Source organism: Zalophus californianus, chromosome 6 (assembly GCF_009762305.2).
Source record: "Zalophus californianus isolate mZalCal1 chromosome 6, mZalCal1.pri.v2, whole genome shotgun sequence".
NCBI classification, from domain to species: domain Eukaryota; kingdom Metazoa; phylum Chordata; class Mammalia; order Carnivora; family Otariidae; genus Zalophus; species Zalophus californianus.
Window position 1 is genome coordinate 13,733,279 of NC_045600.1, and position 217,543 is coordinate 13,950,821.

The following is a 217,543-nucleotide window of genomic DNA, read 5'->3' on the forward strand; positions in this document are numbered from 1 at the left end:
CATAGACAGGTTCAGTTTCCCCGGAGCTCGAGGCAGGGGGTATTTACTTAAAGGCAGAGTGAGGATTAGCTTAGGTTCGAGGCCGCTCTGGTTTGAGACCTGTATCCCGGAGGAGCGGGCTCGCTGGGGGCGCAAAGTTGTAGAACCTGCTCTAAAATAAAAGGGTAAATGAGCTCCCGTCACACTCAAACGCGAATGCCTGTTTCTTCTTTGAAACGTGTGTGTTTTTAACCTTACTGGTTTGCTAGAAGAGAGTGGGGTCTAAAACTCTTTTGCAAAACGCACCCCCCCCATATTCCTTGGCTTTAATAATGTTTATAACATTTATTCTCAGTTTCTTTCAAAGTAGGCACTTCTCCTAGAGGGCTTAGTGGAACAGCTTGGTGTAAACTGATGTGATTTTTTTTGGAGTAGTGTTGTTGGGGTCTGGAACTGACGGCCCAGGAAGAATTCTTAGACGCCTTCGGTGCAAAAAGGTGGTTTTACTAAAGCACGAGGATAGGACCCAGGGGCAGAAGAACTGCTGTGGGGGGGGGGGGGGATTGTGAGGAGCAACTGATTATATACGTTGGAGTTGGGGGAGGTAAAGACCAGGGAAGTTTCCAAAAGGACTTTGATTTGCCAAAAAGTACTCACGAGATAAAGGAGGCCTTGCTATTGTCAAGCTAAGGTTGTTTTTCCCTCTAGCAAGGCATTAACATTAAGACAGTTGGGAGCTTCCTGGAAGAACGTTATACGCTGCCGCATCAAGTAATTGTCAATGGGCTGCAGGTTATAAGAACATTTAATTTTATTTACATTTCCTTTTGGCTTTGTTTCCCACATCATAAAAGTCCTAAGGACTTGGTTCGTTTACTGAACATCTTCCTGCAGGGATATCGGGAGGACAAAACAGACCGTAGTAACTGCACTGGAGGGATCGACCCCAATAACGTGACTTGCTGATACGCACATGAATCCTGGACTTGGCTTTTTGGTTCTTTTAATGCTTTGTTCACACTTTTTGTGTTTCCTATGCTTAGCACAGTGTCATAGATAAAAATTACCACAGTAACTTATTGCAAGGTGTGGGGGCAGAAACATGGGAGGAACCTTGCTAGAGACCTTGAAGCAGGACTTAGGTGAGCGAGATCCCAGTGGTGCGCAAGGAGTTAAGGGGCCGAGCATGGCGATAGCAAGACTGGGGGCGGGCCCAGGAGCCTCTCCGCCATAGGCTGTTCCAAGGAAACGGGCCTAAAGCTTCTGGCCAATAGAGCTGCGGGATCAACGCCAGTGGCTAGCAGGCCGTCCAATGGGAGAAGACGTTGGAGTTGCCCGGCCAAGTTCAGCTTCCTTAGCTGCGGTGAGCGTAGCCAGAGAATTGCAGCAACCGGGTTCTGGCCGTGGAGGTCTCGGGTTTTTCCAGTCCCTTTCGGTTGTGGTGGTCGAGATGTTTTTCTCCGAGGCCGGAGCCCGGCCACGGACGTGGGAAGCTAGCCCCTCAGAACACAGGAAGTGGGTGGAAGTAGGTGTCCGGAGGGCTGATTCTCCGACTCTTGACCAAGGGCTCCCATTTCGTTCACCCGCCTGGGTCTCACTAATCTCTGTTGCACTGACAGGGACTGCACTGTCCTTCCAAAGGCCCATGGTTAATGACTGAGCCGAGGGCTGCAAGGCTTCTCGCTCTCTGTCCAGTGTTCTGGCTACTTCCAAGCTCCTTTTCCCCGCTCCAGTTTATTAATAAGAACCTCTAACCTTATATCTGTCTCACCTTCCTAATTCTAGGACTGAATTTTGGATAGAATTTATCCCAGTGGTTTAAAGGAATTAATTTCCGTCAGTCTAGCGATTAAGTCGTTTGCACATTTCGGGGGGTAAATTTTAGCACATTAATAATTCTTGAGAAGGAAAATTAAGATAATGCAACTCCCATCTCCGAACCCTCCTGCTCAGCTAAGTTTTAGATTTTAGAGGTCTAAATTTAATATAAACTAGTAATAAAAGTAATAGAACAAACCGTTTCGGTCTAACTGAAGCTATTTCATGTTCTTTAGGTATTTAAAGCATGCGATGAAGATAACAAAGGCTATCTAAGCAGAGAGGACTTTAAAGTTGCTGTTGTAATGCTGTTTGGGTACAAGCCCTCCAAGGTAGAGCTTTCTTCATCTATTTGGGAATGGGGCAGACAATACAAGGGTGGGTGGGTTCTAAGTCAAGTGCAGTGGCTAGTTTCCGATGTTTAAAATGACTGCCTCTCAGAGCGATTTCAGAGATGTGTCCAGTGCTGAATTTTACTCTTCTTAAGAACCTAACTCAGGGATGAATTAAAATTCATGAAGCTTTTCTCACCACCCGGCTTATAATAAATGTAAGATGCTAGGGAGATGTCAAGAAGGAAGGCTGGGGGGGGGGTATTGGTAACAGGAATTCATTTAAATTATAAAACTAATACGGTTCCATAGACAAAAAATTCAGACAGTCTGGAAAAAGTATAAAGTTGAATGTAAAATCCCCTCCTTTGCTACCAAGCAGTCCCACTCCTCAGGGGTTACCATAATTTACAATTTTTTGTGTGTCATTCCAAAATTTCCTATGTATAACAAACATGCCTAGCATTCTATTAAAAGCATAAATGGGATGAAGTGGCTGGGTGATGGACATTGGCGAGGATATGTACTATGGTGAGGGCTGTGAATTGTGTAAGACTGATGAATCACAGACCTGTACCCCTGAAACAAATAGTATGTTAATAAAATATTTTAAAAAATTAAAAATAAAGGGTTAAATAAAAACATAAGTAGGTACATACTATACCTATTTTATTTTGCTTTTTTCACTTAACAATGAACATAAAAGCACACACCACCACGTTTTAAAAAGTAGTTGTGTAATATTATCTTTAGCCAGTTTCCTGTCTTTCGTCATTTAGATTGCCTCCATTATTTTTCATTCCTACAAACATTGTCGTGTTGAGCATCATTTTATATGCATATCTATACTTGTGGATGTATATCTATGGAATAAATTCCTGGGAGTGCAGTTGCTAGGTACATTTGAAATTTTGTTGGATATTCTTCAGGAAAGTTTGCACTAATTCACTAATAAGGAGAGTTGAGCTGAGTTTCAAGGAGCGTCCTGCTTTAGGAGGACAGATTTCCTGCTCCCCTTGTTACGTTGATTCTAGAGATGGATCCCTCTTGTTAAGATGCTGAACTGGAATTAACCAGACAAGATCTTGTCCAGCTTTAAGAAATTCAGTTGCAGCCATCAAACGGAGGGCTCTGCCTGGAATGTCCTCCCCCCACCCCATGCCCTCCTTAAACCAGTTTGGCCCGGCTTTTCCTCAAGAGTGAGTTCTGCCTATCAGATTGCAAGCCCAGCAAAGCCAGGAACCACGTGATGTATCGCGTCTCCATCCCTCGTTATGCTTAAACGTATCACAACCTCATGGTAAATAAGTTCTGTTGACACAAATCTGTCCCATAAACGGACCAGGTGGGCTCAAAGTGGTTCACCTCCTAGCAAATGCTTGGTTACTGAGATGCTGGTTGTGGAGCTCAGAGAAATAGGGGTGACTCCCAGAAATTGCAGCTCTTCTCTTCACCTGCAGTCATTTCAGCTAGAATTCCAAAGCAAGTCAGCTAAATGGATCCAGCCTTTGAAGCATTGTATTTAAGCTGTGTTCAGCTGGAAAGATAGTTGGTTTCATTCTGCTTTTATCATCCCTGAATCTCCTTAATTGGCTTTAATTTTAGAATATAAGTGAGGAAATGAATGACAAGTACAGTGATGTGGTAAGACAGATATGTACAGTCCGTGAAATTTAACAGATTTTTACTTTTATTCTCATACCTTGCCGAGGTAGCGGATTTCATTTTTTAATCAACTATCTGACTGCAGATCACTAAACAGTAAAGTGATAGCAAATCATCTGTACACCTGTCAATCATTTGTTATGAACTTGTGTTAAATAAGTGACAATGCATACCCTCTGTGAAATGTAACAGATTTTTACTTTTATACTAGCTTGAGGTTTGGGGTGTTGTTTAATTAATTTTAAAAGATTTTATTTTTAAGTAATCTCGTACATTCAACGTAGGGCTTGAACTCACAACCCCAAGATCAAGAGCTGCATGCTCCACCAACTGAGCCAGCCAGGAGCCCCTGGGGTTTTATTTTCGAATATTGCTTTTGAGCAAATGAAATATTTACTGAAATGCACGACATGTAATAAATCATTTGTCCACTCATGCAACTGTTTACACAATGAAATTTATGAAGTGAAGGGGCGCCTGGGTGGCTCAGTCGGTTAAGCATCTGCCTTCGGCTCAGATCATGATCCCAGGGTCCTGGGATCGAGCCCCACATCGGGATCCCTGCTCAGCAGGGAGCCTGCTTCTCCCTCTCTCTCTGCTGCTCCCCCTGCTTGTGCTCTCTCTCTCTCTCTCTGTCAAATAAATAAATTAAATCTTTAAAAAAAAAAGTGTTCCTATTTAAAAAAATGAACACTTGCTAGTTGCTAGTGATATAAAAATGAATAAAATATAGCCCCTACTGTGAAGCAGATCACAAGTTAGTGTAGAGAGGCTTATAAAACTCTGATCAATGCTAACATGAGAAGAACAGAAAGAACCCAAAGTGAAGGGGACAAGGAAGAGGGTCTTCTAATTCTTGTGAAAAGTAGCAGTTTAGGCATCACTTAGATTAGAAGAGCTAGCTAGCCTCCTCTAGTATGAAGTATCCAGAAGAACTTTGTCATGTTGGGAGATGTTATGCCCTGATGATTAGATGTGGTTGGCTGTAAGAGAGGGGTGTGAAACCAGGCCTGAAGCAATAGTAAATGCCACCAAGTAGGAAAACTGAGGAGTAGGCCTGGGAGAAAGTCAACGAGTTCAGTTTGGGGCACATTAAGTTTGAGGAGGCTGTGGACTCCCAAGTGAATTCACTCATTAAATACCGTGCTAGTGTTAAGGTTTTGGTGGTAAAGATCTGCCCTCAGATTTTGCCGCCCTTTGTAAATGCAGGGATCTGGAACCAGATGAGGAATTGGGAGGGAAGGGCTGGAGACAGATTCAGGACTCCTCAGTTTACAGGTTTGATAGCTCAGAGCATGAGACTGGGTGGTGTTGCCTGAGAACAGTATGCACACGGCGAGAGATACACCACTGGGAGGTACCAATATTTAAGGGTAAGCAGGGGCTCCATGAAGATGCAACAGGAACCACCTGGCAAGGGCAAGAGGAAAGTACAGAAAGTACAGAATCCAAGTGTTGCCAAGATTCCAATTCCATCATGTTTATAAGGCCCTTGTAACCATACAGGAAAATGCTTATATTTTAATGTATGGTGAAAGCAGTTTCCTGAACCATATACAGGGTGTGTTCTGAAATATGTTTAAAAAGCCATAGGGGGAAAAATGGAGACTAGGCCAAAATGTTAATAGCGGTTCTCATTGGATGGCTGTTCTTAAAAGCGTTCTTCATGATTTTTTAATATTTTTCATGATTTCTATGTCATGTTACTTTTATAATCAGGAAAAAAAGTTCAAAAATAAAGCCATCGAGCTCATTGCAATAATCACTTGTATTTGTCTAAAATAGAAAGGTTACCTTTTAGGTTATGCTGCATATGTGACAGCCAAGTTGATTATATATGCTTAAACTGTTTTGGTCAATGGAACAGTTTTGGGGCCATTAGAGTCTGTAGCGGATTAGCATATTGTATTTTATAGATATAGGGATATTTTTTGCTTTAATACCACTTTATTTTTTATTTTATTTTTTTAAGTTTTTATTTAAATCCCAGTTAACACAGTGTAATATTAGTTTCAGGAGTATGATACAGTGATTCAACAGCTACAACACCCGGTGCTCATCACAACCCTCCTTAATCCCCATCACCTATTTCACCCATCCCCCCCACCCTAGGTATAGATGCAAGAATAAAATGACTCTTACAGCTGTCCTGTGGTATTACTTGTCGGCTGAACTCAAGACATTTGGTTTCTCATAAAATACAATCCTTCCCCACACCTCAGGAATTAAGAACTTGCACTGTGAAAACATTTGATGAAATTATATCTGCTATTCTTTCTTCTCTTCTAGATAGAAGCTGATTCCATTATGTCTTCAGTAAATCCAAACACTTCCGGTAATATGAAACTTAATATTAATTTTTAGACATTCATAAAGTGAAAATTAAGAACAAAAATAGAGATTATAAAGCACATCTTTGTTTTGTTCTGTTTCAAAGAAAGAGGTTTTGGTTCTTTAATGTCTTCACAAGTATATATGTTTATTGTAGGGAAGTTTTAAACCGTTGAAAAGCATAATGAAAAAACGTTGCTTGTAATGTCAACATCCAACTGATGGTGGGGATTTTCTGATTTAGATGAATGGAAGTAGCATTCGTTGAAATGGAAAGACTAGGGGGAAAAGGTATGGGGTTGGGGGAGACCCATAGTTCACTTTTGCATATGTTAAGTTTGAGACCTTTCAGTCAGCGATGTCAGGGCACTCAGGCTGTGTGAATATGGAATTCAGAGGAAAGCTGTGGGCTGGAGAAGTAAATTGGGAGTCATTGGCACGTAGATGGTTTTTGAAGCCACGGGGATGGATGAGACTGCCAAGCAAGACAGAGTGGACTGAAAATCTTAGGAACTTCAATCATGAGAAGTCCGGGAGAGAGTTCGGGAGAGAGTTAGGAAATGGCAGAAGATTTAGAGGGGGCAGAAGGGCAGGAGGAAAATGACAGGTGTCTGCTCAAAAGTGAGGAGAAGCAGATTCTTTCAAGGAAAAGGACGTCAACACTGTGGAAAGGTCAGGTAGGTAGTAACTGTTGGAGTTGGCGACCTGGGTGTGTTTACTGACTTTAGCAAGAGCAGTGAAGACAGAGGCCAGGCTGTAGTGGTAGATAAGTCTTTTAGAGTGGCTGGGGGTCTAGAGCAGTTTTGTTTTGTTTTGTTTTGTTTTTTTGCACTTAAAGATGTGTCTGAGCTTAGCAGATTGCTCTAGTGAAGAGGGAAAAGGAAGATGAGAGAGACAGGGGAATACCTGTTGTTTTTGGAGATAGGGTCCAGAACATGCTGGACTGGCTTTTTAAAAATTACCTTTTTAAAAAAAAATAATTTAGAGCTTACAGAAAGTTGCAAAATAAAAATAGTACCGAGAAGAGCTGTATACTCTGAACCCAAATGCACTTACTGTTAACTTCTTACCGCTTCGGCCCCCTCCTACCACTATCCCCTCCTCTCGCTGCACTGAACCTAAAACCACAGCACACTAGCAACTTCATAAACTAATATTGATCCTATATTTTTATCTAATTTACTGCTTATATTCCAGTGTCATCACTTGATCTGATAATGTCCTTAATAACACCATTCCTCATTTAATACAGGAATTAGTCTTTGATGCCGTGTCTCTTTAGCCTCCTTTAAACTTGCCTTTTTATAACATTGGTATTTTTGAGGAAATAGCCCAGCCCTCACTATTTGTTTTTTAAGAATGGTCCTTGTTTTGTGTTTGCCTGATGTTTCTCTGTAATTAGGTTGAAGTTAAGCATTCTGAGCAAGAATACTGTTTAGGTGATATGTCCCTCTCTAGGTGCCATGTCTGGAGGAACATAATATCCATCTCTCCCTCACAGATGATATTAATTTTTATCACTGATCAAGATGTCGTCCAGTTTCTCCATTGTATTGTTTATCTTTTATTCCTTTAGCAACTAACAAGCAGTCTGTGGAGATATACTGAAGACATTGCAAATATTTTGCTTCTCATCAAAATTTCCCCCTAGATTGGGTAACCATGATTCTTGTCTGACCCAGTTTTTGCCATAATGGTTGGAAAGTAATGATTTTCTAATCCCAGTGCTTCTTCCTTTTTTTTTTTTTTAAGATTTATTTATGTATTTATTTGAGAGAGAGAGAGCATGAGTGGGAGGGGCAGAGGAAGAGAGAATCTGACGCAGACTCTCCGCTGAGCATGGAGCCTGACTTGGGGCTCTGTCCCAGGACCCTGAAATCATGACCCCAGCCACAATCAAGAGTCGTACGCCAGCTGCACTACCCAGCCCCCCGCCCAGTACCTCTTCCAGTTAGCTCTTGGCTATGGGCAAGAGACCTCCCTTCTTGATCAATCTATTTATTATCGGCATGGACACATGAATTTATGTTTTTAATAATTTATATTCTATTAATTCAGTTATTTTAGTCTTCACTTTGTCACAGACTTGGCCATTGAGTGCTTCCTCAAGCTGGCTCCTGTGTCTTTCTGACTGGTGTGGCTTTTTCTTTTCTTTTTTTTTCTTTTTAATCTTTTATTTTTATGGTTTTATTTATTTAAGTAATCTCTACACCCCACGTGAGGCTTGAACTCATGACTTTGAGATTGAGTCGCATGCTTTTCTGAATGAGCCAGCCAGGTGCCCCTAAAAATCTTTTTATTTATAAATGTTAGATTTACGAAGGAGTTTACTGATTGCTTTTTTTGTATACAAGCTCTGGAATCACATATGAACCATAACTCCTAGAGCAAATTATTGGCAGGAGAATGTGTTTTTTGTTTTTTTTTTTAAGATTTTATTTATTTATTTGAATGAGAGAGCAAGTGAGAGAGAGCACAAGCAGGGGGAGGAGCAGAGGGAGAAGCAGACTCCCAGCTGAGCAGGGACCCCGGGATCATGACCCAAGCTGAAGGCAGACGCTTCACTGACTGAGCCATCCAGGTGCCCCAGGAGAATGTGTTTTTAACAAACCCTCTAACTTGATGGAATTTCCCCAGGTCTTTATTTTCTTACAAAAATTTTCCTGCTTTCAGGATATTCAAATATTATTTCTGTAATGTTCGGTTAGTTGTAACTGCTTGATGATGCCTTACCTACATTTTTTTCTGTGGGTTTCTATGTGAATTTTCTAATCTAAAAGGTTTCTGTCTTCTGGCAGAAGGATTTCCCACATTTTTTGCATTGATAGGGCTTCTCTCCATAACAGTCCCCTGACAGTAAGTGATTCTGTCTGGGTGAAGGTCTTCTCCACACATTACTCACCCAGTGCTGCTTCATTTTGTGACTTTTCTGATATAGCAAGTGTGACTGCTGCTGGAGGCACTCTCCGATCATTCATTATTTTCATAGATCTTCTCCCTAATGTGTGTTCTCTGATTCTGAATTGAGGGTTTGCCTTCATGCAGGTTTTCTTTCCTCAGCCCGTTCTTTGATATCCAAAGAGGTGTTCTGGAAGAAAGGTTTCCCATGTTCTTTACAGGTATAGTGAATTCTCTGATGTAGAGCCAAGATGGACTCTGACAGAACTTTTTCCTACATTCAATATCATAAGATCCCCCCACCATGTATTCTCGTGTTTAATGAGACTTCATAAAAAGGTTTCCCTGCCTGTGTTACATTCATGTGATTTCTCTCCTGTATGGGTAATTTGAAGGGTAAATTCTGGCAGAAGGTTTTCTACCTTCATTACCTTCTAAAGGTTTCTGTTGTGTGTGTGTGCTCAGATATAAAGTGAGAACTGATCTGTGGCAAAAGGCTGCTCCAAGTATGCCATTGTTAGTTTCCTCCCATAAATAGATGCATATATATGTATATGTGTACATATATATATATGTGTGTGTGTGTGTGTGTGTATTTTTTTTCCTGGTGTTTGAGAGACTCAGTTTGACTATGACTTGTGGCTAAAGATATGTTCATGAAAGTTAGAAAATTTTCTTTATGAATTCTCTAATTCTTGAGTTTTGACTTCACGCAGAAATATTTCTCACATTTGTTGGAGTCATAGCGCTTCCTTTTGATACCAGTGCTCATGTCCACTGGAGCTTTATGTTTTGGATAAAAGTTTCTCTACATTCACTGCGTTTACATGGTCTCTCCCAGCCTGAGTTCTCTCGTATATAATGAAGACTGCCTTATTATCGAACATTTTCTCAAACTCTTATGGCGTAAGAATTGCTTCAAAACTGGAATTTTTTGATAGTGAAAATAGTCTTCCTTATGAGGCTTTTCTGACTTTGATGATATGCTCCTGGACCAGCTCCCATATGCATTTTCCTGCATTTAATATTGAGGATATTACATCTACTCTCACATCCACTTCTCAATGAGATCATAAAGATGCTTCTTTTCACAGCATCTTTTCCTAATAATTAATTTTAAGATATATTTCAAAAGTTTACAAAATAACTTAGTCCTCTGAGAAATTCAGGGGAAGAAAGGGGAGGAATGAGATCACAGTGGAGGTGCTTAGCACCTTGCTCTGAAATTTGTGTCAAAGGACTCTCCTCAGTCTACAGGTTTCTGGTCTTTTCCCTTCCTCTTCTTTTTTATTTTTTTTTTTCCTTTCTTTCTTTCTTCTTCTTTTTTTCCTCTCTGTCCTCTTCTGGTCTTGATCTCAATGGCAAATTAACCTTCTCAGGGAATCACTACCATCAAGATTAAAGGACTAGACTTAAAGTCAGGGTTACCTTTCCACCTAGCTTTAATTTGTATTCCTTTGAGAGGGAGACTCAAGACTACAAATACTCAAAAGAAAGAGTAAAAAAGTTATCCTTGCAAGAAATCACTGCCAAACTTTGATTGCTGCTAACCTAATTTTTTTCTGTTACAACTCTTCACTCCTGAACCAATTTCAGATCATCAACTCCTTCTTTTCACCCTTTCCATACATGAGTCACCTTTTACATGTTATTTTTCATGCAGGAAGAGGGTTTATGCACAGCTTAAATGTTTTGTCAAATATATGATCTCTCTCCTTAATGTTTTGATCTTGAAGAAGAACTGATATGTCGGCCTTGGCTTTCTGGAAGCTATTTATTCAGGTAATCCCATTTTCCAAAGTTGCTCTTGGTAGCCATGACCTGGGAGTTCTCCAGCTAGCTGTGGCTCTTTCTACATCCAGACGAGGCCATGCCAGGTCTCTAGCATGCCACCCTAAAGGATTCTCTGTGCAGGCCCAGTTGCCGCCCAGCTTCCTGGGTGAGATCCAGACTCACATCTGGATTGATCCTGAATTGGCAGAGTCTTAACCAGGCACACACTTCACACAGTACCTAAACCTGGGTGCCCAGGTCCTACTTCCCAGGAGCTTCTGGTCTCTCTAAAAGGCGGTCGTTTCTGTAGGTTCTCCTTGTGAAAATTGAGAGGAACGAAAAGTGAAGTCAAAGCCATTAGAAGCAAGAGTAGAGTGTCTCTAGGAAAGTCACACTGGGAGAATTTGAGGGTAGCCAGAAGAAGTAGCAAGAAGGCATTTTAACGTCTAACAAGCCGGTATCAGCAAAAACTGTTTAGGCCCTGGGAACAAGGAATTATATTAGTCGGAGACAAAAAAAAATCAAGCCTCTTGTTTAAGAAACAACAGATCACTGTTGGGGTGGTTCTAATATGTGCTGTTGTGACTCCTTTTAGAGAGTTGTATTTCCTAATAACCCTTGTTCTCTGTGATGCAGTTCATACCTTCTCTAAGTGTAGAGAACAAAAGAAGGTTGCAACCAGAAGAGACCTAGAAAACTTATTTGTTCCCTTCTTTTAAATGAGGAAATTAGGCTCTAGAGAGGAATAATAAAATATCTCCATCCTGGCATTTGATGGTTCTTTATTTGTTTACAAAATACATCTACATGTGTTATAATATTTATTATAGATAATAATTACAGCTATGACTTTCTGAAAACTTACCATGTGCAGACTCATGATGAGCACTGTGTATGAATTGTTCAATTTAATATGACTCTATGCTATCAAGATTATCCTCATTTTATAAGTTTATAACATTCTGAAACTCAGGTTAAGTTAGGGTGGCCCAGCTAGCTAAGTAGCAGACCACAGTGGTCTGATCTCCAAGCTCACCTTCTCAACCATTTGATAAACCCTTCCCTTGATTTTAATAGTGCCGTGGGTCATATTAGTCATTGTGATAGAGTTGAGGCCAGTGTTCACTCCCCCAGGAACTTCCATCACAGATAGATCAGTACACAGAAAGTTCTCCACTGTTGTTAGAGGTTGATGTCAGATTTGGTTCTGAGCTACCTAATGTCCAGAACAAAAAGGGAATGGCAATCCAATGATCAGCATCCATGCAATAGAAACTTCTTATCTAGAGAGACAGTTTTCCCTGATATGGGTTATTTCTTTCACGACATCACATGTTGGAGAGACTGATGTGTGGCCATTGATGTTCACAAACTGTTCAGTAAATACACTAGTGAATTTTGTAAGGCTCTTCCTTAAACTTTCTTCATTGTAGGCCAGTGGTTTAATGCCAAACACGTCTCAGCAGTTCCACGAAGGGCAAAGAAAGACCACGTGTGATATCCAATGATTTGACTTCATTGTGTGGTAAATTGTTGAGGGTTTTATATGAATAACAATAAATAAGATTTATGGGACTTTTGCTTAGTATGTTAAGTGCTGTGAGTAAGAACTGCATGAATATTGCCCCACTGAATCCTCACACAGCTGTCAGTGTGTTTTCATCCCGGATCCACATAAAATATGCCAAGGGAAAAAAAAGTACTTCAGAATTTTCTTTTCACTAGGCAATTAGATCCAGCTTTTTTTTTTCCTTCCTCTTTTCATATTACCCTTTGAAAACAATGAACATATTTCACTTGCATACTTAAAGAAGGAAAAGCTTTCCAAGAATTTACTTTTAACCTTCAACTTAAACAATGGAAAAATCAGAGATTGACTCCTCATAATGGTGATTATGGACTGTTTGACTCCGTCATGCCCTCCAGTGTTAGTTCAATTGGAAAATAATTTGTGGAAGAGCTTAATGGCCAATTGGCTTGTATACTTTTGTTTATTACTATCTCATCTGAGTTGTTTTGAGCCCAATAGTTGATTGTGAAATGTATTGTTTTCCCAAATTTAAATTTTAATGTCCATTTTCTAGTGTTTTAAGTTCTACTGTAAACACCCTTCTTAGTTGTGTACGTTTTCTTGTTTGGGGCTCCTACCTAAGGAACAAAGGTCCCAGTATAGCAGGTTTAGCAAGGTTTTATTCGTTTGACTTCAGATTTCAGCTGACCTCTTAATTCTTTTCTGTGACCAGGAAATGCATACACCTTATGCTTACCTTATCTTGCAGTCATAATCATAGGACCATTTTGTTGGTATTGGCCGTAGATGTTCACCCCTAAATTAATTTATTTCATTACCCATTTAGAGGATGCTGAGTAAGTGTCATTGTAGGGTAGACAAGAATTAGGAGACATGGACACTGACTGAAGATAGGGAAGATAAAAGGGTATTGGTCACTTCATTTACGGCCAGATGTCAGGTAATTACTGTGGGCAAGAAAACCTCTAAGAGACGAGAGGAGGGAGACAGGAGGTGCGGACCGGAGCTGGATGGGAAAGGATGTTTTGCAAAGTTGGAGAAGCAAAGAAGAGGACTCAGTGAAATGAGTGAATGTAGATGCCATCTGCGTGCTTGTCCCCCGGTCCCTGTTGCTCTCCGTGCTTTGCTGTGCCAGTGTGGAGGCAGAGCTCAGCGTGGATTGCTTACCGGGCACACTCTGTGTTCATATAAACATTGGGTGTCCTGTCAAATGCTGAGGCATTTGCTAACAGTACAGAGAAGGGCTTTATCCCTCCCTCTCCACAGCTAGCGATGGGAAAGTCCTGGTCAGCGCTGTCTGCAGCCCACCCCTGTGTGCTTTCTCTCTCAGACCTTCTGCCCCCAGTGCCCACCCTCAGAGGCTGAGACTTTTCCCAGAACCCTGCTTAGAAGACCCCCTCTTCCCTGCGCAGCCACCCCCAGATTTCATATCCAAAGCTATCAGCTGTCATACTGTTACTAATGAATCCTACCGTAAACGGAATCCACCCTCCTTGGAATATTTTTACCTCTCGCAACGGCAAGGAGTATAGTTCCTACCTATAAAGGAGTTGTGTTCAGCAGAGTAAGCTGCCCTGATGGAAGCTGAGCGTTAAGAAGGAGGATTGAGGACCTCTTTGCCTAGAAGGAATAATGAAGCTTTCAATGCCAGAATAAGGTATCGGGACTTTGCACTACGAAGGGAAGGAGGAACCTCTGATGGTTTACGAGCAGGAGATGTACACAATTAAAAAAAGTAATGATTCCTGTCCATGTTTGATAGAAGTAAGGTTTTATTGGTTCAGGTTTCTCTATTATAACCTGTTTTTACTCTTCCTTTTCATTTTCCTCCCAATGATGTAGTAAAACTTGATTTCTTCCATTAAGGTAGATTCTTTCCTCTTTATTCCCCTACTTTCGTTCGGGAAGCCGGAAGAAAAATGTTAGTCCTCTGAAGTTACTTATCCATTTTACTGTGACAGCTCACCTTTGTTTTTGTTTGTTTCAAGTTTTTATGTAAATTCTAGTTAACATACAGTGTGGGGCGCCTGGGTGGCTCAGGGGGTTAAGCATCTGCCTTCGGCTCAGGTCATGATCCCAGGGTCCTGGGATCGAGCCCCGCATCGGGCTCCCTGCTCCGTGGGAAGCCTGCTTCTCCCTCCCTCACTCCCTCTGCTCGTGTTCCCTCTCTCGCTGTGTCTCTCTCTGTCAAATAAATAAAATCTTAAAAAAAAAAACCATACAGTGTAATATTAGTTTCAGGAGTAGAATTTAGTGGTTCATCACTTACATACAAACTCCCAGTGCTCATCCCAACAAGTGCCCTCCTTAATCCCCATCACCCATCTAGCCTATGTGTTTATAAAACAAGTCTGACGTGCAGAGGAAATGAAAGCAGATTTATTTTGTTTGGAGCAAGGGGGCTTCCCCACCATTCCCTGTCCAGCAATGCCCCTGGGATTGAGGACCGTACCTCCCCACCCCACCCACCTCCCCTCCATCATCCCTCAGTGTGTTCTCTATAGTTAAGGGTCTATTGTATGGTTTCTCTCTCTTTTTTTACACTAAGAAACAAAACAGATGGGGGCGCCTGGGTGGCTCAGTCGATTAAGTGTCCCACTCTTGATTTTGGCTCAGGTTGATGGATCAGATCAGGTCATGATCTCAGGGTTGTGGTATCAAGCCCCGGGTGGGGGCTCCATGCTCAGCAGGGAGCCTGCTTAAGATTCTCTCCCTCTGCCCTCCCCCCTCTTCTGGGCACATGTGCTCGCTCACACACTGTCTCTCTCTCTCTCTCTCTCTCTCTCTCTCTCTCTCTCTCTAAAAAAAAAGGAAAGAAAAGATGAACATAGGGGACATCTCACCATTGTTGATGCCACTTTTGCCTTCTGTCCTTGCAGTCTTTTTATGGGAACACATCTTGTCTCTTTTTTCCCCTCATGGCCTCTAGAAGTCATAATCTGAATTTTATTTCTCATACTAGAGAAGGCTTACATTATACCTTTTAAAAAACCACTTAATCCTTTTAAAACCTCATTTTTAGGCATTTTCGGGCCCTGGAAAAATTATTATATGGCACAATGAATGTGAACCCTCCCTTTTCTCCTAAGTCTAGGACCAGACTTACTGTCTAAATAACTTGGCATTTTTATTGTTTTCTCCTACACTCTCCCCAGGCTTATTGCAGGTTCTAATTTAAGCTCACTGTGATAGCCAGAAACTAGACGACTTCATTTTCAAGAAGATTTCTCTGTGTGCACTGGCCCTGAAGCTTAGGGTCAGTGGTTTTGTGAACCATAAAAAAATATATATATAATGAAACTTTCAAGCAAAAAATTTATATAGTTTTATTGGACTTTTTGAATATATCCACCCCTGTGGTGAAAGATGATTATTCTCCTAGGAAACTACTTAAAAACAAAAAAAATAGAAATGATAACATTCCTAGTCTTTCTCTGTACATGACATATCTATATCACATATATTTAGTGGTTTGCAAGGTAAAATATACATATTTGTTATATAACATGGAAAGAGTCCATTTTGCTAAGAGTAGTTTATAAAATGGAAGGAAGTATTTTCCAATGGTGTGGAAAAGGCACAGACTTGCAGAGTCTGGAATGATTTGTAAAAACCACTGGTCCCAGTGGTTTTAAGGTACGGTCCTCAATCCCAGGTCCTGTGGGGGGCACTTCCAGGGGCATTGCTGGACAGGGAATGGTGGGGAAGCCCCCTTGCTCCAAACAAAATAAATCTGCTTTCATTTCCTCTGCACGTCAGACTTGTTTTATAAGGAACCACCTTTCCTACAGCTAAAAAAAAAAAAAAAAAGTCTGCAAACTACCGATAGAGTCCAACTACCCAGGTGATTTCTGAACACCTTTTGTAGACAGATTAATAATAAGCTCAGATAAACACATGGGTCTATGTGGTTCCTGATGTTGTTATGATCCTAATGTGTAACTACAGTAAAGTGTGTTTGGGTAATTGTTATTAGTGGAACAATGTACATAGGAGACCCAATGTTGTATTTGAAATTAGAATTTTCTGAACATATTCTTTCACTCCAGGGGTGGATGCAGGTAATGCATTTGTCATTGAGTGTTAAATCTGATGGCAATAGAATTATTGAAAGTCTTTGTGAAGAGATAATTTTAGGTTTGAATATTGTGACAGCAGGTGGAGCTAGTAGTAGAAACTGTATTTCTAGGCCACTTAAAGAGCAGCAAGGTGTATAAAACTTAGCAAACCATTATGCATTGGCTTTGGAAAGTGGTTGTACTACTGGAGGGTGAGATCCAAGCTGAATGAAACTTTACCCTTTGTAGAAAAGGGGCTTGCACTTGGATATGTGTTGCCATGCAAGATAAGACATGGGGGTGGAGGGAGCAGTGGGGATGTGTTTTCATGGCTTAATATTACTTGATGACCCTTGGGATATTGACTTTAAAAAATAAGGCATATGATTCTGTGGGAAAATAGTGTAAAAGAACTTGATTACATATATGAAGTTATTTGTGTTATTAGATTGTGGTCCTTTTTAAGTGGTTGTCAACATTCTGTTGAAATCCACATTTTCTCCTAGGAAAAACTAAAGAACATTTGCTTTTTATCCCACAGGCTTCTGAAATAAAGACCTAACTGCTTTATAGCTCCAAATACCAATAAGTTTTCTGAATATGTAATTTAGAAGATATTACTACTCATGTACTTCTGTTTGTGTGTGTGTGTGTGTGTGTGTGTGTGTGTGTGTGTGTGTGAATCACACGTTGAACCATGGAATTGTCCTGTTTTTTTTTTTATCATTTCCCTAAATCAGATGCAGTGATAAGTAAAGAGCAAATATTATGCATGCATTTCCTTTCTCTCTGAATTTTGTTTGTTTTTTTTACTATATCATGTATTAAGAAATTGAGGTTTCTAAAATGATGGTTTATTTTGCTGGCTAGGTGAATCGAAAGTAACCTCCTTGTGGCATTAGTTTTACAGAGTTATGAGATCATTTAAAACACACATTTTAATGCTTTTTGCTGGAAACTAGAAATAAACATTTTCCTATTACTTTATGTACTTACTCAACAAACATGTACTGCATGCCTACTATGTGTCTGGTATTATGCCAAACACTGGGGATACAATTTTAAACCACATACAGTGCTTCCCCTCAGTGCTTCTCAGGCAGACGTGTGATCAAATAATTTCCATAGGACCTAATAGATTCAAAAAGAAAATCACTTGTGTTACGAACAGAGGGCTGTTGGGTCACAGAAAAGGGACTCAACTGGGAGAAATCAGGGAAGACTTCAAAGAAGAGGTAATGCATTGGTTGCATAGGGAAGGAGAGGTAAACTTTCAGTAGGAGAAAAAGGAGAAGCGCATTCCAGGCAATGTGCCCAAAGGGACGAAAGGGTCTCTTGCCTTGGGGAAGCCTCAGGAAGTTTGCTAGGGAGACCAGAAAGGTAGAAGGGGCGAGATGGTAAAGGGTCTCGTAGGGCATGCCAAGATCAGTGAATATATTATTCAGGGATTTCAATTAATCTAGATGCTATCTAATCGATGAGCTTTTGGTGTTCATGAAAGTAAACAGATTTGAACCTGTAGGAACGTGGCATGACTAGACTTCAATTTTATCCTCAGCAAGCAGTCTCGATATGTCTTCTGGTCTCAAAAGTGCCGAGATGAGAACAGAGCTGCATCCCTGCATATCTTTAGCTGTGATGGGGGAAAGGCTGCATACACTAATTCCGTACAACACAGCTTTACCGAGCACATGCCAGGCACTCTGGGAAGCACCAGGAGGTGTGCCCTCTTGCTTAGGGTAGATGCAGCTGCCTTCTTGACTTTTTTTCCACTTCCTGGAATGTTCTTCCTCTTCACCTTTAGCTAGTTGGTACCTTCTTGTCATAGGTCTTATCTTAAATATTCCCTCTACTTAGAGAGTACTCCTTCAGAATCTACTCTGCAGGAGGATTCCTGTGATCCTTTTATAACTTCCTGTTTTCTCCCTCATCCACATACCATGATTTATAATTACGTGTACATGTGCAGTTGAACCTGTGCAATCGCTGTCTCCCCCACTAGACCAGTAACTCCCTTGGGACTGGAATCCTGTGTGTTCTTTTTTCTCCTCTATTTCCAGGGCTCAACACTGTGTGGCACACAGTGGGTCCTAAAGAGTCATAAAAGGAGCATTTAAACATAAAGATAGAGGGGCACCTGGGTGGCTTAGTCGTTAAGCGTCTGCCTTCGGCTCAGGTCATGATCCCAGGGTCCTGGGATTGAGCCCCGCATCAGGCCTGCTTCTCCCTCTCCCACGCCCCCTGCTTGTGTTCCCTCTCTCGCTGTGTCTCTCTGTCAGATAAATAAATAAAATCTTAAAAAAAAAAAACCACACACATAAAGATAGATTGACTTTTAAAGTTTCTAAACCTTTAACTACAAATAAGAAAACCTTGGGAAATAAAACTATTTTTAGTAAACTATAATTGATATATGACTTTATATTAGTTTAAGGTGTTTAATAAAATGATTCCTTATGTGTATGTATTGCGAAATGATCACCACAATAAGTCTAGTTACCACCTGTGGTCATACGGATGTTACAAAATTGTTTTTTCTTATGATGAGAATTTTCAAGATCTATTCGCTTAGTAACTTTAAAATATACAATACATTGTTATTGACTTGACTATAGTCACCGTGCTGTATGTTATATTCCCATGACCTATTTATTTTATAACTGGAAGTTTGTACCTCTTGATCCCCTTCACCCATTTTGCCCACTCCCTCCCCCCCTCCCCTCTGGTAGTTACTGATCTGTTCTCTGTATCTCTCAGGTTTTGTTTTGTTTATTCATTTGCTTTGTTTTTTATATGTGGAATCATATATTATTTTTCTCTGATTTCTTTCACTTAGCATAATACCCTCCAGGTCCATCCATGTTGTGGAGAATGGCAAGATCTCCTTCCTTTTTATGGCTGAGTAGTATTCCAGTGTGTGTGTGTGTGTGTGTGTGTGTGTGTGTGTGTGTGTGACATCTTCTTTAGCCATTCATCCATCAGTGGACACTTAGGTTGCTTCCATATCTTGGCTAGTATAAATAATGCTGCAGTGAACATGAGGGTGCAGGTATCTTTTCAGATTACTGTTTTTGCTTTCTTTGCGTAAATACCCAGATGGGGAATTGCTGGATCAGATGGTTAGTTCTGTTAATTCTGTTTTCCATAGTGGCTGCACCAGTTTACATTCCTACCAACATTGCACGAAGTTCCCCTAAGAAAACTATTTTCTATGTTATTTTTTAAAACCGGTGGAACTATTTTCAGAAAGGTATACAGCTCAGTATTACCTTACCAAAAGTGCAAGTTCTTAAAAATTAGCACATGGTTATTGTATGACTTGGGGCTATTTTTAAAAATAGTGATCCATTTTGTAATGGAAATCCTGAGTTACTAAAATGAACTGCTCTTTTTCTATTTTGGGGGCTCAGTTCACTAAAATGTTTAAATTCTTGGCTCTACTCTTTAAACCTACTACAAAGATCACATTAGAATTCATTTTCATAGACATTGTAAGCACAGTATCCAACCTCGTGTGATCACACTGGGCTCTTTTACTGTGAGAATCACAGGAAGCAGAGCCCGAGGCTGCAGGGTAGTGGTGGGGTGCACCGCAGGCTGGGGACGGTGCCAGCTCTATTGTTTATGGAATATTCTCTCCACCTTTATCTCTGCTGTGCAATTGGTATTGACTTTTGAGAAACTACTTCTTCGCCCCGATCTCCCAGTCGGAAAAAAAAAAAGCCTACCATAATGACGTCTGGCTAGGAAAAAAAGGAATCAAAGAACCTAAGGAAAGAAAAATTAGGACACTTTGTTTAATAAGTAGTTTCGGGACTGTCTGTTACATCTTTTAGAGGGAAGACTGTTACACTTTTTTGAGGTCACCATTCCTTTATCCCCTGGAAAAGCTCAGTGAACTCCAACCGTGCCTATTGTTTCTGCTATTGATTGCTAGGGTTGGGTCTATTTAGCATTTTGCAAAATGTCTTTTCAACTTTATAGATCTTTAAGAATATGCACTGTTCATCAAAACTAAGATAAAATTTGTTCATGATGTGTATCACTTTTCGTTTATGTTTTTGTTTTTTTCTTAAAGAGGAAGATGGTCACTTTCAGCCAATTGTTTTTTCTAACTTTTAGGTATATTGCTTGAGGAGTTTTTAAGTATTGTTAGGAAAAAGAAGGAAGTTCAGCTCCATCGGAATGAAATAAGACACATCTTCACAGCTTTTGACAGGCACTGTAAGTATCTTTAAAACTGTTTTGATATAAAAAAATTGCTATTAAGAAAAGGTGCTATGTACTCTCAGTAAATAAAATAATATACTTGGAAGATTATTTTACTGTATTCATTAGCTATTACCTAGATGTTGGTGTGAATTTTTTTTCTCTATCACAGTCTTGAACTCTTGACACTTACCATGGATAAAATAATATTTACAGTTATGTAATTGTACTTAGGATTTGCCTGCACTATAATGGGAATAGCAAAAGGGCTGGCCACATGGGGTTAGAGGTCATGAGCCACCTACAAAGGTGTGGGGAACCGTAACGCCTTTTCCTTTGACTCCTACTCTGACCCGCACTTTCTCACACTGGATATAGCTGAGAGAAGTGGCTTTGAACCCCCTGTGCTGCATAGATCACACACAGGATGGAAAGACTCATGGGGTCCAGGGTCAGCATCTTCGCTGCTGTGATGTTTTCCCTCTAAATATTCATATATTATAATTCTAATGCCAAGCAAGAAAAAAAAGTGAATTTTGAAGAATAAATTGTTTTGGCAATTCACATAGACTTGAAGCCTAATGCCATTATGGCAGTGTGTGTCTGCAGTCCATTCCCTGGTACTCACAGAATCGGCTAATGACCTGTGAGATCATCTGGGCCTGCACTGAAGGAGAGTGGTGGTTGATTCTTAAATTCTTCTGATGAGACAATCTCAGATTACCTTATATTTACTGCTTTTCTTCGAGTAAGAAAGTCTCACACAAATATGGCTGAGGTAACAGTTCATAGGGTTTATAGAAGTAAGTGAATGTTTTATATTTTCATGTCAAATAGATCGTGGGTATTTAACTTTGGAAGATTTCAAGAAAGCATTTAGGCAGGTGGCTCCCAAGTTATCAGAAAGGACTGTTCTGGACGTATTCAGGTAAGGCACCAAAATCTTTATATACACCCACTCCTCGATTTACCATTTGCTTTTACAAGTTTTCAGTCTTATGGAGAACACTTATGTATGCAGATTTTTCCATCTGTACCCTTGATAGTGGAGTGCTTGCACACCAGGGAGATGTGTATAGATATTTGTTGGTAAGGGTGGGAGAGGAGCAGGGGGAAAAGTAGAACTTCTTTGTGTATGTATATATTGACCAAGAAAAAAAATGAAGCTTATTAATGTTTCATCAGACACAGGTTACACATGGGTCTTGAGTTGTCTGAAGAGAAGAGTGGAGGTTGCTTGATGGTGGCCCCCTCGTTCATTTGCTTTCAGAGTTGTTGATAAATGTTGCAGTTCATGCATCCCTGATAGAGGAGACATAATGGTTATATCATGTCCTTTATTTAGACAACGCCTGACAATATGGGCAAGTGGCTTAAACGTAGTTTCTGTTAGGAAGCTGCAGAGTGAAGATCGTATGAATAGCGCAAGCACGTGCTGACGTGATAAGACAGCAGAGCTGAGTCTTCTCTGAGTCTTTGTGTGCGCTCTTCCTCAGCTGTTCCCAGGTATATCCATTAGTGGTCCTTATTGCGATAAGAACCAGAAAACCCAGAATCACAAAACTCAAAAACGACAGCACTGTATTTCTCCCACACGAACACAAGCAGTCTGGGGCTGACTTGAGGGCAACATGGTCATGAAAGACCCAGATTCCTTTCCTCTTACTGTTCTGGCTGCCTCAACACCAGGTATCTCCCTCTTGCTGCAAGGTGGCTGCTTAGATTTCAGTGATCACATCTGGATTCCATCTAGGTCAGAGAAGGGAACAGAAGAGATTCCCTTCCTCTTAAGGCTGTTCATTGTTTCTGCTTCCATCCTGGTGATCCAAACCTAGTTTCAAGTTGCTGGGTAGCTGTAAGGGGGAAGAGACTGGGAAATGTCCTCTTTGCTCTGGGTAGTCATGTGTCCTCTGAGTTTCTGATAGAGAGGAAGAAGGAGAGAGCGGATGCTAGGAACATTGGGAAGATGTTCCCATTGGGATAAAAATAACTTCATGAAATCTGGCTGGAAGCCATCCCTGCTCCATAGAAATTGTAAAGCAGGTTATTTGAAATAAGGAGTTGCTCTGTCACTGACAGTGACCTTTTCGAAGTTCTTTTCCTGCAACATTCATAAGCAAGTTAACCGAGCACACTGCTGAAGAAGAGCAAAGGAGTTAAAGCCAGAAGTAGACAGAATGCCATAGGATGCTGTTACTTAGTTGATTCTAGAACAGCAAGACCTTTGAAATATGGTAGCATCTTTGTATACACTTGGTGATGAGATGAGTAATGAGCGTCAATGTATTTCTTCCTCATGGAAGGAAAGAATAGAGAATTGTTACTGCATTTTTCTTTTAACAAAAGACAAGTGTCCATGTTTGCTGACCTTTATGTGTTAAACAGTTTCAGTGGGTGTAACCTCATAGTTCAAGTGTATTTTTGAAACATACACTTAAATACAGCCCTTTCCTATAGAAGCAGTGTTTTAAGAATGTGTGAGAAACTACTTCTGAAAAGAAATCTGTGCTTCCAGGAGAGCATTTTTGAAAATGAATGTTTGGAAATGTGATTCTATTTTAAAAAGTGATGTGTGACACTTATTAAAACCCTTCACATCTGCATGTTCAATAAGTTGAGAGTGGAATGTCCTAACCCAGTGGGAAAAAAATCTTACAAAGTTTCAGTGGTTTTAGAACACAATTCCTAAAGATATAAAAATTCAATAACTTTAATAAGCTTTCAAGAGCAACTAATATCAGGAGAGATAGACATATACTAGCTGAATTTCAGTTAGCAATAACAATAAAATAATAATTTTTAAAAACCCTTAAAACACCCCTGAACCTTTTTCTTATTGGAGGATGGAATTATAAATCAAGAGACTCAGTGTCATGAGGCCCTTTTCCCACTTAGGTCCACATATCTTCAAGAGGTATCTTTGACAGCCATTAAAACCAAGTGTTGAAACAAATTGCTCAATCACAAAGGATTAAATTGAGATGTTTGGAAATTATAAAGTATATTAAATCACATTATTTTTGTTATTAATAATTTCTAGTGACAGCAAAAATCATTGCCGTTAATAAATTTTTATCTTTAATTCTTTAGAATTTCTATATTATGCCTTATAATGTATATACTATATTAATATAGCAGCATGTGTGCATATAACCTGTAAATAAACATATGAAAGGCCCACAAATCTTATACTCCCTAGGATTATGGATTGAAACAGATTGGAGACCACAGCCAAAGAAGGCATTTTAGTTATTTGAACGTGCCCATTTTAAACACTCATTTTTATTATTTTTAGCATCACAATCCCTAGACCGGAATTAATGATGCGTAACAAGTATTAAATGAAGTTGTGAAACCAAATAAGGAGAGAAAAATAGTTCCTCTAAGTGTAGATTGAAGTAGGCCAAAAACACAGAGATGTTTGTCTTCCACACAACTCTGTTTCAGTGGTTCCAGCAATTTTCAAGAATAAGGAAAAAATCAGCTGCTAAGGCTGTTAGGGATACAAAATTACATGATATTTCTTAGGTTAGACACTCACTTTTTGCACAGCTGGGGTAGCATTTCACTTAATTGACCATTGGGAATGGAGTTCATTTCCTAGGTCCACAGTTACCCAGAAGAAGGCTGATATCCAAAGACACTAGAAGAAGACCACTAGAGAGGGAGAATCCTAATTAGACAGTCATCTTTGGTGTGAATGACTGAAGTTTTCATTACCTTTAATTCACTGACTGCCATATTCTTCCTAAAGAAACTAATAAAGATCAAGAGTGGTATCTTTCAGAAGTAGTTGTCCATATTACACCTTAGTTTTTTTTAAGCCATACCAACCAACCACAACAATAAAACCAACCAAACAACCAAAACAACCAATTCAGAAAGACAGACTTGAGGCATAAGACGTCAAAGAATCGTTTTGCTTATAAGTTGACGGATCATTCACTAAAGCATCGCAAGAGCTAAATGAGGTATTTTTGGGGAGGTTTGTGAATTGCTGCCTAACTACTCTGGGAATGTTTGCATTATTGATTTTATCATGAATAAAGGCTGTATGATTTTAAAAAATATATATTGTCAGGCTTTATAACACTACATTTCTAATGGGTATATATAGTATAACATTTATGATTGGCAACCACAATCTCTTTTGTTTTAGTTCTACAGTTATGTGGATTCAAAGCCCACTTCCAGACCTTGTGCCATAGTTTCTGTTTAGCTGAAGTCTGTCTTCTAGTAGGGATCATAACTGTATTCCCTGGTGTCTTTCACATTTCAAAATGTTCACATGGGCCATTGTCCTTGAATAAAAATTTATAGTGAATTGGACATTAACATTTTTGAGTCACTTTCCTTTTCTTTGAGAATGCTGATTATGCTTATGTTGAAAGTCCTTTTAAATTGTCTGTTAGTTTCTATTTCATTGGCTTGTTTTGCTCACCATGTCTCTTCACATACTTTCAGCAAAGTCTATTCTCTGTACTGTGTCCAGTGCGGCTTTTCTTTTTCTCCTTCTATGGTTTTCTTTCTCTTTTACATTTCTTTCTTGAGCTATATATGCTGATGTTTAATTTCCTTTTGTTATTTTGCTATATTATTTTATAGTATTTTCCCTAAACCTTTCTATATTTACTTACAACTCTTGTTTTATAGAGGTGTTTGCCTTATTAGGGGAAACAGTGGTTTTGAGATTTTTAATGAGTGATTGCTTGGGGGCTGCTAATTATAGCCTTTTTCATATAAATTAAGGAAAACAAGTTTTCTACCAAGGGAAGGGTTTCGAAGAACAGAGTTACTTTCTTAAACCAAGAGATGATATGTTATGCAAAAAACAAAGAAATTGGTACTAGTTTATTTACCTCTAAAAATATCCTAAAATGTTTAACATGTGGGTTCAGAATTTGAGATTCCTTTCAGTATTTGAAACTTTGCTTTCTACTTAGAGCTGATAATTATGATTTGTGTACTAAAATTACTGAGGCTATATCAGAGGTGATGTTTCATTATTCAGAAGTTCTTAGGGAATCCTTTTTCTGAAGATCTTTTTTTTTTCCTACCCACTGCAAGTGGCAGAAGTTCCAGAGGTTTGAGAACTGAATAGTACTGTTTGTACAATAGAATGAATGTGAGATAATCAGCTGTTTCTAGCACTAAAAGGTTAAAAAATAACTTTCTTCTTCAATACTAGTGGAACTTATAGAAAATTTTATAGTTGTTTTTTTTAAACATTCAGAAATCCTCAGGGCCTCTAACAGGTAAGGTTAAAAGGCTCTCCAACATCGGGTTCTTTTTCACATTCATCTTTCATTAGCCCCAAATTCTTGTGTTTCCCTTGGCATAATGCTTTGTTCCTTTGAACATGTGATGTGTATTTAAACTTCATTCTCTGTTTCCCCTGCTGGTAGTGCCTTTCTCTACTTCCTACCTGCCCAGATTAGACCTACCTTTCAAGGTCCTGCATGATAAAATTTTCTTTTTCTTTACATTGAGCAGTCTTGTCTCCTTTTGCTTAAGTTTGGTAGTATGTACGGTTGTATTTTTTTTTTCACTTTATAAACAAAAATGCAGTGTTTAGGATTATCTTCATAAGATACACAACACAAGCTCCTTGAGTTTATGAGCTTATTCGCAACTTCCACTGTCCCCAGCTTGGTGCCCTATGCGTTGTACTTACTTAATAAATAATTGTTGGTTCATTGTGACTTACTCTGAATGTCCGGTGACAGTGAAATTCTCACTTTCAGGGTTTTTTTATGGTTTAATTTACTTCTTCTAAACTAGGAAAAAGTACTTTAAAATGCAATCAGGAGCTTTATAACCACATGTGGCTTTGCCTTCCATTTTTCTCTTTTTGCACGTGGTTTTCATGCATTAATCTCTGATGGCCTCTCTTTGCTTTATTTTGGGGTTGCTTGTGATTCACAGTTTAACATCAGCTGTTATCAAGGAGCTGGCTTCATGTTCTTTCCTGACTTTGCCCGCCATTAGCACCCTGTGGTATTTCTGGCAGGCCTTTTTCTCTGCGTGGGTATATTTACTTCTCCATGCCTAGGAGCTTTCTCCATCTCATTGTAAGCGCTGAGATTTGCACTTTCCCACCACCTGTCAATTGGCAAAAAGCTCTGGGAAGCTTCTGCTTTCCAGCCATGAAATGAAATGTGGATGTGCATAAGGCCCACTCCCTGACCCACTGTCTGAGGTTCTGAATACGCAGGCAGATTGCCAGATACTAATGTAATGTGGAAATATCGAGGCACCAAAATGCTCTCTAATCAGGACTAGAGACATTTAAAGTTATATCTGATATTTTTGGTGTAAGAATCTCACTCTTCATATTATGTGGGGAAGGTCAAAAAACAAAGAGCCTCTTAACTCTCCTCTTCTGGATATTAAAAATTGGTTGACGATAAGAGCATCATGACTTGTTGATGAATATGTTTTCAATGTCAGGGTTTCAGTGGGGGTAGGGGTTTAGGGAGTGATGGATATTTTCTTGGCAGAAAGATCATATATGTCTCATGTCACGGCCATTATAGAGGAAAGGGTTGTCATCAGCTTGGGTGGAATGAACTAACAGACTCTTCTGTTATGCTGACTGGAAGAGAATCTTACAGACCCAAGGGGCCTAAAGGAAAGTGATTTAAGATAGCATTTACTTTTCAGGGTGCCTGGGTGGCTCAGTTTGTTAAGCATCCAACTCTTGGTTTCGGCTCAGGTCATGATCTCAGGACTGTGAGATTGAGCCCCGTGTTGAGCTCCACGCTCAGTGTGGAGTCTGCTCAGGATTCTCTCTCCTTCTTCCTCTGCCCCTCCTCTTTCTTTCTCTCTCAAATAAATAAATAGAATCTGTTTTTTAAAAAAGATAGCACTTATTTTTCAATTTGTTCTCATCTCTTTTGAAGTAATATTCCTCACTGTGTTCTTTAGCTTTCTGTAATTCCTTTCTACCGGGAGCCCACTTGTTGCACATCATTTTCTCAGACAAGAAAAGATTTCCCAGTCATTATTTTGTGCATCAGAATGGTTCTCTTATAAATGTAGTCACGTGACCTCAAGAAGAGCACAGCTACTATAGTGAGTACCTACTGTGATGAATATGATGAATATGATTATTGATCCAGAATTATCTACATGCTTCTGTGTATAGAAAAGTTTTTTTTTTTAAAAAGCCTAGAAGTCATATCTCTGCGTAATCATACGCAGATAGCTGTTACAAGCTATACCTGGTTGTGTAAGTATGAAGGCTAAAGAAATAGACTTCTTGAATTTTCAATTTTCATCTTACAGATTTTTGTATCTTCTTCGCTATGGAAATGCCTTAGTTCTTATTTCACTTTTTTGTTTCCAAAATTGTATTGTCAGAGATTTCCTTTTCTGATTATCCTCTTTCATGTGGTTCCTGAATGGGCAGTATCATTGTGTGTAAGCTGTTCAAGCTGACCTCAGAATTTTATTTCTTTGGGGATTTCACATATAACATATTGAATAAAACTGTACTTTAAAAATCCAGCTATAGAAATATATGCTAATCGTTTTAAGAAAATGCCAGTTTTTCAGAGGGTTTTTAATTGATTTTGTACTGTGGATGAAAATTATACTTTGCATTTGAAGATTGTCCTTTTACCAATATAAACTTTAGAATTGGTGACGTAGGAGTTGAAGCTCAGCAACTGGACGGAAAACAAGTAAAGAAGAGTGATGACCTCATTATGTAGATTTTCAAGTAGAATGTGTTATTTTGGTTTCTTCAGTTCAGCTCACTTGTTAATATTATCAAGGATATATTACTTGATTGGAAGGAACATTTAATCTCTTTTACATTTAGGATGCCCAAATTTTGTAGTCCTGTTTTATGTAAAACCCGTCTAGATGCAAATTCTACTCACCTTCAAGGCCCAGCTGTTAAGACCTTTCTTATCCCGACAGCTGTCCCTACCCTACACCCTACCCACCACCTTGCTACCCTCAAAAGGAAATTGTCTTCACCTTCTGCTTTAAACTCCTAATCTGTCATAAGTATCTTTCTTCTTTATACTTATTCATAGTTATGTGTATACACATAATCCAGTATGAGAGCAGGCACAGCAAACTATTCGACATCATACTCGCGACAGAACAGCACAGTTTTGTACGTGTTGAATAGATGACTCCATTTTATGTAAATGAATGGCTTTTGTAGCCAACAGGCTTTCTATTATGTATGTTTTGTTTTACTCTCTAAATGCTGCCCGGCGCCCTGTGCAGGTCACGTGGAGCAGTAAGCCCCAGGGCTGGGAAGCAGGAGACCTGAGTTCCAGTCCCAGCTCCGCCACTTACCTTTCTTCCCACAAATCAGTGAGCCTCTGTGGCCTGCACTCTCCTCATCTCAGAAATGAGGCTGTTGTGTTATATGAGCTGGCAGTCTTCTTCTAGTTACAGAACTCGCTGGTGGGATTATCTATCATGGAGGGTGGCATGGCGGTCTTCTTTATTTTTTCTGTGTATCACAGATATTATTCAGAACCCAGCACCGCATGAATACAGATGTGGTCTGTCAGTGTGACAAAGACTGCTCTCAAGAGGAAATTACTGGCTTTGACAGCTATCCAACCCTGGGTTTAGTTTTTGAGATGTCAGTATAACAAGTGTTATGGCCAACGTATCCAATTCCTCATCTACATATATGGTTGACTACGCCGTTCTTGCTGTAATAGCATGAGGGCTATTTTTCTTTAATCCAACTGTCACATAAGATACTGCTGCCACGGTTTCTTTCTTATGACCAAATGTTGGTAACCCTTTCAGTCATCCCCGAAGTTATTAATAGCCACACATCATGAATGTATTCATGCCATTTTCCTTTATAGAAAAAGGAATCAGTTTCTTACATTTTTCTTTTGTCGTAGATAGCTAACTCCTGGGTAAAATAATCTTGATAATATTGTGTGTTGTATTCATAAAATAAGAAAAGCTCATACTTAACAAAATAAATTTACATTTTATATGAGATTTAAATTAACATTATTTTAAGATGTGGAAAAAAATAGGCTCAGAATTAGGAGTTACACTTAGGAGTTTTGGTTGTCCTCCTTACATAGATCCTAAAAATCAGAATCAAAAATTTCCAGTACTGTGTTTTTATCTCAGTGACATAATGACCCATAATGAGTTTGCTAGCTCATGTCTAGCCATCTTGTCTACCTATCCTCCTACCCAGTCATTCTCCTCCATCAGGCTACCTTGAATACATATACACTTGCCATTTAAAGACTGTTCCAATGACCAACAGCATCAGCACCAGGGAGCTTATTAACAGTGCCTAATCTCAGGCCCCCCTCCAAACGTACGGAGTCAAACGTGTTCACTTTAATATCCCTGGATGGTAGATGTGCACATTAAAGTTTGAAAATCACTAGCCTACCCTTCCAGTTACATTTTGGATGAGGGAAATTAGCATTGCTTTTTTTTTTTTTTTTAGCATTACTTTTTAATTGTCCTTCTTGACTTTAATAGTTTTTCATTGCCTACCAGATAGCCCCTACATTCCTTGGTCTGACATGCAAGGCCCCTACACACAGAGAGACCTCGTGTGCCTTTTTAGCATGTCTCTCAGCATTTTCCACGTCAGAAATTCTACTCCACCATTCTGAGCTGCCTGCCATATACTGATCCTGTCATTTCTAGTATTTTTGCTCATGCCAGGTTCATTGCCCTCTCTTCTCCGACTCCCCCATCCACACACCTAACTGGCATTGAGCTTAGCTGAACTCTCCTTAGAGCTTAGCTGAACTCTCTCTTCTATGTAGCCTTCCCTGATCTCTCTAGCCCAGAAAATTTCTTTCCTCTTCCTTAGAACTCCTATAGCACTTGCCGCATTAAGGCATCTAATAATAGTAAGCACGAGAACACTGGCAACTAGCATTTACTGAGTATTTACTCTGTACCAGGCACCGTGTTGAATGGATCCTCACAGGATCGTCATGGGTTAGGCCCTGTCTATCCGAATTTTACAGAGGAGGAAAAAGTTTGGAGAGGTCACAGGATTTGCTCAAGGTCCCTGGCTGGTGGGTAATGGATCCAAGACTCAAACTCAGACAGGTTGACTCCCAAGCTTGTGCTCTTAATCACTGTTCTATTCCCTTCTCACTTCTTTTAGCAGTATAAGCATCCTGAGGGCAGGAACCACGCCTTTTATCCCCACAATACCTGAGTGTAAACATGAGGAAGCAAGGCACATTTGCTCTGCCCCAAAATGTTCTTGGGAAACCAGTTGTGTAATTAGTTGTTCTCTCTTCCTATGAATTGGTTTGGTTTAGATTGTTATACTTGAGACTTCATTTGGTTATCTGTACTATATACAAAAGGAACTGTTTATAAAAATGTACAAAAGGAAGTTGACGTAGCATTTTATCACACGAGACTATATAGCAGGCATCCCAGTTCAGGTTATTTTGATAAGAACCCATGTGTTATGCATCTTGCCTTTGGCCTTTGGAATTATATCGTAATTCCTTGCCAGTCTGTGATCTAGAACAAGCTATTTGCCACCTTTCTGCAATGCGTCTGCCTCCTTCCCAAAACACACATACCACAAAAATGTCCCTCTCCCATCAAGTGTAATGTCTGAGAGCTCCGTGAACTCTGTGTCCACCTTCTTGGATCCCATTGCTTAGATCCTCTGCCGCCTGCTTTGATCCTCTGACTGCCTATCCCAGAATGGGACCACATTCTCCGTTCAGGCAGGAACTGCTGTCTACTTGACCAAAGTGTTTGGACTACTTGAATCCATCTTCTGTACATTTCCCCAGCCCTGGTCCTGTGTAATTCTAGAAGGCTTTCCTTTCCTTGCTCAGGTTTGGGATAGCTGTCACTCAAGTCACATCATACCCTTATTGCCATCCAGGAGAACTTTATCTCTTCTATCTTTGATTTCCTATTTCAGGGATAGCAAATTGTTGACATGAGTGCCATCAGCATCTCCTCCTGTACCCATGGCCTGCATGCCTCTGAGGGGCCTCAGAAGTCTCGGCATCACACCCCAAGCCAGTTCTTTAGCATTGTCGCACATGATCAGATCGACTTGCTCTCTGTCATTGTACCAAACCTTTCCCTCTATTCTGCACTGCAGGTGAGCTTGCCTTCTGCTTCACGGAGGGGGTCCTGGCCTCTGCCTGTGTTTTCTTTACTGCCTCCTCCTCACCCCCAAAGTTCTTAATTTTCTTTCAATTCTAGTTGTAAGGAACAGGATCTCTTTTTTTTCTAATTCCTCTCCTTTGTTCTGATCTCATCCCCTCCCTGTTTTCTAACGTAAGACCTTTCTTCATCAGCAATTTCCTCTCCTGTTTATAACTTAAACCACTGTCTACAGACATACTCTAATCCCCCAGCCTAGAAAGCTGCTTTCCTGACCTAAGTCCCTCCAGGTAGCCCCCCATTGTTTTTCTCAGGTTTCATTCTTGTCCTCTTTTCCAGGTGTTGAGCACCCCACCAGGGAACCCTGTCCTTGATGCTCACTCCTCCCTCCCCACCCCCCCAGCTTTCCTGGCATTGTATCATTCCAGTGCCAGTGAGGGCAGCTTCCATTCATTCAGCACCTGCTAGTGTAACCTTACTGAATCCGTGCAGTGATCCTACACATCAGCTGTTACTCATGCCCATTCTACAGGTATGGCTGAGCTCTTTTATCGCTAATTTCAAGCCACAGTGGACCTAATTCTCAATTATTTTATCCTTTGGTTAAAGAAGAAAATGGACATAGGAAATCAACAAACAATAAAAATATTTTATTTGATGACAGTCACATTGCTGGTACTTGTTAACAGTCATGTGTCTTTCTTATACTTAAAAATTGTATCTTTTGAATTAAGAATACCACTGCCTAATAATGGTAGAGTAGACTGAATTTACAGTTAAAATAAAACGTCTGAACACATTTAGCATTAAGTATTATTCCACCTGTGTGGAAACAAAAAAGTTACAAAATGCATTTCTCAACCCAAGTCAATATTATTTTTAGGGTTTCTTGTAATCCATTCATGACTTTAAATAGAAATCTCTGCCTTGGAGTTGGCATATCCGAGGCTCAACCCAAGGAGAGGAGAGAGCAGTAGAAGAGGCACACTCTTATTCCCTTTTTGCAGAAACCTAACTGTGTTTGATGGAGAGAGTGTTCAATGGATATATGAATGAATGAATGAGTAAACAAAAGCAAAGGAATAGAATGAAGTTGATTAAAAGTTTGCACCTTCAAATTATGTGTTAAATTGGGTAGAGCATCTGCTGGTCCTTAATTTTATCTGGAACTATCACAGATTGTCTTCCTTACAGGGCTTTCAAGTGCAGATTTAGATGCAAAGGGCTTAAAAAATATGAACTTGACCACACATTCATATAGAGGTTTAAACTGCTATCATCAGAAAATTATTACAGGAGTTTTAAACTCTTATCAGAAAGCTTTTAATGGAACTCTGCCATCAGAGTCCAATTCATTTAATTGAATGGAACCTTCTTTTTCTTTCTCTCTTGTACATTGCCTAGTAGAGTAGTAGAAATTTTCTGCAGTGACCAAATTTGTTACAATGTTGGTGCCATTCATTCTGTAGGTTACAGGTTGGTCATGACAATAAGTGGCTGGATATTCTTTTCATGGACAACTTATATTCACAAATTGGTTGTTTGGGGGAAATCATCAGACTTAGTTCTTCAGGGATATTTCTTTTCACTGATCCATTGTACAGAGATCAGATTTGAGCCGTCAGGGCCCAGCTGTGCTGTGTATATACTGGCACCCACTGCTAGATGGGGTTCAGTTAAACAGGAAGGAAAGATAAGTGGTGGAATATGTTTACTTGTCGGATGGCAGCATCCATCTGTGAGTCGGGAATCTTGGTGGAAAACGCCAAAGTTTTTAAAAGTGAAATTACCTCCTCAATCATTTTTATTCCCAATTAAATTAATGTTTGATATAAACACTATAGGCCAGTGTAGTATTCAGTACCATTTAGTTTCCTCTCTATTTTAGTTTCTAATTTTCATTGTAGTTCTTAGTCTTTTTTTTTTTGAGGGCGAGCTTGTGGTATAATAAATCAAATTAGTTTTACTGGGTAGATTTCGTTTTCTCTAATGACTTACTAAACAAAATATACGTTCTTCTTATGTGAACAAGCCAAAGTGGATTACTATTTATTTGACTGACAAGGAAAGGCATTTCTAATTTTATTTAGTAGCTGAAGTAAATTCCTTTACCACAAATTAAATGTGAAATAAATGTATGATCCTCTCTTAATGAACAAAGCAAGTTGAGAGCCAAACAAACTTGTAGTAGATCTCTTTAACCAGTTGGTGGTGCTAAAAACTCTGATAAGAAACTAATTGGAAAGGGGAGCTAAGTTGGAGCCTTCCTTAATAAGTGTGATTTTATTAGGTTTTGAAAAATTAGTATCAAAAATATATGCCCAAATTATTACATCTTCTCAGTTTAAGAACCAAACCAAATCCCTTTGCTAGGCAGCAGAATACATTTCTAGTAAACTCCTGTAGAGATGTCATTGACTCTCATAGTGTTCACATATTGGAAATTACATGATTGTGTGACATCTGGCTCCATCCTGGAAATAGCTTTTAGCCTGTATTGAAGTATGGGTGATAATGTATGCTGGAGTGGTATACCTGGTTCTATTTATGATCTGAATTTATTTTTTTTTAATTAATTAATTTATTTATTTATTTATTTATTTGAGAGAGAGAGAATGAGAGAGAGAGAGAGCACATGAGAGGGGGAAGGGTCAGAGGGAGAAGCAGACTCCCTGCGGAGCAGGGAGCCCGATGCGGGACTCGATCCTGGGACTCCAGGATCATGACCTGAGCCGAAAACAGTTGCTTAACCAATGAGCCACCCAGGTGCCCTATGATCTGAATTTAGATTTAAGAAATACTGATTACTACTATTTTTTTTTAAGATTTTATTTAAGAGAGAGAAAGTGTGAGGGGGGCGGGGGGGGGGGGACGGGGAGAAGCAGAGGGAGAGGGAGAAGCAGACTCTGCACTTAGCACGGAGCCTGACCCAAGGTTCGATCCCAGGACCCTGAGATCATGACCTAAGCCGAAGCCAAGAGTTAGATGCTTAACTAGCTGAGCCACCCAGGGGCCCCTGATTACTACTATTTTTTACTACTAGTGTGCTTTTTAGGGCTAGGTTTGTTTGTTTAACTCTTTTTAACCCCTGTTTTTTTAGCGCCAAAGAAGTCCAGTAGAGCAATAATCTGTTGCCCAAATGTGTCCTGAGATGCATCAGAAGCACAGAGAGGCCTTGGGGTCAGGGAGAGCAGGTTTTGAATTTTGCTACACATTTCATAACTATCACCCTGTAGTCACTTACATAAATTCTTTACAGCTCAGCTTTCCCAACTTGTAAAACAGGGATAATAACCTCTTTTCCCCAGAGTTGGCATAAGCATTAAATGAGATAATGAGTGCCACTTGCATGTTGTTTCCCTGCTCTGCCCTCATTGGAGGCAGAGGCTGGGACTCAGCCCTCTGGAGCCGCTGCTCTGCCGCCGGACTTAGCCAGGCCTGAGAATGGGAGGTCCTCTTTGTGTCTGGTAATACTTCATGCTCCGCTGGTGAGAAGGTAATTCTAGATTGTGAAGCTCCACAGGGATTTTGTAGACTCACAGACTTACAGAAGAGACATTCAGATAGTTGACCTGGCTTTCAGGTATTTGCCTCTCTACCCTGGTGATATTTGTCTGCTGGTCGAAATCTGCCTAAACACTGAAGACTGGGGAAGGCAATACAAGATTGCTAAAAGATATAGCAAAGTTGTTCCTTGGAGTTAGTTTATCCACTCATTTATTAGTTTCACAAACTCTTACTGAGCGTTACTGTTCCAAAGAAGAACCCCAGAAGAGCCTCAAACCTTCGCGGAGAGCTGCAGACTCCAAGGAGCAGGGTGCTTCCCGCTTGGCAGGAACTTATCCGTGTAACAGGAAGATTATGGAAATTTAAGTGTTCTTTATAATGTTAATAAAAATCAGGTATAAGGTTTTTTAAAACTTTTTAAGACTCTGATAATGAAATTTGTTACATTTTCCCCAGCGTGTTCTGTATTTAGAAGATTGACACAGATTGACAGAGGCCTCACTGTGATGGTAAAATCATAAAACAGTGTTAATTAATAGTATGGCTAGTCTGGTAAGTTACGTATTTTTTAGGAATGGCACAGTTAACACGTTTGGTTAGATCTCATTGATTTGGACCTTTGAGATTCAGAGATTACAGAATCGTGGCCTCAGATGGTGGTAGAGACTTCAGAAATCACATACACCATCTCTCTCCTAGCTAAAAAAAATGGAGGTCAATGAACTTAATAGCTTCCCCAAGGTTACACAGATCTGGATCAAAACTCAGGTCTCCTGACTCCCAATTCAACGCCAGCACATTATTTTTCTGCCCTAACTTCTACAACGAGGAGCCATTTTAAATGTAAATAAAAACAAATGTGTCTTTGTTCAGCCTCCCTAAACTTTCATACTAAACCCAGAGCATCCTTTCTGCCCAATTATCAGAGTGAAAACTTTGTGTCCAAGACAGTTAATGAAGATGCTCCCACATATGTTTCGGAGCAGAACTAAGGGGAGGGACAGGGAGGCACGCAGCTCGCAGTTCTCAGAGCACACGAATGCCTGTGTCTGTTACCCCTACTGAAGCAGGCAGGGTTCTCAGTCCCCCCACTTCCTCGCCTGCCTCGCCTGCCTCTCATCTCTTGCTAGATGAATGACATCCTGTGCTGCAGGTGTATTAGTAATTCGGAGTTTGTTCCCCACTAAAAATGACCTCATTGTTTTATGCTTCTTTTCCATACTTACACAGTAACAGGAAAATAAACCAGCTCTGAGTACAGCCCACAGCAGAAATCTTGTGCTCTTTATGCAAGTTTGATTTATAGACGTGTACTGCAGAGCGGAGTGACTATGAAACATTCATCTTCCCATTGCTAGTTGCCATGGAAATCAAGTACACAGAGCAGTGTCATTCCAGTCCTGGTGATGCCTGCAGTAGTTTATCCCTTTGTTGTTCTTGTTTCTTAAGCAACTGCCTCGCATTCTTTCATCATTACAATTAATCATGCACACAAGTTTTTATCTTTCATCTCAGATAGAAAGTACTAAAAATGTATGACAAAATAGGGAGAATTTAAATATTCTTGTGGCTTTAAATACGCATTTGCGATTTTCCCCCTCAGTCCCATTGGAAAATAGGTCATGTAGGGAAAAAAAGCACATATTAATGTACAGAAATTTCAATCAAGAGAGCAATAGAGAAATCTGAGCAAAAAAGCAATGTTATGGTCGGGAAATCTTAAGGAGCTTCAGACTCTCAGGCCTCCCAGTGCTTGGAACTAAATAAGTCTGCATTTTGGGTAATGCCAACCAAAAACTGCCCCCAGCTATATATTATCAACTCTTCTTTTGTTTTGTTTTGTTAGTCTCCTTACAGATTTGAATAACCTGAATATTTGCTGGATAGATTACAGTAGATTTTAAAGAGTAGGGGGGCTTCTTTCTTTAAAGACTAATAAAGTTCAAGATTTTTTTTTTTTTTTTACAGAGTAAGTAGAAGGAATTCTGCTTGGTCTTCCTTATTTTTTGTCCCAGTCTCACCTCGCATAGTACATACCATGCCAACAATTAGTAAGTGTTTGCTGATTATCTGCCTTCTTTTATTGCATTTCTGGCCAAGTCTGTTGGTTAAGAGAGCATGTTTGGAATAACTGCTCCTTTGCTTATTGGCTGGGAGGCCATTGAGAAATAGCTCAGTTTACCTTGTTTCCTTTATCTGTAAAGTGAGCAGCTATCAAATTGGGATAATAAGGGGTTGTGGAGAGGGTTAATTCATGCAAAGCGCCTAGCTCTGTGCCTGGCACAATATGAATGCTCAGGCAGAGGGACTGTGGTAGTGGTGGTGATGGTTGTTACTCCTAGGATGACTGCTGACTACGCCAGGCCAGAGCTGAGCTCCAACCCAGGGCATGAGACTTCCTTGATCTACCTTGATTTCAGCCCCAAAGTCCAGGACTCTGTCTTTAGGGTCCAAGGTCACGGGTGATTGCCAGTGCCTTCACTTGGGCTGCATGGGCTTGCTTCATCTCAACACTTTGGATCCTAGGATTTGGGCCGAGAAATATTGACAGTGGCCCTTTCATCTACAAATTGGGAAGAGAAGGCCATCCTCAAAGTTGCAAATTTCTATGACCCTAATTGTTTCTGGCCACGGGCTATGTTGGGGTGCGTGGGGAGGAAGTGGGCTGCCTGCTCGTGTCTTGCTAGGGGAAGGGTCTAGTATTTGTCTGCAGAGCCCGAAATACTGTCTGATCTGCGCCTCTCTACCCCGGTGCTCCCATGTTGCTCTGCGGTGGCTTCAGCCCTCCTTCAGACCTTCTGGAATTGAAGTTTTCCGAACTGGTGGCAGACGCATTCTTTGTTGAAATTCACTCTCCTTGGCAGTCCTCCAGGGCATACGGCAATGCCTATTTATTTGATTTAGCTCTTGTTTGGTTAGCCTTGTATTTGGTCTGTTTTGCTGTGTGCAGTTCTTTTTCTCTTCAAATTTTCATGTTTCGATTCCTTGGACCTCATTTCTATTTAGTTTGCTAGCTGTTCATAACATTGTTAAAAGTTGTTTGCTTGAAGCAACACAAAATGAGTAGCCTTAGATTAATTTGTCTTTTTCGCCCCCAAGCCCGATCCAGAGCATGTGAAGTAGGTGCACTTTCATTAGTGACTAAAACAAAATAGCCTTTATGGTTTCCCCTTTGCCACATCATAATACTATGCCATAGTGTCCCCAGTTCTCCTTATGTAGCTCTTGATTGTTTCCTGTCCCCCAGACGGTAGACTTATGTCAGTTTTAAAGAAGAGATCGTAGTTTAACTTTTCCAAATCCTTGTGTTCTTCCTTCCCAGGTGTTCTTCCTGCTTCTCTCCACAAGTTAAAAACTCTAAAAGTCAGAATCTCATGCCTTCCAAGTGAAGCTCTCAACACTCAAGATGACATGGGTACTCAGTAGACACTTATATTTTTGTGACTGCATTGGACACAGGAGTGTATAGCTTTCAAATCAGTGACTAAAATTCTGACCCTCTGTGGATTCTTGGTAATGTTTCCAAATCCTCCCTAGATGCCTGATCAGATGTGTGGTCCTCACCTTATACTTAATGTGCAATGTGCACTCCTGTCTTCTTGCCCCAAGTCCCTTTAGGAGATGTCTCTGCTCTGTGCACTTTTGTCCTCAGGTTTATATCTTTTTCTGTTTTGGAAATAAGTGTTAGTATCTTCTGCATTGCAGACACTGGGAATATATGAAAGTAAACAAGACAAACACTGCCCTGCCCTCCAGGAACTTATAGTCCAGTTGGGAAGATAGGTAGTTAGTATCCAAGATGGTTAATCCTGGAAGATGACTGCAAAGCACTGTGGGAATATACAGGATGCTTAATGGAGGCTGGGGAGCGGGCATGAGGCTGACTTCAGAGAAAGCGATAGCCAATATGAGACCTGGCGGATGGAAATAGGCAGGCAAAGAGAGAGAGTGTGTCTCACACAGAGTGCATCTGCAGAGGTTGGAGTCCATTGGTTTGCCCACCAGCTTGGATCCCCTAGGACTCGGAGGCCAGCTTGGATCTAACCTGAGCTCCTTTGACTCCTGAAACCCATTGCAGTTCACACACTTAGCCCTTCCTGCCCAGCCAGACCAGATCAGACTTAACCTGAGAGAATTCCTCTAGCCTCGTGTTTCACTAGCAGCTGAGTATCCCAGATATTCTACGCTGATTCCCATTGCACTGCCATATAGGACAATATATGTAGGAAGAGGGATTGAAATAAGATGAACTGAACTAGCCAGCTGGCTTTGAGAAAGTTGCTTAACTTCTCTGTGCCTCAGTCAGCTCATCTGTAAAATATGGATATTAGAGAACCAACATCACAGAGTCATTTGGGGGATTACATGAGTGAATACATATGAAAACACTATGCCTGGCCCCTGATAGGCACTCACTGTTGATTAATGTTTAAATGGAGGTGTCTAGACTATCCTAGAGAGAGAGACAGGAGAACATAAAAGGTTTTTGACTTCAGGAATAATTTGCCACAGCCAAATGGGTATTAATCTTGAAAGGCCTACTCCTCCTCTTCACTGGGGATAATGGAGACATGACAGGAACACCACACCCTGCCAAGTCAGGGGTACTGACCAAGTTGGCTTTGTTTCAAATCTGAGATTTTATTCTGTGTTGACTTTGTTCCAGAGATTCTCTAAGTTTTCATGAAATTAAATTATCTTTACATTTCATAAAATGTGCTTTAGTCCAAAAGGCAGTCATGATGTTTACCTCAACTTTATAGTTTGAGCCTCCCAGGACCAGCCTTTCCTCCTTCATGACAGTGATAGTAACAGCTACTAGTTGATCAGGCAGTAGATGACAACTCTCTCTCTCTCTCTCTCTCTCAATTTATTCCACAAATGCTAGCTGAGTGAGTGCCATGTGCAAGGCACTAAGAAGGGTACCTTCAGGGCTACAAGAGCAAATCAGACAGGGACAGTCTTTCATGGAGTGAACTCTAAGATAAGGCAGAAAATGGTACTTACTATAGAAACATAAAGAGGTGAGGGGATTTGATTCCAGCCAGGGCAATCCCAGAATTTATTTAGCAACTGAGTTAGGATTTGAAAAACTCTGGGAGGAAAGGCATCTGGAGAGAGAGAAAGCACAGACCAGGAGTGGATGAAGAAGAAGAGTGGGGGATGGAGCAAGAAAAGGGAGTCAGTAGTCAGGAGGGAGTGGTAACAATAGTGAGCACACAGAGGGTGCTTACAGCCGAGCCCTCTTCAAATGCTTTGCTTGTCTTGAATTCCTTTGATCCTCACAACAGCCCTGTGAGGTGCTGACTGTTGTTACCCCCATTTTACAGATGAGGAAACTAAAGGGCAGAGCAGCTGAGTGACTTGGCAAAGATCACATGAACTGATAGAAATTGGCTCTGCCGCAGACAGTCTGACCCCAGGTTGGAAGCACAAATAAGCACTTCCATCATGCAAGGGAGAACCTTTATCTTTCCCTTTTATAGCTCTCCCCATGTGCACCCTTGAAAGGGATTTTGAATCTCTTTATCAATCAGGTCTACTACAGTTTACAGATTTTGAAGGAATCATTTCATTTAAGGGCCTTTTCCAGTTCAATTTCAATAGAATAAAGATCTGGACAGCATATAAATTTTCACGGTCAAAAATAGAGCTATATAATCTATGGCTATAACCCTTTTCATAGACCTAAGGCTGTGGATATATGAAAACACTTTAGCTGAATTGTATACCCTTTTTATAAAATTCCCTGATTTCTGACAATTTGGTCATAAAACCTTTTGATAAAAATATCAAAAACCTCATACTGCCAAACTGTAAAATGTGACTCTGTTAATGGCCCCCCCCCAAAAAAATCTGTATTTTAGATGGTCATGACTGCTTAAATATCATAATGGGAAACATTTATGGCTTAAATAATTGAAGTCCACATTTCTCAACCTTTTGTTAGACCTTCAGACAAATGACAAAATTGACTGGCTGGATTTTCTCCATTACTCTGTCTTCTCCATGCTGGGGTGGTGGGGTGTACACAGGGCTGTTGGTCAGTGGTTTGGGCTCAGCTCCCATATTGTGGGAAACTGATTCAGGCATATCTGTTAACCTCCCTGGACTTAAGTTTCCTCTCCTTCTAGCTTTAAATACCTTGATTCTCTGTTTCCATACCTTGTTTACTTACTCTTTATTTTATATTTAAAGATTTTATTTATTTTTAAAGATTTTATTTATTTGACACAGAGAAAGAGAGAGCACAAACAGGGGGAGTGGCAGGCAGAGGGAGAGGGAGAAGCAGGCTCCCCACTGAGCAGGGAGCCCAATGCAGGGCTCGATCCCCCGACCCTGGGATCATGACCTGAGCCAGAAGGCAGCCGCTTAACCGACTGAACCACCCAGGTGCCCCCTGTTTACTTACTCTTTAAAGAAAACTATGAGTAATAGTACAGTGTCTAATGGCAAGAATAAAAGCAAATAATTCACTCATCATTGTCCTCAAACATCATCAATTTCACCATCATTTAACAAATGTTTATTAAGCACTTACTATGTACATGATAAATATGTGTTTCGCTGCCCAGGATTACCAATAATTCCAATGTGAAAGTCTCAGATTTACTTGGGATTTACCTTCTCTGTTTCCCCACTGCTCATATCTGCCTTATTACTATAGGATATTATAGTCTTTGTTTAATCTTATCTTCTTATATCCCAAACAAACAGAGCCAAACAGACAACCTCTCATCTCAAACGGATCCTTAGCATGTTGGAAATTATTATTAAATCATGTTCTTTCAGTTTTTTTCAGTGTAAAGAAGTCCCATTTAAACCTACTGGGTTACGCTTCTTAGAAAGAACCATAGCTGTCAAATGTTCACATCTAATCCAGATGGGTCAGCTGACATACTAGTTTTAACGGTTTGTGGTGATGAATTTGTCATAGAATTGGAGCCTTCTCTGGGTTATAAATTGCTCAGACTCAAATGCGATGGAAAATTTACAAGGACTGCCATTAGAATAGAATGTTTTAAATTACCTCAGTTGTACTGGAGGGAAAAAAAAACCCTGATAAGAGGTATATCAGATAATCCTAAGTTCACGTGACCAAAAAAACCCAGTTACTGGGCTCTTTGTCAAATAATAAACTGGATAATGATGATGGCACACGTACCTGTCATTTTTTGAGTGCCCAGCATTGCCATGATTTCGTTCAACACTCACAATAACCTAATGAGTTGTGCACCATTATGATTCCTATTTTACAGATAAGAAAACTGAGCTTAGAAAGGTTAGATAATGTTCCCAAAGTCACACAGTTAATAAATAGCCGGCAATGTTCTGAGTTGCTTGTTGTCACCTTCCGTTCATCATATTTAAAGGGAGAGTCATCATCCTTGTCCTCAAGTCAGCTCTTTCCTTCTGTTTCTGTCAGTGATTCCATGATTTTCCTAGCTTCATGCTCACAGTCATCATTGATTTTTCCTTTTCTGCCCTTGCTCTAAACTCATTCAGTCACCGGTCCCTTTTCTAGTGCAGTGTCTTTCTGCTATCAGCCCTCTTCCCACCACCTCAGTGCATGTGTCTGGGCCCCAGGCCTAAGTGTATATGTTAAAGGCCAGACCTTAACTCCACGTTCACGGCTGGCTACCCTCTGCCACCTCTCCTTAGAAGTTCTTCCAGCTTCCCTCCTGATGATCTATTACCTTCACACACTGTGCGCACAGTGACTCCTTTCTGGGATGTCCCCTCCTTTGCACCCTGGTCTGTGCGCCTAGCCCCTTCCTTGGGATGAGGTCAGGTCCCCTCCTCTGTTGCGCGTTCTGATCCATCCATTCCTCAGTGACTGTCCCCTCAGCGCCTTCTCAGCAAGAGTTTCTATATCTCATTGTGCACTAAGCACGTGCCACCTGCCTTGCACTACTGTACAGCTCTTCCTGCGCATGACCCGTCTCTCTGTCAGTGGTGTTTGGGGGTAGGGACAAGACCCCTCACGGGCATCTGGAACATTGCTGTATGCCCGGAAGTGCAAGTTTCCATGCCCCATGTGCATGTATGAGGATAGCAATCTTTATAGTAACTGTAGTAGATCTCTCACATTGAACTCATTGAGTTATAAACTCTCCTGTTCATCCCCCAAACCTTATGATTCAGACACACACTGCATGGGAGAAGGACCACATGCATTTATTCATGTGCTGGTTGGTTGTTTACAAAGATGGCCATAACTTCCCCCGCCACCCCTGTTGGCGCACCCCTTTGCAGAGTGCCTTGGCTCTCCCCATCAAGAGGTGGAGTTTTTCTCCGCTGTCTGAATCTGAGCTGACCTTGTGACTTAATTTGACCAAAGGATGTAGCAAAAAGTAGCAAATCACCAAACCTGAGGGTGATCCTGGGAATCACCCCCCAAAGGATCCCAGCTGAAGCCATGCCTTTTGCCCCATCAGCCACTGAGTTTTTGTCCCATTGCGCACACACAGATACAGTTTGAGATGCTTCTTTAATGAGAGTGCATTTCAAAGTTCTGTATTTCTATAGAAATTGTCTTAAAAGTAGAGAATAAATTGTGATTATTTACATGCCCTGGTACTATAGTTGTATGTTGTCTCTTTATAACTTCCTAAACATGATTCAGCGCTAACATTGATTTTCTTAAATGCTAAGATTTTCACAAGGCCAAGTTAAAAAAAACAAAACAAAACAAAACATAAAAACCCTTGTGTTCTTGGTTTGCAAACACCTGGAATTTCCCGCCCCCTCTCTCCTACCCATTATATAGAAACAAGCTCTGTATTTGCCAAATAGCAAAACAGCCTTTATTTGACAGTGTGTGTTTTACTTGTGCTACTGTTGAATCCCACTCACATTTTCTTTCATGGAAAATGACCATTTCTTCCAAGAGTATATGATTTTTTTTTTCAAATGCATAAAGTTTTGAACATGAAACTTCATTTCAGACAGAATGATCTTTGGTTTTATGAAAGTGAAATATTTTTTATGGTTCTGTGGCTGTTCATCATTTTAAAACCTATTAGTTGTAACAGGTCAGCTTGAAAAATGAGGAGTTATAAATTTAACTTAGACAAAATACCTCACAATAGATTCTGAAACCATGCCAGTAGAACTGTGTTTAAATGATTCTTGAATTTGTTTTTTAAGGGATAGTATTCTCCTTTAAATGTGAATTCTTTAACACGGTTTTTCAAATTCCAGTAGGCATGTAGGAGTGCCGGATTCACGCCTAACGCAGATGTGGCATTGTTCGTGGGGCTTACACTCCTAATGACTGACCTAATATGTTGTGTCCCCTTTTTCTGGCTGAGAGAAGGAATCCCATTTTACAAGCATTTTATTCAGTAATATGTTCATATTGCGTTTTACCTCATAACGTTTCTCAGACTACAAGAATACCTGCGACATATTGAGATAGCTCATATCAATGCTAGAAAAGTACAAGGTAATTTGGATAGAAAATACGTAACATAATAGCTTTAGTCACAGAATATAATTAAATTAGCGCCTAGTGTAAAAATAGCGAAAGGATTTATTTTTAGTTTTTAATGGATCAGATGAATGTGATTAAAATATGTAAATTAAATAACAGCATTCATTTCCATGCTCTTCTCTGTGGCATCAGCTCTAATATTATAAGGAGTCCATTTCCTTCTCCCCTCCCCCCTTTTCAGTAAACCCAGTATTCAAGACGGTGAGTTTGATAAAATAGGGAATGCATTTGTTACATGCTTCGAAGCCTTAGAGCAGAGGGGTTTTAAATTGGGTAGGCATGTATTCATTCATCCATCCAGTAAATGGTTATTCGGTACCTACTGTGCACCTCATCGCTTTTGGGGTGCTTGGGGGTAGAGCCATGAGCAAGATCCCTGCTCTCAAGGAATTCACAGTTCAGTTGTAAGAAGACAGACAACTGAGTAAACAAGTTAACTTCAGACAGGGATAACATGCTATAAGGAAGGTAAAACTCTACAAGAGAGAATGAGTGATGTGCACTGTTCATGGATGCCCCTCCATAGTATGTTATATCATTGTATTATTGTATTGCATTATATCATAGCATATTCTGTCTTTTATTATATCTCATATCATATTGTGTATATTGTATTCATATTAATTACTTTCGTAACCTTCTGTAAGGTTAGAAACCTTGTAAGCAGAGAGATGAAAGGATAAAGAAAGATGTTCAGAGTCCTCAAGACGTGTAGGTTTCTGAGCATTTCCAGTATACAAAGGAAGTCACGCTAGTGGGCTGTAGTATCCTTTTTCGGTATCCCCATCGTCTTCCCATATTTGTTTCTAATTATCAGTAAAGTTCAGTTCAAAAGATATCCTGAGTCCGTGCTGGGCACAAGAAACTGATGAGTCCACTGGGCTGTTACAGACAAATGTGGCAGCAAATGGGATAGACTTGGACTGGAAAGCAACTTTCCTGGGTGGTATCTATCACTTCAATCCGTGGTCAGCTACCTTTTCTAACATCTTATTTATCCCTAGGTTACAAATTGTAAAATGATATGAAGGACCAAATATCTAATCTAAATGTCAGTGATTTGTAATGTGAAAGTAGTCTTCATCTGTTCCTCTTCGTTGGAGACACAAGACATGAACAAATGATCTTGAGACCTGCACGCGCGTCAGTCCCAAAAGGGTGAATTACTTGAATACCTCTCTTCTTGAGGAAGGGACTTATTAAAAATTAACAATTTAATAAAATACATGAAAGCTTAAAAGATATATACACTTTTGAATGAAGCAGCACAGATTTGTAGACTCTGTTCTATCATGGTTATGATTCAGGGTGTCTGATTTAGACTTGGGAATCTGGAAACAACAGAGACGATCTCCTTTCTATGTGCCTTCAGACCATATTAGTCATAATATCCTGACTTCAAATTTCCACTGAACTAAACTTTCTAGTAATTTATAAGGCATTGAAATGCATTGCTGAGAATACTTATTGAGTCTTCAGAGATAATTAACAAAAAGATTTTGTTATTAAAAGGTAACATTTGAGGTTTCATTCTGGCAAAAGTAAGTTCTAGAAGCCTTTCCATGGTTTACTGCTACTAATTTCACTCCTTGGATGCTTGCTTGGCTTAATTCTTTCTAACTCTCCCTGATTCTGTGGTTTAATAGATTTTCTTCCTGTTTAGAATAAAACTGTAGAAGCCAGTGCTACATTTAGTGTTTATCTCCAGGCATGGCCAATGCCTCTTCCCACTGGCTTTGTTCCAGGGATTCTGGAAAAGAGCTGACAGAGCCTCACTGTGACAGGGTAGGGCTTTTTCAGCTTGGAGATGTACATGTGGTGCACCAGTGTGTATTATATGTACACGTAAAATAATTGAGGCAGAAAAATAGTGCATATACATTCCTCCCAGGTTAAGAAACAAAGCATTCCATTCCAAACATGATTGAAGCCCTGTGGATAGCCCTGCCTGCTTGCCTTTCCCTTCCTCTGCCCCAGAGATAATCACTATCCTGAATTTTTAAACTCATTCATGTGTGCCTTTATATTTTATGATGTAGATTTATGTATTTGAATTAATATATGGTACTGTGTTATTTATTTTTAAACCTTACATAAATGCAGATTGCTTTTTCTCTAATCATTATATTTTTAAGACATATTTATGTTAATACATGTGTCTTTCATTTACTTTCCCTGCTGCATACTATTCTATTGGGGCTTGAGGAGGTACAATAACTTAGCACCCTCTTTCACCATCTAGAATAAATTGAGAAATAGATACCAGTGTTACAGAATAGTAGATTAAATGTCAGCTCTATTTGTGAAATAGCTCTGTTGGGGGGATGGGCATGCTAGATTGCAGCCAGAATTAAATAGATTTCCCTTCCAATCACAGGCACCCCACATGGAGGCCTGCCCCTGTGGCACTGGGGAGCAGAGCACTGCTCTGGAGTAATTACTGGGGTAATATTCCCTCCAAAAGAGGTTCCTCTGCATGGAATTATAGATAGGAGAGTCTCTGCAAGATTTATCTTACTTATCAAATTCTTTCCATTATAGAATTTAATGCTTAATATTTAAATCATAATGCCTAAATTATAATTTTTTGCCTCAGTGTAGTTACATGGAAAGGCTATACGATGAAATACTTCTGATCTACCAAAAAGCAAATTCATAGGCCACTTGGAAACTGTCTATGCATAACATAGCTTTTCCATTTTAGCTAATCTGATGGTAATGCTGTATTAATGCTTTATTCTCTCCTCAGAGCTTGTAGACATTGTTGTCATCCATCCAAAGGCACTCGAGCACTAAATTACATATCATTCTACTTATATAAAGAAATTGCATCATGATTTTGTTAATTCTTTTTTTTTTAAAGATTTTATTTATTTATTTGAGAGAGAGAGAGAGCATGAGAGAGGGGAGGTCAGAGGGAGAAGCAGACTCCCTGCTGAGCAGGGAGCCCGATGTGGGACTCGATCCCAGGACTCCGGGATCATGACCTGAGCCGAAGGTAGTCGCTTAACCAACTGAGCCACCCAGGTGCCCTGATTTTGTTAATTCTTGATAAGAATAGTTTCTTACAGCTTTCACCAAAAAAAAGATTTTTAAAACTTGGTACAGTCTCTTATTTGACACATGTGAAGTTAAATGACCCACGCAAGGTCACACACCGAAGCAGGCATAGATCAAGGTTAGGATCCAGGTCTGTCAGCCCTCCCACAGTGTGCTCCCCATTGCAATGGTGTCTCACTCCATTCAGGCTGCTAGAGCAGAAGACTATATACTGGAGGCTTAAGCAACAGACATTTATTTCTCACAGTTCTGGAGGCTGGGAAGTCTAAGATCTAGGTGCCGACAGATCTGGTATCTGGTAAGAACTTGCATCCTGGTTCATAGACAGTCACCTTCTTGATGTGTCCTCAGGTGGCGAAAGAGGCAAAGGAGTTCTCTGGTGTGCCTTCGGTGAGGGCACCGATCCCAGAATGAAGCCTCCATCGTCATGACCTAACCACCTCCCAGGGGCCCCACCTCCAAATACCGTCACTTTGGAGGTTAGGTTTCTTTTTTTCTTTTTTTTAAGATTTCGTTGATTTGTCAGAGAGAGAGAGGGAGAGAGAGAGAGAGCAAGCGTGCAGAAGCAGGGGGAGAGGCAGAGGGAGAAGCAGGCTCCCCACAGAGCAAGGAGCCCAATACGGGCCTCGATCTCAGGGCCCTGGGATCATGACCTGAGCCGAAGGCAGACAGTCAACCGACTAAGCCACCCAGGTGTCCCTGGAGGTTAGGTTTCAATATATGAATTTTGGGGAGACATGAAACATTCAGTCTATGCAAGTGGATTATAGAAGTATAGCTTTATTCTCTATTTTTATAATGGTGATGTGTATTTTTACAGCTAAATTTCCTTGACTGATAGGTTTCAGTGCATTTTGCTTTTTGTTGCTGGCATCTTTTTTGTTTCTTAACACTGCAGGAACTGTTTATCATGCTTCCTTAAATCAGTTTTATGGAAGCAATGTATACCATTTTCCTTCCTTATTTTCAACTGGTGTTTACTTGCTAGCCTTTCCAACAGGTTGTATAAATAAGTTAAATGTTATGATAAATTATTCCAAAATGGCGTATTAACAGTTTGCGTACATTAAAACTATGGTGTAATAGTTTGAATCAGATTGTAATGAGGTGTAAATTTGTGTGTAGTTAATTTTTTAAATATAATTTTTCCATGCATAGTTATCTTTTATTTAAGTTAGTGTGTTTAATAATACAATGAGTACATTCAATCTAAGAATTAAAATACTACCATTAACTCATATATACCCATGTACTCCTCTATTCTGTCTTCCTGCTTTCCTCCATTAAGAACTACTATCCAGAATTAAGTGTTTATTATTCCTTTGCTTTAAACACACACACACACACAAATACATATGTACATACATGTACACACCCCTATGTATTTCCCTAACATTTAATCTTTCTCATTTTAAAACTATATAAAAAAAGAGTGTCAAGATGTATATAGTCTTTTGGTGACTTGCTTTTTCACTCAGTAATATGTTTCTAATATTTATCCCTGTTTCTCATATAATTAGAATTCATTCATTTTAAATGTGTATAACATTCCACTGTATGAGTTTACCAAAATTTATCCATTTTCCTATTGATGGGCATTTTGTTTCTCCCCCTAGTTTTATTTGTTTTGTTATAACTAATAATACTGTAGGGACAGTCTTGTATCATAACTCCTTGTGCCCATGTGCAAGTGATTCTCTTAGGAGTAGAATCCCTGGGTTATAAAGTATACAAATGTTTACTTTGATAGTGCCAACATTTTAAAATGCCAAATGATATTTCCGAATCGTTTGTATTAATTTGCACTCCGATCAGTGTATGAGAGAGTCTGATGATCTGCATCTTCTCCATCACTTGGTATTATTAGACTTCCTAATCTTTTCCAGTGGAGTGGGTATAGTTTCTCATTGTGGGCTTAATTTATATTCCCTGATTAATAATGAATCATCTATCATAATCTTCATGTTTATTGGTCTCTTCTGTGAAATATCTGTTCATGGTTTATAGCCATTTTTCTGTTGTATTTTCTGTTGATTTGACCATGCTCTTTATAGATGTTCTTAGTACAAATATTTTGTCATTTTAACAAATATCTTCTCCTGGTTTGTGGCTTGTCTTCAGATATCTTTTGAAACATAAATTTAATTTGGTTGAATTTATGAATCTTTTTTGTAGTACAGTGATTGTGTCTTATTTAAGAAACTCTTATTTCAAGGTTAGAGAGGTGCCCATATTTTCTTCATGAAATTTAAAGTTTTGCTCTTGAAAATTAAGTTCTTAATTCTTTTAAAAGAGTTGATTTTTGAGTACTGCATGGTGTGTGAGAACTTTTTCCATATGGATAACCATTATTTTCAGCTTTTTTTTTTTTTTTACTGTGCCCTCTTTTCTCTACGGCTCTGCCATGCTGTCTCTGTTCCTACATTTTGTATTCTGTTACACTGTTCACCCTGAACCCATTCCACAATGTCTTCATAAAATTTTAATATTAGTAGGGCAAGTCTCCCTCTTTACTTTTATTCTTTAGCAGTGTATTGGTTATATCCAGTTCTCTGCTTTTCCGTATAAATTCTAGAACTGGCTTGTTAAGAGCCAAAAACCCTGTTCACATTTTAATTAACATTTCTTGAGTCTACAAATCAATTTCTGGAGAATTAATCTCTTAATGATTCTGTTTTCCTATCCACGAATATGGTATATTTTCCATTTAATTAAGTATTTTTAGAGCCTTTCAGAAAATTCTTGGGGCGCCTGGGTGGCTGAGTCAGGTAAGTGGCTGACTCTTGATTTTAGCTTAGGTCATGATCTCTAGGTTGTGAGATCGAGCCCCATGTTGGGCTCCATGCTGGGTGTGGAGCCTGCTTAGGATCCTCTCTCTTCCTCTCCTCCTGCCCTGCCCCCACTTCTCCCTCTCTTAAAAAAAATTTTTTTAAAAGGCCTTTCAGAAAATTGCTGTCATTCTCTGCACTGTCATACCACCGCAATCACCATTATAATCATAATGGTTTTCACTTTTATGTGGTTTCCTATATACAAGGACTTATTCTATTATTTTGTATTCAGTATTCACAACAAGCTTATGAGGTAGATTCTTATAATAGGAGATACTTTACACAGGAAACTGAGGCACATAATGGTTAATTGACTCACCTATGATCACACAGCTAGTAAATGTCAGAGGCAGGATCTAAGCCAAGGTGCCTAGATAGAGAATTTGTGTTTTTAATCACTATTCTATATTGCAGATTGATTTTTTTCTCATGTTGAATTTATTCCTCCGTATTTTTATTGAGATATAATTGAAATAGAACACTGTGTAAATTTAAGTTATACGGTGTGTTGATTTGATACGTTTGTGTATTGCAATATGGTTACCGCAGTAGCACTAGCTTACACCTATATCATGTCATGTAATGGTCATTTCCATTTTGTGGTGAGAACAATTAGAGTCTAGTCTCTTAGCAGTTTTGAAGTATACAATACAGTATTTTATAGTTTTTGTTGCTATTAAAATGGTAGCTTTTGAAAATGGTTTTTGGGATGCCTGGGTGGCTCAGTTCATTAAGTGTCTGCCTTCAGCTCAGGTCATAATCCCAGGATCTTGGGATCAAGTCCCGCATCAGGCTCCCTGCTCAGCATAGAGCCTGCTTCTCCCTCTCCCTCTGCCTGCCGCTCTGCCTACTTGAGCTCTCTATCTCTGTTAAATAAATAAATAAATAAAATCTTTTAAAAAATGGTTTTTAAATTTTAAATTACACTTAAATAGAAATGTTATTCATTTTTGTGTATTGATCTAATATCTAGCAACCTTGCTAAATTTGTAGATTTTTATGGATATTTTTATGAAGATAATACTATCAGTGGAAGATAGTAACTATTTCCTTTCTTCCTTTCCAATTCTTATGTCTTTAATTTCTTTTCATTGAGTTATGCACTGAGACGGGTACTTCAAGTGGTAACAATGTCTTATTCCCAAACTCAGGGGGAAAGACTTCAGCATCTTATCACTTAATTTTATCATAGCTATAGGGTTTTATAATTAGATCTTGTGTCAGATTAACTAAGTTCCCACCTAGTCTACTACATTGAGTTTTTATCAAGAATGGGCATTAAATTGTATTACATGCTTTTTCTGTATCTGTTGAGATAAAGATAATTGGTTTTTATTTTTAATGTGGTGAATGACATATATGTATTTTAGTGTAAACCCTATTTGGTCATGCTGTTATCTTTTTTATATACAGTTGCATTCACTTTGCTAATATTTTACTTATAAGGTGTGTGTGCATACACAGTATAGGACCATGTTAAAACAAGTTCTCAAGTTGAAATTTCTGTACCCACTCAAGGTATGCTTAGATCCAAGGTGCCAGTCTAGTTGAGGGTCAGTCAGCATCCATAACCTCTCAGGGTTATCATTTTTCCTTTCACTTTTCTCTTGCTACTGTGTTCAGGGCAAATTTCATGTAGCTCTTTGGGTAGCAGCCTAATATGGGGAAGTTACCCTCTGAGATAATCCATGGTGGGTAAACCCTGGGTCTTTACTTCTGATCTCTTCTCCTATGAAGCCACCAAACCAAAGCTGAAGTGCAGATATGGTCCCTCACCCTCAGGATAAAAGTGATTTGGGGATGCTGCATTTCCACTAACCACTTTGAGTTTGAGCTATCCCAAGAATATGGCCTGGCCCTACCATCTTTTTAACTCAGTGCTTTTTTTTTTTTAAAGATTTTATTTATTTATTTGACAGACAGCGAGATAGCGAGAGCAGGAGCACAGCAGGGGGAGTGGGAGAGGGAGAAGCAGGCTTCCCGCCAAGCAGGGAGCCCAATGTGGGGCTAACTCAGTGCTTTTAGGGTAGTTTTGTTTTAGTTCTTAAGCAGCATTTTTGTTTTTTTTTCAGTGGGGGAATTTATCTGACTATCCAAAAACAGAAAGTCACATAAATTATTTAAGTACTTTTTCTCTCAAACTTTTCTTTCTCAATTCTTGTTTCCAGATATTGATTTATTGGGCAGAGCATTGGATTTACTAAGTGTTGGAAAAGACTAAGCTTATTTGTAAGAGATGTAGAAGATATATGAAATTAGTGATATGTTTCTAGTTTGGGGATTCTGGCATTTCACTTGTGCTCTGTCTTCTGTTGCTGTCTGAAGGATATGCCTAAGTATTTCTGACCACTATTGTTCTTCTCTTGAATATCATTTAGAAGGTGTAAGCTAAATATTTATTTTCATGTGATGTCAAATTGTCAGGAAATAGTGGTAAAATTTAATGAACATGCCACTGAATCTCAACTTTTTTATTTCATCTATTATTTATGAGAAGAAACAATACTGTGTTTTCTGTTTTCATCAAGGTATTATATCTAAAAATCACTTTTCTTGAACTTGACTTCAAGATTTATTAAAATGCATTTTTACTATACTTGTATCTGCTATATAATAATTTAACTCTGTTTGAGTGTTGATAGATCTCCAAGGAAGGCCACCACCAGGTTTGGAGTCTGCATGTAATTTACTTAGTTAGGGCTACAGTTTGTTACAGAAAAAGGATATGAAGCAAAATTAGCAAAGGGAAAGGCACATGGGGTATAGTCCAGGGGAAACCAGGTGCAAGCTTCTGAGGGTCCCCTTTCAGTGAAGTCACACAGGACATGCTAATTCTTCCAACAGCAAGGGGTGGCAACCTGGGAAATTCATTCAAGGCTCAGCAACCAGGATTTTTATTGTGGGATGATTATGTAGATAGTCTCTACCTGGCTTGTACCGAAATTCCAGACTCCCAGAAGGACAGCAGGTGTTCAACATAAACCATATTGTTGCACAAAAAGTTGTAGGCCCAGCAATCCACTCATATGAGTTAATGTCGGAGAGAAACTTCTGAAAATCTAAGTTTCCAGATGCCAACCAAGGGCCATCCTCATAAGCAGGATAGCAGTCAGCTCTGCTGTGTTAACTCTTTTCTGTGCATGCAGTTATGGCTAAAGCTTTTAAAGCACTTACTATGTGGCAGGCACTGTTCTTTGCTCATTTCATCCTCATAACCATTTCCTGGATAAGGAACTGAGACACAGAAAGGTTAAGAAACTTGTCCAAAGTTGCAGTCAATAAGTAGTAAATCAGGATTCAAACTCGGGTTTCAGATTCTGTGATTTATCAAACGCTTTATTGTATTTTTTTAAAAGATTTTTATTTATTTATTTGACAGAGAGCACAAGCAGGGGGAACAGGAGGGAGGGAGACCAAAAAGCAGGCTCCCCGCTGAGCAGGGAGCCCAATTCAATTAGGGGCTCCATCCCAGGACGCCAGGGCTCATGACCTGAGCCTAAGGAAGACGTTTAACCAATTGAGCCACCCAGGTGCCCCTATTGTGTGTGTGTGTGTGTGTGTGTGTGTGTGTGTGTGTGTGTGTGTGTGTTTAATTTTCATTTTGTCTCACCTCATGGTTAAGATGTTTCATAAAATTGTGATTAAAAGAAATTGTCTTCATCTAACCTCTTTTAATCTTCAGTGTTTCATGGCTTTTAATTTTCAGGTTTGGAAAATCATTCTAATTATCATATGCAAAACTTCCCTGATCTCATAAGCTTTTCTCAGCCTTTGTGTTTCCGGATTAGAGGATCTGAATCGTTTTTTTTCCCCCACATCCCTACAGACTGCTTGTTTGGTCCTTGACCACTAATTTAGTTCCACTCTTTTTTTTTAGACCTCCTTTTGGTATTTTCTGAGCTGTAGCAATCAGCTCTGCAAACAGAGAAGGTATCACTGCACCGTGGTTTATGAACAAAGACAGGGCAGCATTTTCAGCATTTGATTTCCTTCCTTGTAATTCTCATCATCGTGCTATAGCTGTATTGTCTACTCAGTAGATTGGACAATGACTTAGGGAATGGTCTTTAAATGCCCCTAGGTGGCCATCTGGGATATAGCTGATAACTGGCATGACTGATGGAGCTTGCCTCTCTGTAAGTGTATTTTAGATTATTTCTTTTCTGATTGAAATGAAGAGATGCACTATTTACTATATCCATTCCCATGAAAATACATTATAGCTTCAAGAAAAGTCTGAGTGTTAACACATGTGCTGAAATATGATACAGATGTTTAACATCCTACTGTAATATTACTTCACTATTCAGAGTCACCTGCTTTTTTGATCCCTGCCTAGGCCTGCTTGCTTTATTCCGTAACACCTGTTCCCAAGAATATATTTACAGCCTGTTGTCTTTTCTAAATGGTTAGTACATATGTTAGAAAAAGGTTGATTTTTACCAGTGTCATTTAGTGACTACCGTAAGGATTTCCTATTATTTATTTTCAGTATTATTTTATTTCAGTATAATACCATAATAGTTGTTTTTACATAAACACCATATAAGAAGTCTTGATATATGACTGAGGTATGATATTTATTTAAATATTCATGGATAGAAAACAAGTTATTTATAGGTTTAACTTTTCTAAAAGAATTATAAAACTTTCAGCTGCATGATGATAAATGTCCTTGTACTTCTATAGGCTTAGAAAGCTTGTGTCTCTTTTGTTATGCTTATGTGGTCTTGGGCATCTAGTTTTCTGAGACATTTGCTACCTTCTATTCCGGGTCTTTGCATTTGTGGTTCCCTGTTTAAACATTGCATCAACAGAAAGGCCTTCCCTATCCAAAGTGACTTCACCTTCCTCCCGACACCCCCTCCCGGAATAAATCTCTACTACTGGTTTTGTATCATTCACAGCACTTACCAATCTCTGAGACTATCTTTTGTCTTTGTTTGCATATTGTTTGTTTCTCACACTTGACTATCATAGCTCCCTGAGAGCAGTGACGTTATCTGTTCTATTTTGATTATCTCTGAATGTTCAGGTTAGCACAAAGCACGTGGTCATTTAGTTCTTGTTGAATGAATCAATGAATTAATTTATTAAAGACTACAGAAAAATAACTTATTTATGTTAGATACGACATGGGATCTTTATTATTCAAACATATTAGATTTTCTTTAGAACTTGGAAGAGGGTATCCAGACTGACCTTGGGTTTAGGTTCCAATAAGTAGCTAACTAAAAAGTTAATAATGTTTATATTTAATCTCTAGGTTTGGTTAAGATTTCTGATGCTTTGGGCTCTGAGGATTGTGTATTTGCATAAATCATCAAATCTACACTTAACCGGGACTCCTGCCAAATTTCAAGATACTAAATGCATACTTTTTCACTTTTTGTGTGTTCATTGGAAATATTTTAAACACAGAAAGGTATAGAGAGTAATTTAATGTAACTCTTGTGCTTTAGCTACCTAGCTTTATGTAGTCTTAACATTTGCCATATTTACTTAAGATTTTTAAAGAAATAAAATGTACATGTAAAGTTGAAAACCCCTATGCATTCTTTCCTAATTCCTTACCCTCTCTCTCTCTAGAGAGAACTGTGATAATCTATATTTTGGTATTTATCAGTCTTGTGCATGTTTACTACAACTGCATAGATATTTATCCATAAACAGTGTGTTATCTTGTTTTGCATGTTTTCCAGTGTTATATACACTGTATTGTATCGTTCACAGCCAAGATCTTGATTCTTTCATTCTACGTTAAGTTTTTGAGATTCATCAATAATACATGTAGTTCTTGTAGTTCATTTGTTTTCATTGCTGTATAATTCTACATTTTATTTATCCACTTGCCTGTGGGTGGACATTAACGTTGTCTTTAGTGATTCACTATTTCAACTAATACTGCAGTAAGCTTTCTTGTACCTTTCCATGTGTATACATGTGCAAGAATTTCTCAAGGGCAGTGCTTTACAGTCTTCTTCCCCTTATTGCACTCATAGACAATAAGTATTTATAAAGCACATCTACGTAAACAGACAAATTGCTTTTGACTGTCTGTCTGCCCAAGAGGCTTTGGGGCTCAATATCTTGCCACACCTATAAACCATCTCTGTCAGAATTTTGGGAAGCTGTGTTCTAGGGCAGTGGCCTTTGTATTTCTCTAAAAGGATTCTTAAAAACAATGTACTTCCTTGAGCATTTTTAGACTGATCAGCTAATCCTTTTCAAATGGTTGCAAAGCACATGATTTCCAGTGTGTTGTAAATATTGACATTAAAAATAAAACTATTCTTTTGCTCTTAAATGTATCCAGTGGAATCTAAATATCATTGTGATTTAATACTTATTTTCCTTTCAAAAATGTGTGAGTAAGCATTTAAAATGATGTGAACAAATTCTTCTTTAACAATTTAAAGATTTAGATTCTTTTTGAAATCATATTTCTATTTCTTTTCTCCCAGTAAATTTTATCCTAATTATAATATTTTTTTCATCATCTTGGTTTTCTTTCACTTCTAATTTTTAAAAATCAGATTTATTAAGGTATAATTCATGTATCATAGAATTCTCCATTAATAGGTGTATAGTCATATGGGTTTAGACAGAGTATATAGCTCTGTAACCAGCACCAAATCAACACACAAAGTATTTCTATTCCTTTCAGTTCCCTACCTCTACTCCTGATCTCTGAAACCACTGATCTTATTTCTATCCCTATGTTACTGCCTTTTCCAGACTGTCATATAAATGGAATCACACAATATGTAATGTTTTGTATTGGTTTCTCTCACTTGACATAATGCATTTGAAATTCATCCATGTTGTTGCATGTGTCAATGGTTAGTCCCTGATCATTGCCGAGTCACATGTTATTTCATGAATTCTACTATAGTTTATTTATTCATTTATTTATTTATTGATGGACATTGGGTTGTTTCCAGTTGGGGCAATTATGAATAATACTGCTGTAAACATTTGTGTTCCAGTTTTTGTTTGGATATTTGTCTTCATTTCTTTTGGGTTAATAAATGCAATTTCTGAGTCACATGGTAGGTTTATGTTTTAATTTTATAAGAAATTGGCAAACTGCTTTGTATTTTCACTGGCAAGGTGTAAGACTGCCGGTTGCTGCTCATTCTTGCTGGCACTTGGTATTGTTAATTTGTTGTTTTTGTTTTTAGCCATTTCTAATAGGTGTATAGTGGTATCGCCTTGTACGCTTAATTTACACATCACTTAAGCAATTTTTCTTGTCCTTGTTTGCCATCCATATCTTGTAATGAAGAATGTGTTCAAATCTTTTGCCCATATTTAAAAAAATTGTTTTTTAAGTACTGGGTTTGTAAGAGATTTTTATATATGCTAGATACAGGTTCAGTCTATAACTTTTGTTTTCATTTTCTTAACATTTTTTAAAAGACAAAAGTCTTTTATTTCGAAGCCCAAGTTATTAATTTTTAAATAACTCATGATTTTTTTTTTTTTGGTCTTATCTTAGAAATCTTTGCCTAATGCCAAGTGTGATGATTAGTTTTATGTTTGAACTGGACTAGGCCATGGTACCCAGTTTCTGATTAAACAGCAGTCCAGATGTTGCTGCAAAGATATTTTTAAGATGTGATTAACATTTAAATCAGTAGACTTTGAGTAAAGCAGATTACCCTTCATAATGTGGGTGGGCCTTCTCTAATCAGTTGAAGGACACAAGAAAAAAACCCCAAGGTCCTCCAAGAAAGAAGGGTTTCTGCCTCTCGACTGCCTTTGGATTTGAGAGACTATAACATCAACCCTTCCCTGGACTTGCTGTTATTTCACATTGATGTCTTTGTTTATCCTTGTGCCAATACCACACTTCTAATTATATGGCTTTTTAATAAGTCTTGATAATCCAGTGGTATAAGTCTTGTGGCTTTGTAATTTTTTCAGAATTGTCTTGACTGTTCTTAACTCACTGCATAAATTTCCACACTGACATTCTTAACTGCTACGTTCTACTGCCTCATAAGTGATACTAGTTTTCGTTTTAGTGAAATAGCCGAGATAACCAAGCCAACTAACCCCAAAGCCTGTTCTCATATTAAGGACACTGACTGCCCCTCAGTAAGCCATAGAGTTTATAATAGACATAGTCAGCATGTTTTTATCATTCATTTTCTTTAAGTAGTTAACATTTTTTTCCATTTTGCTGTTTACTTTTTATTATCATTTTTCAACTTATCCTAAACCACCTTCAAAAGAAAAGAAATATGGAAGCAAATCTCAGTTTAGGATCAGTTTGAAATATGGTAAGAACCTTTGATTATGAGGTCAATTAATCTAAGTCCTTTCACTTGACTGTGCAATCCAGTATTCAAGAGAAAGGAGTCCTGCAATAAGTATTAAGAAAGGTATACTTGTAAAATTTAGAATAAACAGAATTCAAAAAAATTATTAATAGGCCAGATGTGGAACAGAATATCCTGGTAGTAACATGGACACCACCTATACACATGTCTTACATTTCTGATAGAATAGGTTTGTTCCAGAGAGTTTATTCATATTGAATTTTGTTTGAAGTTCTGTAATTCTATGACTTCCCTGTGTTGTAATAGGGGAAGAAGCATCACATGGCTCTCTTTAGAATTAGAATACCAAGACCTTATAAAGTTATGGCCAGATTGAGTCAAGCTGAATATCAGGGGATCCTGAATCATAAACCCATCCACACCTGCTTGGAAATCATTGTCTCCAACAATAATAATAGGAACAAGAGTCCATATGAGCCCAATAGTACAAATTAGCTTGTTTGGTGAAGACAAAGTGTGTTCTTTGTGTTCTTCAAAACTATTCAGACATGTATATAAAAGAAAATTATGATACATGTTTATAAGTAATTGAGGTGTTTGGTTTTTTTTGTTTAGTTGCTTGGTTTGTGTGTGGAGGAGCTTTTTCTTTTCCTTTTTTTTTTTTGGCAGCTTACCATAGCTAAGTAAATTAAATACATTCTAGGTCATTGAAAAATAGAACAAATTTACTTTGAGTAAGTGATGTGGTTTTATAGGATTATACCGTAGTTGATATAATCACTAAAGTAAATAGGTGATATTGGGAAGAGAGCTGTGGTCCTGAGATGAACCAATATCTGGAACAACAAAAGTGATAAAAGGAAAATAATAAGAAATGACCTCAATTTCATCAAAGAAGAGGTGTCTTTCTAATGTCTTTAAATACAAATGAAAGAAGTAAGACAAAGAGAATAGACTAAAAAGAAAAATAGTCATGTGAAATGAGTCTGCCCACCAGAGCTTAACAAAAACAATGGGGCATAGAAAAAATGGGGATAAATATTGAATACAATAGCTACTGAGTCACTGTCAAAGGACCGGAAGATGGGTGTGTTGGCAAAAAGAAACGTCAGAAGAAAGCAGAAAGTACAGTTGAGGTCAATTCCAATGAGGTAAAGGAGTAGAGGGAAATAATACCAGGTGGGCCATGTTCAAAGGTAATGAATGTATGTCGTACCATTGTGCACATTGCTTAGCAACATGCAATTTTAAAAAAGAATGCAAAAGGAACTACAAAAAGCAATTGAAGGAAGAAAGAGGCATATGCCTTGTAAAGTGATCAAGTACAAGGTGAAAATGAGAAAAGCCAAGATGAAAAGTGAATTTAGACTTCGAAGAAGGTTAAGATAAAGATGCATTTGTTAATTGTCTCTTAGGTCAATTAAAAAAATAATTAAGACCCAGGATGATAATAACTGCCCAAAGTAGACATATTAATTGCCACCAAAAATATACTTCATACTCTTTCAAAACACTAAAAATAAATAGATTTAGATATTCATATGGTTTAATATTTTAAGAAAGTGTATTTTAATTTAGTACAACAAAAGCTGATCTGTGAAAATGATTATTTTAAAAATACTATGTAGGAAGGCATTTGGCAATGATTTTCACCTGTCATTTTCTTATTTCAGATATGAATTGTTGCTTTGTACATATCTAATACCTTATTTAAAATATTTGGGCAGCGGGTAGCATCCAACATGTTTGTAAAGTTCAAAAGTAGCTTTATGTAAATAAAATAATAGCTTCTAAAGGCCAGTAGACGCATTTAAAAATAAGCAAATAAATCGATTCATCCCATACTCAGCAGTGAAAATAGAACGCATTCCCAATATATGAATTTAGATTTGACCTTGTAAACACTGAAAGCAATACAAACCCCAAATACCACTGTTAGCACAGGGTTCACCTGGTGAAAGATGTTGTCTCAAAGTATTTTTCAGAACCATCTTTTAGTATGTCCCAACTGCAAGCTAGAATTTGTCTTCTGACTTCTGAAAGAGCAGAGTCTCCAGTCTTTTTCTTCCCTACCCATGAAGTAAGTGATCAGCATTCCACAGTGTTGGAGAGAAGGCACAGAGTTAATTACAGGCATACAAACGATTGAACAAAAAAATGGTAATAATCAGACTCTTTTTACTATTGAGTTTCAGGACCTGAATGTCATCACTCATGATATAGCATAACAGCACTTTCTGCCAATTAGAGTCCTTACTGCTCACTGTTTGGAGAGTAGTAAATTAAAGTGCACAGTTGGCTCTCAAAATAGTTACTCTGTGTCTTAATATATGAAGGGGTGCCTTTTGAGACACTCTGTTTTTGAGATAGTACTCAAAATTTACCCATTGCTAAAGCTGAGTACTTTTAATTAAAGCAGCAGATCAAAACAACTGCTCTACCCTTTCACAGAGTAAAATACTGTATCATTAAGTCTGAAACACATTGATTCTCAGGCACTATCATAATATGTACCACTAATGAAAGAAAAAATTCTGCCCATTAAACTATGACACAATGCTAAGATACCAATGATTGTAAAATGCATTACAGTTTTAGAGATTTTTAAATTGTGGAAAAAATGTCCTTGAGAATCAATGAAATAAGATAATATGTGACCTAAACCCAAACAAACATTTCATAGCCACCCCGTTCTGATTTTTTTTCAGATTTTATGTATTTAATACTATCTCCAACCACTTTACTTTATTCTGCCTTTTAAAACCCTCTTCTTGGCTTCATTACCCTATTTCTCTGGATGTTAACTCTGACTTCCCTCAAAAATAGTTTTGGCCAGCTACCTGGAGGTTTGGGCCTCTGACCCTCTCAGTTGCACATCCTTCCCTCCCTATCCTAGCCTCCTGAGAGAATATAGACATGCTCTGGAATGCTCACCAGGCTCTTTTCTTGCCTTGTGAGCAGAACCTGGGCATCAGGGCCTGAAGACCCAGGGCCATGATCTCTACACAGCTGTGGTAGAGCTTCCGTTCAGTATTGGTTGGGCTCGAAGTGCCTGGTGTTGCATGGGTGCTCTAGGTTACAACACTGGCTTATCACTGCAGGCATTGGATTTGTCTGGTGGGAGAGTAAATGCATAGAAAGCGACTTGAATTCACCTAATTTTAGCCGTGGCAGGCAGCACCCCTAGGGGATAAAGTTCCTCCTCACCTCTTTCGTGATTTACTCCTTCACCCCTCTTTTTTTTCCCCTGGCCCAGTGTACCCCTTCTTAACATCAAATGGGTGTGATCTCCCTCATATTGCAGAGAAGCCCATGAGGAATTATCCACAAGTGGGCTACCTGCACCCACGAGCACACTTTGAACAGGAAGTTGCTGTAATTCACATCAGCCATCCCAAACAGGAGCAGGGACAACCCCTCGTAAGGATGATGTTTGAAGTCTTGGAGAGAGAACCCGTCAGAGAGGCCCAGTACCCTCTGACCTCAGGAGATGGCCCCTGCAGCCCCTATGCAGTAGTTCTGTGTACCCTCCCTTCCTCCAGCCCCCGCACCACTGCTACTGGGAATAATAATAGAAGCCGCTCTGGACCCTGCATCGCCTCTAGCTCCAACTCAGCCACGCTTCCTGCAAGAGTGATCTGTGCTTGCCTCGTTTCTCAACTCAGTACTGCATGGCTTTCACCTCCGACAGCTCTACTGAATGATTTTGCTGAGTTCACCAGTAATCTCCTAATTGTCAAATTCACTGGACACTCTCTAGTCTCTGACCTTTTTTCAGCATTTAGCCCTGGCGACCACCCCCTCCTTGGAACACGTTTCTCCACGGGTGTCTGGGACAGCACTCATTCCTGGGCCTGGGCCTACCTGTAACAATCATTCCTTTCTGCATCCTTCAGTGGTTGGCCCTCTGCCTGCATGGTTCTTCCAGTCTTCTCCCCTTTACCAATATCATTCCTCTGGGAGATTTCATTCAGAGCCTCCCCTTCCATGTGGAAGACTCCCAGTCCCATGTCTTTATCTCAGTCCTGTTTTCAGAATTCCAGACCCATAACGTGTCCTGCTAAACATCTCTCTCTGGGTGTCTCCATCTACTCCTCAAACCCCACATGTTCTAAATGCTTTATATTGTCTCTCGGACCTGCTGATCTTTTCTTGTATTACTTTTCTTGGTTCAGGATATCACCATCTACCCAGTTACCCACACCAGAGTCCTTTAAATCAGTTTCTTTCCTTGACCACTTATAACCAACTGGTCACCAGATTCGGTCTATCCTTCCACCCACATCTGTCTCAGGATTTCTTCCTCCTCACCATCCTTGATCCGTGCTGTGTTCATTGGCTATAGCGAATGCATGGGTGGCTGCAACAACAGAAATTTCGTACAGTTCTGGAGGTTGGAAGTCTGAGATCAAGTCGTCAGCAGGGTTGGTTTTTTCCCGAGGTCCGTGTGCTTGGCTTACAAATAGCTGGTCTTCTTTCTGTGTGTCTGCGTCCTATTTCCCTCTTCTTAGGAAACCAGTCCTAGCAGATTAGGGCCCATCCTAATGACATCATTTTAAGCTGATTAACTCTTTAATCTTTATTTTTTTAATTTTTTTTTTTTAATCCATGAGAGTCAGAGAGAGAGAGAGAGAGAGAGAGAGAGGCAGAGGGAGAAGCAGAGGGAGAAGCAGGCTCCCCGCAGAGCAGGGAGCCCGATGCAGGACTCGATCCCAGGATCCTGGGATCATGACCTGAGCCGAAGACAGATGCTTAACCATCTGAGCCACCCAGGCGCCCGCTGATTAACTCTTTAAAGACCCTATCTCCACACAGAGTCACATTCTGAGGTACTAACATTTAGGAATTCAACATGAATTTTAGAGGACACAATTCAGCTCCTTCCTGGCTAATGTGTGCTCTCTTAATTAGTTTCCCTGTTTCCAGTATTATCTCCCTTCTAATGTATCCTCCATACCACCATCTGAGAGATTAATCTGATTTCAGAGATAAGCACATTACTCTCAATGCTTCAAACTCTTTAATGGCTCCCAATTACATACAGTATAACGTCTAGATTCCTTTGAAGGGCATTCTTCCATGATCTGCCTCAGCCACCGTCCTATTCATACTTTAGCCACTCTGAAATATTAAAATTCCCTAAGGTTCTGGACCTGCACCTTTGTGCCTTTGCACATGCAGCATTCTGTATCTGGAATATTCTTCACCTTCCCTGCCTGTGTCTGGCCCTCTCTAACTCATTTGAGACTCCACGTAGGTAGCACATTCTGGAGGAAGTCTTACCATAGAGTAACCAGGAGGAGATGTGGCAAATGGCAATAGTACCAACCAAGGGAAATTGTTAATATATGAAAAGGTGTCTCTTTCATATGAATGTAATAAGAAAAAAAGAATATGTTAAATGTAAATTAAGCTAGTTGTTATAGACTTTTCTCATTCTGTGGAGCCCCTGGAACTTTCCTAAAGGACAGATTAGGAAACTTTCATCTTCCTTTTCATCATTTACTTAGCCATCAGCTCAGGACCCTCATCCAACTTAATCACTTCCTGACGCTTCCTGAGCTGCGAGCCCTGTCCACAGGGTTGTGGGGATGTTCAGAGCGCTACCTCTCATCAGTCTCTGTTCTTTCGCCTGTAAGACACACAGGAACAATGCAGCTTCCCCCCCTCCCCTGCCCCAGCTTTTCTGAAAATAGGAGCACAAATGGCAAGAAAGGCAGTACAAATTGGGAGATGTCAGTCCATTAGGAGTGATGCAGGAACTCTGATGGAGTCAGGGGGAAGAGGTGTAAATTGCAGGATAATATAAAGGGGAGGTCAGTCCGTTAGTAATGCAAGGAATGTGATGGACTTAAAGAAAAGGTATAAATTACAGGGTAATGTAAAGAAGAGGTCAGTACATTAGTAACATGGGAAAACTGGCAGATTTGGGAGGAAAAGGTGCAAATTGTAAGATAATGTGAGGTAGGGGCTTCACTGTAACGACAAGCTTCCATCATAATCAAGGACGCTTGCTGGCCACATAGCCACTGGCTAGAATTTTCAGTATTTTTATGGTTCTATCTCATAACAGATCTTTCTGTCTTTTAGAATTCTTGATTAAATTCCAAGTTAATAATATAGAACAAAATTATTATTCTTGCCCAACAGAGGAAAAAACTGAGTCAGAAAGATTCCCACAAAACTTCTGAATGCCTGAACCTATAAACCTCCTATTTGTCAATCCTAGCAAAAACACACCTTTTTGGGAACGCTTTGCTGCACACAGACATACATTCCTCCAACAGGCTCTGTAAACAGGACGGTCATTTCTGGGTTCAAGATACAATTTAAAACAGTCAGACAATAAAACTGTTAAACAATTTTAAAGTATAACAGAAAGTGAGAGACTTTTCTCAGTGCACCTCTCTTATTTCTAAACATCTTGTGAGTGAGGCATTGACTTCCCTTTGTTCCAGAATGTCTTTTCAAGGGTGTTTGGATGGTGAGCAGGCTTAGAAGATAGAGTTAGGGTTCCCTTCCAGAACAAAAGGCAGGCACGCTTACCAACCATTTTAAAAGACTCAGGCTCCCTAAACTCAGGCTTCCCCTTCTGTAACGCAACCCTCTGCATGTGTCGCCATCCATCTGGGCTCATTTGCATCATCCCATAGGATTTGGGGCGTAAAGGGAACCAATGCGAATGTGCTGACCCTCATGCTGCCTGCTGTGCAGTGAGCAACGGAGTTCTTTTGTCTGTGAGCCAGTAATCCTGGGTCTTCTGCCAGTGTCCGTGAATCCATGGCAGGCTACCTTCATCGCTTGCAGAGAGGCTGAATTCCCAGATTCTTCACAGTTCTTAACAGTTTTATCAACAAGGATGGGATGCTGACAGTGACATGGCTTTCTGGAAGAAGGATGAGGAAATCCTGATCCCTGACAGGATTTGAAGAAAGTCCATGGAACTTAGTAGCAAATATGTTGTCCAAATTAGATGGTCAACCATGCAATAATGGTCATCCGCTTTGTCACTCGTTTCTGAAGAGGCACCGAGGAGGTGGTTGTAGTAATAGTACGGAGAGCTGCCCAGACAGTGTCTGCGTCGTTGCTAACCCTCCTCCAGGCAAGAGCACTTCCTCACCAATGTGGCAGTCAGCCTCAAGTCTGTTCTGTAGTAACAGCTCGTCCAAAGACTCATATTCGGTGGGCAGAAAGTTCTACCTCTTTTTGCAGACAACATCTATATAGATGGACACCTACGTTGAATGAGAATGAAGGGAAATTAGTGACTGCTATGGGCAGAACCCAAGAGTAGCCTTAGAACTTTGGCTGATTCTCTTGGGAGATGAGGAGCCGGGCACAGAATGCCTATTAAGGAAGAAGGGCAACAGCCAAGCCATCTTATAGTTTAGCTCCTCCTACATTCTATGGTGCAAACTGTAGATGCAGTTGGAGATAAGGTCTCAGAGTTTTCGTATTATTTAGCCAACTGATTAATATACATTTAAAGGTCCATATTTGGAAAATCATTATTTGAAGAGCAAGGGAATGATAAATTCAAAATTCAGGAGAGTGATTACTTCTGAAAGTGAGGCACAGGGCTGAGATCAGAAAGGACCACATAGGTAGCTACAATAATGCTGGTACTTTTCTAGTTAAGTTGGGGGTGAGTTTGCAAGTTTTGGTTTTATTATCGTGCTTCATAATGCAACTATTTGTTACATATATTCACTATATGCATCAACTATTACATAATAAATTTGTGCAACAAGCTCAGGAAAATTTAGTTTGTAATTAGAATTACTGGATTGCTATGAATTACATAACATCTGTTAGATTTCTGTGTGGGTTTTAGTAGGGTGGAGGATAATGTCTTTCTTTAAGAACCCTACAGCATCCAACAGGAAAGTGGTATATCTACATGCCTTTGTGGGAGAAATTCTGGAGAGGTTCAGCAATTTACCTTTTTAGATGGTAGATATGTCATGAAATTATAGTGGTTCTCTTATCCGCATATTCGCTGTCTGTGGTTTTGGTTACCGGCACTCCACCACAGTCCAGAAGCAGAGGATCCTCTTTCTGATGTATCTTCAGAAGGTCAGTAGAAGCCTGATGCTACATCACAGCACCCACGTCATTCACCTCACCTCATCTCATCACATAGGCGTTCTGTCATCTTACATCATCACAAGATCTATTACAGCACAATAAGATATTTTGAGAGAGACCACAGTCACTTAACTTTTATTAAAACATATTGTTATAATTTTCTATTTTATTAGTTATTGCCGGTACTGGCATACTTTTTTTTTTTTAAGATTTTATTCATTTATTCATGAGAGACAGAGAGACACAGAGAGAGAGAGATCCAGGACCCTGGGATCACGATCTGAGCTGAAGGCAGCCGCTTAACCGACTGAGCCACCCAGGTGCCCTGGCACACGTCTTTTTATTGCACTTTGCAGGTATTGCATTTTTTACCAATTGAAGGTCTTGCATCAAGCAAGTCTATTGGCGCCATTTTTCAAACAGCATTTGTTCACTTCGTGGTTCTCTGTCACATTTTGGTAATTCTCATACTATTTCAAACTTTTCATTATTATTGTCATGGTGATCTGTAATCAGTGATTACAACTTGCTGAAAGCTCAGTTGATGGTTAGCATTTTTAGCAATAACGTATTTTAAAATTAAGATGTGCACATTGGGGTTTTTTTTAGACATAATGCTATTGCACACTTAATAGACTACAAGTAGAGTACAAATGTAACTTTTATGTGCACCAGGAAACCAGAAATTCATTTCAGTTTCTTTATTGTAATATTTGCTTTATTGTGATGGTAGGGAACCAACGCACAATAGCTCCGAGGTATGCCTGTAATCTCTTACTGTGCCTAATTTATAAACTAAACTTTATGTATGTATAGGAAGAAATAGTATGTATAAGGTTGGGTACTATCTGCTGATTTAGACACCCCCTGGGGTCTTGGAACATATCCCCCATGGATAAGGAGGGACTGTTGCACTGCAAATTAAGTGCTCTCATATTTGCTCTAGCTAAGACTAATTAGAAATTATTTTAGTTTGAGGTCTAATTCTAGATACAGTTCATTTTCATCATTCCTAAAAACAGCTTGTGAACGCTTTCTATATTTATAATGCTGAGGGGACATTACCCAGGCATTTGAGAAATTGGGAAAATATTATGTGTACTCTACCAACTTCAACATCCTTGGGGATTGGGGAAGCCCATCTTATTTCCCTTCCAAATTCTATCTTCTCTATAGTCAAGAGAGGGAAGACTTCTTCAAGCCTTTCTCAGGAGGCAAAACTCTAAGGAGAATTTTGTGCTTCTTGTGTCCCCCGAGAATGAGTGCAGCTCCTTGCTGACAGCTTAGCTTAAAACAAGGCTTCTGGGAGCTCCATCCTTTATCGCCTGTGGGAGGATAGCACACTTCTAGGTCTTGCTGACCTTGAGAGTTAAGACACTAGATTCCTTGTGAGGTTACCCTTAGGATGTTATCATCATACTACTAGCTAAATATTTTTATCACCTACTTTAGACCAAATGCTGTTGGTACTTTGTTTTGTTTCTTCTTTTTTTTTTTAAGATTTTATTTATTAGAGAGAGAGAGTGTGCGTGCATGAGCTGGGGGAGGGGCAGAGGGAAAAACAGACTCCCTGCTGAGCAGGGAGCTTGATCCCAGGACCCCAAGATCATGCCCTGAGCCGAAGGCTGACGATTAACTGACTTGAGCCACCCTGGCATCCTCCATTTCCATTTAATATTTACAGCAACCAGTGGTGGCTGTTAGCATCTCCCACCATTTTATACTGAAGCACAGCTTTGAGATGGGTGAAGTGACTTTTCATGTTCTCCTAACCAGAACGCAAACTAGGTCTTAGGGATTCTAAAACTCATGCTTTTAACAATACCAGAGCCTTGTCATTTAATGCACTAATTCTAATAATATCATGGGAGCATATAGAATTTTTTTTACCTGATGGAAATCAGAATGCCACAAGGTTTGGTGATAGGAAGTGGTGTGGAAAGGACGTGGCCTCTGGGCAGGAGGGAGGCTACCCTGGGGGTTGCTGAGATCCTATCACCCCTCTATTTTTAACGAATTCCATGCTTTTTCTTTTCATCAAAACAGTGTCCTCAGTATCTGGGTGGTTAATGTTTTTGGATAAGCTGGATTAAACATTCCTAAAGTGTGAGGGGTGGAGGGAACAAGCGCATGAGAGAGATTTTTATTTGGCTAAGCACGATTATATTTCTTTACCACGCAGGAATGAGACCGAGTGTCCACACATTTGCTTCTATAAGAAAGCAGGCAGGGTTTGAACAGTGCTTGGTCTCTGGCATTCTCGTGAGTAGTGTGGATGTCATTCCACCATTCCACCACTCCAGTGTTTTCCTCCTGGTCCTAATGAGGGAAGTCAAAAACTTAATGTGAAATGGGTATCACAGGCAGAGTTTGAAGTGTCTTTATCCTTGGCTTGCAGATTTGTCTTTATTTGGCCACAGAAAAAATAAATAAAGACTTTAATCTGATTTAGTGAATGCTTAAAACAAGGAACTGCAGTGTAGAGATAGCAGGAGTGAGCCTCCCCCAGGTGGGACCTCGGGCTGGCAGCATGGTCGAAGATGAGTGCTCGGTGCTTTAGAACCAGGGAAGAGAACCCCCAGTTGTAGTGTTTTCAGGAGAACATTATCCAGAAGACAGTCCACTACCTAATTCTATGGAATACTTTTCTCTTGCTACATACTCATACGTGCCTCATTTTGGTAGGGTTCAGTACAAAATCAAAATATCTTTCCTTGTAGTAAGACGATTTCATATCACAAATTCTTCCTGAGGACCACACAATCTCGCATACAGTAATGGTTGAAGAATAATGCATAATTTGAAGACCACTCCATCCTACAATCTACATGAAGTCCTTGGAAGCTGATCAAAAAGAAATTTTATTTTCGTTCAGTCCTTCCGGGCTTCTTCTCAGGGCCAGTTCTTCGATTCAGTGATCAGATCACACGCTATTGATCCACCAGCTAAACCAGTGTTTACTGCACACTTATAATGGGCATAGTTCAGAGTTTTCCCCTTTGGAAGAGACAAAGAAAGTATAGTCCCCAGCTAAGAATGGATTGGTTTCCAAAGTTTGGGGAAGTTGAATCTGGAACCTGGAATGTAATGCCCAGAAGTGTAATAAAAGTAATAAGTGTAATAAAATAATGCTTAATTTCCCAGGCTAGCCCACCAGGCATTTTTAATTCCTAGTGTGGTTGACCCATACCCTAAAGCCTATGTGTCCTGTTAAGTGTTAAAATACAGGAAGAAAAGGAGGGGCAGTCTCTTCTCTGCCTTTCTGGGCTCTAGGCTCAGCCTTTCTTCATTGTCTTCGTACCTCAGAGGTCCCCAGTGTCCTTGTATCATGCTATTTCAAAATTACTTGCTGCTCGTGCCCCCCCCCCGCACCTCTAATTTCCTCGTTGTAGCTGGCCTCAGCTGGATGAGAGTAGGAAATACTTTGATTAAACTAATTCACACTAAAGTGTGCATGACTGATACCCCTTAATCTGCCCAGAGGCATTTGCATTATTAAAAGAAAATGCTTATTAAACAAGTATAGATTATTTAGGACCTAAAATAAAGTGAAATAAAAAATGAAGGCTGAGCAGAGGAAGTTATGTTGGGATATAATAGAGATGAACAGCTCAACGTGGAGTTTGCTTCCCAGGGCTAGCTTCCCTAAGCCAGTCCTGCTTTTTATCACTTCTTTCTTTGCACTGCTTCTGAACTTAACTAGTTCCAGAAAAGGTCAAGTGTTAATATGGTAAGGCAACAGTAGAAGCTCCATGGCTGGGGATGAGGTTTGGGGAGTGGGCTGGGGAGGGCCGGAGTTATTGGCTGAGGACGTAAATGACCAATTGATTATAAGTGTGAGTTATGTGTAAGGCATGGACACTGGCCTAAGGAAAGAGACACAGGTATCACACTAAATAGAGACCAGGGATCATGAGATCATTCAGCAAATTCAGGCCCTATCAACTGGCAATGAGCAAGCAGCCCTGTTCCTGCCTTCATGCTTAGGTACAGTCAAATCGGGAAAGTAGACCTTGGGTAAATAATTACACTAAAACTAGAGCATCATAAATCTCTCTCCCTGCTGTATTAGATAAAGCAAAGGCTATGGTGACTGCCTGTAAGCAGGGCCCTGATTCACATGGGGGTTACGGTGGCTTTTCTGAGTGGGGGTTGCAGGAGAGACTTGGGATCGAGTCATGTCAGCCCCATGAAGAGGGTGGGGACGGCCAGGCCATGTAGAGAGCACCTCAGGCAAATGCACAGTGTGTGCAAAACCCAGTGGAGGAAAACTCTGTGGTGCCTTCAAGGAACTGCCGGCGAGGCTTGAAGAGGGGGGACCCGTGGGTGCAGGAGCCCTAAGAGAGACACAGCACTGGTCACCCAGTGTTGTAGCCACATCAGAGGCTTGGAACCTCAAAGGTCTGGGGTTTGAGTTGAAGCTTTTAAGTGAAAGAGTGACAACCCAAGCTGTGTGACCCTGACTATACATATAACTGAGGTTTACAGAACGGGAAACCTACTCGTGAATTAAAATTAAAACCTGAAGGGGCACAGGAAACACTGTTGTTGCCTCCTCTGTGTGGTTTGTAATTTGAGAGGTGCCCATCAAGGCCCCGCTCCAAATATCTTTCCAGTTACTCCTGACACAGTGTCTAAACTCCTGTAATTGAAAAATCCATCTCTTTTAAAACTCAGGTTCCCTAACAACGAAGGCTTAGGCAAAAGGCGACTTTAAAAAAAAAAAAAAAAATTGTTCAGACCTCCAGTCATCTTTTTCTAAAGTGTCTTTTCCTTCTCTCTGTGACATCTCTTCCTCCTTCAGATGTCCAGGGCTCACCTGTCAGTCTCTAATAAATCAACACCCGATTTCAAGAAAGGACCTGAGAGGACGTACATGAACTTTATTTTTTCTTTTAAGATTTTATTTATTTATTTGACAGAGACACAGCAAGAGAGGGAACACAAGCAGGGGGAGTGGCAGAGCGAGAGGGAGAGGCAGGCTTCCCGCTGAGCAGGGAGCCCGATGCGGGGCTTGATCCCAGGATCCTGGGATCATGACCTGAGCCGAAGGCAGACGCTTAATGACTGAGCCACCCAGGTGCCCCGTATATGTACTTTATGATGCAATTTTGAATCAGTCTGTTGCCTTCTCCTAGGATGTAGATGTGTGACCGATTGTAACTCAAATTGCCTTACGTGATAAGTGAAATCTGTTGGTTCGCACAGCTGAACCCAGGAGAGGTGAGATGCGCCTGGGTGTAATTTGACTGGGGCTGGGGCTCGGCTGTGCATCTCTGGTATTCTTCAGCCTTGCCCTTGGCCAAGTCCGCTGTGATTGGCCTGATGCCCCTTATGGTTGCAACACTGACTGCAGCTATCTCCAGACCTCACAGCCTGGGTTTTGAGCTGCTCTCCTCAGAGGGAGGGTCAGAAGCCCTGGGCTTCTCCCGAAGGTTGTGGGACCCCCCCCCCCCCACCGAACCAATTATGAAGACCAGGAGTGTCTGCTAATCTGAAAACCAGTCGCTGTGGGCAAGGGGGTGGCATCCTGCTGATTGGCAGCACACCGCTGGGACTGTAGGCGGGATCCTCCCCTCCCAAATCACAGGGATGCTGGATACCTGCAGTGGGGGCAAGGTCGAGTGGGTTCTAAGAAAGTGCCAGACAATGCTGATGGCCCAGGGGTATTTATATATTTTTTTTTTTTTTAAGATTTTTATTTATTTATTTGACAGAGAGAGAGATAGCGAGAGCAGGAACACAAGCAGGGGGTGTGGGAGAGGGAGAAGCAGGCTTCCTGCCGAGCAGGGAGCCCGATGTGGGACTCGATCCCAGGACCCTGGGATCATGACCTGAGCCGAAGGCAGACGCTTAACGACTGAGCCACCCAGGCGCCCGGGGTATTTATATTTTAAACTTTTTGTCCACTTGTAGAATGTTAGAGAAATGTGGGCATCGGCAAGCAGGTGGGAAGGGAGTTGTTTTTAGAGTAGGCAGTGGGACCATCCTGAGGGTCCCTATGCCAGCCTTCCTCCTGACATTCAGTGACTAATCTGCTAGTATGGCTCAGGTTATCCAGTGATTTTTGTCTCTGACATTCCCAGTGCTGTAGGCGTTTGAACTTGGGCGTCTCTAACCTTCAAAGAGGCTAAGTGTGTGGCTGGGGTGGGTGGAAACCAAAAAAGATGTAGATCCTGTTTGTTTAGGATAATTATGCAGGATAGGATAAAATAATTATGCATTATTTAAAACTATTATTTAAAAAATTATAGTATTCCTCATTGGATGTGTTAAAATAACTATAAACTGGAGTTTGGCAGGAGGGGAGGAAGGTGCAAATAAGGGTTATTGGTTAATGAAAGGTTTGACGATCTTTGTATTCTATCTGCCTTATCTAAGTTTAAGGACATTTTTAAATTCAGGATAAATGAATTTTCAGATTTTTTTAATGGGAATGGTTTCATTTCTTAGAATATTTACTTGCCTAAATGATACAAGGCTATATTGAATTCTTCAGCAATATTTCCAAATAAGGCAAATATATATATAGCATTTAAAAATTTTAATCCCAGTTCTTTTCTTTCCAATCAACTATGTTTTATTAGTTGTAAAATGTTAGTAAAACGAAAAGGAGAGTGACACCTGGGTGGCTCAGTTGGTTAAGTGTCTGCCTTCGGCTTAGGTCATGATCTTCGGGTCCTGGGATTTGAGCCCTGTGGTCAAGCTCCCTGCTCAGCAGGGAGTCTGCTTCTCCCTCCCCCTCTGCTGTTCTCCCTCCCCCCCGTTCGTGTGCTCTCTTTCTCTTTCTTTCAAATAAATAAATAAAATCTTTAAAAAATAAAAAAATAAAAAATAAATAAAAAGGAACATACACACCCTCATCAGTAAGGATAATGTGCATGCAGGATGCTTCCTAGTTGCTGAGGATACAGAGAAATGAAAGACACATTTCCTGTCCTCAGGGAACATCATATATTTGGGAAGAAAGTCAAAAACACGGAAAATAAATAGTAGCAGGTTGTTCACAACCTCATCCCACCGAGTGAGATGGAATGAGGAACAGTTGCTGGGATGAGAGGGTAGGCCTGCAGAGGATGGGAGAGGTGTGGATATTGGCAAGGAAGGGAAGAACATTTCAGGCCAAGTAAGTTTACGTTTGTAGTTGCATTTTGTTCTGTTTTCCCTAAAATTATTAGAGTGTTGCTCAATTCTAAGACTTTCTTTGCTGTATTGATATTTTTGCAGAATTGTTAGATTAGGTCATATGGATCCCTTCCAATCGTTTGTGTATTTTCTAACATTTCTGTAATGATTCCCTATGATTCTTTCAGAATTGTTTGTAATGATATAATAATATAATTCGAAATTTCTTTTACAGTGATGAAGAAAGTATTGCCAAAAGCAAACTAGAAAATAAAAGTATCAACTGTTCTATCTCTTATGAAATAAATGTAGGGACAAATACTTATCTCTAGGCCCTAAAAACTGTCCCATCTACACAGTCACTATTTTATAGCATCTTAAACATTCAAGGCTGTTCCTCATGGACATCTTGGCCTGACACATTCATGTGAATTTCAAAAGACATGAGAATTTCAGGAAACTGAATCTGACTATAATCAAGTTGGCCAAGTTCTTAGCTGACTTTACGTAACACTTGAGTTGTTGGGTTATTCTTCAATTAATAAATCTAGAAGTAAAGCTAACATTTTCCATTTAGTGTTATGTTTTTCCTTTATTTCCTGACCTTTCCTGTTCATTTCCTTCCACCAGGCCTGCAATTTCCCCTGTTTGGCTGCAAATTCCTTTTGTCCTGGGATGGTTGAATCCCTGGAGCTTTGGACAGTGCTCAGTGAGTGCTCCATGAATGGATGAAAACAGTATTTCACACCAGAATAGAAAGAAAGAATGCTGAGGAAATTAAGTACAAGTACCTCTTATGATTTTAAGTTTCATACATGATTTTGAACTATCTATATTGTCATAGCAACTTCCTGCTGTTTTTTTTTTTTTTGAGATTTTATTTATTTATTTGATAGAGCACAAGCTGGGGGAGCAGCATAGGGAGAGGGGGAAGCAGGCTCTCCACTGTGCAGGGAGCCTGATATGGGGCTTAATCCCAGGACCCTGGGATTATGACCTGAGCCGAAGACAGATGTTTAACCAAGCCACCCAGGTGCGCTCCTGCTAGTTTTACCTAACCAGAAGCTACCCTAGATATGAAGGCAGGTGAGATTTATAAGCCTAGCAGAACACGCTTGAACATCAATTATTTTGTCAGGCAGACCTGTTATCTGTGACATATTAACACATTGATGATATGGATGCTCAGATTTTTAAAAGATCTTTGGATTCCTCATCTGCATAATTAAGTTCTTTCCAGAACAACTTAAATATTGTAGATTTCACATGTGTGTTTCAGACTAGTCAATACAACTAAAATTTGATCGTGATTACTAGCTTTTCAAAGCCTTCTTTCATTTCCCAGCAGGCAGCTTCCTGTCAGAATTCATTTCCCATTTGGAAAATCTCTCTCTGACCCACGGTTTTTTGGACATAATTCATCCTTCACATAGTTGAGTCTACCCATTGTCAACCATCCTTAGCTCCTCAGATGCCAAAAGACCCCTTTATATTCAGAGTGATAGAATCTATCTGAAACATCAGAGGAGAGAAAACTTAAGAAAAATATTTAAAGATTTTGTCTCTGTGATTTTTCTAATTTAAAAAAAATGCTTTTAGTGTGTATCTGTTTCTGTTATTATACTTTAAGAAATTAAAGTAATAACTGTTACAATTGAAGCAAGATGTGCTTTCTGTTCTCCCTCAATCTTTACATGATTAAAATTAAGCTTTGGCATAGCTGCAACATAATTCAGTTCAATTTAGCAAATATATATGGAAACCCTTTTGCTGCCCCCCCCATTACTGTGGCATCTACAAGAACTGCTTTTTTGTTACAGTAATTGAGTGTGAGATGTGAGCATTCCAGATGTGACTGTGGGGGAAAATAAAATTCACTATGGAAGGGGGTTAGGTTGTGAAGGCATCATCCAAGGTGGTGGATCTTAACAATGTATTAGTTTGGTCTTGCAAACGGGAAAGTCTCGGGTTAGGGGTGCTGAGGTTGGATTCAGCAGGGCATGTACTGACTCTTGGACAAGGAAGGGACATGATGAGAAAGGTCTTCATCTGGCTGCAGGCTGTACCAAAGAATAAAGAGGTGGCTGGTCCACTGGAAGCCATTGTCACTGACTGGGGCCTAATTGATGAGGTCCTGCTTCAAGGGTAAAGGAGATGGATATGTGAAAAAAAAGTCAAGTCTTAGAAATGTTACCCAGAAAGAAGCTGATAGCCTCCAAAGCTGATTGACTATTGGGAAGCAATGCAAAGAGAACTGCACAGGTTAGTTCCAAGGGCTGGGGGCCTAGGCAAGTAGGAGAATTGTGGTGTTATGTTATCATAAATGGAGGATTGGAAAGAGAAGTGGACCAGGCAGAATCTGGAGAGGATACCCATGGTTAGGAGGGAAGCCAGACAAGGGGTGGTCAGAGGAGATCCAGGAAAACACAGTTTCATGGAAACAAAGGGAAGATAGTATTTCAGGAAGACAGAGTGAACAGAGTAGTCAAGAAGTAAGAGTCTGAGTTTGATTTTGTACAGGAGAAGGACAAAAGGTTAACCTTTCAGTAACTTCAGAAAAGTAGCAGAAGTGGATGCCAGATGGCAAAGACCCTGAAAAGGTTTGTGTGATTGGTGAGACTGTAATACAAGATCCTTCAGTTATTTCCAGTAAGAAACCCCTTTGAAGGAAATCCACTCCTTCCCCGACTAGGAACAAAATGCCAGCCTGTTATTAATACCTGTAGATTTAAAATGTACCTATTTTCACACTGTAACTCAAAAACTATTTTTACAAACCATTTGGAAATAACGTTTTTATTTTCTTTGATTCTTCTCTTTCAAAATTTTGCTTATCCCTCTCTGAGATTTATTTCTAGGTCATTGATTCAGATTCCAAAACTAGTATTTTCTATAAGCTTATTTTATACCTACTAGAGTTTAAATTCAAACATATTCTGACAGTAGCAACTGAAATAGCTTCAAAGACGTTTTTTACATCCACCTTGCTTTTTCTTTGTTGATTGTATCTTTTCAAAAATGCCCCAGATTGATAGCTCCTGAGATAGTATGCTATAGTAACAACACACACTTTAAAATTGAGAAATGTACTTTGGCCTCATTCTGGTTCTTGAAGATGCCTTTTACTCCTAAGAGGAGCCAGTCAAGAAAAAAGTACGTTAGAACTGGAGTCACAGGAACTAGGTTCTGTGCCTGTCCTTGTTGTATGACCTGGGGTCAACGTCTGGAGTTTTTCTTCTATGAAGTGAGAGAATTGTAGTAGAGGGTCAATTACATCTCTTTCCAATGGAAAATCTCAGAATGCATGAATATACTACTTACTCTTTAACTTAGTCATCAAGCCTATCATGTGGTATGATTCCACATTTGAAGGTGTGGTTGGGTTCCTCATGTGCTCTCCCTTCCTTGCATCCTCTGCCTGTGATGGACCATCATCTCCCCCTTCATGTGGTCAACTCTTATCCTTCTAATCTCATGGTACATTTTCTGGTATACGGTGGTATCCCCAGGACCAAGCACCTCCAGTACAGATTAGGTACTCAGTAAATATCTGATGATCAAATAAATGGATCGTATTCTATTTTTTTAATTGAAATATAGTTGACACACAATGTTACATAAGTTTTAGGTGTACAATATAGTGATTCAACAACTCTATACACTATGTTATGCTCACCACAAATGTAGCTGCCATCTTGCCACCATATGACACTATTACAATATCATTGACTCTGTTCCCTATGCTGTACCTTTCATCCCTGTGACTTGGGTTGTACTGTGTTACTGTCCACCCTTGTGGTGGAGAACCACCAGCCTAAGCATTGGCATCAATTATGAGTTTAGAAACATGGAGATCTCCAGGTTCCCCCCCACCCCCACCCCTTTGGTATGTGATTTTTTGGAAATGGGCCCGTTGGTCTTGTTATGTGAGAAGCACTTATCTACCTTCTGTGAATTCCTGGATGTCACAGACTATAGTTTCTATTAGTTCATTCCCAAGCCCTAGGGTAATTTCTGTCGGAAATCAGGTGTACAATAAATGATGTGAATAAATGAACCCCAATTTTGAGATAAATAATAAAATGTCCTTTTCTTTTGGTTGCAGATATGACACCTTGAAACTTTAAATACTAATTCACACTCCCCATAAGAAATTATATTTTTAAATAAATGAAATTATTTGAATGCCCAAATCACTAGTTCTGATAACATTCAAAACTCCTGCTTTGTTATCTAGGATCACTTTGCTCCATTTGCCTTTCTTACAACTTAATAATGAGTCATTTGCTTTCATTATGACTTGGCTTGCCATGTACCTTGTTTTCAGTTTTTTGTTTTTTGTTTTTTTAAGAAGTCACAACCCACCACTATCTTTTAGTTCTATAGTTCCAGTATTTTAAACTGTAGTTTCTTTTTTGGGGGTGGGGGACATGAAGCAGGGAAGGAGCAGAACCAGCATTAACTGTGTGTTGTCTTACCACTCACTGTATTGTATAGATTATATTTCTGTGCTCCAGAGAAAAGAAATTGAGGAAATGGTTTTTTAACTAAGGAAATTATGCTATCTTGATTTACAAAAACCGTTATCACTAATACCCTATTGACCCGAGTCTCGGTTATCTATTTTCGCCCTACAAATGACCCTGACGCTCAGCAGTTTAGAGCAATAAACATTTAGTATCTCACCCAATACCTGTGGGTCAGGAATCTGGGAGTGGCTTAGCCGGTGGTTCTGGCTCATATCCTCTCAGGAGGTTACATTCAAGATGTTGGCCAGAGTCACAGTCATTTGAAGGCTTGATTGGGGCTGGAGAATTAACGTACAGGGGTGCTCCCACTCAGACACCCGGTGATTTAGTGCCTCTTGTTTATAGGAGGCTCTCTCGTTAGGGCTGCTCGAGTGTTCACAACATGGCATCTGGCTTTGTCCAGAGCAAGTGATCCAGGAGAGTGGGAAAGCATAGAGGAAGCCCCAGGGCCCACACTTACTGAGAGGGCTATTGGGCCTCAAGGTATTTGTGGACGCATCTTAAAACCACCACAGCTTATAACATAAAACACCAGTTTGCTGCCTTGGATACTGTCCAGGTTGTGAAAGCAACCGTGATCCAAGTTATTTATTTCACTTCTTATCCATGAACAGAAGTTGGATATCAGAATTTCCTAGTTTCCACTTTATTATTTCCAGTGTCTGCTTCCTTTTTATTCTCTTGTAGAAGATAACAGATAATGTAAGATAATGAGATACGGTGGTAAAAATCATGAAGTGTTAGAATCAAAAGTTGTCATTTTCTCTCTGTGTTCCAGACTACAAGCTTTTCCCGTCTAGAAATCAATTCAGAATGTATCTGCCCTGAGAAACCTTCTTAATGGAGGTGGGAAAAAGTTTAAGAAACCTGTTTCCAGGTAAACCAGTGAGTACCAATTACATAGCACTCATGGATGATCATAAGAACAGGTGCCAAAAATAACAAGCTTTCAGAGAGGAGCACATTACAGTGAAATGAGAGCTTCTCCAAAAACGGAGCCAGTGACCATCAGGTATCTTGTTGGTGGTTTTATATGTGAACTTTCAGAAAGAAAAAAGTTAGGTCGGTAACAGCTATAAGCCCTAGTGGGGGAAGAGGGGTTAAAAATCAACCAAAAGGCATTTATTAAGTGAGCTAGGTATCAGGCATTGGGTTTTTACCTAATTACTTCATTTTGAATATGCTCTCTCTCTCTTTTTTTTTAAAGATTTTATTTATTTATTTGACAGAGAGACACAGCGAGGGAGGGAACACAAGCAGGGGGAGTGGGAGAGGGAGAAGCAGGCTTCCCACGGAGCAGGGAGCTCGATAACGGGGCTCAATCCGAGGACTCTGGGATCACGACCCAAGCTGAAGGCAGACGCCTAACGATTGAGCCACCCAGGTGCCCTTGAATATGCTCTCTTTTAATTCTTCTCCATCATCCCCAGTCAATCTTCCCTTCTTTGTGTCCTTTCTCTGCCCCACTAGACTGAAACTCAAGGGCAGAGCTGAGACTTTCATCATTGGATCCCAGGTGCTGGAGGCAGTGCCTGGCCCCTTGCTGACATTTATTGTTGTTAAACTTAAGCATCTTTATAAGTGAATACCATTATCTTCTTTTTCTCCGTAAGATTGTATAACTTGAATGAAGGTAGAGTAAGTGGCAGAGTTTGGGGTCCAAATCCAGGTATGCAGTTTGTGCTTTAGCACAGATGCTCTTGGGAAGATTCCAGGAGGCCACTGTGTTGGGAAGCCCAAGGAGCATCCTTACTGGTCTTCCCTGAGAAAAATTACTTAGGAGGTATTTCTGTGTTTACCCAGAATGAGTCACTGTGGTTTAAGAGAGTCTTCCTAGAGACAGTTTGTTGATTGACTGAAAGGATCTTGAGAATAAGCTGCCCCATTGTGTTTGGGCTACAAGTGAATTTTTGGTGTTACCTGATGTTTTTCTGTCTCTAAGTGGGATGCTAAAAATTTCTCATTAATGCTAAGGGAAACTCCCCTATCTCTTTTCCCATTTTTTTCCAGAGAGTCTACCCTGGCTGATGAAGAAATTAGAACATGGTATTTAGATAAAAAGTTGGAGCTCAGTAAATAAGAAGATTATGTATCAAACCCCTTGGCCAAACCCATCACTACTAAGAAGGGGCCTTCTTGCAAGAGTCCAGGCCCTAAACTACGGAAATGGTGGAAAACAGATGCATTCAAATGGGGTTTTGCATCTAAATCCACAGGACCTTGGTGACAGGATGTGTAGTGGAGGGAAGTAGAGGCCCCTAGGCTTCTGTCCTGGTAGTCTGAGTGAATAGTGGCTCCGTTTGGTGTGACAGGAGACAGACATAAGGGGAGAGCAAGGTGGGGTTGATGAGGACATCCATTTGGAATGTGTCTGTGGGACAACTGAAGAAGGTGTTCCGTCGAAAAATGGGCATCGAGGTCAGATGGCTCCATGAAAGAGAAGTTGTCCCAGGATATCTGGGAGAGCACCTGGGTCTCAGATGTGTGTCTGTGGATGTCCCGTTCATGGATTGTTGGTACAGGAAAGAGCCGAATGGTACCAGCAGCCTTTCTTGGCTGTGGTGTACTATTGGTAATCTCTGCTGCTGTCTTTATATCTCAATGTCCTGGACACACTGGGGAGCGATGAGTGACCTCCTGCTTGGGTCGTAGAAGGGAGCGGCTACCTGCCGCTGGAGGACGAGGGCCCTTCTCTGCCAGGTCTCCCATCGGCTCTTACACAGAGCTTGCTTCTACCCAGTATGATTTGGTAATCTTAAATGCCTCCTTTTTTTTCTTCTTTCTGGTTTGCTTGCAATGTTGTCTATATCTGTTTTGAAATGTCATTCATTTTTCTTTTTAAAAGACAACCACAAATTCATGCTTTATTTTCTTGGGAAAATACTTCTAAATAAAAAACTGTAGCTTGGTTTCTCTCTGTGGGTGTTGATGCAGTTGGTTGTAATGAGACCTCTTCAATTAGTCACTTACTAGCTGACTCTGTGAATTATCTTAGATGTGCTGGCTGTCTGGTTTTTGTTTTGTGTGTTTTTTTTTTTAATTCAAAGTGTTATCTTGAGATGTAACACACTTAGCTTTTATTATATTCTAGAAATTTTCCAGTTTATTCTTTATTGTGTGTTAATCTGATAGCATAATTAACATGTCTGAGTTCGGTTCTTTCCTTACAAATGCTGAACACTTCCGTCTTTCATTAACTGAAATCATTCCTCTGTAAACCAATAACAATTACAGATCATACTACCTTCACTCCTTTCTTGTGAGGATTTAAGTGCATCCCTCGTTTGTTAAATTATAATCTTTAAAAAAAAAACTAGATGTGACATATTTTGTCATTTGGTACAGTGCCAGGAGAAAACAAAGGATCACTTGTTACATTTTTAATCTTGTTATCCCTTTTATTTAATATTCATTCGGGGAGCCAGTGGAGTGAGGACAGGCTTTAGTTCACGCCAACTTGAAAATGTCAGCCCTGCTACTTCTCAGTGGTATGACTTCGGATAAACTGCTTGAGTTCTCTGTGCCTTGGTTTCCTGTATGTAAAATGAAGACAATATTGTTTGTGGGTGATGAGATTAAGGGACATAATACAAGTTACATAGTGCCCGTCACATAATAGGTGCTCAGTAAATGCTAGCAATATCTGTTTTTATACAGTAGAAGCTCTCTTAACCAGTTTGCCAGTTTAAAAGAAGCTTCCAGTCCCTATGCAAAGCAGTCCTGTGGGTGCCCACAGCATGCTGAATGCTGATAATTGGGAGGCTTGTGTCTAGTGTACTCATGTGCTTCTGCTCCAGCTAACTGAGTTGTATTTGTTCCCAAACCTGTTTGTGTTGTTCTCAAACCTATCTCTGCCAGTTGAACTTGTTATTGTAATTAGGTGATTTAATTAAATACTAGGCAAGCAGAATATAAGTACAAAAGAACTGCTTTTTCTATAAAAATGAAATTTGGAAAGACTTAATAAAAGCCACTAAATTAAGAAAAAAGATCTGGGATTCCCTAGAGTAGTTATTTTCATAGAGACAGAAAGTACAGTGGTGGTTACCAGGGGCTGATGGAAGGAGGGAATGAGGAGTTAGTGTCCAATGGGGACAGGGTTTCTGCTTCGCAAGATGAAAAGAGTTCTGGAGATGGATGGTGGTGATGGTTGCACAACAATGTGAATGTACTTAATACGACCAAACTGTACACTTAGAGATGGTTAAGATGGGGGGCACCTGGGTGGCTCTGTCGGTTAAGCATCCAATTCTTGATTTCAGCTCAGGTCATGATCTCAGGGTCCTGAGATCAAGCCCTGAGTCAGGCTCCATGCTCATCGTGAAGTCTGCTTGAGATTCTCTCCCTCTGTGCCTCACCCCATGCACTGTCATGTACTCTCTCTCAAATAAATAAATAAATAAAATCTTAAAAAGAAATGGTTAAGATGGTGAATATTATATGTATTTTATTAAAGTTTTTAAATTTTTAGAAAAAGCTGTCATATTAGCTGTGGGTGAGATAGCTATTAGATTCCAAGGGGGAGGGGTAAAAAAAATTTAGAGGGATTCCATATCTAGATCTCTAGATTGTTTTCTAGTGGACTTTCAGTTTTCATGCTTTCAGGAGAACTAAAATAGGAAATCATAGGTAATGCATTTTCGGTGTAGTTTATGCAGGAGAGAGGAGAAAGCATGCTGATCCATGGACCTGGCTTCAAAGATGCAGGCCTTGACATAAATCACAGTATCAGGGAACAAATGCATGCTTTTATTTTAAATTCAAAATGAAACACGTAAGTTATGGATATGTCTTAGTTTGGGCCCTGGGAAACAGACTCCGAGATGGAGATACGCACACAGGAAGTTTGTTGAGGGTGCTCCTGGAACCAGGCCCATGTGGGAGCCAGGGAGGCAGGGTTAACAGATGGCGAATTGCAACTCCGACCTGGCCTGTGCTGTGGGGCGTGCTGGGCCCACCACCCTGCAGAGATGGGGCAGACAGAGGGATTGGTACCTGTCCTCCTGCAGTGACCAGGCCTTAGGTGTGGGGGCCATCACCATTAACAAGGTAACTTCCTCTGGCTGGAGGGAGGCCCTTGAGGTTCTCAGCCAGAACTCTGAGCAGGTAACACTTCCAAAAGCGGGGGGAATCTGAAGGCACCCCGCAGCATTCAGAGCATGTATATCCACATGCTATGTGTTTCCTCCTTCTTAACGGACTTCAAAATTCACCGATGGACTCGGTCTAGATAAGAGCATCTTCACTGATTATGAGCCATATTCTGAAGGTCTCATCGTGTTTGATCCTCTTTACATACACCAGTTGTCCCATTTGAGATCTAGCAAGACTGTGTGGCTTACACAATTCACAGTGCTCACCGTTGAATCACAGTTCTGTACTTCTGAAACAAATAACGCAACATATTTTAAGAAAAAAGAAAAAGAAGAAGATAACAGGAGAGGAAGAAAAGGGGAGTATGTCAGAGGGGGAGACGAACCATGAGAGATGATGGACTCTGAAAAGCAAACTGAGGGTTCTAGAGGGGAGGGGGGTGGGGGGATGGGTTAGCCTGGTGATGGGTATTGACGAGGGCACGTTCTGCATGGAGCACTGGGTGTTATGAACAAACAATGAATCATGGAACACTGCACCAAAAACTAATGATGTAATATATGGTGATTAACATAACAATAAAAAATTAAAAAAAAAAAGACTGTGTGGCTTAAGGACAACTGACAAACACGTGTGATGTGTTTGAAGCTGAACTGATGTTTGGACTCTGGACTTTTTGAATACTTTCCAGCATATATTTTGAGATTCGTGAAACCTCAGATTTTTGCCTCTTAAGTTACCAGATGTTTCTGGCATTTGATGATTTTGGGAGGTCAGACTCTCCATTTTTATGCTAAAGGTCATCTTCCTCTCATGCCCTATGACCTATAGGTCTTTAATCTGCATATTCTTCAGTTACTCCTCCATCTGCCACAAGTAACTATCCACCCTTTATCCTTTTACTTGAGTATTTTCCCTTTAGACTTACATCTCTTGATCTTGATCCCCAGGCTCTCAGTGTGAATGATGGCCTAGGATGATCCAGTAATCCCCAGGATGCCCAAATGCCATTTCTACATGTACTCTTCCAGTCCTTAGAACAGTTTATGTAGTTGTTTTTGTTTGTTAACCATCTTAACCATTTTTAAGTGTACAGCGCAATGGTGTGAACTGTATTCACATTGTTATGTGACCAACCTCTAGCACTTTTTTATCTTGCAAAACCAAAACTCTGTACACATTAAACAACTCCTGTTTTCCCCTTCTCCCAGTTCTTGGCAACCCCCATTCTACTTTCTGTTCCTACAGGTTAGACTATTTGAGGTCCTTTGTATAAGTAAATCCTACAGTATTTATCTTTTTTTTTTTTTAGATTTTATTTATGTATTTGACAGAGAGCTAGGGAGAGCAGGAACACAAGCAGGGGGAGTGGGCGAGGGAGAAGCAGACTTCTTGCCTAGCAGGGAGCCCAACATGGGACTCGATCCCAGGACCCTACAATCATGACCTGAGCCGAAGGCAGACACTTAATGACTGAGCCACCCAGGCGCCCCAGTATTTATCTTTTTTGACTGGCTTATTTAACTTGATGCCCTGTCCTCGAGGTTCATCCACATTGTGTCAGAACGTCCTGCCTTTTAAAGGCTGAGTAATAGTCCCTTGTACGGGTACACCTCATTTGTTCGCCCACCTATCGAAGGACAATTGGGTTGCTTCCACCTTTTGACCATAGTGAATTACGCGGCTATGAACATGGCTATACAAGTTTTTGTTTATTTTTAAATACATAGTTTTTTTGTTTCCGTCAGCTTGCATTGCCTCAAATTGTGAATGCTAAAGAGCAAGTGTGAATCCCCTTGCAAGTGTGACCATAAATGGAGCACAAAGACACTCCGATTACCCCACAGTGTCTATTTTCCTTTCGCGTTTTGGCATGTGCTGACATTTTAGTACGAATACTATTCAGTCTCATTCATACTTAGCCCTTCATTTAGTCATGTTTTGTTGTTTCCTTGGTTTCAAATTTTATCTCTTTAGGTGAATTGGGAACTGAAGCCTTTCATTTGACTTGTGATCTTGTACATTCTGGAAGCTCATACATGTAATCGTGGAACAAATAAAGCAGCTGGAGGAAATCTTTCCTGAACAAAACCCAAGTGGGGCATTTGGGTGTGAGCCAAGATTCCAGCAGCTACAGAGGGAGATGTGAAAAGGCTGCCTATATTACAGCACCAACAAATCACTTCTGGCCCGATTGGAATGTCCTTTAGGTAATGATCAGATAGAGGGTAGGGACCTTTACACGTTTAACTGCCTGGCCACAAGGTGAAGTGTTTACTGTAACCTTCCAAGGTCTCTGCACCAAGTTAATCACTGTGATATACCTGAAGGAAGAGCAGCATCGTGAGTGACTCAGTGGGCTCAGCATAAATGGAGATTCTGAGTCTGCTTAGTCTGAACCCAGCCTCACGCTAAAGTACCACGGGGTCCTGGGCAAGACACTGTGTTGGTAACTTCCTGGGGTTCCATTCCGCCAACTAAAATTCAGATCTGTAATGCAAATTTAGCTACCAAACAATAGCTAATAATAAATGAAGCCTTGTGTTAACTGCCTCTTTTTAGAGGTGAAATCTTATTGTCCAAAGTGATCTAATAATTAAGTAAAATTTCACTGGACATTTTGAAAAGATTGGTTGTTATATATATATATATATATATATATATATATATATATATATACACGCACACACACACACACGTCTGGATTGACACATACAAAAGCAGGAGCTTGTAATGGAGGTAGGTTTTTAAAAAATGTAAAGGAGTGTTCCAAGTTCTTAGCCATTCAGCCAACATTACCGATTACCTAGAGCAGTACTTCTCAAACATTAGATGCATAAGAGACACCTGGGGGCTTTTTAAACATCCTTTACGGGTGCCTGGGTGGCCCAGTCGGTTAACTGTTGACTCTTGGTTTTGGCTTGGGTCATGGTCGGGAGTGTGAGATCAAGCCCTGCGTTGGGCTCCCCTCTCAGTGGGGAGTCTGCTTGGGGATTCTCTCCCTCTTCCCCTCCTCCCCTCAAATGAACAAATAAATCTTTAAAAAAAAAATTCTTTCTGAGGCCCATCTTCAGAGTTTCTGATTCAGTAGATAGTGTGGTGAGACCTGAAAAAATGTGCATATGTAACAAGCTCCCCAAGTAATTAATATTGATACTGCTGGTATGCAAACCATACTTTGGGTACGAGAGATCTGGAGACACTCAAAATGCCAAAGTGAAGAAAACACAATCATGTCCATAGGGCAGCTAGGATTCATGTGAATGCTCTCCAGTGTGATTAACCACATCGTATCACTGTGTGTGCATGCATGTGTGTGTTGTAAAAGCATTTCAGAGAACGCAGCACATGCAAAGGTATAGAGATCTGAAACCACATGACGTGTTCAGGGACATAGAATTTGCATTTCTGGAGCCAAGAGCTCATAGCTAGCCAGTGTGTGATTTGGGGTGGGGGGTCATGGAGGTGAAGGGGAATGTGGAGCAGGAGAGATGCCAAGAACTAGGTAAAGCTCTGATCATAGTGGGTCTGTGTACGCTAAGGAATTTGGTTGTTTCCTTAACCTGGTAACAAAAGGAATGAAAAAGAGAAAATGTGAAGATTCACAAGGGATCTCAAGGACGTAGAGTTAACAATAGCATAGCATTTGGCCAAATATAATTTAGTCAACCCAATAATCTTGCTGAAATCACACTGCCGTTGAAAGTTAGCCTCTCTGGAGTCTCGTTTCTTCAGTTCTGGTATTTTTTTTGTACACCATATGGTGATTTACATGCTCTTTCTTTCTTTCTTTTTTTCTTTCCTTCCTTCCTTCCTTTCCTTCCTTCCTTCCTTCCTTCCTTCCTTCCTTCCTTCCTTCCTTCCTTCCTTCCTTCCTTCCTTCCTTCATGAGAGACAGAGGCAGAGGGAGAAGCAGGCTTCCTGTGGAGCAGACAGCCCGATGCAGGACTCTATCCCAGAACCCTGGGATCATGACCTGAGCTGAAGGCAGACGCTTAACCGACTGAGCCACCCAGGCGTCCCGATTTACATGTTCTTAAAAATTACCTGTTTTCCATTATTTTTGAGGTCTTTTTCTAACCAATGAATAGTCAGCCAATCGTCCTTGCCCAAAATTGTTTATAGTAGTGAACAATTGGACTACAAAGATAGTAACAATAAAAGTATCTTATAAAAATAGGCTTTTTTCTTACAGAAGCAATGCATGCTTACTATAAAAACTATAGACAAAAAAAAAAAATCCTCCCATAATCACATCTATTATTTAGAAAATCATGGCTAAAACCCCTGGAGACTAACCTCCTGGATCCTTTTCTATATCTGTGTGCACTTTTCCCTATTTGAAATAGGGTCATACCATATGTTCCAAAAACTATCAGTCTGCCAGTTGTTGGACATGTGCATAATTCCAACTTAATTCCCATTGCTTGACATGTGGTTTGTTGAATATCCCCTGTGGCGGATGCCTACACAGAAAGTTGAGGAAGGGGAGTCAAGGAAGCAGAGACAGTGGGGTGGAGAGAAGAACATTCCAGGCCCAAGCAGAGACCTAGAGGTGAGGAGACCTTGGCACCTGAGGAATGGGAAGTCTTCTGTGGGGACCAGAGGACTGCAGGCTGCAGAGGTTGAAGCCTTTCCGCCAACAGCCTGTACTTGGACATCCCAGGCAATAACTGGCCAGAATTAAGTCACTCTGGGAAAGGGTAAAAAGAGAAAAAAAACCTGTAGCCTATCACTGAACAGTATTCCTTTCTTTCTTTTTTTTTTTTTTAAAGATTTTATTTATTTATTTGACAGAGACAGCGAGAGAGGGAACACAAGCAGGGGGAGTGGGAGAGGGAGAAGCAGGCTTCCTGCTGAGCAGGGAGCCTGATGTGGGACTCGATCCCAGGACCCTGGGACCATGACCTGAGCCGAAGGCAGACACTTAACGACTGAGCCACCCAGACGCCCAACAGTATTCCTTTCTGACCAGATTGTTTTAACACATTGTTGTTTTCACCAACTTGATTTCGACAAAGTTGTTTTTGGCAAATTGCTTTCAGTCAAACTATCCAGATCCAAATTAATGGGATCTGGGGGCTTCCTGGATCCCAGCAGTCTTCCAGAGCTGCCTCACGCAGGTTCCCAAGCCAGTTCTGCCCACCTTTGCCCACCTCACATTCAGTGATGTTGCCTTGGCAGCTTGAAATCAGCAAAATGTACAAATCAGGGAATTTTCCTTTTTTTTCCCCCCCGTGAAAATCAGTTCCCCAGCACACCACTAGATGTAGTTGAGTGAGATGGAAGAAGTCCAAAATCAGTGTCCTGGGTTTTGGCTCAGGACTCAAGCACTGAAGTGGTTGACCAGTGCTAGGCAGCATTAACTTTGAAGTGAGAAGGGCCAGGGTTTGAATCCTAACTGTCATTTTCCTCCCACTTCCAGCAGCGTAATTAACTTCTCTAAGCCTCAGTTTTTTTATGTGTGAAATAGGGTCACTAATATTTAACTTACAGATTAGTTATAAAAATGGATCCTTGAGAGATAGAAGCTATTATGATGATTACTATAATGAAGGAGGAGCATGAGGGCGTTAAGTTGATTTTGTAATTTAAGTTGAAGTTTGAGTTGCTTTGGGAGTTTAAAGTAGAGAATCCTATAATAACAATAGCTACTATTATGGAGTGTTAATTACATGCTTCTCTGTGCATTATTTAATTTAATCCACAAGAGAACTTTAAGAGGTAAATACCAGTGATAAAATTACCCCCATCCTATAGTTGAGGAACCTGAGGTTTTAAGTGAAGTAACTTAGCTGGTCAGTGCAGACTTGGAATGCAGGTTTATCTGAGCTCAGAGTCTATGTTCTTAGCCACTGTGCCTATGAGGTCTCCACTCAGTAGAGACATCTAAGCTCCAGGATATCAGTTTATAAATCCTATGAATTGCTGAAGTCTTAGGTGTGAGTGCAGTCACAGTGGAAGGGTCTATGGAGTAAAAGGAGCACAATGCAACCCTGGTTTTTAAAAGGCAAGATGAGAATTTAGAAGAGGAAGCAATGTGGGGCTTCTGGGTGGCTCAGTCAGTTAGGTGTCCAGCTCTTGATTTCGGCTCAGGTCGTGATCTCAGGGTTGTGGGATCGAGCCCCACATCAGACTCTATGCTCAGTTGAGGGTCTGCTTGAGATTCTCTCTCCCTCTGCCCCCGCCCCCGCCACATGCTCATGCTCTCCCTCTCTCTCTCTCAAAAATAAATAATCTTTAAAAAAAAGAAAAGGAGAGGAAGCCATGTCAGCAGCTGGACATGACACAGGGAAATCAGAAGATGTAAGAATTAAAAAGGATTCCTTGGATTTGGCGATGTGAAAAGCATTGATAAATCTCAACAAAAGCAGTTTGGATAAGATCATGGAAACAGAGGCCAGCTTGCTTTGGGTTAAGGAGTGAATTGATGATGAGGAAGTAGAGGAAACTGGTGTAAACTACTTTTGAAAATAAGATTCTAGAGAAGTAATTTGGAATCTAGGGAGATAATTCACAACATATATGTATTGGGAAGAAATAATGAGTAGAAGGGAAGCATAGGAACATGATTGGAGGAGCCAAAGTCCCTTAGGAGGCAAGAGGAATGGGATCCAAAGCCTGGTTGAAGAACTATGACTGGATCAATACTGGGATTGGGTTTTATAGGTTGTGTGGAATAGAAGAAGGAAGCGAAGCATTGAGGATAATGGTCCATATAACTAAAGGCATGGCATCATGCGCTCTAGGCCAGGTAGAGAATAAGTAAAACGAGACAGGCATCTGTAGACTGAGAAAATGTAGAGTGGTCAGGGTCCTAGGAGTCTCAGAAGATATTGAAATGAAGTTGGGAATCAAAGAGCAATAGAGCTGCAAGAGTGGAGAGCTATGTACAGTGAATGGGAACTTGATACTGGATAATTCATATGCCAAGAAGTTCTGTGTAGTTGACAAGGCCCCTGGTCTAACATGGAAGATCAGTCCTTGAAGCAGAGTGGAGGTGAAGTTCATCAAAACTGAGGAGATCAAGGGACTCTAGGCCTAGAGTTGTTACTGAGACCTGACATTGGTATCCCCTTGAGTCTTCACCCAACAAGACTGCATCTTTTCGTAATTCTTTGTTATTAATCCAAATGTTTATGTCTAAAGATGTCCTTCCCAGTTAGGGTGTAAGCACTCCTGATGAAGAGTGACATATTCTTTAATTGGTGCCTAAGAGATCTGATAGAATTTTCTACCATCTCTCAGGATCCTCTTCCTGGGATTGGTAGGGAGTAAATATAAAAGTCCTAGGTTCATTTCTTCTCCCTCTAGGGGATGTACAGCTTACACTTTCAGAGGAATAATATGAATAATAATTGCTGTCATTTGTTAAGCACCTGCTACATGCCAGCTACTGTGCTAAGTACCTTATATAGATTATATCTTTACACCTTATAAAGATTTTATATAACAACTTAACAAGATGGGTAGAGATTAGAAAACTCCTTTGCCCAGGGTCACTCAGCCTATAAGTGATGGAGCCAGTATTCAAACTCAGGCAGTCTGCCTCCAGAACTCAAGATCCTCACTATGAAAAACCACTTCTCAATGCCTGGGAGACCCAAGTCAGCCTCATGTTGGACATCAGTGTATTACTGTTTATGAAGGAAAAGGAAAGTAGCCACCCTGGAGATCCCTTGTCCTTGTCCCACGGACACACCATTAGGACTAGGGCTCCTGACTGGCCTGTTTCTCATTCTTCAGCCTGCTTCCCTCTGGAACATAACTCACATGCTTTGAGCTGCCATCAGCCCATATAGCTCTGCTTTCCTGCAGTAGTGCCCCTCACTGCCAGGGGCAACGTGAGATGTCTTCCCAAAGCCCCCTTGAAGTTAAACCTCTGTGCTCTTCTTGCAAGAAGGCTGAGAAATGACATGAAAGGCATTTCATTCTATCACTGACTCTTGGAAATATTGGAAGGTTGTTTCATACAGAGACATTACTGTGATAGAGCTTGGCTATTCAAGTACAAGGAAACCTTAATGTAAGAATGCTCAGAAAAGTAATATAAGATGTATACAAGGAAAAGAAAGCATTTCTTTTGTAATGATAAAAATGATTTGTTCAATGGGAAGGACCTCCTTGAAAATCATATTAATTTTCTTCTAAATTAATTTGCTATTTTTTGAAAGCCAGTTTCAGCAAATGATATCTTGTCTTTCTCCATGCCCAACTCCAACTTTTGTATTTAAAAGATGCATTTACCAGTCTCATACTTGGATGAACTTCTGATGCATAATCAGAAAGTACTGATGGAAGAGAAATGGATGAGCATACATTTTTAAAACTGTTCTATGTTGGGCGTTTCTTTTAGTGTATATTCACTGATCAGATGAAGACTTTTTATTTTGACCCATACCTTCAAGAGTAAAAGAATATTTCACCTTATCTTTTTTTTTTTAAAGATTTTATTTATTTGAGAGAGAGAGAATGAGAGACAGAGAGCACGAGAGGAAAGAGGGTCAGAGGGAGAAGCAGACTCCCTGCTGAGCAGGGAGCCCGATGTGGGACTCGATCCCGGAACTCCAGGATCATGACCTGAGCTGAAGGCAGTCACTTAACCAACTGAGCCACCCAGGCGCCCTCACCTTATCTTTCAAGAAGAAAACAGTTTTGTTTTACTTTCAAAGTCAGGTATCTTCCTAAGTAATATAAATTTTGTACCAAATCCCTAATCCCTCTAATCCCCCTGCCCCACTGCCTCCTCCAGTGCACACATAGTGCAAGACACAGGGCTAACGAGAAGTAAATCTGGAGAGTCCACCCCAAAATGGTCCAGAAAAAATACCAAGGAGGGCCTACCTCACTCCTTATGGGGCCAAAGGCCAGAGGGCTGATATCCAAAGCCGGGTCCCAGAAATCATAACAAAAATGAAGGCGGGAAATTGAGTTGCAACCAGGACTTTATGAAGGCCCAGGTGTCAGCACCCAGGGGTTGAGGCAAAACCAAATGTTGGGTGGGAGGAAGCAACCAAGAAGCCCCAGAGTAAATAGCAGAATTAGCTATGCAGAAGGTGCTCAGGATGGAGTACAGGTGTGGAGGGCCAGTGCCCCGTGCAGTTGTCACAGGCACCCAGGCTGGCTTATGTGTCATTCATCTAGCCCAGAGGTTCTCTATGAGAGATCCATGGCCCAAAGCAGTCTGTGAGGTCAGAACGATTTTCCTGATGCTAAGGCACTATATACCTTGTTTCACTCTGCTGACATTTGCATTGATACTACAAAAACTGGGGGAGGTAAAACTGCATGAATTTTTTTTACCTGTTTTTAACATGAATCAAGACAGTAGCACCCAATTGTACCTAGTAATCATCATATTCTTCCTCACCTTGCCCTCAGAGTTTAAAAAAAAAAAAAAGTCAGTTTCACTTAAGAATATCCTGGTAAAGCAATAAGAATTATTTTATTAAACCTCAATTCTCAAATGCATGTCTTTTTACTATGGTAGGAAGTATTCATACAGCATCCCTGTTACATGCCGAAGCACAATGGTTGTCTCCAGGAAAAGCTCTTTGCCCGATTGTTTAAGTTGAGATCTGAACTGGCCACTGTCTTAATGGAACACTATTTTTATGTGAAAGAATGACTGACAAACTATCATTTTTCAGACTTGAGTATTTGGTCAGCGTTTTCTTTAAAATGAACGAAGTGAGCCTGTCATTTCAAGAAAAACAACTGATAGAGTTTGTTGCCAATGAGAAAATTCGAGCTTTCAAGTGAAAATTAGAATTTGGGAAACTTGTATCTACCACTGTGAGCTTGACAGTTTCTCAATACTTAAAGACTTTTCTGGTGAATTCAATGGTGATATTAACAAATGTGATTTTTTTATATTGTATAATGAAATGTGTTAACACTTAGAAGATCTGTGTAACTCGGTGAATTAATATTTTTCAGACAACCAATGCATGATGTTACAAAATCATGCTTGGGTAAAAGATCTATTGAAAGTACAAGATATGCCACTGGGTTTTAATGTAACAAAGTATGAAAAGTTAATTGATATGGTTTCAAATTCTACATTGCAGCCAGCCTTTAAGAAACTATCGCTTAATTGAGTTACAGTATAGTATCAGAAAAGAGTATCTGCAATTATCTGGAAAGACTACCTACCCTTTCAGCTACGTGTCTGTATGAAGCTGTATTTTTCTTTACATACTACAGTCATACCACCACAAAAGGAATTCAGAAGCAGATATGAGAATCTAGCTGTAATTTATTAAACAATACTTGTACAAATGTAAAATCTCTTCTCACTGATTTTGTTTTGTTTTGTTTTGGAAAATTTACTTAGTTTTCATAAAAACATGCAATTTATGTTAAAATGCAATGAAATTATTGTCAATTTTTAATGAAGTAAGATTTTGAAATTTTCCCAGCTGTAATTTCTAGTGGGACAAATATTGACAGATAAAGCCCATGTAAACAGAAGCTCTTCAGGATTCTCAATTTTTTTTTTATTTTAAAAGCTTTTTCTTTTTTTAAGATTTTATTTATTTATTTTGACAGAGAGAGACAGTGAGAGAGGGAACACAACAGGGGGAGTGGGAGAGGGAGAAGCAGGCTTCCCCCCAAGCAGGGACCCCAATGTGGGGCTTGATCCCAGGACCCTGGAATCATGACCTGAGCTGAAGGCAGACACTTAACGACTGAGCCACCCAGGCACCCCAGGATTCTCAGTTTTTAAGAGTGGAAGGGAGGGGCGCCTGGGTGGCTCAGCTGGTTGGGCGACTGCCTTCGGCTCAGGTCGTGATCCTGGAGTCCCGGGATCGAGTTCCGCGTGGGGCTCCCTGCTCGGCGGGGAGTCTGCTTCTCTCTCTGACCCTCTTCCCTCTCATGCTCTCTATCTCTCATTCTCTCTCTCTCAAATAAATAAATAAATAAAATCTTTAAAAAAAAAAAAAAAGAGTGGAAGGGAATCCTAAAGCTACAAAGTTGTGAGAACCACTGACGTAGTACCTATTATGACCTGGGCCTGGGCTCCTGCAGGGATAGTGTGGTGTACTGGATAGATGTGGACCTTGCTCCCAGAGCTAATAGTCACCTAAAATGAAACAGATAATTCCCATGGAGTGTGGTAAGTGCGGTGATGGGAGAAGCCTCAGGTGATACGGGAGCACACTGTGGGGCACCTGGCCCTTTGTTGGGGAGACCTTCAGCAGGAAGTAATGTCTCTGCTGATTCCTGAAGGATGAATCATAGTTAACTAGGCAAAGAAGAGAGGTTGATTGCTTTGGGTATATGGAAAAGCATGTACAAAGGTCCCCATGCAAGAGGTCATGGCTTCACTGCAGAAATAAAAGAAGTCAAGTGTCATTGGATCACAGAGTGGAGGGGATGGCAAGATATGAAGCCAGGCTAGAGGGCAACAGCCAGATTATGAGGGATTTTCGTGAGATCAGGAGTGAGGAGGACCTCCTCCTAGGAGAAATGGAGCATCCTGGAGGGTTTTAAGAAAGGAGGGTGACATCAGATTGCATTTTAGACAGATCTCTCTTGACTGTAGAGAATGGATATCTAGAGGTGGGGGACTGGTTAGAGGTCATTGTGGCAATCAAAGAGAGTTGATGGAATCTGGGCTGTGGTATGGCTGAGGTGTTGGAGAAATGTGGGTGGATTTAAGAGCTATTTTCATGGAGAAGTTTATGTAGGTAAATGGATTGGTTGTAGTTAGAGAAGAGTGGGGTAGGCATCAAGATTGAATCTAGGTTTCAGGTTTAGCACCTGGGAGTAATGATAATGTTCATTGACAGAGGGAATGTAAGAAGTACAGGTTTAAAAAGGAGAAGGAGGGATTCCATTTGGACCACCTTCGGGCTGTCCAAGAGGAGATGCCCACTCAGCATTTGGATCTGCAGTTCTGAAGTTGGGGGGAGGCAGATCTGTACTAGAGACATAGATTTTGAGTCATCAGCATATGAATTGTAACTGAAGCCAGGGGCTGAGTGAGATCTCTCAGAGAGAGGATTTAAACAAGAAGGGAAGACTGCCCAAGAGAGAACCATAGGGAGTACCAACAATGAGGGGATAAAAAGGTGCCCAAAGCATTAAGGGAATCCAGAGACAGATGTGGTCATTGAGACTGAGGGAGTAGAGTTTCAAGAAGGAAGGAAGGATCAGTCATGACCAGTGCTGTCAAGAGGTCAGTAAGATGAGAATTGAGAGTATCTTTTCGATTTAGCAACAAGGAAGTAGTTACTGAGTAATTGACTATATCCAGAACAATGTCAGTGGAGTGGCGGGCTCTCAAGAGCTTGAAAGGTAAGGAACACGATGGGGGAGGGGTTGGCAGAGGAGAGAGGGGGAAAGACTGCAGAGAGTGTGGGAGGCAAGAAAACAGAGAGAGAGAGATTGATTTGAGGTTATAATTCTGTGGGGAGGAGCCCATTAGAGAGAGAAGGTTGAAGCTACAAGAGAGAAGGGAGGGAAATCAGTAGAGCCCGTTCCAGAAGAGTCAGAAGAGGAGGAGATTTGGAGAGCAGGTAGTGGGAAGCCAGGTCTCCAACAGGGAACCAAGTTCCAATCAGGGCATGATGTGCGGAGGGCATTAGCTGAAGAAATTGAGGGCATAGACTAGTTTAATTAGAAATTGAAGTTCCAGGGTGCTTGGGTGTCTTAGTCAGTTAAGTGTCCGATTCTTGGTTTCAGCTCAGATCATGATCTCAGGGTCATGAGAGAGAGCCTCGGGTGAGGTTCCATGCTGAGTGTGGAGCCTGCTTGGGATTCTCTCTCTCCCTCTTCCTCTGCCCCTCCTCCCACTCTCCCTCTCTTAAAAAAAAAAAAAAAGAAGAAAGCAAGATATGGAAGTTCCATGATGCTCAACGGAAAGGTTTAGAAGGAGGAGAACAGTGGGAGTTTGGATCAGAGGAGAAAAGGCACAGAGCAGTGTGAGGAAGAAGACAGGACAGACTGGAAGGCCAGAGGGGCGCCAGAGTGACCAAGCTTCGCAGTTATGAGGAGACAGGCAGGATGTACAGAGCTGTACCTTTACATTTTAGACATTGGTAATTTAATTACAGCAGTCTTGTCTTTTTACACAATGATGCATTTTTATATCACAACCTAAAAATTACTCTCAACAATGTGATTTTTTTTTACTGAAACATTATTTTCTGGCCAATTCAAATTATCTTTATGTGTTTCTGTTGTTTACTTTTATGTTCACCAGGTTAAATCTTCAGTTATGCTACTGCCATTAAGAGTTTCCTATGTAGAAAAATCTATTCATTATGAACACATTTATTGCTTCATTGAGTTGCCTATTTAAAATGCAGAGAACCACAAATTAAGTGTAGTGCTTTTCCATTTTGAAAAAAAGCGGATGAATGGGTACTATTTTCTTGAATACATCATGTTTTTCTTACATAATTAACAGTCCAGATTCATAGGCTAACAGATGCCAATCCTTGTGTGTTTTGATATTTGTTCCTTATTGAAAAGGATGCTTCCTGAGACTTGCGTGTGCCATGTTCTGCATCAGAGGGAATGATAAGGCAGATGTAATAGAGACAGTTGCTTGTGGGGGGCAGCTAAGTGGTCAACAGAGAGGTTATTTCTCTGAGGTTAATTATGCGTATAAAACAATTTCTTCATTGAAATTATAAAATTAAAATATCTCAAGCAGCTTCCATGTAAGATTAACCCATTAAATACTTCCAGATTCCAAATCTACAGCCCTCTACTAAATATGCATCGTATATAAGACTTTGGTGTTTGTTCCAGATACATTCCTTAGTGACCTATCCTAATGCCTCTTAGTATACACCCGTGCTGAATATGTGTAAGTGTGGACTATAGTATGGTACAAAGGCACTGTTAAATGAGAAATCTGCCACTAATGCTTACTGGATCTGATCTGGAGGTCAGTTTATTTTTTTATTTCTTTCTGTTATAACCCCAAAGAGGCCTTATGTTCCATTTCTAAACCCATATAGTGGATTCTCCTGTCATTGAAGCTGTAGCAGGCTAATGGAGAGAGCTTTGTCTTTGATGCCACGGGATGCCACCTAATCCCAGAAGGCTCACAGCCCTACTAGCTCTGTTAGAAACAGAAGCCCCTCTATTCCCTCTGGTTATCTCATTCCGTTCCACTCTGATCTTCATTTGTTCTGATCAACCTCCACGTTCCCCCTCCTTCAGACTTTCAAAGGACATCCCTGGAATTCTTTTTCCATCGTAAATGAACTTTCCCACATCCTTAACTGGCAGGTAAAACATTGCATCTGCCTTCTTGCTTTAGCTGACATTTGGCTCTTTCCCGAGAGCTTTGCCCAGTTGGTCTTTTGAGTGAACACTGCTCCAGAAGCACGATGCTGTTTGGAGACCGTCACTTCCCAGCCTGTGATAAACCCTGCTCTTCTGCTCATTCCACCCGCTGGCTGATCTTCCCTCCATGAGCATGGCACTGTCACCCACCAACATCCAGGTCACATGCATCACATAGAGCCTCCCCCAGACCCAAAGTCCTGGCATCATCGGGGGTTCTCCCAGCACTGTAGCTTTTCGGTTCCTCCATTCTGCCAGTTCCAGTGACCTTCATCTCCATCACATCCACTCCCTTAGCTGTGCCCTGGCTCACTGTTAGGAAAATGCAGCATCTCTAAAATCTCACATCTAGATAGCTGTTTTCCACAAGTCAGGACCTCTGATACGATACTAGGTAATAGGGAGCATTAGTGGCATCCCTATTGTGTTTCTGGCTTTTCATAGAAACATTTCTACAGTCTCACCATTTAGTGGGATGTTGCTATAGGGTTTGGCTGGAAGGAAAAATCTCTTATATTCTAAATACACTTGGTTTTTTCCATTGTAAATAGGCATTGGGCGACCTTGAATGTTTTTTTCCTATACATGTGAGATGTTCATGTTGTTTTTCTCCCTTAATCTGGTACTTGCAGCATTAAATATTTTCTCCTCCACTTATTCTTTCCTGAAACTTCTTTTAATGGCTGTGCTTTCTCGTACATCATCTGTGTCTCCTTAATTTTCCTTTCAGTTTTCCCCCCTCCTTTTTTGATCTCCATACTGCATTCTGGGAGATTTCCTCAGTTTTGTCTTCCAGTTCATTAAATCTCCCTTAAGCTGTGTCAAACTTGCCAATTACATTTGCTCATTCCAGGATTTTCAGCTGGTTCTTTATTTCTCTCTCTTCTTATTTCATAGCCTTTTAAAAATGTTTTTAATTGATGTATAATTGATAAATAACATTAAATTAGTTTTGGGTCTACAACATAATGATTAGGTATTTGTATACATTGCAAAATAATCACTGCAATGTTTAGTTAATATCCATTACCTTCCATAGTTATAAAAAATTGTTTTCTTCTTGTGATAAGGACTTTTAAGATCCCCTTTCTTAACAACTTTCAAATATGCAATATGGCATTATTAACTAGTCACCACGATGTGTATTACATCCCCGTGGCTTTATTTTATTTTGTACATAATCTTCTATATATTGCAATCTCATTTGATAGCTGTTATTTTTCCATTATGACTGAGGATTTTAAAAGTCTTCTTCAGAGTGTTCTGTACTGTTCTATTTTCTCAGATGTGAATTGTCTCATTCATTGGACTGACTTTAATCATGCTGCACATCCTTGTATATTTTGTTATTTTCTTTTCTTTTCTGGAGAGCATAACTTCCCTATGGATTTGCTTTACAAGGGTTCCTCTGAGGGCTGGTTTTGAGATCCTTAGCTCTGAAACAAGTCATAAATTAAGCATGGCTTGGGATTCCCACTGCAGAGAAATAACAGTGTCTGAGCTTACAGGCAGTGCAGACTCAGATGCTAGTCAAATGTAGGCATCTTCATTTCTAGTCACAGGTAATTTGGGGTCTTGACCCTATCTGAAATAATAGAACTACTCTCATCCCACCCTACCCCACCCCCTGATACCTGTGGGGCATATTCAGCCCCTTTCCCTTTGCAGATATAGAAACGTAAGACCCCGCCCCCCCCAATTTCACCATGGCCATAGAGTCTTAGCTGTTACTTACCACTGGGGGTCATTATCTCTCCTGTTTACAGAGACATGATTTTCTTGTTTTTGAAAATAGTTTTACTCAGTCAAGACCCCAGCAAAAAATAGAATATCATTCAGATACTTAAATTCAAGGGATTTTAATGAAGAAACTATTTATAGAAGTATGGGCAGGAGTGAAGACTCCAACAAGGTCATTTGAGGTACCCAGAGACTAAGAACAGCAGCAAGCTGTCACCACACCGAGTCCTGAAGAGGCAAAGGAGGAGGTGTCATTAGCGGAGTTCAGGGAAAGCTGGCACTGCCATGAGGGGCCTCCTGGTGGAAGCTGAGTTTGAAGGGAGGTAGCCACCATTAGAAGGCAGGCCTGAAGTAGGGAGGGAGCAAGAAAGAGATATCCTATTCTCTCTCTTCCTACCCTCCTGTCTCTTGCTGGTACCTTCTGTTGGCCAAACCCAACTGGAAGACCAGCCAACAAGGGAGCCCAAGTAATGTGGTCCAGAAGGGTACAGAGCAAAGCAGAGAATGCAAATAGAAAATAAACAGGACAGGCTTATGTGGTTTTAAAAACTATTTTATCTGTTATTTCTGTATGTTGCAGCAGACTGAGAATTTTCAGCAAGTGTTTACTCTGCCATGTTGACACAGAAGTCTAAGAATCCCTACTTCAGCCTCTTACCCAGCCGACTCCCTCATTCAGGCACACCCCTGACATTTGCATGCCTGGGACAAGAGTACACACGGAATCCCACATGCTCTGTGTGTGTGTGTGTTTGTGTGTCTATATATAATATCTCTCTATATATTGTAAAGCAAGGTAAACTATTAAATATATATATATATTTAAGATTTTATTTATTTATTTGACAGAGAGAGACACAGCAAGAGAGGAAACACAAGCAGGGGGAGTGGGAGAGGGAGAAGCAGGCTTCCCACAGAACAGGGAGCCTGATGCAGGGCTTGATCCCAGGACCCTGGGATCATGACCTGAGCTGAAGGCAGACGCTTAACGACTGAGCCACCCAGGCACCCCTAAATATATTTTCTCTTCCCACCTTGACAAATATACTTTAATAACAAGCTAGAAGGCAAAGGTTTGATTAGAAACCATGAGTTCCTTGGAGGTCCACATGAGACATCTATGGCGAGGGGGAGTATTGGCTCCTGGTCCCTCACTGTACTCCCTGTGGCAAGGGGCTTCACGCACTTGCGTGGACACCAGCCCTCACTCTGAGCTTAATCCACATCTCCTACACATCTCCTACAAACAGCCACCCTTTGAGCGAGCCCACAGGCACTGAAAGTGGGCTTTGGAGCTGTTTGAGTAGGGGATCAATCCTAGGGTCCCGGGTACCTGCAATGCCCTCTAAAAGGTGGAGTGTGTAGGCTTGGGTGGGCACATCCCCTTGGTCCTGCACAATCCTTGTTCTATGGAGAGGGGTGCAGCCAGATAAGGGCTAGAGCAGAGCCCTCCAGAACGTGGGATGCATGGCAGGTCCCCTCCAGCCCGGGTCTAGTGCTGGTCCCATTACACTTGATCTTCGACTTAAGCAGGCCCTCCATTCCCTTCCCCCTCTAGGTTTTTCTCAGATGTCGGGGCTCTTGTGAGGCTGCCTTGCTTCCCTGTCTAGTCTAGAGCCTGGGTCCATTACACTCTTGGCAGTGCCCTCAACTTCCCAGCCCTCGTTCTTCCATCACTCTTGCCTGGCAAAACCGCAGCCCTGGGTCCACCTGACTCTGCTTTCTGCCTTGCAACTGAGGCTCCTGAGCGCCTGCAGTACAAACAGTATATGGGTGCAGGCACTCAGCAAATGGCCTTGCTCCCTGTTTCTTAAGAAAATTGAAGTCCTCAAAGCAACAGTGTCTTTTCCTCCCTGCTCCCCTCTACAATTTGCACACTGTTGATGACGACCATGGGGATGAAGAAGATGGCGGTCCCACCACTCACCATTGACTTGCCACTATGCCTCCTGCCCTCCTGTCACAGTGGCAAAGACACTGTTCTCTCGGCCCCACCGTCTCCGACAGATCCTTCCACCGTAGCTTAGGATTCTGCCCCCGTCTGCTTCCTGTGCACATGAGTGCATCAGTTAGCCTCTCTGTCTGAAGCTACGCATTTAAGCTGCACTCCCTCCTCTATTCTCACCTCCAAATCCCTTCCAGTCCACTGTGACCTCATTTCTGCCCCAGGAACTCTGCTGCCGCAACCGCTCTGACCAGGTTCAACAATGACCTCTTTGCTGCTAAAACCAGTGGGTGCTTTAGTTGTTCTCCATAGCATTTGACACTGACAAGCTCACCTCCTAAACATGCTCTTTGCCCTTGACACCCACGCTCTTCCTGCTTTCCTGGCTGACTTTCCCAGTCTCCTTCCCTTAAATGTCATCTTCCTCAGAGTTCCGCCTTCACCTGCTTCTCTGCTTATTCATTATACTCCCGGCGCCTGACCTGTACAAGGTGCTCCATCAGTATCAAATTATGTGTGCAAATCAAGCTGCTGGTTTCAAATTCAAGCTATCTACTCAAAAGTCTTTCAAAGTTGAAGCAAGAAGGAGCAAACTTTTTTTTCATAAGGATACACATTTCCAATTATAAATGATGTATTACTTATTGCAACTGGAGTCCACTGAGGGGAAAAAACCATAATAACTTATTTCAGAACTAATATGGCTATACGTTAGCAACAGAAACGATGTAGTTATTAGAAATACAACAAAGAGATTACTTAGCAGCTGTCTCCCCACACTGTCATTTCATTTTGCTCTGTGGTTCTTGGCAGAGAATCTAGAAAAGAAAAAAATAATTAAGCCACTCTGTGTTCTCTCAGACTAAATGATCTCTGCTGTTCTGAGAAACAAATCTTAAAAGGCAATGTGTATTCCATGATTATTGGAAATAGAACATTTTCAGAGGTTTTTTCCCTAGAGACGTGTGGTTAAACATGATGGCCTCTTCCCTTCCAGGTCTGGTTGTAAAGTTTCTCTTAGCTTTATGTTCCAAATGCAGAACTCGAGGTCCACACGCCAGCCTAGGGGCCATCATTAGATCTTGAAACACACTTTGACAAAACAATTCCACAGAGGTCTATTTAGGGCTCTCTTTTCATTGAGATAAAGAGATACCACATGTAGAGCATTCAGTTGTTTATTCATTCATTCAACAAATAATTATGTTAATAGCCACTTACACCACTTACAGTCATCTTAGAATGGATATTATTTAATGTGTGGAAAGCTACTTGGCAAAAGATGCTGAGTTTATTTGTAACTTTATTTGGTCTTTACCTGCCAAGGTTTCTTTCCCCCACCTTTACCCTGTTAGCAAGATCTACGCGTAGGCCCATGTGTCATATTATGAATCCATCTGTCCCTGCCGTAGTCGTCATAACAATGACCTGGGTCATGGTATCTTTGTGGCACTCTATACCTAAGCAGAAGGAAAACTCTATCAGTCCAGGCAAAGAAGGAATTGTCAAATTAAATCGGAAGTCAGGACTCCATTGCCTGCTGATTTGTACAGTTCACACTTTTGCAGCCTAAGTATGAACTCAGAAAGGGATCTTGTGACCACTTCCATTTTTAGGGACATTTTTATGGCTCACAGGGAGATAGATGAGACGTGCAGATTTCATGGGGGAGGTTAGTCATGCTCTTAGTCTTCTGGCATTACCCACATGCCCAAGACAGCACGAGGCAGAACTGTGTGCAGTGCGTAGCCGAGGCAAAGAGCTCAAAGCATGTCAGTGTAGGAGTGTAGAAGTCACTGCCTACGGTGATCTAAAGGTATGACTTAGGCTGCATGTGAGGTCATGGGGAGTGGTGGGGCTTGCGGCAAACTGGGGAGCTCCCAAGTTGCCTAAAGGCATGCATGTTTAAAAAATTGAAAAACCCTGAGCTGGCCACACAAACACGTGCCTAGCGACTCGCTATTGCCCCAGCTTGAGTTTTAGATCTCTATATCATGCCTGTCCCTTGACTCATTTCCTCTCTTCCTCTTGCAGTGGCCTTAGCTCACTCTTCCTCTTCCCAGTGCCCACCACCCCAGATCTCCAACTGCTTGCTGGCTCAGACGAAAGCTGCAATCAGAAAATTTCTACCTGTTTTAAAGAACAACGTAAACAAAATGTGCCTGTGTTTGAGAGTGGTTGCTTATATAGGAACCAAGCAGCACTTAAAGCACTTTTAAAAACTTTTCAATCTTTGTTAGTTTTTGTATTACTCATAAGATACACATTCTTCATTTAAAACTCCTAATAATATAGAGGTAAAGTGTTCATTCCATTCTCCCCTCCACCAGTCCCATTCCACAGATAGATACTAATAACTGTCTGCAGTGTATCTATCCAGATATTTTTCTGAGCATATAAACTGATGTATACATGCACATACTTACATATATAGATTGTATATAAACATAATCTTATTAAAATGCTACTGTACCATGCTGCAACTCACTTTTTCATATAATATAGACAGATTTTCATAATCATATAATTATATCACATTCTTTATATCGCATTCTGCTCTTCCTTCAACAGTTTATCAGTACACAGTAATTTACTTCAGCAGTCCCTATTAGTGACATTTAAATTGCTTCTAGGTTTTCTGCTATTTTTCTGTTCTTATTCAGCAATTATAGACATCTCATGGTCAAAACCTAACTCCTGATCTTTTCCCCCAAAACTGCTCTCTTACAGTTTTTCCATTTTAATGAATTTAATTTAATGGATGGTATCTCCATCCTTTGTGTTGCTTGTGCCAAAAACCTCAGCATCACCCCCAGCTCCCTTCTTTTTCTTCCCTCCCACATCCATCATGTCAGCACCTCCCCTACTGAACCCTGTCCAAGCCGCCGTCACCAGCCCCAGCCTCCCAGCCCGGCTCCCTGCTTCTGCCTCCTTCTGTCCTTAATTCTGTCCTCAACCAAAGGGATCGTTTTTAAATGTCCATCATGTCAGGCCACTCCTCTGCTCTCAACCCTCCAGTGGCTTCTCATCTCACTTCATAAAGCCAGCGTCCTTACAGTGGTCACCAAGGCCTGAAATCATCTGCCCTCCCTCTCCCCCGTGATCTCCCCCTACCACCAGCCCCATCCTCATCTGTAGCTCTCCTGCTTGTTCAAGCTACTCCAGCCACATTTGCCTTCTTGCTTTTCCTCAGACACCCGGAAGCACTCCTGTCTCAGGGCCCTAGCACATGCTCTGCTTTCTGTCAGCGGTGCTCTTCCCCTAGATATGCACAAGGCTTGCTTCCTAGCTCACACGTGCGGTATTGTTCTCAAGGGAAATTATTAGAGCAGAATTTTTGAGTCAAAAGGGCATGCATAGGGGCACCTGGATGGCTCTGTCAGTTAAGCATCTGACTATTGATTTTGGCTCAGGTCATGATCTCAGGATTGTGAGATCAAGCCCCACATCTGGTTCTGCATTGAGCATGGAGCCTGCTTAAGATTCTCTCCCTCTGCCTCCCTCCCACCTCAAGCATGTGCACATGCTTTCTCACTCTCTAAAAAAAAAGAAAAGGGGGGCATGCAAGCATATTTTAAATTTAATAGACACTGCCAATTTGCTTTACCAAAAGGCTTGTACTATTTGTTATATATGATTTTTTTTGGTATATATGATATGTAAAAAGAATGTTTATAGTATAAATTTAATATACAAACAGGTCTTTTTACATTTAAATATAAATATATATGTATATTTACTTTTTTTTTTCTCAGAAGAGAGCATAACCTGGATGTGGGGTGAGGGTACAAGTGAAAGGGACCTTTTAATTTAGGGATTCTTCATCTGGAGTCCATGAATGTGGACCTCTAATGGATACTTAGCAACTTTTTTCGGAGAAGTTGGCAACAAAGCACAGTCATTTTAGCAGTATCTGTGACTTTTTCACCAACAGAAATCACAGCTGTTTCTGCATCATAATGCAGATGTTGTGGCTACCTTGAATTTGGTCCTCCTCTTCACAGCTTTGCAATTACAGTGAATCCTCCCCCCCCCCCCCGAATCCTCCTTTCCTTTTTCCGCCACTCATTATTTGTTATGCCCCCAGATCTTGGTATTTAATATGCTAATAAAGAAGCACCTATAATACATTACTGCTGATTTGTTTTTTTAAATACTCTGATGTCTATTTCAATGCAACTGGTTTCATTTTATACATTTAGAATCAGTCTTTATCTAACTGCCACAAGGATCCATGGTGCAAAAACACTTTGGAACTCTCTTCATTCCAGGTACCATGAATCCTTTGGAAGGAGGGAGTTACTCTTAGAGATAATCATATGGTATTTTGTTAAATGAAAGTGCCACAAAATTTCAGTACCAGAATAACAAGTATGGCAATATTCGTATCTGTCACGTCTATCATTCATTCATCCAATGCGTATTTACTAAGTGCTTCTTTATACAGTGCACTCTGTAACAGTTTCCAGGAATCAAAGGTGAAGATCTAGCCATTGCTTTAGCTTACTGTGGAACATTATAGTTTTTTTTTGCACGAGGGGTGCTTATCAGAACCGACTACGCAGAGCCTTTTCCTTCCTTCACCTGCTCCCCTCCTCTGCTCACCTCTGCGTGTTGGAGGGCTCAGACCTTGCTTCTGCCTTTCTTCTCCATGTTTTCTCCTCTAGGTGTTCTCATGCTGAGTTGTATCATCTAAATGCTGGTGATTGCCAAAGTTAAAACTTCAGACTCGATCCCTACCTAAGTTCCAGACTCATATTTACTGTCTCCACTTGGGTGATTCCTAGCACCCCAAACTTAATGTATCCAAACATATTTCTCCCTATTTCAGCAAATGGCTTCACCATCCACCCATTGACTCCAGTTAAAAATTGCCTAGATGTCTTCTTGGAATCATACTTTTCCTTTATCTGCCTCCCTTATCCCACATCCTGGATGTAGTTCATCAGCAAATACCACTGGTTCTCTGTCCACAATACCTGTAGCAGTGCTACTGAAAGTGTGGTCTGCAGGGTGGTGCTGGTCCATGAACTGTTAACTGATCCGTGACAAGTTAGGTATAGAAATTTAGAGGAGGCATTAGAAGCTTCTATAGCAGTTTAAAATTGTTATGATGACCAAGTTCACAATGGCTAACTCATCTCATTGAACAGGGTATAGACCGCTTCAGTATTGGCAAGCTCAAATGGTGAGTCGTCATAAAGTACAAGTTGTGTAATAAATAATCATGTACAGGACCATACTGTAAAATGTAGTATTTTAATAGATTTGTCAATTGTAACCTAAAAGTGTATAAAAATCTTTGAGCATTTATTTTTATAACATATTTATTTAAGTTTTGGTTTTTGACAATTTTTATTCTATGATTTAATATTAATTAGGGAAATAAAATTTATATTAGTGATTTTTCACCCTCAAGTTATTGAGGGTAAAGCAAGCCCCACTGGAGGCTATTTTTGAAATGTTTTTTTTTTTAAGATTTTATTTTATTTGAGAGAGAGAGAGATCAAGAGAGAGCGAGAGAGAGCATGAGTGGGGTGAGGGGCAGAGGGAGAAGCAGACTCCCCGCTGAGCAGGGAGCCCGCTGAGCAAGGAGCCCCATGGGGGGCTCAATCCCAGGACTCCAGGATCATGACCTGAGCCAAAGGCAGACGCTTAACTGACTGAGCCACCCAGGTGCCCCAGGGAGGTTATTTTTGTTTTGTTTTTTGTTTTGTTTTTTGTTTTGAAAATGCCAAGGCTAAAATCCATATACAGTTGCCAAGACGTTGGTGAAGATGGTATCAAAGGTATTTGTTTGGAAATGTTGGGTGAATCCGCAGCGAAGAAGGTAGATCAAGTACTACTTCCATAGCTCTGCATATTCAGGAACTAGCTAATAATATGGAAGACTAACTCATAGAGCAATTAGAACTAGCAACATATTTTTTTCATTGCACTGTGATAATCTCACTCATATTCCTGTTTACAATGATGATAGGAAGGAAGATTTCTTTTTTTCAACTTTGTTGCTGACAAACATAACTAAGTCTGAACTAAGTAATACTATGAAGGATTACATTGTCAACAAATATGGTTTGGAGTTTACGTTTTGTGTAGGAGCATGTTCTGATGGTGCAGAAAACATCCTGGTGTCGTTATCCTGATTAAGAGGCTCACACCAGAATGTAAATCAATGTACTGTTTTCTCTTGTGAGAAAGTCCTGGGCTGTGAAGAATGGTGGAGCCAAACAACGGCCTTAGATAAAAGCTGGTGTGTTAAATTCTGGGTTACTCACTTGTGTTGTTTGATAGTTTGGAAGCAGATCCTAACAGCTCTTATGGCATGCTAAGGTAGATGATAATCGAGAGGACAAATGTTTGAGAATGTTTGATCTACAGAACAACTCAACATTTCTGCAAAACCAGAAAACAGTTTGGTCCTGGCTTGTTGAAAATATGAATTGGACAAGCAGGGTTGCCAAAGCTCTTCAGTACTTTTAATGATCTCAGTACTTCCATGCAAAGAAGAAATGCAACATGTTTTTCAAGATAAGATCAAAGGGCAAAAACGAAAGTTGGAAGCTTGGAAGAACAGTTTCTACAGATGATTATGACACATATTCCATAATTTAACAATTATCAATGATGTAGGTGATGATCTTGATGTTGCACATCTGTGAAAAACTATCACAAAATGCCTTAAGTTTGATAAAGCATTTTGAATTTTATTTTCCATCAAAAGATCTATGCCTAAAAAATTCATGGATCCAGAATCCATTTCTTTCATCAAAAGATGATTTAAATTTAACTGTAACTTACAGGACACATTGCTGAAGTGACTTCTATTTAAGTACTTAAAGGACTCTGAAAAAAATAGCACTTTCTTCATTTTTAGATAAAATTTAAAAGTGAATAAACTGAATTTACTGAAATTGCTATAAAATCTCTTACTCCACACTGTGAGACGAGTGTCTCCTCCTGCTCCCCCTCCTTGTTCCTTTTCTTCTTCCTCTTCTTAATTATTATCAAAATAAAACATAGAAACAGTTTAGATATACATGACCCCCTGCAAGTAGTCTTGGCAATCTTAGCTAAATTATTAATCAAGAAGAAAGTCTATTTGCCACACTAAACACTTTAAATATTTCTGTACACTGTTCATTCACACTGTACCTATAACTAATATGGGGATTCATTTTTCCCTCAAGATGGAAAAAAGCTACAAGTGTAATAGTGAACCTATATATCAGTTGCCCATATGCATACTTTCAGCAAATAAGCAAGTGTACAACTTTCATACTTCTTTCTTTTTCCCTATATTATGTTTGCCCTGGTAATATTTATTGCAATGTAATTTCCTGTTTGTTAAACTAATAATACCAAATTGTGGCTTTTATCTTGTATGTCTTTTTTTTTTAATTTTGTTTTTCTAGTAATTCATTTTTATTAATTTTTACAAAGTATCAGTTTGCAACAGACTGGAAAAATTTTAAAAGGGTCCTTCACCACAGAGAATTTAAGCAGCACTGCCTTATGGGACTGAATATAAAATGAGAATTAATTCTTACAAAGAGAATTAATTCTCCTACAAAGTCTCTCAAACTACTGGACATGTTCTCAGTGACTTTATTTTGAAAAGAAAATAGTAGATGAGCCTGAAGCAGCCTCAGGCAGTGTGAGTTTCTGATACTTACAGGGGTCACCGGATGAAATTGGCAAATAGAGGAGAAAAGAAAGTTAATACAGATCTAACTTTTATGACAGTGTTATAAACTCATAATTGCAAATATTGGCTATTATTGTAAACAAGCCTTTAAAAATCTTTTTTTCTATTTCTTTTTTTGTAGCTTATTTTATTTAATTCAATTAGTTAACATATAGTATATCATTAGTTTCAGATGTAGAGTTTAGTGATTCATCCGTTGCATGTAACAGCCAGTGCTCATTACATCACATGCCCTCCTTAATACCCATCACCCAATTACCCCATCCCCCCCCCACCTCCCATCCAGCAACCCTCAGTTTGTTTCCTATGGTTAAGAGTCTCTTATGGTTTGTCTCCGTCTGATTTCATCTTATTTTATTTTTCCCTCCCTTCCCCTATGATCTTCCATTTTGTTTCTTAAATTCCACATGTGAGTGAAACCATATGATATTTGTCTTTCTCTGAATGACATATTTTGCTTAGCATAATACTCTCTAGTTCCATCCATGTCTTTGCAAATGTAAGATTGCATCCTTTCAGATGACTGAGTAATATTCCTGTGTATATAAATACTACATCTTTATCCATTCATGTGCCGATGGACATCTTAAAAATCATTTTAAAAGCAATACAGTAAGTGGTTACATACTGGAGATATATATTCCCTCCAAAACACACTGTCTGTAATGTGATGCAAATAGCTACTAAGTGGCTTTAGGTAAAAATGTAGAGTGTCAGTACCAGGCATGGAATTACAAAGTCCTGTACCCCAGACAGCTTTCACAGATGTGAAGGTGACAGCATGCCCTGGAAAAGAGAGTTCATGTTCAAAAGTGGCCCTGGTGCTAATGGAAACATTTCTGTGATGCGCACATGAAGAATGAACAAATTGTTTCATGAGACAGGATTGCGGAAAAAGCACTGTGTGTTAGTTGTTAAGCTGTATGTGGTCTCTCAGCCCCAAACCTGCCCTTCCATGCTCTGCCTGGTGAGGTCAGAACCAAGACTCTGGAAACCACCTTTCTCCATTAGCAGCTGCGTCTGGTCCCGTTGGGTCTCCTGGGGCTGCAGAGACTATCAGATGGCTGGAGGGGAAGCAGTGGCTCCTTCCTGGCTCCTTTCCATCTACTCTCCGTTCTGTAGGGGTCGCCCGGGGGCAACTACTCTTCACTCCGGTGCTCCTGGGTTCCCAGCCTGCAGCCTCAGGCATACCAGCAGTGGCCCCCCGGCACCCTCCACAGAGGGCAGGGCTCCAGCTTCCCAGGACCTTCCAGCAGCCTTCTAGGTCCATCTCTTCTCTCTGTTTCTTCAGCCCTGATGATGGGGGAGGCTTCATGGATTCATAGTTACTACCATTTCTTTTTACAACCTTTTTGTTTTAACTGCATTGTTTCTGTTTCACCTCTTTAGCCCTCCAATACTTGTCTAATCTATTTCTTATATTAAATTCTCTCTTTTAAAATAACTGTTGTGTTTCTGATTTCCTTACTGGATCCTGACGGATCCTGACTTGGTACCAGGAGTCGGCCCCAGTGGTCTGGGGATGAAGTGCTTGCATCTATGGCCCCAAACATGGAGCTGAACCACTTGCCAGCTCAAAGTGGAATGTGAGTAATCTGGGTCATGTGGTGGCATCGGGATTCGTCAGCGCATCCCTTGAGATGGAGCAAGTAACTTGAAGCCACTACAACCGACTGTTGTAGTAGTAATGGTGCTAAGAGTACAGAATGGGATGGCTCTTTCTGTCTGGACATTGTGTTCTTAGAAAAAAAATGATGAACTTGAGTCTTTAAACCCAGCTCGGGTCATAAATGGCAAACCTCAAAAGATTCTACTTGTCTCCTCTCCATGGCGACCAGCTCCTCTGCTTCAAACCCCCCCAGTGACATCCTATTACATTTAAAATAAAATCCAACTTCCTCAACCTCATCTCAAACTGCTTTTTACCCTGGTTGTTCTAGAATTTCTAGATCTTTCCAAACCCCAGGGCTCCCGTATTTATGTACTTACCTCTTGTTGGGATTCACTTCCCCCTGGCTCTCTGCACGTGTGACTGCTTCTCATCATGTATGTCTCACATTCCCTAATTTCCTGAGCTTCCCTATATAGAGCAAACCTTCCACCCTTTCCCCTACTAAGTGTGTCTTCATGGAGTCATTTCTTTAATAGCACCTACCGCAGCCTGTACGCATCTCTTGTATGTACTTGATCGTGTGTCCCACCCAACTGCGTTCCATCAGGGAGAGACCTGTCTGGCCTATTGGCTAATGTATTCTTAGGACCCTGCTCCAATATCTATCACATAGGAGATGACCAATAAATATTTGTTGATTGAATGATCCTGGGAAATAATTTTCCATCAATTAATTTAAAATTTTAGTTCTAGAGCATTTCAAGCATGCAGAAAATACCCAGGTACCTGCCAACCAAATTTAACAGATTTTGACATTTGGCCATATTTACTTCAGATTGCACTTTCTTCTCTCTCTCTTTCATTTTTTCAAGAACCATTAAACATAAATGAAACTTGTCCATTTCATGTGTATTCAAAATTATTAACACAAGCTATACTGAATGGTCTCAATATCTTCTTTTTAAAGATTTCATTTATTTATTTGGGGGAGAGAGAGAGAGCACGAGTGGGGGATGGCGGCAGAGGGAGAGGGAGAAGCAGATTCCCCGCTGAGCAGGGAGCCCAACACAGGGCTCCATCCCAGGACTCTGAGATCATGACCTGAGCCGAAGGCAGATGCTTAACCGACTGAGCCACCCTGGTGCCCCTCATAATATCTTTGATGACTGTAGGATCTGCCTCACTGTCAATCCTAATAGAGATAATTTGTGGGGTTTTGTTTTCCCCTTCTGATCAATCTAGCTAGAGGTTTAGCAATTTTATTGCTCTTTTTAAAAACCTTCTTTGGTTTCATTCATTTTCTGTATTATTTTTCCATTTTCTAGGTCATTGATTTTTGCTTTTCTATTTGTTTTGGTTTACTTGCTTCTATTTATTTCCTTCTACTTATTTTGGTTTACTTGCTCTTTTTATAGCTTCTTAAGATAGATATTTCAATCATTGATTTTGGTCTTCTGATGTAAGATTTAAACCCTTATATTTCTACCTAAGCACTGCTTTAACTGCATGCCGCAATTTTTTTTTTTTTTTTTTAATTATCATTCAGTTCAAAACAGTTTCTAATTCTCCTTGTGTTTTCTTCTTTGACCCACAGGTTACTAGGAAATGTGTTGTTTAATACCCAAATATTTAGAGATTTTCCAGATTTTTTGTTACTGATTTTTAATTTAATGCTGTTATTTAATTTCAATCCTCTTAATTTTATTGTAACTTTCTTTTTAATGTCTCTTTTTAATGCCTTCGTGAATGTTTCATGAGCTTTGGAATGGAGTGAAAGTCTTTTAGATGTTGAGAGTGGGGCTCTTTAGATGTCAGGTCAAGTTGGTTAATGGTGTTATTTAGTCTTATTACTGATTTTCTCTCTCTGTGTTCTAAAGTTTACTGAGAGAGGAGTATTAAAATCATCAGCTGTAATAATAGATTTGTCTGTTTCTCCTTTTAGTTCTCTCAGTTTTTGCTCCATGTATTTTTTAAGCTCTTATCAGGTACATATACATTAGGATTGTTATATCTTCTTGATTAATTGGTTGGCCCTCTTATCATTATGAATTATCTCTTTATCCCAGGCAGTATTCCTTATTCTGAAGTGATATTGATATAGTCACTCCTTTTTTGTTATGATTGTTTTTTATTCTTTTACTATTAACTAATTTATGTCTTTCAAAGTGGATTTCCCAAGGATAGGGTAAAATTGAGTGCTTTTTTATTCAGCCTGGCAATCTCTGCTTTTCAATTAGAATGTTTAGCATATTTACATTTAATGTAATTATCCATATGGTTGTATTTAAGCCTACCATTTTCATATTTTCTGTTTCTTCTATTTGTCCTGAGTTTTCTTTTTTCCTCCTTTCTTACCTTTATTTACAGTTCTCTTCTTTTGTGTGTGTACATCCAATTTTCCATTTTGTATTATTTTCATAAGCCTAAAGAACTTCCTTAAAATTTCTAGTAGTTCATGTCTACTGGTGACAAATTTTTTCAGCTTCTGTTTGAAAATTTTTTTTAAGATTTATTTTATTTATTTGACAAAGAGAGAAAGCATAAGCAGGGGGAGCGGCAGGCACAGGGAGAGGGATGAGCAGGCTCCCCGAGGAGCAGGGAGCCTGATGCGGGGCTCGATCCCAAGACCATGGGATCATGACCCGAGCCAAAGGTGTATGCTTACCCCACTGAACCACCCAGGTGCCCCTCTTTGAAATTTTTTGAATTGTACTTTCATTTTTGAAGGATATTTTCTCTCAGCACTTTAAAGTTGTCATTCTAACTGGTTTCCATTGTTTGGGATGAGAAGTCAGTGGTAATTTTTATATATATTTTCTCTGAACATATGTGTCTTTTTCTCCGACTGCTCTTAAGATTTTGTTTTAAATATTTTGGTTATGGTATTCCTTTCTATAGTATTCTTTTTTTTTAAGATTTTATTTATTTATTTGATAGAGAGAGACACAGCGAGAGAGGGAACACAAGCAGGGGGAGTGGGAGAGGGAGAAGCAAGCTTCCCGCGGAGCAGGGAGCCCGATGCGGGGCTCAGTCCCAGGACCCTGGGATCATGACCTGAGCCCAAGGCAGACGCTTAACTGACTGAGCCACCCAGGCACCCCTATAGTATTCTTCATTTATCCTCCTTAGGGTTTGCTTAGCTTCTTGGATCTGTGAGATTTTAGTTTTCAAATCTGGCCATCATTCTTTAAAAAATTTTTCTTCTACTTTGTGGTACTCCCAATTACACATGTTAGGCCACTCCATATTGCCCCACAAGCCACTGATGTCCTTTCCATTTCTCTTTCAGCCTTTTTTTCCAGACTCAGTTTGGAAAGTTTCTATTTGTATATTTAAGTTCACAGAAGTATCCTTTTGCAAGATCCAATATGATGTTGCTCCCATCCCATGAATTATTTACTTCAGGTATTTTACTTTTCATCTCCAGAAGTTCCATTTTGGCTCATTTTTATATCTTCCATTTTTCTCTTCATTATGGTCATGCTTAAAAAAAAAAAAAGTCATGGAGCATACTTATAATTAAATGTTTGTGTCTACTGATTCTTTGATCTTTGTTGTTTCTGGTTCTGTTTCTATTGACTGACTTTTCTCCTGCTTATGGGTCACATTTTCCTGTTTCTTAGCATGTATAGTGATGTTTTGATTTGATTCCAGCATTACTTTATTAGTTTTCTATTGCTGTATGGCAACTTACACAAACTTAAACAGCTTAAAACAACGCCTGTTTTTATCCATGGTTCCATAGGTCATAAGTCTGGTGTGCTCCACTGGGTTCTCTGCCTAGGGTCTCAGAAGGCCAAAATCAAGGTATTGGCTGGGTTGGGCTCTTACCTGGAAGTTCATGGGATGAATCTGATTCCAAGCTCATTCAAGTTGTTGGCAGAATCCACTTCCTTATGGCTGTAGGGTGGAGGTCCCCATTTTCTTGCTGGCTGGCAGCCAGGGTCTGCTCCTAGAGGACACCTACATTCCTTTTCACGTGGTCCTCTCCACCTTCAAAGCAGTGTGATGTGTTAGATCCTTCTTGTGCTTTGGGTCTGACCTCGTCTTTGCTTCCAGCTGGAGAAAGTTCTCTGCTTTTAAGAGCTCATGTGATTAGAGTAGGTCAAACTGGATTATCTCACCTGGATAATATAACAATCACAAGAGTGTTATCACATCCCATTACCTCACATCCATAGGTTCTGGGGACTAGGGAATATGGAATCTTGGGGTGCCATTCCTAGAAATTCTGTCTGCCACAGTATGAATGTTATGATGTTAAGAATCAAGATTTTGACGTCTTCTTTTAAAAAGTATTGACATTTGTTCTGGCAGGTTCTAAATTTACTTGCAAATCAGTTTGCTTTTCAAGGGGCCTCTTTATAAGCTTTGCTACTAATTTAGCTCTGATCCTGAGGTATGGCCTTTCTGGTGTGTGCTCAGTAACCAAGGTGTCCAGTGAGATCTTGCTACTCTCACTAGTGGGAATCTCAACATGTACAGGCCCTGTGTGAGGTCTGGAGGTGGTTCAGCTGTCTCACCCATGCAAATTCCTTTTCCAAGTCATTGGCTTCTCACCCTCTTCATGTCCACAGGGTATTCAGCTAGACTCAAGGGAAACCCATGCAGATTTCTGGAGCTCGTTCTCTGCATAGCTCCTTTCCTGCAGTACTCTACCCCACAAATTTCAGACCTTTGGACACCCCCAACCAGTGGTGCACCAAAGGTGGGGTAGGGAGCAATCCAACCTAGGTGCTGGAAATTTGAAGGAATACTGTCTGGAGATAATTTTAAAACAATTATAAAATTGTTTTATAAAAAAATATTATAAAAATGACTAAAAGTCTATCTTTTAATTATTACCATGTCTCTGCAATTCTGATTAATCAGTGATAAAGTACTCCTGGGGTGGGTGGGGCGTGGAAGGCAGGACTTTTGTTGACTTATGTTCTAAACAACTGCTGAGGTTCCTTTTGAGTTTTAAGGATACATATATAAACTTTAAATTGCACATTGTTATTTCTTCATTCTATTGAACAGCTACATGTGTTCATTTTGAGAGTACACTTAGCTTAGCACAGTTCAGAATCATTTGAACTGGCTTCAGCTACAGTTTGTGTTTCCATCATCCTGTGGTACCAGAAACTCCCATGTTTAAAAATGGAATTGGTGTAAGCAATGATAGCACATGGCTGTAAAGATAAAGAAACAATTTGAGTTATTAAAATCTGTCATTTTATGTGGCTACTTAAGAGTGGAAATTTGTGTATAAAATGTGGAATAGTGAAACAGTGGGAAATGTGAGGCATCATATTTTTGTTTGCTAAGCATAGACTTTAATTTATACCTGAACTATTTTACTAAATTTTAATAATATTTTGTAAAGTGATATTTATTCTTTTTTGCATTGTTAATGGTTTATTTTAAAACCAGAGAATAAATCAAGAAAATAATGACTATTACTGATTGTTATATGATTATTGCTGGAAGTAATTTTGTCAAATAGAGGAAAGAATGTCAAAAAATGATATGCTTCTCATCCCAGCTCAGCTAGACCACCCTCCCTGCTTGAGTTTCCTTTCCTTGCACCTCAGTCCGGATAGTACCTCTAGACAGAAAGCCAGGGTCATCATGGGGTGCTCTTCACTTGTTTTTCTTCTCAGAGATCATGGGTCTTGCTGTCTGTTCCATCTCTGAAAGCTATTTTTTTAAAGATTTCATTTATTTGAGAGAGAGAGAGAACACAAGCTGAGGGAGGGGCAGGGGAGAAGCAGATTCCCTACTAATATGGGGCTCAATCCCAGGACCCTGAGACCATGACCTAAGCCAAAGGCAGATGCTTAACCAACTGAGCCACCCAGGTACCCCTGCCATTAAAAAAAAATTTTTTTTTCATTGTTTATGGTGGAAGGGCTAGTTTGGTAACCTCCAAATTGGATTTAATTATTTGGTTATATTCCTGTTCCCTGGGTTAGCCTATGAGTTCCGTAACTGTAGGAGCCATATGGTATTAGAGTTCTCCAGAAAAAACAAAAACAACAGGGTATATACACATAGAGGGAGAGAGATTTATTTTAAGGAACTGGCTCACACAACTGTGGGGCTGGCAAGTCCAAAGTCCATAGGGCAGGCTGCAGGTTGGAGACTCAGCCAAGGTTTCTATGTTACAGTCTTGAAGCAGAACTGCTTCTTCGGGAAACTTCATTCTTTGCTCTTAAGTAAGGCCTTTAATTGATTGGATGAGGCCCATCCACATTATAGAGGGCAATCTGCCTTTCTCAAAGTCTCCTGATTTAAGGATTAATCACATCTAAGAATTTTCTTGTCAGCAACATCTAGACTGGTGTTTGACCAAACAACTGGGCCTCATAGCCAAGTGGACACATAAAATTAACCACCACACAAATGTTACTTATTTTTACACCCTCAGGACCTAGGGTGGTGCATAGGAATTAAGAACTAACAAATAAGAGACTGGGGTTTGGGAATAAGGAAATAATATTGGAAATAGAGGTTGCAGTAGACTTACATGAGGGAGTTAACTGTATTATGTGGGCAGAGGAGGAGTCTTCTCAAAGCTTTTCTGAGGGAAATGCATGATGTCGTCTGTCTTGATGGCAGCATGGAGAGGGTGGTTGAGTGTGCAGAACCACTATGTAGCTAGGGGGAGAATGGCAAGGACCCAAATAATGCAGTGTCCTGGGGATGGAAAGATCAGCACAGCGGTAGTAGGACCAGTGGGAACGCACAGAGAGCCTGTGGAGAGAGTGGAGAGAGAAGGGAAAGAGACATGTAAATAATATTTTGTTGGAAAATTCCGCATTTACATTTCCTTTAGCTTCTTTGTCTCCTTAGTGCCCGGACTTCCCAAATGCTTTGGAGAAAGCTTTAGAAAGATGTTAATACAACCCCAAAAAACAAGCCAGCATGAAATTTATTCCAACAACTCCACGTTTACACCTATAATCCCTTACTTTAAACTGTTAAGGTTTCTCTGTGACCTATTCCATTCTTTAGCCACATGTAATCATAGGATTTTGTATAGTTATAATAATACTGTGTATATCATTTCATGTTCTCCTCTGAGGAAGTTTATATCCACATGACCTTCACATATATTATGCTTAACAACAGAAAAGCTTCGTGGTTAATCGATGAGCCATAATTTACTGAGCTATATTCCTTTTGGTAGACATATGGATTTCCTACTGGGTTTTTGCCATTATAAAAGATGATGGTATAAATGGTTTTCTACCTAACGTATTTTTTTTTTTAAGATTTTATTTATTTATTTGACAGAGACAGCGAGAGAGGGAACACAAGCAGGGGGAGTGAGAGAGGGAGAAGCAGGCTTCCTGCTGAGCAGGGAGCCCGATGCAGGGCTCAATCCTAGGACCCTGGGATCATGACCTGAGCCGAAGGCAGACGCTTAATCGACTGAGCCACCCAGGTGCCCCACTACCTAAAGTATTTCCAACATCTTTATTGCAATATAATTGACATGCAGTAAACTACATATATTGAAAGTGTGCGTTTTAATAATTTTTGACCCCTATACACTAATGAAATATCCCCACAGTCAAGATAATAAAGATGTCCATCACCATCAAAAGTTTCCTTGTATCCCTTTGCAGTTATTCCCATCTTCCTGCCCCTTCCCACCTCCCTGCTCCCCCTTCACAGGCAGCCACCAAACTGCTTTCTGTCAATGCAAATTAGTTCCCATTTTCTAGAATATTATGTAAATGGAACCACACAATATGTACTCTACTTTCATCTAGCTTCTTTGACCCAGCGTAATTATTTGAGATTTATCCATGTTATAGTGTGTATCAGTGGTTCATTTTCTTTTAGTTACTGAGTTAGTATTCCATTGTGTCAATATACCACAGGTTATTTATCCATAAATAATGGACATTTGGATTGTTTGGTTTTTGACTGTTGTAAACAAAGCTGCCATGAACATCCAGGTACAAGTCTTTGGGTAGGAGCTTTCTTTACCCTTGGGTAAATACCTAGGAACAGAATGGCTGGATTATATGGTAGGTGTGTACTGAACTTTTTAAAATCAAAGTAGAGTTAACATACAGTGTTATATTAGTTTTGTATGTACAGCATAATGATTCAACAATTCTGTACATTCCTCAGTACAATAAGTGTAGTCACCATCTGTCACCAAATAACATTGTTACTATCTTATTGACTATATTCCCTATGCTGTACTTTTCATCTCCGAGACTTATTTTAGAACTGGATATTTGTACCTTTTAATCCCCTTTATCTATCTCCCCCACCCACCTCCCCTCTAGCAACCACCAGTTCTCTGTATTTAAGAGTCTGTTAGTCCCTTTTTTCTTTGTTTTGTTTCTTAAATTCCACATATGAATGAAATCATATGGTATTTGTCTTTCTCTGACTTATTTCACTTAGTATTATACTCTCTAGCTCCATCCATATTGTCACAAATGGCAAGATCTCATTCTTTTTTATGGCTGAATAATGTTCCAGTGTGTGTGTGTGTGTGTGTGTGTGTGTGTGTGTGTGTGTGTGTGTGTGTACGTACGTACGTACATACCACATCTTCTTTATCCATTCATCTATCGATGGACACTTGAGCTGTTTCCATATCTTGGCTGTTGTAAATAGTGCTGCAATAAACATAGGGGTGCATATATCTTTTCAAATTAATGTTTTCATTTTCTTTGAGTAAATATCCAGTAGTGGAATTACTGGATCACATGGTAGTTCTATTCTTAACATTTTGAGGAAACTCCACACTATTTTCCATAGTGGTTGCACCAATTCTCATTCCCACCAGCAGTGCATGAGGGTTTTTTTTTTTTCTCCACATCTTCATAAACACTTGTTATTTCTTGCATTTTTGATTTTAGCCATTCTGACAGTTGTGAGGTGATACCTTATTGTGATTTTGATTTGCATTTTTCTGATTAGTGATGTTGAACATCTTTTCATGTGTCTGTTGGCCATCTGTAGGTCTTTGTTGGAAAACTGTCTATTCAGGTCCTCTGCCCATTTTTTACTTGTATTATTTGGTTTTTGGTTGTTGAGTTATATAAGTTCTTCATATATTTTGGATATTAACCCCCTATTAGATAGATCATTTGCAGATTTTTTTCTCCAGTTCAGTAAGGTTGCCTTTTCATTTGTTGATGGTTTCCTTCACTGTGCAAAAGCTTTTCATTTTGGTGTAGTCCCACTAGCTTATTTTTGCTGTTGTTTTGAGAAGACATCTAAAAAAATATTTCTACAGCTGTTGTCAAAGAAATTACTGCCTGTTTTCCTCTAGGAGTTTTATGGTTTCAGGTCTCACACTTAGGTCTTTAATCTATTTATATGTTGAATTTTTTAAGCAACTGCCAAACTTTTCTAAAGTGTTTTCATTTCCTCCAGCAGTGAATGAGACTTCCAGGTGCTCTACATCTTCATCCACAGTGATCTTTGTAAATTTAGCCATTTCTGTAGGTTTGCAGTGTTTATCTCATTGTGGTTTCCAGTCATGTTTTCCTAATGACTAATGATTTTTGAAAATTTTTTCATGTGCTTATTTTCCATCCATATATCTTCTTTAGTGAAGTGTCTTTTCAAGTCTTTTGCCTATTTATTATCGTGTTGTTTGCTTTCTCATTATTGCATTTTGAGAATTCTTTATATATTACCTTATCAGGTACGTAATTTGCAAAGATTTTCTTCTAGTCTGGTGGCTTGTCTTTTCACTCTCTTAACAATATCTTTTGAAGAGCAGAAGTTTTTAAAGTGTGTTTTCTTTGAATACGTATTCAGAAATAGGATTAAAGGGTCAAAGACTATCATGTTTTGTGTGTGCCTGGTTATAGTTACCTCTTGTTGGACTTTGGAGTTTGAAACACTGTACTTGGGCCATAGTAATATGTTCCCTGGGGGCTTGCCAACTCTGGACTTTATCACTTGTCTTTGTGTTTGCTATTTTGGTGAGGGTAAAGTGTTACATTACAGTTTTATTTCATTCCGCTCATGTGGCAAGTTGAACAATTAGCTACTGAAATTTGGTATATTTAAATTTTTTATTCTTTTGGCCATTTATCATCGGGAATTTTGACTCATTCTTACAGATTTGTAGGAGCTTTTTATATAATTTAGATGTCAAAATTTATATATAATATTCATCACAAAATATTTTCATATCAATATTTACCTTTTATCTTAGTTTTATCCCCCACCCCCACCACCAACTTATTTGTAATTTCTCTTGTTTTTTAAGTAGTAAATCTAAGTAGCCACTTGGGATAAATATATTATTCTGTTTTTTCTAAATTTGGGAAATTGTATGTTAAATTTTTCTTCACTATAATTTTATTATGGTTTTATAATTTTATTTGGTGTAAAGGTCTAAGTTTCCATTTCTTAATATTATTAAAGAATAATCTGAGCAGCTCTCCTTTCTGCTACACTCAGATTGTCCTATATTAAATTCTGATATAACTTATGTCCTATTTTGAAATTCTGTACTTGGTTCCCTGGATTTCTGAAGTCAGCAATGTACTTTTAATGTGGGTTGCTTTATGACATAATTTGATACTTCCTAAGGCAAGCCCCCTCCTTATTGTCAAAATTAATCTCTGATATGATTTCAGAATTTTGTATGTAACAAATTATCCTCTTGTTATTGGAAAAAATGTATTAAATATATAAATTGAAGTATTGCCATTTTTACTTTTACTTATTTTTTCTTTTATATTTGTAGTTTTATTTATATTGGGCTGATATATCCCACCTTAAGTTAGTTACCAAGTAAGTACTCAATAAATGTGTGTTAAGTACAGATATGTTTTGTCCTTGTTATAAGGGAAATTGATTTTTTTTTTAAAGATTTATGTATTTATTTGAGAGAGAGAGAGAGTGAGTACATGCTCAGATGAGCCCGGGAAGTGGGAGAGGAGAGAGAGAAAGAATCCTCAAGCAGATTCCCCACTGAGCTTGGATCCCAATGCAGGGGCTCAATCTCAGGAACTCGAGAACATGACCTGAGCTGAAATGACCTGAACCAGCAGGTTAACTGACTGAGCCACCCAGGTGCCCCAGGAAATAGATTATTGAAACAAAAATTTAATAGCTGTTATTGCTAAAAAGGAATGCTACTGTTATTTTGGAATAGGTTTTATATGATAAATATTCTGGAATTATTTTGTTTTTAAAATTCTTAGATTTCTTTCAGTTTCCTGAGTTTATATAGTCATGACTTCAGCAATTAGTATGTTCCTTTTTTTTTTTTTTCTTTTAGGGGGGAAAGGGTAGAGGGAGAGGGAGAGAATCCCAGGCAGGCTCCAGGCCCACTGCAGAGTCTGATGCAGGGCTTGACGTGGGGCTTGATTCAAGACCCCAAGATCATGACTGAGCCGAAATTAAGTCAGACCCTTAACCAACTGAGCCACCCAGTGATGTTCCTTTCTTACGAATTTTTCTTACTTGTTTTTCCTGCCTTATCAGTATGACAAGACTCTCTAATAGTTTATTAAATAACCTGTCTGAGAAAGAGTATCTTTGTTTTGACTTTGCTTTTGGGAAACATGCCACTAATATCTGTTTCTCCATTAAGAACAATAATGGCTTTTTATTTTAAAGTCTTTGTTTTGCTTAGTTTTCAGAAATTAAAAATCAAGAATGTACACTATATTTTATAAAATCCCCAGTTAAGCCTTCTAATATACAAATACAGTTGACCCCATAACAACATGGGGGTTAGGGGCACGAACTCCCTTGCAGCTGAAAATCTGTATATAACTTTTGACTCCCTAAAACTTAGCTACAATAGCATACTGTTGACCAGAAGGCTTACCCCTAACATAGTCGATTAACACATGATTTGTATATGTATTATATACTGTATCCTTACAATTAAGTAAGCTAGAAAAAAGAAAATGTCGTTAAGAAAACCAGAAGGAAGAGAAAATATATTTACAGTACTGTATCTCTCTTTATTGAAGAAAATCTGTGTCCAGTCAGGCCGGCCTGGGCCAGGAGCAGTGACAGCAGTGGACCTGGCCTGGGGGGACCCCGACGCAGCAGAGGCAACAGTACAGCTGCCTCATCTGCTTGGAGGTGTGCCGTGAGCTTGTAGCCATCAGCAGCTGTGTGCACACTTGAGTGCCCGGCCTCCAGGAGGCACCTGGGCAGAGGGAGCCCCCACAGGGAGGGGTCTGTTCCTCCCCGAAGCGGCCCAAGGCCCGCAGCCACCCAAATGCAACTGGAAAGGCCAGCATGTAGAGGACTCCTGGGGTGGAGATGCCTGGGGCCCGGGGCTTCCTGCACAGCACTGTGCCCACTCTGGGACCTCTCCTCTGGTTCAGCCCAGCCTCCTGCCTGCCAGTCCTGGGTGCTGGATCTAACCACCCTGTGCACACATGGGGCAACCTGCAACCCTGCTCATTCTTGGGGCCCCCAGTGGGCTGCTGATGGCCTCCATGGGCTCCCCAGATACTCAGAGGGCAGCAAGGGAGAACTCTGTACCAGTCACTTTCAGCTGGGTTCCATGGAGACTGGGGTGGGCATTCATAAATATATGCCTTGTGCCTTTTGCTGTCAACTCTAACAACAACAACCACAACAAAACGACTGCATATAAATAGACCCTTGTAGTTCAAACCCGTGTTGTTTCAAGGGTCAACTATAATTATGAATGCCGGCAAAGTATGCGAGGGGTGAATTTACTATATTATAAAAAGAACACATTTCTTTCTTGGTTCACAAATTTTTCATCATTTGCTCTGAATTTTCCAAAATTATCTTTTCGCAGAGACTTGAGCACTCATTTTTCTTGTTGCTAAGGCCCCTATAGACTTCATGTTCTCTCCTTGTCTCGGCAGTGTCTCCAATCTGCTTCTTCGACTTTCCTCTTGATTCTCATTGATTTTTATTTTTTCAGTTAGGTGCTCTGTCAAATCAGTCAAAACTCTAATCTTCAGGATGTTCCGGGGCTACTCACTCTCCTCTAATAGTTTATTTCCTCGCCATTGCTCAAAACCCAAGTTTACAGCTATCCATGTAGTATTAATTAAAAAGGATTTCGTAATGAAATTCCTCTAATTTTGATACCAGTGCTTCTACTAAACTCAAGTTTTGCTAAGGGCTCTTTTCTTAAGCACAGCCCAGCATCTGTGGGAGAAAAGCCTAATTAAGAACTTTAATGGAAAATTTTCAAACGTACACTTACTGCCTAATTTTTAAGCACTAATATTTTGAAGCATTTCTCTGTTCTCTTTTCCCACCCCCAAATTATTGGAATGATCTCCGTGCTATCATTCTGCAGAGATCCGGGGAGCAGATCTGGCTGGGAAGTCATGATTAGGGCATTCCAGGTCCACGGCTTGTGCAGCCCGGAATTCTGCATGGCTGTGAAGAGCTTTGGACTGATGGCACAGCACAGTGGTCCTGGTCCCAGAGTTCATCCCACATCCCCACAGAAACCTAGAACGAGTGGGAAAGGAGCAGTCCTGAGGTCTTGTTCTTAGTACTACATGCAGTGTGTACACAACTTTGAGCTGGTGGTATTCTGCTTTTCTTTCCATGTAAAATCGGACCTATGTGGATTTTTGACAAAGGTGCTCATGATCCCCGATTAGCTGGGTGTAGAACCCTGCTGTCCATCAAGAGACGGACCTGGTGGTCTAGCCTGGTTTTGGTGCCAGCTGGATTATGTAAGTTTAGGAAAGTTGCTTTATGCTTCTGAGCCTTAATTTTCTCATCTGTAAAAAGAAAAAAGTAGGTTGGGGGATTTCCAAAGTCCATTAAAGGGGAAAAAATGACTACATGCTGTTGCTCAGGGCAGAGGGTGGGAATCTGGAAGCTTGGTGGGGAGGTGAGAGTGGCCGTTTTCCCCGTGTTCCAGAGTATGTGAGGCTCAAGGGTGGCAGCCCCAAAGCCCTCAAGACAGCTCACTTCAGGGGCGCAGCGGGGGCGGGGGTGGGGCGCAGAGAAGCCACGGTGGCAAAGGAAAATTCCCATCTCAGGGTGTTTGTTCAGGTCCGCGCTCCAGAGATTTGTAACACCAAGCATGAAGTTGAGTGGTTTTATCCCTGCGGTTTGGTTCGAACTAAGAAAAGGTTCTGTTTTGTCTTCTCTTCCCTCTGGGAGCTTTGTTCAGTAAAACTTCCATACGGGGATATATTTATTATTAAAGAGTGTCAAGTGAGCCGAATAGCCAGACCGTGCAGTCCCAGAAAGAACACGGAGGAATGTGCACGCAGCCGGCGCTGCAGATGCGGCCACATGCGCTCCTTTTCGCGGTGCTGTACGTAGCGTCTCTCCTTTCATTCCTTTCTTATAAACTCATATTATGGAAGTCCTCGAAGTGCTAAATGTTTTTGCCTTTGTTGGCCATCGCCCTCGGGATGATTTTATCAAACTTGAATTTTCCCTTAGCTATTGACTCAATGCCACGGAAGCGGGCAGAACAGGGAAGAGGCTGTGGCGCGTGGGCCGAGGGCGCAGGCGTTTTGCTCTGTGCACGCACGCGCGTGCGGCTGGGTGTGCGGGCCTGGGCTTCGCGGGGGACGCGGGTACAAAAGGAACACAGGCGGCTCATGAATTGTTTGGGAACTAGAGAACGAAGATAATCATCGTTAATACTTTGGTATTTATTCTTTCCTGTTGCTCTCCGGGGTTTTGTTGTTCAAGTGAGTTTTTGTTTTTACATCTTTACTTTTCGATCATTTTGCTATTTTCATTTTTTTTTTTTTTTTTTTTTTTTTGCTATTTTCACTTTTTAAAGACGTCTACAGAGGGCACCTGGGTGGCTCAGTCATTAAGCGTCTGCCTTCCGCTCGGGTCATGATCCCAGAGTCCTGGGATCGAGCCCTGCATCAGGTCCCGCTGAGCCAGAAGCCTGCTTCTCCCTCTCCCACTCCCCCTGCTTGTGTTCCCTCTCTCGCTGTGTCTCTCTGTCAAATAAATAATAAATAAAATCTTTAAAAAATAAAAATAAAAAAATAAAGACGTCTACAATGACCGCATTTGTCTGCACTTCTGTTATTTCCTTAGGCGAGGTTCCTGGATGTGGGGAATACCATAATAGGGAGTATGAGCTTATTTTGTCATTTTTACAACTCTTGATTCTTCTTACCGCATTGCCTAATTAGCAAATGACAGTCCCTCCAGCAGCATATGCCCCTCTCGCCATGTGCTCAGCAATGACCAAATGTTACTTACTTTTCACATCTTTGCTGGTCTAACAGGTGACAATAGTATCTCATTTTTTGTGGGTTTTTTTTTCACTGTAATATTGAACATTTTCACACGTTTATCCATTCTTTCTATTCCTTTTGTGAATTATCTATTCTTGTCATTTGCTCATGTTTTCTTCTTTAGTGAGGACATTTATGTTTCTATTTTTATTACTATTTTTCCAGTTTTATTTTTATGATTTTTGAAGTACAGAAATTTTAAGTTTTCATATATTTAAATCTGTGATCTTTTCCTTCACAATTTCTTCCATTTACTTTTATACTAAGAAAGTTTTCCTCATCTTGAGACCAGGTTAATATTCACCTCCATTTTCGTCGTTGGTTTGAATTTTCAGACTACCTGCCACTTTCGTGTATTTAGAATTCGCGTGATGATCTAAACATTTTTGTTTCCAAATATCCAGTTTTTCCATTATCTTTTGTTAAATAGTCCCTATTTATATATGGTGCCTTTATTATCTTATTCTGTACTGTTTTTTTTACACACATACACAGACCTCTCCAGCCTGTGAGCTGTTCTATTCCCTGGTCTCCTTACACAAAAGACACACCTTTTTTCCCCCCAATTCTTACAATATGTTCTTAGACTTAGTATTTCTTGTTTTCAAATTGTTCTCAGCTCTTCCTGCCTGTTTATTTTCCAGATGAATGGTAGAATTATTTTTGTGGAGTTCCAAAAACCTCCCTTTGGGGCTTTGATGAAAATTGCATTCAACCTATAAATTAATTGGGAGGAATTTGGCATCTTTACAACATTTAGTCTTTCCAACCAGGAATACACATATGGCATGCCCCTCCACATTTTCAAATATCCTTTTGTATGTCTCAGTGGAATTTTGTATTTTTCTTTATACAAATTCAACACATTTCTTATTAAGGTATTTCCAGATTATTTTATATTTCGGGTACTTTTTAAAAAGTGGAATCTTATCCCCCTTCAGTTTAGGTCCACTCTTTTTGATATCACTTTCCCCAGTGATTGCCAAGTACTGACAGGAATCTTAAGTGAAAAGCATATTTGTTTCTTTCCACACTTATAAACTCCGAGATTTAGAACTGGAACCAACCTTAAATATATTTTCTTTTCCTAGATGATAAAAGTGAGGTCATGAATGGTATATTAATTTATTTAAAGATCATACAGCTTGTTAGGTGAGTGGCTAAACAGGCAAATACTTCCAAACATTTGTATTCTTCGCATGAAGGACATGCAAAGCTTAAATATCCAAAACCAAACTCGACGCCTTCCCCTCTTGTGTTAATTTCCCGTGGCCACTGTCACGATGTACTGCTGACTTAGTGACTTAACGCACACGTATATTGCCTTTTAGTTCTGGAGGTTGGAAGTCCAAAGTGGCCCTTGCTGGCTGGAAATCAAGGTGTCAGCAGGGCTGCCTTACTTCTGGAGGCTCTAGAGGCAAATCTATTTCCTTGCCCTTCCAGAGCTTCAGGAGGCTGCCCACATTCCTTGGCTCATAGCACCTTCCTCCATTTTCATAGCCAGTAGCTTAGCATCTTCCAAGCTCTCTTTGACTCTTACTGAGTCTTCTACTTCCCTCCTTCCACTTTTTTTTAAACATTTGTTTTTATTTTGTTATGTTAATCACCATACATTACATCATTAGTTTTTGATGTAGTGTTCCATGATTCATTGTTTGCGTACAACACCCAGTGCTCCATTCAGTATGTGCCCTCTTTAATACCCATCACCAGGCTAACCCATCCCCCCACCCCCCTCCCCTCTAGAACCCTCAGTTTGTTTCTCAGAGTCCATAGTCTCTCCTGGTTCGACTGTTGAATCACAGACTTGTACCTCTGAAACAAATAATACATTATATGTTAAAAAAAAAAAGTAGGAAGGGAAAAATGAAGAGGGGGGGAATCGGAGGGGGAGACGAACCCTCCTTCCACTTTTAAGGACCCTCGAGATTACATAGGGCCTACCTGGATTATCTGGAATAATCTGCCCATTTTAAGGCCAGGAATCTGAACTCCATCAGCAGCCCTACTTTTCTTTCTCATGTGACATCACCACATGTTCTGGGCATTGGACATCTTTTGCGGGGAGGGGGGCATCATTCTGCCTACTACAGCAAGGATGAACTTTCAAAGTTTTTGTCTAAGCACGTTAACCCTCTCCTTGAAGCACATCAGGGCTTCTCATGCTCCTTGGATTATGACCAAAACCCTTACATGGCTTTCCAGCTCCAGAATAGTCTTATCCCACTCACCCTCCAGCTTCATTGGGTGCCATGCTCATCCTCCCTCTATGCTCTGGCCATGGTGGCTCTTTCCATTCCTTGAAAGTACCTTGCTCTCTTGCCGTGAGGCTGTCGCACATGCTGGTTCCTCTGCCTGGAAAGCCCTTCTGCACCTCCCAACTATCTCTCATCCCTCAGATCTCATCCCCGTTTTGCATCCTCAGAGTCGATGCTCGGACCTTCCCGCTCAGTCCTCTACCCCACCATCTCGTAGCACCTTCTCTCTTTCTTTCAGAGCATTTAGCACACTGGTGATTTTACTTTACACAGAATTACTTCATTCTCTGTGACTGGACTAAAAGGAACTCTGTTTCTTTCTTCCCCACATCTTTAGAACCTGATGCACCTGGTCCATAGTGGGCTCTTAGTGTGTGTCCCATGAATGACTAAATGAACTCAGTAATCTATTTCTAAGAAAAAGCATTTTTATTGAATGTGTTCATTGACACATTTACAAAAGCAAAAAGTCTTTTTGAAAATTCAAGAAATAAGTAAATCATTATAAATCCATTTGATTAAAAACATATATAGCCAGCCATTAAAAATAAAAAAGACTATATCAATGGGGGGAAATGTTTGTATTATGTTTAAAATAGCAGGATACAAAATGCTTTTATGCTAGTCAGAAGGAAAAGTGCCAAAATGATTATAGCAATTGGTTCAAGATCATGGAATGGTGAGTGATACTTTTCTCCCATCGCCGAACTCTCCTGTTCACATGTTCATATATTCAGCACACATTCCTTGCAGCCAGTGTGTGCTAGGGACTGTGTCAGGTGTAAGAACAGCACAGTGAACAAGATGTGTTGGTGTCTGCCCACTGCAAGGTTATAGCCAAGTAGGAGGAAAGCTAATAATAATCATGACACAGATGATCTAGTATTCGTGGACTGTTGCTGTATTTGAGAAAACTTTGCCATAGTGTGCACCATAGGCTGAAGAAAATATTTTTTAGATCAGGTCCATTATTATTATGGCATTAAAATTTTTAATAGTGTTGGGGGGGATTGTAGGAGAAATATACCCATTTTCTTTAGTCTTTAGGCTTTGAAGAAGATTTCCTAAATTGTCTCTCCAATCCCTAATCACTGCTTTTTGAACATTCTAGAAGGAAAACATCTGGAATCAGGGTAAACTTCTGGTTACCTTAGTTCAACTACATTAAAAAGATTTGTGCAGGTGGTCATCAGGAGGCCAGTGATGCCTGCCCAATTCAGACGCATTCCCAAGCATTTGGTGGGTCCTCAGCCCCCACTTGTAGGAAACTGAAAAAGCAGAGTTTTGCCACCATAAATTCTCTTGGTTTCATCTCCTCACACTTGTGCGCTCAGTGACTGTGCCTCTGTGCTTGAGCATAATGTAAATACTTAATTTGTTTAATAAATATCCTGAAATAGCCTCTTTGAGTTGTTACTAGAAGGGCACAAACCTTTTAACTCACTTAGCGCAGATCAACACTTAATGTCTTTAATGATGATCAGGATCTTTTTTAGTGGCTGAAAATCTCCGTAATCAATGATGTGGTCCTGCCTGGAGGCAGGAGAGACTGGATAATGGGCAGAAAATGTCACGCTGGATGGGGCTAGTAATCTGAATCCCTGAAATCAGTATTAGTGTGGACATTTATGGGAGATGCCGGTTTCTTCCCAGTGCTAGGAAGAGCCCCGCCAGCACCCCAGGGCCCCTTAGTGATTTACACATTGTTGAAACCCTTCATGATGCCCCAGTTCCTGTCCTCAGCCTGAAACATCTGAAAGCTCTTCCCTGCCCACCTACCCATCAAGGCCAATGCCGTGCCAGCTTGCAGCCCAGTGGTCACCCACCTGAAAATAATTCTCAGTGCTGGGCAGGAGGAGAGAGGATTGGGGCGAGGGGGTATCATGAGATTTGTGAGACCTCATTAAGGAGGGTACATCCCCTTTTCTTTCCCTGTCCCCATACCGACCTTGAGAATTTTATTTTTATTTCAGGGATAGAAAACAAGTCCTGTTTTATAGCTGTTATATGAAGAAGCACTTCCAGGTTTTCGTCCTAAAATATCCCCTCTGAACTTGCACTTGGAGTCCCTTGGTCTTAGCCTAGGATTTGATTAATTTAGCCATGTTCACATTCTCTGCATTTCATAATTTTTTAAACACTTGTCATATGCCCAGTGAACCTTCTTTATCTCTTTTGATTGAAATTCTCATATTAAAAGCCCTCATGGTCATTCCATTTGGTGTGACTTTGTGATTATAGGTGGGCTTTATTAATAGAGAGCTTCTGATAATATAAGGAAATTGTTTCATTATGAAATGTTATTCATTTTTTATGTTGTTTATTATTGTCCACAGAACCCAGAGGTTTCAAATGGTAGGAGCACGTTGTAAATGAAAGCATAAGTAATGTATTATAATTATTCTGAACTAAGGCCAGATTTCCCACCCGCTCCGTGATGCACATCAATTAGAAATGGGCTGAGATGTAAAATCTTATTTTCTTAAATGGATTATTTAAAACTAAAGTGTAAGCAATTAAAAATATTAATTTTTATAAATTCCTGCATCCTCATTTAATGAAAAAAAAACACCTGACGTGATAAAATTTTAAAATAACATTTCTATAAGCTATATCGAGAAGTCCCTTGGATTTCTGGTGCAGCTTCACTAACACAGTATGATTTGGCCATGTCACAGTCCCTAGGGTTACTGTCAGGTCCTGTACTCTCCTTTGAAATGTGAGTGCTTTTAATTAGATGGAGCAATGGCTAGTTTTTTTTCTCTATTATTATACTATTATCATTCCATTGCCAGAACTCCCAGTCTCATCTAATTGTAAGGGAAGCTGGAAAACGTGGTTTAGTTATGTTTTCTGGAAGAGAAGGAAATAAGTTTTGTCGAACATATGGCAGGTTCTGCCACAGAATCAAACCTCACCCATGTCAGAATAGATAACCCGTTATCCCAGCTCCTTTTCCTACCCACCTGTTTCATAGCCACCGATTTGAAATGCCTCTTTTGACCTTTGGTGAATTCCTATGTACATGTTCTAGATGTTGTTCTCACTCATTGATTGCTGGGTCTTAATCACACTGTTTTATTTACTGATGCTCTATATTATGTTTTGATACCACATGTATTTTCTAAAGCATATTCTGAATCTCTGGCACATTTACTTTTCCAGATAAACTTTAGCTTCAAATTTCCTAAGAAAGGAAAAAAATAAGCAAACAAAAAACTCTCCAGTTTCCCTATCATGTATTATTAAATATATGTTCTACTTGAAAACATGATAGTATTAGAGAAGATAAGCATTATTTGACAACTGGTATCTTCTGACTCCGAGGAAGTATGCTTTTAAAAAGCAAGCTTCCTATCACACAGTGGCTAACAATGTTATTAGCAGGGACTTATAAACGGGTTGAATGTTTATGGTTCATATTTCAACTTTAAGTCTGTTTGTTGCATTAGCAAAATGAAGCTCATTAAGCCTTTTCTTTTGGACCATCTCTTCAAGCCTCTGAGTTCACTAATACTCAGCTTTCTTGTCTGAGCATATGTAATCTTTCCCACATTACACTTGAAAGTTCAGCTCATTCCTAAACCTCCAGTCAAGGATATGAACTTGTTGCTTTCAGAGAGGCCACATCTGTGCACTGAGCCATTACGCCATCTGTTAAAGTGGTCAGAGTTCATTTTATTGCCTCCTTTGTGGAAGGACTTGTACTGTAAAAGCGTGTGTTATTGAAAACATAATTTTCCTCATCATTATGCTTTCTTTCTAGCCGGATCATAACCTGCGAGAAATCTATTGAGCAGAGAGTGAAAAGCTCTTCAGAATAGCTGTTCTTAAGAGATTAAATGATTGCCATCTCTGTCCCGTTTCTTTTATCTCATAATCAAGTTCAAGATGATACTAGATATCTCAGCTGAAGTGATTATATATTTGAAATAGAAATGGCTTTCTCTCCATTCATATTTCACACTGTTGAAGGCAGCATCATTTTCCCCCATTTACATTTATATATGTATGGTTCTTTACAACTGTCTGCAGGGTTAAAGATTCAAAGTACTTTTTGAAGGCAAAAATAGCTAACAGGAGTTCGGTTGTATTTTTAAATGTTCTGTGCACAAAGACACTAAGTTGTGTATTAAGATCCAGCTTAGATTCATCAAAATTTAGAGCCGTATCAAATCTTGGCAAGTCATAGCCCAGCCATTCTTGACAAGTGAAGAGCTTGGCCTTCAGAGCAGCTAAGACACTTGCCCAGGGTCACACAGCCTAGCTGAGACAAAAGCTCCCTCCTGGGGCATTTCTGCTGGACCACGCTGCCTTCCCCCCTGCCATATTCAGAGCAAACCTGTCACACACAGCTGCTGTAGGGAAAGAATGGAAGGTCTAGTGACCCAAAAGCATAGGAACCAGATTTTTTCTGTAATTGGTTCAAAGACGTTCACTTTGGCTTTTGTTCTTTATCCTTAAAGCTGCCTGATCTGTGCTGTTTTCTTATATCACAATTTCTCTTCCAGGGATTCAAACTGAGAAAAAAGATCATGTCACTATTTATTAGTAGCTCTGCTAAAACACTTGCTAGAGAAGGAATATGACACTATTTGCCGGAAGTGAGACATCGGGCTGTAAGTTGATTGCATTTATCCACATGCCCACAAGTAGTCAATAATCAAGCATACTGAAATTACATTCTTTCCTCCTTTTAAAATATTTCTAGCTTTAAATAAGACTCCTCATTTTTAAAACCTAGTAAATAGGAAAAAGTGAGTCATTATTTATAGTTAATCACTTTTGCCAGCTGTGACTGCATTTCATATCCATTTTTCTTTTTTGTCTTGGACTGGAGAATCTATCCTGTCGCTCTGTAAGGAAAAAACCATATTGGTCCCATCAATAGCCTCTTTCAGCACATAATCACAGTTAAGGCGCTGCAAATAGAGATTTTTGTTGGATGCAGCAAGAAAAGTAACTTCATTAGAATGCAGAACTGTGGAGAATAATCCCGAATCTTGAGATAGCACCTAACAAGAAAATCTGAATTATTTTAGGGTTCACTTCAAAATGGAATAATTTCAAAAATATTGTATTTATGAGTGTCTGTTCTATGTCTGCCAAGTTCCAGATACTGCAAGGTTTAGAAAAGATTTCAGATGGGATCCCTGGTATGTCAGGATACTGTAATTTGAAAGTATCAGGAATCCATTTCCGACCACCTTGAACACCCCCAGGATTTTACTGGGTCAGGTGACTAAGAATTTTGACCTCAGGCATGCTTCAGGCCTGGTTTGATTAGGCTCCAGCTCACTCTGCTATTCTTCTGACTCTTTCTCTCACTATGGATAGCCCCATTCTTGGGCTGATAATTGACATTTACAAGCATGTACAGAAAATTTTTGGATCAATGCACCATTGGTTCACCGAACTGTGGAGATTGCATCCTTGTGGTAGGAAAAGGAGAGTTGTAACGCCAAGCCTCACCTCTGCATTCCAGCTATCCAAGGAAAGGGCTTCTCCTTAACTCACAAACAGAATTCCTAGGCTTCATTATGGTCGAACCAACTCTTTACCAGTCAGCAGTGGCCAAGGGAGAAATGCCATGTACAACTGGCCAGTCGATCCTTGAACCCAATCACTGTGGTGAGGAGAGAGAGGATTATAGTGCTTGCCTTTGGCGAGTTAGCTCCCACTCCTGGAACTTGGAGTGGCAAGCCATCCACCCAAATCACACAGCTGCCGAGTAGCACAGAGGGTATAGGATGGATGCTGGGAAAGGACCCAACAAAATTCACTGCGTCTTTCATTTAGAAAGCTGAACCTGGTCTTAAGTTTTGCCTGGCTTGTGTCATTCTTCATTCCTGACCTGGTCTGGCCAGCCTTTTATCCATCACGGTTCACCCAACATACCCAATTCCACCACCTTCTCATGGCCAGTCCACAGCTGCACCTCTGTATCCACAAGGCCAGAGTCCTCTCTTATACCTAGGAACATATTGTTCTCATGCTAAAGGAATAATTAATTGCTGACAGACTAAATATTATTAAATAAGACACGTGTTTGAGACAGAGAAGACTGCTCCTATCATTTTCCGGTGACCCCTGGCATTTCAGTTGTCTTGAGCTTCAAACTTCAGAGCTCTTCTTAAAGGCAATATTTCATTTGCTCTAAAAATGTTTCCAGAGGAACACTCTGATCTATTTCAAGTAGTGAGACACCCCTCACCTGAATTGAGAATCTGAGGTGACAGGTTATTGCTGATGGCAACTGAAATGCCCCAAGAGAACTTTATCTCTCAAAATAAACTTTCCATTGTGTCTCAGCCTGGGTTCTTCCTGAAAGTGGGGCTTTAGGTGAGGAATCGCATGCAGGTTGTTTGTTTGGGAAATGACCTCCGTGAGCAAGCGCAGAACAGAGACTGAGGGCAAGCCAGTACAAGGATCTGTGAACCAAGTCTGTGACTTCTGGAAGCGACTAGAGCTTGATCCTACCAGAGAGCCGAGCGTAAGACTTCAGAGTTGTCTACCTGCCTGAGGGACAGGAGAGAGCCGACATCCACTGACGCCTTCTCCCTCCCTGGGCAGGGGTTGGCCCGTGGGGTGTCAACTCCTTATTTTTTCACACTTTAAGACAGTATCCATGCGAGGGCCACCCCCGGGTTTTAGCAGTCCCAGGAAGACAGGGAGAGCTACTTGGTGTGGGGTGCACCGAGGGGTGGTACTCCAGCCATGACCGGGCTAAAAGATAGGGGTGAGAACATGAGGTGGGTACACAGGGAGTCCACCACTCACTGAACAGCCAGAGTCCCACAGGAAACTAGAAAAGACCAGAGACCATCCACACATCTCTTTTATCTTTCCTGCGTGTCTGAATGGCTTTTCTTAACACGTGTCTTTAAAAAGGTAAAATTAATAAACACATTACCAACTGGATTGCCATAGAGCCCGGCAGGACTCTCATCAACAAAGAGGCAAGCTCGCCGGTGGAAAGAACCAGCGGGCTCCTCAGAAGAGAAGGCTGTCATCATCACATCTTCAATTGGCGGGTCCTCTCATCCCCAGCAGGGGCTCCTTGCTTGGAGGGTAATTTCTATTCTCACTGCTCAGTCAGGATGACAGCTTTGTCCCTAATGTGATGGCAGTTTTGACTTTAGCTTAAATTATTCCATAAAGAATCAAAGAGAAAGAGATTCTCTCTCCTTTTCTCCCCCACCCCAAAAATTCCACCAAGAAAACTTTTCTAATTTAAATCTTTGCCTCCACATTAAATTTCTCATTCACGTTGGAGGTGAATCAAATACAGGGCCAACTTTCAAAATAATTGCTGTCTGTCAGTGTATTTGCTGGGAACACAGATGTGCCTGTCACTGGCTCTGTTATCACACCAAGAGCTTGCCTCTCGAGTGCGGTCTTCTCTGGGCTCAATTCAGAACCTTGGTGTCAGCAAGAAAGAGCGTTGGGCAGTTATCTGCATAGTCCATCCAAGAAACGTGTGCCTCAGCTGCCCCTGAAATCACCTGTTTAACAAAAAAAAGTCCTTAGAGCAATTATTGTGGTAAATGTAGATTTAGCTGGAATGTTCCAAAGAATTGCCTCCAACTGTGGTTCCTCTAGCTTAGTACTTTTGAACCAGGGACGATTTTGTCCCTCAAGGGACACTTGGCAATATCCAGAGACATTTTGGGCTGCCATAGCTGGGGAGCGAGGAGGGAGGGTACCACGGACATCGTGAAGATAGAGCCCAGGGATGCTGCAGCGCCCAGGACAGACCCCCACAGTAAAGGATTATCCAGCCCAACGCTGCTCTAGCTGTTGAGGGTTTACACGTTGTAAAATAAGGCCAGCTTTTTAGAAAATTTGGACTGAAAGAAAATATTCCTTCAGTTGAAAAATATCAATAATATTTAAAAAATACTCTAAGACAAAATAACCCAAAAGAGAAGTTTCTGTTTACTGTTTCACATTCAATTTCTGCCCAAATGAATTAGACACTTGTAAGATTGTAATTATAATACATACTAGTTTGTGTTCTTGTTTCCACTCAAAAACGTCACGTTTATAGTCTCTATATCATTTTGATAGAGAATATTCCTTTGTTTCAATGTAATGAAATTAAACCATTACCTCTTTGTTTCTTTCCTTCATTTTTAATTTAAAAAAATTATTTATTTAAAAAATTTTTTAAGTAACTTGGGCAAAAGCACATACTCCAGTCTGAAATCCAGCTTGGGAGACCTGGCTATGCGGCAATCTTGAATTATTTTACAAAAACTATTTCCCAAGAAATAGCTACTTTCTCAAGATTACAAGAAATAGTTATTGTGTAAATATTTTCGTACAAGAAACACCTACTACTTGTGAAAAACAGTCACTATTTATATATTTTTAAAATTAGAAAACCCCCTATGTTTCTCTTCAGAACGTATTAAAGCAACACTCTGGCCTCCCTTAGTAAAAGATTCGCAGTGTGAAACCCTGGCTCCTTCAGGGTAGGGCCCACTTAGCCTCTGGGTCACAGCCCATCTAGTCCGGGCTGTTGGAGTCCACACAGCAGCACAAAAAGGAGAGAACAGAATCTTGCTTAACAAGTCAGGATGTAACAGACAAATGCTAAAGCTCATGCTGATGAAAGTAATTATAACCACTTACAGGATGAGTCAGAAAATGTTTATATTTTAACAGAAAACTGTCAGAACCTAGCTAAGTGGACACAGTCTGGTCTTGCCTGAAATTCTCGATGTGTCCCAGTGTCAGCCTGGGTGTTCCTGTGCATCACAATTAAAACAGTGTTGCTGGGAAGCCCCATTGCACACCCTGCAGGATTTTAAAGCATTTCCAGAGCTTTTTTACAATTTCTGGGAGGCCCATGACTCTGAGTTCGCAGTTCTCTGCATTAATTCGCCTGATGGATCATTGAACACTTCCCCACTGTTCTTACTGTACCTGCTTAGGTGGAACTCCTCTCCTAACTCAGTCTTAAGCTTCGAATTCAACACAGAACCCCCCCACCAACACACACACTTAACACACACCATCCCCAGTAGAGTGTGTGCCTGTTGCACCCCTTGGTGAAGATAGGGGAGGTTATAACGAGTAATACAGACAACTTTGAAACACACGGTAAACGGAGCAGTTAATTAAAGGACTTCTGATCACCACACCCCTGCAGACTTTCTCAGGGGCCACTTCCCATCATGGAGCGTCCCTACCTTCTGCTTCTCCATGCCCCTTCTTCCTCTTCTCTCTTATCTGGCTTGTCATCCCCTTCCACCCGAGGGTCCTAAATTGTTCGTGCCGGGTTACACAGAGCAGCTCAGCTCTGCTGAGTCTCTGCTCCACAAATCAGTCCCACATCTTCCTTTTGCATCTCAAAAACAAGCAAACCAGGAAGCTTTCAATTTAACTGGACCTACATTTCTAGAAAGCGGTTACCATTGTAACCGTTACATCTACATTTTCCTCTCGTTACATCTATATGAGCTTTGTTAACTCCTTTGAAAAGCCAGTTCTGGGGAACTTTCCAGAACCCTCGGTGAGACGCGGAGCAGCGGCGGCTGCCCGAGCTGCGCCCAGCAACGCGCCCCTTCCCGCTCCCCCACACCGGCCTCGGCCCTCTCACCGGCTGTAGAAAATGGTGAAAGAAACCACTTACTATGATGTTTTGGGGGTCAAACCCAATGCCACCCAAGAGGAATTGAAAAAGGCCTACAGGAAACTGGCCTTGAAGTACCACCCTGATAAGAATCCAAATGAAGGAGAGAAGTTTAAACAGATTTCTCAAGCTTATGAAGTACTCTCTGATGCAAAGAAAAGGGAATTATATGACAAAGGAGGAGAACAGGCAATTAAAGAAGGTGGAGCTGGTGGTGGTTTTGGCTCCCCCATGGACATCTTTGATATGTTTTTTGGAGGAGGAGGAAGGATGCAGAGAGAAAGGAGAGGTAAAAATGTTGTGCATCAGCTCTCAGTAACCTTAGAAGATTTATATAATGGTGCAACACGAAAACTAGCTCTGCAAAAGAATGTGATTTGCGATAAATGTGAAGGCCGAGGTGGTAAGAAAGGAGCAGTCGAATGTTGTCCCAATTGCCGAGGTACTGGAATGCAAATAAGAATTCATTAGATAGGACCTGGAATGGTTCAGCAAATTCAGTCTGTGTGCATGGAGTGCCAGGGCCATGGGGAACGGATCAGTCCCAAAGACAGAGGTAAAAGCTGCAATGGGAGGAAGATAGTTCGAGAGAAGAAGATTCTAGAAGTTCATATTGACAAAGGCATGAAGGACGGCCAGAAGATAACATTCCATGGTGAAGGAGACCAAGAACCAGGACTGGAACCAGGAGATATTATCATTGTTTTAGATCAGAAGGACCACACTGTTTTTACTCGGCGAGGAGAAGACCTCTTCATGTGTATGGACATACAGCTGGTTGAAGCACTGTGTGGCTTTCAAAAGCCAATATCTACTCTTGACAACCGAACCATCGTCATCACCTCTCACCCAGGTCAAATTGTCAAGCATGGAGATATCAAGTGTGTGCTAAATGAAGGCATGCCAATTTATCGTAGACCATATGAGAAGGGTCGCCTTATCATTGAATTTAAGGTAAACTTTCCTGAGAATGGCTTTCTCTCTCCTGATAAACTTTCTTTGCTGGAAAAACTCCTACCTGAGAGGAAGGAAGTAGAAGAGACTGATGAAATGGACCAGGTAGAACTGGTGGACTTTGATCCAAATCAGGAAAGACGGCGCCATTACAATGGGGAAGCCTATGAGGATGATGAACATCATCCCAGGGGTGGTGGTCAGTGTCAGACCTCTTAATGGGGCCAGTGAAAAACACTGCTGGCATTTTATATGCAGTAGTGAATGAGTGAAGGACTATAATCATAGCTCACTACTTGCTATTGTTTTTGTTTTAATATTCAACTATAGTAGTGTTTTAAATGAAGAATAAACTCAAATATAAAAGCTCAAAAAAAAAAAAAAAAAAGCCAGTTCTGAAATAGATGCCTATATACTTGTCTGTATCTATATCCACGTGTCTGGCGGAAGAGCTGCTACTTAGCTGGGTCGGAGTGCTCGGGCTTCGGCTACAGGGCAGTTTAGACTCAGATGTGGCTAGCATCTGCCTCAGTTTCCAATTTCCTGCTCTGTATTTATCTCTGTGTTGTTCAGTCTGACATTCAAGTGGTTCCTTCTATCCGTGTTCTGCTCTGCAGCCTCATTTGCCAGAGCTCATCTCTCTCTCACCGGGTCTGTCTTGTACCTAGTCTGTGTTTACAAAATGTGATTGGGTGTGGAGAACATAACTGACTATTCCTTATGGGTCCCTGAGTGATGGTTCCTTGGGGCCTTCTTCAGTGCATATTATTTCTCTGGCTGGTTTCCAGGCTCCGTAAAAGCAGTGACAATATACTCTCTTTCTTTGACCCCCAACCCTTCCTGGGAGTTCGTAGATATTCCATAATGTTGTCAGCTGTTTCTCCAGATTTGTTGATTCCACAAATCCATGCACTCTGCAAACATTTGTCGTCTGCTGTGGGCTGAGAGGTGGGGACACAGCCAGAAACAGGAGAAAGTTCTCACCCTCCTTGAATTCATTTCTAGTTGGGGTGAAAGGCAGTGGAGTATTTTGTGCTCAATGTGTGTTGGTGACACCAAAACAGCACACCCTCCTTTCAGAACCAGAGCAAACTCCTGTTGAGGTGGAATGTGGTAAACAGGAACGATGAAACTTGGTCCTAATGACATTTCTTCATCTCCGCGCAGACTACTTCTAGCCACCAGCCACATCTGTTCTTCCACCACTCTGCTATTCAAGTGTGGGTGCTGTGAAACCTTCCTTCTTCAAGGCAATTCCGCCCGCAATGAAAAACAATATATTTTAGCTTTTAAAATTATAGCTCTGAAATGTGAATTTCCTCTTCACCCTCCTTGAGATAACCAGACCACACACTCTCTCTCTCTCTCTCTCTCTCTCTCACACACACACACACACACACAATAATGAGGAGGAAAAGTCAGAAGATAGAAGATATTTTACCCCGTCTCATTCTAAATATAAACACAATGTTCCTCCATTCACTATGTGAATAAAATACCACTACAAACCTTATGAATAAATGTTTCCATTTTAACGATTCTTGGTTATACCGTGCCCATTTTATGATGGGCAGTTTTGGCAAAGACAGCAAGAAAAATAAGTGAATGCAATTACAATGAAGATTATTTACTGAGAAAAAGGGATTCCCTTTTCCACAAACATTCAGCATCTCAGTAAGTGAACAAACACACTGAGAAAATATTATCGGAAGCAGTTTATTCTAAACATTACTTTTCTAGTTATCCTCTTAACCCACCCTCTGGGATTTATAGTTCAACCATACCAGTTCAGAGTGGAAAGAAAAAAAGGACACTTATCTAATCCAATTCCTTCAGAAAAAACATGTAGGCAATATTAAGAATCTTCAATTATCTAATTTAATAAAGGGAAGGTTTATATTCCATAGTCAGTAATATGTGATACTGATTATTTCTAATCCCTTAGAAGAGATCTGACATTCTGCTTTTGGTCCTGTATAGCATGAAATCATCATGTATATTTTACCAAAAGAAGTAGCAAGAATAATGGCCTCTGCAGTCTGCAGTCATTTTCTATGAACACACTGCAACATGGTTTCGCCCTGGGGCAGAGAAGTAGGGATTTTCTCTACTTCAAAAGAATGAAAAATTATCATCACTATCCAGAACCATTATAGACTTCGGAGACTTTGGCATGAAATATTCAGAAAGTTTATTTTAGAATTCAATATTTTAAAAGCCTGCTTTAAAACTATTACAGTGATTAGTGGCTCTGTTACTTGGGCCAGTCTTTGCTTTCAAAAGCCCTATGTCATGGTTGATACCATTTGTTGTTTCAACAAAATGTAATTTGCATCAACCACAAGAGCTCTACATAAGGAATGTAATGCATTGTTTTAGAAGGCCCCCCAAAGAGGAATTGTGACCACTGCTCATCAGTTACCCTTTCAAACACACTTCTGAAATAAACGTTACCTTTCCTGGTCATGGTTGAAATGTGTTTCTAATGTGATTTTTGTCCTTCTGACATGTGTTATCTTACCCATGTGGAGGGGGCGCGATTTCTCTGTCCCCGTTGAGGGAGCAATGCTCCTGTCTCAGTGGTTCTCGAGACACACAGGGCCAACCCAACTGAGGCCACCCACAGCCTCAGCCAACCAGCCAGAGGCTCCTATCTTCACTGCTCTTCCTAGGAGTCAGAAAAGCTGATCGGATGTTGTGAGGATTTAACACAACTTCTGAGGCCAGTGAAGACTTCTGGAGCTAGAGTTAGCCACGTAAAATTGCAATACAACCCCTTCTCCTTGGACTAGTCTATTTATGTAGGGAGGCAACGTGCAGTAGAGTACTTACAGGGCCTTGGTTTGGGAATGTCATGGTCTCGATTTGCGTTCCAAGTCTGCCCACTTACCAGCGGTGTGATCTTGTGAAGTTGGTGGACCACTTTCAGCTCAGTGTCTCTGTCTGTAAAGTGGACCCATCCCAGCACCATGCCGAGATTCAATGAGATGAGGAATGCCAAGGCAGTTCAGTGCAGATGTCAATCATTGTTCCCATCATTGCTATTTATTCCCCGAACATTTTTCTTATCTCTCGTTGGTTTATTCCACATTTCTGTTGTGTATTGCATATATATTTGTTACTATATCACAGAAAGAATGCACAGGATGATGACAAAAACCATCATTTCTGCTTTAAAAAAAAAAACCTGTGCATTTGGCTTCATTCCTTTAAATGTATTGAATATATTATTTTTGTAGGTTTTAATAAATACCTTTTCCTTTCCTTCCCACCATAGGCATTATCAGTGTAAGAAAAAAATAGGCATCAAATTTGCCTTCAAGTAGGTGCCTCTCACTCATAGACATGCAAAGAAATAAAGATTGTAGAGTTCTCTTGATGAAGAAGTGTGACAAAAATAACCTGTAAATAACTAAATAATTTTTTGTTTCATTTTCCAGGGAAGTAGATCAAGACTCAGACGGTCTTGTCAGCTTTAAAGACTTTGAATATGCCATGAACTATGGACAAAATGAAGCCTAACTATTGTGAACTGCTTTTGGCAACTTCTGGGGAGACAAATAGATTGTAATGTATATTTAAATGTCAAACTCTGCTCCGTTAGTGATGTAATTATGTTGTATACTTGTGATTAAACTCTCCATTGTGGTTTTCAGATGCTGCTATTACTTGCATCGCAGAATCCTAGAGGTAGGTGGTCATTACAGGTAGTCTTCCATGGGGCTAGCAGCCCTGAGCGAGGCTGCTGCTGGCTTGGCCACTAGGGCGGGCCCCCACGCTTCCTCTTCACTCTCAACCAACCACACCCACCCACACTGTGGGCTGGGGTGCTCCACTCACTAGTCCTCACCACTCCACCTGCTCGCTCCCTAATTCTCATTGGTTCCTAATGTCTGGAGAGAAGTCACTCTTTCCTGCCAGTGGTACCAGTTTCCTTTTTGCATTCAACTTTTTTTGAACAAATAATAGCACCGGTGTGTACTGAGTGCTTAACGATGTTCCAAGCAATGAGCAAAAAAGCATTGGAAAAACAAGGACTTAAGATTTCTCTAACATAATGGACCCAGTGTCAAAATCATCATTGAAAAATGGCCCTAGGGCAAAAAAAAACAGATTGGGCTGACACAAGTAAGTCTTCTCCAGCTGTATACAGAGGAAGGACAGCATGCAATAAGGAAGGATACTGGGAGCAAAAGACTTATTTGCGGAGCCCTTTCAGATGGCTTGGGCGTGGGGTTGGTGTGGCTACTCTGCTGTCCTCTGCTGCACACTTCCTGGCTGTGGGTAGCCCCGCCTGCACCAAGAGCCTGTGCCGTCTGCGTTCACATTCTCCGTCTTTTGCCCTTTGGTCCGTGGGATCTGGTAATTGCTGTACCGGAACAGAAACTGTGACACGGGACCCTCAGTATGTATTTTACATAAATTGCTGGTATCAGTGCCAATATTTTAGCTCTAAGTGTTCAGAAATCGTAACGTTAACATTAGGAAAACATCTAATTCAAATTTTAAAAGCAGTAAACATTTAAAGATCAAGTAAAAATAGACATTTGTACAATAGAAAAATTAAACAAGCATCATTTGAACACAAATTATTGGCAGATAAACTTAAAAACAAGGTCTTAAACTGTTATAAATCAAAGGAGCCTCAGGAGACAAAACAATATAATTTGATCTTCTTAGAATAGAAAAAAAGAACATTAGGTAAGGACTAATAAAGAATGGACTTTAGTTAATAATAAGTAGTACTATCTTCACAATTTTTCTGCAAATCTAAAGCTACTCCAAAATAAAAAGACTATTTTAAAAATCTTATTCAAAGATCAGCAAACTAAACATTATCAAAAATGAAGAAAACTTTGAAAATCATTGAGAAGTACAAATGAATATTGTTTCAAAAACAAAGTGGATCCAAGGTATCCTTGAGTATCATGTGTGTTTTAGTACAAATTGTTACAGCTGATGGAAAGCCCTTTCTGACTTTGGGTAGAGTTTTGTTCAGGAAGTGTTTTCATCAGAACTTAAATAGTTGAGTCATTGGTCTTCATCTCAATATATAAGTGATACTGATTTTAGATTTTTTTAAATATCGAAATCAGAGTAAGCCACCAACAAAGTGCCAGTATTTCAGAAATTGCCATAATGCCAAAACCTTGAATTGCAGTCACCATTTGGATGTTATTTCTCCTGGCAAACATGACAAGAGAAAGAGAGGATTCACTTTCTCCAGTTGATGTGGGAGGCAAGAGGCCAGGCTGGGAATGGCTATTGGGCAACTCCCTTGACCCTGGATTAGTCCAGGCTTTTTTCGGTCTCAATGACAGAAATCTACCCAAACGAGCTTAGATGCAAAGGGAACTTACTAGAAAATACTGGGCTAGCTTACAGAGTCTTAACATAAGGAGGGCAGTAGTGCAGCTGAGTTTCAAGATAACTAGCAGTGCAGTACCTCCAGACCCTGCCTCTGTGCCATATGAACCATCAGCCTCACTTGGTTCCAAAAAGGAGTTGGCCCATGATCTGTCCAGTTCCAAGTCCAAAGACCCCAGAAAGAGGCTCTGGTTGGCCTCTGGATCAGTCAACTCTGGTTCATCTAGAGGGTATAGACATGGCCACTGGACACTCCCAAGTGTACTGAGGGCTGGTCACAGGGAGTGGAAGTTGGTAAAAGCCAGGCAGCCATTCCACTTTCTTAGAAGAAATTGCACCTAGTCTAGGTTGGAGAGCATGCCTAGGATTTGCTGCTTAGGAGGGTCCAGTCTCTCAGAGCAAAGATCAAAAAGAAAGGGGAGGTGAGAAGCTGCTCATGTCACTCTCTCCTCCTTATCACTTCCCCTAGGCCCAATCCAAATCCTCATCCTGTAAGTTTTCCCTTCAGCTTCTCACTTCCAGGTCCCAGTCCCTACCCTCATCCCCAAGTCCACATGATGCTGTCTGTATAGTGTGACCTTGTTGTTCTACCCTCAGTTGAATGGCCCAAGGGTAGGCAACCATGCAAGTTGATCAACTCCATCCCTTACCTTGGGAGACATCAAGAAGGAGAGTGAGTGAGACATAGCAGTGCTCCTCTGAGTGGCTGAGTGGGTGGTTATGACTCAGGAGCAAATGCAGACATGTTTTCCACCACATGGCCTGGAAAACCAAGGCAGCTGGTTTGCAATGAGAGCAGAAAGTGAAATAGCTAGAGGAGAACAAGAATGAAGCTGGAGAAACCCTATGGTACTTGCTTTCTGGTTAAAGCTTATGTGCAAAGCCCAGTCATAACACTTTGGGTCCTATGAGGTAACCCTGTATCCTTCCAATAAATCTTTCTGCTCAAGCCAGCTGGAGTTGTTTTCTGTTATTTGAAACCAAGAGAACCCTAACTGTTATAAGCATAGAGCCAAGGACAAAGTCCTAGGTAACATCAGCATTTACTGGGGCAGCAGAGAAGAAGAGTCTTCTAAAGAGACTAACAAAAGATAGTTGAAGATAAAAGAGGAAGCACTTCTGTCTCCAACAGCCCAGCCTCTACTTGACCCATCACTGTAATCAGCTCCAGTCTTCCCTGTGGCAAAGCTCTCAGAGAGCTCACGAGCGATCTCCTCCAGGCAAACCTACCAGTGCCTTCCAGACTTGCACTTGTCCCTTCTCCTGGGCCCTTCTCTTTTTAGGCTGCATGACACTGCCCTCTCATCGTATATCTGTGCCCATTTTTCCTACTATCTTTTTGTGATTCCTGTCCTACAGCCATCCCGTAATGTGAGTATTCTCCATGCTCCTATAACTGGCCAGTCTTGATCAACATTCTCCAAGGATCATTTCATCTGCCCCCAAGACTTCAGCTAACACCTTTATGGATATGACTTCCACAAACATAGCTTTATCATTAGTCTTGACCTCTGCTCAACCCAGACCTGTGTTCTCATTTGCCTGTTGGACATTTCCACCTCAATTCCAAACTCACTGAACTAAAATCAGCCTTGTTGTTTCCTCTAATTTTCAGAACTGGTTTCTCGCTCTGTGTTTTCTATTTCTGTTAATGGCAACCACCCGGCCACCCACCCTGAGCTGTCATCCAAGCCAGCTGCCTCAGGGTTCTTTTCAAGTCTCCCCCATCTTCCTCCGCTCTGACACTCAGCCAGTCACTGTGTCTGGAGTAACTCCGTGACATTTTCTTCCAGCCCATCATGGTCTCCCGCTGTGTTCTGATTGCCACTCCCATCCTCCCATCCAGCCATTCGTTTTTCTTTTCATTGGTATAAAGAAGAGTAAAGGATGTGCTGATAAGTAAGAAACAGACCCCGCTGTCAGGAAATTTTGTCTAGCATGTCAATTATCTTCCCAAAGCACAGACAAAACTTATTTTTTCTCTGCTCCAAAGCTCTTAGTAGCCACCTTTTCTATTGGATAATGTCTCAACCTTTAATATGTCATTCAAAGCCCTCTATAATCTGGTCTCAACTTATGTGTTCAGCTTCATCTTTCACAACCCCCTCTATCATCCCATCCCACAACTAGGTGACTCACACATGCACACAGTCCCTTTGCCCCAAAACACCAAAATGGCAAGCAGATCTTTGCCCCATGTAGAAAAGTAACAAATAACCTTGGAATTAGTATCTGATGAGAAAATAGGAAAATGCAACCATAAAATAATAATATTCAATGAAAAAGAATACTGGGCCACCTTCATGCTAATGAGTATTTCCCCCTCACAGTTGTCACCTTCAGAAGAGGGAAGGGGGCCTAATTATGCTAAGTATTTTGTATTTTTAAAGATTTTACTCTTGAAAATTTATTGAGACAGGTTTAGTCAGCTTTTTTTGCAAATGAGGAAACAAGTCTCAGAGTCTAAGTGCCTCGACTCAGGCCAAGTGATGAGGGTGGGTGGAGAGTGTTAGGATGATAATTCAAACCTGTCAGCCTTAGTAAATACAAATACTTTCCTGCCATGCTGCATTGCCTCCAGTGGGAAAATCATCCATGACATTCGTCCATATTCTATAGTTACACTTTGTTTTTTGTTGTTTTTTTTTTAATTTTTTTATTGTTATGTTAATCACCATATATTACATCGTTCGTTTTTGGTGCAGTGTTCCATGATTCATTGTTTGTTCATAACACCCAGTGCTCCATGCAGAACGTGCCCTCCTCAATGCCCATCACCAGGCTAACCCATCCCCCTACCCCCCTCCCCTCTAGAACCCTCAGTTTGTTTTTCAGAGTCCATCATCTCTCATGGTTCGTCTCCCCCTCTGACATACTCCCCTTTTCTTCCTCTCCTGTTATCTTCTTCTTTTTCTTTTTTCTCAAAATATGTTGCATTATTTGTTTCAGAAGTACAGATCTGTGATTCAACAGTCTTGCACAATTCACAGCGCTCACCGTAGCACATACCCTCCCCAATATCTATCACCCAGCCACCCCATCCCTCCCACCCCCAACCACTCCAGTAACACTCAGTTTCTTTCCTGAGATTAAGAATTCCTCATATCAGTGAGGTCATGTGATACATGTCTTTCTCTGATTGACTTATTTCACTCAGCATAACACCCTCCAGTTCCATCCACGTCGTTGCAAATGGCAAGATCTCATTCCTTTTGATGGCTGCATAATATTCCATTGTGTATATATACCACATCTTCTTTATCCATTCATCTGTCGATGGGCATCTTGGCTCTTTCCACATTTTGGCTATGGTGGACATTGCTGCTATAAACATTGGGGTACACGTACCCCTTCGGGTCCCTACATTTGTATCTTTGTGGTAAATACCCAGTAGTGCAATTGCTGGATCGAACGGTAGCTCTAATTTCAACTGTTTGAGGAACCTCCATACTGTTTTCCAGAGGGGTTGCACCAGCTTGCATTCCCACCAAAAGTGTAGGAGGGTTCCCCTTTCTCCACATCCCCGCCAACATCTGTCGTTCCCTGACTTGTTAATTTTAGCCATTCTGACGGGTGTGAGGTGGTATCTCATTGAGGTTTTGATTTGGATTTCCCTGATGCCGAGCGATGTTGAGCACTTTTTCATGTGCCTGTTGGCCATTTGGATGTCTTCTTTGGAGAAATGTCTGTTCATGTCTTCTGCCCATTTCTTGATTGGATTATTTGTTCTTTGGGTGTTGAGTTTGATAAGTTCTTTATAGATTTTGGATACTAGCCCTTTATCTGATATGTCATTTGCAAATATTTTCTCCCATTCTGTCGGTTGTCTTTTGGTTTTGTGGACTGTTTCTTTTGCTGTGCAGAAGCTTTTTATCTTGATGAAATCCCAATAGTTCATTTTTGCCCTGGCTTCCCGTGCCTTTGGCGATGTTTCTAGGAAGAAGTTGCTGCGGCTAAGGTCGAAAAGGTTGCTACCTGTGTTCTCCTTTAGGATTTGGATGGACTCCTGTCTCACGTTTAGGTCTTTCAACCATTTGGAGTCTATTTTTGTGTGTGGTGTAAGGAAATGGTCCAGTTTCATTCTTCTGCATGTGGCTGTCCAATTTTCCCAACACCATTTGTTGAAGAGACTGTCTTTTTGCCATTGGACATTCTTTCCTGCTTTGTCAAAAATAAGTTGACCATAGAGTTGAGGGTCCATTTCTGGGCTCTTGATTCTGTTCCATTGATCTATGTGTCTGGTTTTGTGCCAGTACCATACTGTCTTCATGATGACAGCTTTGTAATAGAGCTGGAAGTCCGGAATTGTGATGCCGCCAGCTTTGCTTTTCTTTTTCAGTATTCCTCTGGCTATTCTGGGTCTCTTCTGGTTCCATACAAATTTTAGGATTATTTGTTCCATTTCTTTGAAAAAAGTGGATGGTATTTTGATGGGGATTGCATTGAATGTGTAGATTGCTCTAGGTAGCATTGACATCTTCACAATGTTGATTCTCCCAATCCATGAGCATGGAACGTTTTTCCATTTCTTTGTGTCTTCTTCAATTTCTTTCCTGAGTATTTTATAGTTTTCTGAGTACAGATCCTTTGCCTCTTTGGTTAGATTTATTCCTAGGTATCTAATGGTTTTGGGTGCAATTGTAAATGGGATCGACTCCTTGATTTGTCTCTCTTCTGTCTTGTTGTTGGTGTATAGGAATGCCACTGATTTCTGTGCATTGATTTTATATCCTGCTACTTTACTGAATTCCTGTATGAGTTCTAGCAGTTTTGGGGTGGAGTCTTTTGGGTTTTCCACATACAGTATCATATCATCTGCAAAGAGTGAGAGTTTGACTTCCTCTTTGCCGATTTGGATGCCTTTGATTTCTTTTTGTTGTCTGATTGCTGTGGCTAGGACTTCTAATACTATGTTGAATAGCAGTGATAGAAAATAAAGAGGCTGAGAAAAAGAGAGAGAAACAACTACAGGATCACGAGGGCAGAATTCGAGAGATAAGTGATACGATAAGATGAAACAACATTAAAATAATTGGGATCCCAGAAGAAGAAGAGAGAGAGAGAGGGGCAGAAGGTATATTGGAGCAAATTATAGCAGAGAACTTCCCTAATGTGAGGAAGGAAACAGGCATTAAAATCCAGGAGGCACAGAGAACCCCTCTCAAAATCAATAAAAATAGGTCAACACCCCGACATCTAATAGTAAAACTTACGAGTCTCAGAGACAAAGAGAAAATCCTGAAAGCAGCTCGGGAGAAGAGATATGTAACCTACAATGGTAGAAACATTAGATTGGCAACAGACCTATCCACAGAGACCTGGCAGGCCAGAAAGGACTGGCAAGATATCTTCAGAGCACTAAACGAGAAAAATATGCAGCCAAGAATACTATATCCAGCTAGGCTATCATTGAAAATAGAAGGAGAGATCAAAAGCTTCCAGAACAAACAAAAACTAAAGGAATTTGCAAACACGAAACCAGCCCTCCAAGAAATATTGAGAGGGGTCCTCTAAGCAAAGAGAGAACCTAAAAGCAGCAAAGAGCAGAAACGAATACACTTTGTTTTTGACCCAAAATGAGTTTATCCAGATTCATTGACCACCCTAAGTCAAGCATCTAACACATAATAGGTATTAAATATTAATTCCCATTTTAACATGTCACTAGTCTTAACCCAAACTCCTTTGGGTAATTAATCAGACCCACATTCCATTGGGTTATTAATCAAATCAAAGATTTGCCACCAGACACAATCTCTTTTAAAGTGTGCTGTGGGTGTTGTGAAAAGAAGGGACACCTGCACCCCAATGTTCATAGCAGCAATGTCCACAATAGCCAAACTGTGGAAGGAACCAAGATGTCTTTCAATAGATGAATGGATAAAGATGTGGTTCATATATACAATGGAATATTAGTCATCAGAAAGGATGAATATCTACTATTACATCAACATGGATGGAACTGGAGGGTATTATGCTAAATGAAATAAGTCAATCAGAGAAAGACAATTATCATATGGCTTCACTCATATGTGGAATATAGGAAATAGTGCAGAGGACCATAGGGGGAGGGAGGAAAAACTGAATGGGAAGAAATCAGAGAGGGAGACAAACCGTAAGAGACTCTTGACTCCAGGAAACAAACTGAGGGTTGTGGAAGGGGAGGTGGGTGGGGAGATGCGGTAACTGGGTGATGCGCATTAAGGAGGGCATGTGTTGTGATGAGTACTGGGTGTTATATGCAACCAATGAATCATTGAACGCTACATCAAAAAATGATGTACTATATGTTGACTAATTGACTTTAAATTTAAAAAAGTGTGCTGCAGGGCTCTAAAGACAATTGTCAAAGAAGAGTTCTAGAAATGCTCTAAAAAAATGGAAGCATTTTTAAAATAGATGTGCACTTTCACAGCACTTATCTGTGTGCTGCACAAATTCTGAAGAGCATGTTTCACCAATCACACTATTTGGTGTTCACGCTTCACTTACAGAAGTATAATTTCGGATTAATGAAAACAAACCATTGGTTACTTTCTTTTTTCTTGTAACTTTTGAGGAATCTGTTTAGAACTGCAGAATTAGGTAAAATAACACACAAATTGAAATTTAATGGCATTGGAGTAGCTGCTCACAAAGTGACCTTTCATACACAACAAATTTAAATCGGCTTGGCCCCATGGATTGAAAAGTGGCTTAAAGCAATTTAACATAAAACAGTTGAACATAATAAAATATTAAGTGTTCAATCTAAATTTCTTAGATTACTAAATTGGTAAAATACTCAGAAATATGAATCAAAAAGAACATTATTGTAACTTTACAGAAAATGCAGATAAATTTACATGAAAACATAAACTGAAATCCAAATATACTCCCTATTTTATGGTTTACTGATCCTTGGAAAAAAAAAAAAAGAGGAGCAAAACAGCTAAGTTTGTTATAGTATGTGACTTTAGGAAGAACAATTTCAATAAATTTGAATTTATAGAAAAAAATTGACCAAGGATCTAGAAATACATCACAAGTACCATCATAGTAACAGTCATTATAAAGTAGAAGCCAGGTTTGGTCATCTTCCTCATTTTAAAGAAAGAAGCCGACCTTGCTTTTAAATGATGTTTTTAAGGCCAAACATGGCAGCAATAGTGCTTGAGTCCATTTTTTTTTAAAGACTTTATTTATTTGAGAGAGAGAGCATGAGCGGGGGTTGGGGGGCAGAGGGAGAGAGAGGAGCAGACTCGCCACTGAGCAGAGAGCCTAATGTGGGACTTGATTCAGGCTTGAGACTCAACTCCGGGACTCCGGGATCATGACCTGAGCCAAAGGCAGATGCTTAACCAACTGAGCCACCGAGGTGCCCCTTGAGTCCATTTCTTTATCAATCTTTCCCTACTGCTCTCGGTATTAGACTGCTCGTGGGATGAAGCTTGTTTATTTCTTTTTCCCCCTTTTTCCTTCCCTTCCTTCTTTTCTTCTTTTGTTTTTACTATCCCTCTCATGTTCACAAATAGAATTAAATACATTGGGCCATCCAAGATTCAGTTGGAGCTGCTTTTTTTGGCTGATATACAAACCTATATCAACAGTTTTCCCCCCTCCTACAAATAAAAACCAAAATTGCGGGATACTTTATGTCTTCCATTAAATATGGAAACTTCTTGGCCATTATCTCTTCAAATACATCTTTTGCCACATTCTTGAAGAGAATGTCCTGTCGGACTCCAATTATACGTATGTTATACTGAGGCTATCATCTGAAATGTCTCTCATTCTGTTCTCTCACCCACCTCCTCCTCCTCCTCTTTCTCGTCTTCCCACCTCTCTTATTTTCAGTTTCGTAATGTTTACTCTCATTTATTGCTAGTGGGAATGCAAAACCGTACAGCCACTTTGGAAGACAGTTTGACAGTTTCTTACAAAGCTAAGTATAGTCTTACCATATGATCCAGCAATCATACTCCTACATATTTACTCAACTGACTTGAAAACTTCTCTCCACATAAAAACTTGCACATGAATGTTTATAGCAGCTTCCTTCATAATCACCAAAAACTAGAAGCTACCAAGATGTCCTTCAGGAAGTGAATGTATAAACAAAATGTGGTATAGTCACACAATGGAATTATTATCCGGTGATAAAAAGAAATAAGCTATCAAGCCACAAAAGGACATGGGTGAGTCTTAAAATGTGTATTAAGTAATGAGGCCAGTGTGAAAAAGTGTAAAAAATTATACCAATGTGACATTCTGGAAAAGGCAAAACTATAGTGGTGACTAAGATTAGTGATTATCAGGTTTTTTGCAGGGTGTGAGTTAAATAGGTGGAGCACTGGGAATTTTTTTTTAATCCGGCAAAAAATACAAGATAAGCCTGGAGCATCTTGTAGTGCTGGAAAGTAAGGTAGTGCTCAAAAAGCAAACAAAAAACAAAAACAAACAAGACCCCCTTTGTTGACAGGGGGTATGACAAAGGGACATAGGAACCAACAGAAAGAACGTCCAGTGACCAAAGTTGGAACAATCTGAGTAACAAAATTGACAAAGTAGTATTGGGTTGTAATGCAAAGTAAAATAAATATCCATGAGTCCATACTGATTCAAATAAATGATCGAATAAAGAAATAAAGGGAAGAGTAGAGACAAATCTCCTTTGCAGAAGAATTCCAAGTAATTTATGGAAGTTCTCTGCCCTCAAAGAAAAGGAGTACAACTCTCCATTTCTTAAGTGTGGGCTGAATAGAATGACTCTCTCCCAAAGAGTACGGTACAGAAGCGGGGGGGGGGGGGCACAGAGGAACAGTGGAGAAACCTGACAATCACTACCTCAGCCAGGTGATCAAGGTCAATATTAACAATAACAAATCATGCTGATACTATGAACCGTTATGTAGGTGATGAAAATGACACTTTACCTCTCTGGATTTTCTCCCCAAAACCCACAACCCTAGTCTAATCATGAGGAAAACATCAGACACCTCAGTTCGGAGACATTCTACAAAATGCCTAATGCTCCTCAAAAATGTCAAGGTCATCAAAAACAAGGAATGTCTGAGAAACGGTCACAGCCAAGAGGAGCCTAAGGAGACATGACAACCGAATGTAATGTGATATCCAGGATGGCATCCTGGCATAGGAAAAAGACATTAGGTAAAAATTCAGGAAATCTGAATAAAGTAAGGACTTTAGTTAATAATATTGTACCAGTATTGTTTCCTTCACTATAGCAAAGGTAACTTACTAATATAAGATGTTAACATTAGGATACACTGGGTTTGAGATATATGGGAACTTTGTACTATTTCACAATTTTTCTGTAAATCTAAAACTGTTCTAAAGTTAAAAGTTTTTTAAAATTTTTCCCATTACAATTTTACTATGGTGAAAATTATATCCCATGCTACTATTTAAATTTCTAACTAAAGTGTAGATGTCAATTAAAAATATGCAAAGGGATACATAGCTTTTCAATATAATGTTATGGGATACTTTAGCAAAAAACTTTGAAGACCACCACTTTATGGCACCTTTATAGGACTCTTTGAACTCTCAAGGGTCAAGCCTTTGCCATGGGGAAGTATATTCACAGCCTCTTATATGATTTGGGTTGGTTTCTGACAAAGAAGAGACCTCATATAGTTTAAAGTACCTTCTTTTGAATTGCATTTGGAGAACCTTCAAAAAACTAAGAAAAAAATCTCCAGCTGTCCTATTATATTACTTTCAATATACATTTCAAGGAAAGAAATCCCTTAGCTTTGGACCTATTGAAAAGAAAACCCTTTATACTTCTTTTGAACTTCATAATTCCTCACAACACTGAGAAAGCTGTAAGGTACCATCTACCCACAAGGTATGGCTCCTAGATTCTCCCTGTGTCCAGTCTCGAAAGACCTGTTAATATAGCCAACACAGAAACTTCAGTGCCCATTGATGGATTAACGGGTAAAGAAAGTGTAGTGGTTGTGTGTGTGTGTGTGTGTGTGTGTGTGTGTGTGTGTGTGTGTAATGGAATATTATGGAATAATGGAATACTATTCAGCAATAAAAAAAGAAATCCTGCCATTTGCAAAACAAGGACGGACCTTGAGGGCATTATATTAAGTAAAATAAGTTAGAGAAGACAAATACAGTGTGATTTCAGTTACCCATGGAATCTAAAAAAGCCAAATTCACAGAAACAGAAAATAGAATGGTGGTTGCAGGACCGGGGGAAATGGGGAGGTATTGGTCCAAGGGTACAAACTTCCAGTTATAAGAGGAATTAGTTCTGGAGATCTAATGTACAATATGGTGACTATAGATAACAAGACTGCATTATATGCTTGAAAGTTGCTAAGAAAATAGATTTCAAGTGTTCCTATCACAACCTTTTTTAAAAAAGGTAATTATGTCAGGGGATAGAGATATTGACCAACCTTATTGTGGTGGTTATCGTTTCATAATATATAAGGGTATCAAGTCATCACATTGTACACCTTAACCTTACATAATGTTGTATGTCAATTGTATCTCAGTAAAGCTGGAGGAAACAGCCTGCTCATGGTTGGAGCACACTAGCACATTGTGACTAACTCTCCTTTGTGTTCCCTGCGCTCCTGGCAGCTTGGCCTCAGCTTGGTCCTGCATCATAGCCGTGGAAGCCAGCGTGGTCATTGTGAGATTACTCAGAGACAAGTTTGGTTTTATAAGGTTAATATTATACTCATTAAAATTATAATGGTGTCTTAGTCTGTTCGAGCTGCTATAACAAGAATACCATAGGCTGGGTGGTTAATGAACAGAAATCTTTTATTTCTCAGTTCTGGAAGCTGAAAGTCTGAGATCAAGGTGCTGGCAGATACTGAACCTGCAAGAGCCTACTTCCTTACAGATGCTAATTTTCTCACTGTAACCCTACCTGAGCATTAATCCCATTCCTGAAGGCTCTGCTCTCATGACCTAATTGCCTCCCAAAGGTCCCACCTCTTAACACCTGGGAGTTAGGATTTTAACATCTGAATTTGGCGGGGTGGGTAGCAAACATTCAGACCAGAGCAAATGGTAAAAAGCCTAGTTCTTCCTTAAGCCTTTATCTCATATACAGATCATACTGTTCTGTTTATAAGTGTCCAAAAATTTATTTATCACCTTCAGGTGGCTTTTATAATTCTCTTACATTTCCTTAAGTTTTAACTGCACCTATAAAATGATATATTGTTATCTTTTCTTGATTGGTCTTCGTAGGTATTCATCACTTTTATTAATCTTATCAAAACATCAACTTTTGGGCTTGTTGCTTTTCTTTATTTTCTGTTTCATTATTTCTGCCCTTCTCATTTTTTCTTCTTCTTTCTATTCTGCTTTTTTCCCCTAGCTACTTGAAAGGCTAAGATCATTGATTTTCAGCTTTTTTTCTTTTCTTATACTTATATTTAAAGCTATGAAGGTCCTGCGACGCCTGGGTGGCTATCAGTTAAGTGTCTGACTTAAGCTCAGGTCAGGATCTCAGGGTCCTGGAATCAAGCTCCGCATCAGGCTCCGTGCTCAGCAGGGAGTCTGCTTGTCCCTCTGCCCCTCACCCCACTTGTTCTCTCTCTCTCTCTCTCAAATAAATAAATAAATAAATAAAGTCTTCTAAAAAATAATGAAGTAAAGCTATGAATGTCCTAAACCGCTGCTTTGACCGCATCTCCCAAGTTTTAATACGTCTTATCTTCATTATTGTTATCTTCTTCCTCATTGTTGTAATTTCTTCTTTGGTGCACAGTCTATTCAGAAATAAATTATTACATTTTCAAAAATATTTTTGGTTTTCTAGTTTTCCTTATTGCTTTCTAGCTAATTCGATCATGGGCAGAGGACTTATTTTGAATATTTTCAATCTTTGATTCAATTCTCTTTTAAGTCCTTTAACTTTTCAGTGAACAAAGACATCTTCCCATGCATTTAAATAAATTATTTATTTAATAATTATAAATCAGTTAATTATTGAACTCTATAATGTGATAAATCTTAATTCTCATGATGTTCCAATCCTACCTGTGAACTTGGATTTCAACATAAAATTATAAATCTAAACCAACTTGTATTTTATGTGTTTTTTTAAGTTTATTTACTTTTTAGTATCTCTACACTCAATATGGGCCTTGAGCCCACGACCCTAAGATCAAGGGTCGCATGCTCTTCTGACTGAGCCAGCCAGGCACCCCCCAACTTGTATTTTATTTTATTTTTTTTAAGAGAGAGAACACGTGCAAGCAGTGGTGGGGTGGGGTGTGCAGAGAGAAAGAAGGAGAGAGAGGATCCTAAGCAGGCTCCACACTCAGTGCAGAGTTCCACTCGGGGCTCGATCTCACAACCCTGAGATCATGACCTGAGTGGAAAGCAAGAGTTGGACCCTTAACCGACTGAGCCACCCAGGTGCCCCTAAATTGGAATCACAAAGTGAATTTATCAGTCTAAAACTGCTGTCTAACACGGTAGTCACCAGCACATGTGGCAACTTAAATTTAATTGTTAATCAAAATTAGATAAAGTTTAAAATTCAGTTCCTCATTGAATAGCCATATTCAGTAGCCATATTACAAGTGTGCAATGACTGCATGTGACTGTCGGCTACCATATTGAACAGTGGCAAATAGAACATTTCTATCATTGCATGGAGTTTGATTGGGCAGCCCTCCCTACACTCCTTTAGGGTACTGACCGGTCATTCGATTGGCTGCTCTGGGCCCTGATCCTGGTCTAATCAGGTGACCAAGTCGTGTGGCACCAGCATGGTAATTTATGCAAACATCACCCCACATAAGAGAGCTATTGTGAGAACTTAGAAAGTGATTGAGGGAGAGAAAAACATTCTGAGACTAAGTCCTGATCACCCTTCAAGGCCCCATGCCAACAACACCTCCTGTATGACACCTCTCCTTACTCCATTAAGAGACTTTCATACTTTCTTCTTGACATCCACAGTAGGCTCTTCAGAGTACTGCCTGTGTTGTGGTGTGATTGGTACATTTCCATATCTATCTCCAACTTTGGATTAGGAGCTTCCTGAAGCCAGGACCATGTGTTTTTGTTGTTGTTTTATCTTCACGTCCCTAGGGTCTGGCACCCTGCCTGGTATATGATGGGATTGGGTACACTGATGAATGAAAGGGCTATTTCTCTGAGAGGCAGTGTGATTTGGAGCTAAGTAATGGAGGATCTGAATTCTACTCTCCACTCAGTGTGTGTGCTCTTTGGCAAGTCAACTACTTTTCCTGGGTCTCAGGTTCCTCTTTCTTATCAATTTCAATGGCAAGGTTGACTTAGATAAAAATGCCTCATTGCCCATTTATACATAAATAAGTGTTATATGAAAAAAAAAGAGCACCATGGCCAAACTCGGGAGCTTGGGAATACTTGGTCAAAGATGATAAATGGGTATTCTTATTACTGTAGGAGTCCCCCAAACTTGAAAAATGCTAACATCCCATTATGGCACTGCAAGAAACAGGTAGAACGTACGAAGTTTCTCAGACTTATTTAATGGGCCATAGAACTGTGTGTGTGTGTGTGTGTGTGTGTCTAAGGAATTGTCCAGTTCCATGTTTTTATGACTTTTATGAAGATGCTGCCCAGTTTTACTGTCCCTGGTGCCCAACTTGGATAATGGTGTGACTGTGAACTCATGGAACCATACACTTAAACTCTCACTCCCTCAGCTCCAGCTTCCTCATCTCCCGTTGTACCCCCTGACCTACCCAGGAGAAGAAACTGGAACAACTGTACTTGAAATGCCTGTCAGGAAGGAAGGGACTGAGGTGCATGCATTTAACTTTGGACCTCTGATAGTGAGGTAATGTCGGTACTGATCTAGAAGAGCAGCTGCTTTGAAAATGGAAGCATAAGACAGAGAGAATGATTTTATTTTAATTTAAAATTGATTTTCTCAGTTCTACCACATTTTTTTTTCATGATATCACGGGTGTCACTGTTTAATATATCTAATTTGAGCCATAACTTAATATACCAGGCTTTCATGCCCATGAATTCTTAAAGCAGCCACAGATTATTAATGTTATGTTAATAAGAAAGCAATAATGAAATATTATACAGAGTTCCCACTCCATATATTATTAATGAAGACCTTTGTGTTTTGGTGGGCTTGATACGTTACGATGTGGTCGCCGAACAGATTAGAAAATGTTTTAGCTTTCTCAGCAAAAAGGCCCCAAATCAGGTTACGTGACTAGAAAGTATTAGTGACAGGTAGCAAAAGTGGCCATGAGGCATTGTGGGACGGGAGGCAATGAACTTATTTCAATCTGAGGTGCCAGGAATAGGAACATTCTTGTTACTCAAGAGTGAAATGAACAGTTCTATCAGCTGCCTTGGAAATAAAAAACAGAAAAAAACAGGCCTACTGCAAAGCTTAGTCCTGTGCCGTGCTAAATTGCCACACGCACTGAAATTCACTAACATCGATTGTAAAAACCAAGGTCCACTGTATGCCTGCCATGGGCCGACACTGTTCTAAGCACTTGGCATGCGTTGTCACATTTAAATCTTGTGGTGACTTTAAGAGGGAGGCATTATCTTTATTCTCACGAGGGGGAATAAGCGGAGAGACATGAACGGCCTCTAGTAGTAAGCGGTAGACACGGGATTTGAACTTGATCAAGCAGCCTCAGCCCATCCTCGTCACCTCAACACTGAGAATGGAGACTTGTCCTGTCAGGTCTGAGCTCTGGGGGAGCACCCAGGCCTCTGGCCCATCCAGAGGAGCTTCAAGTGTGTCCAGCAATGGACTCATTTGCCTGCATCTCAAAGGTCATCACAGGGGGCACCTGGGTGGCTCAGTCGGTTAAGCGTCTGCCTTCGGCTCAGGTCATGATCTCAGGGTCCTGGGATTGAGTCCCGCATCAGGCTCCCTGCTCAGCGGGGAGTCTGCTTCTCCCTCTGACCCTCCCCCGTCTCATGATCTGTCTCTCTCTCAAATAAATAAATGAAATCTTTAAAAAAAAAAAAAAGGTCACCATGGGTCTCACAGTGACCAGCCCCCTCAGGCCAACTGTTATGTTAGAATGGGAGTAGAAGTCAGAGATCTTCCAGTTACACTGTGACTCTCTATTAGAGGTATCCACAGTCACGTGCTCACCTAAAAGGCCATGTTGTTCTTCATGAGACCAATATCACCAGAGGATTGGTGACCTATCAAAAATTACACGCATGAACCCCCACCTCCCCTTCTCCTCCCCCTACACACCCACCCACATCCTCCATCACAGCTGTAAGCCCCGCCCTACCCTTGGCTGTTGTGGTTTTGTCTGTATCCCCCAGCCATTTCTCACATGAGATTGGCCTCCTCTCCCCTTGGCAGGTGACCTGTGCTGTGTTGGATTTTGTTCAAAGAGCACAGTGTGACAGTCATCCCCCCACTCAGATCGTGAGGAGGAAGAGATTGTGTAATCCACAGTTTCCAAGATTCCAACAATCCTGTCGCCATCTCGGCTTCTCCCACCACCCTCCCTGGGCTTTGCCAGACACATGGAAATTCTAAAAAGCAAAGTGCCATTTTCTTCAATCATTTGATTTTGAAAATGGGGGGGATGACACAAAGTTGACTTAGCCATTGCCCTTTCTGTGCAGATATGAAGCCCATTGTAGCTATGATTTAAATACTAATTATATGCCCGTTTTCTTTTTAAGGTTTTTTTGTTTGTTTGTTTGTTCCTTTACAGAAGCAGTCAGGGGAGTGACTAAAAGCTTATTCATTGGCAGGATTTTTCTTTTGGAAACGAACATGCTGGCACAATTTTAATTGGGTTTTAGTTGTTGTTGTTTTAATTCTCACAGTGATGGCTTGGCTATGTCTTTTGGGACTGCAGAGGGAAACTGGCATCTGGTGTTTGAGGATTCTGGGGATTTGCACCATATTTATGTGTAATAACTATACAGTAAATAAACAGAATGAATAATTAAGTGAATAATGAGTTTCTCGGAAAAGAGGATTCTTCGGAAGACTTCGACAGAAATTCTCACGTGTGTTGCATGCCCTCCGTCCTGCTCTCACTGTGCCTTTGCCCCCGTGGAAACCAGCAAGGACACCTTCTAAGCTGAAATCCATGCCATTCATCAATGTGGTTTGATAGAAACAAGATAGTTTCTTCCCGTTGCAAGGAGGTTGGATTTATGTCTCTTAGAATTATCTTTTTTACTCTAGAGAGAGAGATATTTGCCTCTTTAAAAATAAAATCCATGAGATTAAATTTCATTGAACAGTTTCTCTCTAAGGGACTAAAAACCTGAAATTCCAGGAATTCGCCGTAGCTGGTGAAATTACGTTAATGCATGTTAATACCCATATTAGCCAGTCCAAGGTGCCCTTGCTTCTGGATGCGCCCGGGGCCAAAGCGAATCTTCCCGGAGGTAAAACCACTGTATACGTACCGTTATTTCGTGTGTGTGTGTTCACGCATTCACTCATAAGTTTTTACATTTACTCCTTCATTCAGCAAGTTACTGAGCACCTACTGCATGCCCAGCACAGTGCCAGGCCCTGGGGTTACAAGGTGATGAGCAAAACCAGACCCCGTTCCAGTCCTTCCGGAGCCCACGTTCCTGTCAGGGAGACAGCCATCACATAAAGCAACAAAAGGTAAGTTGCAACGATGACAGGTGTTATGAAGGAGGCCATGTTAGCGTGCTCGGGCCGCCATAACAAAATACCACAGACCAGTGGCCTCAACAACAGAAACTTCTTTTCTCACAATTCTGGAAGCTGGAAGTCAATCACAGAATCAGCAGATTTGGTCTCAACCGAGGCAGCTCTCCTTGGCTTGCAAATGGCCGCCTTCTCTCCGTGTCTTCACCTTATCTTCCCTCTGTATGTGTGTGTGTCTCTTTGTCCAAATTTCCTCTTCTTATAGATAGACACCAGTCTGATTGGATTAGGGCCCATGCTAATGGCCTCATTTTAACTGAATTACTTTTCTAAAGGCCCTATCTCCAAATACAGCCACAATCTGAGGTATTGGGGGTTAGGGCTTCAACATATGAATTTTGGGGGACATGATTCAGCCATAACAGAGAGGTATTTGGTACATAAGGAGATAGTAACAGGGACAGGTCAGATACCCAAGCAGGGACATAGGGTGGGCTTGCTGAGGATTAGGTGGGGATCTCAGGGATGACCAGGAACTAACTACAAGAAGAGGAGGAGAAGGAAATTCCAGGAAGAGGGAGGATCATGTGCCAAAGCCCTCCGAAGAGAGAGCATGGCCAGTAGCAGAGACCAAAGGGAGGCAGACTATGGTGGCTAAGGAGCTGTGAGGTAAGGCGTGGCGCCTAGGATGATGCTGACATTATAGAGGGGGCCCGGGCCGTGCAGGGACTTCTGTCTTTTTCCCAAGAGCAGTGGGAGATCATCAAAGGTTTTTAACTGAGGACAGAAGTGGCATGACTAAATTTGCCCTTTGGAAATATCAGTCTGGCTGCAGTGTGGAGAACAGACATGCGGGGTTCTGGAGTGCCTTTAGACAGGCACTGAATATAGGAGAACGCTGTAGGTATCCAAGCAGGAGAGGGAAGTGGCGGGATTCAGGACCTAGGGTAGGAGCAGAAAGAAATGAGTCCGTTTGCAAGAGGAATGAGGGACGATGGATTAAATATTAAATATTAAATATTAAATATTAAATCACCCTGCACTGGGTGAGAGGAATTGGTGATGGGTTAGATCTGTTGGGCACTGGGTGAGGGAAAAGATGATGGGTTGTCTCCTGTATTTCTGACTCCCGTAACTGGGTAAACAAAGTACAAGTCAATGGGATCAAGAAAACCTGGAGAAGGGCCTATGTTCAAGTTGAGTTTTGATCATACTGATGTCATAGACACAAAAGACCCCTTGGTCACTTTCTTTGCCTCAACACAGATACCTCTCTCCCCTGTACATGCTGTTCTGCTTGGAACACTCTTTCACGCTTATACTTCACTACCCAACCCCTTCACATCTCGGCCCAAGGGCCAACTTCCTCAGTACTGAGCCCTTCCTCAATTGCTCAGACTAGGCCACGTGTCCCTTTCACACACTCTTATAACACCTGTACTTTACCTTCAGAGCAGTCATTATAGTTGAAATTACAGCTACCTGTTTAAATTCTATTTCTGCCACTAGAATGGGAAGAAAGACTATGAAGGCCAAGGCAATATCTGTCTAATTAGTACAGCAGACTGGTGGTTCTGGTCTGACTAGAACTGACTCTTTGGGTTGGAATCTTGTCTTCCCTACTTCCTAGTGGTGTGAATTTGGGCAAGGTCTTTAATCTTGCTGCACCTCAGTTGGCTTTGTATATAAAGTATGGATTATGACAGCATATCCCTCATAGAATTGTTGGGATGATTAACTGAGTTCATTAGCAAGAAGTGTTTATAACAATGCTTGACATATAATAAGCACTCAGTAAACATTAGCTATGATTATTTTTCATCACTATATCCCTAAGTATTTGATGGACAGATGATCAGATAAATGGATGGACTGAATAGGTGGATTGAGGAATAAGTAAGGTGAGAAGAAATAAGACACAATCTCTCTTAAGCTATGTTGAATGAGCACAGTGGAAAGGCAAGGAAACCCAAATGGGTATTGTGAAAAGAGGGGCTGGCTCATTCTTCAAGACTTAGCTAACTTCCAAGATATTGGGTCCCATGAAGGTAAACTTCTCCTGTATGCTCACTTTCAGGCAGGGCCTTAAGGAATCTCCACCAGCTTTCTTTAAGAGTAAATCACATTATTTTTTTCTGGACCCCAATAGAAAGGGAAACAAATCACCACAACCCAACTGTCCCCTTCTTAATTAAGCTGACTGCACATTTCCCAAATTCCCTGTGAATTTTTTTTGAAAGAAAAAATAAAAAACTAAGTTTAATCTGACTTAAACAATAAACTGAATCATTAATTCATTCTTGTGTCCCTCCTTCAAACATTTATGGGATTCCTCTTCTATGTCAGGCACTGGGATGGGTATGAGGTGGTTACCAAGTTAAATAAGATACCATCCCCGTCCTTGAGAAGCTTGAGTCCTAACTTTACAAAGAGATTTTAAATAGATATTCTTGATAGATAGACCTGATCAAAATAAAGCAAATACAGAAGCAAAAGCTGTTTTCTGGACAGAGGGCAGCAGACTATTACAGATCATCCTCACTGTAACTCTTGCTTACCTCCGCCTTGCTGGGTCTTCAACGGTGAGTGAAGCCACCACATAGAAAAGCTGAGGCTGCTTGGTCCCAGCTGGAAGGTATTTTCATCGCTGTCACTCTATTTATGAAAGCAACTCGTGTCTCGTACCTTCTTTTTTGCCCAAAGGATTCTCTTTCTGTAATTTATTACAAAATTCAAGGCCATTTTATTAGGGGGAAATGCGCCATATCGTTATTATAACAACTCCCCCTATTTTTGTTCAATTTTGAAACTGACAATCTAAAGACTATTTTTAGCTCAGTCATGTGAGATTATTTGTTTCCTTCTGAGAAGTTTTTCCTTCGGACTAGTTAACATGAATTTTATGCTCACTTATTATGTCACATGCTCCAATTCAATTTATTTTAAAGCAGATTCTTTGGGGAAAACTGTAAAGCTAATTTGAATCGATTCTTTAGAGATTCCATTTTAAATGACGTGCTATAAAATTGGCAGACAAAGTGAAAAAATGGAATTGAATTTTCTTCTTCAGCTACTCATTGGATTCAGAAATCTTGCTTTTCGACACTGCCAAGGGTTTTGATATAATGTTTTATGCAATTTTCATAACATTTATCTTAAACTCCATCGCCTTTAGTTTGGTTGTTCAACTCAAAATGGTTTCCTGGTATTTCCACGGGAAAAAAAAAGCAGAGTTCCTGCTACAGGAAGAATTGGGTGCTTTCATACAAACCTCCTGCCATTCACAGGGGTGCCTGTGTATGAAACATCTGGTGTAATGCAGGTGTTTAATTCCAGAATGAATACTGAACGTCTGTGAACAAACGTGCTGATGGAGGTGTGGAATAAAACAGCATCTCCCACTTCCTTCCACTCTGCACAATTTCTATTTCTCCCTCTCATATTTGATGGATTTGCAGCTTGAGGAAAGAGTGGGAATAATAGGCAAGACGCCCGACGGCTTACTTTTCCGTCCTTCACAGCGCCCCCAAGAGGCGCCCATTCTTCGTCAGGGCAGTGGGCTCCAAGCTAATCAGAAACAGCCGTCACCGGGTGGGAACGAGGACCCCGGGTTTGGTACATCTGATTCCACTCGATGATATATATCCTATTATTATCAATCGAATGGAAAATACATGGAAAACACATGTCTGCAATTTCCCCCTTGAGACACACTTGCTTTCTTGGATGTGTTTTTAAAAGGGAGTTTTATTTCACACTCATCTTTCCCTGGAATGCCCTCAATTGCAACTATCATTCCCATTGACCCAGCTAGTCGGCTCACAGTCACACTCACCAAGGGTCTTTCCCCCGTGTGCTTGGCCACCACCGAGTGCCACATCAAGTACTTGGAGTTACTTTCGTAAACCCAGGTTGGTCCCAAAAGAAGCCAATCATTGCCGAAAAGGGGCAGAGCAAGATGGCGGAGGAGTGGGAGACCTGGATTTCGTCTGGTCTCAAGAATTCAGCTGAATAGGGATCAAACCATTTTGAACACCTACGAACTCAACAGGAGATCGAAGAGGAGAGTAGCAACAGCTCTCTGAACAGAAAAGCGACCACTTACCGGAAGGTAGGACGTGTGCAGAAGTGAATCCGAGGTGATATTCGGGAGGATAGACGGTGGGGGAGGGGGCCTCCGTCGGCCGCTTCTGGCAAGTGATAGAGCCGCGAGCACAAAATCGGACCTTTTAGAAGTCGGCTCCGCTGAGGGACGTCGCTCCAGGGGCTAAGCGGGGGGGGGGAGGGGTGGAACCCTCGCAGAACACTGTGGTCTCAGGACCCTCGGGGTCACAGAAAGACCGGGGGTGCCTGAGGGCGGCAGAGCTCCCAGGGATCGGAGCGGGGAAGCTGGCTGCAGAGACGGAGCCGAGGTGCGGGCTCTCAGCTCGGGGTGGCCATAAACTGTGATCCGCAGCCCAGTCGGGCCACTGCTCCTCCAGCAGGGACCCAACAAGCGGCAGAGCTGGGGAGACTCCCCTTCTTCCCCCGGGAGGAGCGGCGCGGGAGTGCACCGTGGGGATCTGCTGGGTTTGGAGACTCCACACGGGGTCGGGTGCCAGAGATTGAAACACTTGGTCACAGGCCGGGTGAGCACGGAGTGCGGCCGGAGACCAGGGACACGGGAGTGACTGCTTTTCTCTGGGGGCGCACTGAGGAGCGGGGGCCCCGAGTTCTCAGCTCCTCCGGGCGGAAATTGGGAGGCCACCATTTTCACTCTAGTCCTCCAAAGCTGTACGGAGAGCTTGCAGGAACAAAAGCTCCTGAGAGCAAACCCGAGCAGATTGCTTAGCTGGGACCAACAAGGGCGGGGCACTTCTGCCTCTGGCAAAGACATTTGGGAAGCACGGCAACAGGTCCCTCCCCCAGAAGATCAGCACGAACAGCCAGCAAGCCAAGACCAAGTTTACCGATCAAGGAGAACGGGAGAACTCCAGCGCTAGGGGAATACTGCACATAGAATTCGTGGCTTTTTTACCATGATTCATTAGTTTTTCAAAGTTAATTTTTTTTAGCTGGTTTTTTTTTTGAATTTTTCTTTTTCCCTTTTTCAACCAATATCTTATCAATCCCTTTTTTAAAAAATTTTTATTTTTCATTTTTAGAGTCATACTTTATCCCTTCATAGTAGTTACCCTTATTATTGGCATATATATATAAGTTGTTCTGTCTTTAAAAATTTGAGATACAGTTTCTTCTAACGGATCAAAATATACCCTAAATCACTAATGTATGGCTTTTTCTAGTGTCCTGCCTGATCACATTCTCTCCCTTTTTTTTTCTTTTCTTTTTTTTAAAATCTTCTTTCTTTTTTCAAACAACTTCTTATCAATTCCTTCTATAAAATCTTTTATAATTTTCATCTTTACAGTCATCTTCCATCCCCTCATTGTATCAACCCTTATTTTGTACATATATAAGTCTGTCTTCCTTTAAAATTTTAGGAGGCACTTTCTTCTAACAGACCAAAATACGCCCAAAATCTAGTGTGTGGCACTGATCTATGCACTAGCCTGATCACATTTGATCATATTCTGTTTTTTTGGTTTTGTTCTGTTTTTGTTTGTTTTTATCTTTTTCTTTTTCTTTTTTTCTCTTTCTTTTTTCTTTCTTTCTCTTTCTTTTCCCCTGGTTTCAGGTCCTTTCTGATTTGTATAGAGTATATTTGCTGGGGATGTTGTTAACCTGTTAACATTTTGTTCTCTCATTCATCTATTCTCCTCTGGACAAAATGACAAGACAAAAAAAATCACCTCAGCAAAAAGAACAAGAGGTAGTACCGTCTGCCAGGGACCTACTCAATACTGACATTAGTACGATGTCAGACATAGAGTTCAGAATCATGACTTTAAAGATACTAGCTGGGCTTGGAAAAAGTGTGGAAGTTATTAGAGAAACCCTTTCTGGAGAAATAAAAGAACTAAAATCTAACCAAGTCGAAATCAAAAAGGCTATTAATGAGGTGCAATCAAAAATGGGGGCACTAACTGCTAGGATAAATGAAGCAGAAGAGAGAATCAGTGATATAGAAGACCAAATGATGGAAAATAAAGAGGCTGAGAAAAAGAGAGAGAAACTACAGGATCACGAGGGCAGAATTCGAGAGATAAGCGATACGATAAGACAAAACATTAGAATAATTGGGATCCCAGAAGAAGAAGAAAGAGAGAGAGGGGCAGAAGGTATATTGGAGCAAATTATAGCACAGAACTTCCCTAATGTGGGGAAGGAAACAGGCATCAAAATCCAGGAGGCACAGAGAACCCCTCTCAAAATCAATAAAAATAGGTCAACACCCCGACATCTAATAGTAAAACTTATGAGTCCCAGAGACAAAGAGAAAATCCTGAAAGCAGCTCGGGAGAAGAGATATGTAACCTATAATGGTAGAAACATTAGATTGGCAACAGACCTATCCACAGAGACCTGGCAGGCCAGAAAGGACTGGCATGATATCTTCAGAGCCCTAAACGAGAAAAATATGCAGCCAAGAATACTATATCCAGCTAGGCTGTCATTGAAAATTGAAGGAGAGATAAAAAGCTTCCAGGACAAACAAAAACTAAAGGAATTTGCAAACACGAAACCAGCCCTCCAAGAAATATTGAAAGGGGTCCTCTAAGCAAAGAGAGACCCTAAAAGCAGCATAGATCAGAAAGGAACACAGACAATATACAGTAACAGTCACCTTACATGCAATACAATGGCACTAAATTCATATCTTTCAATAGTTACCCTGAATGTAAATGGGCTCAATGCCCCAATCAAAAGACACAGGCTATCAGATTGGATTAAAAAACAAGACCCATCAATATGCTGTCTGCAAGAGACTCATTTTAGAACCAAAGGCACCCCCAAATTGAAAGTGAGGGGGTGGAAAACCATTTACCATGCTAATGGACACCAAAAGAAAGCTGGGGTGGCAATCCTTATATCAGACAAATTAGATTTTAAAACAAAGACTGTAATAAGAGATGAGGAAGGACACTATATCCTACTTAAAGGGTCTATCCAACAAGAAGATCTAACAATTGTAAATATCTATGCCCCTAACGTGGGAGCAGCCAATTATATAAGGCAATTAATAACAAAAGCAAAGAAACACATTGACAACAATACAATAATAGTGGGGGACTTTAACACCCCCCTGACTGAAATGGACAGATCATCTAAGCAAAAGATCAACAAGGAAATAAAGACTTTAAATGAAACACTGGACCAGATGGACTTCACAGACATATTCAGAACATTCCATCCCAAAGCAACAGAATACACATTCTTCTCTAGTGCCCATGGAACATTCTCCAGAATTGATCACATCCTAGGTCACAAATCAGGTCTCAACCGGTACCAAAAGATTGGGATTATTCCCTGCATATTTTCAGACCACAATGCTTTGAAACTAGAACTCAATCACAAGAGGAAAGTCGGAAAGAACTCAAATACATGGAGGCTAAAGAGCATCCTGCTAAAGAATGAATGGGTAAACCAGGAAATTAAAGAAGAATTAAAAAAATTCATGGAAACCAATGAAAATGAAAACACAACTGTTCAAAATCTTTGGGATACAGCAAAGGCAGTCCTGAGGGGAAAGTATATAGCAATACAAGCCTTTCTCAAGAAACAAGAAAGGTCTCAAATATACAACCTAACCCTACACCTAAAGGAGCTGGAGAAAGAACAGCAAATAAAGCCCAAACCCAGCAGGAGAAGAGAAATAATAAAGATCAGAGCAGAAATCAATGAAATAGAAACCAAAAGAACAGTAGAACAGATCAACAAAACTAGGAGCTGGTTCTTTGAAAGAATTAACTGGATGGATAAACCCCTGACCAGACTTATCAAAAAGAAAAGAGAAATGACCCAAATCAACACAATCATGAATGAAAGAGGAGAGATCACAACCAACACCAAAGAAATACAAACAATTATAAGAACATATTATGAGCAACTCTCTGCCAGCAAATTAGATAACCTGGAAGAAATGGGTGCATTCCTAGAGATGTATCAACTACCAAAATTGAACCAGGAAGAAATAGAAAACCTGAACAGACCTATAACCCCTAAGGAAATTGAAGCAGTCATCAAAAATCTCCCAAGAAACAAAAGCCCAGGGCCAGATGGCTTCCCAGGGGAATTCTACCAAACGTTTCAAGAAGAATTAATACCTATTCTCCTGAAGCTGTTCCAAAAAATAGAAATGGAAGGAAAACTTCCAAACTCGTTTTATGAGGCCACCATTACCTTGATCCCAAAACCAGACAAAGACCCCATCAAAAAGGAGAATTACAGACCAATATCCTTGATGAACATGCATGCAAAAATTCTCACCAAAATACTAGCCAATAGGATCCAACAGTACATTAAAAGGATTATTCACCGTGACCAAGTGGGATTTATCCCTGGGCTGCAAGGTTGGTTCAATATCCGCAAATCAGTCAACGTGATACAATACATTAACAAAAGAAAGAACAAGAATCATATGATCCTCTCAATAGATGCAGAAAAAGCATTTGACAAAGTACAGCATCCTTTCTTGATCAAAACTCTTCAGAGTATAGGGATAGAGGATACATACCTCAATATCATAAAAGCCATCTATGAAAAACCTACAGCGAATATCATTCTCAATGGGGAAAAGCTGAGAGCTTTCCCCCTAAGGTCAGGAACGCAGCAGGGATGTCCATACTCACCACTGCTGTTCAACATAGTATTAGAAGTCCTAGCCACAGCAATCAGACAACAAAAAGAAATCAAAAGCATCCAAATCGGCAAGGAGGAAGTCAAACTCTCACTCTTTGCAGATGATATGATACTGTATGTGGAAAACCCAAAAGACTCCACCCCAAAACTGCTAGAACTCATACAGGAATTCAGTAAAGTGGCAGGATATAAAATCAATGCACAGAAATCGGTGGCATTCCTATACACCAACAACAAGACAGAAGAGAGACAAATCAAGGAGTCGATCCCATTTACAATTGCACCCAAAACCATAAGATACCTAGGAATAAATTTAACCAAAGAGGCAAAAGATCTGTACTCAGAAAACTATAAAATACTCATGAAAGAAATTGAAGAAGACACAAAGAAATGGAAAAACGTTCCATGCTCATGGATTGGAACAATAAACATTGTGAAGATGTCAATGCTACCTAGAGCGATCTACACATTCAATGCAATCCCCATCAAAATACCATTCACTTTTTTCAAAGAAATGGAACAAATAATCCTAAAATTTGTATGGAACCAGAAGAGACCCCAAATAGCCAGAGGAATATTGAAAAAGCAAAGCAAAGTTGGCAGCTTCACAATTCCGGACTTCCAGCTCTATTACAAAGCTGTCATCAAGACAGTATGGTACTGGCACAAAAACAGACACATAGATCAATGGAACAGAATCAAGAGCCCAGAAATGGACCCTCAACTCTATGGTCAACTAATCTTTGACAAAGCAGGAAAGAGTGTCCAATGGCAAAAAGACAGTCTCTTCAACAAATGGTGTTGGGAAAATTGGACAGCCACATGCAGAAGAATGGAACTGGACCATTTCCTTACACCACACACAAAAATAGACTCCAAATGGTTGAAAGACCTAAACGTGAGACAGGAGTCCATCAAAATCCTAAAGGAGAACACAGGTAGCAACCTCTTCGACCTCAGCCACAGCAACTTCTTCCTAGAAACATCCCCAAAGGCGAGGGAAGCAAGGGCAAAAATGAACTATTGGGATTTCAAGATAAAAAGCTTTTGCACAGCAAAAGAAACAGTCCACAAAACCAAAAGACAACCGACAGAATGGGAGAAAATATTTGCAAATGACATATCAGATAAAGGGCTAGTATCCAAAATCTATAAAGAACTTATCAAACTCAACACCCAAAGAACAAATAATCCAATCAAGAAATGGGCAGAAGACATGAACAGACATTTTTCCAATGAAGACATCCAAATGGCCAACAGGCACATGAAAAAGTGCTCAACATCGCTCAGCATCAGGGAAATCCAAATCAAAACCTCCATGAGATACCCCCTCACACCAGTCAGAATGGTTAAAATTAACAAGTCAGGAAACGACAGATGTTGGCGGGGATGCGGAGAAAGGGGAACCCTCCTACACTATTCGTGGGAATGCAAGCTGGTGCAACCACTCTGGAAAACAGTATGGAGGTTCCTGAAACAGTTGAAAATAGAGCTTCCATATGATCCAGCAATTGCACTACTGGGTATTTACCACAAAGATACAAATGTAGGGATCCGAAGGGCTATGTGCACCCCAATGTTTATAGCAGCAATGTCCACAATAGCCAAACTGTGGAAAGAGCCAAGATGTCCACTGACAGATGAATGGGTAAAGAAGATATGGTATATATACACAATGGAATATTATGCAGCCATCAAAAGGAATGAGATCTTGCCATTTGCAACGACATGGATGGAACTGGAGGGTGTCATGCGGAGTGAAATAAGTCAATCAGAGAAAGACATGTATCATATGACCTCGCTGATATGAGGAATTCTTAATCTCAGGAAACAAACTGAGGGTTGCTGGAGTGGTGGGGGGGTGGGAGGGATGGGGTGGCTGGGTAATGGACACTGGGGAGAGTATGTGCTATGGTGAGCGCTGTGAATTGTGCAAGACTGTTGAATCACAGATCTGTACTTCTGAAACAAATAATGCAATATATGTTAAGAAAATAAAGAAGAAGATAGCAGGAAGGGAAGAATGAAGGGGAGTAAGTCAGAGGGGGAGAGGAACCATGAGAGACGATGGACTCTGAAAAACAAACTGAGGGTTCTAGAGGGGAGGGGGGTGGGGGGATGGGTTAGCCTAGTGATGGGTATTAAAGAGGCCACATTCTGCGTATAGCGCTGGGTGTTATGCACAAATAATGAATCATGGAACACTACATCAAAAACTAAGGATGTAATGTATGGTGATTAACATAACAATAAAAAATTTAAAAAAATAAATAACAAATTAGGGGAAAATTGTATATGTGTATTTTAAACTATACATCCTAATTTTTGGTTTAAATGTATAATTGTTGCAAGAACCTCTCATGTTAGTGAGATGTCCAATTTCAATTAAAATTTTTATATTCTAGAGCATATTTTTGTCCCTTTTATATAATAATTTTTATTGTATTTTTATATTATGGAAATATTTATTTGCATTGTAGAAAACTTAGAAAATACAGACAAACTAATAAATGGAAAATTAAAAAAAAAAGAAGCCAATCATTGCCTCCCGTGGTTTTGCTCTGATTACAAAGAAGGTAACTGTGTGAAGGGAGTGCACCTGTCAGTCAGGTTCGAAGGAAAAAGCAGACCTCGGGCTCCCTTCTCCCTTAGACACACGAGGCCTAGGGCTTATGATCAGTATGCGTAGGGGCCCACAAAAGCTTTCATTGTAATTAAAATGAATGTAATCATGAATATAATAATGAATCCAGGCTAGATATTTGTTTTTCTACCAAAAGAGCCTTAAAATATCAATTTTAATTTTTTTTTTTTTTTTTTACTGAAGGAAGGGGTCCACGAAGGCCAAGTGTCTCAGGCCCACAAGTCATCATGCAGCCCTGAGCACACCAGCTATGAGGAACATGGGACAAGGGATTGATTATAGGGTCAGACCTTCTGTGACTATGGGAGCTGGTGGAGAGGGCTAAGCAAGCCTGTGTGGACCTCTGCGTGTGAAGGTGTAGGTCAACAAGGCCAGCAATTGGAAAGAAGCACTCACTGGGAAGACGGGGGCGGGGGGGTGGTTGTCCACCAGGGATGATTCCCCACCCCCCCATTCAGAAGACTTTGGCAATGTCTGGAGACAGTTTGCCTCGTCACAACTAGGGTAAAAGTTGCTACTGGTATCCAGGGACCCTGCTAAACATCCTACAATGCACAGGACAGCTCCACACAACAAAGAATTATCCAGAATCATCAAAAAAGCAATAGTGCTAAGGTTGAGCAACCCCAAGGTTAAAGTTGAGAAAGGCCGGGAACTGCAGGGCCAGTCGGAGCCCAGGTCTGTCTCCCACGGCCACCGACTTCGGTGGTTCACCATGGAGCTATGCTTGCAGACTGGCTGAGGACTTGGAGAAGCTGCAGCAGGAGACTGGGGAGCTGTAGGCCTGGCGAGCCAGCAGATGAGCAGCAATGCCCACGAGATACAGCAGCGCCTGGTGCCCTGGGTCCGCCTTCTGAGCCGAACCAAAGAGCATTGCTAGAATCCTGCATTAACTTCCCCCACAGCCAGCCCTAACTCGGGGCCACACAGGGAAGGGAACTTGAGAGAAGTTAGCCCCTGCTTAGCTAGGTTGACACTGTGCACAGCCTCCCCGGGAGCCCACGTGGAGTTCTGCTCACTAGGACTCTTCACTAACAGAGTGGCTTGTCCCTCACCACACTTGCAACCTTGCACGCCCTTAAATTGGAGGTGGTGGAAAGCTGTCTCAATCTACAGATGCTTGGTGTGCCTTAGACCCATGGTCACGCATCATCATCTGTTCTTTCTTTCAGAAATAGAGACATGGCTGGACATTCAGCAGCCCAGACTACACACCCCAGCTTCCCCGGAAGTGAGATGTGGCCGTGTCGCATGACTTTGAGGGCAAGCCGTGGTGCCAGATCCAGAGGGGGACCTCCAGACACTGGCTGTGCCCTCCTGCGTGTGTTTTTGCCCCCTTCCCACTAGCTGGGACTCAGGCATGGAGGCGATCCAGCTTCAACCACACAAGGACAAAAGTAGAACACAAGATGGAAAGACTCTGTGGTCCGGAGAATCCTTAACCTTAGGCACCTTTTTTTTTCCTTAAAGAGTTCTGAGGAAGCATGTTTGTTACTCAGGTTGTAGATGATTAAAGCCAACTCAGATTCACTGAAGACAAGGAATGTATTTGCTCACATCATTGGGAAGTCTGGGGTAAGAGTTTCAGGCATAGCTGGATCTAGGGGTTCAAAAGATGTTACGAGACTCTTCATCTCTCAGCACTGGCTTTCTGCTAAAGTCCAGAGAAGATGACATTGAGAAAGCCCAAGCTTCTAATTTCTTAGAGCTCATGACCCAGAAGAAGACAGGAGATCCTCTCTCTCAATGTGTATTTTTAATTATGCAGAACAAATGCTGAACGGTCCTGCTGGGGTCACAGGCTCCCCTCCGAACCAAGTGCTATGAGTCCCAGAAGGAGGGAGAGTGGAATAAATCTGTAAAATCAGCCACTGCTACAGTCCACTCGGGAACTTAGCCAACATCACCAGGAGGGAAGACAGTGCTGATGAGGGTGTAGGGTCAGGGAATATCCACTGGGGTTCAAGGGAGGGAAAATCATGCTCCCCTGAGGTAGGCAAGGCTTCACGGCAGAGGTGGGATTGGAGCTGGGTGTTGAAAGACTGAGAGTTGAAAAATGGATACAGAAAATACGGTACTTTCATTCCTGACCATTTTCAAAAGCTCAAGCAAACTCAGTAGCCTATGGGATGAAAGGGATCGTGTTGTTTTTCTTCCCTTTGCCGTTGGTTCAGAATGAGAAGTGTTTCCCTTTGAGCACCGAGTCCTTCCAGAGACTGACCAAAGCCGGGGGGAAGAGTCTGGGTCTCGGGACACAAATCTCCAACACCGGCACTCATACGTAAAGCAGGAAGAAAGGTTTGCTTCTCCATAACCTGAAAAAAGGTTGCTAAGTGGAACTGGCAGCTCCCTAATCACTCCAGAAAGCCTCGTGATATAAATAAATGATTCAAATATGAAGTGACTTACCTTAGGAAACATGCATTCCTTTTTTGTTTGTTTTTCATGTTCCTAGCATGGTTTCCTTCAGTTTGGAGTGGAATAAGCTGGTAATTTTCATACGCATGTATTAATTCCAAAACTCTCCGGTGTTGGGATTTTAGGAAGACGTTTTTATTGAGGTTGCAGTAGCTTAGCGATGTCCCAAGCAGTCCGGCCCCTGGAGCCTGTGGCTCATTTCTGCAGTACAGGGGTCAGTCCTTTGAGATGGAAATGCCTCTGTGGCCAGCTAGGGTGCTACTGGCTGGATCAAGCCAGGTAACTGAAAAGGTGGTGGTGATGATGATGTTGATGATGAAGACGTCAACTGTTGATCTTACAGGTGATGCAGCCAGGATATAAACCCTATTCTCCCCTGTTCTGACTGTTGTACTGCCTTCCCTAAAGAAATTGGTTCAAGGGCTATAAGAGCATCCGGGGATTTATTTTTTCCTGGTTATTTGATGATGGAATGATTTCTTGGGATGCAAAGCCCTTTTCGTTGGCAAGTCTGCATCTTCATGCAGGGCGTGGGAGATGTACTCCTATGTGCCTTAAGCTGACTCTCTCTGGACCAGTTTGTCCTTAGAGTGCATTGAAAGCAGGTCAGCAGCCCAGCTTCTGTCCTCTGTTTACTTCGGGGGCTGAGCCATAAGACTCCCGGAAGGACAAGAGTCCTATAGGGGATTCCTGACTTCAGGTGGCTAGAGCCACATAAACCAGTTTAACTTGATTGGATTGATTTGACTGGTGGGGTAGATCATATTATTGTTCTCAATCATTGGCTCCCCATGTCAATTCCCATGCACTGCCATGTGACTTGCCAGTGTCTCTTATGGTGGGAGCATACTTCTCCACCCCCTTGATATTGAGGGTGGTGCCATGACTTGCGTTCTCATGAGCAAATGGAGATGTGAGCGGAAGAGACTAGGTGCCAGGTAGGAGCAGAGGCTTTAGGAGACTCTGCTCTTATTCCCTTGCTCATCTGCCTCCCTTCTTTTCTGTCTGCCATGAGAGTGGCTTGTCCGTGTTAGGTACTGCTCTGTCAGCCTAGGTTCTCACATGTATTATAATATTGGTTGTTGTAAGCTACTGAGATTTAGGCTTGTTACAATGACATAACTATGGGAAAGTTGACAGGTACAGAGGGTCACTTATTGTCCTAAACCCTCCAGTGAAGAGTGGTCTAACTCTCCATATATGTAGATATAGACTGAGGTTGTGACAAATCTATCAGGAAAAATTAATCCTAAGCATAAGAAAACTAAGGAATGCCAGTCAGATTAAACCAACAATAACAAGAAGCCAATTTTGCCTGTGAAAGGCTATAAAAAGAAGCGTATTGGAGAGAGTGTGCTAGAAACAGGCATTCTTAGACATTGTTAAAAGGGGCATAAATGAATATATTGGTGCTGGAGATTCATTCAGAAATAATGCTAATGCTAATAATAATAGATGCCATTTGTAGAGTACTTTTATGTGCCAGGCACAACTATGTGAAGTTTCATTAACCTCACTTGAATTAATAAAATCGGTTTAGTGTACTAGTTCACTTAATCTTCATAACAACCTTGTAAGGGAGATATTATTATTAAACAACATATTTCAACAGCCTTCAAAATTTATGTATGCTCTTTGACTCACATCTGGGAATTTATCCTAACGAAACAATTAAAGATGGGGTGTAAACTTTTAATATAAGAATGTGGACAGCAGTCTTGTTTATAATTGTGAAATTTGGAAGCAGTATAAATATTCAGAAAATGGGGATCTTTTCAATAAACTGATCCATTTAAAAGTGATATAAAAACATGTAGTGGGCATGAAATACATTAAGTATAGTACAGTCCTGCCTTGTCCAGCACAATAGCCACTCGCCACATGAGCACCTGAAATATGGCTAGTCTTTTTTTTCTTAAACATGGCTAGTCCGAAATGAGGTGTGCGATAAGTGAAGAATCAGTATGGAAAGAAAAGAATGCAAACTATCTCCTTGATAATTTAGACTTATTTTTATATTTATATAATTTTATATTGATTGCAATGTTGAGCTGATAATATTTTGGACATATTCAAATTAATTTCACTTTCTCCTTTGTACTTATAAAATTTTTACTTTTATTTTTTAGTAACAACTATCTATGTTTAAAGGGTACAACATAATGTGGTCTACACAATACTGTTTTGACGTACATATACATAGCAAAATGATTACTATGGTCAAACTCATTCACATACCCGTCTCCTTATATCGTTCATTTATTGTGTGATGAGGCTGCCTGGAAATGTACTCTTTTGGCAGATTTCTAGTACACAATGCAGTATTATTACCTATAGTCACTGTGCTGTGCATTAGATCTCTATATTCCTTCATCCTACACAACTGCAGCTTCTCTCCCCAGTATCTCCCCCTTCCCCTCACCTCCCTGCCCTTGGTAACCACCATTCTACTCTCCGCTTCCATGTATTCAACTTTTTTATGTTCCACATATAAGTGAGATCATGAAGTATTTTTCTTTTGGGGTCTGGCTTATTTCATGTAGCAAAATGTCTTCCAGGTGTATTCAGATTGTTGCGATTGGCAAGACCTCCTTTTTAAAGGCTGGATAATATTCCAGGGGCTCTATATACCACAATTTCTTTATCCGTTCATCTGTTGATGGACATTTGGGATGTTTCCATATTTTGGCGTTGCAAATAATGCTGCCATGAACGTGAGCGTACAGATATTCTCTTTTTTCTTTTAAAGATTTTATTTATTTATTTGAGAGAGAGAGAATGAGAGATAGAGAGCACGAGAGGGAAGAGGGTCAGAGGGAGAAGCAGACTCCCTGCCGAGCAGGGAGCCCGATGCGGGACTTGATCCCGGGACTCCAGGATCATGACCTGAGCCGAAGGCAGTCGCTTAACCAACTGAGCCACCCAGGCACCCCAGATATTCTCTTGAGGTGCTGATTTCAGTTCCTCTTGGAAGATACTGGAAGTGGGATTGCTGAACCATATGGTGGTTCTCTTTTTCATTTTTTTGAGGAACCTCCATTCTGCTCTCCATGACAGCTGCACCAGTTTGCATGCCCACCAGTGTACAAGGCTTCCCTTTTCTTCATATCCTCCCCAGCACTAACCTTTTGTCTTTTTGATACTAGCTGTCCTAACAGGTGTGAGGTGATGTCTCACAGTGGTTTTCATTTGCATTTCCCTGATGATGAGTGATGTTGAGCATCTTTTCATGTACCTGTTGGCCACTAAGCATCTTTTCATGTACCTGTTGGCCACTTGTATGCTTCCAAGTTGTCTTCATACTTTTAAAAGAATGTGGCTACTAGAAAAACTTAAAATTTCATATGTGACTCACATTTATTTCAGGCTTTGCAAGCCACATGGTCTCTGTTACAACTATTCAACTGCTACTGTAAGCACCATGATGGATGAGGAGTGCTGGGTGGGAAACTGAGTCAGAAGTCCAGTTCTCTGGCACAGAAATGCCAGGCAGCAACCTTGGGCAGTGACTGCAGAGAGAGTTCCACTCACTGCTGGGTCTGGGTGTTGGTCAGTACCACTCTGGGGCTGGTGAGCAGAGAGAGGGCATGAGTGGTCCCAGGTGTCAGGGATGGGGAAAGGCAGGTATGGCAGAGGCTGTGGATGGCCTCTAATGCCATTCTTCCCTTCTGCCTGGTTACTAGAACTCCCAAGCTTTCACCGGACACATGGTCACCAAACCAGACTCCCTTGCATATCAGTGTGGCCATGCCCTTCCTCTCCTGCCCTCCTTCCTGTGGTGCAAATGCAAGGGCTGGAGCTCAAGCAGCCATCTAAGACCATGAGGTGGACCCATTTTTGAGATGGGTGGAACAAGAATACAGGTAGAGACAAATGTCCCTGATAGTTGCAAAACTCTGATCTGCTCACTTCCAGACTTGGTTTCTCTTAGACATTTCAATACATACATGTAATATCAATACATATATGCGATATCTCAGTACATTTCTATCTTGGCTAATTTATTATTATTTGGGGTTTGCTATCATTCTGAATTAAGCTGAAGTTAATTTTAACTAATTTAACAAGGACTGATGTATAAATAATGCTGGCCTCAGAAAGCCGGCTCCCCCTCCTAATCCTCTCTCTATAGCATAGATTCTATATAGACCAATTCTAATTTTAATTAATAGGTACTTAATTAAATCACTTTAAGCGAATGGCAGCAAACCCACTCGCTGGTGTGATTGCTCCCTAACTGCTGTGATTCCTGCTGTGCTTTCAGTTCAGAGCCACGCCCACCCCCATCCTCCCTACCCCCCACCCTTGCCAGCATCTCTGATAAAGGCACAATAGAAGGAAAAGCTGAACTTAGAAATAAAGTGCTCTTGATCCGCAAGCAAATTCAGAGGCACAACCATCCTTACCGCTTTCTCAGCCTCCTCCCCCATTCCAGTTCCCATGGTCATCAACTGCACCTCACTGTTCTCCCTTCTTCCTTTCTCTGACCAAGCTCAGTTCCTGCTTCTGTCCCCTGATGTCCTGGATCCCAGGCCCTCCTGCCCAGAAAACAAACCCCTCCCACAATAATCCGTTATCCCCTGTAAGAAATTCACCTTTTCATTTGTTACAGTTCTGGGTATGATGGAAAAGTAGGGTTGTAGGTACAGTTCCTCAGGAAACAGACTTTGAGCCATATTTATTCGGGAGTGTGGGAATAATACCTGTCAGATGGTGAAGGAAACACAGGACAGAGAACAAAGTGGAAGTTAAAACAGTTGCAAAAGAAGCCTCGCTCATCCCATGGGGCACTCTGAAGATGAGATGGCCCTTCAGAGATGTTTCCAATTGAGGCAAGGGGCTGAGTGCCTTCCTCCTTTGGGCGTCTTGGCAACACATTACAGTATCCACTCCAGATGCACTGAAGGATTCTGGCTGACCATGGTCAGACTCTTGGGGTGGTTGACTGAGACCCAGACCCTGACGTTCTTTATATGTCCATAGATAATTAGTGTCTCCATGACAAAGTCACACCAACTAAATTCAGACAAGACTAATGAAAACATGGCAACTGGGTTTGTTTGCACTGAGATCGTCCTTTAGCTGTGATTAAAATGTATTCTTTACCTCTCACGCCCCTTCCTCCGGGTCCAAGTTAAAACAGGAAGTGAGTGGGCTCCAAGAAATCTGTAAGAAGAAAACATGAAGGCATTTTGCATTAGATGGAATGAGTAAGAAGGTGGGAATGTTTGGTGAAGACAAAATATGTTTCTTCTCTCAACAACAAAAAAGATAAGTCTTAGGAGAAACTCAAAAAGGTGCAAGAAAATCATGGTCCAAATAGAGGCAAACTAAAATGACCCATGATTTTGAATAATTAATAGAGTGTAATAAAAGAGAACCAGTCTGACCATGCGACAGAGTATTCCCTGTGGAATACTCCTTTGAATCACTCAAAAGTTGAGATGTTGGACCCAGGAGGAAGTAATGTGGTCCTAACACAATCCTTGGCTCTCCAGGAAGCAAGAGCTATTTACTCAAAAGAACTCAAATGCAGTTTATTGGTTTTCAACCCTTGGACTTAAGCAGTAGACCAAGGGGAGAGGACTTCTGGCCGAAGACCACAAGGTACTGCTGTCGGACAGAACAACAGAAAAGCACAGGTCAAGCTGACAAGAGTTGAAGGGGGTCCGTGGGGAAGCTGATCTCTTCATCTCACTCTGTGTGGAGTTGGGAAATTTTGTCTCGAGTTCGTGGAATGAAACACGGAATTTCAATCCATTAGTTGAAGTAATGAATGTAACCACCAGAAGAATGAAAAATAATACTGTGACTACCAAACTTTGGAAGGAAGAAGGGGAAGTGAAGGCAGAGTAAATAAACTTTCATCTTCCAATACTGGCCAACAACGATAATGATAAATGATGAAAGGGACAAGTAAGTGTATTATCTATGGGGACAGGAGAACCACCAGAAGACACAAAAATAGAAATAGTCAAGCAGTTGCCTTTGGGATGTGGGATGTGCAGGTGGAGGGTTTGAGGGCGACAATGTTGCTTCTGTAGTATTTACATTTTTTTATCCTCTATATGATTCCTTCCAAATTTTGAAAAATATGTAAAATTTTAAAATCACCAGGCAAATTTTAATTATTAATCAGAAGGATATTTGGCAAGTATAGACTCCGTGTGATTTATGGGACAAGTCTCTTACATTGTGGGAAAGCCCAGTGAAATTCCCCTCCCCAGCAATGGAGAACACATCCTTGGTGTTCCCCCAATTTCCGGGCCTGTCACCCCCAAAAGGAATGGGCTCCACATGGATACATTTTTTGATTTGCTGGTCTCCATTTTCTGTACTTAACCACTCCTCTGTGTCCTGACAACATGGACTGACATGAGAGTCATCAGACTTCTCCTAGAAGTAACACATTTCAATCTTGTGTTGCTCAAAATAGGGAATAACATAACTGGAACAGTGGTTCCCAACTGTGGCCACATGCGAGACTCTCTCTTGGACCTTTAAAAACATACCCCTGCCCAGGCCCCACTCCAGACCGATGACATCGATGGCCTAGGCTTTGATATTAACAACGACCACCACCAAAGTTCCCCAGGTGTTTCTATCCTGCAGGTAAAGTTGAGAATCTCTGGCCCAGTCTCCCCTGTTTTGTTCATCAGAGGATTGAAGCAGGTCCACATCAAGGTAGTGCATGCTTCCTTCATCATCACAGTCCTTGCAAGCAGTCAAAGTTCTGCTTCTCAGCGCAGAATCTGAACCTCTTGACAGCTCCTCCTACCCTGAAATTCTCTCCCTCAGTTTCTTTGATCCCCTCTCTTCCTGATGCTCTTCCTCTCAGTCTGTTCATGGGGTACCCCTCCCCTGTCTTCTTGGGACTCTTCTTCCTGATCACATTCCCTGGAATTTCAACTACCTTCTTGACCACCACTGTCATCATACTGAGGATGGCTTCCAAATCTTCATCTCCACCCCAGATCTCTCTCCAGAGGTCCAATTGTCTACTGGACATTTCCACTTTGATATCTCACAAGTTTTGGTTCTTCATCCAAAACTTGGCCCCAAATGGCACTCCTTCCTCTGTTGCCCAAAATCCTTTCTCCCATCTTCCCTGCTGTGTCAAATGGCACCAGTTATCCAATCTCCTTTAACCAAACAAACCCAAACTCCAGGAATCCCCTAGACAGTACCTTTTCCCTCCTCTAACCAGCATTCAATTCATTCTGTCTTAGTTAATCCCCTTCTGCTTCATCTCTATGGCCTGGCTATAGTCAGTCTATCATCATCTCTTTTTTGGATGTCTGCAACAATCTCCTATCCAGTTTCCCAGCCTTAATCACGTCCCTTTGTGATGCCCACTTTGGTCAGAGTGATCGTTCCAAAGCACAAATATGACTGTGTCAATCTCCTACTTAAAACCCTTCTATCACTTCCTCGTGGTCTTCCAAGTCCAAACTTAGAAAGGTCCTCAAGGCACGCAGTAACTCACTCCTCCCTGCATCTCCAGTTTCAGCACCTGCTGCCGCTAACAGATGCCCCATGCATCTCGCCACACTGAGCACCCCCACCCCACCCGCAGGCCCCCTAATCTGCCAGTCGGCTTCCTCCATGCTTTTCCCTGTGGATTCTGGGCCTGGACCGGCCTTCTTGACTTTCAGCTATCTCCTACTTGTGCTTGAAAACTTTGCTCAGACCTCACCATCTCCAAGCCCCTTCCTCTTCCTTGGTGCCTATCCTAGGGCCTGGAAAACATTCAAGAACTGTTTACAGAATGAGTGAATACATATGTTTTTAATTTCAGAGAAGGAATGGAATTAGTACATGAAGAAAGTGAAAAAGATTATTATAATTTATCTCTACCTCTCAAATGCATTGATTTTTAAAAGAAAGTTATCAGTGTATTCTAAAGAGTCCTGGGGGTCCCACAGAGCCCCCTCAAAGGCTCCCAGGGGAGCTCTTCATTTTAAATGAAAATACTTTCATTTCATCTATTTTTATATGTTGGTCTTCCGAGAAAGGTCTAGTTTGAACAATGTTTTGTGGCCAAGAAATATTTGAAAACCAACGGTCTAAATTATTCAAATAATTAAAATGAAGTGCAATTTCTGTTTGAATTACTCCCCCCCCCCAAAAGTTCTCATCTCTGTGTCTCTTTAAAGCAGCATAACACAAGGATGTTTTCTCCTGGTTTAATTTAGTGTCCTAGTGACATATTGCCTTTTTTTTTTTTTTTTGCTTTAAAAAGAAATTGTTATTTTGAATTGATAGTATAATGCATGTGGTCACAAAAAGGAATTCAGTGAAAAATCAGCCTCCCACAAATACTCATCCTCCATCTTTGAGAGACAAACTGTAGCCAACTTCAGCACCTCATTCCAGAGACTTCCATGCAGGGATCACTGCTCTGGTGGACAGGGCGCCCATCCCCTTGCTAGGGACAATGGAAGAACAAGCCTGCTACACACCCCTGATGGTTTAATCATTAAGAACTTGGAGTGGCCTTGGAAAGACACCTGGCCTCGCTATCCAATGACTGTCAGGAAGAAGGGCTTAACATCAACTCTCCCAATATCAAAACCACTTTTTGACAGACAACCTCTAGCATTTGCTTGGCTCATATCCAAATACCCATTTCAGTCAGCTTATTAACTTACCTAGGGATACATTTTCTCCTAATATATTTTGGAAGTGTTATCAGGAAATTACACTTCTTAAAATGAGACGGTCTGTGGGTGCTTTACTGAGTTTTTTTTTTTTTTTTAACTGATTAGAGTATTTGACATTTCAATAGATAGTGTTGGGACATTTGATTCTCACACGGGAAAGAAAAGGAAAAAAAAAAATCCTACTTCATGCCCATCACAGAAATGAATTAAAGATCTGCTGTAGATCAAGGTGCCTGGCTGGCTCAGTTGGCAGAGTGTGCAACTCTGGATCTTGGGGTTGCAAGTTTGAATCCCATGTTTGGTGTAGAGATGACTCAAAAATAAAATCTTTAAAAAGATGTACTGAAGATCTAAGCATGGGGAAAAAATACTCTAAAACTATTAGGAAGAAAATAGAACACCTCTCAAAATTTTGGAGAAGGAAAGTTGCAGGTTTTTTTTTTTAAGATGACACACAAAAAAGCAAACTGTGAATAGAAGAACATCTGATTACACCTAATTAAAAACCTTTTGTCAAAATAACACCATGAACAAGATTAAAAGACAAGTGGTAGCCTGTAAGGAGTTCAGAACAGCCAGCAGACATCTATCATTCTCTACAGTGTATATGATTCCCACCAATAAGGCAGAACAAGACATACAATGAATGGAAAAGCAGGCAAAGAATACGAACTGAGAATGTAGAGATGAGGAAATAAGAATGGATGATGCATGGGGAGCTTGGGTCGCTCGTGAGATCAGGCCCCGCATCAGGCTCCACACTCAGCAGGGAGTCTGCTTGAGGATTCTCCCTCTCCCTCTCCCCCTGCTCATGCTCTCTCTTTCAAATAAATAAATAAATCTTGAAAAGAATGGAAAATGCAAGTATGAAAAGCTATCCAACTTCATATGTAATGAGGGAAGTGCAAATGAAACAATGAGATCTTTTTGTGCCAATCATATTGGCACACATCTTAAAGTTGGAGAATATGAAATGTTGGCTAGGATGTGGGGAAACTGGCGCTCTCATTTGCTATTGTCGAGAGTATAGACAGATAAAGACGCGTTAGAAGGCCATTTGGCAACATCTTGCAAATTTGAAAATGTGCCTCCCCACTAATGCAGTGATTCCATTTTCTAGGTATTGCCCTAGAGACACTCCCACACATGTGCATGAGGAGCCACGTGCTTAGTTTCCATCTAAATGGCCACCAGTAGGGGAACAGCTGAAAATACTGTGGCATTTGTGTTCCAGGCTGCCCATATCCATCTGCCAGGACTGCCAGAGCAAAGTGCCAGAGACCAGGTGGCTTAAACAACAGAAATTTGTTATCTCACAGATCTGGAGACTTGAAGTCCAAGATCACTGGCTTCCTCTGAGGCCTCTCTCCTTGGTTTAAAGATGACCACCTTCTCTCTGTATCTTCTCATGGTCTTCCCTCTGTTATGTGCCTGTGTCCTAATCTCTTCTGATAGGTGCAGCAGTTATATTGGGTTCGGGCCCATACTAATGACCTCATTTTCACCTAATTGTCTATTCAAATAGGTAGTCTCCAGCTATAGTCACATTCCGAGGTCCTGGGGTGAGGACATCTACATACAGATTTTAGGGGGACAAAATTCATCCCGTACCACCGTCCCTACAAGAAACTAGCAAGATGCACATGTGACAACGCAGCTTCATCTCAGAAAACAATGTCAAGTTGAAAGAGTGTGATGCATAACGGTGCCTACCATATGATAGCACTCCCCACTTACAAAACACACACATGAGCCTACACAAATACCTAATGCATGTATATCAGCATTTAATGTTCTGGAAGGATCATTCAGATGCATTAGAAGTTGCTTCTCTGTTGGTTAGTCAAACATGACTTTAGTCATAGTATTTTATTTCCTTAAAAAATATTGCAAACAAATACAGTGAAATGTGAATGCTTTCTAATTCTGAGTAGCAGAATATGAGAGCTTGGATACAATATTCTTTGTAATTTTCTGTATCTCTTATATATTTTTTAAAGATCTATTTATTTGAGAGTTGGGGGAGGGGCAGAGGGAGAGAGAGAATCCCAAGCAGGCTCCCCGCTGAGCATGGAGCCCAACACAGGAATAAATCTCATGACCTTGAGATCAGGACCTGAACGAAAACCAAGAATCAGACGCTTAACTGACTGTGCCACCCAGGCGCCCCTTTTATCTCTTGTATTTTTAAAGAAGTTTAAAAAGGCCAAAAGGATGACCAACTCATCCATTCCTCAAGATATTTTAAATGTATTTTTGCGTGAAGTCAGAAACCATGAAGGAGCTGCCCACTAGACTTCATTTCACCTCTGCCTCTCTAGAAAAACATTGCTCTTTCTTACTGCATTTTGAGGCCATGCAAGTGCAGGATGCCTTAGGGATCAGCCCTGTGAGCTTCCTTTTGAGTTTGTTATAGGAAGGTGGTCGATGATCATGTCTACTACTTCCCACTATTTATCCCTTATGAGGACTAATTTATTCTGGAGATATTTTTATGAGCGGACTAACATCCTTTTAGATTGAAGAGGGGTATAAATAAATCAATGAGTATAATATCAAACACAATAAATGCAATAAACACTTCTCTGCTGGTGAATAACAGGCTCATGCCTTCAGAAGGATGAAAGCAAACTTTTCTGAACTCCTACCATGTGCCAAGCACTCTGCTAGAGGCTCTAAATAATTGTCATTTAAATATTAATTTTTATGACCTTAGGAAGCAGGTTATGAGGGACAGTGAGTTTAAATAACTTGTCCAAAGTCACAGTGAGTGACTAACCCAGACTGACTTCAAACCATAATAGAATATTTGGGAAGTCATAGCGTTTCCTGATTATAGAGGGGGGTGAAAGAGGCAAAGGAGAGAAGTTCGTGTTAACTTATTCAGAATCTATGTCCAGTGCAAGAGTCCCGTGAACCAAAGATTTTTCATTCCAATTGTGAAATGAGGAGACTAAAACTCAAGAGAAGTTTTATATATATATATATATGCTCAAGATGAGGGCACCTGGGTGGCTCAGTTGTTAAACATCTGCCTTCGGCTCAGTCATGATCCCAGGGTCCTGGGACCGAGCCCCGCATTGGGTTCCCTGCTCAGGGGGAAGCCTGCTTCTCCCTCTGCCCCTCACCCCACTCTTGTGCTCTCTCTCTCTCAAATAAATAGAATCTTAAAAAAAAAAAAAAGATGTTCAAGATGACATAATAAATCAATCTATGAGGTAGGTCTATTTCTAGAATAACAGGGAAGGTTCAAGGTGAGGCTCTTCCATGGAAAATTCATATGCTGGCCTTACTTCCTTTGTCCCCTTGATCTGCCATAGCAAAGTGACACAGGCTGGGGGCCTTCAGCAGCAGCAATTTATTGTCTCACAGATCTGGACAGTAGAAGTCTGAAGTCAAAGCGTTGGCACGACAAGTTTCTTCCTCTCTCCTTGACTTGTAGATGGCCGGCCTCTCCCTGTGTCTTCACATGCTCTTCCCTCTGTGTGTGCCTATGTCCTAATCTGTTCTTCTTATAAGGGCACCAATTATATAGGGGTAGGACCCATACTTATGACCCCTTTCTAACGTAATTACCTCTTTAAAGACCCTATCTCCATTATGTGAGGGTGATCTGGCTAAGACATTTGTCACCTCATTGATCGCCAAGATTTATTCGGCGGATCTGGCTGGCTAGACAAGCGTCCCCTTCCTCCCTCACCACTCCATGTGTGTCCCTCCCGAAGCTAAGCACTCGGTTGAAGAGGACGACCTTCCCTGATAGAAGAGGGCCATTCTTTGGTCAAGAGTATACGAGTAACTGCAGTCCCCTGCTAGAACTTCCAAACAAGCTCTCGAGGCCCACTTGTAGGAGAATGTAGGATAGTCAAGCTTCCAAGACTCCTGACACATCCAAATGAGGTCCTGCACATGGCAGTCTGCCTTTCTAAAAAACAATAAACAAAAACAAAAACCAGACCCTGTCTCCAAATACAGTCACATTCTTAAGCACTGGGGTTTAGGACTTCCGTATATGAATGCAAGGGGGACACAATTCAGCTCATAACACCTATCATTCGTGGTTAGGCTCACTCCATGTTACTGAAGAATAGGATGCAGGATGTTTTTAGGAAGCTTCTATGGTCTGGAGAGCTGGTAGTCAAAAAAAAGGAAAGAAAAAAAGAAGAGCCCTAAGTTTAGATCTCTAGAGGGATGATTAGGGCAAAAGCTGCCCTTTTGGTAATGAATAATTCCTTATGAACCAGTCTAATTTCATTTGATTCACGGTGCATCTTGCTTTAGTTATGCTTCTATTAAAGTGTTCAAACACAGCTAAGAAGAGAGAAACTATTTCTTCTCTGCGTGAACAAAGTCCTTGGACACCCAGATGAAAGTACCTTGTGTTTCCCACCCAAATTTACCACCAGACTTGAAAAGGACAACAAATGTCAGCTCTGGTGGGTGATTCTCTTTGTTATGATTTCCTAAACGGTCTGTTTGGGGAGGGGGAGTGGTCTTCCCAGACCCCATGAACTGACTTATTTTCCTTGGAATAGAAGTCTTCCAGGAAATCTCCTCTACTTTGCCCAAACATCAAGTGATTCAGTTATTATCTGCAGAGGGTAAGGGTTTTTCTGACGAGTGATCTGTATCTGTTTTGAGATCATTCAGGAGGAGAGGAAATCTTGCCCCCACCCATTTTATTTAAAAAAAAAAAATCTTCATTTCCGAGGTGCCACGTGGCTCGGGACACTGTTGTTCCTCATTTTTATTGACTTTCTCTCTTGGTGCGTACTGAGCCTCACAGCTTTAATTATCACTTATATACAGATGATATTCAAATTTACACTTCATTTCCAGCCCTTTCAGATGATGTCACCCTTCGCCTCGCCCCAGACTTGGCTCACGTCCTGTCTTGGATGAGCCACAATTTTCTCTGATTGAATATGGATGAGACGGAGGCTTTGCAGTTTAGTTGTAAATAAACTCTACATGCATTGAAGTTAATTTACCTCATTGATATCCCGGTCTTCCAGTTAAGAGCAAGGGTGCTCAGTGACTGACTCCGAATTATCCTCCTTCATTCATCAGAGAACTACCTGGCCAAGGGACTAATCTCCACCAAATATCCCAAAGACATGGGACAGCTTCCATCACTCCTAATTTTGGCCAGAATTCTGGTTATCTCACAGCTGAAATTCTGCCATGGTCTTTCGAAAGGCCTCCGCTAAAACCTCCTGTTTACGGTCTACTTGGAATATGGCTGCCCTTTGGCCTTGCTCTGTGTACACAATCCCAGGATACATTTTCCTTCAGGCAGCTGCGTTAGTTTCTTGTGCACTGAATAAAATGTAATTTGTCAAGATCTTGGCCAGATTGTCTGCCTTCACATAAACTAGCTTTTGAAAGGACTTAAAATTACAGGCTCATTTTTTCCAGAGTCGCTTGCTGTTTTGTTTCATGGTGTGGTTGGAGATGTACCATGCATAGCACCTCAACATCCTATAGAACATGCCATCTTGAACAAAAATGTGTATTTGAAAATACCAGGAGTAAGTATTAGCCTATGAGAGCCTGGCACATAATGAGCAATAAGCACTCAATAAATACTCAATGGAATAAAGACTGGGTAAATGAATTTGTAATCCTTTGAACCATTTGTGGTTCTTGCTGCTGTAGTTATTTATAATATATTTTTATCTACCTCTTAGATTATGATGTAACTGCGACGGTGTAATTATTATTTCAACTAGAACATATTAGAAATCTCCATTAACCTAAGTGAAGGGTATAAAATAGAATGTTTGGAGTTGTCAATTAGCTGATTTGTCTTGTGTTGTTTTTCTTCATTACTTCAGTGCAGCTAACGGTTCATTCAGCACATTTTAATTAAAAACAAACATATGTGGGTCTGCTAAGAATGCGAGTGTCTAGTAGTGCAGTTAGACAGGGATGGCCAATATTTCTAGCAGTGACCATATGATATCTTCCATTCATCTCGGCAATAATCCTCCAAATCTAATTATTGGGAGGACGGCAGCTGGACTCGGTTAGGCTTTTCTTTATTTTTACAGAGATGTGGGTTTTTTCAGCCCGTTGTGTTGTAGAAAATAAGCTGCTGCCTGAGTCCCTTCCAATGCTGAAATCCCTGCATCCACAAGACTTTCCTCCAGTTGCTTCCATTGAGACACCACCCATTTGTTCCTGTCCATGTGCCTTCTGGCCTGAAGATGTTCCAAGGAAACATATAGCCTTCTGACAAGATCTCTTTCTCTGTTTGTACAAATCTGTTAGGTATATTTTTGTGACCTGAAGGTATAACCATGGAGCATGTGTCTCCAGGGGAAGCCTCAGTAACAGATGTGGCATCACCTGCATGAAGCTGCCATGTTCCTCGGTCCCGTCTTTAGCTTTGCAGACTCAGGCAGGATTCTATCAGCTTTGCCTCTTTCTGAGGATGCAGAGGAGAATGTACTCATTTAAAATGAGAATTATAGCAATTAAAAAAATAATTCACTCATATGGAGTGTCCCTCTGGTGTAATAATTGAGAACAAGGATTCTGGAGTCAGACTGCTTGGGGACCAATCCTGTTTGTGCTGCTCACTAGCTATGTGACCTGCACCTCACTATATGTGGCAGGCAGACTTTAGGGTGGCCCCCATGATCTCTGCTCCTGAGAGTCATAACCCTGTGTCATTCCCTGCCCTACAAGTGGGGGTAGGACCTGTGATACACTTCTAACCAATGGAAGCTGGCAAAGGTAATAGGATGTACATGATTATGAACGCACGATTATGTAAGAGTGCAGCGCCCGTCCTGCTAGAGTTTCTCTCTCTCTCCCTCTCTCCCCCTCTCTCTGTCCTTGGACTTGTGCTATTGGAGTGCTGAGCTGCCTTTTAAAAAGTCCAGCTACATTGAAGCCACCGTACTGGAACGACCACGTAGAGAGACCAAATAGAAAGAGAGATTGCCCAAGGAGCTATCTGTCTTCCAGCCCTAGCTTCCAGCTATCTGGTTGTTTCCAGGCTCTAAACGAGTGTGTGTGTGTGTGTGTGTGTGTGTGAAGAGGACTTTGAGATGATTCCAGCCCCACCCCCATGCTAATGGCAACGGTGAAGAGGTCCCTGGGAGGACCACCCAGCTGAGCTCAGCCAACTTCTAGAACTGTGGCAGAGAAGAAGAAATGAGGGTTATTGTTTTCAGCCACTGTTTCAAGGTCGCTGGTTGCAGAACAATGGAGAACTTGAAAAGATGCGCATACCGAAACTCACATTTGTGTGTGTGTGTGTGTGTGTGTGTGTGTGTGATGCAGACATATATTCCTTTTGACATACGTGTCACACAGCTTGGTAACCAGTGCTAGCAATCCTATTGTCACAGTCACTGTTCTATCACAGACACTTGCCATCCTAGGGTCAGCACACATGGTCTTGGTGATTTTGCAAATCCCAGATCCGTGATGTGTGGTCATTTGTAATTTGCTGAGCCATGAATTTGCATCCCAGGCTTGTGGGCGAGAGCGAGTTTCTCACTGGTGAATGATCCTAGCTGACTACCAGCACAAACAGAGTTTTGTTTTCTGCTAGTCGTGCCTCATGCAATTAATTTTATGATGTAAGTTTTAAAAAAAATGCTTTGCTCCCTTGTTAAAACAAAAGGCTCTAAAAAATATCTTAGTGATAAAAATGAGAAAATAAAGAGGCCTGAAAGATCCTCCCCCCACCCCAGTAACAGGAATTTGAAAGCCTGGAGTGTCAAACGCTTGGCTTATATGACAGCAGTTGGAGGGGGGGCAGTCCCCAAACCAGGGAGCGCAAGTGATTGAGCCATTTTGGTGAGAACTCTGATCAGAACAGAGTAGTTTACAAAGTCTTTAGAAGCCTCAAGGCGTCATTCATATTTTTCTATTAAGATAGACTGCATTTGGGGAGGAAATTATATGCTATTTCTATTCACCAATTTATGGGATACTTGAAGGTGTAGGGACATATATGTCTTGAATTTCAGCAGAATGTAGTCCCCAAACTTCATAAGTGAGAGGCTTGTGCAGCCTTAAGAAAAGTTTAAGTCATGGTCCTTGCCCTTGAGATGCATACAGTTTATCCAGGTGATGGATGTGGAGGGAAGAGGGGAAAAAAGAAGCCAACAAATGACAAGTTAAAGATTATCACTCTCATGCATGGTGGCGAATGTCACCTGTGATAAGGTGGCATAGAGAATAAGGGCTGTTAGTTCAGAGGAGAAAGACCAAGAACTTGAGATCTCGCATAGGATAAAGTCTAAGGTCCTTGGCCTGGCATTCAAAGCCTTCCATAATCTCTGCCCAACCTTATCTCCAACCTTCTCTCTTAATATCCACCGCATAAAACAGCCCTTCCAGTCAAGTTGGCTGATTCATTAAGAAATACACCTGCCTCTAATTTACATCCTCTTAATTTAAAGAGTTTGAAATAAAATGAAAGAGAAATGAGCAACACACACATACACATAAAATAATTTCAGAATAGCAGGGATTTATGTTGCTTGTCAATATTTTTTAAACAGAAAACTCCTTAGCAATAGGGAGTGAGAAACCTCTCATCCATGATCTACCCTGCCCCTTCCCCTTCTGGCTGGCTGGCTGGAGCGGAGTCAGGCCCCAAGGTCACCTTGGAAGCTACACATTGAAGATGGCAGAGCCTCTAGCAGCTGAGTCCTGAATGAGTGTGTGGAGGAAGGTCACCTAGCAGCCAGGAAGGCCCCTGTCAACTCACACATAAGTAAGAAGTACACCTATTGTGGTTGACCTTTGAAATTTTGGGCTTGTTTATTACAGCAGCTAACTTCTTGGGCAGTTTGCATCATCTTAACTAATATGGTCAGGTAATATGAAGAAGTAGGAAAAAGCTATCACTACCGGCATCAAAATAGAGGTTACCCACTGCACTGATAAAGGCTAACAGGACAGTTCCCATCAAGAGTATGGATTCTGGCACCAGACTGCAGGACTGGAAGCCGTTTCTACTATTTATTGGGTATATAACCTTAGACAAGTGCCTTAGGTGGGGATGTGGGGTTCTCCAGAGAAACAGAACCAATAGGATGTGATATAGAGAAAGAGATTTATTTTAAGCAATCGGCTTATGTGATTGTGGAGGTTTGGCAAGTCCAAAATCTGATGGTGGAGGCTGGCAGGCTGCAGACACAGGAAAGAATTGCAGTTCAAGTTCAAAGGCAGTCTGTTAGTGAATTAGGAAGAGCTGATGCTGCAGATGGAGTCCAAAGGCGGGCTGCTGGCAGAATTTCTTCTTGTTAATGGCGAGGTCAGCCTTTTGTTCTCTTCAGTCTTTCAACTGATTGGATGAGGCCTCCCCAACAGTATGGAGGGCAATGTGCAATCTGCTTTACTCAAAGTCCACTGATTTAAATACAAATCTCATCCAGAAATACCCTCAAAGAAACATCCAGAATAGTGTTTGACCAACTCTCTGGGCCCTGTGGCCCAGCCAAGTTGACACATAAAGGTAACCATTACAGGAAGCTATTCACCCTCTCAGTGCCTCAGTTAACCTCATCTGTGAAATGGAGATGATAAAAGAATCGATCCTACTGGACGAATATGAAGACCAAATGAATAAGTGCATGTATTTAGAATAGTGCCTGCCCATAGCGCTCTTGACTATTATTATTAATAATAATAATCATTATTATTAATTACTATTTTCACGGGCTTCAGCTATATGCTTCACTCTGATGAAAGAGCTAAGAAAATGGTTAAGCAGGACCGCCAAGTGTAATGGGTATTCAGTAGGGAACACCACTAACATGAAGAGAGTCTTCATACATGAGAATTCTTCTAGTGTAGAAGCTGGAGACTTGCCTACCGGCCTCTGCAGACTATGTTGGCCAGTGCTTCCTTAGTAAGGAGCTATCTTCTTTCTTGTTGTTATTCCATGAATAAATTTTAATATATTCAAGTTTCCCCATGAACTGTTTATTTACTGTTCATATTAATGCAATCTGATGAAAACATTTACATGACTGGAATCCTTTGCAATCTACTGGAGCATCTCTCCTGCTTTGCTTTTCCTTCATTTCTGGCAAGAAACTTCATTTTTGCTTTACATGTTTTTGAATTAACTGTTTTTGAATGAACTTCTCAGGAATGCAACATCAGCATAAATCAAAAGGCTGAGGTAGAGTAGAATGATTAAGAATCTGGCTCAGGGTTAGCCAGAATTGGGTGTAAAGAAGCCCCAGCTTCTTCACAAAGGATTATTGTGGGGATCAAATGGGGAGTCTCAACACTGTTCTTGGCACAAGAAACACTCGGCAAACGGGAACTAGGAGGACTCCTTCCATTAGTAATTCTCTACGTTGTTGTTAAACTGTTCCTCCTTGTGCTGGGAGACGTAGCATCCTGGGACCTGAATGACTGTGGAAGAAGTCACCTAGCAGCCAGGATTAACCCCATCAATCTATTACATATGCAGAGTAAACTCCTGTTTTCATTACTCTTTTAAATTTGGGGTTTCCTTATTATTGCACCTAGTTTGTTAGGTGCTATGCATCACCCTAACCACTATGGTCAGTTAATATTGGAAGAAGGCTACCAGTCATTCATGATGCTCTCTTCACCTCTACGGGCTGCAGAGGCCTTGAACTTCTGTAGAAAGTGGCTGCAATACAACAGCTTATTTACTCCTCCTATCCACTACCCAGTGACAGTACCTCTCTTTTTATGAAAATGTCCTGCTTCCCCAGTTAGACAATACTGCAGATATTGATTTCAGGGTGCAAGAGATGTGACTTTTATTTATTTTTTTTAAGATTTTATTTATTTATTTGAGAGAGAGAGTGAGAGAGAGAGAGCACATGAGAGGGAAGAGGGTCAGAGGGAGAAGCAGACTCCCTGCTGAGCAGGGAGCCCGATGTGGGACTCGATCCCGGGACTCCAGGATCATGACCTGAGCCGAAGGCAGTCGCTTAACCAACTGAGCCACCCAGGCGCCCAAGAAATGTGACTTTTAAAATTTAATTTTGGGGTGCCTGGGTGGTTCAGTTGGTTAAGTGTCTGGCTCTTGATTTTGGCTGAGGTCATGATCTCAGGGTTGTAGGGTTGAGCCCCGAGTCAGGCTCCATGCTGAACATGGAGTCTGCTTGAGATTTCCTCTCCGTTTACCTCTGCCCCTCCCCCCATTTGTGCTCTCTCTCAACTAAATAAAGAATAAATCTTTAATAAAATAAAATAAAATGTATTTCTTGAGTTTCCATGCTACTGGCACAGCCCAATAGGAATTCTAGTTAATTTGAGGTTTTTCTGATTTCTTTTGGAGTTGCATCTAAGTTCTGGGCTGTGGAGCTGGGCATCTGGTCTTCAATATCATCATCCATGCAGACATCCTCATTTCTGCTGGGTACTTCATTGTCAGTTAGTGTGTAGTTTTCTCTCATTCTTGACTATAAGGCTGCCAACCATTGGTTGGTCCCAGTCTCAGCATTTTCATGCTGCTTATACGTATGTGAGAATAAAGAGGCTTGTGTGAGCATCCAAGGTGTATAGAAATCTGTCTGTGGGGCAATGGGTAGAAGAAGGGACTCTAGACCAAAAAAAATCAGTTACTATTTTAAAGATTTATTTATTTATTTGAGAGACAGAGATAGTGTTTGTATATGGGGGGGAGGGGCAGTGGGAGTAGGTGAGAGAGAATCTCAAGCAGACTCCCCCTTGAGCACAGAGCCCATCACAGGGCTCCATCTCATGACCCTGCAATCATGACCTGAGCCTAAACCAAGAGTCAGATGCTTAACCGACTAAACCACCCAGGTGCTCCAGTTAATATTTTAATATCAAAAATATAATTCCACCACAAAAAGAAAGGCCCTTGAGGATAGGAAATGTATCCTGACCATATTCTGGCACACTATCCAGCAAATCAAATTTACCCCATTACATTTTTCACCACCGCCATTCAGTGACAGAGAATGGCCAATGGGCCATAGAAACAGAAGGAGAAAAGGATCCCAATCTTTTTTGAAACAGTAACTTCAGTAGGGAAAAGCACTGGCAGGAGCTGAATTCTGTGTCCCCACCCACTCCCCCATGTCTAGTCCTGGTGGAATAACCAATACTACTTGTTTTCTTCCTGCCATAAAGAACTAGACAACCTCACAAAACATATGATACAATTACTTCAGACATTGGACAGCAGGACTATAATCCCTGAGAGAAAGGGAACAAAGCAAGGTGAAAGAACTCCCAGGGAGCTATAAACTGTAAGTTTCTCAGCATCCATAGCTCTCTAGGAGACAACTGAGTGCCACCTAGTCAATGTGGAGAAACCTTGTTTTCTATGGCTACTGTAACAAATTGTTATAAATGTAGTGATTTAAAACAACCTAAGTTTATTATCTTACAATTCTGTAAGTCAGAAATCTGATACAGATCTCACTGGCTAAAATCAAAGTGTTGGCATGGTGCATTCCTTTCTAGAAGACCTAGGGAAGAATTCACATCTTTGTGTCTTTCACCTTGGTGAGGCCCCCCACTTTCCTTGATTCACGGCCCCCTTTTTCCATCTCCAAAGTCAACAACACTGAGCTGAATCCTCACCCTCTATCTCTCTGGTTCTCTCTTCTGCTTCCCTCTTTAGTTTTTAAAAACTGTTGGATAAGCCAGTATCATCTTCCTATTTCAAAGTCTGCTGATCAGTAAACTTAATTCCAGCTGCTATTTCAATTCCCCTCTGGCATGTATCCTAACATATTTCCAGGTTCCAGGGATTGAGATGTAGGCAATTCAGGAGGCCTTTATTCAGCATACTACAACCTCTAAGGCCTTTACTAAAGACCTCAGAAGTTGTGCCATAGTTGTGGAGGTAAGCTAGCTCTAAGGTAATGGATACTCTACATCCAACCTAACAAAGCTGTAAAATAAGCTCAAAAGAATTAAGCTAATCCACAAGTACATTAATACGTGCCAAACCAAATTTCAAAACTCTTTAAAGAAAGACAACACAATCCAGACACAAAACAGTGTGATGTTCATAATTGCAACCAAAAATTACTAGACATTCAAAGAAGCAGGAAGACATGAGTCACAACCAGAAGAAAAATTAATCAATAGGAACAGACCCAGAAATGACAGCAATAATAGAATTATCAAACAAGGACTTTAAAATAGTTCTCATAAATATGTTCAAGAGGAAATGACATGAGGAAAGAAATTCCTCCAAACTATTATTCCAAACTATTATAAAGAAATGAATAAAATTTCAATGGAACCAAAGGAAATAAAAAAAAAAGTCAATGGGTAGGCATAACAAGAGATTGGACACTGCAGAAGAAAAGATCAGTGAACTTGAAGAAATAACAAAAGAAATACATGGAGAAAAAAAAAGTCTGAAAAAAATGAAAGAACTTTAGTGACCTGCGGGACAAGATCAAGTAGTCAACTATATATGAAAGGGGAGCCCTAGAAAAGGGAGAACAGAAAATCTATTAGAAGAAATAATGGCCAAAATGTCCCCAAATTTAATAACTAAAAACATAGGTCCAAGACACTCAATGAAGACCAAGCAGAAAAAATACAAATAAAAGCACATCACAATACATATAATCAAAATTGCTGAAAACCAGTGATGAAAAAGTTCTTTTTTTTTAAATGAAACAGCCAAATTTATTCAAATTCCCCAAAATTTATACTCAATATGTTAATTGTTCCTAAAATGCAGGTCACCCTTTATATAATGGTTTTATTATTTCATCTTTATTTTATAGTTTTTTCATCTTGTCTTCATACAGTTCTTCAGTAGAAGCCAGAGTCCTGAGTTGCCCAGTTAGGAGCTAATTTGGAATCAATCTTGGCATCCAGCCTTGCATTTCTAATCAAATTTACAATCCACCTTTCAGCTTCTTCTGGAGTCATGTTCAGTTTGTCTGCCAACATGTTAATGCTAATACACAGGCGGATGCAACAAAAAGTCTCATTTATGGGGCGCCTGGGTGGCTCAGTTGGTTAAGCGACTGCCTTCGGCTCAGGTCATGATCCCGGAGTCCCGGGATCGAGTCCCACATCGGGCTTCCTGCTCAGTAAGGGAGCCTGCTTCTCCCTCTGACCCTCCCCCCTCTCATGTACTCTCTCTCTCTCATTCTCTCTCTCTCAAATAAATAAATACATCTTTAAAAAAAAAAGTCTCATTTATGAAGAGACGAGCATTTTCAATGAAATCCTCAAGACAAGCCACCAAGAAGAAGTCATTCACAAGTACTGATTCACAGTCCCTTAGCTTTTTCTGAGCCCCATCAAAGTCAGAGTTCACATATAAGCATTCGACAAATTCTGTAATTGGGTCTTTATATGTGTAAGACTCCTGTTGAATAACTTTAACAAGATCTTTTAGCACCTGTCGGCATTTCTGAACATCTTTGTTATGACGGCTGTAGTCAAATAGCGCAGAATATGTGGACACATTGTCTGAATTGCATTAAGATACTGTGGCTGGTAAAGGAAGAGATCAATTATGTTATCACGCCCTTTGGAGTGGCTGAAGAAAACGAACAGAGACCAATGGATGAGCCATGTTCGCTGCTGAAGAGACTGAAGTGGAGAACTCACAGAATTATTATCTATGATCTCTTTTAACCATGTAAGGTCTTCCATAGCTGCATCCCAATTCTGCATTAAGATTTCAGAGGCCAATTTTCCCCAGAGTGAACTCAAAGCATTTCTGTCTGTTGCTGGAACCAACACTCTAAAGAAGTAAATATACTCTGCGGCTCCAGAGTAACTCCCACATTCATATTGAAATTCCACATACCTGTAGAGTGTATCTAAATATTCCTGCCTAAAACCATGCTTGTCCACCAGGTAGTCAAACAGCATCCAACCAACTCTGGTTGACTGCAACTGCCCTGTAGTTTGTGGATCTTCAAATATCTTCACAATTGGTTCTGTTTCTGCCTGAAGCTGTTTCAGTTGTGCAACAACTGTGGTTCTTTTTTCTCTCAAAGCATGGGGAATATCATCAGAATAAAGGTTTTTGTATACATCTATAGCAAAGTCTACCATGTTGGTGTCACTAAGGAGATCCAATTTCCCTTGTAATAATTCTTTTTCATTATATATCTCTTTTACAGAGAGAAACTCAAGCAACGGAAAGACTAGATGCCGATCCAAAAAGTGTGCGATGCGAGTGGTCAAGTCGTACTCCACCATCTTGCCAAGTAAAAAGGGTTGAAAAAGTTCTTAGAAGAAGCCAGAGAAAGAAAGACACTTTATAAACAGGGGACAGAGACAAGGATAGTCGGACTTCTTGTCAGGGACAATGCAAGTCAGAAGAAAAGGAGAATGCATTGTCACGGTGCTGGAAGGGAAAAAAATGTCAAAGTAGAATTCTATATCTAGAAAAAATATCCTTCAAAAATGAAAGCAAAATAAGACTTTTCATCTAGGAGACCTATACCATAAGAAATGTTTAAGTAAGCCTTTCAGGTGGAGGCAAATGATACCAGTTGGAAACCTGGATCTATGTAAAAGGGAAGAAGAACATCGACATGGTGAATGTGTGTGTAAGGATAAAATATATGTTTCCCTAACCTAAAATTTTCTTTTAAAGAGAATGGAATGTTTAAGGCAAAAATAATAACAATGTATTATGGGGTTTATTATGCATGTAGAAGTAAGATGTATGGCACAAAGTGCATTAAGGACCCAAAGGGAGAAATGGAAGCATACTATTATAAGGTTCTTAGGTTATACATTACAAGATATATCATGATTTGAAAGTAGACTGTGATGTTAAAGGTGCATATTGAGAACTCTATACCCCACTCCATCAAAAAAATAAAGCAGCAGCTATTGATAATAAGCTAATAGAGAGAAAATAGAATGTAAAAATACTAAATCCAAAAGAAAGCCATGAAAGAGGGGGAAAATAGCAGATAACCCAGTAAAAAACAAAATAGTTAAGATAGTAGACTTAAATCCAACCATATCAGTAACTACATTAAATAAAAACACTTTAATTAAAAGTCAGAGATTGTCAGACAGGATAAGAAAGCAAGACCCAATTAAACATTGCCTCAAAGAGATCTAATTTAAATATAAAAAAGGTTAAAATAAAGGGATGGAAAAAGATATAGTATACAATATTAATAATAGGAAATCTGAAGTGGCTCTATTAATATCAGACAAGGGGAACTTCAGGATAAATATAACCAAAGAAAAAGAGGGACACTTCACAATGATGCAAGATCAATTCATTAAGACATCACGGTTGTGTATTCGACTAAATGTGTATTCACAGAGCTTCAAAATACACAGAGCAAACACTGAAAAAGCTGAGAAAGGTTTCAAACTCTACAGTTATGTGTGATTTTGAAACTAAACATGGTGGGGTGTTTTTTGTTTGTTTTTTGTCAACAAATGGTGATGGGAAAACTGGATAGCCACATGCAAAAGAATGGAGTTGGACCTGACACCACATACAAAAATTAACTTGAAATGGGATCAAAGACCTAAATATGAGTTAAAGTTATAGAACTTTAAAGGACAGAGAAAAAACTTCATGACACTAGATTTGCATTGGTTTTATGGATATGACACCTAGAGCACAGGTAACCAAAGAAAATTAGATAAAGTGGTCTACATCAAAATGTAAAACTTCTGTGCATGAAAGGATACTATCAACAGAGCAAAAAGGCAACCTACAAAATGGGAGAAAATACTTGTAAATTATACATCTGATCAGGTACTGATAACCAGAATATATAAAGAAGTCTTATAGCTCAACAGTAAAAAAACAAACAACCCAATTAAAAATGAGCCAAGAACTTAGATAAACATTCCTCCAAAGAACATATACAAATGGTCAATAATCCATGAAAAGATGCTCAACATCACTAATTATCAGGGAAATCCAAGTCAAAACCACAATGAGATACCACTTCACACCCATCAGCATGGCCATTTAAGCAACAACAACAACAACAAAAGCAGAAAATAACAGATATTGGTGAAGATGTGGAGAAATTGAAACCACCATGCATTGCCGGAGGGAACATAAAATGGTATAGCTGCAGCGGAAAACATATGATGATTCCTCCAGTAATTAAACACAGAATTACCCTGTGATCCAGCAATTTCACCGGAGAATGGAAAGCTGGGACTTGCATAGATATTTGTACACCCGTGTTCATAGGAGCGTTATTCACGAAAGCCAAAAGGTAGAAGCAACCTCAACGTCCATCGCTAGATCTGAGTAAAGAAAATGTGGTAAATGTAGTACATACAGCAGAATAGTATCGAATCTTTTTAAAGAGGGAAATTCTGACATATGCTCCAATGTGAACAAGCCTTGAAGATATCATGGTGAGCGACATAAGCCCGTGTGGAAGGAACACAACCTCTGATTCCACTAATGGGAGGACTAATCACGTTCACGGAATCAGGAAGTAGAATGGTGGTTTTCAGGGACCAGGAAGTGGAATGGTGGTTTTCAGGGACCAGGAAGTAGAATGGTGGTTTTCAGGGACCAGGAAGTAGAATGGTGGTTTTTCAGGGACCAGGAAGTAGAATGGTGGTTTTCAGGGGCCGGGAGGAAGGGCAGGGGGGCATGGGGAGTTAAGTTAGTGTTTCATGGGTACGGAGTTTCAGTTTGGGAAGATGAAAAAGTTCTGGAGAGGGATGGTGGTGCTGATTGCACAACACTATGACTCTACTAATGCCCATTGAAGCGTAGGCTCTCAAATGTTTAAGATGGGAAATTTTATACTCCGGGTGTGTGTGTGTGTGTGTGTGTGTGTGTGTTACTACAATAAACAAAGAAGAGAAGGGAGGAGGAGAAGGAGAGAATTAAAGCATTTGAAAAGAAAGCCTCCATATGTTTTTGACTGAGATGATTAAATTTCTTTCTTTCTTTCTTTCTTCTTTTTTCTGTTTTTCCACATCAGAGGGAAATTCTTATATTGCAGTCTGGCCCAGTTCCCCAGCTCTGCTCTAGGAGAACTCCCATGTGCTAGAAAGCTCTGGCCAAGTGGGCCTGTGGGTCCATATGCTGGCATGGGAACACGTTTTTTCCTGACTTCCCCGTTTAATTTAGGGGACGGCACTTCACAAAGTGCTTAAACAGGAAGGAGAAATCACCGACACTGTTATTTTCTTTTACAACAGCTTCAAGATGCAAGCTAAAGCTCCCATTATCCTATGGAGATTATCCTATGGAGATATCCCATGGAGATTCCTCTAAAAAAATACTCATTTCCCCATTGGATTCAATGGAGAAGGGAACTTGGGCTGGTTCTGCAGGTGCCGATGGAGACCTGGGTTCCTGGTCCTCATGGGCTCTTGCAGTGATAAGTCACCCTGTCCTCCAGGGGCCTCTTGTTCAGCCATGGGTGCTCCTAGTGGATTCAAGTGTTAGGTAAACCCCAGACTTGAATATGGGCTTCCTTTCTGAATAACTGGATAAAGGGCTATTTTATCCAATAATTAGTAGACCCTGTGGATATTTAATTCAACTTGGTAACAGTTCAAAGCTGATGCCAAAACGGTGCCTTTAATAGAGCAAGAGAACACAGGCATTGAGATAATAGTTTTTTTTTTTTTAAAGATTTTTTATTTATTTATTTGAGAGAGAGAGTGAGACAGAGCACATGAGAGGGGGGAGGGTCAGAGGGAGAAGCAGACTCCCTGCTGAGCAAGGAGCCCGATGCGGGACTCGATCCCAGGACTCCAGGATCATGACCTGAGCCGAAGGCAGTCGCCCAACCAACTGAGCCATCCAGGCGCCCCTGAGATAATAGTTTTTTAAAACGGGAATAACAGGGGCACCTGGGTGGCTCAGTCCGTTAAGCGTCTGACTTCAGCTCAGGTCATGATCTCAGATTCCCGGGATCAAGCCCCCTGTGGGGCTCCCCGCTCAACAGGGAGTCTGCTTCTCCCTCTCCCTCTGCCCCTCCCCCATGCACACACACACATGCTCGCTCGCTCTCAAATAAATGAAATCTTTTTTTAAAAATAGGAATAACATTTAAATAAAATATTAAAAAATTTAAAAATGGGAATAATCTTAATAACAACAACATTGGCTAACATTTGGAGTACTTTTCATATACTGATTTACTTAGTCCTCACAATAAGGCAGGTTTTATGACTGTCCCATTTCACAGATGAGGAAACTCAGCCACAGAGCAGCAAGGTAACTTTCCCCATCCTTAAATTTGAATCCCTATCTCTTGACACCTGCTTTCACCACGGGATGTCTCACTGAAAGGCAGAGTAGTTTGAGGCTTGCTCTGTGTTGCTGTATTTATTAATCAAGTCATTTTGCTAGCAAGCCATGGGAAACCAACTCAAATTTGCTGAAGTGAGTATGCGCATTTGTGGGTGGTATAACCAAGACCATAGGGTATAGCCAGTTTCAGGCACAGCTGTATCCAAGTGACCAAAGGGCAGTTATCTGTCTCTCTCTCTCTCTCTCTCTCTCTCTCTCTCTCACACACACACACACACACACACACACACTTTTTCCACCTCTAGAGTCTGTTTACCCCTCTGCTGACAGAGTTAAAATGACTAGCATCACGCCTACATCCAAAAGTTTAAATTCTTGTAGAAAGAAAGAGCTTTTTTTCCCCCTCAGAAGACCCAGCATGAATCCTGGGATTGCGTCTTAGAGGCCTATCTTGAGTCACCTAATATCCCTAAACCAATCACTGTGGTCAAGTGGAAGGAAAACTTGCATTGGCCTGACCTGATCCAATTGCCCATCTTCATGTCTGGGGGTTAGGGAGGGGCTTGGCTCCACCTTAAACTGTGTGAACCAAGAGTGAGAAAGGCCAATTATCCAAAGAAAGAGGGTGTGCACGGAGGGCAGACAAAAGTAGCATTCACTCTTGCTGTCAGGAGGGCAGTCAACGACAGACCCAGACTATTAATTGGATTTCAAGCTGGAGTGTAGGGAATCCCCGTTTCATTGGATTGGATGTCCAGGAGCCTGTTTTTTCCCTACACAGCTTGCTGACTAAAGTTCTTTCAGAGATTCTAACAGCTTTGAATTCATGACTCATGGATCACTTAAGAAATTGAGTCACTGCCATATTTCTCTTTCCATTTTGGACACTCATTCAACAGATATTGATGGAGCCCTAGCTGTATGGAAGGATCTTGAGATACAAAAGTGGATGGTGTCAGGGCCCTCCCTTCCATTCCAGCCAGGGCTGATGTCCGTGGCCATTTGCCGTGGGTTTGCTTGACTTTGTAAATCACATGAAGCTTTTGCATTTAACGTTGGATTTTCCTATAACACCATGGGTAGAATTTCAAGTAGTAGCAGGTAGTCAATACATGTTTGCTGATTGATTATATGACAGTGAAGATCTATCCTTCTGTATTTATTATTTTTTTCTCTATTGTTTATCTGCTCCTAGACCGATGGATCACGAGTGTTGGAAACCTCCCACTATTTTTCCAAGAACAGTGATGTAATGCTATTCCTTACAGGTGGTGGACATGGAAATTATTTGCTGTGGGAACCCCACGTTTATTAATCATTTGTGTGGTGGTAAATGTTTGGGACTGGGAAGTCTCACAACTGCCTTTCTTCCCTTTCTGTGTTTTTGCTAACTTTGATCTGGAATTTTAATCTTATTGGATTATTTCTGGTGAGGTGTTCAAAGACTTTCAAGTATCTCTGCATTTTTGAGCATTAGCTTCTTTCTGGTGTGTTTTTTCCTAATTTTTCCAAATAGAGGACAATGACCATGAAAGCAGGAAAAAACCACCATTTTCCGTTCTTGAATTTGATTGCATATTCACAACTTCCACTTAGTACCTCTCTAGTTACTAGGTTCATTTCAATGTCATTTTCAAGGTGCCTGCCAAAATTATAATCATTTCAATCTAAGTTAATATACATTTAGGGAACAAGTTGGTTCATTTGACTTAAACACCGGACCTCAATATCTGTGCTGACACATGGCTCAAAGCTCCTAGTACAGTTATTGTAGAGCTAGGCTACTGCATATCATTTAATATATTTATTAATTCATTCATCAAATATTTACTGAACACCTACCATACGTGAAGGTGGTCAAAGGCACAGACTTCCAGGTATAAAAGAAACAAGTCCTGGGGATATAATATACAGCATGATGACTATAATTAATAATATGTACTGTCTATTTGAAAGTTTCTAAGAGAGTAGGTCTTAAAGGTTCTCACCACAAGAAAAAAAAATTGTAACGATGTGTGGTATGGATGTTAACTAGACTTCTCGCGGTGCTCATTTCACAATACACATACGAATCAAATCGTTATGTTGTACACCTGAAACTAGTGTAGCATTATATACCAATTATATCTCAATTTTAAAATAGATATAAGTAAATAAATAGGTTCATACTTCATTTGCTAGGAAGAGATGTAAAGCAGGCTTTGGGGGAGAGTCATGGGAGGGCTTTAGCTTGGGGGATGTATTAGTCAGCTTGGGCCACCATAACAAAAATATCACAGCCTGGGGGCCATCAACCACAGAAATGTACTTTCTTATAGCTCTGGAGGCTAGAAATCCAAGATCAAGGTATAGGCAGGTTTGGTTTCTCCTGAAGCATCTCTTTAGCTGACAGGTGGCCATTTTCTTGCTGTGCACGTGCATGTGTGGTGTGTCTCTACGCCCATCTCCTATTCTTAAAAAGGCACCAATCACACTGGATGAGTGTTACCCCTACAAACCCATGTTAACTCAAGCACACCTTTAAAGGCCTTGTCACCAGATGAAGTCACATTCTGAGACATTGAAGATTAGGGCTTCCACATATGAATTTGGGGAGGACACCACTCAGCCCATAGCAGAGGGGTTCTGGAAAACCTCTCCGAGAAGAGGAGACATCTGAGCAGAGACCTGAAGAAGGAAGAAGTCATGGCTGTAGGGAGAGTCACCCAGGAGGGGAGCACCTCTGGCAGGGGGAGAAAATGAGTGCACAGATTCAAGGCTGGAATATCAAGGGGGGATGGTAGCTGGAGCCCAGTGAGGGAGGCCGGCTCATGAGGAACCTTGGAGGCAGGGTGAGGACTTAATGCTTTTTCTTCTGAATGTCATTGGAAGTCACAGGAGTGTTTTGAGCAAGTCCGAGACATAATCTCACATATGTTTTTAAAGGATTATTTTAAAATTTACAACAGATTTTCTGCAGGCTCCCAAGCATTCAGTGGGAAAGATCACACTGATCATGAAGCCTGGAAGAATTTCTTAGAATAGTTAAGAGGTTACTCTTCACTGATTTTTTAGCAATGTCTTCCCCCTCAAGGGTTAAGGTATCAGCTAAGAATTATTTGGAATACTGGACTGCTGCCAAGGCTTCTCCTGCCACATTCACTGATGCTGAGTTTATAACAAGGAAATATCCGGCCCCATGTGTACATACCCTTTTCTTGAAGGAAAACTTGGGTTATGATGATCTGGTTTGCATTAATTTATAAGGAGTGATGTTAAATTGACATCACTTGGAACAACTCAAGTCAGGGCAAGCTCTGAGGTGTCTTTTCCCTCTTTGACAGATGCCATCTCTAGACGTACATGAAGAAACAAGAGAGTGAAAATGGTTACTTTGGAAATTCTGAGCAACTTCTTGCCAAAAAAATAAGGGATCTGCCCAAAGCAGCTCCCACACATCACACCTAGACCCTATTCTGAATTAACCAGACAGGGCGAGCTAAAGCCCCACATACAGGAAGCCTGCATGACACTGGATTATATATAGACCACAAACCAGCAAGGTATTTCTTAAGGTACTTTAAATGGCCATATCCATTTTTACAGCACAGTTATGTTGTACTCTGATGCAAGCACAACGCTCAATAGAAAACATATTCATTGAATACATTAGGAGTCATTTTCATGGGAACTTGTAAACACCAACCATCAATTTTCCCTCTTATGCCTCCATTAAACTTTGTTACTGAGGGCTGCCTTCCAGGATCTGTAAAAAGTTTCCTCATATAAAAGACTACAAAAATATTAGATATGCACATGCATATACACACAGAAACTTCCTACTGAAATCTCCTGATTAGAGTTAGTAAAATTTTAGCTGAGATAGGTGACATGTCAAAAATAACACTCGGTCACTTTTTCAGTCTCTCTTCTTCTTTTTTAAGATTTATTTATTTATTCTGAGAGAGAGAGTGAGAGGCAGGGGCAGAGGGAGAGAGAATCCTAAGCAGACTCCACGCTAAGCCTGATGCAGGGCTCCATCTCACGACCCTGAGATCACAACCTCATCTGAAACCAAGAGTCGGATGCTTAACCAACGATGCCACCCGGGGCGCACCTGTCTTTCTTCTTTTTGAAACACAGTATCTGTTTTATGAAGGGGGATATGGTAAGTAGAAACAAATTTAACCTGTTTATGCCCTGAAAATCATTTAGAGATCGTTGGAAACAACTTTAATATGAATATGAAAGCTTCCCTCACCCCCACAGGGAGAGAAAATGGACTAACCTGTTTTGGCCAAACAATTAGAATTACATATGTGTGAATAAAGTCCTTAGTAAAACAAATCATCTGTTATGGAGTTTGGATTTCTGTATCTAAAGTGTGTTTGAACATTCCCCTAAAGACTGTCTTTGGACACCCGAAGAGACCCAAGGCACGACACAAACCAGAGGACATTTTCCACAGTCTTGGTACCGAAGGACACAAGGCAGAGCAGAAGCTAGCTTGCCTCAACTGGGTTCTCAGTCAAGTATTTGGAGGCTATCCTCGACAGCTGAATTAAAAGACCAGGGCAGTAATAAAATAATCTTGTTTCATTGGCTTTAATAAGCAAAGGTAGAGATAGTTAGAGATCATTTATGCTAACTCCATCATCAGCGGAATGTGCTCCGTGCATTCTGAAAACAGGAAGCCTCGCTTTGAGTCTTACTATTAAGTCCTTGCTGTGCAGGGGTGGCAAGTGTTATTAAGTTGTTAGATTAGCAAGGTTCTACTGCATTTTCGCTTTAAGCTAGAGTGCTTTCACAGCTGAGCTGTAATGCTCTGAAAATGCCTACATAACAAGATCCAGACATGGAGCTGAATCCCAAACGGTAAACGGCCAACGGCATTTATACACTATTACCTTGCTTGAAGCCATAAAAAGTCAGCACGTCTGAAAAGACACTATGCCTAAATCCAAAAACATAGAGGAAGCCAACACAGAAAATAGGTGGCTCTTTCCATAATAACATACCTTTACAGGGCGGGAAGGTAGTTCCGTTTGCTAGAGAATACCAGCGTGAATTCCAGTCCCTTCTTAAGAAGGCAAGTAGAAAGAATGAACCTCAAGTATCCTACTGATGACTAAATGTTACATTTAGCTCCCAGGAGTCCATGGAACAGAATTTCAAGGAATTGCATTTAGCCTGCTGGCCAAGTGGGACTTGTCCCATACTTGAGTAAACACGAGGTTTCCTAATAAACTGCCTTTCTGAGAAATCTGAAGTACTAAATCCCTAAGTTCACGCAAACCTGAATTTCTCCGGCAGGAAAAGGAATCAAATCGTAGAACGACAGAGCTAGAAAGAAAACCTAAATGTACCTGACGGCAGATAGCTAATGGAGTTTGAGGAATCACATTTCAGAAAAGTACATTTCAGGTGCCAGTTGAGGTGCTCGTTGGCCGAGGTGCCTGGATCCATGAACCGGTTGAATCTTGTACAAACCCAATTTGCCTTGGCTTGACTCAAAGTAGTCTGACTTTCGTTTCTCATGTGATTGATGCAGTTGAGAGGTGTGCTCCTGGACCCATGCTGGGGAACAAAGAAGAAGACCTGGCCTTGGGCTTGGGAGGTTGACGTGAACACACACACCTGCAGCAAAGCTGAGAAACAGTGGTGGGATTTTAGGGGTGGGTTTAAATAAAGTTAGGAAGAGTTCAGTGACTTGTGCCCTAGGACAGAAAGGTAATTTGTTTCTTTGCTTCAGTGCTTGAGGTAGCTTCTCAGAAAACTTTAGGGCAGGGCCAGTGACGCAGAAGCATTTCTGAGTCACAATATCAAGAATGTAGGATCCAAAAAGATGCGTGGAATCTATCAGTGACTACCTTGGCAGCATCCAGTGTTATTTAGGGGGAAGCTACGACTGTTTCCTAGGAGGATGAATGATGACATTTCACTGGCTAGCTTTGCAAACTTGGGGATGTTAAAATGAAATGAAACCTTTGCATATGACCCAAAGCCACAGTCATTGTTTTAATAACACAGACAAGCTCCGAGAATCCTTTTTGGTGCTAATGATTCCACTATTCACAAACCAACACTGATGTTCTTAATTGTATTACATAGAATTTTTTTTTAAATGAGGAAAGCCTGAAAAAATAAGAAAAATGTTATCTTCTAAAGGGAACACATAAAAATAAGTTTCTGACTGTATCTGTTATCCCATTACCAAGGAATGACTGGGTAGATTTTCACTGTATCAGACGACATGTATGGAATGATCGGACTTGAAATATGGGCTCCCCTGACTTGCACAAAATTTACTTGGAGTTAGGTCCTGGAGGGCTACCTCAAAGAGAATGTCAACCATCACTCAAAAAAAGTGGAAACTCCTAGAGTGTGTGGGTAGGGGTGGGGGGAGGTGACTGCCAGTGACCGATGAAGAGATGCACCATATGTATCATCTTAGGTCAGGTTCTCCCAGAAATGGACTTGGAAATGAATATTCATGGGCAAAGATTTTCTAAGGAACTATTCCCCGAGGCAAATCAGTTGGGGGCGGGGGGAGTTGGGGGAGGACAGATAAGCAGCATAGAGAACCAGAAGAAGCCAAGCCCGGAGCCATTTCAGGCCAAGTCCCAGCCTTAACCTGCCCCTGGGAGAGCTGTGGAATAGAAGTCATGCCTCAGTCTCTGTCTTAACTCTGGACAAAAAACTGGGCTTTCTTTTTTTTTTTTTAATATTTTATTTATTTGACAGAGAGAGACACAGCGAGAGAGGGAACACAAGCAGGGGGAGTGGGAGAGGGAGAAGCAGGCTTCCCGCGGAGCAGGGAGCCCGATGCGGGTCTCGATCCCAGGACCCTGGGATCATGACCTGAGCCGAAGGCAGACGCTTAACAACCGAGCCACCCAGGCACCCCCCCTTTTTTTTAAATAAGAACTGGGCTTTCATATTGGGCACCAGCCAGTCATCGACCAAGCCCCCCCCCCCCCCCACAAGGAGCATACCAGTTTCCAGGTACTTCTGATTTGAGTCTTCCGAAGAGTCACTGGAGCCGGCTGTTGGAAGCAACCATACAAGCCCAGAGCAGACCACCTAAGAATGGAAAAAGGATTTTGAGGGGATCAGGTAGAGCCTCAACAGTATTCACCCCGTGTATTAAAACCTGTGGACAGGACGAGAAATAGATATTTCAGAGAAGAAATAGATATTTCAGATATGAGTCCAAAATTCCCAGGGCCCAGGACACCAAATTGCAGAAGCAACTCTATGCAGCTTGTCCTTCTTCTCATGCTGCTCTTGGGGGGCCCAGGGCATGGGACTGCTCCGAAGGCGAAGACACACGTCTGACCCAAAGCAGCTAAGAAGCCTCTTTCTTACTCCACCTTGTGTCTGGCCGAACCCCTTTTCTCTTTGATGACGGGAGAGTCGTCGAGAAGACTACATCATCACGGGGGAGACTCTGTGATGCAAACAGGGTAAGGGTGTCATGAAAATGGCAGTTAATTAGGACTGGAGGAGCCATGGAAGGCTTTGGGGGCAGGGAGATGAACTTTCCTTTTGGCCTGGAAAGTCCCCAGAAGTCTGGTAGGTAGAAGAGAGCAGGAAGGGCGTCCTGGAGGAAGAGGACAGATTGGGCAAAGGCACAGAGGTGAGACCTGGCGAGCACCGTTACCCACAAGGCAAAGGCCAGCTGAGGAAGCTGCAGTGAAGATCACAGCGCAGAAGGTGGCTCACCGGCCGCCCGGGGCCTGAAAACTGGGTCATGGTCTTACGCCGTCTCCCAGACTCCTGCTTGCCCCAGCTTCCTTCTGATTCTCTGCCCAATTCCCCACTCAGACTTGCTTTCCATCAAGCTGTGTCGTGCACTGGACCATCCTCCTAATTAGTACGTGCCAGGTTCCAGCAGCTGACAAGCTTTCAATACAAAGAAACAAATGATACAAGCCAGGACAAAAAGCAGAACAAAATAAAGACAGCAGGGGGTGTTTTGAGTGAGCGGCATCACGGAACAGGCAAATTTCAGAGACTTTTTGGAACAGGGGAAACCTGATGTGTTAATTAGGAGTCTACTTCAGTAATAAGACCCCTCAGGAAGGGCGATGAAAGAAATGGAAGGGGCCGCAGAGGGAAAGGCTCAGGCAGAACAGGGCGACGGTGTACGACGGGAGGGAGCTGATAATCCTCTGCTGTCTTCTGTACGTCTGTGGTCTGTCGGGCTCCGAAGACAGACAACTTGGACTTTGGTGTTTTGTAAAGCACCACAAATAAAGAGCTTCAGGTATAAACAACAATGCAGTGAATGCCCCCGGGTCCCAATTCAACAGGAAGTATTGCAGCCTTACCAGTTCCCGCTGGTGGTGGATTTGGGCTTTCCAGAGCCGACTGGACTCAGAGGAACCGTTTGCCGCTGAGATGGGCCAATAGAAGGGTTCAAAACGACAGGAAGTATAGCAAAGGAGGGAGGCACCAAAGCGGCCACAATGAGGAAAGGGGGGGGGGGCTTGCAGAGCCAAAAGCCTTCATCCACTGGAGCCCCAGCCCAGGAATCAGCCTGGAGTGGTTCTCACCCCAGCTATGCACTTGCCTGCTCTATGGTTAGACCTTCCAGCTGGTGCTGCTGAGCCAAGAAGAGGCAGTCTATCGTCTACACTGCTGCCTCATTGATTTCCCAAAAGCGCAGCTTCGAACGTATCTTTCTGCTCTTCAGAACCAGCCGTGGCTCCCAACGGCTTAGCAGAGTCGGTGCACTGGAGGTTTTCGGGACGGAGTGAGCGAGTGAAACTTCCTGTGCCTCACTCTCTTCTTCGGGGAGGACAGCATGATAATAGTCACTGCATTGTTGGGCCGCCGTCAACATTAAGGACGATGATCCATATACAGCACTGGGGACGTAATAAGTGCTCAATTAACATTAATTTTCATTGTCAGTCAAGGGATTGCTTGAGTGCACAGCCCAGCTCTCCACTCCCTAGACAGATGATCTTGGGCCAATTTCTTAATTTCTCTATGCCTCTGTTCATTTTTTTTAAAGATTTTATTTATTTATTTAAGAGCGAGAGAGCGAGAGAGTGAGAGAGAGAGAGAGAGAACACCCGTGAGCAGTGGGGAGGAGCAGAGGGAGAGGGACAAGCAGACTCCGGGCTGAGCCCTGGGCCTGAGGCGGGGCTCATTCTCCGGACCCTGGGGTCATGACCCCGGCTGAAATCAAGAGTCAGACACTCAACCGACTGAGCCATGTGGACACCCCTCTGTGCCTCAGTTCTAATCTTCACAAGTTTGGTTTTTTGTTTTGTTTTGAAGATTTTGTTTATTTATTTGACAGAGAGAGACACAGGGAGAGAGGGAACACAAGCAGGGGGAGTGGGAGAGGCTTCCCGTGGAGCAGGGAGCCCGAGGCGGGGCTCGATCCCAGGACCCTGGGACCATGACCTGAGCCGAAGGCAGACGCTTAACGACTGAGCCAACCAGGCGCCCCTACTCCTCAGAAGTTTGGATGAATTCATGCATCTAAAGCATCTTGACTAATACTTAGTGCTCAATAAATTTTACTTTTATATTATTAAGATATAATGATCACGGCATCATCATCACCATCATCATTTATATCTGGGAGGGAAAAACAGTACATTGGGAATATGCTTATTGAAAAGAATCCCCAAAGTTGCTCTGGGGGTTAAGGAGGGGGGAAAGGGGACCGGCATCTCTCCAACCTTCTCTCCACAGAGACTTCTGACGAGCCCCTGGGTGGCTGGGACATTTACGACCAGGGAGGGAGAGAGAGGGAGAGAAGGAAAGAGAGAGAGAGAAGGAGAGAGAGAGAGAGAGAGATTGATTTTTAAGGGATTGGCTTACACGAATACAAAGCCTGGAGAGTCCAAAATCTGCAGAGTAGGCCAACAGGCTGGAGACCCAGAGAAGAGCTGCAGTTCAAGTCCAAAGGCCAAGTCTGCTGGCAGAACTCCCTCCTCCTCTGGAGAGGTCAGTCTTTCTTTTTCTATTAAGGCCTTCAACTGAACGCATGAGACCCATTCACAATATTGAGAGTAATTTGCTTGATTCAAAGTCTACGGATGTAAATGTTAATCTTATCTTTAAGATGTCTTCAAAGAAACATCTAGAATAATGTTTCACAGAATATCTGGGTACCACGACCTAGGCAAACTGATGCATGAAATTGACTATCACACTTCCTCCAATGGTTTTTAGACCATCAGACTTCCCAAGTGGGCCCTAGTGGGAACATGAGCAGAGCTGCTGTTGAGTGACTACGGACACCACCAGCAAAACCCAAGCCCTCAGGTCCCGGTGCATTGAGACTTCCTAAAATAACCAGCGTGAGGGCGTGGAATTCCCAGGATAGCAGCTGGGTACTTCCATTATGGAGAGTTGGGCCTTTATAGTAAAATGACCCCATCTGCAGGCCTGGGTGGGCCCGGGGACATTTAGATTACAGTTTCTTCTTAACTGGGTAGATCCTGAAGACTTGTCCATCCATCTCTAGACACAGGGGCCAGCATATGCTGGGACAGGATGCCAGTATTCAATAATTATTCAATGAATAAGCCTTCACAAATGCCTATCCAGTAGCAGCATAGATAAGTGGCTTATTCATTAGAAGTAGAACTGGAAATAGACACTATGACTCATGTTAGTCCAGTGGTCTATGCACAAGGCCTTGACAGCACGGGCCCTAGGTAATAGAAGGAGCCCCACGTGGAGTTTCACCTCCACCTCTGTCTGTGGGACCTTGGGAGAGCCTGCCAACCTCTCTGGTCTCTTTTTCATCATTTGTAAAATTAGGATGTTAGACCAGATGGTGTGTGAGGTTTTTTCCAGCTCTCACAGCTACAGTTCAGTAAGATCATCCACGTGGTGACCAAACACCAGGATATTGTGCGTGGAATTCGTAGTGATAAAGAGATTCAGGGAAAGACACTAACGGACTCCTGTTCCACCATCTCTACTCGAGTTTAGAACAATTGCATCTTGGAAAGACCAGAGCAGGTAGATGATCCTTTGCCATCCTGAGATCTCATTATCTTTCAATAAACTATTAGTTCTAATGTTTAAAAAGTTATTTTTTAAATTACCTAAGATTATAAAATGTAAATACACAGAAAGAAGAAGTTTAAGGGGCACCTGGGTGGCTCAGTCGGTTAAGCAACTGCCTTCGGCTCAGGTCATGATCCTGGAGTCCCTGGATCGAGTCCCGCATCGGGCTCCCTGCTCGGCAGGGAGTCTGCTTCTCCCTCTGACCCTCCCCCCATCTCATGCGCTTTCTCTCTCTCTCATTGTCTCTCTCTGTCTCAAATAAATAAATAAAATCTTAAAAAAAAAAAGAAGAAGAAGTTTAAGATCCCATAATCACCGAACCCTCACATAACCTCCTCTGCTACCTTTTTGATATATATCCTTCCAGAAGTTTTCTATGAACATATATGTAATTTTGTTTTGCCAAAACAAGAAAAAATGGGACCATGTTATTTATCAGTTGTTCTCTATTTTGATCCTTTAGGGTTTTTAGAACCAGTCTTCTTTCCTGGTTTGTTTCTTGGTGATTTTTCTCTTTTTCAGGGTCTAAAATTTCCTCACCATGGTCTCTCAGATTCTGGTTTTATTGTAAACACTACAAATAAGAAGCAGGGGTTTGCTTCTGTGGCTGAAGGAGAAAGTCCAGAGGTCAAAATATGGAGAGCTCTTGGGAGGGTCAAAGCAGGAAGGAATTATCGCAGGTGAATTCTCCCTCAGTTGTGGGTTGAATCATGCCCCCCCTGAACATACGTTCAAGTCCGAACCCCTGGTCCATGGAATGTGACCTTATTTGGAAGTAGGCCCTTGCAGATGGAACTGGGTTAAGGGTCTTAAGGTCACCCGGGTAAGACATTTGCATACTGGCAGAAGAGTGGGTCCTAAATCCAATGACTGGTGTGCTTCTAAGAGAAAGGAGAGGGAATCTGAGACCCAGACACAGGAGCACACACAGGGAAAGGCCACGTCTTCAGATAGAGCAGAGATTGCAGTGATGGCTCTACAAGCCAAAAAGCACCAAAGATTGCTGACCACCAGCAAAAGCAAGGAGAAAGGTATGGGATGATTCTCCCTCAGAAATGTGGGAAGGAACCAATCCTGCCGACACCTTGATGTGGAACTTCTGGCCTCCAGAATGGTGAAAGCATAGGTTTCTGTTGTTGGAAGCCACCAAGGCCATCGACAATGACAGCCCTTGGAAGCCAATTTACTCTATCTCAGGCCCTTTTCTTGTGTTTTGTTCTTGTTTCCTGACTTGCCTGGTAAACCACTGAATGCCTTTCCAGCAGACCCACGAAGTCAGTCCTGGTAAGTGGGGTCAGGCTGACTTCAATTTCCTGAACAAGAATATCACTGGAGTTTGCCCCAGGATAAGAACTACATGATCTACAAATAGACCCTGGCTCTAAACATTCACACTGATAGAAGACATTGTAAGACGGTAAGCAAAACTCCAACAGTGATTTAGAGTTTACAAAGTAGATCAAAGCCCATGAAAATCCTCAAAAATAAAGCCACAACTTCATCAACTCCCAGTGCCAGTTTCAAATTCACCTCCATCCAGGAGAGCATTGGGGTCTGATTAGGAACACACCCAAATGATTAAATCTCATCTCCTCTCTTCGGTCAGACTGTTATTACTGCTGATAACAGCTGAGGAGGGACACTGTGCAGTGTACCCTGCACAGAGAAAACGTTGTTCTAAATAAAAATCCTCTTGGCTCGTAAATGTTGTGCATTAGAAGAGTCCTTTAGATCTTCTTAGCCATTTTTCTGTCCTGTATTGGCATGACCAGAAGCAAATCTCAATGTATTTACCCTATTACGCCAGCAGAAAAAAAAAAATGCACGTCACACTTTCTAAGCAAAGTTGAGAGAGAGGGTGAGAGGCAGCATCACTGTGTAGGTCATTCCCATATAATGACAAGGGTCTGTAAGAATTGAAAATCAATTGACTTGGAATGAGTACTAAAGGTCTAAAATCTGAGAAACTGGTTTTCAAATTTTTGCTTTAAATTATCATCATGAAGTTCATGTGGTATCCATTTCAAGAGTTAATTTAATTTAATTTATTTTGAGGAAATTTTCTATTGTGTTAACAGCTTTTATTTTACTTAAACTGTCATTCATCTTGAATGAAATTTACAAACTGAACTAATTGCAATTTAGATCCACCCAAAGTGGAGAAATGAAGGTTAATAGGAGATTAATGAGAACATTCACCCAACGGATTTTTTATTTTATTTTGTGTGTTTCTCATTTCTTCCATGAACCAGGCCCCTGTGCTGGGTCCTGAGCTGCCAGAGAGGACCTGGAGAGTCCCCGCCCTCTCAGAGCTGGCCGTCCAGCAGGAGCAGGCCAGTGCTCCTCAAGTGGACCACTGTAAGGTGTGCACAGGGAACACAGCAGCCCCGAGGAGGGCACCAACCTTAGCTGAAAGAATGCTTGAGACACAGCCAACGACTTCTTAGTGGGTCAGGCCTGAAGAGTTGGATCAGGGCTGGGAGGTAGGAAAGGAAGGCAACGGTTCCCAATACAATAGGAACCACACGCGCAAAGACCAATGGCTTCGGAGATCACAGAAAATTTGAGAAACAGAAGAGTGCAGAAGAGTAGGAATATGGAGGCTGGGGGGGGTGGGGGTTAGGGAAAACCACTGAGTTGAAGTCAATCAGAGGAGTAGGAACTGGATGATAGAAGCCATCCTGGCTATCAGGCCGAGAGATCCTTTTCCTTGAGGGGCCTGAAAGAGGCAGTGAAAAGTTGTAAGCAGGTGCGAGGCCACCAGGTTTGTGTGGCACAGCCAGGATGACAGCAAAACAGAGGGGAAAGGCCACGGAAATAAAGCTCAGTCCTACCAGTCTTCTCAGGAAACGAAAGACACCACCTAAAATGGCGGAGTCCACTTTTATGGAGTAAAGGATGGTCGTGTAGTTAATGGAACTCCCCCACCCACATTTTGTCCGTGGTATTAGAAACCAAAGCAACTTAATCATAGACACTGTTAAAAAAAACTATGACTCTGACTCTTGTACCCAAAAACAATGAAAAATGAGACAAGACTTTAGCCGCTTTCCCTACTTTGAAATCATTGTGTGGCTAAAGAACTTGGCACTGAAAGAAACCATCTTTCATTCCCCATGCTTGTAGTAGGCAGCCTAATGACAGGTGATGTCTGAACATTTCAAACCAAATTCCCTCAGTTGAGGGTGTTAAGCAACTTGTTATTTTAAGCAATTTAGCCATATTTGCATATACAAGCAAGCAAGTACATTCTTTGAACCAACCTCACTTATCCCTGCAGGTAAGAAACTGCCATAAGTGCGGAATGAGATATAATCCAGGGTTCTCTGTGCATGCCTGTGTAGTCAGACCAATAAGAAACAGACGCACTTATTAGGGACAGTAGCTGTCTTCCACTTCACTTACCTCTTGTGAATTATTTCTTCTCTCAATTCCAAGGCAAGAAAAACACATCATATTTCCTAACTCGTGCTATCAAATAAGTACCAGAAGAGCTAACATTGACAGAACTGCACAGAAATGTGTTGTGGGAGACACGTGAGTCTGCTGGTGTGTAATATCTAGAAATAGAGCATTCTATATATTTGCTTTTTTTTTTTTTTTTGGTCTCCACATGCTATTCAAAGACACCTCATCCATTCATTCATTCACTTACTCATTCAACCAACTTTTTAAGGGTCCTATTGTAGCTATGTTTTAAATACGCAAGGTGGGATTTCATGTCAAAGAAGATACATGCTTGCCCTCCAACAGCTGACA

At 40.9% G+C, this 217,543-nt stretch overlaps 2 protein-coding genes, 1 long non-coding RNA gene and 1 pseudogene across 9 annotated transcripts; 2 read left to right on the forward strand and 2 right to left on the reverse strand.

Moving 5' to 3' along the window:
• Positions 1-1,276: 1,276 nt before the first annotated feature.
• Positions 1,277-173,512, forward strand: EFCAB11 (EF-hand calcium binding domain 11). 6 transcript variants are annotated; one of them, XM_027572402.1, is made up of 7 exons: positions 1,277-1,342; positions 2,034-2,129; positions 6,084-6,129; positions 20,508-20,609; positions 21,432-21,522; positions 74,732-74,810; positions 142,547-142,888. In XM_027572402.1, the coding sequence occupies exons 1-7, from the start codon at positions 1,292-1,294 to the stop codon at positions 142,583-142,585; spliced, it is 504 nt and encodes a 167-aa protein (XP_027428203.1). In that variant the 5' UTR covers positions 1,277-1,291; the 3' UTR covers positions 142,586-142,888. The 6 variants fall into 6 exon arrangements, 5 of the variants coding, with proteins under 5 accessions (XP_027428203.1, XP_027428200.1, XP_027428201.1 ...); XR_003516009.1 differs by lacking the exons at positions 1,277-1,342; positions 74,732-74,810; positions 142,547-142,888 and adding exons at positions 1,357-1,504; positions 160,952-161,094; positions 172,670-173,512; XM_027572400.1 differs by lacking the exon at positions 1,277-1,342 and adding an exon at positions 1,357-1,504.
• Positions 138,017-139,421, forward strand: LOC118357102 (annotated as a pseudogene). The gene has a single exon (XR_004820157.1). The product of XR_004820157.1 is annotated as a dnaJ homolog subfamily A member 1-like (transcript).
• Positions 161,910-164,719, reverse strand: LOC113910333. Its single transcript, XR_003516011.1, has 3 exons — positions 164,605-164,719; positions 163,659-163,813; positions 161,910-162,042 (listed from the first exon to the last, which is right to left on the reverse strand). It is a non-coding gene; the product is annotated as an uncharacterized LOC113910333 (long non-coding RNA).
• A 23,822-nt stretch (positions 173,513-197,334) lies between the features above and the next one.
• On the reverse strand, positions 197,335-198,744 carry LOC113909352 (eukaryotic translation initiation factor 3 subunit E-like). Its single transcript, XM_035727924.1, is given in 3 exon segments — positions 197,335-197,511; positions 197,705-197,961; positions 197,964-198,744. Coding segments are annotated over 3 exon segments (1,215 nt in total).
• Positions 198,745-217,543: the final 18,799 nt, after the last annotated feature.

Excerpts from the sequence above, each read along its gene's own strand:
- EFCAB11 (XM_027572399.1), top strand. The coding sequence starts at position 1,292 with ATGGGAGAAGACGTTGGAGTTGCCCGGCCAAGTTCAGCTTCCTTAGCT. Across the intron at positions 2,130-6,083 it reads TTGGGTACAAGCCCTCCAAG|ATAGAAGCTGATTCCATTAT; the intron begins GTAGAGCTTTCT and ends CTTCTCTTCTAG. Across the intron at positions 6,130-20,507 it reads AGTAAATCCAAACACTTCCG|GTATATTGCTTGAGGAGTTT; the intron begins GTAATATGAAAC and ends TCTAACTTTTAG.